The sequence below is a fragment of the Mesocricetus auratus genome, unplaced genomic scaffold (genome assembly GCF_017639785.1).
Source record: "Mesocricetus auratus isolate SY011 unplaced genomic scaffold, BCM_Maur_2.0 Super-Scaffold_100003, whole genome shotgun sequence".
Classification (NCBI taxonomy): Eukaryota; Metazoa; Chordata; class Mammalia; order Rodentia; family Cricetidae; genus Mesocricetus; species Mesocricetus auratus.
The window spans coordinates 15523122-15811479 of NW_024429188.1; the positions used below are offsets into that span (position 1 = coordinate 15523122).

General features: G+C 37.4%; 1 protein-coding gene and 1 long non-coding RNA gene across 4 annotated transcripts; one reads left to right on the top strand and one right to left on the bottom strand.

The window, feature by feature from the left end:
- Window positions 1-3497: 3497 nt before the first annotated feature.
- Window positions 3498-223547, top strand: Glra2 (glycine receptor alpha 2). Of its 3 annotated transcripts, XM_040744064.1 has the most exons (10): window positions 3498-3851; window positions 4283-4461; window positions 6588-6721; window positions 43732-43799; window positions 50456-50679; window positions 68841-68923; window positions 71599-71736; window positions 73527-73741; window positions 170874-171023; window positions 221971-223547. In XM_040744064.1, exons 2-10 carry the CDS (start codon window positions 4394-4396, stop codon window positions 222247-222249), a joined length of 1359 nt encoding a protein of 452 aa, XP_040599998.1. In that variant the 5' UTR covers window positions 3498-3851; window positions 4283-4393; the 3' UTR covers window positions 222250-223547. The 3 variants fall into 3 exon arrangements, with proteins under 3 accessions (XP_040599998.1, XP_005074253.1, XP_040599999.1); XM_005074196.4 differs by lacking the exon at window positions 3498-3851 and having other exon boundaries at window positions 3860-4461; XM_040744065.1 differs by lacking the exons at window positions 3498-3851; window positions 4283-4461 and adding an exon at window positions 5355-5557.
- Window positions 196191-204029, bottom strand: LOC121139957. Its single transcript, XR_005876738.1, has 3 exons — window positions 202332-204029; window positions 199278-199487; window positions 196191-196458 (listed from the first exon to the last, which is right to left on the bottom strand). It is a non-coding gene; the product is annotated as an uncharacterized LOC121139957 (long non-coding RNA).
- Window positions 223548-288358: the final 64811 nt, after the last annotated feature.

The following is a 288358-nucleotide window of genomic DNA, read 5'->3' on the forward strand; positions in this document are numbered from 1 at the left end:
TCTATCTTTAGACATCACATTGAGAACCAAACTTCCATCATTTTTTAATTTGATTGGCATTCCATATCCAATGCATAACACTAGCTAATCATACCCTAGTGTTCATGAAATGGTAACATGCTTATAAATCAGAATTTGGACCCCCCAAATGTGAGTGTCAGTGCGAAGGCCTGGGCAACCTATGGGGCCCTGAGCTGTGGATCAGTGTCTATCCCTGGTATACAAACTGTCTTCATGTGCCTATAGCACAAAGAGAGATGCTCTCTCAGCCTGGACTCTTAGGGGAGTGCCTTGACCCTACCAAGAGTAAAATGACAGACTCTAGATATCCCCTATGTGGAAGGATTTGGCAATAGGGTGGGAGGGAGGGAGGGAAGGGGAGTGCGGGAAGAGGGGAGGGAGAGGGAACTGGAATTGACATGTAAAACAAGCTATTTAAAATTAAAACAAAAATGATAAAAAAATTCATTACAGCAGGGATAGCTGATAGAGTTATGTAAGTTATGGAAGGTCTTCTTGAGGAAAGAATATTTGAATGTATTTGAGCATTGTATAAAATTAAGTATTATAGCATGCATAAGAAACTAAACATAGTTTGAAAGGACAGACTGTAAAAGGGACAATATACATTTAGGCAGATTATGAGGGATCTTTAGACAATATTAAATAATTTCTTGTTTTACTCAAAGATTAGTAGAGAACCACATCATTAATCAGAGGCTATTGTGATCAAATTTTAATTTGATCCTTTATGCTTGTTGCAGAATGTTACAAGACTTTGTTGGCTCTAGTAGACTAGTAAGGTGACTAACACAGTAGCAGAAGGATCTCTTAGCTGGTGTCAGAGAAATTAAGATGGATAAAAATGGATAGAGTTGAGAAACAGAAGACAAATTAGTGGGGTTTTGTGAAAACTTCATCTGGAAACTGATGGAAGGACATCATTTGTAGATGTGGAGTATATACTGTAGAACAGGAACAAGGGAAATTCATAACAGTTTATTTTAGCATTAGAGGAGTTTGAAGACATTAAGAAACATGAAACAGAAAGTATCAAAGAAGCAGATGGATGACTATGCCATGTGTGTGTAATTGTTATTTTCTTTTGTTGTTGTTGTTTGTTTTTTATGATTTTTTGAGACAGGGTTTCCTGTGACTTTGGAGACTGTCCTGGAACTAGCTCTTGTAGACGAGGCTGGTCTCGAACTTACAGAGACCTGCCTGCCTCTGCCTCCCAAGTGTTGGGATTAAAGGCATGCCTGGTTCATGTGTGTGCATTTGTAATTTACAGAGGAAGTTATAGTATCAAAATATTGCCTAATATAGTTTAGAATGAGAAGAAGTGAGGTCCTAGAATATAGCCTTTAGGAGATCATGAATTAGAGGGTATACCTGACAAGCAGATGGAATAGGAAGCTATCTAGGAGTTCACTGTATCACAAAGGGAAAAACTTTGTGAAACAAGAAAAGACCAATGATGTCACATACCATGGAAATGTGGATTTTGGAAGCACATTCCACATAGAGGGATGCTCTCAGCCTAGACATGGGGGAAGGCCTAGGCCCTGCTCCAAATGATATGACAGACTTTGAAGATCCCCCAGGGAAGGCCTCACCCTCCCTGGGGAGCAGAAAGGGTGTGGGATAGGGGGTCTGTGGGGGGCAGGGGAGAAGAGGAGGGAGGGAGAACTGGAGCTGACATTTAAAACAAGCTTGTTTCTATTTAAATTTAAAAAAGGAAAAAATTAAGGTGGATAAATATCCTTTGACCTCAGATGCAAGGAATTCATTGGCAAACTTAGAGTTCTTTCTGTGATTTGAAAGAGATGGAATCCAAATTGGGGAAAGTTGAGAAGTAAAATGAAGAGGGTAAACTTTATCTTTTCTAAATTATCTTCCAGATTTAAAATAGTATGGTGTCCCAATTTTGTGCTAGTTGCTGAGTGTCTCTATGTTACAGCTCACTGTATTTACCTCCTCTGGTTTTAAAAGAAGGGATTAAAAATTGTTTACTCTGGGCATCATTACAATCTTATATTTGGGACAAATTGTTTTCTTTCACTTTTATATCTACTTTATTTTGTAAATGCTTTAAGCACACACACACACCTCATATATGATTTTTCTATGTAGAATCAACTGAAGAAATACATTTCCTGGAACTGATTTTATTTTGGCTGAAGTATCAGGCCTTCAGGGAAACAGTCAGGTCTAGAGTTTCTATGTGGATGAACTCGGTAATGAACAGATTTGAAGTGGGAGTACAGGTATGTCTCATAACAACACCAAAGAGTTTTTTGTTTAAAACGAATCACTTTTTTCTTGGCCTAAGAATTATGAAAACAAATGTGTGGAATTGATTTCGAATCTACAAAGAATACACAGCCACTGCTGCATTCTATCTCAGAAAAAGCCCATAAAGTCTCACTGTCTGGGTGGCATAAAATCCTGGTGAAAGGTCATCTGGAGCCTTGCTACTCAGTGTGTGACTGTGAGTCAGAAGCATCACCCTTTGCTAATAACAACTTGTTAGAAATGCAGAATTTCAGGTCCCAAAGCAGGCCTGCAGTGTCATAATTTGCATTTCAGTGGGACCTTTTTGTATTTTACTTTAAAAAGTGAAAAGAACTTGGATTATTAAAAATCGGAATCTACCTTGGGAAAAGTATAGGATTCTTTGTTACTTTGCTCTTATATTCAAGCCAACCCAAGGAGAAACTTGCCATTTATGGAATAAATGTAATGACAACAGTGTATTTTCAAATCAAGCAAACCCTGTGGTGGAGTGCCAAAGTGCTTAAGGTGCTATATTTCAAGAACTAAAATCAAGTTCGTCCCCCAGTTCCTGGTAGGATGCACATTTTCAGTTACTATTGTTCAACTATTTCCCTTTCCTCTTTTTATCAAGAACCTAGGTAAATTCTACTTGAGATAACAGGTTATCTGATATGTTTTGTACTGGATTTTGAACCTTTCATTATTTAGCCAATGTGGGAGAAGAAGAGCACAACTTAATTATTCTACACTTCCTGGTAATTAACACCTGTAATGGGGAGGTGAAACTAAACCCCCAGTCTCACTTTTCTTTGCTTCCATCTTCCTATCATGGAGCACTGTTCAAAAGTTAACCAGGGCAGGAAAAGATTGCTACTGCCCCCTGCTGGCTCATTGTCTTTTCATTCCGGGTTCCGTATTTCGTCTGATTTAAGGATGCCCGAAGAATTTGAACCACTGAACAGTAGAGCGAACTTTCCCAAGTAGATCCTCTCGGAACAAGAGGTTAAAATCAAAACAGAACGGTCAAGAGCTGAGAAAGGAATAAAAATATTCTAAATTCAATTGCTGAGCCCCATGAACCTCTCTCTCTCTCTTTCTCTCTCTTTTCTTTTTTCTAACACGAAAGCTTGTCTATGCCGAGGAAATGCACCCTCCATGTCAGCACAGGACTTCTCTTTTACGCTGGCTTCCACTAACCAGATGTTGACTTTGCGCACCCCATTATCATTTCAGCCCTCTGGATCTTGTTCTCTGTTTTCCTAGTTTACTTTTCTGACGCTTAAGCCTCATTCTTTCTGCTTCAAACTCCTATCCCGCCTACTCAGAGGCAGACTACCATTTCTAGGAGCCCAGACCCCAGCCTCTTTCACCTTTTCCCTCTACACAGACGCTTATTGTCATCGTAACCCTTTCAGTAGCACCCCTCATCAAAGGACCAGTCACTCTTTACATTTCAACAGCTGGCGCATCTCCTTTTGAATGCCTCTCTCCGACCCCCGCCCCAAGCTACTGAAAAAGGAAACATGCGCACTTCAGAGCTAGGAGCTGTCCGAGTGCTGAAATTTATAGGCTGGGTAAGATCACGTCTCCGTCTCTTTCTGTAGCCCTCATTCCAGCACAGGATCTCAGTAATTTTTCCCTCTTTCCCCAAACACTCCATCCCACAGAGACCTTTATTCTCCCTCATTTAGAACTTCTTTTAAAAAGAGAACATTTCCTAAAGAAAGGGGCTTTGCTGTATAGAAAAGATATAAAACAAAAGCCAGCCCGACTTTCAGCTTGGCATTGTCATCAGCCCCCTTTGCATGGTGATGCGATTAAGGTAGCAGCATTTTTATTATTCAGGAAAAGCAGCTAGGGGATTCATCAGTTCTGAGGCTTTGTCTCTCCTGAGATAACTGATGGTCCCGAGTCTCGGTTTGACCTGACCATGATGCCCAGGACTGGCACTTTTTGTTTTTTCTCAGCAAACTGTACAACCCCAAATCTCTTTTTGATTTTCAAGGAAACTAGATTCCTGCCAGGTTTTGAATCTGGACAATAAATAGACACTTTATCCTAGTCTTCTTTCTGGAATCATTTCGGGATATTTTCCACAAGGATCACAGAAACAGGAATGAACCGGCAGCTAGTGAACATTTTGACAGCCTTGTTTGCATTTTTCTTAGGGACAAACCACTTCAGGTAGGTAAAATGATTTTGCATGCTGATATTTTCCACCTGAAAACTGTTTGAAAAAGAAAGTATGCAATGCTCTGTTTGTTTGTTCCCTCCATCATACTATTTTAATGTTGTAGAGGAGAGTTTGGTTTCTTTTGTTCATTTAAAAAGCTTAATTATGGTGGGTGGGAGGCAAATGTTCACAAAAGCAAGTTTTATGTAGCATTGCTGCACTCTGTGCATTTCAACACACATTTTATGACAGACAATGTGATAATAAGATTAGACTACTGAGTTGTGTGGTCTTTACGTTTCTATATAAGGTTGATATCTTGTGCTTTGAAATTCTTTTGGAAGTCACTTAAAGGAATTATTGGGTGCAATGTTCTTTTTTTCATATGGTGGAAGCGATTGTATTAGTTTCCCAATAGCATGCTTATTTTATGTAAAATAAATAAGAACACTGATTCTCAGCCAACTTGGGACTTCTGTTATATTTCACCAACTAGGAGCATACCATGAAATCTATGGTTTAGGAATTTTTTCAAGTAGTAAATATCTTTATTCAACTCCATCATACTGTTCAATCTATTAAAGAATTGATTGCATACCAAAATAAGTAAAATGGCATCTTCTCATTTATGCCTCTATGAGAAATGGGTGTGTATAATTAAAACAAATGAGAAGTCATTAATTGCATGCTTGTATTTCCAAATAATTTACTAATTGTGAGATCAATTCATACTTCAAAATATCAATTTTATTGCTAGTGAGTGAAATAGCCTGTTAATGACATAGAATCTAAGATAGCCTAGACATAAAATTCTATTAACACAAAAATATAGGACATTTAATGTTTTACAAGATTTTATCATATTTTTTCACAGAACCAAGAGAAATTGAACACATAGAAAAAATGATATGAGTACTGGGAAAACCCACTATGTTCCTTTCAGTTTTACACCTCTTACTATCTTTAAGAAAGATGTGTAGGCTGGGTATTTATTAGAGTCATCACCATCATCATCACCATCATTACCATCATCATCATTGGCCTCACTCCAAGCACCATCATAATAAAATAATACTTGATTAATCAGATGAATCTGCATATGGGAATGTGAGTATTTCTGAATGACTGTACCAATTTTTAACTCCTACCATATGTTCATAAAATCTTTACTATTATAATTAATGCCTCTGATTTGCTGGCATGACTTTTGTATTATCTTAATGGCAGAATTAACAAATTACTTAAAATTAATTCACACACATGTATATGTATATGTACACAAAAACACTTTGGTGATATTCAGTCAACTATAAATGTATTGTGAAAGAATTCACTTTGTTACAATTCAAATATGCCATTTTATATGCTCCTTATGACTTCTAACATGGATATGAATATCTGAAAATTTTTTCAATAATCCTTTACTGGTTTTGAAATGTAAAATGTAAACTGGTGTAGAAATGATTTTCCAGTAATGTTTTATTGGAGATTCAACAATTCATATGTTCATGTATGAATAAGAGCTGATAAAATAATTGAATTAACATACTCATTATTGATCTATTTTAAAATGGTGGTGAAATTCCAAGTGAAGGTTCTTTTTTTGAAAGTACATTGGAAAAGATTAATGCATGATAGCTGCAATAGAATAGTAGCAAGTGAAAAATATTCATGTAATAATTAATTTTATTATTTAGTCCATCTTATTATTACACATTTCTCATAAAGGGTAGAAGATACATTTAAATCAAAATGAAGCAATTTTTATAGTCATGAGGAAATGGTTTTACATTATCACATGCATTTCATGAACTGTCTTGAGTTCTCTGCTAGTTTTTAAATACAAAAACCTTTGTATATCCATAAAACCTGGAACCTGAGTCTATATACATTATTCTACCTTAAGCAAAATAGAATTAAAGTTTAGAAACTTGCGTGACATTTCTCAGGATTTAACATTGTCATCAGTTGAGGTTAACTTTAGAAAATGCACGGTTCAGAAGTTGATCAAAAATGTCAAATTATTCTTCTTGCTAGTATATTAAACATCTTTGACAAAATGTGGTTCAAATGATCTGAATTAGTTCTCAGAGGATGAAAGTGTAGTTCTTGCTAAAAGAGTTCATAATATGTTTAGGGAAGCTTTCTGCAAAGACCATGACTCCAGGTCTGGAAAACATCCTTCGCAGACCCTATCTCCTTCTGATTTCTTGGATAAATTAATGGGAAGGACATCAGGATATGATGCAAGAATCAGGCCAAATTTTAAAGGTAGGTTTCAGTGAAAACTTACATTACAGATTTGTGAAATGTTTCAGGTATCAGAATACTTTACACTCAGAAACAGTTTTAGGCTTGTTATAAAAGAGACTTGCCATGTCTTTCTTTTACTTTGGGTTTTTTAAAAAATTATCTCTAGGGAGGCCAGCATGACCTACAGAGTGAGTTCCAAAGCAGCCAGGACTGTTACACAGAGAAACTCTCTCTCGGGGGGAAAAAGTTATCTCTAGACTTAAACATCTTAAATTTTACTTAGCACTTCTCATGTTCAAAAAGTTTCCTTGTTTTTATGCTATTCTACAAGTAAACCTAGTGGTAGAGATTATTGTCACAATCCCTATTTTTCTTAAGTAGGACTGTGGCTGAAAGTGAGTACAAGTTAAATGACTATAAGGAAACATGCCAAATTCAATGGTTACACCAAAATATCCAGTAGTTTTAAATATCTATGTCAAAGTAAAGTTTACACTTTAATATGTTACATGCTACTTTGGCACTATCATGCGTCTTTAACTTTTAGACTCTGTGAGATGAGGCTTTAATTTAATATATCATATATTTTCAATTCCAAGTTATTTAAATATTCCAATTGCTGATATGAAATCATTTATCTGAAACTAAAAATAAGGAAGATTATAGGAATCTAAGGTACACCTACCTGTCAGAGATTATAGATGATTTCTTTGTTCAAGTGGGAGAGAAGATTAATGTTGCTTTTGTTTGTTTGACATTACAAAATACAGTTAATAGTCTGTAGAAGTGATAGATTTATCCATTTGATTTCTTTTTACACTAAATCAGAAAAAAACTATATTAAGGAAAATATAATTGTTGCTAGAACTGAATTGTTCTAATGTTTTAGTTGCAATACATATTTTAAAAGGCAAATGTCTTTTCTAAAATACTGAGTGTAACATAATGCACAGTATAGTGTTTGTGATATTTTATAAAAGGGGAAACTTTTATTCTAACTATTATGTAATAATTCATGCATCAGTTTGGTTTTGCTCATCGATAAGTTAATTACATTACTTTCCTTGAGTTTTGATTCCTATTATTGGCAAATATGAGCATGAAAACTAAATTCTAAATTTACTTCTTCCTTAAATGTAATGCCTCTGAATATATCCAGGTTTGAGCATATTGCATAAAGTTGTATATCATATTTCTAGCAAAACAAGTATCTTTTCAATTGAAAATGTTGCTAACAAGACAGCTAAGTTCAGTTTTCTGATAAAAACCTTTGAGTTCATTCAATTTTCTACAGTTTTGTGATCACTCCTGAGGAAATGAATGTTTGAAATGAAGATGTATGAGGAACTAACCAATAGTCAGCTTTGAATAGGAATGGTCACTCATCTATTTAGTAACTTAAGCATATGCCCAATAGTGAGCACTTGGTGTTTTGGAAAAATGAGAGATGAAAGGGGTGTATACACAAAATCATTCAATGGGAAATGAAAATGTTACATGAATAATTATAGGATTTGAAATAAATTGTCAATGGCTAGTATGGATAAAATACTAGAGAGTCCCTCAAAATGTGGTTCAGTTGCCCACTAAGCCATCCATACAAAGCCTCATTTCATCCAGATAAGGAAAGCTGTTCAAATGCATAAGTATCTTAGCCTGATAACAGTAATTGCTTATCACTGTCAAATAGCAGTAAAGCAAACATTCATGTGACCACTTACTATTTTAATATGCACACAGAATGAACTATCATTTTCAAAAGGCTTTTCCCCCTTTTGGTTTCTTCTGTGAATGTCACTTTATGAATGATACTTATGATTCTACAAGATAAATGAATGAGGAGATTGAGATCAGTAGTGCAAAATCACTCCTTTGTGATTTAGCAAATATGTAAAGGAAAAAATATAGGAATTTTAAAGTACTTATAAAAGATAAAGAGAATATCACTTTTTATTCTAAAGCCAATGAATGTCACCATGCTTTGTGTTCCCCCTCTAACTCTCCATTACAATAAACAATATTGTTCCTTTGTAATCTTATTTAGATTGACCAATTGTATCAGAGCAGGTCAATTACTTGACATCTCACAAGGTTCTCTTTATTCTAGAGAGCTTCATATTTCAATATAAATGATACTTCAATATTTGAAAATAAAACAATTTCCTACCCTTGGCACTCTAATGGAACATGATATGTCTAATAAAATGTGCATGCATATTTATGGATTACTAATCTACCCTACACTGTACTTAAGAGGGCTGGATGGCATTTATTTTACATATACACATATGACCTTTTGTTAATATAAGGCAAAGTACTCATCCTTCTCTAGTGGAATAAGGAAATAAGAAATGAGAGAATGAAATGCAGACTAATTTGTGAAAATAATCGCTTCTAATTAACTCAATAGATCTTGGGGTGGTGGGAATTTGGACAGCAGTAGACACAGTGACAAAAAGATCTTAACTTAGCAGAGAGAAAGTAATTAAAATTGAGATATAATTGGGAACTTGCAGTATCCAGAACCTAGTATGAAAATTACAGTGCTTACATTTGCTTGGTAATGTATGAGTAAGAAATTTTATATAATATGTAGAAATGAGAATCAATTAAGAGATATAATTGCATCTAGAATAGTGAGTCTCCTTGTAAAACAAATTGGTTGTGATAATAATAAAGGTAATGATGATGTTGACATTGACAATATCAGAGATTAAGAAGAAATAGAAAGACAAATGTTTTATCACAAAAGATCAAACACGGAAGCCAAATATGGGCTACTAATTTAAGAAGATTGGCTACTCTATGAGCCTTGGAAAATCTCAGGAGATTTCTCTGCTTTTCTTGCTGCTCCACATTGGAAAGAGGAAATTACATGAAAATGCATATCTTTTCCTGCTGGAAAGCTTTTTTTCCCAGTGTACTTTCAAGTCAGGAAAAATATTGCATGTCTATTCCATGTCCCTGATGGCCTCTGAAAGATGTCATAATGGGCATACATATACGAGGGAAGATAGATGTAAGCTAGGAAAAGAAACCAGAAATGATTCAGTCTTAGGTCCTGTAATTGAGAGACATTCTTAGAAACTACAGAAAAAAAATAGCTTTTCTGACGTGCTGAGGCACAAGTGTATAAACAAAATCATGAGTCAGAGTTGCCAATTGAATTCTAGCTGTAAGATCCATAGAGATGCGAATCAGATCCTGTCAAAACTAAAATTTTCAAATTTCCCTGTACAGATGAAAACACAAGTATGCCCATTCATAATTACCCTGTCCTCAGACCGTGGCAAATGTTGATTCTGTATCAACAGAGATGCCTCTTTCCTCCACTTGGGTGATTTGTCTCATTTTAGTTGATTTATCATGGTACTGTTCCACCACCCTACCACATTTGCCTTTGTCACTATTATAGTCCCTTGAAGATGTCACATTCAGCATTAAGCTTTTAATGAAATGCTCACACATGGATAAAATGCATTAGTTCTGTTTCTCTTCTTTTGAATCAAAGCCTTTATTTTAACACAATTTTCTTTGAATGTAAAATTAACTTCAAAAAAGAAAAGGAAATGAACTTCAAGTTAAATCCTGAATCTCATCCTAGTGTGAACAAACACATTTCACTATAGTGATTTGAGGAATAGAAGTTGGTATAGAAGATATTAGGAGGTAATATCCATTCCTTATCTTTGTGCTTGTCATGCAAACTAATTTTTCTCATATTTAGATATCTATGTTCAAAAGTGTGATGTGTGACTTTAACACCTACATTTTCATTCAACGTAGCTTTCTGCTATTTCCAATGAGTTAGTAACTAAATGATTCATATATAGAGTTGGATTGATCCTATTCTATGACGCCAAAGGTTTCAAGCTTTGTCTCTTGAGTACTCTGTAGCTCAATGCAGTTGAAGTTCAAATATGAATTTCAACTCCTATGATATGTCTCTCAGGAGTAATGTGGCCAAACGTGAACATGTATTTGATCACATGGACATTGGAAAATACTGTGAATTCTAAAACAGAATGACACGATGCTTCTATGTATGAGGAATGAATCTGCAAAAAAATAGCAAAAGCCCTCAATAACCCTAAAGGGCATCAAAACTTTGGTATTCAGAGATCCTTGTTTTAGTAGGAACTGCAAAAACAATCATTTAGTTATCTTGGTAGGAATTAATGATTCATATGAATTATCAATTGCACAATTACTTTCTTCACAGAATTCCTATTCTGCTTTAACTTGAAATTTCCCATAATTAATCAACAGATGAGGTAAATTTATTTTTAACTCCTTTGGATGGGAAGAAAACCCAATGCAATAATGTCAATGGTGAAACATATCAGAGTTATTGTTAAAAATATATAAAATGCTTGCTTTTTAGATATCTATAAATTTCAGTGTGAAAATACTAAGTATATAAATACAGTATGTGGTGTTTTTGAGACACTTTTTTTTGTTTTTTTGAGACAGGATTTCTCTGTATTGTTTTGGAAGCTGTCCTGGAACTCACTCTGTAGACCAGGCTGGCTTCAAACTCACAGAGATTCACCTGGCTCTGCCTCCCGTGTGCTGGGATTAAAGACATGCACCACCAACACCCGGCGAGACACAATTTTTAAATCATGGAAGCAGTAGCCATTTCAAGTGGACTAGAACTAAGCCAAATTACAAGATGATTGTCATTTCTATTAAGGAAAATTGTTTGTTCTTAGTTATATGTTGAAAATAGAAGAAATTAGAAATATGAGTAAACTAGGAGACAATTAATGAAGAGAAAACAAAGAAAATTAGATGACTGAAAACAAGAATGCTATAATTTTAGAACAAATTTAAAAAACACTTTAAAGATTCTTTTCAGTATGTTTATACACCCTCTTCCACTGCACATATACCATGGAGACATATATCTATACATACTATACATGCATCATGTTTGTATATGCATTAAAGGATATGAAAGATATTCAGGAGAACGTTGATTATATCTAAGAAGTGGAAGTGATATCCTAGGCCAGGGGACCTAGGAGAAAAAGAAATTTACTTTTCTCAGCATGTTTCCTGAAGTCTTGTCATTACACACACTTCCACTTCAAAAGGAGAATTAATTGGTAAATACTTATTGAAAGGTATAAATCAAGGAATAGTCTCTCTTGAACTGTTCAGGCTTGACTTACAGATTAGAGCAATTGCCAATTTAGGTACAGTAATATGAACGTGGCCTGATTTCCATAATATTCAATTCTCCAGTCTGAAATTCCCTGACTAATGTACCTCTTAATTTAGCTTGCTACTATCATGCCTCAAACTACAGTATGGTTGCTTCTGTTTGTACATTAATTTTTATCACATATTAAAACACATGATGTAACTAAGAGTAAGGTTTATCAGTTAATTTCTTCAAAACTTATTTGAGAGTATTCTTTCTAGTCTGTAATTAGAAAAGAGAGAGTAGCCCCTAGGTTTTAGGATTTGTCTCAATTAATTAATTTTTTCTTTGATTTTTTATACATGTATAAAAATCACTCTACTTACTCTCATATCCTACCCTGTCAACCTTTCACTCCTTCCTACACATCCATTCCCCATATTCATGTCTTTTTTGTTTGGTTTTGGGACCCAGTGAGTGAATTTTTAAGAATAAGACAATTGGCAAGGATACCCATTTGGTGGTGGCACACACCTTTAATTTCAGCACTCAGGAGACAGAGACAATTGATCTCTATGAGTTAAAGGCCAGCCTATTCTACATAGAGAAGTCCAGGACAACCTCAGCTATACAGAGAAACCCTATCTGAAAGAACCAAAAAGAAAAAAAATAGGGGTAAAATGTGGGTAACAAAAGAAATTTATATGTAGCTTTTTTTCAAGAATGATGTTAATGAATATCTGAACATCTGAGTCCACTGACTGCATCACAATTTAGTTTTTGTATGCTGTACAAACATCGATTAGTCTCTCTCTCTCTCTCTCTCTCTCTCTCTCTCTCTCGTGTGTGTGTGTGTGTGTGTGTGTGTGTGTGTGTGTGTGCATGTGTGCGCCCACAATCCTTGCATTAGACCCATGGGATAGTTGTCAGGGGTTTTAGTTGGCATCAAAAAATAAAGCATCCAGAACATTCTAATCATTTCTAACAAAGCAGATGACAAAATGTTTAGCAGTATGAAGATTAGCATTACAGAAAGAGTCCTCGTCATGTGTCCCAAAGATTAGAATTTATGTTGTTGTTCAAGAACTTTTGAGAAAAGATATCTTCACACTTACTCATGTCTTGTATATTCTTGTGTATTTAACTGCCTCATTTGGTCTATTCTGAGAGTCCAATGAGCCAAAAAAAATACATGATTTCAATTGTGTGCAAGTAAGTAGTTCATATTATTTGCATAAGACTTGCACAAGATTGAGACTTTCAACATTCCATCACGAGGTCCATAAGAATCCCAGAAGCTATGGTAGCAGGTAATAACAGACTTCCAAAAGTTATCCTTCATTTTCCACAGATACATTGTGCCATGTACACACTTAGAAATTGGTGTCATGTCAAGACACACACACACACACACACACACACACACACACACACTGATAAAAAAATAAATGAATTCAGTCATGGAGGGATAAGGGGGTTTTGGGGTCATGAGGCCACACATCTGCCTGAGCATCTATTGGTAGTTAATATTTGGTGGATCAGGAAGAAACATTTTCTTCACTGCTATAGCCACTGTTAAGATGTTTATGCTCCTATAACTGACCTCTCACCCACAAAATCTTAATGAAACTTATTAATCAACAATAACAACAAATAAAGATGAAATTAGTAGACAAATTAGTTGTGAAAAGAAAGTGGATCATCAGACATGAGAGGGTAAAGAGTGATGTACATGTATGAAAATATCCTAATAAAACTAATTATTATGTATAGTTCATGTATCTTAATAAAAGAGTAAAAATCACATGTTGATCTTATTTTAAAAGGACCATTATCTATAATGGGAGTTGTTATTTCCATTCTTGCATTCTTTAACCCGACACTATGACTGCCAGAGCTTGTCCTTCTTGACTACATTCTCATAGATATTTAATTTTTTAAATTGGAAGAAACCAATTAGAAACATTCCAGACACTGGAATCTACTGATAGTGATTGCAAAGTAGAATACATGCATTTCACCTAGTTTTCCTTTTATTAGTTCAGTGGGAGCATTTTCAGTGTGAAAGGGTTATTTGAAATGCCTAAATATGAAGCCAAGAGGGAGCCCTATGTATGAAAGCATTATCTTTATCCTTTCAAATATCCCCTAGGATCATTCTGTTGGATTTGTCTAAAAGAATAAACCAAATACAAACTGCAGAATAAATTTCACCCAGTCCTTGAAAGGGAAATTATGCATTTAACTGAAGCTACTATGGCTTTTGTTCTGATGTATCTTCTTGCCTGGTTGCTGTCATTGCGAGGTTCATTACACAAACACATGTAATTGGTTTCCAATTTTACAATATATGTTTTAAAGAGAGTATTTGATCTCTGCAACATAGAAGTTTAAGGGCACAAGAATTAGAGGTCCATCATTTAGACTTTGAGACAGTATTATACAAATCCTTATTTAATGATAAATAACCCCACATATTAATTTTCTTATCTGAAAAAGCCTAAACATCTTATGCTGCGTTCAAGAGAACCTTTCTGTTACTTACTTTCCTGAAGGACAAATTGCTCTACTTTGTGGATAAATCCATAATTTGATTTTAAGAAATGAAAATTAAAGCATAATGACATAAATATCAAAGTTTTTTAGTAGTTATTGATTGGACAGTATAATAATAGTTGAAGTGGTTAGGTTTAGAAAGAACAGTCGTTGGTTTATTCTTAGTGAAGCTATAATAGATATTTTCTTGTGTTAGTATAGAAAATTATTTTCATAGGCCATTAGAAAGTGAAACTTTTCTATCATCAAGCTTCTTAATGTGACTTTTGGCAGTACTGTTTATTATATATATTTTTCATTGAAAATATTTTCTCATACAATATATTCTGTCCATAGACACTATAGAACACAGCATTTGTTCATTGACTTCTCTTCTGAGAGGACTGTTCTGAACATTTATGATGATTGTAGATACTTTTAACATGTAAAAGCCACTGAAAGATTGGTACAAATGAAAGAAATATCTGAGTGTTATTCAGAAGTGTGGAAGACATTTAAGAACCAAGTCAATCTTTAGGCAAATACAAGTGGGAAACTGAGCTCTCTTTAGTTCTTGTCCTGAGGTGTACACTTCCCACTATGAACAGAAATACATCAAATCATGGCTCTGCCTCATCCAAAAGGCTAAAACAAATTGAAATTTAGAAAAATTGAATTGATTATAATGTGGGAAATATATAAACAGTTACAAAGTATGAGACTGGACAGTTTTCATTTCTATTTCTTATTTGTGGTGGAGAGGAGACATATTTTCTTGATGGTAAAGAGTCTAATTTCTCTGTATACTCTCAAAGCATAGAATAAATTTGTTACAAGGGATAATATTTGTATATACAAAATATACATGTAGAGGTGCTTCTTATTGTTATGCTTGAATGTAAACATATTTTATTTGTATATTAATAATGTCAGTTTTCACTACTATTATCTCTCTCTATAAAGATTAGGATACAATTTGTAAGCTGAATGCTGAACAGTACAGTATAGAAATGGTATGGTATACTCCAATTGGGTATAAGAGGTTTAAAGAAAACTAACTTCTAAAGGAACAGTGTGGACTATCAATATTTAGATTTGAAAGAGCAAGGGAGCTAGTGGTTACTGTAGCATAAATTCCCCATCCAAAGAAGTCATAGCCCACCCATTGGTAATGGGGAAGCAACATGGGCAATCCATGCTGCATTACTAGAGAAAGCCAGTGGATACATATCTAGATCTCAGTCTTCTGTTTTCTATTTCCCACGGGAACTTTTCATTGACCAGATTCAGAGGTTAAGAGAGCTCGCAGATGCAGAACCTGAAGACTAGCTTCCCAGGATTCAAAGAATAGAGAGCTAAGAGAAATAGACTACATGGGTAGTGACAATATAAGGTAACTGGCCCAAATGTCAATTTATAAGCAAAGTCAGTCAGATAGTCGAGTGGATACCTCTAAAATGAATGCTAAGTCTAATGAGCCTTCCTTTATCTATTCAGAGAAGGAAGAGAAATAAAGATAGGATACTACTCGAATATATGGTTCTGATAGATAAACAATACTTCAGAAAGCATAAATGAATACAATGAAGTGTGAAATTTATATGTCCAACACATGTGTGTGTTCTATGTGTGAGTCATAACACTGAAACATGGAGAGACAGAATATCCAATTGACATGTGAGATTGAAAGTGAAAGGTGTTCTTATTGGTAATAGTATAGTTTCCTTTCTGTTGAATTTGGCAGACTTGATAGTATTCGTGTGGCTGTCCTGTGGCAATTCCATGGTGAGATGCACTGTGAACCTACATTTGGGTACAAGATGTGATAGCAGATCTACTCAGGGCAGTGTTTTCAAGGTATATTCTTCTGTTCATGGTACCTAGTTCTCCTTATGTCTGGTAAAGAAAAGAATGGTTGGGTGTGTGTAGGGAGTGATTCTACGTAGGTGTGAAATTCAAAGAGCACAGAGCAAGCAGTGTGCATTTCCGGTAAATGGTGAGAGCTGGAAAGTGTTGCTTGTTTACCATTCTCTGTTAGATCTGTAGCTATTGTTGCAATTTGGCTCCTCTAGGAAACCTCAGCCGCTTTAGCCACAGAAATTTTCTTCCATTTTAAAAACCCAAGTGTATGTGGAATTTAAAATAATCTCTGATATTCTAATTTGTTTCTATTTAAATATCTCAGTGTCAATTCCTAGGAACCACTTATGCCCATCGAGGGAGTTACTGTTTCTTTTTATCAGATATTGTCTTAGAAAACATATTTTCGTCTTCACTTCCCACAAAGATATTAGAAACAGGAACTTATTTATTTAGTTTGGAACTCCAAAGTCTCTGTAAAGTTAGTGTCTCAAATATTTAGTAAACCTCACTGTGGCCACTCAAGTTAGATGATATGGTCCAGTACCACATGATATTCACAATAGGATTCTTGTACTCAAGTCTCTCCTTTTAATTGACTAATTTTACTACAGGGTCCTTGTATGAAATATACTAGATCAATGGATTTAAGATTTAAATTAAATAAATTAGCAACAAAATGGATTTCTTAACATAAACAAATGATCAAGGAAATAGGTATATTTATCCTGGTTTTAACGTTACAAAATATATACACATACTGACATGCCACATGCAATTTCACAAATGTGTGCAATTCTAATGTGTAAATTAAAGTTGGAAATACATATCATATACTTCACACTTCTTAAGCTTTGCCTCTGTTAAATCTCTGGATGGAGGTATCTTAAATATTCAAGGAATCCTCTAGTTTCCAAAGTTTAACAACTATAGGGATAGAATATTTAAAGGATGGTATTTTCCCTAAGACATTGTGTGACCATAATGCCTTTATTAAGCTAAAGGTTGAACCATCACAGAGAGAAAAAAAACTTAAATTGTGTCTCATATGTCACTCTTTTAACAGCTCTTCTGACAATTGTGGCCTGAAACATGTCCTCTGATACATAGGTATCATCTATAAACAACAGACCAAGATATAGCTTTAGTTCCCTTTCAACATTTGTGATAGCCTAAATTAATAGATTTCAGTGTAAACTTATAAATTATTGATTCACCCACAGAAGATCTTAGATACTTCCAATCTTCCTAGAGAATTGGTCTCTTCTCTGGGAAATAATTAATGCTGTCCCAGAATTTCACAGATGTTCATATTTTATTTAAGCTTTCTGTATTGGTAAGATGGCTATTTTCCCCCATGAAAGCATGAAAATGTACATATGGAATTACTGAACAAACCAGCCAATAACAATTCTTGCCTTGGTTTTGGCTTAGGAATAAAGAATTCATGTGCAAGGCTGTTTCTGGAAAAGTAGTTGGTCCATCTATACTTACATTTTTCTTGATTTTTTAGAATGTCATAATGTATATAACGAAATATGATCATATCTATCCCTATTTTCCTACCCCAACTCTCATTTCCACCCAATACTCCCCTTTCCAACATTCTTTATGTCATACTTTTATAACTCACTGAGTCCAGTTAGTGCTGCTCCATGTACATGAGTGTGGGACTATCCACTGGAAAATGGGAAACCTACAAGTGGTCACATCCTCAAAAAACATTCTCCTTACCCCAACAACTCTCTGTTGCCTAAAAGCTTCTTAGTAATGGGTAAGACCTAGAGATTAACCTCCTTCTGGTCTGGAATTTTGACTGGTGTGATCTTGTTTAGCTAAATACAGTTGAAGTGAGTTTGTGATTTCATTAGTCATGCCATATACAGAAGACAGAATTCCAGACACCCTTTTCCATTCTTCAGCTTTTACATTTTTTCTGCCTCCTCTTCTGCAATGCTCCTCGAGCCTTGGTGATGGTGGGATCCCATTTAGAAATCAGGAGGTGAAATGGTGGACTAACACAAAGGAAAGGGATATAAACATCCATATGAAATTTTATTGTCTTATGACTTCTGTTGCTATGATAAGCACCATGACCCAAATCAATCTGAGAATGAAAGGCTTTATTTTCAGATTACTGCTTATAGTCCATCATTCAGGGAAGTCAAGTCAGGAGCTCAATGCAGAAACCCAGAGTGAGGGACTGTTGTGGAGATCATGGAGGAGTGTTACTTACTGGCTTCTTTCTAATGGCTTTCTCAGCCTGCTTTCTTCTATAGCCCCAGGGCTACCTGATCAGGGGTGGTACCCTTACAATAGGCTGTGTCCTCCTATATAAGTCACTAATCAAGAAAATGCAAATGTAAGTAAAATATATTCTAAGTTGGTTTGCTTACAAAGGATCATGGTTTGAGAGGGGAACTAACTTAGTCAATAAAGCACTTGCAATGTAAGAATGAGGACCAGAGTTGATTCTCAGAGGCCATGTTAAAAAATGATCAGACATGGTGGTGTAAACTTGTAATGCCACCACTGTTGGAAGGGGAAATATGTGGATCCCCACGCTTGCTGCCAGAAAACCCAGAAGAGTTTGAAAGATCAGACCCAAAAGAAACTATGTGTCAAAAAATAAATAAAGGTTGACAGCACATGTGGAATGACACCAAAGGCTGATCTCTAGCTTCTACACACATGCTTGTACATGTGTCTACACACACACACACACAGACACACACACACACAGTATGTTCACTGACAAGAATACGTATCTCCCTACCATGCATCCTCAATAATATATATGTATGTATATAAAACATTTCACATAGTTATATATATATTAAGAAAATTATGGAAAATTGTTTTCAATGGGATGGATATAAAAGGAGAAATGTCTTGGTAATATCACTAAATGTCTTGGGAAAGGAATGTCTCTCACACACATACATACATACATACATACATGCATACGTACATACATACGTACATACATACATATCATCCTTCTTGAATATAACATATATTAAGATTTATATATTTTCAAATGGAATATAATTTTACTTTTTTATTATTGGCTTCTCATGCATTTTCTGAAAATATCCACTAAATAAGAAGGTATGATTTTTTTTCCTTTTTGTTCCCTCAGCTGCTCCCAAAGATATAGAGAGTGAGAAGACAGTGAAATTACCTAGATTTTATCAATGGGTCCTTACCTGTGCCATTTATTTCAGACAGTAGATAAATACAATTTTGTGATGAAGCCTCTGCCTATTTTGAAGGAAACTAACCCTTATTTAAAGCATTACCTCAAGATGTACACAATGACACCATTAGCATTGTTGCTATCGTGCTGTACGATTAGCAGATAATAACATGAATGTTTTTTTTTTGGTGACTGGGGGATGGGAGTGAATGAGGATTAACCATAAGCAATTCATTTGTCTTGCACTCCATGTGTTTACCCTGTCTTTAGGTTTTGTTTTGTGTAGCCGGCATACCTGACTCAGATTCCTTGTTATTACTTCCCTCCAATTTCACAGCTGTGTCTCCATTTCAGGGCAGGGTGGGGGGCGGCATCAGATACTGAGATAGATGAAGGTAGTTTGGCTAAACCCAGAGTTAGAGTTGCCATAGATTATTAACAAGAAGATATATTTTGTTCAGAATTCTAATATATTTTTCTTTCCAACTGAAGTGAACAAAGTCTTCTCAAAGTATAATAGTTTTAGAGATACCTCTGAAAAAAAATGCTATGTGTGCCCAGTGCTGTACCTGGTGACTGAGAAGTTCTGGAAGCACAGTTTTCATCTTCAGAGGAGTTTTAGTAGTCAAATGCGGTTCTAAAGGATGAGGTCACAGTTTACTATTGCTAAGGTTGCTATGCTATTCAGTATTTTCCCATAGAAATATCCCCAGTTTTTTCCTTGAAACCAGTAGCCACTCTGTGATCAGACACACTTGATCAGATTCTTAGCAAACAAATCCTATTCTATTAGCAGACATATGGTCTATAGCTCTCCAAAAAAAGGAAAAAGTCTTTACAGTTTGGGATACCTATTCCTTTTCTTTCCCCTAGCATCTCCATTTTCAAGATATAGATTTCTCTGTCTCTGTCTCTGTGTAACAGCCCTAGCTGTCCTGGAACTCACTTTGTAGACCAGGATGTCCTCAAACTCACAGAGATCCTCCTGCCTCTGCGTCCCAAGTGCTGGGATTAAAGACATGTGCCACCACTACCTGACTGTCAGGTTGATGTCTCATGGACATCTTTTCCATTTATTTACAACGTCATTCAATTTTCTCAATAAATAGTCCCATTTAAAATGCAGCAAGTGTCTTCGTGTTCCATTGATCTCCTGAACGACAACCTAGTTAATAACATACAGAGTTTCCAGAAAACTGTATGAATCTGGCACTTGGGTAAAATACCTTGAAGGCTATTGAATACTTTCCTAAACAGGAGAATATGTTTTCTCAACAAAGAAAGTTCTAAAATTCTATCAACTGCACTTTGTAAGTAGCACAAATACGCATATGGTTTGTTTTCTGTGTCCTTTTGAAACTGGGCTTACAAAGGCCTTTCAGGCAAAGAGTATTACACACCACCCCATTCTTCCATTGGATTCATTTAAGAAATACCAATGCAGAGCTGAAAGCACTGTAGCTTGGGTTAGGAAATCTTTGTGGTGTTCAATGGAAGGAGATCCATATGTTGAGGTTTCCACTGATTGAACTGTTCCTTCACTGTGGGGCTTTACTTCTTTGTACAAATGTTCAAAATTATAGTGATTACTTAGGAATTTGGAGACACGTGCATATTGTTATATGTGCCAAAATAAACAGTGCATACATAAAGTCTCAAGTGAGCAGGTATGCCTTCAGTGTCCAACTTTTCATATAAATGCCAGAGTAAATTATCTGCTTCAGTGATAAGGCAAAGCACTTGAGGGTATTAACTAAAAGTGGCCATCAGTGACATTATGCAATATGCCATATAAATTGCAGAATGACACCTTTGCAAAGAATTATTGACTCCTGAGGGGTGATGTGGCAGGTGCAGGACGACATAGAAATATAGAATGGATAATAAATAGCTCCTACAGGAAAGCTAAGATCAGAAATAGCTCCTGCACTCTTTTTAGAAAATCCATAGTGCAGCTGCTCTGGAGGGCCTGATTGGCTGTATCTTGATATGAATGTACGAGAAAGGAAACAGAACTGTCAGCCAGGGGTGTGCAGAGCTTCAAAATCTTAGTCTCCTTCATATTCTTAGGCCTCTCATGACTCTTTAAATTCTAGAACTTCTGCCAACTTCCATATACCTCCACATTGGTATATGGTTAGATTCATGATTCTTTCTTCCTAAGGCTGCCTTTCCCCAAAGCAGAGATTGTGGTGTGCAATTGATTTATTATGGATTAACAACCAGGAGCAATGGATAAGAGAGTGGGAAACCTGGACAAGAATGAAACCTAAGAAACTGCATCATCACAGACAAGGTCCAATATACAATAGTGCCTTCTAGACCCTATAAGAGAAACCTATAGGCTCTGCTAGACCCTATAAGAGAAATCTTGAGTGGGAGATATACTCCATGTCTTGATTGGAAATAAAACTGAACATTCCTATTTCTTTCTCCATCAGTTATTGAATCCATGCGATCCTCAAGTCGTACATAAATGTATAAAAGGAATATGTCATATAATACTTTTTCCCAAAGTGGTTCAAATGAGTTCTAGAATCCTCCAATCTCTCCCTGACTCAGAGTGTTTGCCCCCTCTTTCAGCCATAAGCTACATCTAGGAGGATAGGAAGGGTGAAATTGTACGTGTTTCATTTCTGCTCTCCCTCTAACATAGGCAGTCAGTGAGCATCCAATAGACATTTGCTAAATAAATAAATAGATAGATAATGCTAATCTTTAATTCCAAATTCTGGGCTGATCAAACTTGGTTATGAGTAACCCAGCTAAAATATTCAGTCCATCAATATTTGTTTCATGTAAAATTCATGAAGTCCACTCCTATGTGTTATCTCATCTGGCACTTTACCACATTTCCTTGAATAGACAACAGCCAGAATTTTGTTGGATTCTTGTTGTTTAGAAGGAAGACAACGTTATTTTTATTGGACATAAACTGACATTATTTTTCCAGATTTTTAAAGCTTAGGATGGTGAGGAATGTGTGTCATTAAAAATGATGACAGAGGCACTTAGTCTCTATCTGCAGTACTTTATTGAATGTATTTTTAAAGCAGCTGTTCACCTTTCTATTAGAGGTTTAATCTAATTTAGTTTTGTAGGCCCAGGTTTCTGAGTCTTTTGAAGAAATGGTTATGCTGACTGAGTGTATTCTTGTGAATGTGGACAATTTTAAATATATGTCACACATTTAACATTACAGCCTGAGAACTTACTATCCCCATCATTTTAAAATTTAACACACTTGGGCACCAAGAGGTTTTATTTCCCATATACATTGCTTAAAAAGCATGTCCTGCATGGATATGGTATCTTACTTAACCAAGTATACTTGCTCACTCTAGCAACACCTTTCCTAGGCATCCTAAGTATTTAGTTAAACAAAGACAATGGTACTTGAATAATAGACACTGTTAGCATTTAATATGTCTGTACTTCCAGGAAGTACTGCTGATGTGAATCTACCTATTGGTGATTGCCCTTACCTCCTTACAGCCAGTGAGCTTTAAGGCTGAATACAGAAGGTGAGATTAAAAATAACAGCACAAGAGAGAGGGCAGCTGATGGAAAAGGAGTCTCAAAGGAACAGGAAGGCTCAATATTAGAGAGTAGATAGAGTTCTTGTACTGGAGTAGAAAGAAGATTTCCTTACTCTGATAATGGTTAGGAGTGAAGGTGAAAGTATTCAGTGAAAGTCCATGTCTAATGGCTTCTATATCTTTGGTGAAATGGTACCTTGCCATTTGCCACAGAGACATCATTTCTACTAGCACAAGTGTCTACTTGGTGCAGTCATTGTAGTCAACAAAGAGCATGAGGCCGTTAATGTGTTGACACTTGTCTGCTTATTTTCAGGAAGTGCTTAAAATTTTAGATACCCCATAAACAGCTTTTTATACTAAAGTTACTCCCTGGTTGTCTTATTGATCAGGAAGGTAATTTGTATATTTTATGTGTTAAGTATGAATACCAAGAAGGTGAAGCCTCAAGTATTATGTACAATTCTCAGTCAAGAGAGTAAAGGAAGTGAAGGTGTTGTGCCCAAATTCTGAACCCCAAAATCACCAAGAGGCCCATTTCGATGCAAAAGCAAAGAGTCTTTTATTAAAGTTATTTAACGAGCTAAGCCCACTAGCTCGGGTCCCTTACCCTGCCACCATGGCTGGAGATAAGACCCCAAGCAACCTCGAGGCAGGGACCTTAAAGGGCAGCGTAAGGGGAGTGGGTCTAGGGGTATGAAATAGTCTGTGCTTCTAAGTTTGGATGACTTGATCTGTGTTGATTGGCCAACTGGTTGTTATGAACCATATCCCAGGGCAGTTGCTATGCTCTGCACGTCACTGTTGAGCACTGTCTGTAAAGCACACCTAGAACCGTAAAGCACAGCCCCACCAGCTAACTTTTGATTGGCTCCTTGCCACGAGGAGGGCATCTGACCTCCTAGTGACCAGGACAGGAGCTGCAAGGTCATGCAAGCACATGTTAGCCTGTCATGGCTGCTAAAATGGGGAGGCTTGTCCCTTTGTGGTGACATGCTATTCAAGCTGTCTATTAACTGGATTCTTTGACCTTAATCATTGCACTCGTCCATATAGTTCACATCATTTTCATTGAAGAGTCTGAAATATTGAATTAGCTTGTAGTAATTGAGTTGTTTCTATTTGTGAAACTTCCACTGTATTGCATGTTAACTCATTTTGTTATCCCAACAACAATAGTGAATTATCTATAGATCAGGAAAGAGAATGCATAACTTATGTGGCAGCTCATTATATTAATTATTTTTCCAATTGCTGTGGCAACATACTTAACAAAAGTAGTTTGGGGAAGAAACCATTTAATTTGGCTCATGGGGTTGGCGGCAATATGGTCCATTATGACAGCTCTGAGGTTTTAATGAGAATTACTTCATAATCATTCCATTTGACTCTTTATATGTCATGGCTGTTGTCTCAACATACAAGCTCTCAACTACTGCTCAAGCATCATTCCTGACTGTCTGATGTCATACTGCTTACCATGATGGTCATGGACTCACCCTCTAAAACTATAAGCAGTCTACAAAAACACTCTCTTCCATAAGTTGTCTTGATCATGTTGTCTCCTCACAGCGATAGGTAAGACAGCAGGGAAGCCATGGAAGCTGGAGAGGGGTGATTGGTTACATTCCACCGTGGTCAAGGAACAGAGAGAGATGAAGATTGGTTTGCAGCTTATTTTCTAAATCTTTATTTAGTTCAGGACCCCAGATCATGCCACGGTTTTGCCCACATTTAGGATTGGCTCTCTCACCCCACTTAATGTGATCCGGGCAGTCATTTTCAAGCACACATGCAGTTTTGCATCCTGGGTAGAAAATTCTAAACCTAGTAAGTTGGCAATAGGAATTAACCACCAGACTCATTGACAGTAAGAAATGGCTTTTGATCCCAGGCCATGTATCTCCCTTATTACCATTAATTGATTTGGTGTTGTACAATGACTTCTCAAGTGAGTCTTATATCTATAACTTAATTACACAGCCATATTAAGGCTTATGAGTCTGCAGGACTGTAGAGGACTTTGGAGTGTTTTGCCTCAGGATCTGTTTATTATTCAACATTACATCCTGAGATTTCAGCATATTATTAATCCTTTGTAAATATTTGATGAATAATTAAGTGAACAAGCAAGCTGATTTATCTCCAAATACCCAACAGTTTTCTCCTTGGGAAGTATCAGAACTAGATGGTATTTTGGGAGGTAGTGATGGCAGGGATCATTACATGGTTGAAGAAAGGGGAAGGAACACAGACACTGCTGCCTTGATGAATTATATATAAATTATGTATACAAGTACATTTTACTGTATGCATATATAAAGTAAAAATTCTGAGAATAGCAGTTGTAATCATTTATTACATCTTTCACAGTAAATTATGCTTAAACATTCCTAGAAAATTCTGATGATGACATGAAGAATGCTTTCCAATGTGGCATTTTAATCTATTCCAATGGTTTACCTCACAGTAGAACTAATTGTATGAATCCTGGGAACATTTTAATCTCATAGCTCTAATCATTAGGACACAGTGAGAGGAAGTTTAAAGTGATGCCTGAAGTCCATAAATTTACTGTTTTTGTATTAATTTATAACATAAGCATAGATTCCAGGCTTCCTTGGGGAACAGGGAAGGAGAAGCTCTGAGATTTTGTTGGAGTCCTATTCTGTCAGGACTAACAAGATTGTGCTTGGAAATTTATTTGGTCTGCCACTAAGTAGAGGAATCACTTGCTGCTTGAATACAAAATTAAGAAAATCCAGTAACAATATGCACATTGACTACAAAATACTTGGGAAAGTCATTTAAATTATTGAAAATTTCTAGAAACTGTGATAGATACTTGGGGTTCTTATAGAAATGCATAACCTACCTGAGCAAACAAAAGAACAGGCATAAAACATTGAGCAATATAAGCCCTTATCCATAGAATTTTGTAACTGCAACTACATATGGAACTATATCATGGATATTAAGCATTCCAAGTAAGTGGAAATCCAATAGGTGAAGTATAAAGAAGAGGTAGAAATGAGGATTTGGGCTATGAGTGGGGTTACAAATGCCAGGAAACATGATAGTGTTTGTCTCAGTTACGTTACTATTGCTATGATAAAACACCTCAAATAAAGCCAACTTGAGGAAGGACAAGATTACTTTTCCCCACAGCTCAAGATTGTAGTCCATAATGGCAAGTAAGTCACACCAATGGCAGCTTGAGAGAGCTGGTCACATTGCATCTATGTTCAAGAATCCTAGTTTGCTTTCTCCTTTTCAGTCAGTCCAAGATCTCAGATGAGGGAATGATTCTATCCACACTGGGTGATTCTTCCCATGTCAGTAACCTAATCAAAATAATGCCCCACAGGCATGCCCAAAGTTCTAACTCACAGGTCACCCTAGAAATCACCAATTTAACAATCGAGGTTAACAAACTCAGCTGTGCTCCATGAATGCTTGCCTTTATTCTCTACAAATTCAATAAGTTCAGTTACTAACCAATTCCTGCTTTCTAGATCCAGAAAATAATCTTAAGAATTGTTAGGACTGGCACAGTAGAGGAACAAATCAACCACAGACTGATGACGAAAATCCTACACTCAGCCACCATACATGGTGGCTTAGACAAGCTACTAATGGCTGGTGTTTGCAAATACATGCCAAACATTAAGTTAACTGAATGCAGTGTTATATCTGTTTTGGTATTCTCAGCGCCTTATAGAGTATAGTTTTGGTATTTCATTCATTTCTCTAATCCCTTAGTAAGGGATTAGTGTGCAACTTGACTTCTGAAGGGTAGCAACTTGTGGTAAGGGATTAGTGTGCAACTTGACTTCTGAAGGGTAGCAACTACATTCTTTGCTGTAGGGCAGTGATTCACAACCATCCTAATGCTGTGACCCTCTAATACAGTTCTTCATATTGTGGTGACCCCCAACCACAAATTATATTAATTGTTACTTCATAGCTGTAATTTTCTACTGTTATTAATCATAATATAAATATTTTGGAGATAGATATTTGTGCCCTAGGACCTTCTCTGACTTAAGCCACATCCTTGTGTTGGACAAGAAGCAAAGATGAATGGCTTTGAAGAGAACTCTCATTCAGTGAGTAATGGGAATTGATTTAAAGTACCCAAACTACCTCTTCCTTGGAAAGAACAGTTCAGGAGTATGTCTATAATGGCTTTTAGAGTTGTTCACAGAAAAATGACTTCATTTGCTATCAGAGAAAAATGAGCATATTGACTCATCTTTCCATGTCTGCTTGCCTTTTCTACTCAGTTTTACTTACTCATTTCCTATTCAGGTTATTATTTACGTTCACAATAAACTACTTTCACCTCAATCCTTGACTTAAAGACAAATAATCATTCTATACATAAGAGTCTAGTAAATGCTACTTTAATTAGACCAAATTACAGAGAAACAGGGTGTAACATGAGATAAGACTTGGAAATGCTATGCTCCCCAAGTACTGGGGACCCATTAGTCAAACGTAAGCACTTGTAAACATGACAGTCACTGTGGTTCCAAGGCAGCAGTCCTAGTTGTTAAGAGAGAAGAGTACATATCAGGAACTCTGACTTCCATTTTTAGATCTCCTGCTGACACAGAAAACCTGACTCCCAACAGTACAGTGGTGACCTTATCACACTCAGAGTAATGGTGCATGATGCCTAAGGAGGAAACAGGTCTCCATTTGTGGAAACCACAGAGGAACAGAAGAGGGAAATCAGAACTTAGATCCTGTTCATTGGCAGACATGGTGCTCTATGATTTCTTTTGACAGCTAAATAGAGAGTGGTATGTTGTTTAGCAGTGCAATGGTCTTGAACAGAATTTAAGTTTTCAAACTTCCAAAGCCTAGCTATGAGCTTCAGCCTCCCAAAGAGTGATGGTCTCTGGAAAATTTTATATTCAGTAGCAAATGTACAAAACCATGTAAAACCATGACTCTCTTATACATATAAAATCAAAACATGTTTAAAAAGTAGTTAATTCATCAGTCAATTAGGAAACCAGAGAGACGGCACAGCCAGTTCAAAAGCAATTACAAAGAACAGGAGCAGACCCGGAATAATGAAATCAATGTGGAAGGGAAGTTTTCGCTCTTCCACAGTGGGAGAAATAAGTTACTTGAGCATTTGCAGAACAAGATTTGCATATCCAAGAGATAGTCTGCATTCCTGCTAGTTACATAATTTTACACAGTGGTACAAGGTAAAAGGATGTATGATGCAGAGAATGCATAGTTGTTCTTTGAAGGGAATATTTTTCTCAGTGTTCATGACTTAGATTTAATAATATGAAACCAATTAAGAGTGATCAGATATTTTTCTACAGTTACACTCTTTAAAATTCCAGGTCTTTCCCTTAACACTGTGAGGAGAAGTGAAGGAAATAAAAATGCAGAGCAGAGAAAACAACTTATTTTCAAATGAAGGGAAAATCTCAGTCTAGATAGGGTGCATTCAGGGTAGTATGACTTCAGCAGGAGAAAACCTCAAAGTTTCTGCAAAAGGTCCTTCTGTGGTAGGATAAGGGGAGATAAAAGAAAGAGTTGACATTGTACGCACAGGCACTTGCTCTCTTCTAGTAGTTGGTGAAGAGAAGATATTTTGTCTTTTAAAACAGTAAAATGGAGCCCGGAGTTACTAAATAGCCTCCAAATTAAATAATGACATAAATAGTGTATAGTAAAGCCATGATAGTAAACTCAGCTTTCGTGATCTTACTGACTTTTTAATGGTGTATTGGTGGAGAATGTGATAGTCATGAAGTTTGCTAATCCCCACTTCCAAGACAGAAGCTCAATAGGCTTCAGAGAAACACTTTTTCCACTTTCCCAATGGTGACTCTCGTACTTGTTATAATTCCTTCATTCTGCTGAGTGCTTTGAAAAGACAACATAGATTTCTCTAATCTCATAGGCTCAGATAATGTCATTGATTCAAATGAATTATTTGTGGGGAGGAGGGATGGAAATTGAACTCAGGAACCTCCACATATTACCCTTTGAAGGTAAAGAGATAAATACAGCTCTTGTTTTCTCACACAAAGGCTCACACTTTTGGTCAAGACAATACATCATTAGTGCCTACTGTGCAATCAAAACTATACTGAGTACTCAGGGCAGGGAAGCATACCAATGAGTCAGATACAAGCCATGACCTGTATACAGAATACTACAAAAACTTAGAGAAATATAAAATAAAATAGAGAACAGCACAACACGGAAAAGCATCTAGGATTTGGGAATTGCCAAGAAAGATGACATTCACATCAAATAATAAAAATTTAATTAACAAAGTATTATTAGATTTAAAATAATGAGACTAGCAAGCATGGAGTAAATGTCTATATGTGCATGGACCATATCCATGAATGACTATTATAACCAAAAGAGCAGTATTCTTCTTTACAAATTATTAATGCCAAAAATCTATTTTCAATTTCTTAAGACCTAGCAAGTTGATGAACTTGCTATTCATTTACTAAAGTAGTAGAGGATTCAATTAACAAAAGAAAGTGGTGTTTAATTCTATTTGTGTAACTTCCCAAAATGAAGGGAAATGTCACTTGAGTTCATGAGAAATTCTCAGGTCCCCTTATTTTTACACTAATTTCAAATGGCATTTAAAGTTGTCTTCTCAGGGAAAATGGCTCTTCAGTTCTTATCTAAATCAATTCACCAAAGACAGAAGGAAATTTACACTTTTCAGCATTTCTCTGTCAGATGACATTTTATTATGACTGAAATAGAAATATAAGTAGATTACATCTACAAATTAAGCCTAAAGCTTCCATTTTGATTCTAAGATCTTAAAAACAAGAAAATATACCTTGTAAGCAAATAGAGTACTCTGAATCTCCACAAATATTAATAACTACTTCATAGTCACTATGATCTTGCAATAAACAAAAAGGCAACAGTTTACTTGTATGAGAAACATCCCTTTGAGATATTTGGTTTGGAACATGCTTTTATCTTGTTGCAGCTGGCATTTTCCACAGAATGATTCAAGAGGTTTACTGCAAATTGGTTTTGACTCATCATTAATGCTTTGATTTCTCATATTTAACTCCACAATTCACCACCTAATTATAAATGAGAACCAGAAGATCAAATGTAATGACACATAATGGGCACTCAATCAATACTTGATGTTATGAAGGACTGGAGGTGTCTAAGAATAAAATACATCAATTGCAACAAATACTGCCAATTTAATTTAGAATGTAATTTCATAATAAACAAACACAAAATTGTGAGGTTTATGGCACTGCCTTGTTTTTTAACAGTTCCCTTTATTGAAAGTAATTCTTGTACATTATATTCTTATCATCATTCCCCAACTCCTCCTAGATCCTATCAACTTCTCCATCCATCCATTTCCACCCCTTTCCCCTTTTCTCTCCCTTTAGAAAACAAATAAACAAATAATTTTTAAAGCACAAGAAACACAAACACAGACATAACACATACATACACACATACACACACACACACACACACACACACACACACACACACACCATAGAAACACAAAATCATCCAGTGTCAGAAAGAGATAACTTAGTGGACTGGTTTAACCCACAGAAACAGTTGACATGAACATGGGGAAGCACTTGGACTCCAGATTGATGGCTGTGTGGAAAGCATGGGACTCACCCAGACCCCCTGAATGTGGGTGTCAGTGAGGAGGCTTAGGTAATCGATGGGGCCTTGGGTAGTATTTATCCCTGGCGTACAAATAGATATTATGTACCCATGCCACAATATGGGAGACTCTCTCAGCCAGGACTCTTGGGGGAGGGCCTAGGCCCTACCCTGGATGAAATGACAGTCACTTGGGTATCAGACTGGAGATTGGGTGGGGGACTAGGGGACCTAGTGGAGAGGGACAGAGAGGAGGGAGGGAGGGGAAGGAGAGGGAGCTGGGATTGATATGTGAAACAAGATTGTTTCTAACCTAAATAAAAATAAAAAAGAAACACAAAATCAGAAACCATAAGATAGAAGCCAAAGACCATTAATACAAAAATTACCCAAACAAAGAAAAATAAGACAAATAGATACAAAAATACATTGAGTTCATTTTGTGTTGGCCATCTATGCTGTACATGTGGCCTCTTTTTCCCTAAATATATGTTTTTATTTAAGTTAGAAACATGAATGTTTCACATGTCAATCCCAGCTCCCTTTCCCACCCCTCCTCCCTTGTCCCTCCACCAGCCAACCCAGTCCCCCACCCAATCCCTACATCATTCCCCAGGGGGCATGAGTCCCTCCTTGGGGGGGATCTCCAAAGTCTGTCATTTCATCCAGGGCAGGACCTAGGCCCTTCCCCATGTGTCCTGGCTGAGAGAGTATTCCTCCTATTTAGAATGGGCTCCCATAGATCATTCATAAACCATGGTAAACACTGATCTACTACCCAAGGCCCCAGTGATTTCTGTAGGCTCCTCACTGACACTACATTCATGGAGTCTGGATCAGTCCCCTGTTGGCATCTTAGCCATCAGTCTGGGATTCAAGAGCTCTCGCTTATCCGGTCAGCTGTATTTGTGGGTTTCATCATCATGCTTTGACCCCTTTGCTCATCACTCCTCCATCTCTGTCACTAGGTTCCAGGAGTTCAGTTCAGTGTTTAGCTGTGGGTATCTGTCTCTGCTTCTGTCAAGATATCAAAGTTCTAACCATAATATCTACATCTTTTTAATTCATTTAGTTTTTTTATCCCTTGAGCCAACAGGAATGATTCATCTGTTAGACAAAAAAAAATATTTCACAGGAAATTTAACTTCTATATGCAGCATTTAATTTCCATTTCCCTACAAGGGACTCATACCAAAGCGATTGTGATACTTGAAGACATGTTAAATTATTTACAAGAAATAAAATGAAAAATGAAAATGCCATACTTGTCTATTTGTGACAAGAGAGAGAAACATGACATTTTCATCTTGGAATTCAAAGGCTGTTCTTTTTTCGCAAGTAATCTTTCACCCAAAATTGATTTTGGAAAATAACACGGAAAAACTTAGCATTAATGACTAATTGTTTGTGTCATACAAGGTCCTTCTGTTTGTGTCATACAAGGTCCTTCTTTGATGCTTACTTTTAAATAAAATATAGTATAGACATTTAAAAATTATGTAATGTTTCTTGGTAGCTTAAAAAGCTTTGATGAATACAAATATATATTATACATATACACTTATATAAATAAGATTAGTTGAAAGTAACTATGAATAATAATTTGAAGAGAACATGACATATGCTTATGAAAGGATCATTTCACCAAGAAGATAGAACAATTCCCAATGTATGCATTTATATATATGAATAATAATAATTTTCAACAAACATATTTAACTGTGTATTCAATTTTACTCATGTGTATGTGTCTGTGTGTGATGTGCATGTGAATGTGATGATCACAGAGAACAGAAGAGGATGTTGTATCTCCTGGAGTTGGAGTTACAGGTAGCTATGGGCTTCCTGATGTGGGTGCTTGAACCTGAACCCAGGACTTCTCCAAGAGCATCAAGTGCTCTTAAATGATTAGCCACCCCTCTAGCCTCTCTACAAATATGTTTAATCAATACCTCTTTGAAACAACACTAATCTCAATACTATCATTACCACAAAAGTAAACAAAACAGAATGAATAAACATGGGTCTTTAGTTCATGGTTTATTTAGTGACTGGCTCGTTACCTCCTTTGTTAAACTCAAAGACCTGTTGAACTTTTTAATAACATGCACAAGAATTCCAAAGTAGATGAAGGTACGTTAATAGACTTGATGGAAGAAACAAACATTTCTATAACAACAGCATCTCAATGCACTCAATACAGAAAACAGTATACACATAGAGATCAATAAGGAAATAGAGGTGAACAAAAATGTAAACCAGCTCACTATAACAGACTTAATCAAAACACTCTATCAACAGCAGCAGATTACACTTTCCTCAATTGCACCCAGAATATTTTCAGAGATCTAAAGTAAGTTTTAATAAATTTTTAATGTTTGAAATCATTAAAAGTATCTTTTCCAACCAGGGTGGTAGGAATACTAGGAATCATTAATACACAAGAAACCGGAAATTTCACAAGGTGTTAGAAATGAACACATCTTAAACAACCCATGAATCTAAAGACAGATAAACTAAAAAAAAACCCACAATATATCAAATTACAGGGTGCAAGAAAGTGAATGCAGAAGAAATTATAATACAATTGTCCATACTGAAAAGAAAAATCTTAAATTAATAATCTATATTTATACTTCAATGATGAGAAGAAGGGAGAACTAAACCCAAACCCTGAAGATGAATTTAATATTATATTAGAGTACAAAAAACAGAGAATAGAAAAACAGTTGAAGATCAGCAAGACCAAAAGTTGGGTCTGTCAAAGTATCAACAGAAGTAACAAAGTAACAAGCACTTAACTAGGCAGAAGAGGTAAAGATGAGAAAAAAAACTAGGTAAAAATTAAAAATACCAAGAACACACTAATTACCTAACAGACTCCAGATTGACTAGAAAGTCCCAACAGACATATAACAAATAAAAAGATTGAAACACTAATCAAAACTCTCCCAACAAAGGAAACTTCAGGACCAAATGATTTGTCTTTTAAGTTGTATCAAATATTAAAGACTTAACACTACTTCTTTTCAAATTATTCCAAAAAATAGAAAATAAATGACAACATAAAATACTCAAAGAAAAATATATTAATAGAATGAAGAAAAAACTTCATAATGATTTCAGTTGGTGCAGAAAAGGCATTTGTAGAATTCAAAATCATTAATGGATTAAAAAATCAACAAGGAAGTTAGGAACAGAAGGGGACTTCTTTAACTTGGCAAAGGGTATTTATGAAAATCTAGTTAGCAACACAATGTAAATGTGAGCTTTCCCTGGGGAAAAAACTGAAAGATTTTCTGCCATGATCAAGCAAAAGACAATTTGCTACTTCATAACTGCTAGTCAGCATGGTGTCAGAGGATTTATTTTTTTTCACTTTTGCAAATCACAAGATTACATGTTTTTAAATTAGAAACAAGCTTTCTTCACAGTCCACTCCAGTTTTCTCTCCCTCCCATCCTCTCACCTCGTCCCCTGCCCCCGCACAATCCAACCCACCCAAAACCCCACTCACTACCCACTCAACTCTCCAGGGAGGTTGAGGTCCTCCATGGGGGATCTCCAAAGTCTGTCATATCATTCAGGGCAGTGCCTATACCCTGTCCCATGTGTCCAGGCTACCAGAGCATCACTCCATGTGGAATGGTCTCCCAAAGCCCATTTTGATGCCAAGGATAAATACTGATCTAGTACCCAAGGCCCCAAAGATGGCCAAAACTCCTCACTGACACCCAAATTCTGGGGGTTTGGTTCAGTCCCATGCTGGCCTCTCAGCCATCACTCTGGGGTCCACGAGCTCTTCCTTGTTCTGATCAACTGTTTCTATGGGTTTGACTCACCTAGTCATGATGCCTTTGCTCATCACTCCTCCTCACTACAACTGGTTTCCAAGAGTTCAGTTCAGTGTTTAGCTGTGGGTCTCTGCCTCTGCTTCCAACAGCCACTGGATGAAGGTTCTAGAGTGGCAGACAAAGTAGTCTTCAATCTCATTATCGGGGAAGGGCATTTAAAGTAGCCTTTCCACTATTGTTAAGATTGCCAGTTGGTGTCATCCTTGTAGATCTGTGGAAATCTCATTAGTGCCAAATCTCTCCTCAAACCTATGATTACTCCCTCTATTATGGTATCTCTCATCTTGCTCTCCTCTATTCTTCCCCCAACTCAACCTTCCTGCTACCCCCATGCCCTCCTCCCCCCTCCTCTTCTCCCAGCTCCCTCTTTCCTCCCCATGGTCTTAGTCCACTCAGGAAATCCTGTCACATTTCCCCTTCTCTGTGGTACCATGCAAACCTCTCTTAGGGTACTCCCTGATTCCCAGACTCTCTGGGGGTGGTACTGTAGGCTGACACTCCCCTGTGTCATGTCAAAAATCCATATATGAGTGAGTCCATATCATGTTTCTCTTTTTGTGACTGGGTTACCTCACTCAGGATGGTTTCTTCTAGTGCCACCCATTTGCCTGTAAATTTCAAGATTAAACTTTTTTCCCACTGAGTAGTACTCCATTGTGTAAATGTACCCCATTTTCTCTATCCACTCTTCAGTTGAGGAGCATCTAGGTTACTTTCAGATTCTGGCTATTACAAATAATGCTGCTATGAACATAGTGGAACAGATGTCCTTGTATGAATGCACATTTTGGGATATATGCCTAAGAGTAGAATTGCGGGATCTTGTGGTAGACTGATTCCCATTTTCCTGAGGAATCTCCATACTGATTTCTAAAGTGGCTGTACAGGTTGACACTCCCACCAGCATTGGAGGAGTGTTCCCCTTTCTCCACATCCTTTCCAACATAATCTGTCACTGGTGTTTTTGATTTTAGCCATTCTGACAGGAATGAGATAGTATCTCAGAGTTGTTTTGATTTGCATTTCCATAATGGCTAAGAATGATGAGCACTTTCTTAAGTGCCTCTCAGCCATTTTAGACACCTCTGTTGAGAATTCTCTATTTTGTCCTGTATCCCATATTTTAATTGGATCCTTTTGTATTTTGGAAACTTGCTTCCTGAATTCTTTGTAAATTTTGGAGATCAGCCATCTGTCAGATGTGGGGTTAATGAATATTTTTCCCATTCTGTGTGCTGCCTTTTTGTCTTGTTGGCTGTGTCCTTTGCGTTACAGAAGCTTCTCAGTTTCAGGAGGTCCCATTTATTAATTGTTGAACTCAGTGGCTGTGCTAATGGTGTTACCTTCAGGAAGCATTCTCTTGTACCGACCGATTCGTTAGAGAGTACCTCCTTCTTTCTCTATTAACAGGTCCAGAGTGGCTGGATTTATGTTGAGGTCTTTGATACATTTGGACCTAAATTTTGTGCACGGCAATGGATTTGAATCTATCTGCAGTCTTCTACATGCCAGCATCTAGTTATGCCAGCACCATTTGTTGAAGATGCTTTCTTTTTTCCATTGTATACTTTTAGCTTCTTTGTCAAAAATCAGGAGTTCGTAGGTGTGTGGGTTAATATCAGTGTTTTCAATTAGATTCCATTGGTCTACCTGTCTGTTTTTTTTTTTTTTTTTTGCCAATACCAACCAGTTTTCAAGATGCTCAATAATAGAGCTTGAAGCCAGGGATGGTGATGCTTCAGGAAGTTCCTTTATTTTTCAAGGTTGTTTTGGCTATCCTGGGTCTTTTGTTTTTCTATATAAAGTTGAATGTTGTTCTTTCAATGTCTGTGAAGAATTGTGCCAGTATTTTGATGGGGATTGCTTTGAGTCTATAGATTGCGTTTGGCAAGATCGCCATTTTCACTATGTTGATCCTACCTATCCAAAAGCATGGGAGATCTTTCCATTTTCTTTATTTAAAGACTCAAATTTCTTTCTATACAGGTTTTTCAATTGTTTGTTTAGCATTACCCCCAAGATATTTTATGTTGTTTGTGGCTATTGTAAAGGGTAATGCTTCTATGATTTATTTCTAGCCCAATTAGCATATGTATATAACAGGGCTACCAATTTTTTGAGTTAATCTTGTATCCTGACACTTTGCTGAAGGTGTTTATCAGCTCTAGGAGTTCCCTGGTAGAGTTTTTTGGATCACTTATGTAACCTATCATATCATCTACAAATAGTGAACATTTGAGTTCTTCCTTTCCTATTTGTATCCCCTTGATCTCCTTTGTTGTCTTATTGCTCCACCTAGAAATTTGAGGACAATACTGAACAAATATGGAGAGAGTGGAGAGCCTTTTCTTGTTCCTGATTTTAGAGGAATTGTGTTGAGTTTCTCTCCCTTTAGTTTTATGTTGGCTGTTGGTTTGCTATATATTGCATTTATTATGTTCAGGTGTGTTCCTGTTATTTCTAATCTCTCCAGGACCTTTATCTTGAAGGGGTGTTGGATTTTATCAAAGGCTTTTTCAGCATCAAGTATAACGATTATGTAGTTTTACTTTTGCAGTTTGTTTATATGGTGGATTACATTGATAGATTTTCATATGTTGAACCATTCCTGCATCCCTGGTATGAAGACTAATTGATCATGGTGGATCACTTTTCTGGTGTGTCCTTGGATTCAATTTGCTAGTATTTTATTGAGTATTTTTATGTCAGTGTTCATTAGGGATATTGGTCTGTAGTTCTCTTTCTTAGTTATGTCTTAGTGTGGCTTGGGTACCAAGGTAATTGTAGCCTCGTAAAAAGAGTTTGGCAACGAATCTTCTGCTTCTATTGTGTGGAACACTTTGAGGAGTATTGGGATTAGCTCTTGTTTGAATTTTTGGTAGAATTCTGCTCTGAAGCCATCTGGGCCTGTTTTTTTTTTTTTTGGTTGGAAGTTTTAATGAATGCCTCTATTTCATTAGGGATTATAGTACTGTTTAAATTGCTTATCTGTTCTTGATTTGATTTTGGTATGTGATATCTATCCAGAAAATTGTCTATTTCCTCTAAATTTTCAAATTTTGTGGAGTACATGTTCTCAAAATATGTCCTGAAGATTCTCTGGATTTCCTCAGTGTCTGTTGTTATGTCCCCCTTTTCATTCCTGATTTTGTTAATTTACGTGTTCTTTCTCTGACTTTTGGTCAGTTTGGATAAAGTTTTTTCTATCTTGTTGATTTTTCTGAAAGAATTATTTGTTACATTGATTCCTTGTATTGTTTTCTTTCTTTCGACTTCATTCATTTCGGCCTTCAATTTGATTATTTTCTGGTATCTATTCCTCCTGGGTGAGTTTGCTTATTTTTATTCTAGAGTTTTCAGTTGTGCTGTTAATTCTCTATTGTGACTATTCTCCAGTTTCTTCATATGAATAATTAGTGTTATGAAACTTCCTCTTAGTAATGCCTTCAAAGAGTCCCATAAGTTTGGATATGTTGTGTCTTCATTTTCATTGAAGTCTAGGAAGTCTTTAATTTCTTTCTTTATTTCTTCCTTGACCCAGAAATGGTGCAATGCCATGTTGTTCAATTTCCATGAGTTTGTAGGGTGTCTGCAATTTGTGTTGTTGAATTCTAACTTGAAAGCATGGTGGTCTGATAAGATACAGAGGGTTATTCCAATTTTTTGTACCTATTGAGGTCTCCTAGGTTGCTAAGTATGTGGTTGATTTTAGAGACAGTCCCATGTGCCACTGAGAAGGAGGTGTATTCTTTTGTGCTTGTTTGGAATGCTCTATAGATGTCTGTTAAACCTAATTGGGTCATAACTTCTGTTAGTTCCTTTGTTTCTTTGTTCAGTTTCTGTCTTGTGTTCCTGTCTAGTGGTGAGAATGGGGTGATGTTTTATATGTGATTTGAGTTTTAGTAATGTTTCCTTTATGGGTGGGTATGTCTTTGTATTTGGGTCATAGATGCTCAGAATTGAGACTTCTTCCTAATGGATATTTCCTGTGACAAATATCAAATGACCTTCTTCATCTCTTTTAATTGATTTTAGTTTGAAGTCTAATTTTTTAGATATTAGGATAGCTACACCAGCTTGTTTCCTGGTTCCATTTGAATGAAAAATCTTATATCAAACCTTTACTCTGATGTTATGTCTGTCTTTGAAGTTGATATGCATTTCCTGTATGCAGCAGAAGGATGGATTCTGTCTTCCTATCCAATCTGTTAGCCTATGTCTTTTTATAGGCAAATTAAAACCTTTAATGTTGAGGGAGATTAAGGACCATTGAGTATTAATTCTTGTTTGTTTTTGATTTGATGTTGGTGGTATTATTGTTTGTGGATTTACCCTGCTTTTTTTGGCTTTTGGTAAAGTGGGTTTATCTATTGCCTATGTTTTTGTGAGTGTAGTTACCTTCCTTAGGTTAAAGTTTTCCTTCCAGAACTTTCTGTAGGGCTGGCTTAGTGGATATGTAATTTTTAAATTTGTTTTTTTCACGGAACATCTTGTTTTCTCCATCTATAGTGATTGAAAGCTTTGCTGGGTATAGCAGTCTGGGCTATCATCCACGGTCTCTTACTGTTGGTAGAATATCTATTCAGGACCTTTTGGCTTTCATAGTTTCCATGGAGAAGTCAGGTGTAATTCTGATAGGTTTGCCTTTAAATGTTACTTGGCCTTTTCCTTTGCTGCTCTTAATGTTCTTTCTTTATTCTGTATGTTTAGCTTTTAATTATTATGTCGCAAGGGAACGTTTTTGTTGTTCACTCTATTTGGTGTTCTGTAGGCATCTTGTACTTTCATTGGCATGTCTTCTTTAGGTTGTGAAAATTTTCTTCTATGATTTTGTTGAGTTGTTTTCTGCACCTTTTAGTTGGGTTTCTTCTATCCCTATTATTCTTAGATCTGACCTTTTCACGGTGTCTCATATTTCCTGGATATTTTGTGTTAGGGATTTGTTGGACTTAAGATTTTCTTTGTTAAATGAATATATTTCTCCTAGTGAAACTTCAACCCCTGAGATTCTCTCTTCCGATTGTGGTATTCTGTTGGTTATGCTTGCATGTGTAGTTCCTCATAGTTTACTATCCTTTTCTAATTCCAGCATTACTTCAGATTGTGTTTTTTGGTACTGTATCTATTTCAGCTTTCAAACCTTGCACTGTTTGAATTGTTTATTCCAATTTCTTGTTTGTCTTTTATTCCATTTCTTTAAAGGATTTTCTCCTTTCCTGTTGGTCTCTATCATCTTCATGAAGATGTTTTTAAGGTCGTTCTCTTCTATTTCAACTGTGTTGGGATGTTCCGGTGTTGCTGGTATAGAGTCCCCAGACTCTGGTGGTGTTATATTGGCTTTTCTATTGTTGAATATGTTCTCATATTGTCATCTTCCCATCCCTTCTTCCAATAGGTACAGGTGAGGTCTCTTCCTTTACTGATAGGTATGAATCCAAGGTTCTCTTCCGGTGGGTGCAAGCAGGTCCAATACTCTGATATGTCTCACAGTGGGTGCAGGTGGGTATGAAGCACTCCCTCTCCTCTGCCCTGAGTGAGGGCGGGAGTAGACCACATTCACAGCAAAATCCTGGTTGCTTGGTCCTCAGGGGAGAGTCAACCTGGCTGCAATCCCCAGACCAGGAGATCCCAGAAAGGAATAGAGAAAGGAACTCGGCCAGAGTTGGGGGCCACAGCTTGTGTCTTCCCTCTGCCCTGAGTGGGGGTGGGAGTATACCTGCACTCTTAGCAGTGCTCCTGGTTGCTTGGTCCTCAGGGGCAAGTCAACTTGGCTGCAGTTCCCAGTCTAGAAGATCCCAGAGAGAGCAAGAGGAAGGAAACCGTGTTGGAGTTTTTATCAATAGCAACTAAATAAGAAAAATAAAAATATGGTATCCCAGTTCAAAATGAAGAAGTAAAATTATTTCCATTCACAAAGGGTAATGTTGGATATACAGAAAACCTTCCAAGCACCTGATTGAAAGCTACTAGAACTAATGCATTCAGCAAAATTGCAACATGAAGATCAACACACACAAAAAACAGGTTCTTTATTCTGTAGGATTCTATGGAAATATTTTAAAGGGAAAGTAAGACACAAGCAGGGGTAGGTGTGACTCATCATTTGGTAACACGCTTTTCTTGTTAGTATTAGAACTTACATTCCTGCTCCCAGTACTAGTGTAAAATCATGTGCCGTGGCACACATACACTTGCCATTCCAGGCATGCATGAACTTGTAATTCCAGCAATGCTGAGGTGGGAGGCAGAAATGTGTGAACCCCTGGTAGCTTTTTAGTCAGTCTAGCCTTACCAAGTAAATTTCAAGGCCAATGGGACAATCCAAATACAATAAGAGAAATGTGTGTAAGGAATGACACTCAAGACTGTTCTATGCTTGCATCTTCACATACATACTTACTTATACCCTACTCACAAAAGTCCATTTTCAATAAAATTTAATAAAGTAAAATTGTTATGCATGAGTTAAATCAAGAACATGAAGGTTTTTACACTGGAAACTACAAAGTGCTGCTGATATAAATTAAGGAACGAATAAATAAATGCAATGGCATCTCATGTACATCAGTATACAAATGTAATATTTCAACAACATTAATACTGCCCAGTGTGATCTACAGAGTCAAGGAAATGCCTTTCAAGTGAATTGGGGCAAGAATGCTAAATCTCTTAGGAAGAAGAAAAAAGAGTAACAGAGGAATGTAAGTGAGAGGAAAAGGAGGGAGTTAAGAAGAGAAAATGAGGACTGGAGAGAAGACTCTGCCACCAAATCAAAATTATAAGAAGAGGAAATGAGAACAAGAAAGGAAAGAATTTGTGGAAGAGAATAATTAGAAAACCAGGGTAGTTATACTATGTTTTCTACCTGATTCTCATTCAACTCATTGTTAAATGTCATTCTCTTGCAATAAATTAATCAGAGAGGTCAAAGTTTTCTTTCAACATGTTACAGATCACAGTAATTTCATTGATGATCACATCTAGGTGCATGTTCTTGACAATCAAAATGTATAATGAGATTATTGGACTAAAACACAAAATGAGTTGGTACTTAGTAGGATAACTCTTAAAAGCAAATTTCAAAAAAATCCTTCAACATAAAAAATTGTGGATTAAATGTTAGTATTTAGGTACCTCATATCATGAGGAAAGAAACCAATTAGGACTAATGCCCATTGACTTCAGGAAATTTCCTCTTGTAGTTAAGAAAAGAATCCTTAAAGTCTGGCAGTTTCTGCTAGTTAAATATGTTATGACCTTGAGAAAATCAATTTATGTCAGGGTTCTGTAGAGGAAAAGAAACGATAAAATGGATAAATACTAAGAGAGAATTATTACATTGGCTACACTACAAAGTTAGCGTAATCCAACAATACCTATCACACACCAGAGAGCCTGAAAATATAGTAGTTTTTCAGTTCATGAAGCTGAGTGCTTCAACAGTTGCTCTGGCACTGACAGCCTGAAGGATTTCTGGAGAGCCACTGGTCTTAATTCCATCTTGGAAGCATGAGGAATCTGCACATCATATCAATGAAGGAACCAGCAGAAGCAGCAATAGTATAGATAATTTAGTGAACAATGTGTGTGTACATGATCATGAATGTAGGTATACATGCATGTGTTTCCTTGCATCTTGAGGACAGAGGATAAGCTCAGGTGTTATTCTTCAAGCCCACTTTTGTTGAGACAGGGCTCTCACTGACATGCCACTCAAAAAGTAGGTCAGAACTAGTTGCCAATACACATGGATTTTTTAAAATGTGGTTCCTGGGCATTGAATTTGAGTCCTCAGACACACAACCTATCTCTCCAGCCCTCTAAACTTGATGATGTTGATGTGCTTAGGATATGATAGCTTAAAGAGTATTTTAGGTTTCAGAAACACACACACACACTGTCACTTATCAAGAAAAACAAAACAAATGATAGTATGGCTCAACATTCTAAATATTTCCAAGCCAATCAACCAGACACATAGATAATTTATAACACTTTGACAACCAAGGTTTAAATTTTCAAGTCTGTCTTTAAAATGTTATACAAGTATAAAGTGAGTTTGATGAGCATTTTAGAATGGCTTTACACTTTTTTGACGTTCCTGTTCTCTCATCATTTGTTTTCTACTTTGCTTTATAAAAATTCATAAACTGTAACCAATAAGTTGATCTAAAAGGAAACATTTCTTTGTGACAAAAGGGGAAAAACAAACACACACAAATTCTTATGACTTGTCCCTCCCTGTCTAATTTGTTTCTTACTAGCAGATTGAAATATAATTGTGTGGCCAAAGAAGAGAAAGACTAATTTTTTTCCTTACCAGTTTGTGAGGAAGGCCTCATGCCAAAGTTGTCTTCATTCACAGCTTAGTAGCTGATTAGGTACTGAGCCAACTAGGGTGTTGCTTGTACTCAAATGATGAGAATTTGTCAAGTAAAGAGGAATACATGTCTGCAGAGGAAAACAGTGAGTGGATTGATGGTCTGTAGCAGAATATTCCTATCTCATAAATTATTGGGGTGAATGCCTACAGAGTCAATGAATATATTCCCAGAAAAACACAAGGCAGAGAATCATCAGACAGTGACTTACTTGGTGACAAAAGGCAAGAAGAAGGATAGTGGTAGTCTAGGCCTGCATCTCTGGAGAGAAGAATAGACAATGCGGCACTCCCTGTTTAACACTGAATCTACTCTGACAACAATAGTGATATTCAGTGACATTTCTGCCTGTGGTTGTGTCTTAATGCAAGTTTGTTTAGTTTGTTTTGTATTTTTGCATATTTTTTTCACTGAGTCAAAGGGTATAAAGAAGAAAAGGGATAAATTCAGAGGCATTTTAAGTAAATAGAGATAATCCATGTCTACCTGAACTCCTAAATTCAGCCCTATGTTGACCCCATGATCAAATGTCTAAAACACTGACGATTTAAAGAATAAAGAGAAGCAGTCAACCAAATAGATATTGTCACATAAACTCATGCTGATGAATTCAGTGAAATGATTTTACCTTATATTTTCCAAATTCAAAACTCTTTGGAGGTAAGTTGCCATTGCTTAATTGTCATTATCGAAATACTAGTGGGAAGTTATCATGCACTTCTGGGCATTTTTTTCTTTGCATTCTCATAATCATTTTCATTTTATTTACATCTCTAACCACAGATGTTGATGGAGCTGTAATATTGCTTCAATGTCTATTTGCAATTTTTTTATTGCATTCTGCAGGTCCTCCAGTAAACGTTACTTGCAATATTTTTATCAACAGTTTTGGATCAGTCACAGAAACCACCATGGTAAGTGCTACAGTGCCACTGGCAAGAGAAAAACGTGACTCAATTATGATATGAACACAACCTGTCAAATTTTCTATTGTTCAACTTACAGGGCCTCCTGTAAATGTTACCTGCAACATATTTATCAACAGCTTTGGGTCAGTAGCAGAAACTACAATGGTGAGTGGGACTGAACATTGAAGCCATCGTGTGAAGAAGTGAGATATGGGATCACAGCACTTTTGCATATTTATGTGACATTTACTGAGTGCCAATTTCTAACGTCACTACCCTCTAAAAACAGACATTTATGCACCTTCACTTCAGAAACTCATTCGTCCAGGAGCTGCAACTTAAAACCCAATGACATTTTACCTGTTATCCCAGAACAATGTTGTAAACACATAATTTTTAATTTTGGCAGAATGAATGGAAATAAACATGATGTGTATTTAGGAGTTTTAAAGTATCTACATTTCGAATATTTCATGCGTATGAATTTCAAAGTTTGACACATGCTTGGCATTTCGAGTCTTTTACATATCATGAAAGCTGGGACATCAAGCTTGTCTGTTGCACATTTATGATATCACAGAAGGAAATGATTAATAAGAACATGCATATACATTCCCATGTTCACATATGCATACATAATTTTATTGTCAAAAGGAAGCATTATTAAGATCACAGAAATTACAAAAAATGAGAATACCTTTAGAAAACATAAAGGCATTAAAATACTCATTAAAGATAGGTGATGAAAACACATTTCATATATGAGAAGCAGATTCAGGTGCTATACAATGTGCTATGATGGCTTCATGCCAGTGATCCGTACCATTAGATCATTAACTAACCCCCTCCACCCCGCATAGCTCTAGGTTAAGTATGGAGATTACAAATGGGGTATGATAGTTCCTTGTTTTTCACATTGTTTATTTAGTCAGTTTCTTGCTTTTAGTTTACATAGTTATTAAATCATATAGCCAATATATTGGATGAGACCAAAATAAAATAATAGTTTAATTTGACCAAGTATTATAGTAGCTGAAATCTACAAAACTTAAGAGGTAAAAAATGAACATATGATTCCATTGAGAAGTGAGAAATGTGAATTTTCTCTTTTAGACTTCTAAGATCATGTTTAATGAATTACAGTACTTTGTGGTATTTTCAATACTAGGAAGGAATAATTTTACCTTTGCTAGTCAATTTTATTGGCAAAACTTAAAATATAATGTGCACCTAGTACTCATTTTAACATTGCTCTGAAACAGCATTGTCCAGCAATAATATTTAGCAAGATATGAAGTACATTAAGAATTTCACCTAGCTGGGCATTTGTGGTGCACATCTTCAATCCCAGCACTTGGGAGGCAGAGGTAGGCAAATCTCTGTGATTTCAAGGCCACACTGGTATCCACAGCAATTTCCAGGACAGCCTCCAAAGCAATACAGAGAAACCCTGTCTTGAAAACCAAAACAGAAAGGAAGAAAGAAAGAAAGAAAAAAGAAAGAAGAATTTCATCTAAATAATAGTTTTGACAGGGTTATAAATCATGCATAAGAAACTCTCAGCATGAAAAGCGTAACCAAACTCTGGTCTTGACGCTCAGTTACTGTCTCTTATACTATTACTTTTACCTTCAAAATAAGGACAACGTTTCCAGTAGCCCACTGTCACCAGCTTTACACGATGGCATTCAATGACCATATTTGCACGACCTAATGCTGATTGCATTAATAGACACCTAAGTCGCCTTGATTAAATCTCCCCATTGCATTTTACTCCCAATCAAAAATGTAAATATGGACCTTTTCAGTGATCATTAATACAAGAAGATAAACATTTAAGGAGATGGAAACAGAAGCCGTGGATACCCAATTTTCCTTAGTCTTTAAGACTTGCAGAGCTGTTTAGCAAATGAACCGCTTAGGTGATTCCAGGACACTTAGTAAGTGTCCTTTGTCATGTTTCCTATGGAAAAAGGAAACTGTTGCTCAAAGGTATTATCAGCAGCGTGTCTATCTGCTGTGTAAGATAGGTCAAATTGCATGTTAAGAGTGTTGCTTCTTTTATCTCACTTATTATATTTTTGTGTAATAATAAGCTTCTTTTGGTTTTGAAAATACATACATGTTGTTTTTTCATGGCTTTGGTGTGAAACAACAACAAAAAATGTTTTATAAAAATTTTATCTTGTTTATGTCCAAGAAGAAATTCTCATATCACCTAGGATAGGAATTGGCAAATGGATGTGGACACACTCCAATCAAACTTTACTTGAAAAAATAGACTTGATCAAATTAGTATGTAAATCAGTGATATTTCAATGTCCTCAAATTTTGACTCATAAAATTTCTCAAACATTAAATGAAACATCAACTAATTACCATTGAAATCAGAAAATTTCACTTCTATGGATATCAGTAAAGTAGTAGAGTTGTTTTAAAGTGATAATAGTTTTTCTTTCTCTGCAATTTTTAGAACTATTTTTTCCAAGAATGCTTCTAAACTGAGTTTCTGATCATGTTTATTGTACTCTCTTGCTTTACACCTCATTCTCTTACAGTGACTGAAGTAGCATTATTGAAAGATTTAGTTTTGGTCTATTGTTTCTAAAGAAGGGGTGATGATTATCTGTTTCAAAAACTCAAATTCTTTTTGATACTATTCAATTAGCCCCCCACTTCAGTTACTGAAATCACACTAATTTATTGTAAGTACTGCCTGTTAACAAAGTATTGACTTACAGATTCAATACAAATGCTCCCTTCTTTGATACAAGTGTTGGAGATATCTGCTTCACAGGACAGCATATAGCTGTTTACTTAAGGAATAGTTTTATGGATCATCATGATAATATAAGTTTTTAAATTCAATAATGTGTATATTCATTCATTAAAAGGCATATGAACTTGTTGGTATTTGACCCTTGTACTATTATTATTCAGCAGATATAATTTTGCATAATTTTAAACATTTAAGAAATTAGGAAGGGTTATATACTAAAAAAGTTATATTCTGTTTTTGAAATATCAGTTTATCCTTTCCTTCTTTTTTCCCCTTTTATTTAGTTGCTGATGACAATTGAAATTACAGGATAACAAATATATTTACAACACTCCCTTTATTAATGTTGAGACAGAAATATAAAATATTGGCAACGCAATGAATAGCCAAGGATATTTCATACCAGCTGTGTGCCACTCTCCCAAAGACTGGAGCATCAGAAAATACAGATGAGAATCTCTCTTTCCAGCTTCAAATGGCTGCCTGGAGAGATGGTAGTGCATTCTGTGTGACTTGGGGCATGTAGGTGCTGCTATACTACCCATGCCTCAGTAGTAGTTTCTGAGTCTTGGCACATTGAGCAGATGTGAGGGTTAGCTATATGTACATAAATGTATTTGCCATTAACTGCTGCACTGCAAGGAGTTACTGTGCCACTGATCTGAAATTCCATTCCTGAGGAACTCAGAGAAGAAGGTAGACAGAAGCTGACAAGGTTACCTGTTGTGTTATAACTACTGAAAGAGCTTTGAAGTTTCCTTTCATTCAAAGGTCGAATTATCACATTATAAGAGGATGCTAACTGACAAGAGATAGCATATTATTATGTCAATTGTTTCTGATATCTTAAAGAATAATCAATACATGCCATAAATCATATATTCTGTTAATTTGATACAGAAGATGACTTGCTCCCTAAATTACCAGTGAGATAATAATGCCCACATTCATCATAAAGCAACTGCCTACTACCATAATTTAAAATACAAGTTCTCCCATTAAATCTGGCACAGTTTTGAGATTATGGAAAATGATTTTGGAGTGTTGGCAGGTTTAAAAATCAAAGTGCGACATAAGCATTATGGATACATAAATATATCTTCAATATATTTTTAATTAGATTGAAAAGTGCACATATACCAAACAGTAAGATGTAATGATAAAGTTTGATATGAGTTTTTATGAGATAAAAGGGCCATCTTTATGTACAAATGCAGAGCTATGTATAATAGTGTAAAATAATTCAGCTTAAGGAAGCAATGTCTATGGAGTAGGCATAGCTTTAGACGGTATCAGAAAAAGGAAACTTGAAAAATTCTAAATTTGACATAAAAGACTATTATGGAATTTAGGTACTCATATTACCAGTGTTAAGACTATAATAAAGATTATTCAATTTATACATGGATTTTGTTTTTAAAATGAAATATATGCACATATATAATATAAATGTTTCTATTACCTTATCCAATGCTCCGAGAGTCAATAATGTGGAAACAAATTTTAGTACAAAGAAATATGTCATTTATTTGAAATAGAATCTGTCCTTAGAGAGTGCAGGCAATGTAAAAGAGAATATAGTCTGCATTTAAACATGTCTCTCAGTATTTACTTTCCCTTTAATATTTTATTGAGCCTGGAAGCAGCAGAAAAGTTAAAGAAAGACTACAGAATCACATAACTACTCTCTTATGATTTGTGTTATGATTAGATCATGAATTTATTTGTAAGGAAACAAAAATGATGAACTGATAAATTACATGTGCCAAACGTTTATTATAGTGAGCTAAAAGAATTACACAGGCATGGCTGCAAAATATTTTCTTTGGTTATCTGTTTCTCTGTATTCTTGGGGGGGGTCCCCTGTCTGTTCTTAAATACTTTAAAGGGTTGTTATTTATTTGTAAATGGTGTATCTAATCACAAAAATCATGAATGAATATTAATGACTACACATTCAAAGGAATAGATACTTATAAATCACAACTCCAATATATAATTGTTGGATACAAATATATTTCTCTTCTAATTATCATTGTCTGTAAATAGTGAAAATAATTTAAATGATCTTTGGACATTTAACACAAATTCATTTCCCAATTTTCTTGCTATAACATTCAAAATAGAATACCAAGAAACACTGAATAACGTTCATGGGAATTTGCTATGAAAATCTATGTTGAGATATTTTCTTAAAGGCCATCACTTTAATATTGTATGTCACTAATATTCTTTAGGATAGGTCAACAGCAAAATTAACTCATTCTCAGGAACACCAGAGGATCACAGGGGAATTGTGTTTGTGATTTTGTTGTCCACTGGTTTCTAGTTGGTTTCTTATGGCCTTTTGCATCCCCCAAAATACTCCCTGGCAAAGATGCTGCTGTTCTCCAAATAGTCTGCTAGTTAACCATTTCACTTTTGTCATGTCCAGCTATGCCCACTTACTGGGCTTAAGTATCTCTAGATTTGTTTAGAGGAAAGCCTCTTCTTTACTGCTTCCAATTCAAACAGGCTCCCTACCCTCTAATAATTCTGTTAAGAATGGATTCTCACTCCAGGAAACTAGAAGGAAATGGGCACCAAAAAACTGGAAAGGCCTCATTCCCTTACTTGGGAAATCTTAAGAGCATCTCATATACACCAACACATGTATGAGCTCTACAGTGCTGCGTTTTTAATTGTCCCTTCTTTAATTTTCACAAATCAAACTTTCTAATTCATTATTCACACAAGTCCCTAATTGTTCAGTAACAACCATTTTCAAAGAGATACTGAACTGCTAATAATCTCTTTCTGACCACAGTCCTCTGGTCTCTTTGAACAACTCCAAGAATGCTGGCATCCTGTCATTCTCTTCATCACTCACTGGGATAGCCAGTTGGGGTAGATGCTGAGTTCAGCCGACAAACTGCATCCACTCTGACCTGAGAATTTGCTGTACAAAAAAATTCTAAATAAATGTCACCTGCTAAGCTTTTTAAGTTAGAATATTTATATTCTACAACAGAAAACCTCAGGTAATTTGTTTTAATAATGCAGGCTTTCCAAAAGATGTAGGGTTTGATCATTGATTTACAATACTTAAGAACTAATAATTAGTCTTTTCCAGCCTACTTTAAGCACCTTTCCCAAGAACTATGACAATAATAATATTCTGTGAAATTGGTCATGAGTAGTCTATAATTTTAAATTGCCATAGAAATTTTAATAGGTTAGTATATACTTATCTCTAAAACTTTCTTTCTTTTGACCATGATGACTAATCAAAATATATCATCCCTTAGTGGTTTCCATAACACACTGAAATAATTCAATAAAATATGCAAGAATTTTGAAAGTAACTAGTTGTGAAGGAATCAACATGAAGCATCTTAATGTCGTTAAGATTTTAAGAATATTGGTCTAGAGTAACATGGTTTTATGGGATTTTCACTCCCAAATTGCAGAGTGGGTTTTCCCATACAGAGCATCTAAGCAAAAGGAGATTGCAAATCATGTCATTTCTGATTTAGAAAATGAATCAGGTTTATTTGGTAATCTGTCATGACAGTCTGACTTCTGTCCTCATCACTGCCTTTTTTGACAGAAAGATCATCTTGAATTAATATTATTTCAACCCAGAATTAATAATTGAAGCATAAAAATAAAGAAAGGAAACCTGTTTAATTGGTGTTCCTATTTGGTTGAATCTTCTTTGTCCTTTCCCTTCACCTCAAATCCGAGTAGAACTGGCAGCTTTATTTTGACCAATGTGTACAGAGACTTGTGTGACCAGACAAAAACACTATATCAAATCAGAAAGGTGAGAGGGAACTTAAATATCTTTCTTTCTTAAGCCAGGTTGGGCAGTAAGTAGCTCTTGTATATGACATATTTATAGGACTATCGAGTGAACATTTTCCTGAGACAACAGTGGAATGATTCACGGCTGGCATATAGTGAGTACCCAGATGATTCCCTGGATTTGGATCCATCTATGTTGGATTCCATTTGGAAACCAGATTTGTTCTTTGCCAATGAGAAAGGAGCCAATTTCCATGATGTCACCACTGACAACAAGTTGCTGCGGATTTCCAAAAATGGCAAAGTGCTCTACAGTATCAGGTAAGACTTTGCTGGTTATAACTCTTCAGTTCTTTGGGCCAACAGAAGCCTGACTGGTTCTTCAGGGCAGGATGTCTGTGAATATATGACTTTGTGGTCTCTTATTTATTTATTTTAATTTTAAATTAGGTGGATCAGTCCAGAAGTTCTCATGGTCATAAAAGTAAGTGCAATTCTTGACAACAAAATGTATCCAGTGGGTTTATGAACAGTTTATGGTATTATATAAACATCAAAACAAATATATTTAGTAACAAAATTACTAAATTTAATTCATTCTAATTACTTTGAACCATAGTATGTGAATTCCAGTTTCAATAGTTCTTTCATTAACCATACACAATATATTCAATGGATCAACTTGATCATCAAGAGCATACTCTGGTGGAGTAAGTATGCCCTTTATCCTAACTTCATTTGTGCTTCTCAATAAGCATATGACCTTGAGACCTTAATGTCTTAATTTTTATTAGGCTTTAATTTGGTACAGAAATCTTCCAATATTGCTTTTGTTCTTAAACAGGATCCCTGACCCAGGTTCGTCCACAATTCCATATGCAGCAAAACCTGACCCTGAACTTTTGAGCCTCCAGCCTCTAATTCCTGGGTGGTGAGGTTACAGGCATGAGCTAACAATCATTGTGTGTGTGGCACTGAAGATAGAAAAAATTTCCTGTTATTCTTATTACTAATATTCATTTTTTGTGGCTCTGTGAGTTTCTTATTTTTTCCTGCCTTGTATTTTAGTTGCTACCATACATGAGTGACATATAAGGACATGAGTGTTTTAATCATAGCATTGATATTTTTGAATCATATATATGTAGAATAAAACTAGCTTTGGCACTTACAAAGTTCTAGGATCTACAAAATCCAATTACTTTCATTGTCAGACATGGATCAGCATATCCATCTGTAGATATATTCTTGTGAAAATTAAGTATGTAGACATCAGAAAATGTTTTATTTAAAGGGACAGATTGCACCCATTTCCAGTGTGCAGGCTAAATGACAACTATGTGTGCCATTTAGTTAAAATAGACCATAGAAAAATACAAACAATAATTTAATAACTCAGGAAAATGCTGGTACACTAGACCCCATTCTTTGGCTATGGCTGGCCAGGCCTTGACAGAGATATTATAAAACACTTTGCCATGGAGCTCATGTTTGATATATAAAGCCTGAATCTTAAAAAGGATGTTCTTTTTAAATAACAGTAATGTTTTACCTCTTCTAAAGGACTGGTGCAGGATACTCTAGAAGAGAGGCAATACACCAAATAACTAGTGACATTTCAAAGGCCCTTTACAAAGTACTCCATTATTCTCTTCTTTAGTACCATCCCCAAAAAGCAACAAATTTGTGTTCTTATAAATACTTTTCACAGGTTTGCAGACTCACCACCATTTAAGAAAATTTTTTCTTAAAAAAGACAAAGGTTTAAAATTGATAACAATATGGCCAATTTGTTACATAAAATATCTTTCTGTGTATAAATGGTTCCTTTAAAAAACATCTGTTTATATTTAAAAATCAATAGATAAAAATTCAATGTTTTTGTATATTCTTTTGTAAGAATTTATTCCTGTGTCTGTGACATATTCGGGATCCTTTACATTATGAAAAAAGAAATTTTGTTTATTTTGAATGGCTGAAGCTAAGGCCTCTTGAGTTTCTATTACTCTACTTTTTTCTAGTAAATTACCTCATGAGTTAAGTTAAATAAAAGAATTATGTATGCAAAAAGGAACCTGTTATCGCCAGGTGGGGGGGCATGACTTTGATCCCAGTACTTGAGAGCAGAGGCAGGAGGATCTTTGTGAGTTTAGTGCCAACCTGGTCTACAGAGTGAGTTCCAGGACAGCCATGGCTCCACAGAGAAACTCTGTCTCGAAAAAACAAAAAGAAAAGAAAAAGTAAACCATTATACAATTTGGTTCTTTACTGCATATGCCATTCTTACACCTAGTAACTCCAGAGCTTGTTTTTGGTTTACTGTTTAGTGCCTTGTGGAATGGAGGAGGCTGTTCACTGGGGAAATGTGGCAGTACTACTGCTTTCAGAAAGAGTTAGAGAAATTCCCTCGATGCCCATTGCATTGTTAAGGAAACAATATCCTGCATGATAATCCATTTGTCTTGTGTAAGATGCAGTGTTGGGCATGATCTAAGTTGATGTGGCCTGATAGAATGGGACATATGTAGAGCATGATGCTGGAAACGAGAGTTATAAAAAGTAACACAGTGTATCAGCTGCTTCAGCTAGTCCTTTGGGCCTTGGGTGGTGTTTGTGCTAGTAAATACCTAGCTAGCATTGTGCACTGCTAAAATAAAATCAGGTTGTCATCATTTCATTTTGTACTGTGGATGCTTCTCCGTTCTATATCAGTGAAGGATATATGTTACCCTGATATAGATCCAGAGGCAATTGCTCTGTCTCTGGTTCTGAAATGTGACACATTACTCATTGCTTAGATTCTGAGGAATTTGTTCATTGGCAGGTTGTGGATAGTCTCTGAAATCTGAGGAGAAAAGTCCTTGGTGAAGGAGAACTACAGATGCCACATTCAAGAAACACAAACTTTGGCCAATTGAACTTCAGAAGTCTAATGTTTTACTAAAAGGGTTTTCAATGAGCCAGACAATATCTTGGACATAAAAGATGCAGAAATTCATAAGATGTGGTCCTTGCCCTAATAGGGCTCAATTTTAATGAAGCTTGTGGACATATAATCAATTAAGAAATACCATTAAGTAGGAATAAGTTAAAGAAAAGTAATCATAAATTTACAAATTGTGTTCTCAAAATGATGCTAGAATTTGAAGGTCAGAGTCTACATTTTTGAGGCATTAGATTAAATTATTTATTGGCCAAGAAGTTATTAGTGTTAATATATTCCCAGCAGAGGATTTGATTCAAGTTAAAAGTGAAGCAGGCAATAGTTTTTGATTTCTAAAAGGTGCTTAAAAAATCACAAAGAGGAGTATCATATCCATTGTCTTCATTACAAACAAAACCAAAATTCCCAATACTTTATATATGCTTTCAAAATGGCAGGAGCCTAAAAGAAACAGTAGTGGATTAAAAGAAGTCCATATGTAGACTAAAAGTTGGTTACCCCTGAATCTGATGTTTGAGACACACAAGGAAAAGTCAAATAAGTATTTTCAATGGGAAGCAAATGTTAGCAAATTTCTAACCATTGATGCAAGACACAGATTTGGTTGATGAAAACATGTCAAAACCATTTTTGCTCATTTCTCTTCAGATTCTTTGTTTAATATTAATTTATGGTGTAGTTCACTTCCTTTGGCTGTGATAAATACCTTCACAAAAAATCTTACAGGATAAAGGGTTTATTTAAGCTTCTAAATCCAGGTTACTGTCTACCATAGGAGGGAAGTCAAGGCAGGGGATTCAGAGAGCTAGTAACATCACTTCCACAGTCAAGAGCACAGAGAAACGAATGCACACATGTTTACTTGTGCTGAGATTGCTCTATTCTTATACAGCTCAGGATCACCTTTCATGTACTAGAGCTGTCCATACTTGACTGGGTCTCTCCATACCAATTAAATTAAAGCAATAACCCACAGACATGTCCACAGGCTAACCCTATAAATATAGAATCCGTCATTGATACTCTTCCCAGGTACGTGGTTCTAAGTTATGGCAGGTTGCCTATCAAAGTTAGCCGCTACAACTTCCCTAATATGTTTTATCACTCTTCAACTATTTTATGACTGTTTTATTTTATTTTCAAATAAATTTTATTTAAAATTGAAACAAACTTATTTTACATACCAACCCCCGTTCCCTCTCCCTCCCATCCTTCCATGCCCCTCGCCAAACCCTCATCCCATTCCCCCATCCACTCCCCAGGGACACACTCCAACTTTTTAAAGTATTTTTCTGACTTGACAAATTAATCATTCATTGCCAAAGTATTAAGGATATACATTGTGCCTTGTTCATCCTCAGAGAAAGTCAGATTATAAAATGCACAAATTCATAGGAATCAGGTGAACCTTTTGTGTAACATGTTATCATTCCATGACGTTTTATTGAGTTTATTATAACAAATGGTAATAAAGGTCAGACTATCGTAGGACGTGGTGGGCCAAATAAAAGGAAAATGAAGACGGTGAACATTTCAGAAGAGAAGTTTGTTTCACATGACTACTGTCTCATTATTGGTAACAGTTTTCTTCCATTAAATTACAACACTACTGAGAGTTCCCCTTCCTAGTTTCATTTTGTTTCTGTGATAAGAAACTGTGAGCTAAAGCAATTTGCATAGGAAAGGATTTGTTTGGCATATGCTTTCATATCACAATCCATCACTAAGTGAAATCAGGACATGAACTCAAGATATAAACCACAGAGGAATGGTGCTTTCTGGCTAGTTGTCTGACTCTGACTACCTCCTGAAAGGCTGAGAACTGGCTTATTTTGAGTCCTTGGAGACCTTAGCCCTCAGAGTCATCCAGCAATGGCTAATACTAGTGATACCTAGAAGCTGGTAGTTTTTCTATCTGGGAGACTGGGTGCCTTAGTATTCCCAATCTGGTGCAAAAGGGTTAGAGGGGTCCTGAAGAGCCATTGGCCCTTTGTCTAATTCAGAAGCCCAGAAAACTTTTCCTAACATAAGTGAAGGACTCGGTGACAGCAGCAGCAGTAGCAGCAGCAAGAGCAACAGGGTAAATTAACTCGGTGGCAAGAGAAAAGGCCAAGTGAGCAAAGAATAAATAATCTTTCTTCACTCATGATCCCCCCTTTTTATCTGAGTTACTATCAGAAGAGGACACCCACATTTTCAATTGGTCTTCCCATATCAATTAAGGCAATTAAGACAATACTCCGTTGAGGCTCTCTGTTCAGATTATTTTAATTTGTGGCAGATTGACATTTAAAACCAATTGTCACATGCTCTCAAACCATCAATAATTAGAGAATTGCTTCTGCACAAAAGCTTCTGCTTGTCTCATCATCAACCTTTACATGAGCTTAAACCTACCTTTTTTATGACACTGGAGAGAAGATGTCTATAAATCCTTTTTGGTTCAGTTCCCAGTTATAGGAGTTGATGATTCAGTCTCCCACCTTCCTCATGCTGCCTGAGTTGTAATATAAAACCCACAGGGACTGACAACACTCCTTGTCCCTCTACAGATAAATAGCAGATACCACTGAGAGTGGATAGAGTGTAGATTTCTAGACAGACACCCAACTGTGGCCCCTAAATGATTCTGTCCACACATAAAAGACCAATTTTTCTACATTGCCTCTTATTCTTGACTCATAATGGAGTCTTATTCAAGAGCTTCAAAGGATTATGACTCTAGTTATGGAATGATTTTTAATAGAATAAGATAAAATAACATTATTTATTTAGATGCAGGAACTGAAAAGAAAATGTACACTGAACTGAGACTTACCAAAAAGCTATGATGATGATGCTTTGGTTATTTCACTTATGGTTTTGATGAGCCCCAGAAACACATATTTGTTAGTTATGAAAAGTTTGTGATCCCTTCTGTATATACACAACTAGACTATGTTTATCTTTATATATTATAATACAGGAAGACAGTATACTCATTATGTAATCTTGTATCCAAACATTCATTAGTTTTGTGACATGACTTAATGTAGTAATTAATGACTATAACATGAGCACCCACACTAGAATTAAGCAGTAAATCAGGGAGATGCTGGGATATGCAATGAAAACCCATGATTTCATTTTTCTTAGAGGCACTTATGGTTCTGAGAGTGGGAGGAGCTGGCATTAACTACACTGGTAGATTAAGCAGGAACTGAGCTAAATGACTTTATGGAGAGGGTAGATTTGGAGAAGGACCTTCAAAAATGGACCTGTTGGGGGTAAAATTATGAAGGCTTTGAGAGTATGTTGTGTATATAACAAATTCTCATAATTTCTGGAAAGCTCTGTGGAGTTCCTGATTGAGTTCATAAAAACAAATAAGCAATGGAGTGGCTCATATGAAACGCAGTTGGGACCCTCTTATGAACATTTTAAGGAAACGAAGAAATTGTTCACCAAAATATATGGAAGCTAAATAACTACTTTTCTTAGGGTTTCTATTGCTGTGAAAAGACACAAAGACCACAGCATCTCTTATAAAGGAAAACATTTAACTGGGGTTTGTTTACAGTTTCAGAAGTTTAGTCCATTTTCATCCTGGTAGGACAGGTGGTGTTCATGCAGATATAGTGCTGGATAAGAAGCTGAGAGTTCTACATCTTGATCCATAGGCAGCAGAAGCAACTGTGTCCCATGCTGGGCATAGCTTGAGCATATATATGAAAACAAAGTCCATCCCCACAGTGGCACATGTCCTCCAACAAAGCTACACCTACTCCAACAAGGTCATGTCTCCTAATGGTGCCACTCTTTATGGGTCAAGTATTCAAATACCTGAGTATTTGACAGCCATTCCTATTTAAACCACCACACTGCTTGTCTTTGACTTCATCTGACTGGACTAGCAATAGAAATATTTACCTCCATTTAGAAGTAACTTTTCACTGCATTAGCATTAATCAGTTAGCTCTCCAGGTAATGATGTAGAAACAGAATACCAGGAAGGTATCCTGGGACAATATGATAAGCACATTCCCTTCCTTCATTTAATCTATCCTCTAAGATCACAAAGCAGGTCTCTCCAACCTCACCAGATCATCATTCTGACTTAGTTTCCTCTCCAAAGTGGGACTTATCCATGAGAGCAGGCACAATCCAGTCCTTCTAGCTCTATAGAAACTTTTCTTTAAGACAAAAAGCTCCTTCCTGAAAGAGTGAAATGTTTCCCTGTGTTCTCTACAACTTGAGAACAAGAAGAAGTCCTTCATTTCAAAATGCCCGTGTCAAACTGCTTTTAGATCTCAGAACTCTTCCCTCCCAAAATACATATCCAACCACAGAAGTGGGAAAGCTGATTCTGAAGCAATAAAGGGAAGTTTGAAATCCCTGTGATATGAGGTGACTTTAAAACTGTCAGTGATAGTTTTAACTATGACAAATGCTGACCAAGTTTCACAGTCTCAATCCCAAACATGTTTCTGTGAGCAGGAGAAATTGTCGGGCATTTTCAGAATGCTAAGACCTATATACTTTTAGACAGTTATACAGAGGTGATTTACTGGATCAACAATTGGCTAGTTTAAAGGGCAGCCTGTTGTTACTCATCACCTAGATCCTCTTATTTTAGGAAGTCAAAGGAAAAGCCAGAGGTTCGGGTGAAGCTGTCTTCTGTTGACAAGGGCTTCTTCTTGGTCCATACTGCTGTTCTTAAAAGAATCCCTGCATGGCATTAGTCCTTAATAAAACAATCATAATGTGCCGTGGCTCTCTCAAGACACCTAAATTACTTTGGTGCATTCTTCTATATTACATTCTAGAGCAGTGGTTCTCAACCTTCGTAATGCTGCAACCCTTTAATACATCAAGTTGTAATTACCTCCCACCATAAAATTATTTCGTTGTTACTTTGTAACTGTAATTTTGCTACTGCTATGAATTGTAATGTAAATATTTTTGGAGATAGGGGTTTTGTGGTTGAGAACCACTGCTCTGGAATAAAGATGTTTCATTTATGTTTGACTCATAATGGAGTCTGATGCAAGAGCTTCAAAGGATTATGACTCTAGTTATAGAATGATTTTTAATAGAATAAGATAAAATAACATTCTTTATTTAGATGCAGGAACTGGAAATAAAATGTGCACTGAACTGAGACTTACCAAAAAGCTATGATGATGATGCTTTGGTTATTTCACTCATGGTTTTGATGAGCCCCAGAAACACATATTTGTTAGTTATGAAAAGATCCCTTCTGTATATGCACTATGTTTCAAGCATTTAAAGCTACAAACATCTGTACTTTAGAAGGTATAATGTGATAACTGGTCAGTAATTAAAAGACAGATAATTAGGTACATAAATAATTATGGAAGTCATTGATAACTCAATTACTTCAAAGAACAATGAGACAACAACAAAAGACATCTCTTTTCAGATGAAAAATATAAAGCGTAAAGTGAGCTAGGCCACTAATAATAAAATACTATGGAGAAAATGTCAATTCTGAGAGCCAGAAAGATGTGAATTCAGATCCAATGTTATTAAGTGACTATAAGACGTTATTTAACATTTCTCAGAACTGTAGTAGTTTTAAGTTCTTCATTCATACTATGTCGTCAATGAATCTCTTGGAGGTTAAAAAGGAAAGAAAGTATAGAGACAATTCTCCCTACCACCCACCCTAATTTATAGATTTACATATTTCCTATTCAGTACGTAGGCCATCCACATTTTATTCACTTTCCATACTTAGTACAAAGCAGATATTCTCCTGACCTTGTGTTTCCTCATTTGAGGAGGCAAATGACTAATAATGGGAGTAATAATTGCATTTCTTTTCAGATAATAATTAGGGTGGTTCTGATCTTCCACTTTAGCTACTTGTTAAAAGTAAAGTTAGTGACTGTGCTTGATTTTATGTGGGACTTTTCCTGGGGAGAGACAAACATCTACCTATACACCTCACATCTACCTATACACCTCACATCTGTCATTGACAACAGATCTCAGAACAAAGAAAGGATTCTACTCAAGTGCTTCTTGGTAAATCAATGAATTCATTGGATTTCTTATGAGCACATGGGTAAATAAGCAACTTATAAGACCATAGTTTCTCAGAAATAGCTGTATCACTGGAAACTTTGATAGTGATTGATGAAGGCTACATTACTGAAGTTCCCTGCTCAATTTGTCAGTCACTCCACCAAAAAGTCCCCTCTTCCTTCCTGAGAAACGTTTTATTTTTTTATATCACCTTAAAGGGAGATCCAGTGAGCCTGTCAACTTCCATTAGGTTCTTGAGGCATAAGGCCCTTACCTCTCCCTCCCCCAGGACTGAGTGCTTCAATTTTTTTGTGGTTTTACGAGACAGGGTTTCTCTGTATTGTTTTGGAGGCTGTCGGTCCAGCCCGGCCTCGAACTCACAGAGATCCGCCTGCCTCTGCCTCCCGAGTGCTGGGATTAAAGGTGTGCGCCACCATCGCCCGGCTGAGTGCTTCAATTTAAAGTAGCTATACATCATTGTTCCATCAAGCATTAATCATCTCCTGGGTGTGGTAGCTCATGTCTTTAACCCCCACACTCAGGAGGCAGTGGTAGGTAGATCACTGTGAGTTTAAGGCCAGCCTGATGTACATAGTAATCTCCAGGCCAGTCAGTGCTACATAGTAAAATCCTGTCTGAAAAACACTTATCTTACCATCAAGCCCCAAATACACTTTTTCACAAATCTTTGCCACCATAAGAGCAGTTAACAATCCTCCCTTAGTTACTGCACTAGAAATCTTCATTTTGTGATGTGCTAGTGAATTAACACACACAATTATCTTCCCATCTGACAGTAGGTAGAAAGTTATTTTGGTTTGCTTAAAACCATGTCTACCTTTCAGAGAATGCTGTCATTTGTTCTGGAGTCCCTCTACCCCTTTGTCAAAAGTAAGATGATCCCAAACAAAGTGTTAAGGTTACTGCTATCTAGAGCTTTTTATCTATCTCCATATCATGGCTGCTATTAAGAGCTGTAAGACAAAGTGGCAAGGATCAAGTCATTTCTTATTATTTTAATGTACGGGCTAGCAGCAGTTTATCTTTGAAACTGTTTGGATGTGTAATTAAATGCTAGACATGAAATGACTTTAAAGTTTATTTAAATCTGCTGGTTGGAGCACTTTTTTTGGTGTTCCGTTTAGCCCTCTCCTTACTCAACACCTTCAAAACATTCAGGAAATATGAAATATTCAGGAAATATGAAAGCATCTGGAACTTTGAGCTGAACATTTATTCAATGCTCTCCAAGTGGAATCCAACCCAGATTTGGACTTAATTAACACGAACCAACCATATGTGTGCACATTTTTTGAAAAGACCACACACAGATGGGAAGAGTTATTATATTTTTTGTCCCTCCTAGCTGGTATTGCTCAATGCATATGGGTATTTCATGTGATGCCTGTTTAATGTTTGGTAAACATGTACCTTTCTACTCAGTCACTGAAATTTGAGGCAGGAAAAAGGAAAAGAACAGTTGAGAATCCAGGAAATGTTGCCCTTAGTCTCCTCCATTTCCCAAGTTCAGAAGGAAGAAACAAAACAACAGGGTTGCTTATTTGGAATCAACTGAGAGGAAAATGTAATCTTGCAGTTTAGGACCAACCTGCATATTTGGGCCAGTCTAAGACAACAGTGAAAATGTGATATGCCTCTGCTGCCCATCCCCACTATTCTAAGGCCTGGGCTATTGTTGCTTTAATTTTAATTTTTTACTTCCATGTAAGACTATCAGTATCAGAGTCTGCTCTTGGAAATGTGCATAGCAGACCCAGGAATTTATCAGCTGCTTTACACAAAGACAGACATGACTATTAGTACTTATAACATCTTCCTAGCTTTGCATTTTAGTAGTCATGAGATTAAATGTTTATTAGTTGATTACAGTTAACAGCCAGGAAATAGTAGGATTGAAGGAAAATCTAGATTCTTCTAGAACTCAACTCCTAATAATTTACACAATGTTTATATGAAGAGTCTTATCAGATATAGTCATCCCTGTGCTCATCCATGGGTCAGGGGATCAGAAAAAAATGAGGCATGGAGTGAACTCAAAACAGTAATTTCACTACACAGTTCCCATAAGAATAATTTTAAACTTTTTATTCTTTCCTTGTCTGACCATTGGGCTAATAATAATTTTGTGATGTTATAAAACTCCTTATGTGTGTACCTTTCTTTTCAGTTATGAAGCATCAACTGATTAGTTCAAGACACCCTTCTCTAGATTTAGAATGTGGTTACTTATCTAGGTCCCAACAGTAGGCTCATTCTGTTTGGAGGTATAATTTACAATATCCAGAAAAAAACTGTTTAGGTCAGGGAAAACAAGACTCTTTAAATGGAGAATTGGGAAAACCATTTTAAAGTTGAAGAATGCTGGTGTGGTGTGAATGCCACGCCTTTAATTCTAGCACTTGGGGGCAGAGGCAGACAGATCTCTGTGAGTTTGAGAGTAGTTTGGTCAGCATGGTGATCTCTAGTCCAGCAAAGACTACACAGTGATATCCTGCCTCAAAAAAGTCAAAGAATAAACTCTCAGATATTAAATATTCTCACATCAAAGTCCAACTTTCACGTTGAGGAAATTTTTATTTCAAGTGTTTCACATAAGTTGTCCCTAAATATTGGCAAACTATTGTTATATACAGTTATAAACTAGGTGGAGTCTTGCCTAACAGCATCTTCTCTTCCTAACCTATCTCCTGGGCTTCTTGCTGCACTTATTGTTGGTTGCCAGTAAACTAATCTTGGCTTCAGTGCCCCGACTCTGCCAACATGCTCTCTAGGATGACCTTGATCATCTCTCTCATATCATTGTCCTAATACAATCACATAGAAGCCTACCTGGAGCTATGTGCCCTACCCTGATGCAAAATAATATTTCCCCAAAAACAATGGTTATGCTTCTGAAAAGTTACAGTTTCAATTCTCAAGTTTTTCATGTTTCGTTTACCAATCCCTCCTTTTACTTTATTATTTGACAGCGAGGTTATCCCTTGGGATGTGTGAAGTAGTGTTTCTTAAAATAACCCCTGGGATGCCATCATTCCTACATGGACTTCTCATTAAAAGTACCTGAGAGTGTGAATCCTCACAAAAGTCCCTGAGATACTGCTTATATCAACCAAAATTTAAAACTTGAAATGCTAAGGCCAACAAGGCTAGGAGAACATGTTAATCCACTAATTCCCTAGCACTTCTTTCATTCTGTTTCTCAGTATATGAGTGTTATTAATGGTGTACTTTAAAAGAGATTCATTTATTTTATTTTATGCTTGTAAATGTTTTGCCTACATTCATTTTGAGTTGTGAGCTCCCCAGGTAGTTTCTGTAAATGAAACCCTGGTCTTTTGAAAGAAAAATTACTATTTTTTAAACTATGTCCCCAGATTCTAATAATGCAGTTTTAACTTGACTTCTGACTTTCTCTTGGGATACATCTACTTTTAGAGACTAGATGGGTTATGATGACAGTCTTGTTCAGTTGTCATTGTATCCTGTCAAATCATTTCAATACTAGACTGTCATGTGTTTCAGAAATTTTAAGATAGTCAAAGGAACAATTTAACAGATCTAAACTTTACAGTCAGGCCATCTTTATGTTCTCAAAGAAAGAATGGATTATATTCTAGAATTTTGAACAATAAAGCAATCTTAGTGTTTCTAGTGCTATGATAAAACACCATGATCAAAAGTAACTCAGGGAGGAAAACAGTTTAGCTTACAGCTTGTAGCCCATCATCCAGTGAGGGCAGGAACTCAAGGCAGGAACCCAGAGGCAGGAACTGATGCAGAGGTCATAAATGAGCGCTACTTACTAATTTGTTCCTTATGACTTGCTTAGCCTACTTTCTTATAGAACTCAGAACCATTAACCATGGTTGTTTGCACTGTAGTAATCTGAACCTTCCTATACCAATCATCAATCAAGAAAATGTCCTACAGACTTGCCTACATACAAATCCTATGAAGGCATTTTTCTCTAATCAGAATCCTTTTTCCCAAATGACCCTGGGTTGGGTCACATCGGCATAAAAACTAGCCAGCACATAGCCCAGTGGGGGTGCAATAGCTATATAACCTGTAAGTCCTATTTGACACGAAGTCCCTTATTAAAAATGTTATTACTTGTTCTTTAGGATTTCATCAGCTTCAAGAGGGTAAATTCACCTACAAAAGGAAAGCATTATTTCTATTTAACCTTAATAACAGTTCAGGACCACAGAAATATCAAGCAGCATAAGTAGGTTTGTAAGCAAGTAAGCCAGGGGATTCAGCAACCAGTTCTTTATGAGTATGCTGTATCTACCACCAGGTCTTCAAAGTCATAACAGTTCTGATGCCCAAGAACTTATGAAGCTAGTATCCCCAAAGAGATCCAAGACAACAAAGAAATCTGACCAGGGCTTCTGGCTTCAAAAACAAAGGATTAATAGCTTGGTAATGGATTCTTTTCTGAAAGCAGAAATATGGTAGATGAGAAGTCAATAGACTTTGGTATCAGTTAAGTGGGGTTTTGTGAGCTTTAATTTGGTTATCTCAAAACCTGAGATAATTCTATAATTCTTTCTCAATTGCATAATGATTCTCATTGGTTGTATGAAAATGAGAGTACTTGATTTACAGCATGCATCCACAGAATTTATCATTTTTTATTATTATCATGATCCATTTATTTTTTATTTTTTAAGTATTTTGATAGTAAAAGAAGACCACATGCTGTGCCCTCTCTGATGTAGCCATGTGCCACTGTTTGCTGTGCAGAAAACTTGGTCCCCAACAGAGGAACAATACCCAGGAAGCTCCTTTTCTCTCCTGAAAACAGAAGGATCACCTGCCCTCCCTCTCTAAAAAAGACAGATTATTGTAACCATTAAAGTAACTCTTTCCAAATAGCACATTTAACATATTTGTTTTAGGGCAAGTAGATTATCCATTAAAATGTGTATTTCTACCTGAAAGTTCACTTTCTTTTCAATTGGTACTTTTCCTTCAAAATTCTCACTGGAATAGATCCTCAATTTTAACACGTAGCTTCATATGAGTCTTAATTCATATAAGACTCGAGAAACTTGTCTGCCATCATGATGACGTTTTAAATTATTGATTTCCATTGTTCTTATAGTGCATTACCAGCCTTGGTTATGGACCTAGCTGCCTCACTGTGGCTCAAGGACAAACAGTGCATTTTGGCACTTTGCTTTGAGTTTTTTCAGTTTATTTCTAATGAAAAATTGTTAGCAACTAACAAAAGGGCTCAGGCAAGTGTTCTTGCATTACTATGATAGTCCTGTAGTATAGTTACACGCTGTGGGCTCTGATAACCAGCCTTCTTCCTTCTAAAGCCATTGTCATTTCCTAGTCCCATAGAATGAAATTCTGAAAATTTCTCATACAGTTGCAGGATGCTGATGCATTCATTTGTTCACCAAATATTTATTGAAAGTCTACTTTGTGCAAGGAATGGTTTTTAGACTGTGTAAGAAAATGTCAGCCTTTATGAATTTGCATTGTAGTAAAGGAGAAAGGTCAAAAAAATAAAAAATGCAAAATATTTTATTTAAAACAGGATAAAGATAATAAACTACTTATAATACCAGTATCTACAAATAACTTAAGCGTTAATCAAACTATAACTCCAAGAGGTGACTTTCTGAGCAAGGTGAACTGAATAAGGGAGAAGGAAAGGAAACCATATGGATGACAGAAAAACAGTTTTTTTCTGCACTTTGTTTTATTCTTTACGTTTAAACTCTAAATACTTGCTCAGTCTTCTTATTCTCAGTAAAGATCTATGGCCTCTGGGAATTTTGTTCCTTTTCCTGCAAAAAGGAATGGGGTGTTTCTGAGTATGTATGTACATGTGTATATATACATTGACTCTGGGAAAATGAATGACAATGCTTTAGGAAATGAGGTCTTTAGAGCAAAAGGAAGCAAGCAACCCTCAGAGCATTTGCTTTAGGTGCAGTGGCCTTAGTATTTCAGGCTATGGAGAAAAGAACAAATTTGGCATGTTATGGGCAGTGCCCCATGATGTGATCTCTGCGTTTCAGAAAAAAATCGAAGAATATTTGAATTTTAAATAAAATACTTCACTCTGTGAGATACATAATAATTTATCATGTTTTAGTCATGATTTCGTTTTTCACATCAAACCTATTTAGTATAATTTCTGCATCTTGGTACAAAATAATATAGAGTTTGATTTTTTATTTTGAATCACATTTGGTCTTTTTCTTAACAATGAGGTTATAGTTATTTGGGAGGTTCTGGTCTGAGAAGAAGGCACAAAGAAATGTTCTGGGGGTAGCATGAGCGTTGTGAGTCTGAACCAGAATATTTATTATCAGGGTAGATATAAATCTAAAATGTCATCCAAATGAAATTTTAGTGTTCTGTCATTTACCCTGTTTAGTGTATATGTCAAAGGAAAGGGGTGAGAAGAAAACAAAAGAAACCTATGTTAGGCTTCCAGATGTATGTTAAAACAGACATTATGAATCTGAAACTCTGCAATTCAATTCATGCAGGACCAATTAGATTTTACATTCCCTTCCCATTTGCTTGACCAAGGACATGATTTAACAAAGTGTACAACTGTTTTATTATTGGAGCTCATTTTGTTCTAAATGTAAAACTTGTCTTAAAAGACATGTAGGTAAGCAAGGGGAAAAAACTAACTCGTGAGCTCTCATCTAAAACAGAATTTGGAGATCATTTCATATTTGTGGGAAATTTTTTCAGTGTGTTCAGTCATCTGTGCTGTTAATAAAATTCTGTATCCCTATGGGATTGTTAGATCTGACACAAAGGCAGAAGTAATTACGTGAGAGTTTCTATGCTCCCTGAACAAATGTGGACAGTTCACTTTGCAAAAGAATCCAGTGCAGTGAGCCTATGGTGAGAAATAACAGAGTTGAGTTGTAACAAAACAACAGCATAGTCTTCAAACTACACCCACTCCCATTAATATTTTCTAATTTCTCAAAGGTAAGGCTTTAAAAATTACAATGATCTTTCCAGATTTTCTGGTGTTGATCCACTATAATTATCCACACCATCTGAATATTTTTATATGCCAAAACTGTAGTTTTTCCTTTTTTTAAATACAATATATCTATATCTATATATACATATATATGGGGCAAAAGTGATGTTATGATTTATGAATACAATATGAAGTAATTAACTGAAGCTAGTTAATTTAGTCATCACCCTCAAATGCTTATTTTTATGGTGAGAACATTTGGAATTTACTCTCAGCAATTTTGAAATGTACACCACATTATTTATTAAATTCAAAATATTGTGCAATAAGTCTCACAGAAAACCACCCCCTTCTTTCCAGTTAAGGCTTCATATTTGTTTATAGCAATATTTACAAGAAAAAGTCAGAGAATAACATATTACTGTATGATGAAAATATATTAAGCCTTTGAAAATGGAAAAGAAAACAAATTCATTTTAAACCTGTAAATCTTTTGGAGTTAACACTACAATATTTTTAAAAATCAGCTATTTATTTATCCATTCATTCATTCATTGATTAGTTACAGATTTTCTTCTTGCTTTTTTCATTGTCTTTATTTTGAAGGATTTATAATATTAATAGCAAAACACCTGCTGTTTCCAATAAAAGTTTTCATACAGGGGAAATCTGTAGATAACCGTGTATTTACATCTACAAATGAACTCCAAAACTGATAAATATTTTTATGTCTAAAAATAATATTTTAAGCCAGTTCTTTAAAACCCCAAATTGCACTTCCCTTGCAACTATGGAGTTTGGATTCTTGGGATGTCCTCAACAAGACAGCTTATTCATTTAACACTGAGGTGCACATGGGATCTGATAATATGATTATAATAGAAAAATATGGAATAAGATAGGATTCTTTGATATTACCTTTCAGCTACTATCTTGAAAAGAAACTTTTCATTTCCTGAAGATGAGAAAGCTGATAATGGATTTTATGAACATTTTTAAACAGCCTATACACAGATGCTACAGAATATATAAAGAATAAAACCAAACAAAAAATAACTATGAGTATTTCCAACAAGTAGAAATATCTACTTTTAGCATAGCGGTACATTTATTCCCAAGATTGAATACAGTTTTCTGTAATTGTTGCTTTGTGTCATGCTTGTCCCCATTACTGCTGTATTTTAATGCCTTTGACAACCGTCAACATGAAATCCTTACTCTCACTTCAAATCTCAAGTCTTTCTTTAAAAAATGTGTGCTATAATTTGCTTTTGCTTTAAAAGAATACAAAATGAGCCATAAAAAACAAAGAGAAGCAAATCAAGAGGTAAAATGAAAATGAGCATAATGGCAAGGGAGATTTTGAGTAATAGTGTGATAGTCACATGAATCTTTGGATATGAAAATGACTGATATACAACAAGCAAAATGTGGAGCCATGAAGTATTAGCAGCAAATGGAAATGGAAATCATGTATCCTGCTTCCCAATTTGATCAGTGAGGAGCAAATGTTTAGCAAGTTTTAATATCTTACTTTGGTAAAACGTAGTTTTAGGAAGTATTGGGAAGGGAACCTAACTCTGTTAATTATCAGTTATAATTGGTTTCCTCGAATCTTAAAAGTACAAAGAATTTCAGAGTTGATCACTATTTCCATGAGAAACCAAAAGTAAAAGGGTAAAAAAGAGATGGTAGCTCAGTGTGAATCTTGATTTAAGGCCCAATGCAGAGGAGGCTGGAGTTCAGAACAGGTCAAGAAGGAAAGAGATCAGAGTCACCTCCACTGGTGCGGAGAGATAAAGACTGTACAAACATGTACTTTAAGTGTGTCTTCCTCACTCAAGGATTACTTGCTCTATAACTGTAGAAATCCCAGGATGAATGAAACAATGTGTTGCTAATTCATCCATGTGGGTTAGTAAATGAAAAGTCTGTGAAGCCAAGTATTTGCCCATTTGATGGAAGGAAAACCGTTACTCTCCCATTCACCTCATGGTACATATATCTGGGATATAATTATTAAACAATGTAAACATTGTTTTTGTTGATCATTATAACATGAGATGAGCATCAGTGTTGGAAAGAATCCAAATCTGGAAGTGAGAAATACTCAGAATCTGAATGTTGAAAAATAGAGTGAGGGTTTATAACGAAATGTGAAAATATTTTAAAAGTTATCTGAAACTGTTCTTCTGTGGCTTCCACAGTCTGTGGGGACACTGGCAGAGGTACCCAGATTTATCCCTTGTGTGTGAATTGATTTTTTGTAGCTAATTCCTTATGGAGGAATACCTTGTTCAACAGGCTTAGTCCTGTCTCAACTTGATGTGCCAGACTTTGTTGACTCCCCATGGAAGGCCTTACCCTTTATGAAGAATGGATGGTTGCCCTGAGAGCTTAGATTTCAATGTTTGAATCATTATATTTTCCTTATCATAGATGGGATTTTGTCTCTCAAGGATTACACTTCACAGATTCTATAGTAGGTTTTACACTTTTTTCTTCATTAAGGCTCACCTTGACTTTATCTTGTCCCATGGACCTGAAGAACTTTCCAATGGATGTTCAGACCTGTACAATGCAGCTGGAGAGTTGTAAGTAATTGCTATTAAATGACTACTTGCCTGTGATAACCATTGGCATGCCTCTTTTAGTGTGCCAATAAAGAATAAGTATTTGTAAACCTTAATCTCTACAAATTTCCCAACACCCAAGGTCTTAATGGAAGGTTGGTGTTTAATAGGAGAAACTCATTATCAGTACAGCAAGACAAACTTTCATTTCAAAATGTTAAAGAAATTTACCTTCTTCAGATAAAAACCCACCCAAGTCTGGTTTAGCAATATTTTCTATGAAATGAAATTTTCCCTTTGATAATTGTGCTTATTAGGTAGCTTGCCTTTATAAAGCATCATGGTCTAATTACAAAATTGTATTTCTTCTGGTCTTACACTCATATAAATCAAAGTATCCAAAGGAACACTGAAAGTAAGGGATTGGTGACTTTGAGAACAGACACAAGTCCCTTAGCCATAGGAGGATTAAAAAAGGAGACGACTAAAGCTCAGTAGGAATATACTCACCTAAAATACTCAAGGCCCTGGGTCTGATTCTCAGCAATACAAAATAATATAAATAAGTGAATAGAATGCTAAAGGGCATAAGCTGATATGGAAAAAAAGTTGGCATCTTCCTTAGATAAGCAATGGCTACACTAAGACATAAATAGGGAAATACCATCTCATTTGTCTCCTTTATGCTCTGGCTTTACTGTGACTAAAATCATTGACATGTGCCATAAATTGCTTGTACCTCCAAGATAATGGGATTTTCATTTTAAGATACATGAAATTTCCCCTGGCTTGCACTTGTCAGTTTCTTTGTTTACAGATTCCAAAAACATAATAAGTGCTACTGACTTACAGGGATACTAGAAGATTTAATGAGACAAGGCCAAGGAAATACTTTTAACTTCTTGGCTTATAAAAATAATACGCGTAAAAAAGCCACATTAACTATCATTTAAAAAGAAATATTGATGGCTTATTTCTGATCATTTAAAGTCTCTACAGATTTACCTTGAAATTTCTTATAGAAATAGACAAAATAACAAATATTTGTTTTAAAATGTTGTCAGAAATAAAATGAGAATTTTTATTTATAATGCGCTATATATTCACTATATATATATATATATGTGTGCACATATATATACATATATATTCCAAGTTGTCCCTTCTCTTGAGATGAAGTTGAGAAAACATTTTAACACAAAAATGAATGTCTCATCTACTACTTTAAATGTCCCCAGCCTCAACTTAATAATTTCATTTTCTCTGTAAAGATCTATCAAAAGAGGCTCATTTAAGTCTTAAAAAACTTCAGTCAGTATATTTGCTTTGTCCCATTAATTATTTGTTGGAGGTAGTAAGAATATATTCATACAGTTTAGCAGTGGGAGAGATAAGTCAGTCATTGCTTATTTGGACCATCAATATTTGAGCAGGAGCCATACTCCAGTTTGCTGTTTTATATAAAGATTCTCAAAAAACCCACAAAATCAATTTGCCATTGATTTGTAGATAGGCTGGGTGAGTTGCTATTTTGTAGTAAGCAAGAATAAGAATTTACAAACAATAAATATGCTGCAGTTATTAGCCATCTCAATCTTCATAGAATATTCTTTGTTCTCACTAGTTTGCATTTCACAGTTAAAATATCAAAAAGCAAAAACAAGGGGGCAGAGAAATAATGAGTGAAAAAATACTAGCTGTCATTTCTGGGATGGAGAAATATGCAGACACATTGACAATTAATGATCCAATTAACTACCATACTTTCTCTGATTTCTATTATTCTAGCCAGTAACAATTGGACCTCATGAAATAGGGAGTCTGTTTTACTTCATGAGAATAATGAGTGGGGCAATTTAGCAATGCACATATAACTGTTCTTATTTGATTTGTTTTTGTTTTGAGAAAGGGTCTCACATATCCTTGTCTGGCCATATTCTTACTATGTAGTAAAGGGTAAACCTGAACGTCTTATATTCCTGTTTCCACCTGTGCCTCCACTTGCTGTTTACATGGTGATAGGAATTGAAGCCAGGACCTTGTCTGTGTTAGGCAGGAACTGTATCAACAGTGCTACACACACAACTCCTGTATCACTGTTCTTGATTATGTATTATACAAGGTCCACTTAAATATTGTGCCTATAGACTTTCACACTTGCTAAAATGACTGAGAATTTACACTCAGTAATTAACATAAATTTCCTACAAGTCAAGCTAACACTCTAGAAGGGGCCAAATGTGCACTGTTAATACTAGCAGGCAGGCCTATAATGAATTCATTCTCATTAAACATTTCAAAAGGAATGGTTTCATTTGAAATACTAAGACAGGCACCATGAATTGGATTGTCTTATTGAACTGTCATAGACACAGATCTTTCAAGCGAAGAAAATCTTCAAAGGGTTTTGGTGTTTGTTTACTTGTTTGTTCTTCAGAGAGAGTGAATAAAGAAACAGGAGATAAAAGATTCCTTTCTCTTGTTATAAACACACACACACACACACACACACACACTAATCAGAAATATCTTGCTGTGTTCAGTTTCTCTGCATGTGATGACATGTAGCCATTGTGGTGGCTGCAGCTCTTATTAAGACTGGACTTGAAATGTTTCTCTGGCTTGTCCACTTCTGCCTATTGATTTTGCAGTTTCCTAGGAAAGATACATGGTTTGTTACTATTTCTTTCCTCCAGTTGGGTACACCATGAATGACCTGATATTTGAGTGGTTAAGTGATGGTCCGGTACAAGTGGCCGAAGGACTCACCCTGCCCCAGTTTATTTTGAAAGAAGAAAAGGAGCTTGGCTACTGCACAAAGCATTACAACACTGGTAAGCTCTCCTTTCACTTTCTAACCCTGAGTGCTCTCATTTGCATATCAAATCAGTATCCTGTTATCTTAATAGTTGCTCATTCAGGAAGCAAATGTTGGTTATGAGAACCCTCCACATTTAGGATTCCTGAAGCCATGGGATAGGCCTGTGCGTGTAGCCATACATCTCCCCCAAATGCAGAAGAGAGAATTAGTAATCCTTTGCTCTTCTTTTACTGAGAGCTTTCTGTAGACTGGGTCTGAGGAAAGGTGTAGAAGACCTCATTAGTTGTGCAGAAAACATAAATCATGGCTGTTCCTTCCATCCACTGTTCACATTGCACTCTTAGTTCAATTTGCACTCCTGGCCTTAGTGGAAGAAAGTGATAATGACATAGGTTTGTGGAAACCCAGAAATAGAGATGTTCTCTGCAGTTCTGAGTATGGATGAGCATCATCTGGAAAGAATTCAGCTGGCTTTAAAGTCAGATGCTGTTTTTAGCACTGAAAGACATATGTGGTGGGCAAGGTTGAAATAGTGGCAACAAGTGGGTATCTATTATTGCCTGCAATATTATACCTTCCCAGAAAAGCTGATGCCTTTTATTTCAAATGCTCTGGTCTGTTGATAACATGAAGTCTGATGGTAGCAAGGTAGTCATCAGTAACTGCCTTGGGTTTCTTGAGAGCAGAACAGCCCAGAGCAGCCAACAGCAGCTACTTATGAAGTCACTAAAACCTGATTACAAGGAATAGTTCCCAATCTTTATTCTTTGCATGAAATAATAAAATATACTTCCATGGTCTAACTCAAAGCCAATAAAGAAGAGAAAATGTGGAAAGAAGCAAGATCATCCACTTCTTCCTAGTAATGTTAAAAAGTTGTAGCATCTTCCTATGTGCTCATTTTGATAGATGAAGTAACACTATAAACAGTTTCTAGGAATGAATACTCTGTCTTCAAGAATTCCCAAAAGGGTAGAAAGATTTCACAACAAACAGGGTACACAATACTCTATAAATGTACTCTTTGGTTTTACAATTGACAATACAAAGATACATAATTATCCAAATACTCAGGATGGTCCTGTATCCACTTAGAAGGTGTTGAGGTAGTGGAGTCTTAGTTCACTCAGTAAAGTGCTTGTCGTGCAAGCATGTGAACCTGAGTTCAATCCTCAGCACGCAGGGAATGGTTGCACATGATTGTAACACCAGCACTGGTAAGGTAGACGCAGGTAGTCCCTACTTTAATGTGAGAGCCCCAGGTTCCAGTGAGAGACTGCCTAAAAACCCAAGGTGGAAGACACCTGAAGATTGACACCTGAGGTTGACCTCTGGTTCCACAAGCATAAACACACATGTGAACACACACACACAAACACACACAAACACACACACACACACAGGATTTGTTTTTATTATCCCTTATTACTTGATATTTTATATATTGCACTGTATATAGTATATGTTAATGGTTACACATTATGTGTTATATATTACATATAACAAAAGCATTCTTAAAAAATTTTGTCAGTCTTGCAAATGCCAACATCCTATCTAAAATAATCTGAACCAGATCCATATCATATGATTTCAGCCTGAAGACTCTTTAGCTCCCTTATACTTACACTATTATTTCCATTACTGGAAGATTTGGAAAAGTTGAATTGATTGCATAAGGTGAGCATTTGCCTGCAATCTTCCCAATCTGCTTCCGATGTTCTTCATTTATCAAAATCGAATAGAAGATTCAAATGGGGAAAAAGATTCCAAATCAGACTTCAAATGATCCTTTCCTGCTTCCAGGCAAGTTTACCTGCATTGAGGTCAAGTTTCACCTGGAACGCCAGATGGGCTATTATTTGATCCAGATGTACATCCCCAGCCTGTTGATAGTCATTTTGTCCTGGGTCTCCTTTTGGATAAATATGGATGCGGCCCCTGCCAGGGTTGCCCTTGGCATCACAACAGTCCTGACAATGACTACCCAGAGTTCAGGTTCCAGGGCATCTCTGCCAAAGGTAAGAAATACCCTCACTTGGCAACAAGTGACCTGAGAGGCTCTCCAAAGGTCTTATTTACCAGAAAATTCTGTGAGGACAGAAATTTTGCCATTTCATTATACTGTTGGATAGGCAAGTGTATTAAGAAAAAATGCTGTGACTGAAAGTATCAAGATTGATAATATGGGAGACCCTCAAAATCCTATCGTTTTTATGTCAGGCAGGTCTTATGCTGTAACAAATACTGGTTAAATAATGAAAAGTGTCCTTTTTACAGAATGCCCTAAAACTGTACACATATGTGTTTTCTCATTTTGAAGAGTACATTGAGACATTGGCTTCAGTGTTCTGAGAGTGTGAGTTTGATTTAGTATTCAGCATACTCAGTCTCATGCTGGTTGGTTGATCCCTCCAAAATCCAGTTCCAGAAAATAATTGAGATGTAATCCCTTATCATTTTTCTCTTGAGCCTATGTTTAGTTGTGTTACCATTTAATGTGATGAGAAGTGTTAGAGCATGTAGCATGTTATCTCTAGTGTTTGCAAAATAAGATAACAATATATAGGAGACTTGTGGCTATGACACAGGTGGAGTAAATACCAAGGAAGTAATTTTACAACTTAATTAGTCTCATACTTCCAAAAGATAAAAATGAAGTTTCTATCCTCAAATGGAAGCAAGTGTCCTATCACTGACACCTTTTGAAACGTTTTGTGGAATAACAAATAGAATAATGTACTCATGCCACATACATATTCAATAGAGATGCCAGAAATACCCACAGCTTTTTCAACTACATAATCACTGATCCATTTCAGTTAATAGAAATTCTAATTTACTCAATGCCTTCATGACAAACAGGTTCATTTGCTTATTTCTCTCCAGCTATTACTTACTACCATCATGGCATGCCATTAAACTGCAAGATGCACAAACACATATTTTACAATTTAATAGACAGCTAAAGTGTTGGTGACAAACTATGAACAGAAAAATGTCAAAACAGAAGGTATTTAACTTGCAACTGCCCATTGCAATGAAAAGAGTCATCACTTATTTGCACAATGAAATTTTCAGTTTTGTAAATGTGTTATTCATTCCATGGAGCTATTATGACTCTGCATCAACAGGCAATACTATTGCTAAGTAAATGGTCACTGATCAGTAATACTTTCCTGTAGGGACAATCAGGAACTCAGAAAGATAAACAAACAGGGTGTAATTTAAAATAATTTTATACTTGGCTTTGAACACATAGTGGTTAACCTTCTGCCACCAGCAGATTTCTCTTCCTACACGTGTTTTTAGGCTATTATTAAACATAGTCAACTCTCAACTGACCATGAAGAGAAGTGACTCATATGTATGATGGAGAGAAAGTGGGATTAAAGTAGGAATCATGGAAAATGAAAAATCCCAAACATATACTTACATATCCATATCCATAAATATTCATTAATTTATAAACACTAAAGCTCCTGAACAGATGGTCTATTGTGTACCAGGCCAACTGCTCCAGAGCCTACTGTGACACAAGTACATTTTACATGTTTATAGAAAGACAGAAAGATTATTTCTGGTTACTGTCCAATACATAACTGTTTTTAAGAAATTAATGTATGCTCTTCACCTTCATTTCTGCTTACATCTATGGACAAGCCCCTTTATTTGTATATATAGAGAACTGAGATACAAATTTTATGCCACTCTGTGCTATGTCATTTCTCAGGGCCTTAAAAATCTATTATGAACATATCTTCTTTGCAGTGGTGCAGACTGAATCTAGTCTTACACATATTAGGCAAGCACTCTACCACTGATGCATTCCATAATCAATCTCTAAAGAATTAGTAATAGTCAACTCGATATGATATATCAGTTATTAGTTTTACAGTCTTATCTATTGAAGGTATTCTTTTCTGCCTTTATATTTATAAATATGAAAACTTATAAATCTAATATGAATACATTTACCTATGAGTATATTGAAGGTTTTCAGTAGAGTGAATGGGTAAAGATGTATGGGAAGGTAACCAACAGCATGTACACACCATGAATGCAGGCACTTTGCTAACCTCATGGAAATAAATACAGCACCTAAAATACATGGGGCTGAAATTAGATGATTAATGAGTCCTTACTGCTGATTAATAAGTTAATGAACAGTCATGGCCCTGCCACACGAGACTATGTATAATATAAAGCAAACCAGGAGTGGAATCCAAGCCTGAAAGTTTACAGAAAGAATTAGAGAATTTGTTGTTTGCTTTATTTGTTTATTGCAATGTTCATGCATCCACAAAGTAAAGTCTGGTCATTGTCACCTCCCAGGTATCTTCTTTCAGCATCTCCTTTCCTCCTGAAACTAGTATTTTCCCCCTCAACAAGTCTGACTCATACTTTGATGTCTGTGTGTGTGTGTGTGTGTGTGTGTGTGTGTGTGTGTGTGTGTGTGTGTGTGTGTGTGTGACCCACTGAGCAGGGTTGCTTGCATGAGCATGGCTGGAGAGGATTTCATGGAGCAATGGCAGCAGTGAATTCGTGTGTGCATTGACTAGAGTTTTAATATAAGGGAAGTGTTATATTGTATGTGCCATAGAGAAACATGATTTGCCTAATATCATAGATCTCCTGTTTACTAAAGTTTTCCAGCAGACTCTGAAAAGTTTAGAATACATGTATAAAGGCATACTCTAGGCAAGCCTGGATTTCAGTATTAGAGATTTCGTTCCTCACCACCTCTCTAAGTCTGCTTACTCATTTCTAAAATAAGAACATCTTTAGTTGCCCTTTTCAAATATTAAATGAGGACAAGATGAAGCACTACATGTATAAATTGTTTATCCCACTTTACACATGGTAGGCACTCTTCTCTAGTAATTCTTGTTGCTTTTTCTCCTACTCATACTGTAGTAGAAATGACTGCTCACAGAGATGGCATATTATATTAGAAGACTTGCAAATAGCCTTATGACCAGAAGGTACCATAGTAAGAATATGTTTGCATGTATGCACATTCCAGTGTTTTAATTTTGATAATCTTGTGAATGAGTTAAGATACAGAGGGTCTGAATAAACAATGAGCCGTGCAATCACTGCCATTGAACATACTCAGTTGGTTCTGTGTTCTCTGCCCTTGGAAGACACCTGAGGACTTCATTGATTATCTGTAATAACATGCCATGCCATGTGACCACACACACATGCTTTATAATTGAACAGATAGCTAATGCAAAGGAGACATATACATTAAAATATTGTATTACAAAATTTTAAAAAATGAACATTGTATAATAAAACCTGTCTCATAGCCAGTTCAACATTTTCTTTCTTCTATCTCAGCCCTCACCTTTGTCTTAAACATGTAAAGCAATATAGAACACATTGTTTTCCAACAGTTTATCCACTTGTTTGTGGAAATCCCCCACTCCTATGACTGAATTGACCATCAGTGAAAACTGGAAGTCTACGGAATGGTACAGGGTTTTATATGGATGAACAGTGAATTTTATCTACAGGTGCTTTTAATAGCTAAGCTGGAAGCACTGGTAATGCTTGACTTGAACTCAAGTTCCTCAAAATTTCTAAGTGGTGTCACATACCACATTATTCCATGTGAATAATGAACCCTTCTGAAACATCTTCCCATCTTCTCTTGGTCATCATCTCCAGCAGTATATACCATGCAGTTTTTTATTCCAAGGAATCCTGTATTTAAGAAGATATGCTTACTCTCTGACATGCTGCCAAGTTGACTCATATTTGGCTACCTTCCCCACCATTTATTTGACCCATTAAGATTTAAGGTATTCTTGCCTTGTGACACATTAATCAACTATTAACCTTTCTGCTTTCACCCCTTATTGGATATTCTAGCAAACCTACAGTTATCATATAAATTCCAAACTACTGAGGACACATGAGATGTTCTCTGAAGAATTCTTCCTTTCTGAACCTTGGGAACTTTTTGTAATTTCAGAAGGATGGTAAATACATGACATCTGGAAAAGGTATCAGTTTGTGGAAAAGGTATCAGTTTGTTCTACCACAAGGGCCATGGTGGAAGACCTTCACCCATCTTTAGAATAGGAAGGGTGCTATAGCACTGACACCAACCCCTATTCCATTACTTCAATTAATTCTTTTCTACTTTCTTAAATTTTACTTTTATTTTTGATATTATAGTATAATTACATCATTCCTCCCTTACCCTTCCTCCCTTCAAGCCCTTTGATATGGTCTCCCTTCCTCTGTTTCAAATCCAGTCTCTTCTTTTCATTAATAATCCTAAATATTAAACAGCCTGCTCAGTATGATATTGCTTGTATGTATATTTTCAGTGCTGACCATTTGGTATTACATAACTAATTGGTGTGTTCTTCCCAAGAGAAGACTATTTTTCCTGCTTCCAAAGTTCCTTTGTGGCCTGTAGTTCTTTGTATAACATTGGGGCCTCCTAGGCTTTTACCCACCTACTTTGGCATGTCTCTTAGCGTCATCCTTGGTATAGAGTAATAGGCATAACTGTCCTTAGACAGTATTTGCTCTTCTTAGAAAAACCTTTTCCTTCCCAGATAGAAACAGTGATCCTGTAATATAACACCTTAGGAATTCTGAGGCAACCGAAGTTTTTGTTGCTATATAATCATACCTAGAAATAAGCATTCTTAAATTTAGACTGTCTCCCTGGGAGGGCAAGAACTTCGTTGATTTGGCCCTTGATCATGTATCTACAACTTGGCACAGCATCTGATTTGTAGTAGGCGATTAATAAGAAGTCAGTTAGTAAATTAATGAACAGTATTAAAAATAGCCACGTTTTGTTCTTGGCATCATTTAAGTAATGATTCATTCATCAGTTACCTTACTTGATTAATGCTTATTGAGTATTTTCTTTGGATCATGCATTATGCTATATATCAAAGGAAGCAAAACATAGACTTTAACTTGGGGGAGGGGAGGGGTTATAATCTGGTTAGGCAGAAAAAGTCATTTGGAATGCTGGTGATTAAACAATGTGGAATCTAGTAATATATCAAAGAGGATGCTTAAGCTAGTAAATGGCAGTGTTGTCCAGGGTGGAAAGGAGGGCAGAGAAAGAGAACAATGTCAGTGTTGGGGAGATGACCTGAAGGTAGAAGAGGAGTCTAAGCTGAGTCTGTGAAGCACACAGAGTAGGTGAGGGATGAGCAGGTAAAGGTCATTCCTGTCAATGAAGACCTTTTACTCATACTATTCGAGAAACACATCAAATACGGTGTTTTGTAGTTGGTGGTGGTGGAGTTTTTTGTTTGTTTGTTTGTTTGGTTTTGGTTTTGGGTGGGGGGATTTAAGAGATACAGCCTTGGCAAGTTTCTAGCATGCTTTGCAAAATTCAAACTCATTTCAACTAAGAGAGTTCTGTTTGTTAATTCCAAGTTGGTTTCTTTTTTTCTCTTTTCATTTCATTTATTGTTTTACATTCTAATCCCAGTTTCCCCTCCCTCTTCTCCTCCCTTTCTGCTGACAGAAGGGCTAGTTTTTGGTATTTAGTTTTGTTTGCTTGTTTTAGTTTTTCAGAAGTTCAGTTCCTCCCATAAATACAAGAAAAATCAAATAACATAAGTACCTTCTCATCTGAAGTTTTTCAGTTGATTTTGAAGTATACATTTCTGCCAGTGTCTAAGAAATTGTTCCTCTGACAATGCTCTCATCATTTCGAGCATGAAAGCCCTGCGGGCTGACTATCAGCTGGGTGTATTATTTCCTTTCCAATCCACAGGAAAATATCTGGGTGAATTTAATGGAAGGCTGTGAGATATCAGGCAGACTTGATATCCAATTCAGGTTAAAGAATTATTTTCCTTTATCTCATGTTTGTGATTATAGCAGGACAATTTGAAGCTACAACCATCACATTCTTGAATTGTCATTTGTGACTATAGCCCAGAAACTATAGAGATGAAAGCACACACCAGTAGGGAACAGGTGTGATGTCCCAAGTGTTCAAGTGCCTCTGACAGGTCCAGAACTATCTCTTTGGAGAAAGGATGCAAAGGCATTGTCTTTAACCAGTATTAATTAGGGTACTCAATTTTCTACACAAATACACATCCCACTCAGTTTTCAGTAATCTGGGCCAACTAAGACCAGATGGACCATTTGGAGCAGCTGTCAAACTCAGAACATGTTTAGAATTTAAAACAAAAGAGACCCTAGTCTTGCCATGCTTGGTTTTGCTTTACTTCCCCATCAGACTGTTTCTAACTAGAGACTGAAGGCAGAGAAAGTGATGCTACAGCTTTCAACAAGATTTGGCTGCCTATTTGTATTAGGCTGAGGACTATAGCAAGCTATTTGGAATAGTCAATGTTAGATCATACCAGTATATTAAAGAGGGATTGGAAACAGTTTTATTCTCCAAGTAATCAGTATTTTCGAAGTTCTTGGTTAAAATATTAAATAGGAAGAAAGCTAAGCTTTGAAAAAGTGTTCTGTGGGCCTTGCCTGATTTAGCCAGATGTCTGCATATATGAGAGAGTTCATAAACTTTCCCTTCTGCCATTTTTCAAGCCACAGCAAATTGAAGAATCATTGATGTAGGGAATTTGTGATAAAAATATGCAAGGAGATGACGTGTGTATTCTCTGGGGATAGAGCTGGAGTGTCATTGGCTTTTTAGTTTAAGAATGCTACTGACAGCCTTTGCAGGAACCTGACAGTGGGAAAAATTGCCCAGGTGGTGCTTCTTATGAGTTTCTGCTAAGACTCATATGGTTGGATTTCTTTTCTTTTTTTTTTTTTTTTTTTTTTTTTGAGGAGGTGGTGGATACTGAGGATCAGGATTCTTTTAAAATCTCACTCTTTGTATTTTGCTAAAATGAGTAACTCTGGTTCAGAAACTGCAAATGTCTTTGGTTCTTCTTTAGAGCACATAAAATAATGAACTATTGTGGTGCATACAATATAATGTGAGGCCCTCTCTTGAATGCTCAGGATACAGAAAAGGAGGAACGCCGGGCGTTGGTGGCACACGCCTTTAATCCCAGCACTCGGGAGGCAGAGGCAGGTGTATCTCTGTGAGTTCGAGGCCGGGCTGGACTGACAGCCTCCAAAACAATACCAAGAAACCCTGTCTCGTAAAAAGGAGGAGCAAGGATTCTGTCTTTAACAATGGTATGATGCAGACATCTTCCAAAAGTGGCATAGGGCCACACACCTTTAATTTCAGCACTTGGGAAGCAGAGGCAGCTGGATTTCTGTGAGCTTGAGGCTAGACTAGTCTACATAATGAGTTCCAGAGCATCCAGAAGTACATATAAAGACCCGCCTCTAAACAAAACAAAATAAAATGGTTGTAGTAATTTCCATCCTATATAAATTCTTGGCTGATAGCCTCCTCGGTTGTGAGATTTCGATTCATTTAATCCATTTAACCAGTGACTTTTGGGGCAGCAAACCCTAGGGCGTGGTCTTGTCTGACTACATGAATGCTTAAAAGTTTTGTGTGAGGGTCTGGAGCTCTCTTGCTCTCATGCTCCTCCCCTATGGGGTTGGATCTGCCCAGGTGGTGGAGAGGCAGCTTGCAGTTGCTGCTCTTCACCCCTAGGTGGAACAACTGGACGAAGACAGCCGATCAGTGGCAGCATCTAATTGGTTGTGTATCAGTGAGTGTTTGTCCTTATCCTATACCCAAATAAATTTGGAAACTCTTTAACAGACTCTCGTGGCTTCACATGACACTCCTCTTATTTTGATTGTAGCCTTGGTCATATAGCTTGCCTTGGAAAATGGACAGTGCTCAATGAAGACTTGAAATATGGTTACAAATTGGAGCTGGCTCTCTCCTGGTTGTTTTAAGAGTCTTTTGGCCATTGCTTGATGAGGAAATCCAAGCTACCCATTTTAAAGATAAAACACTCACCAGTTATTTTAGCCACCAAGGTGACAGCACCAGAGAGCTGGTACTATCACTTGTCAATAGACTGCAATCATAAATGAGTCAACCTACAACTCTGTGAAAAAATGTTCATCCAGCCTAGCTGACTCTGAGTAAAATTAATCATTCATATATGCAAAGGACTGCTGTCTAAAGCCACTAAGTCTTTGAGGAGCCTGTTGTAGAAACAAAGTTAACTCTTACAGCCATGGATGAAGTTGAATACAGAGGACTACAGCTGCTTAAAAAAGGATCCCTTGGATAGTGTGTGAATTATTAGAAGAAGGAGCATGAAAGGGAAACACTTGAACTAATTTCCTTAAATGTCAATGAAGATTTTTCTTTGTAAACACATTCTCTACCACCATTTTGTTTCCAAGGAAATAACCAACACTACTTTCAGTGCTTATAGAACAGTCAGAAATATTTTACACATAATCTTTCCTTATAGTTTTAAAACCACTGTTAAAATTCTACGTCTTAGCTGGGCATTGGTGGTGCACGCCTTTAATCCCAGCACTTGGGAGGCAGAGACAGGTGGATCTCTGTGAGTTCAAGGCCAACCTGGTCTACAGAGCGAGTTCCAGGTCAGCCTCCAAAACAATACAGAGAAACCCTGTCTCAAAAATCCAAAAAATAAAAAATAAATTCTACCTCTTTCTGGTAACTTAGTAAAGAACCAAGACTTTCTTCATAGTTCTCCAAAAGAAGCTCCAATTAAGCACTTCTTGAGTGCCTACCTCTGCTTATGAAATGTCTATCAGTACCTAAAATGCAGCATGATGTTGCTAATAAGCATAGCAATTTGAGCCTTCACTAGCAACTGGGTAGACTTTCCTTTATGGTACATCTCTTTGTATTAAGTGTACATCTTTCTCAATGAGAATCATGTGCTGGTATATAGGCACTGCAATGTGTTCATTTATCTGAAGGTCATTATAATTATAAACTAAAAGAAATTTTGGGTAATATACAATATAGGAGAAAATATTAGCAAGCCATCAACTGAACCATTAATTTTCTATTACTGTGTAACAAAATTCAGAAGTTGGAGTACTCATTTATGAGGTGATAGTTCTATAGGTCATTGCAGCTTTGGGATATCTGTTCATGCTTTTACAAGGCTAAAACCAAAACCAGAAAAATCATGGTAAGTATTTCTCTCTTGAATGTCCTGTGGATTCCCATTTCACTCAGAGAACAACCAATGTCCTTGTGATGGTGAACAAGGGCATCTGCATTTCTTCATTTACTGTCTCTTGATCTGACCTCTCATTAACTTATACCCTTGTTCCTTGCTCTAGCCACAGTGGCCTGTTTGCTGTTTCCTGGCAATGGTCCTTTCTGCCATCCCTGAGACATCACAATAGCCACGTGTGCCTTTAGTAATGTACCCTCAGATAATCACATCGCTAGCTTTTCTCTACATTTTCCAAACCTTTAACCAAACCTTCTTCCTCAGTGAAGACTGTTCTGTCTAGTACCCTCGTTTTGCAGGCCTTCATCACCACAATGATATAGCTTAACTACAAAGGGTACATTTCTTTCTCCACTACACAGATCTGATAGAAATACTGAAATTTATAGCAAACAATATCTTTGTATTACATTTGTTCTACACATTCTAGTTCCCTAATTATGAATATAATCTCAGTGTAAAGGATTTTATCTGGCTCACTTCCTATAGCAGAACTTAGCCCATAGTATATGTTCAGTACATGTTGGTTCAACACACGAGCAGGCATACACTTCTTTCTGGCTTAGTTACTGAGTATTGTCCAGTTAAGTCTTTCCAGGACATAGAACAAATAAAAGAGAACATGACCATGCCACCATTTTATTTAATAGCTGTTCTTTATTACAGACAATCATGCCTGTGTAGATTATTCTCATATAATAACACTTTTTATAAGTTTTTACTTCTCTGATAATGAGAAGTAGTTTTATATTCCGTTTTCTGTGGTAGATAGTCCTTATACAGTTTTCTAGCCAAGGAAATAATTAAATAATGGTGTAGATAAGTGAACATCCATACAGACTATTTTTTCCTCAGCTCTGCTTTCTCAGCACTGTCACAATTTGGAGGTTTCTTGGTGTGCTGACTCAAGCACCAGTTATCGTTTCTCACTTGTCCAGTTTGTTTGGGTACAAGCTTATATTTTACCTTCTGATAAAGTATCCTGAAGCTTCCTTATCTGGACTTTCTACAGTAGCTCTGATCTAAAGGTACAGAAGTACACTGTTTCAAAGGAATTTACATCCTGGATAATTAGCTCCCTGTTTGCCAAATTATATTGTAATAATTATGATTAGTTCTCATCTTCTCTCTCTCTTTCTCTCTCTCTCTCTCTGTGTGTGTGTGTGTGTGTATGTGTGTATGTGTGCATAGATATATACACAACTCAAATCTACTAAGAAAAATACCTAAAATATAAAGAAAGTAAGCACTTTGCCATGGTCATATTTCTAGAAAGTGAAAAACCAAGACTGAAACCACCTGTCAATAGTAAATACTGAAAAAAAAGAAGACCTAGAACTTTTAGTTCCATCCTACTGTACACACCATGCTAACTATGAATGAAAATCCTTGGCTTCAAAGTACGTTCTTTGTTATGTTCCAATATCACTAAATCTTTGGGTTGTGAACATTACATTCACTGTACATTGTATGTAGCTGACACCTTTGTTAATAATTTTGATGAAGAGATGATGTTAACCAGGTGGCCATTTGTCTTTCATACTAAGAATACCTTATAAGGTTCATGAAATTTCCATTACATTTTTCTTACTTGTTGATGAAAATATTCATCCTCAAGCATAGTTCTTAGCTAAACTCTGTTTCTACTTATTTCCTTCACTTCAGCCCTCTAAACCACCATTTCCATCAGTTCCCAACATATGTGATTCTGCTGTGCCAAACCAGGTATAAGATATTATCCATCATTTAGTGGTAAATAAAATGTTAAAGGAATGGAAACTGGTAAATCATCAACAAGAAAATGGCTAAACAGACTGTGACCTATTCAAACAATGAAATGCAAGATGGGATGAACTGTACTCAAAAATAACAAGAATGAATCTCTCATAACTAATATTAAAATTACAAATAATGAAAGGATATCATTATGTGACTTTGTGCTCTTAAAATCTTTTAAGCAGGAAAGTTAATTTGTATTGCTGAAGTCATAATTATACTGATATCATAGTGTCTAAGCTAATTCATATTCCCACTAACAGTGCATGAGAATTCCTTTTCACCAAACATCCTACCCAACATTCTTTCATGACCATGGACATTCAGATTGGGACAAGGGAGTCTTAATTTGAATCTCCCCAATAGATAAGGATATTTAATGCTTTGCGCAAATGTGTTGACCATTTGTACTTCTTTTGAAAAGCCTCGAGTTTACTCACCTCAGTTTCTTAATTCAGGTTGTGATATTTCCACCATTTGTATTTCTGCTGATAACTGCTTCAGATACTGTCAGCTCTTTTTGCTTTCACATGAAATTCAGAACTGTTTTTATTATGTGAAAAATGTCACTGAAATTTTGATGTGGGTGGTATAAAGCTTTCATATTAATTTTTGTAGTATAGACATTTCATCCTATGAATTCTAAATACCCATAAGCACAAGAGATATTTCTATGTTTCAGTGTCTTCAATTTCTTTCCTCAGTGTTCTCATTGTAGAATTCTTTCATATTCTTGTTTAGGCTTATTTCAAGCATTTTTATGTTTTCATAATGTTGTGAGTGATTCTTTTTTCCTAATTTCTCAGCAAGTTCATTGTTGTGCAATAGAAAGGCTACTCATTTGGATAATGAATTGAGTTTTAAAAAATATTTTTTTCACTTTTTGAGATTATAATTAAATAATTTCCTCTGTTTCTTTCTTCCTTTCAACCCCTCCCAGATGCCTCCCTCTGCTCTTTTTCAAATCAATATCATCTTTTTCATTAACTGCTGTTTTATGTGTTTATATCTATATACATGCATATTCTTAAATATGACATGCTCAGTATGCATAATGTTACTTGTACATATATTTTCTTTTTTTTATTTTTGAGACAGGGTATCTCTGTAGCTTTGGAAGTCTATCCTGGAACTTGCTCTGCAGACTAGGATGGCCTTGAACTCACAGAGACCTGCCTGCCTCTGCATCCTGAGTGCTGGGATTAAGGACATGTGCCACTAAAGCCTGGCTACTGATATGCATATTTTCAATGTTGACCAGTTGGTATTAGATAACCAATAGGTGTGCTTTTTCCTGGGGAAGACTGTTTCTCCTGATCTCATCATTTGTTAGTTGCCTGTAGTTCTTTTCTTGGTTTGAGGCCTCATGAGCCTTCCCCATCCACTTTGCCATGTTTATTGTTGGTCTCCTTTTTCAGCTCACATTTAGGTAGTCATGCTGGTAAGGCTTTATAGGTGTAGCTTCTGATATTCCTAGGAAATACAACTTCACATAAAACTCATTGATCCTCTGACTCTTACAATGTTTCTGCCACCATTTAGGCGATCATCCATAAATCTTAGGATTATTTAACTTTTTACACATTTTAACATTTGGTCCTCTTGTTATTAATATTTGTCTGGTAAGTAATACTCTATTTAATACCCTATGACTTACTATGTTATCCTACTTTCTAAAAAGCAAGGTTTTTCTCCTCACATTATGTTTTCTTACTTTCATACTCCTTGGTAGCTGAGTGCTCTATAGAAACCTCTGTAGAATTCTGGAGTTACTCCCCCTCTTACAAAATTTCTATTCTTTTAGTTCCTAAGCCATCCCTTCAGTTCTGACATTTGATTGGACTTTATTAAATGCCCCCTCAGGACATCATGGCTCCAGAAGTCTCTCAAGTAAGTAAAACTGGAGCAACAGTAGGTCTAGCCTCAGGATTTTCCTTTTTCCAAATATCATTGTCTTTTTTCTAATATCTAATGTTTTAAAATTAATCTTTAGTGCATTCAAGATTTGTCTTGATTCAGGATAAAGGGTAATATGTTGGTGATATAGTCTTGAGCCTATCTGTCTTCCAAGATAAAGGGTAAATCTGATCCCTGTTATTCTATCTTGACAAGGAGTAGAAATCACTGCCATAGTTTTGAATGTTTGATTTAGTTATAAATTTTGACACATTAATGGAATGTAAGCAAATGGAATATGATAATTTAGATAATTGAAATAATTATCAGAGATGGCATGAACTTGTAAATGTCAAAATATGGTTGTTTTAATCACTGGAGACTGAATTTATTAAATACATAATCTTTGAACTTGAAGTCTGAGGACAGATTTTTATTAAGGAATTAATAATTGGCATGAATAGTCATGAATATATCCAGAAGGAGAAATCTATTTTGCCCTAAAATGTTTCATCAAATGATCTGTTTCAAAGTAACATATTCTAATGTGTTTAGACTTATAATTGATTCAGATTACTTTTTTTTAAACTTCATGTTAACTGCTTTGAGGAAAGGCCCTGTGTCTCCTGTTAAGCAGCTGCAGCTCACATGTCAGATTTCCATAGCTGCTCCTGTGGATGCTGTCAGACATTCACAGTTATACATCAGTAACTACCCAAGGTACACCCATCATGTCAGCAAATGTGGTAGTGTGAATGCAATTGGCTCCTATATGCTCATGGAAAGTGGTATTATTAGGAGCTATGGCGTTGTTGCAATCAGTATATCCTTGTTGGAGGAGGTGTGTCACTGAGGGGTGGGCTTTGTGGTCTCATATATGTTTAAGTCATGCCAAGGTCACTTCTTGTGACAAAGATGGAGAACTCTCTGATCCTTCTCCAGTACAGTTTTCCTGCACATTGCTATCAACCACCATGAAGATAATGTACTAAACTTCTGAACTGTAAGCCACCCCAATTATTAGAATTTCCATGGTCATGGTGTCTCTTCACAGCAAATAAAACCCTAACTCAGACAGAGTAATGAACAAAAAGTAAGATAGTTCTTTCATTGGGATGGATTTATGACCAAGTACACAAGTCAGCAAACATCAACTGCAAAGGGCCAGTTATAGACAATTGATAAGCAAATGATGTATCCCAGCAAAACAGGTCTTATAAGAAAAATATAAACAGAACAATAGAAATGTCACAAAGGTGAGAAGAAATGCTATGAGATATCAAAGGAATGAGATTTATGTGTCAATACTTGGTTTGTAAATACAGTGAATAACTTAATGTAGGCAGCAGTATTTGTTTAGATGTATTAATAGTAGGGTTTCAGTAAGCAAGAATGAGGGGAGAAAACTTGAAATCAATAAGAGATATGTAAGCACTAAAGTTTTGGGGGAAGAAATGGGGGTTATTTGTTAAGTTATAAGGTTGATTATATAAAATAATGAAGCAGAAAATAAAGGTAAATGTCTCACATCAACCCAGAAGGAGGTAACTACTTCCAATGGATCTGCTAACCTTCTCCTTGATCCTTTGTCCCATTCTCCTTTCTGTTCTACTTATCTTTATATTTGACACTCCTTAAATTTTAGAGACTCATTATGTACCAGTTACATTTGGGTTCTAAATGTTCCTACCAAAGGGAAGGAATCTGTAAGCAGAGGAAAATGCTTATATGGTTAGGAAATAAAACCATACACTTCAGCCCAAACCATTGGAGTTTTCCAGATAAATACTTAAAATGGTTTGAAGACCAGCCTCTGGACAAGGAGTAGAAATGGCCACTACTTATAAGATTGGCAACTTTGTTCTTCAGCAAGGCTTTGGTAAAATATCTTGTAATTATGCATAGGTTAATTTCTTTAATTCTCTCATCATTTAGATTTGACCATAATTACTAGCCACTTGAAATACAACTTCTAAGTTGCAATTCTCCACAGTATCTCAGGGAAAAAATCCATATAGGTAAGTACTGGGGTCTTATTTTTAATCAAAAGGTTAATTAAGTGAATTAACCTTTGTGTTTGAATATATTTTGCATGGAATTTGGAATAAATAATTTAAATGAGTTCAAATCAAATCAGTGTGATATTAAATGAATATTAAAGTTTAGGAAGTAAGTTAAATGCTTGTGTTCTATTAATTATGTAACAAATGTAATCTGGAAAGACAGGAATGCTGAGAAAGATTCTAAAATCCTTCTCTTACATTCATTGACAAAATGAATAAAGACAGCCAAAGACAGACTCTATGTACATATGGCAGATAGTGGGACCAAAGTCCTTAAATAGAGAGCTTCTAGAATAAGCAAAAAGTGACACCATCCATCAGCAGGGTTTACATAACCTCTGTGTGTCTGTGACATTGTGTAGGTGGTAGCTTATGAGCAGTATTGTTCTGTTGTTAATAAATGCCAGAAAATGAGCTAAAGAAAATATAAGAGCCAAAGAGTATGTCATTGCTCAAAATCAAATATGCTATATAATAAGGATACAATGTAGACTTCAAAATATTAGAAAGCAAGCAGATGTACATTTTAAAAATTGTTCTTTTGTTCCTTATATGAATTAGTTCGGACATATGAAACATGTCTCTCCTGCTATCTATTGGAAACATCTCCTAAGGAATTGTTTTAGGCAATCTGTCTCCTACTTCCAAACCATGGGGACCAAATGCGGAAGTTTGAATTCAGAATAAACAGAAGTCCCAGCCACACAAACACAATACAAATAAGGTACCTGCTTCATTTGTTTCCATCAGAGATTGACTTAAACTAAAGCAAACAATAATAACAAAATGTGATAGCAGTGTATATGCTGTGCCAAAGAGTCATAGAACTAAACTGAATGGATTCCCATTGACCAAAGCTGGAAATATTTAAGAAACAAAATCAACAATATTGGATTATAAGCTATATAGTAAATTATATATTCATGGATCTACTCTGATCATATATTACATATTAATTATTACATACTATATCTTATCTGTTACATAAAATGTCTACACTAGTAGAAACAAATATCTCATGCAGATGAATGTCAAATAAATCATATAGACATTATGTTCCAAAGGAGTGAATCATATCTCCAGACTGAGTCCGGGCTTTCCATAATTATTTCATTCCAGCCAGGAACAGTGGTTTACACCTTTAACCCCACCACTCAGGAGGCAGATGCAATCCTAGCTTTGTGATTTGGTGGGCAGCCTGGTCTACACAGTAAGTTCCTGGCTACTTAGTGAGATTCTGTCTCAAAAACATAATTTTGTTATAAAGAGCAAGTCTGTAAAGGAGAAAAGTACAGAATGGAAAGACCTTAAAAGTATATCCTCCACTAGTGAGCAATCATGTTGATAAGCTGAAATGTGATATGGTGTGATGAGAATGGCACTTACCTCTATAGTCTTCCCATAAGTCCATAATCTTGGTTTACACACAAGAGAAAAATTTGATCACTCTAAATTGAGAGATATTCTAAAGAATTTCTGAACAATAGTCTCCAAAACTACCAAAGTCATCAAAATAGAAATATTTAGATGAGGAAAGTAAAGTCTAAGACACTCACAAAGGCAGCTTAAAAACACATAATGACAAGCATCATGTAATATTCTAGACAAATCCCATGATTAACTAAATCACAATCTAATTTTAGGTCCTATGTTCACCCCAGAAATTTATCTGAAGGTAGATAAATGCACACACACAATCACAAGATCAATCACACACACAAAATACACTTGGCTGCCCAGAAATCCACCATGTACATAATGGGATAGTAGACCAAGGAAAAGAAAAAGCTATCTCCAGAATGAAGAAAGATGATCAGGGGTAGATCATCACGTGTAGAGAGAAGCCTTTTCCTTGCCAGCCGCTTTGGTTTTTCCCCACCAGTCGCCTGGGCTCTGCCATGTTGTAGTCCCCAAATAACACACAAGACACTATATTAATTATGAAGCTGTTGGCCTTGCTTGTTTCTTACTTGATATCTCCGACTTAAGTATTTAACCCATCTAAGTATTTTTCTTACTGGACGGACATCTTACTTCTCTGGCGGGCTACATGATGACTCCCTGTGTTTCTTCTACCCAAAGTCCTCCTGGACTCCTAGTCCCACCTATCTTGCATCCCTATTGGCCAACAGTGCTTTATTGATATATACACAGGAATTCCCCATCAAGCATCTATTCATTAGAGGTATAGTAGCATTACCACCAAGTATCTAAAATTGAGGTGGGATACAGACTTAATATGACACACAAAGAATTAGTACTTTTGAGAATGTACAAGTCCAAAATACCTTATGTAATCTAAAAACCAAAAGGTTTCCTGTAATTCATTTGGCAGCAAAACCTAGTGGAAACTGATGGGAGACTAATTATAGCCTTTACATATCATATTTAGTGTGAATATTCATACCGTTTTCTAAAGAAATATTAATGTGTTTGATTACAGAGTCTTCCCCAAGCCCCACTAGAATTAAATAATGTGTAATACATTTTATATGCTACAGTATTACCTTAATAAAATTTAGAAAACTCTGAATTGCAGTACATAATTGCTCTCATGAGGTTCATAAGGGATAAGTTTGTAATAGTAAACATATTGAAGTACATAAATGTCTATTTCTATATAGCTCTGAAAGCAAAAGCAACAAAAACTTTAAAAAAGGAGAAACTAAGAAAAAACCTTGAAATATTGGAAAAATATATAATGTCTCTGCTCTGGGATATAAATTAGCCTCATTAATAATACTTTATTTTTATATAACATCTAGGCTCTCCAAATTTCTATTGTATTCTTTATTATTTTAATCATCAAAATAAATATTGGAAATAAGCAGGGTACGCACAGTTATAATTATTTTACACAAAACAGGAGTAATTAGATAAAATTCACTAGACAAAGACTAGGGTCTCACTACAATTGCTGCTAACTATTAGTCCTGTAGTGCCCTTGACCTGTACACAAAGTAGCTCTGAGGGTATAAGGTCTATTCAGTTGGCATTTTCAAGGTAAAAGTATAACAAAGCTACTTCATTTTTGGTTTCTTTGGTGTTTGGGGTACTCTATGAACGACAGTCTGATAGAAATGTCTGTGAGTGTGGTGGTAATAATAGGAAATGGAGTCAGGAAAATGATCAATGCAACTATAGTCTACTTTTAGACAGATCTTCAATGTTTGAAAAAAATTCATGATTTGCTTTACCTTTGCAATTTACATCTTCCATTAAACAGATTTTGAACTCCCCTTATTATGTATATGGCAGCCAGGCTTCGAAGTATTATATATCATTTAAATAATCATGTAGGTGTTAACTGATAAGGTTGAGAACCACTGGTTTAGTATAATACCCCTTGCAACATAAGTACTCATTGAGCATGTACGGAGTGAATAAATAGATCCTAAAAATTTCAGTGAGGTAATCTTTTGCAATTTCTAAAAAGTCCAAGGTTAAAACTATCCTTGGATCTGAGACTCTTTCTTGCCGTATGTGCCCACGGACAAATCAGTTGTTATAATAACTATTTCTAATCGTACTGTGAGTCTAGAATGATATATATTTTACATAAAAATTTCTGTAGCATGTATTGTAAAGGTAGTTTCTTTCTTCTTCCTTTAAACTACTGCCAGTATTCCTCAGGGAATCACCCAAATTTTCTTTGCCAAGGGGATTTAATGTTAACTAGAACACTGATGTTGAGAAATATGGAAAAATAAGCCATAAATCCTCTGGAGGCAAGGAGCTATTGTGTTATTAGTATAGCACAGAGCTTGACATTAAATAGATGCTTAATGGGCATTTATAAAAGAAATACCTAGAGGGAAATGGAGAATTTCCCACTGAGGAAAATCCCACATCATAGGAAAAGAAGTATTCTACATTTGGTTGAATTTACATTAAGCCCTGTATGCCTTACAACACATTTTCTCATGTAATGAAGTTGCTTGTGTTCTTTTGTACCCAATGACAATGCTTTCCTGTTTTAGGTTTTAGTGTGGGAGACCAAGTCCAAGTTAACCCTTCAGTTCTGGCTCCTGTGTCTTTGTGCCTTCTACCTTCAAACTTATCCAGCCTTAGCAATTCTTTTTTTTTTCGAGACAGGGTATCTTTGTATTGCTTTGTAGGTTGTCCTGGAACTTGCTCTGTAGACTAGGCTGGCCTCTAACTCACAAAGATCCACCTGCCTCTGCCTCCCAAGTGCTGGGATTAAATGCTTGTGCCACCAATGCCCAGCCAGTCTTAGAAATTCTAGGTCTTATGATTCTTTCTAAGATTGCAAACTCTTAATATGCTTTGGAAATGCAGCCACAATGAATTGGATAAATAGGTGGCAAGCTCAAAATTATTTAAGTGAATTCCTGTTTATTGACTTTATATCTTCGTAGAAATTTTAAAGTGAATGCTTTTGTGTAGCTTTAAGTTATATTACTTGACAGAACTGTTGCCATAATAAAAAGGAATCCCCTAAAATATGTGAAAATATTCATAGTAAAAACAGTTGTCAAATGAAGAATTGTCCAGAACACATGTTTCAGAAGGGAGCTTTACATTTTTAACTATCTGATCAGTCTACTTAGTAGGAAGACTATTTTGTTACTGCTTCAGCACAAATACACAACTTTCCCTTTGCATCATCATGAGATAGTAACAAAGCCTCCAGGAAACAGAAACATATTTTAATGGGCTCTAACTTCTACTTTGTTTCAGTTTAAAACTTAGCTTACAAAGCATCCACTTTCCTTACTCTGTTTTCACATATAGTTTATGTTGACATAACCATAGACTCCTCCTAGTATGTTCTTGTTTTCAATAATTGCATTAGTGGTAATGAAAAAAGCTGTTCTTAAATTTTCTATTGCTTTACTGAGCAAGAAGAAATACACAGTAGATATGCATAGGGAAGGATATGTGCAATGACATGCCATTTTGTCTGACATGTGTGATAGTCTCATAGAGCAAATACTTAATGAGGAAATGCATTATTTGCACCATGTGGAAGGAACATGACACATCGAAAAGAGTCAACATGTTCTGATTTATCACATACAATAAATTTTCCAGAAAATACCCTCCTTTTCCTTTTTTACTGGAGAAATATATATGGATATAAATGGAAAGACATTAATATATTAAATGTTGGAAACAATCTATATGTGCACATTGTACATCAAAATAAAAAACATTTCCAGTACCCTCGGAAAGTTCTATTTCCCATTCAGATCAGTAGCTCTCCTCAGAGTATATTTCTTTTTTTATCATTTTTTATTTTGATTTTAAATAGCATGTTTTACATGTCAATTCCAGTTCCCTCTCCCTCCCCAGCTCCCGCACTCCCCTTCCCCCCCTCCCACCCTATTGCCAAATCCTTCCACATAGGGGATATCTAGAATCTGTCATTTTACTCTGGGTAGGGTCCAGGCACTCCCCTAAGAGTCCAGGCTGAGAGAGCATCCCTCTTTGTGCTATAGGCACACGAAGACTGTTTGTATACCAGGGATAGACACTGATCCACAGCTCAGGGCCCCATAGGTTGCCCGGGCCTTCTCGCTGACACTCATATTTGGGGGGTCCAGATCAGTCCCATGCTGGCCTCCCCACTGTCGGTCTGGGGTCCAAGAGCTCTCCCCTGTTCAGATCAGCTGTCTCTGCTGGTTTTGCCAGTCCATTCTTTGCCAATTTGTTCATCACTCCTCTCTCTCTCTGTCACTGGGTTCCTTGGGTTCAGTTCAGTGATTAATTGTGTGTTTGCCTCTGCTTCCATCAGTCACAGGATGAAGGCTCCCGATGATTATAGACATCAAGTTCATTATCAGGAATGGGAATTCGAGGTGGTCTCTCCACTATTGCTTAGCTTAACAATTGGTGTTATCCCTTTAGATCACTTGAGGTCGCTCTGGTACCTGATCAGTATTCGATCCTATGATTCCCTCTTCCCCCTATTCTACCCCCACCCCCTCAACTTCCTGTTCCCCCATGACCAACTCTTTTCCTCTTCACCCCCTCTCTTCTTCCCAGGTCCCACCCCCCCACCCCTTGCCGTGTTCCCCATCCATTCAGGGGATATTGTCTCAATCCTCTTCTCTTGGGTACTATGCATATATGCATATCTTTTAGTTTTTTCCTGTTCCCAGACTCTCTATCAGTGGAAGTGCAGACTGGCACTATCCTGATCCATGTCTAAAATCCATATATGAGTGAGTACATACCATGTTTGTCTTTTTGAGACTGGGTTACCTCACTCAGGATGGTTTCTTCCAGTGCTATCCATTTCCCTGCGAATTTCAAGATTCCATTGTTTTTTCTGCTGAGTAATACTCCATTGTGTAAATGTACAATATTTTCTCTATCCACTCTTCAGATGAGGGGCATCTAGGTTGCTTCCAGGTTCTGGCTATTACAAATAATGCTGCTATGAATATAGTGGAGCAGATGCCCTTGTTGTATGAACTTGCCTCATTTGGATATATGCCTAAGAGTGGAATTGCTGGGTCTAGTGGTATATTAATTCCCATTTTCCTGATGAATCTCCATACTGATTTCCAAAGAGGCTGTATGAGTCAGCACTCCCACGAGCAGTGGAGTTCATAGGTGTGAGGGTTAAAATTAGAGCTTTCGATTCGGTTCCATTGGTCTACCTGCCTATTTTTGTGCCAATACCAAGCTGTTTCAGGACTATAGCTCTATAGTAGAGCTTGAAGTCAGGTATGGTGATGCCTCCTGAAGTTCCTTTATTGTATAGGGATGTTTTAGCTATCCTGGGCCTTTTGTTTTTCCATATAAAGTTGATTAATGTTCTTTCCAGGTCCTTGAAGAATTGTGATGGAATTTTGATAGGGGTTGCATTGAATCTGTAGACTGCTTTTGGCAAGATTGCCACTTTTATTATGTTGATCCTACCAATCCAAGAGCATGGGAGATCTTTCCATTTTCTGGTATCTTCTTTGATTTCTTTCTTTAAAGACACAAAGTTCTTGATATACAGGTCTTTAATTTCCTTGGTTAACATTATCCCCAGATATTTGATGTTGTTTTTGGCTATTGCAAAAGGTGATGTTTCTCTGATTTCTTTCTCAGTCACTTCATCATCTGTATATAATAGGGCCACTGATTTTTTTGAGTTTACCTTGTATCCTGCCACATTGCTGAAGGTGTTTATCAGCTCTAGGAGTAACCTTGCGGAGTTTTTTGGGTCACTTATGTAAAGTATCATATCATCTGCAAATAGTGAAAGTTTGACTTCTTCTTTTCCTATTTGTATCCCATTTATCTCCTTTTGTTGTCTCATTGCTGTAGCTAGAACTTCAAGTACAATATTGAAGAGATATGGAGAGAGTGGACAGCCTTGTCTTGTTCCTGATTTTAGAGGAATTGCTTTGAGTTTCTCTCCATTTAGTTTGATGTTAGCTGTTGGTTTACTGTATATTGCTTTTATTATATTCAAGTACATTCCTGTTATCCCTGATCTCTCTAGGACCTTTATCATGAAGGGGTGGTGGATTTTGTCAAAGGCTTTTTCAGCATCTAGTGAGATGATCATGTGGTTTTTCTTTCGCAGATTGTTAATATGGTGGATTACATTGATAGATTTTCTAATGTTGAACCATCCCTGCATTCCTGGGATGAAGCCTACTTGATCATGGTGGATGATTTTTCTGATGTGTTCTTGAATCCGGTTTGCGAGTATTTTATTGAGTATTTTTGCATCAATGTTCATGAGGGAAATTGGTCTATAGTTCTCTTTCTTAGTTGTGTCTTTGTGTGGCTTGGGTATCAAGGTAATTGTAGCCTCGTAGAAAGAGTTTGGCAGTGAGCCTCCTGCTTCTATTGTGTGGAATACTTTGAGGAGTATTGGAATTAGCTCTTCTTTGAATTTCTGGTAGAATTCTGCACTGAAGCCATCTGGGCCTGGGCTTTTTTTATTTGGGAGACTTTTGATGACTGCTTCTATTTCATTAGGGGTTATAGGTCTGTTTAGATTGTTTATCTGTTCTTGATTTAGTTTTGGCAAGTGATATCTATCCAGGAAATTGTCCATTTCCTTTAAATTTTCAAATTTTGTGGAGTACAGATTTTCAAAGTATGCCCTGATGATTCTCTGGATTTCCTCAGAGTCTGTTGTTATGTCCCCTTTTCATCCCTGATTTTGTTAATTAGCATGCTCTCCCTCTGTCTTTTGGTTAGTTTGGACAGAGGTTTATCTATTTTGTTGATTTTCTCAAAGAACCAACTCTTTGTTTCATTGATTCTTCTCAGTGTTTTTCTGGTTTCTACTTGATTGATTTCAGCCCTCAGTTTGATTATTTCCTGGCGTCTGCTCCTCCTGGGGGAGTTTGCTTCTTTTTGTTCTAGAACATTCAGCTGTGCTATTAATTCTCTAGTATGACTGTTCTCCAGTTTTTTCATGTGGGCACTTAGTGCTATAAACTTTCCTCTTAGCACTGCTTTCAGAGTGTCCCATAAGTTTGTGTATGTTGTGTCTTCATTCTCATTGAAATCGAGGACGTCTTTAATTTCTTTTTTATTTGTTTCTTTACCCAGGGATGGTGCAATTGTGCATTGTTCAATCTCCAGGAGTTTGTAGGGTTTCTGCGATTTGTGTTATTGTTGAATTCTAATGTTAATGCATGGTGGTCTGATAAGATGCAGGGGTTATTCCATTTTTTTGTATCTGTGGAGATTTGCTATGTTTCCTATTATGTGGTCAATTTTAGAGAAGGTTCCATGTGGTGCCGAGAATGTTCTATAGATGTCTGTTAAACCCAGTTGGGTCATAACTTCTATTAGTTCTTTTGTTTCTTTGTTAAGTTTCTGTCTGGAGGTCCTGTCTAGTGGTGAGAGCGGAGTGTTGAAGTCTCCTACTATTAGTGTGTGAGATTTTATGTGCATTTTGAGCTTTAGTAATGTTTCTTTCACGAATGTAGGTGCCTTTGTATTTGGGGCGTAGAAGTTTAAAATTGAGACTTCGTCTTGATGTATTTTTCCTTTGATGAATATGAAGTGTCCTTCTTCATCTCTTTTGATTGATTTTAATTTGAAGTCTAATTTGTTAGATATTAGGATTGCTACACCCGCTTGTTTCTTGGGACCGTTTGATTGGAAGATCTTTTCCCGACCCTTTACTCTGAGATAACGTCTGTCTTTGATGTTGAGATGTGTTTCTTGTATGCAGCTGAAGGAAGGGTTCTGTCTTCGTATCCATTCTGCTAGTCTGTGTCTTTTTATAGGCAAGTTGAGGCCGTTGACATTGAGGGATATTAATGACCATTGATTGGTGATCCTTGTTTGTGCTTGATTTATTGTTAGTGAAGTTATTTTGTGTAGTTCCTCCTCCCTTTTTCTTTTGGTGTTTTATAAAGTGTGATTATATATTGCCTGTGTCTTTGTGAATGTAGTTATCTTCCTTGGCTCTAGGTTTTCCTTCTAGCATTTTCTGTAGAGCTGGATTCATGGATACGTATTGTTTAAATCTGGCTTTGTCATGGAATATTTTGTTTTCTCCATCTATGGTAATTGAGAGCTTTGCTGGATATAGTAGTCTGGGCTGGCATCCTTGTTCCCTTAGCGTTTGTAGGACATCTGTCCAAGATCTTCTGGCTTTCATCGTTTCCATTGAGAAGTCAGGTGTAATTTGTATAGGTCTGCCTTTGTATGTTACTTGGCCTTTTTCTTTAGCTGCTCTTAATATTTTCTCTTTACTCTGTAGGTCTGATGTTTTGATTATTATATGTCGAGGTGACTTCTTTTTCTGGTCGAGCCTATTTGGTGTTCTGTAAGATTCTTGTACTTTCATAGGCATATCTTTCTTTAGGTTAGGGAAGTTTTCTTCTATGATTTTGTTGAATATGTTTTCTGTACCTTTAAGTTGAAGTTCTTCACCTTCTTCTATACCTATTATTCTCAGGTTTGGCTTCTTCACGGTGTCCCATATTTCCTGGATATTTTGTGTTAAGGATTTGTTGGTTTTGAGATTTTCTTTGGTTGACGACTCTATATCCTCTAATTTGTCTTCAACACCTGAGATTCTCTCTTCTATCTCTTATATTCTATTGGTGATACTTGCATCTGTAGTTCCTGATCGTTTACCCAGCTTTTCTATTTCCAGCATCCCTTCATTCTGTGTTTTCTTTATCGTTTCTATTTCAGCTTTCAATCCTTCAACTGTTTGAGTTGTTTCCTTAATTTTTTTGGTTGTTTTTTCTTGGTGCTCTTTAGATTCTTTGAGAGATTTGTTTATTTCTTGAATTTTACCCCCATTTCATGGATTTTTTGTTTGTTTTTTCTTCTATTTCTTTAAGGGATTTCCTCGTTTCTTCTTTGAGGGTCTCCATCATCTTCATGAAATAATTTTTAAGGTCTGTCTCCTCTTCTTCATCTATGTAGTGCTTTTCGGGTCTTGCTGGTGTTGGATCCCTGGATTCTGGTGGGGTCATGTTGGTGTTTCTATTGCTAAGTGATCTCTTATTCTGTCTTCTTCCCATCTCTTCTTTCAGTGGGTGCTGGTGGGGTCTTTCTGTCTCCACTGGTCTCCTTCCTTCCTGCAGCTGAAGCTGGGGATGCTGACACGGAGTTTGGGTCCTGGTAGTGCTGATGTCTTTCCTGAAGCTGGTCTCATTGGGGTTGGGGTCTTGGAATTGTTGACTTCTTTGCTGTGTGGGCATGTCTCCTGAAGCTGTACTCGCTGGGGTTGTGGTCTTGGAAGGGCTGATGTCTTTCCTGAAGCTGGACTCGCTGGGGTTGGGGTCTTGGAGGGGCTGATGTCTTTCCTCTGTGGGCGGGTCTTCTCCAGAGTGTATTTCTTACTTAACATTTGATTAACTTTTCTTAAGTTAGCTTAAGTAGCATTTTACAGCTTGTTTTCTCTCATGACTGGCTGCTCTCAGGAAACCGCATCCACTGAGATGTAGTCATGCTATTTTTGTACTTCTGTTTTTCCTTTTCTTGTCCAGTCTTTTGTCTATCCACATTACTTCCAGTTGTAGGTTCTTCTATTGGAAGCTGGTATGTAATTTTAATGGGAATGTGCAGCCATTCATCTTCAGAATACAGCTATAAACCAAATTGTTGGACAATAGGCTATGAATGTGCTTAAATCCAATGGATGTTAAAAGTTTTCTCAAGAAGTTCAAGCAATTTGCTCTCTCAGTGATATACTAGAATTCCTTATACTATCAACATCTATGCCAACTGCCAGCACTCATTGTTTTCAGGAACTTTTTGCTCAATGACTTAGATATTTTTCTGGTAGCTCATAATGGATTTACCTAGCATATCTCTAATGCCAAATAATGCTGAAAAAACATCCTTTTTGTGTGTAGTGTCCATTTCTTTATCATTTTTGATGTGCTTGTTCTGTTTGTGTCCATCATTTTATTATGAAAGCATAATTCAGTTTGAACTCTTATATCCAAGCACTGTGTTGAGTTCTACATGATTTGCCCAAACCAGTTGAATGAGGTTTGTCATGGGTAATGATATTTGTCTTTTTAGAAGTTCTTTGTGATAACTTTAGAGCCGTGATTTAAAAAGGACTGTTTACTTCACAATTAGAACTCTATATCACAAGATTTCTTTAGTGCACATTTTATCACTGGTGAAAACAAATTCCACAGCTTAATGAATCAAATAAAGCACATGAATGAAAATATCATAGTGAAACCTATTATTTTGTATGTTAGTTTATCTGAATTTGAGGTTTCTGATGCTTCATCTCTAAAGGAAGGATGGTAACAAGACTTGCCTCGTTATTTTGTACTGATCAATAGAATTATAGAAAGTTCTTTCAGTTATGCAAACCACCAAAGAGTATTGGCTATTGATACCATTCTGGAAGTATCAAATCAGGTTCTTATTGTGTCTGTTTAATCCAATTTATTACATTACCCAACACTTTTAGAGACCATTGGCCTATTGATGAATTGATTAGCCTATTGACTGGATAATAACAGTGAGTTGAAGCCTGAATCTGCTGGGCTGGCTGTGTTAAATGAACACTAAAATGATTGCTGAAGCCTTTTATAAATGTTCTTTCAGGTCCATTTGGTTTTTGAGAATCCAGAACACATCTAATAGTTCCATTACCATATGAGTTAGGAAGGCTCAGATACATTATGCATATTCATGACTAGCAAATTTTCATTTTGGTTCTAAAACGTTTTGGAGTAAAAGTAGTTTCTTTTTCAAACAGCATTGAACACAGGAATCTTTTAATATAATAAGAACTTAGGTTCTGTCATAATCATTTGTGAAACCTACAGAATATTCCATAAAAGATACAGATTCATTCAGGTCTGTACCCAATTTTTTAACTGAATTATTTGATGTGTTGGTGTCTAGTTTCTTGAGTTCTTTGTATATTTTAGAGAGCAACTGTCTGTCAGATGTGGGGTTGGTGAAGATATTTTCCCATTCTATAGGCTGCTGTTTTGATTTGTTGACGGTGTCCTTTCCTTACAAAAGCTTTTCTCAGTTTCAGCAGATCCAATTTGTTAATTGTCAATATCAGTGTCTGTGATACTGGTGGTACATTCAGGAAGTGGTCTCCTGTGCCAACGCATTCAAGAATCTAAGCAATAGTAGAAAGGCTACTTTAAATGCCCTTCCTCTATAATGAGATTAATGGCTACCTTAAATACCACCATAGATCCTTCATCCGTAGCTGATGAAAGCAGAAGCAGAGATTCACAGCTAAGTACTGAGCCGAACTCTTAGAATCCAGTTATAGAAAGGGAGGAGTGATGAGCAACGGGGTCAAGATCATGTTGGGGAAACCCACAGAAATAGCTGACCTGAACAAGTGGGAGCTCACAGATCCCAGTCTGACAGATGGGTAACCAGCATAAGACCGAACCAGGAGCCCTGAATGTGGGTGACAGTTGGCGGTGGAGCCTGGGAAATCTATGGGACTGCTGGCAATGGAACGAGTATTTATCCCTAGTGCATGAACTGGCTTGTTGGTGTCTACTCCCTATGGAGTGATACATTGCTCAGCCTAGATACAGTGAGGGAGGACCTCAGTCCTAGCCCAAATGATGTGACAGACTTTGATAATTCCCCCATGGGTGGCCTCACCCCTTCTGAGGTGTAGATTCGGATTGGGATGGAAGATGGTGGAGGGAGTGGGAGGACAGGAGGGAGAGGGAACTAGAATTGGAATATAAAATTAGATTGTTTTAAAAATAAAAATAATTTTTGAAAGTTACAGATACAAGGGCATCTTAAATGGCTAGTAAATACAAGTCCAAAGTGGTAGGGGAAGAAATCACCTAAAAGAATTCTCTCTGCCAGTAACTTACGAAATCATGAGTCTTTTCTCTCATTAGGTCCATCTGCCTGGGCCAGGTGCCTGGCAGTTCTACTGCTAATGAGAATCTGCTCTTCTTAATACTGAAAGAAATAAGTCTTCATCTCTATGCTTTTGCATGTGCCAGTTGCATGTCAGAAACAATTTTTCAGGAAAGAGTCACTTTAAGTCACAGCCAGGAAGGGTCAGTCAGTGTTCCAGGTTTCTGTGCAATGGAAACAAGGAGGACAGAGAAAAGTCCCAACCGCATGTGTTTCTTCTGCTGACTCGCTAGATTTAGAAAGGAATCACACATAACCTGTATCACAAAATATCATTAAGACATTGGCTTCCCACAAATGTTCATGTAAGAATGTGTGATTTGCAGTTAGCCATGATTTTTTCACAATACATCCTGTTATGGATATGTGTATTTCTTGCTATTAAATATCTATACAGAAGGCAAATGTTTTTATAACTGCTTAGATTAAAAAATTTTCTACTACATGTTTTTAAGGAAAATCATCATTGGCAATCATTTGCCTTTAAAGAAAAGCAAACTTAGGGTTTTGTTTTATAAGTTCTTATTTGGGCAGTGTAGGCAATAAAAAAATCTTACTTATATTACATACAACTTACAGTCTGATGAGATAACATGTTCACTGTTTGTTGTACAATTGACTCTAGAAGGAGATTACTTGTGTAGGCCAAATTTAATAAACTGAGTCCCTTACAACAAACAGATATTTCTAACTGCTATAGAAAACAATCAGAAAAGCACAGGGACTAGAAATATAACTCAGATGTTATTGTTTGCCTAACATTTATAAGGCCCGGAGCTAAATTCCAGAGTCTTGTGAAATCTATGTCTGGTGGTATACTCCACAGATGGAGGCAGGAAGATCAGGAGTTCAAGGTTATCTTTCACTACATAGTTAGCTTACCCTGACTTAAATGTGAGCCGATCACAAAAAGACCTCAGAGAAATTCAAAGCACAATGGATATACAGCTTTTGCTTATAGATGGAAGAAGCCATTGGAGATATATGAATAGCTTTAATCATAAGGAACAGCTAGGCTCTCAACTAACAGAGAACAACAAAATAGGCAACTCTTTCCTACAAGAAAATGTATTCTGCCAGTAATTGAGATGAACTGGGAGTACTCAAGGTCCTAATGTGAACACAACTTGCAGAGACATTGATTTCAACAGTGTGAGACTCTAAACACAGCAGTGAAACACACTGTGCCAGGCTTTCAACCCACAGAAACGAGCTGAGAATTGTGTATTGTTTTAAGCCATTGGACTTGTGGTTCATTGCACATATATTACATAGCAACAGAAGATGATTATGCCCAGCTTTTGCTCACCTTATTCTCTTACATAGTAATGAATGAGAACTGGGTAGAGAAACTAAAATGGCTTGATAAGTACTCAAAGATTAGCTCAGGTTATTCAAGGTCATCTCATTAGAAAATGACTTCACTTATCTTGATAGCAATTGTCATAATATGATTAGGGCAGGGAACAACAAATACTGAGTATGTCAGTGAGAGGCTAACAGTTCACTTCATGCCGTGTTTACCAATCATTTCCACTTAAATGTGAATTGTAGCAAAACATAGTTTTGCTTTGTTTTCTTCTTAGCTTACAGAGTTCTTCGCCAATTCCATAACAGTGACTAAGGTCTAGGCAAACCATAATAGCTCTGTCTGTGGAATGGAAAGTTGATATACATATTTGCCACAAACTACACTATCAAAACTTATGTAGCATAGGCATGCACTTACAAAAGTAGGAGGTAGGAAGTGGAAATAGACTATTAAGCCATTCAGCGGAAATAAGGGGATAGAGGAAATCTCTTAAAAGAAATAAGATGGGTTCTGAGACCTTTTTGTTGGTAGTATAGTTTGGGTGTGAAATGTTCCCCAAATGCCCATGGTACTAGGTACTAGCAAGAAATGGCATGGTCTAGTTAAGTCATTGGGGTCATACATTCAAAGGATGGGGTCTTTGCCTCATTTCTTTATCTCTGCTTACCAAACAGGTCACCTCTACCACATGAACCCACCATGGTGTACTTTGCCAGCACATTCCAAAAGCAAACAAGATCAAGTGGTCTGAGACCATGAGCTAAAATAGTTCTCTTTCCCTCTTGCCGTGGACATAGTGATTAGTAGGCAAGCACTTAACCAACTTAGCTGCAGCTCCAGACCCTTTGTTCTTTTTAAGTTGATTTCTCTCAAGTATTCTTTAAAGCAATGAAATAGCGGAGCTGACATAAAGAGATTTAAGTTGGTTTCCTTTGTTCATTCTACATTTTTCAAAAAATATTCAACAAAAAGAACTATTTTCAGCAAAGAAGAGTGAAGTTATAGCATCAGTGGAAAAGTAATTACAACTGGAGGTCATTATAGTAAGCGAATTGATCCAGTCTAAAAATGCTGCTGTGTGTATGTTTTTCATTTGTCATTCATACATTGTACATAGATACATAAATCATGTATACATGCATGCATGTATGAATGAATATATTTCCACCGGGATGGGGATTGCACTGAATATATAGATTGCTTATGGCAAGACTGCCATTTTTACTATGTTGATCCTACCTATTCAAAAGCATGGAGATCTTTCCATTTTCTGGTATCTTCTTTAATTTCTTTCTTTAAAGACTCAAAGTTCTTGCTATACAGGTATTTCACTTGTTTGGTTAGCATTACCATCAAGGTATTTTATGTTGTTCGTGGCAATGGTTAAGGGTGATATTTTTCTGATTTCTTTCTCAGCCCTTTTATAGTCTGTATATAGTAGGGCTACTGATTGTTTTGAGTTGATCTTGTATCCTGCCACTCGACTGAAGGTGTTTATTAGCTGTAGGAGTTCCCTGGTAGAGTTTTTCAGGTCACTTATGTAAACTATCATATCATCTGCAAATAGTGAAAGTTTGACTTCTTCCTTTCCAATTTGTATCCACTTGATCTCCTTTGATTGTCTTACTGCTCTAGCTAGAAATTCAAATACAATATTGAAGAGATATGGAAAGAGTAGACAGCCTTGTCTTGTTCCTGATTTCAGATGAATTGGGTTGAGTTTCTGTCCATTTAGTTTGATGCTGGCTGTTGGTGTGCTGCATATAGCTTTTGTTATGTTTAGGTATGTTCCTGTTATCCCTGATCTCTCCAGGAACTTTATCATGAAGAGGTGTTAGATTTTATCAAAGGCTTTTTCAGCATCCAGTGAGATGATCATATGGTTTTTCTTTTTCAGTTTTTTTATATGGTGGATTGTATTAATAGATTTTCATATGTTGAACCATCCCTGTGTACCTGGGATGAAGCTTTCTTCATCATGGTGGATGATTTCTCTGATGTGTATTTGGATTCCATTTGCCAGCATTTCTGAATATTTTTCATCTATGTTCATTATCGATATTGGCCTGTAGTTTGCTTTCTTAGTTGTGTCTTTGTGTGGCTTGGGTACCAAGGTAATTATAGCCTCATAAAAAGAGTTTGGCAGTGACCTTTCTACTTCTATTTTGTGGAACAATTTGAGGAGTATTGTTATTAGCTCTTCTTTGAATTTCTGTAAGAATTGTGCACTGAAGCCATCTGATACTGGGCTTTTTTTGGTTGGGAGAAGTTTGAGGACTGCTTCTATTTCATCATGTGTTATAGGTCTATTTAAATTGCTTATCTGTTCATGATTTAATTTTGGTAAGTGATAGCTATCCAGAAAATTGTTCATTTCCTTTTAATTTTTGAATTTTGTGGTGCACAGGTTTTCAAAGTATGACCTGATGATTCCCTGGATTTCTGCAGTGTCTGTTGTTATGTACCCCTCTTCATTTTTTGATTATGTTAATTTGCTTGTTCTGCCTCTGTCTTTTAGATTGGTTAGATAAAAGTTTGTCTATCTTGTTGATTTTTTTCAAAGAACCTACTCTTTGTTTCATTGAATCTTTGTAATGTTTTCTTTGTTTCTACTTTATTGATTTCTGCTCTTGATTTGATTAGTTCCTGGTGTCTTCTCTTCCTGAGTGAGTTTGCTTCCTTTTGTTCCAGCGCTTTCAGGTGTGCTGTTAATTCTCTAGTGTGACTATTCTCCAGTTTCTTCATTTGGGCATTTAGTGCTATGAACTTTTCCTCTTAGCACTGCTTTCAGGGTGTCTCATAGGTTTGGGTATGTTGGGCCTTCATTTTCATTGAATTCTAGGAAGTATTTGATTACTTTCTGTATTTCTTCCTTTACCCTGGAGTGATTCAGTTGAGCATTGTTCAATTTCAATGAGTTTGTAGGGTTTCTGAAATGTGTGTTGTTGCTGAATTCTAATTTTAAGACATGATGATCTGATAAGAAACAGGGGGTTATTTCAATATATTTTTGTATCTGTTGAGGTTTGCTTTATTGCTGAGTATGTGCTCAATTTTAGAGAAGGTTCCATGTGGCACTGAGAAGAAGGTTTATTCTTTTGAGTTTGAATAGAATGTTCTATAGATGTCTGTTAAACCCAACTGGGTCAAAACTTCTGTTAGTTCCTATTTTTCTTTATTAACTTTCTGTCTAGTAGACCTGTCCAGTGGTGAGAGTGGGGTGTTGAAGTCTCCCACTCTAAGTGTGTGAGGTTTTATGTGTCATTTGAATTTTAGTAATGTTTCTTTAATGAATGTGTGTGCTTTTGTATTTGGTGCATAGATGTTGAGAATTGAGACTTCATCTTGATAAATTTTTCCTGTGATGAGTATGAAATGATCTTCTTCCTCTCTTTTGATTAATTTTAGATTAAAGTCTAATTTGTTAGATGTTATCATACTTACACTAGCTTGCTTCTTGTGTCCATTTGATTGGAAAATCTTATCCCAACCCTTTACTCTGAGATAAGGTATGTATTTGAAGTTGAGGTGTGTTTCTTGTATGCAACAGAAGAATGTATTCTGTCTTCATCTCCATTCTGTTAACCTGTGTCTCTTTATAGGCTAGATAAGATCATTAATATTGAGGGAAATTAAGGACCATTGAATGTTCATTTTTGTTTGTTAGGATTTGTTGGTGATGCTGGTATTTTGTGTAGATTTATCTTACTTTTTCTTTTGGCATTTGGTAAAGTGAGTTTATCTATTGCCTGTTCATTTGTGAGTATAGTTAACTTCCTTAGATTTTAGTTTTCCTTCCAATACTTTCTGTAGGGCTTGAGTAGTGAATATGCATTGTTTAAATCTGGTTTTGTCATGGAATATCTTGTTTTCTTCATCTATAGTAATTGAAAACTTTGCTGGGTATAGTAGTCTGGGCTGGCATCCGTGGTCTCTTATTGTTTGTAGAATATCTATCCAAGACCTTCTGGCTTTCATAGTTTCCATGGAGAAGCCAGGTGTAATTCTGAAAGGTTTTCCTTTTTGTGTAACTTGGCCTTTTTCCTGTGATGCTCTTAATATTCTTTCTTTATTCTGTATGTTTGGGGTTTTGTTATTATGTAGCAATGTGACTATTTTGTGGTCCACTCTATTAGTTGTTCTTTAAGCTTCCTGTACCTTCCTTGGCATGTCTTTGTTTAGGTTGGGAAAGTTTTCTCCTAAGTCTTTGTTGAATATGTTTTTTGCACCTTTGAGTTGGGTTTCTTCACCTTCTCCTATCCCTATTATTCTTAGGTTTAGCCTTTTCACGGTGTCCATATTTCCTGGATATTTTGTGTTAGGTATTTTTTGGACTTAAGATTTTCTTTGGTCGATGAATCTGTTTTTCCTAGTATATCTTCATTGCCTGAGATTATCTCTTACATCTATTGCTTTCTGCTGGTTATGCTTGCATCTGAAGTCACTGATCATTTACCCAGCTTTTCTAATTCCAGCATTCCCTTTGACTGTTTTTTATTGTCTCTATTTCAGCTTTCAAACCTTGCACCATCTGATTTTTTCTTGCAATTTTCAGTTTGTCTTTTCCTCCATTTATAAATTTTTTGTTTGTTTTTTCTTCCATTTCTTAAAAGGATTTTCTCATTTCCATTTTTAGGGTCTATATCATCTTCATGAAGTTGTTTTTATGGTCATTCTCTGCTTCATCTGTGGTGGGATGTTCAGGTTATGCTGGTGTAGAGTTCCTAGACTCTGGTGGCGTTATATTGGTTTTTCTGTTGTTGAATGTGTTCTTATATTGTCGTCTTCCCATCCTTTCTTCCAGTGGGTGCAGGTAAGGTCTCTTTCTCTACTGGTGTGTATGGGTCCAAGGTTCTCTTCTGCTGGATTCAAGCAGGTCCAATACTCCCATGGGTCTCACGATGGGTGCAGGTAGGTCTGAGATACTCCCTTTCCGTTGAGTGTGGTTGGGACTAACACAGGGATGTCTGCAGAGTCTGGAGTGCTTGGTCTGCCTGGTGTGAGTTGACTGGCCCACAGTCAGAAGGCCAGGAGATCCAAGAGAGGGCAAGTAGTTGTTGGACCTTTCACAGGGACCCATACTCACTTCTTCCTTGAGTGGGGGGCAGGACTAGCACCACAGTGTCTGCAGACTCTGCATGATTTGATCTGCCTGGGACAAGTTGACCTGCCCACAGTTCCCAAAGACAGCATGAAATCTTTTTCAGAGAGAATCTCTTGTGATAGTGTCCCAAATAGTCTATTTTCAGTTTTCTAGAATCTTCTCCTTGCCAGTACTTGCAACTCTTTGAATGAAAATCATGAAGACTAGTAATATTATTAAATAAAGAAATAAAATGATTAAGTAATTTTGAAGAATAAGGAAATTAAGGTCGTATATTTTCATGAACTAATGATATAACGTAGATATTGAGAATAGCCTTATTTCATGACTTTTCTAATGCTTTTAAACTATAGACAACATTATAATATTTTAATTAGCAAATATTCATTATACATTGTGCTGGAATTTATATGAAATCATTGTATTAATCTATATATTGAGCATATTGGGAGACCATCACCTCTATCCTCTTCTTTCTCCTCCTTTCTACTCTTATTCGTCCCTTCTTCTCCAGGTGGTTTTGTATTTTCATGCCATAAATAAAAATATTTTTCATATCTTTAGGGACCATTTGTATTTCATCTCTTGATGTCTGTTTTCCACTCCATGTATTCATAGTTTTTTCTCTATATATAGAATACATGGTCTGCAAATGAGAGAAAACATACATCTGTCTTTCAAAGACTAACTTAATGTAGTTAATATGATTATCTCTAGTAACACCCATTTTCCTGCAAATATCACAGTATCATTGTTTGTATCTGAAAAAATTTTCATTGTGTGTATATGCCACACATTCTTCATGCATTCATCTATTCCTGGACACTTAGGCTGATTCTACAACTAATCTACTTTGTATAAAGGTACAGCAAATATTACTGTACATTCATCTCTGTGCTATATTTACTTATAGTCCTCCAAGTAAATACACAGTAGCAGTGTAACTGGATCATATGGTAGATCTGTGTTTAGGTTTTTGGAAAATCTTCATACTTATTTCCACACAGTACCATAGTAGTTAGACTAGTTGACATTCATATCAACATTGCATAAGGGTTTTCTTTTCTTCTTGTCCTCACTAGCTATTGTTGTGATTAGTTTTCTTTATGATTACCATTCTCCTTGGGGTGAGGTGGAATCACAATGTATTTTTTTGTTTGGTTTGTGGGGTTTGGGGGATGGAGACATAACCCAGAGTCTTGCACTTGCTTGTTGATGTGGTTTGGGTAAAAATGATCTCTGTAGGTCATTTGTTTGACAACTTGGGCCCTAGTTGTTGAATCTTTTTGGGAAAGATTAGGAAGTGTGGCCTTACTGGAGGAAGCATGTAAATAGTAGCCTCTCTCTCTCTCTCTCTCTGCTGTCATGCACACTTTAATGATAATCATGGATTCCCCCTCTGAAACTGTCATCCTCAAATGAACTATTTCTTCTATAAGTTGCTGCCAGCCCTATGTTTTATTATAGCAATAGAAGTAACTAAGACATTTGTTAAGTAAATCATATACCACTTTGCTAAATTTTCACTCATTTGTGTAGTTTTAATTTGAATTTCTCTACTGGCTAGTGAAGCTGAGCATTTTTCATATCTTTATGAACCATATGTAGTGCATGTCTTGATGTCTTTCTCACTCTACTTATTGAATGGCTTGCTTGATTTCTTGATTTACTTTAGTTGTCTTTATATTCTAAATATTAAACCTTTGTAGATGTAGTTTCCCATACTATGTGCTGTTTTTCCACTTGATTGTTTCCTTTGCTGTGCAAATCATTTTAATTTGATGAAATTCATTTTGATTAATATACAGTTTTGTGGTGGGAAAGTGTACTTGTAATACCCTGGTAAATAAAGCATTGTAAAGAATTGTGCCACTCTCTCCAGTAAAAACCTGAAAAGAAAATGCCCAGAGCCACAAGACTGGGTAATTCATTTTATAATCCTAACTTAGAGTAGTTCCTCTATGAAGATTTCAAATGATGGGTTTTATTTATCTTTTAAATTAGCATACTTTTAAAACTTAGAATGCTTTCCGTACCCAGCAGTAAATTTTATTTCTTACTTGAGTGATTCTAAATAGTCTAAAGTATTGCTCTAGCCTTAAGCATTCTTGCTAGTCAAATTATAATGATTTGAAGGAAAGAAATAAGCAGAAGATAATTTAATTCATTATTGGCTTTTGGATTTATGTTTTGAAATAAGCAATTTATTTTAACTTTCTACCCGTCTAATATTAAACTGTAGTACCAATAACAATACTTAATGGAATGTCAGAAGTAGCATTCAATGTTAATTTCTGAAAGTGTACTTAAGCCTTCATTTACATGTAAAATGAATCTTGTTGCTGATACAGGTAAAATTTCAGATGGTAATTTTATTATATGAAAATTAATGAGAAATATTGATTTTTAAACCACCGATGTGACTTTATGAACCATATGAATAGCACACATGGGTAATGATGAGTAATAAAGACTTTCATCTACTTTTTGCTATGCCTATGATTTAATTAATCTACTTGAATACAAAAATAGGCAACTGTGGAATAGATAGCATATCTTAATTTGAGCATCAGACTCTCCATATATGTCAAAGTACCTAATAAGCATTCCTCCTTGTCTGGTAAAGGTTAACATTTGCTTTCATTGTGCCTGGTTCTTACACTATTGGCTATTTATGCTTCAAATACTTATTGGAATATATTTCTTATTCTTTTGCTCTAAGAAAAAAGTAAACAATTACAGTAAACTCTCTTTTTGGTCCTTTCCTCTTTGACCACACAACTTGATACTATACACAAATATGCATTCAAATGAAAAGGCCAATTATTGAATCAAAGTACCTTGAAGATAGATACCAACAAAATGTAACTCTCAATATATTAGCTTGTGTCTGTGTAATTAATCGAAGGAAAAACTAGAATAAGAACACAGAGCTTTTGGAACAGTCCACCTTGGCTTGCTAGACTTGGTGCATTATATTGCTCCCACATAGTGACATGGGTATACATGGGAATATAATTAAAAGACTCTCACCTGTTTAGTTAATTAATCCTATCCATTTGTATGTTGCTCCAACTTTGCTCTCTTGTTTGTATAATATTGTCATTGATCTTTTGTTAATTGAGAAGCACCACAAATCTAGTGTATGAAAAATTAGTTCTGCCATCCATCCTGTTGCACTGTTAAAACTCTTCCTCGCAAATAGGGGAGTAGAGTTGATAGCACTATGGAAGATCAGGATGAAATTTTTAGGGAGATAAATTACAACAGCCTTTAGAAAAGTAGTCAATTTACTGAGGTACTAATCAAATCCTTCTTAAATGTAATATTTACATATCAAGTAAATTTATTTAACATAAGTATACATATATTTGATGTGATATACAAATATATATGAATACATATTTCATATAAATATAGATATAAATAATCTGAATATGTATCACATTTAACACATATATTTACATATCATGCTATTTAATATTTAATACAGTCATCTATACTAAAGATACTATTTATAGATGATGGAGCCTATAAATATTAAAACCTATATATATATTCATTTTCTAGGTTGAGTTTACATGGGTGGCCAATAAGTGGCAGAGACCAAATGAGAATTTAGATCTTTCAGAGTCCAAAGCTATGTACTTATGGTCATTTCTAGGTTCCATTAATTCCTTTAATCGGCATAAAGTATTATACTGACTAGCATACTCGTTCTAGCTCACCTCTTTAGCTCATTGTATAGTTTTGTTAACTGAGGTAAGAGAATTCCATGACTTGCAATCTTTAAAAGGGAGTATGGCAAGATGGAATTTTGAATTCAGAAAATGTTGGTCCAAAAACCTGGCTTTTAACTGCACCCTCTCCTTGTATCTCCAAATAGCTTGTTCAATACCTTTGCATTGAGAAGCAGAGAAAGTTAATTTAATATAAATAGAGCTAGTCTTGGATGAGTATAAAGGGTTTAAGAGGAGGTAACTGGAATGTGTAAAAGATTTTGTGGCAGAAAAAGTGAAGATGATATAACACAGAAAAGAGATTTGGCAAAGATGGAAAGGGTTCATAGGCAGGGGAGAGTGGGCATCCTATTTGTAATAACCACACTGCTTTCCCTAGGTGAGCACAAGCTTTTAATCATGTTGAAGATATTAAGTAACTGTTTACTGTCAGCTTTTACTTTCCCTTCCTCCCACCTGTGTCCCGGAACTTTGTAAAAGACATAGCAAACACCTATAGGTCAGTGTTTTGCATGTGCAAAAACCTGAGTAAATCAAGCAAACTAGGTCATTGTTCACTTTTGCTTTAGCTAAAAAGAGCCTGACATGGTGAAGGATGAACAGATGTTTGGACACCATACAAAGGGATTCAAATGCATCTAATTAAACCCTAAGCAAAGGACAAAAAGGAGGAGGAGCAATGGGAGGAGGAAGAGAATAGAACTATTTCAAGATTTGCTTTGGGTACAGGCAGACATAGGAGTCAAAGATCATTTCACAGAATGTCAAAAAACATCTGTCCCAGAAAGTGCTGCTGGGCTGTGGTGATGCACACCTTTAATCTCAGCACTTGGGAGGAAGAAGCAGGTGGATCTACAGAGTGAGTTCCAGGACAGCCTGGAACAGAGAAACCCTGTCTGGAAAAACCATAAAAAAGAAAGTGCTGGTCAAACACATTTGTCTTCATCTGTGACTTGTGTTTGGAGGGGTTGCATGTATAGTTTATTACAATAATTTATGTTTGTACAGCATGTTAAATTTGCCCATGACTTTACTATCCATTGTATTATGAAATTTACAGAGCTTTCAAAGACAAGCAAGATTAGGTCTCATTTTCAAAGGAAGCAATGAAGGGCCTGAATAGTACTTGTGGTACCTGGTAGAGTCACAGCCGAGATCTCCCAAAACTCTCATCTTGAGGATGTTGAACAGGGCAATTTGGAAAGAAAAGAAACAAGCATTATGAATTTGCTAATAAAGAATATGATATAAGTCAGGAAATAGGAAGGAAGATAAAACTGATAGAAATCTAAGAAGAGAAATCATTATTTCATTTATGGTAGACGAATGGAAGTTTGTGGATTTGTGTGTAAAGGAGTACTCACATTCATAAAGTCAGTTATCTTTTGTAAAAAGGAGAATATATTCTTCTCTCATACAACACATCCCAACCACAATTCCCATTCCCTTCACACGTCCCAGTTGACCCCCACATACCCATTCCCTCTACATTTTCCTTCACAAAGGAGCAGGCCTCCAAGAGACAACAACCAGATACAACAAAACAAGACACAATAAGACAAGGGAAAAACACTCACACCAAGACTGGACAAGGCAACCCAACAGCAGGCAAGAGTCAGAGAAATAAACACCCTCCCACTGTTTGGAATCCCACAGCAGCACCAAACTAACATAGGAGTGAAGGCTCCATGCAGGCAGTAGGTCCACCTCTCTACTTTCAAAGAGCTGTGTGGATAAGATTATGGGAAGGCACACAAAAGTGGTGATTTTGAGATGGATAGTATATGCTTACAAAGAAATGAAGTGGGGAATTTGAATACTGAAGAAAGAACTTGAATGTGAACAGGAAAAATTAAGGGCACAGATGAAAAACAATGAAATGTTTAAATCAAATGTTACATCATTGGATATGTGAAGGGTAATAAGAAATAAAGTTGGCAAGTACAGCACTTAACATCAGAGACACCTTTCGATGACACACCAAGTAGTTGAATCTTAATTCATCAGACTTTAAAGAGCCAATTACAGCTTTTAAAGACAAAAGGAACACAACGTCCACTTCAAGGGTTCCATGTGAGCTATTAATGAAATATTAGTGTGAAAATGCTTCGTAAAATATTCAAGGAATTGATATTATAATTGCTTTCAATTTTTCATTCACTCAACAAAATCCTGTTGAAGGCCTTCTATATGTTAGATACAGAGTTAACACTTGGTATTTGTAAAAAATGTTTATCACTATGAATTAAATCTTACTGCCTATTGGAAAAGTGAACAATATAATAACTATAATTAAATATTCTTAAGTTAATGTACATATGGTATTATGAAAGTACACAGGGAGGCCTGAATGAAGAATTCATAGGATGTTATACTTGAACAGACTACTGAATCAGTAAATGTTTACATAGAGGGGCTAGAATTACTAATGTTTTTTAAAAAGAAAACACTGAAGAGGTTGTGGAAATAGCTCCAGTGGTATTCTCAGTGGTGTTCTCAGCATGAATGAGGTTCTGTATTCAGTCTTCAGAAACACACACATACACACACGAAATGGTCCATATACATAAGAAAAATGTGCAGCATTCATCAGGTGACAATTTTTATAATAACTAAATGACAGAATGACTAAAGTTAAAAAGACTGTGGAAAGATTCATGGACAGTTGATGGTTGATGAGGAAGTAAAGACATTTTCTTCAATAGTGTAGCCACTGATAAAGTGCATATGCTCCTATAAGCAGATTATCATCCATCTTCCTATAAAAATATATGGCGAAATTCATGTTTCACAAAAAAAGAAGAAAGAAAACAGAAATGAATGTAGAAGGACAAGGTGATCAGTTGAGAGACAGACAAGAGAGAGTGACAAGGTAGGGTAACCACGATTTACATACAATATTTACATGTATGGAAATGTCATAATGAAATCCATTATCAAATATAGTTAATGCATGTAAATAAAATCATTAATAATAATAATACATTAAAATTGTTGATATTTAGTGGTGAGCTATGGAGTCACTGGTAGGATCTACCAATGAATTTTTCAATACTAACTAAGGAATTCTAAGAGCAAGAAAATGATAGTGTCCTCTGCATCTTGCTTGGATGTGATTTTCTGTAATAGTTTCTGTCTGTTGCAAAGAGGAGTTTCTTTGGTGAGGGGTGACTCCTATACTTATTTTGAGCATAAAGATAAATATTAGAATGTAGCTAGGGATTATGTTGGTTCAGTATAGTGACTGCAGTTTATCCTCCATAACTTCACAAGCCCTGGCTAAGTTTATAGTTTCAGGAAAACTTTCTCTTTTGTTTGGTCTATTTTGACTGATATTTTCATAGCAATGCCTACTTGCTTCCTGTATCTATCTGATTGGAGTACTTTTGTCTATCCTTTTGCCTATCTTTAAAGCTAAGATTTTTTTATAGACTACACAGATATGGGTTGTGTGTTTTAATCCATTCAGTCACCCTCTGCATTTTTTGACGAGATTCACTCTTCTGAATAGTAACATAATTTTTATTTTTAAACAATTTATTTATTCTTTTAAATTTTATTTTACATTCCAACCAAAGTCTCTCTCCGACTCCTCCACCTGCTCCCTTCACCTCTGCCCAATCCAATCCTCCTCATAGTTAAGGGCTACCATGTGGATTCAACAAATAGATTAGAGCAGGGCCAAGCCCCTCTCCCATGCATTAAGGCTAAGCATGGCATCCCATCATAGGTAATAGGCTCCAACAAGCTAGCTCATGTACAAGGTTTGTATTATGGTCCTACTGCCAGTGGCCGCTCTGATAATCCAAGCTTCACAACTGTCTCCCATATAAGGGGGACCTAATTCAATCCCCTGGATTCTCCACAGTTATAGGTCTAGAGTTCATAAGTTTCCAGGAGTTTGGTCCAGCTGTCTCGGTAGACTTCCCCCATCATGATCTTGACCTCCCTTTCTCATATGTTCCCTCCTCCCTCTCTTTGACTGGATTCCCAGAGCTCAGCCTGTTTCTTAGTTGTCTATCTCTGCCTCTGGTTCCATCAATTACTGGATGAAGGATCTATGATGATACTTGTGGTGTTCATCAATCTGATTACAGGGGTAGGCCAGCTGAGTATTCTCTCTGATATTGCTCGGAGTCTTAGCTGGGATCATCCTTGTGGACTCTTAAGAATTACCCTAGCACCAGGTTTCTTGCTAACATGAGAGTGGCTCCCTCTCTTAAGATATCTCTTTTATTTCTCTTCCACTGCATCCCTCCAGCCCTCAACAATCCCATTCCCTCATGTTCTCATCCGATTCCCCTTTCCCTTATCATCCTCCCTGTCCCTAGTTTATCCATTAAATCTTATCTAATTTCCCTTCCCAGGGTGATCCATGTGTCCCTCTTAGGATCCTCCTTGTTACTTAGCGTCTTTGGAGCTGTAGACTGTAGTCTGGTTATCCTTTGCTTTACATCTAATATCCACTTATGAGTGAATACATGTTGTGTTTGTATTTCTAAGTATGGGTTACCTCACTCAGGATGGTTTTTTCCTAGCTCCATCTATTTGCCTACAAATTTCATGAGGTCATCATTTTTTTACAGCTGAGTTGTACTCCACTGTATAAATGTACCACATTATCCTTATCCAGTCTTCGGATGAGGGGCATCTCGGTTGTTTTCAGATTCTGGCTATTTTGAATACAATTACTATGAACATTGCTGAACAAATGTCCTTGTGGTATGATTGAGCATCCTTTGGGTAAATGCTAAAGTGTGTTATTGCTGAGTCTTGAGGTAGATTGATTCCCAATTTTCTTAGAAACTGACATATATTGATTTCCAAACTTGACTGTACAAGTTTGCATTCCCACCAGCAGTGGAAGAGTATTCCCCTGACTCCATATCCTCTCCAACATAAGCTATTCTCAGTATTTTTGATCTTAGCCATTCTGGCAGGTGTACTTTTTTATTAGAGTGTTGAGACAAATAATGTTTAAAGTTATTATTGAAAGGTATGTGTTGATTGAAGTGTTGATTTCTGGTTTTGCTGTTATTTGTGTTCTCTGGTATTTTGTGTTGTTTTATCATTTTTTATTTTAAAACAATATTTTCTCATTTTACATACCAATCCCTGTTCCCACTCCCTTCCTTCCTCCTGCAACCCCAATTCCCCTCACCCCATCCCCAATCCACTCTGCAGAGAGGGTAAGACTTTCCATGGGGAGTCAACAAAGTCTGGCCCATCACTTTGAGGCAGGACCAAGCCCCCCCCATGTCTACCCAAGGTATCCCTCCAAAGATAATGGGCTGCAAAACACCAGTTCAAGCACTAGGGATAAATCCTGGTCCCACTGACAATGGCCCCATAGACTATCCAAGTCACACAAGTGTCACCCACATTCATAGAACCTCGTTTGGTTCTATGCAGGTCCTCCTGCTGTCAGTCCAGAGTCAGTGAGCTCCCACTAGCTCAGGTCAGCTCTTTCTATTGGTATCCCCAAAAATATTCTCTCTCCTCATTCCCTTCGACTGGACTCTGGGAACTCAGCCCAGTGTTTAGTTGTGGATCCTTGTATCTGCTTCCATCAGTTGCTGGATTAAGGTTCTGTGATATTAATTATGATAATCATTAATCTGAGTACAGGGGAAGGGCCCCAGCCTGTAGTCCACGACCCCAGAGAAACTAGGTAACAAGGAGAGCCTTAAGAGAAACATACATGTATTTGGTGTTTTAGTACTTATAGCTTCATTTATTCTCTTTCTGCAGACTTTTGGCTCTACTTATTGTTCTCTTCAGCACAATGTGTTGCTCCCCATGTTTTCACTAAGCTTGATCTGTTGGATCTAAAATTTTTTCAGGCCGTTTATATAATGGAAAGTATTGCTTTCCCTCAACCATGGCAGATAGATTTGTTGGTTACATTAATCTAGGTTGGCCATCATCATCATAGTCTATTAGGACTTGGAATGAATATCTAGCTTTCAAGGTTTTCATTGTGAAATCGGTCGTTATTTTGATGGAGTTTCCCTTATATGTGATTTGTGGTTTCATTTTCCTCTTGTAGCTTTCAATACATTTGCTTTTTTCTGTGTACTTAAATGTTTAAAATATGATATGTCATATAGATTTTCTTTTCTGGTCTTGTCTATTTGGTGTTCTGTGTGCTTCTTGTATCTGTGTGGTTATGCCTTTGCTTAATTTGGGGATATTTTTCTTCTATGACCTTGTTGAAGATATGCTCTTTGTCATGGAATTAATATTCTTCTCCCTCATCTATACCTGTATTTCAAATGTTTCATCCTCTTGTGGCATGTCTCATTTCATACATGTTCATGTGTTGTTTAAATTTTCCCATATTATTAGCTTATTTTGTCTATATTCTCTATCTTTGAGTCCTGCTATTCTATTTTCTGCTTGATTCATTCTGTTTGTTAGGCTTTTCTTTGAGTTTTATAGATGGTTTATTGTATTTCTCAATTCCATCTTCATTTTAGCCTGAATTCTCTTCATTGTTTCTATCTACTTATTGAATTTTACCTTCAAATCCTGGATTATCTTTGTCTTTTCCGTTACTCTTATGTTAATGTTTTCTGAAGCCTCACTCGGGAGTTTATTGTTTTTAAATTCATTTTTAAGTATGTTGAGCTATTTCTTTGTGTCTTCTTTAAAATCCTTGAATTTGTTGATGAAGTTTATGTTTTTCTTATAAATTCTGTGATCTAGGGTTCATCTACATAGTTCTCATAGGTGAACATATCCAAGGAACTGATAGATATTTGGAGGAAAATTCTACCTCGATATTTCATATTGTTTATATTTTGTGATGAAATTCATGCGTGTGGAATTCTTCTATTATTTCTGTATTTGATATGGATAGAGTAAGTTGGGGTAGAACACAGAATTTGTACACTGCTTTGGGCCTAAAGTGTATATATATCGCTTAGGTGGAAAGAAGTCAGATGAACAAAGGAAGTTGGGCTGACATGGAGGATGAACATTCTGATCCGATTCTGAAGTTTGAGGGTAGATCTGGATGTTGGGGAGTGTTATAGAGAGTGAGAATCAGCACAATTCACTCAGCTATACCATGACAAAGGTTATATAATATTTCGATGGGTAGAGAAATTAGAATATAGCACATAAGAGATGTACAGTTTGAGGGTGGGCAGATGTATCCTGTCCAGAGCCTAAATTTTGGGAGCTGTGTAAGCATTGGTGGTCACAGTAGGCTGGTCATTGGATGTGGTTCATGGACTAGTTTTGGATGAGGAAGGTGCAGAGGGTAGGGGCAAAAATCAGGTGGACTCACCAGAATCAGCCCTAGTGAAAGATGTGCAGGATTTGGCTGGGCATAGAGATCACTACCATTAATGTTTAATTTTTTCTCTTATCTGCCTAATTTAGTAACAAATATATTATTGTTAATATGTTCTTCCCCTTTTCTCATCAAGGATATATGATTTCTTATGAGCCCTCTAAGAATATGACTAAAAATGTTGAACAGATATAAAAAGTGAATTCCTGAAAATTTATCTTTAAAAGTCATTATTATGTTAATTTGCTCAATTGACAACTATGGAATGATTTCAAATGCAAGAATCAAGCCAAAGCAGTACGGCAACTTATACATTTATATCAAATATAATAATCCAGTCCAGGTGATATTGTTACATGTACTAAAACATAACAAGAGTGTTTTAGTTTCTAACTTTTAAAGGACCACTGTGCTAATCACCTTCAAGAACTAATAAAGCATTGGAGTAAGGGAACCAAAATCTACCCACAGCATAATTATTATGAATAAATCTTTGGTAAAATTTTATTGTATATAATAAATGATAATTTTGAAAGGGTTTCTCAAACTGCTTTAATCACCTTTGTCTCCATTAAACTGCTAAGTTAATTAAATAGGCAAACCTACCTGAGTCAAGTAATTGATTTTCTACATAGGACACTCTCAACAGAGTAGCAGACATAAGAAAAGAATCAGTTTTTCTCCACGATGTGAAAAATTAAGCTGCATTCAGGAAAAAATTAAAAAATCCTCTTCACTTGTTTCCTGCTGTTCCTTTGTTCTTTGATGACAAGTTAATCAAGTTCATATGACAAAAAGGAGTACTACATCGGAATGTTCCTTGTACCTTTCAACTTCAGGAAGGCTTCTGTCTCATTAGAATGAGTTTACAACTAGTCCTTTCAGCATCTTGCTTAATGAAGCTGGTGATCTGAAATATAGTAAGTGGATCCCAGTTACTATCTACCCAGCAAGGAATTTCCATAGCAAGCTATTTAACATGTCTCAAAGTGGAAAACATAATCTGCATGTCGCTTATTATTACCATCACTGTTATTACATTTCATTATACAGATACAATTTCTTTTTTTATTTTATTTTCCAGTTTAAATTTGGATAAGAAACAAGGTTGCTTCACAAGTCAGTTCCAGGTCCCTCTCCCATTCCCTCCCTTCCTCCCGAGCCCCCCCCATTATCCCCTCATTTCCCCAGGGAGGGTGAGGCCCTCCATAAGGGTGTGCATAGTCTGTCATTTCATATAGGGCAGGGCCTAGACCCTTCCCCAAGAGTTCGGGTGAGAGTGCACCTCACATTGTTCTATGGGAGTCCAAAGTCCGTGTGTATACTTGGGATGGGTACTGATCTGCTGCCCAAGGCTCAATAGATTCCCTAGGCCTCCTCACTGACACCCAGATTCAGGGGGTCTTGATCAGTCCCATGCTGGCTTCCCAGGCTGATGCCTGGGATTCAAGAGTTAACCTTTGTCTGGTCAGCTGTTTCTGGGGGTTAAACCAGCCCAGTCTTAATCCCTTTGATCATTAGTCCTCCCTCTCTGTTACTGGCTTTCTTGAGTTCAGCTCAGTACTTAACCAAGGGAGTCTGCCTCTTCTTCGATCAGCCACTAAATAAAGTTTCTGTTTCCCAGACTCTCTGGCCATAGGATTGAAGGCTGGCACTCCCCAGATCTATGTCTAAAATCCATATATGAGAGAGTACATGCCATGTTTCTCTTTTTGTGACTGGGTTACCTCACTCAGGATGGTTTCTTCTAGTGTCGTCCATTTGCCTGCGAATCTCATGATTCCACTATTTTTTTCTGCTGAATAGTACTCCATTGTGTAGATTGTACCACATTTTCTCTATCCACTCTTCAGGTGAGGGACATCTAGGTTGCTTCCAAGTTCTGGCAATTACAAATAAAGCTGCTATGAACATAGTGGAACAGACATCTTTGTTGTATGAATGGGCATCTTTTGGATATATGCCTAAGAGTGGAGTTGCTGGGTCTTGTGGTAGGTTTATTCCCATTTTTCTGAGGAATCTCCATACTGATTTCCAAAGTGGCTGAACCAGTTGGCACTCCCACCAGCAATGGAGGAGTGTCCCCCTTTCACCACATCCTCTCCAGCATAAATTGTCATTGGTGTTTTTGATTTTACCCATTCTGACAGGAGTGAGATGGTATCTGAGAGTTGTTTTGATTTGCATTTCCCGGATGGCTAAGGATGTTGAGCACATTCTCAAGTGCCTCTCAGCCATTTTAGACTCCTCTATTGAAAACTCTCTATTTAGTTCTGCAGCCCACTTTTTAATAGGGTCCTTTGGTGCAAGTCTCCAAAACACAATTCCTTTATCTTTTTTTTGTTTGTTTTTTGTTTTGTTTTTTTTATTAATATTTTTTATTTTCCATTTTAAATTTAGATAAGAAACAAGGTTGCTTCACAAGTCAGTACGAGGTCCCTCTCCCTTTCCCTCCCTCCTCCCGTGCCCTCCCCGCATCCCCCCCCCGTTATCCCCTCATTCCCCCAGGGAGGGTGAGGCCCTCCATGGGGGTGTCCATAGTCTGTCATTTCATATAGGGCAGGGCCTAGACCCTTTCCCAAGAGTTCAGGGTGAGAGTGCACCTCACATTGTTCTATGGGAGTCCAAAGTCCGTGTGTATACTTGGGATGGGTACTGATCTGCTGCCCAAGGCTCAATAGATTACCTAGGCCTCCTCACTGACACCCAGATTCAGGGGGTCTTGATCAGTCCCATGCTGGATTCCCAGGGTGATGCCTGGGATTCTAGAGTTAACCTTTGTCTGGTCAGCTGTTTCTGGGGGTTAAACCAGCCCAGTCTTAATCCCTTTGATCATCAGTCCTCCCTCTCTGATACTGGCTTTCTTGAGTTCAGCTCAGTACTTAACCAGCCACTAAATGTAGTTTCTGTTTCCCAGACTCTCTGGCCATAGGATTGTAGGCTGGCACTCCCCAGATCTATGTCTAAAATCCATATATGAGAGAGTACATGCCATGTTTCTCTTTTTGTGACTGGGTTACCTCACTCAGGATGGTTTCTTCTAGTGTCATCCATTTGCCTGCGAATCTCATGATTCCGTTATTTTTTTCTGCTGAATAGTACTCCATTGTGTAGATGTACCACATTTTCTCTATCCACTCTTCGGGTGAGGGACATCTAGATTGCTTCCAAGTTCTGGCTATTACAAATAAAGCTGCTATGAACATAGTGGAACAGACATCTTTGTTATATGAATGGGCATCTTTTGGATATATGCCTAAGAGTGCAGTTGCTGGGTCTTGTGGTAGGTTTATTCCCATTTTTCTGAGGAATCTCCATACTGCTTTCCAAAGTGGCTGAACCAGTTGGCACTCCCACCAGCAATGGAGGAGTGTTCCCCTTTTACCACATCCTCTCCAGCATAAACTGTCATTGGTGTTTTTGATTTTAGCTATTCTGACAGGAGTGAGATGGTATCTCAGAGTTGCTTTGATTTGCATTTCCCGGATGGCTAAGGATGTTGAGCACTTTCTCAAGTGCCTCTCAGCCATTTTAGACTCCTCTATTGAAAACTCTCTATTTAGTTCTGCAGCCCACTTTTTAATAGGGTCCTTTGCTGTTTTGGAGACTTGCTTCCTGAGTTCTTTGTAAATTTTGGAGATCAACCCTCTGTCCGATGTGGGATTAGTGAATATTTTTTCCCATTCTGTGGGCTGCCTTTTTGTCTTGCTGACTGTGTCCTTTGCCTTACAGAAGCTTCTCTTTTATCATAATGGCCTTATTTAGTACACTGCCTAAAAATGTACAAGACTTGCATTTCATGTAATCCTAACAGAGAAATTGGAATACCCCCCAAGTGGTAAAGCTGAAGAAAGCTTACATGCAACATTCTAGGCTGATTTCTTTGGCATATTCCATTGCTTTAAAGATTTCTATTGGGTGGTGATGGCACACACCTTTTAATCCCAGCACTTGGGAGGCAGAAGCAAGCAGATAACTGCATTCAAGGCCAGCCTTGACTATATAGTGAGTTTCAGGACAGCCAGAGCTGTCACACAGAGAAACACTGTCTCAAAAAGATAGACGAAGATTTCTTCAATGCCAACTTATCTTCTTAAAGGAAAAAAACCTTGCTATTGTTCCTTAGCTAATACTCAAAGCCATCCTTCTGTCCATTTTAACACTCTGAATTGTGTTCAGGGATTGCAATTCCCATTATTACCTACACTGATTAAGACAAATGTGTTTTCATTTATACATAATGGATTATCTTATTAGAGATTTCACAGTTTAACTGTATCTGATACTGTATTGTAGCATATATATACCAAAGAATTAACTGTTTTGTATCCAATGTTTGTATGCTTTTAAAATTTCTATACTTACATCATATAAAATCCTACTGTGGTGGTATTTGAAGATGGGGACCTTGAAAAGCAATTAAGTTTTGTTAAATGTAGGAACAATGGAACCTAACAATGAGGCCAGTGTCCCTACAAGTGGTGACACCAGAGAGATTACTTGTGTTGTTTCTCTCCAGACTAATGTAAGTACATAATAATAAAGTAGCCATGTATCACATATCCAGAACAGAGCCTTCACCACACATTGTGACCACACATTTACACAATGACCTAACAATGACCTAAGCACAATGGACAATACAATACTGGTGCTAAAAGAAAATCACCCTAGAATTCTATAGTATTCATAATGGAGAAAAGTGAGAGGTATTTGAATAAAAACAAATAATCTAGTTTTGCACTAGGTATACTGGGCAGGGACTATGTGCACATGGGAAATTCTCGAAAGGTGAATGGGAGTTTACTTGAGCAAAAACCTAGAATACTGAAGATTTATTCTATAAGTAAGAATAATCTGCATTGAAATAAATGACAGTAAACTTTTAAAAGGCAAATTGACAGCATGACAATGTAGCAAAATAGCAATAGCAGGTTCTGCAGCAGTTCTTAATGTTGTGACCCTTTAACACAGTTCCTCATGTTGTGGTGACACCCTAAACCATAAATTTTTGTTGCTACTTCATAACTGTAATTTTGCTACTGTTATGAGTAATAATATAAATATATGTGTTTTGGAACATCTTAGATGACTCTAGGAAAAGGGTCATTTGACCCCCAAAGGGATCATGACCCACAGGATGAGAACCACTGTTCTAGGGCCAATGACCTCCATAGTTATGGGCTTTTAATCAGGATTATTATACCAAGCATAAAATTTCCTCCTGTGAAGCAGGCCACAAATCTAACCAGAAAACAGTTAGTTACCTATAAATTATACCAGCAAGTTAAAAAAAAGACATCAAATTGGAAGGGAGCATCTGGAAAGATATTGGAGATATTGGGGGTATGGGAGATAGGTATGGTCATATGCAACTGTATAACTGTATAACATTCTCAAGAATAAAAACAAAATAATTTAGTTGCACTAGGTATACTTGGCAGGGACTATGTGCACATGGGAAATTCTCTAAGGTGAAAATGAGAGTTTACTTGACTAAAAACCCAGAATACTGAAGGTTTATTCTTTTTTTTCTGGGAGAATCTTTTTTTATCACTTTATTTTAATTTTAAATAGCTTGTTTTACATGTAAATCCCAGTTCCCTCTCCCACCCCTCCTCCTGCACTCCCCTTCCCCCCCACCCTCCCACCCCATTGCCAAATCCTTCCACATAGGGGATATCTAGAGTCTGTCATTTTACTCTGGGTAGGGTCCAGGCACTCCCCTAAGAGTCCAGGCTGAGAGAGCATCCCTCTTTGTGCTATAGGCACACGAAGACTGTTTGTATACCAGGGATAGACACTGATCCACAGCTCAGGGCCCCATAGGTTGCCCAGGCCTTCTCACTGACACTCACATTTGGGGGGTCCAGATCAATCCCATGCTGGCCTCCCGACTGTCAGTCTGGGGTCCAAGAGCTCTCCCCTGTTCAGATCAGCTGTCTCTGCTGGTTTTGCCAGCCCATTCTTTGCCAATTTGCTCATCACTCCTCTCTCTCTCTGTCACTGGGTTCCTTGGATTCAGTTCAGTGATTAATTGTGTGTTTGCCTCTGCTTCCATCAGTCACAGGATGAAGGCTCCCGGATGGTTATAGACATCAAGTTCATTATCAGGAATGGGAATTCGAGGTGGTCTCTCCACTATTTCTTAGCTTGCCAATTGGTGTTATCCCTTTAGATCACTCGAGGTCGCTCTGGTGCCTGATCTGTATTCGATCCTATGATTCCCTCTTCCCCCTATTCTACCACCACCCCCTCAACTTCCTGTTCCCCCATGACCAACTCTATTCCTCTTCACCCCCTCTCTTCTTCCCAGGTCCCAGCCCCCACCCCTCACCGTGTTCCCTATCCATTCAGTGGATATTGTCTCCATCCTCTTCTCTTGGGTACTATGCATATATGCATATCTTTTAGGTTCTTTCCTGTTTCCCAGACTCTCTATCAGTGGAAGTGCAGACTGGCACTATCCTGATCCATGTCCAAAATCCATATATGAGTGAGTACATACCATGTTTGTCTTTTTGCGACTGGGTTACCTCACTCAGGATGGTTTCTTCCAGTGCTATCCATTTCCCTGCGAATTTCAAGATTCCGTTGTTTTTTTCTGCTGAGTAATACTCCATTGTGTAAATGTACCACATTTTCTCTATCCACTCTTCAGTTGAGGGGCATCTAGGTTGCTTCCAGGTTCTGGCTATTACAAATAATGCTGCTATGAACATAGCGGAGCAGATGCCCTTGTTGTATGAACTTGCCTCATTTGGATATATGCCTAAGAGTGGAATTGCTGGGTCTTGTGGTAGATTAATTCCCATTTTCCTGAGGAATCTCCATACTGATTTCCAAAGAGGCTGTATGAGTCGGCACTCCCACCAGCAGTGGAGGAGTGTTCCTCTCTCTCCACATCCTCTCCAGCATAAATTGTCTTCGGTGTTTTTGATTTTAGCCATTCTGACAGGAGTAAGATGGTATCTCAGAGATGTTTTGATTTGCATTTCCCTGATGGCTAAGGATGTTGAGCACTTTCTTAAGTGTCTCTTGGCCATTTTAGCCTCCTCTACTGAGAATTCTCTATTTAGCTCTGTACCCCACCTTTTAATTGGATCCTTTGGTGTTTTGGAGACTTGTTTCTTGAGTTCTTGTAAATTTTGGAGATTAGCCCTCTGTCAGATGTAGGGTAAGTGAATATCTTTTCCCATTCTGTGGCCTGCCTTTTTGTCTTTTTGACTGTGTCCTTTGCCTTACAGAAGCTTTTTAGTTTCAGAAGGTCCCATTTGTTAATTGTCTATCTCAGTGCCTGTGCCACTGTTGTTATGTTTAGGAAGTGGTCTCCTGTACCAACTCGTTGAAGAATATCTCCCACTTTCTCTTCTAAAAGTTTCAGTGTGGCTGGATTTATGTTGAGATGTTTGATCCATTTGGACTTAAGTTTTGTACAAGGCGATAAACATGGATCTATCTGCAGTCTTCTGCATACCAGTACCCAGTTATGCCAGCACCATTTGTTGAAGATGCTTTCTTTTTTCCATTGTACAGTTTTAGCTTCTTTGTCAAAAATCAAATGTTCATAGGTGTGTGGGTTAAAATTAGGGCTTTCGATTCGGTTCCATTTGTCTACCTCCCTATTTTATTGCCAATACCAATCTGTTTTCAGGACTATAGCTCTATAATAGAGCTTGAAGTCAGGAATGGTGATGCCTCCTGAAGTTCCTTTATTGTATAGGGTTGTTTTGGCTATCCTGGGCCTTTTGTTTTTCCATATAAAGTTGATTAATGTTCTTTCCAGGTCCTTGAAGAATAATGATGGAATTTTGATAGGGAATGCATTGAATCTGTAGACTGCTTTTGGCAAGATTGCCATTTTTATTATGTTGATCCTACCAATCCAAGAGCATGGGAGATCTTTCCATTTTCTGGTATCTTCTTTGATTTCTTTCTTTAAAGACACAAAGTTCTTGATATACAGGTCTTTAATTTCCTTGGTTAACATTATCCCCAGATATTTGATGTTGTTTTTGGCTATTGCAAAGGGTGATGTTTCTCTGATTTCTTTCTCAGTCACTTCATCATCTGTATATAATAGGGCCACTGATTTTTTGAGTTTACCTTGTATCCTGCCACATTGCTGAAGGTGTTTATCAGCTCTAGGAGTAACCTTGCGGAGTTTTTTGGGTCACTTATGTAAAGTATCATATCATCTGCAAATAGTGAAAGTTTGACTTCTTCTTTTCCTATTTGTATCCCCTTTATCTCCTTTTGTTGTCTCATTGCTGTAGCTAGAACTTCAAGTACAATATTGAAGAGATATGGAGAGAGTGGACAGCCTTGTCTTGTTCCTGATTTTAGAGGAATTGCTTTGAGTTTCTCTCCATTTAGTTTGATGTTAGCTGTTGGTTTACTGTATATTGCTTTTATTATATTCAAGTACATTCCTGTTATCCCTGATCTCTCTAGGACCTTTATCATGAAGGGGTGGTGGATTTTGTCAAAGGCTTTTTCAGCATCTAGTGAGATGATCATGTGGTTTTTCTTTCGCAGATTGTTAATATGGTGGATTACATTGATAGATTTTCTAATGTTGAACCATCCCTGCATTCCTGGGATGAAGCCTACTTGATCATGGTGGATGATTTTTCTGATGTGTTCTTGAATCCGGTTTGCGAGTATTTTATTGAGTATTTTTGCATCAATGTTCATGAGGGAAATTGGTCTATAGTTCTCTTTCTTAGTTGTGTCTTTGTGTGGCTTGGGTATCAAGGTAATTGTAGCCTCGTAGAAAGAGTTTGGCAGTGAGCCTCCTGCTTCTATTGTGTGGAATACTTTGAGGAGTATTGGAATTAGCTCTTCTTTGAATTTCTGGTAGAATTCTGCACTGAAGCCATCTGGGCCTGGGCTTTTTTATTTGGGAGACTTTTGATGACTGCTTCTATTTCATTAGGGGTTATAGGTCTGTTTAGATTGTTTATCTGTTCTTGATTTAGTTTTGGCAAGTGATATCTATCCAGGAAATTGTCCATTTCCTTTAAATTTTCAAATTTTGTGGAGTACAGATTTTCAAAGTATGCCCTGATGATTCTCTGGATTTCCTCAGAGTCTGTTGTTATGTCCCCTTTTCATCCCTGATTTTGTTAATTAGCATGCTCTCCCTCTGTCTTTTGGTTAGTTTGGACAGAGGTTTATCTATTTTGTTGATTTTCTCAAAGAACCAACTCTTTGTTTCATTGATTCTTCTCAGTGTTTTTCTGGTTTCTACTTGATTGATTTCAGCCCTCAGTTTGATTATTTCCTGGCGTCTGCTCCTCCTGGGGGAGTTTGCTTCTTTTTGTTCTAGAACATTCAGCTGTGCTATTAATTCTCTAGTATGACTGTTCTCCAGTTTTTTCATGTGGGCACTTAGTGCTATAAACTTTCCTCTTAGCACTGCTTTCAGAGTGTCCCATAAGTTTGTGTATGTTGTGTCTTCATTCTCATTGAAATCGAGGACGTCTTTAATTTCTTTTTTTATTTGTTTCTTTACCCAGGGATGGTGCAATTGTGCATTGTTCAATCTCCAGGAGTTTGTAGGGTTTCTGCGATTTGTGTTATTGTTGAATTCTAATGTTAATGCATGGTGGTCTGATAAGATGCAGGGGGTTATTCCATTTTTTTTGTATCTGTGGAGATTTGCTATGTTTCCTATTATGTGGTCAATTTTAGAGAAGGTTCCATGTGGTGCCGAGAATGTTCTATAGATGTCTGTTAAACCCAGTTGGGTCATAACTTCTATTAGTTCTTTTGTTTCTTTGTTAAGTTTCTGTCTGGAGGTCCTGTCTAGTGGTGAGAGCGGAGTGTTGAAGTCTCCTACTATTAGTGTGTGAGATTTTATGTGCATTTTGAGCTTTAGTAATGTTTCTTTCACGAATGTAGGTGCCTTTGTATTTGGGGCGTAGAAGTTTAAAATTGAGACTTCGTCTTGATGTATTTTTCCTTTGATGAATATGAAGTGTCCTTCTTCATCTCTTTTGATTGATTTTAATTTGAAGTCTAATTTGTTAGATATTAGGATTGCTACACCCGCTTGTTTCTTGGGACCGTTTGATTGGAAGATCTTTTCCCGACCCTTTACTCTGAGATAACGTCTGTCTTTGATGTTGAGATGTGTTTCTTGTATGCAGCTGAAGGAAGGGTTCTGTCTTCGTATCCATTCTGCTAGTCTGTGTCTTTTTATAGGCAAGTTGAGGCCGTTGACATTGAGGGATATTAATGACCATTGATTGGTGATCCTTGTTTGTGCTTGATTTATTGTTAGTGAAGTTATTTTGTGTAGTTCCTCCTCCCTTTTTCTTTTGGTGTTTTATAAAGTGTGATTATATATTGCCTGTGTCTTTGTGAATGTAGTTATCTTCCTTGGCTCTAGGTTTTCCTTCTAGCATTTTCTGTAGAGCTGGATTCATGGATACGTATTGTTTAAATCTGGCTTTGTCATGGAATATTTTGTTTTCTCCATCTATGGTAATTGAGAGCTTTGCTGGATATAGTAGTCTGGGTTGACATCCTTGTTCCCTTAGCGTTTGTAGGACATATGTCCATGATCTGCTGGCTTTCATCGTTTCCATTGAGAAGTCAAGTGTAATTTGTATAGGTCTGCCTTTGTATGTTACTTGGCCTTTTTCTTTAGCTGCTCTTAATATTTTCTCTTTACTCTGTAGGTCTGATGTTTTGATTATTATATGTCGAGGTGACTTCTTTTTCTGGTCGAGCCTATTTGGTGTTCTGTAAGATTCTTGTACTTTCATAGGCATATCTTTCTTTAGGTTAGGGAAGTTTTCTTCTATGATTTTGTTGAATATGTTTTCTGTACCTTTAAGTTGAAGTTCTTCACCTTCTTCTATACCTATTATTCTCAGGTTTGGCTTCTTCACGGTGTCCCATATTTCCTGGATATTTTGTGTTAAGGATTTGTTGGTTTTGAGATTTTCTTTGGTTGACGACTCTATATCCTCTAATGAGTCTTCAACACCTGAGATTCTCTCTTCTATCTCTTGTATTCTATTGGTGATACTTGCATCTGTAGTTCCTGATCGTTTACCCAGCTTTTCTATTTCCAGCATCCCTTCATTCTGTGTTTTCTTTATCGTTTCTATTTCAGCTTTCAATCCTGCAACTGTTTGAGTTGTTTCCTTAATTTTTTTGGTTGTTTTTTCTTGGTGCTCTTTAGATTCTTTGAGAGATTTGTTTATTTCTTGAATTTTACCCCCATTTCATGGATTTTTTGTTTGTTTTTTCTTCTATTTCTTTAAGGGATTTTCTCGTTTCTTCTTTGAGGGTCTCCATCATCTTCATGAAATAATTTTTAAAGTCTGTCTCCTCTTCTTCATCTATGTAGTGCTTTTCGGGTCTTGCTGGTGTTGGATCCCTGGATTCTGGTGGGGTCATGTTGGTGTTTCTATTGCTGAGTGATCTCTTATTCTGTCTTCTTCCCATCTCTTCTTTCAGTGGGTGCTGGTGGGGTCTTTCCGTCTCCACTGGTCTCCTTCCTTCCTGCAGCTGAAGCTGGGGATGCTGACACGGAGTTTGGTTCCTGGTAGTGCTGATGTCTTTCCTGAAGCTGGTCTCATTGGGGTTGGGGTCTTGGAATTGTTGACTTCTTTGCTGTGTGGGCATGTCTCCTGAAGCTGTACTCGCTGGGGTTGTGGTCTTGGAAGGGCTGATGTCTTTCCTGAAGCTGGACTCGCTGGGGTTGTGGTCTTGGAGGGGCTGATATGTTTCCTGAACCTGGATTCGCTGGGGTTGGGGTCTTGGAGGGGCTGATGTCTTTCCTGTCTGGGCGGGTCTTCTGGATGCCAGGGGCAGCCGGGAAGATCTAGGGGGATGGGGGATGGGTGGGCGGTCCCTGCTGGAGACCCAATCTGACCTGAAGCTGGACTCGCTGGGGTTGGGGTCTTGGAGGGCGAAGGTTTATTCTAAAAGTAAGAAGAATCTGCATTGAAATAAATGAATATAAACTTTTAAAAAGCTATTTGACAGCTTGGATTTTATAGAGCATCCATGGAGCATGAAACTGGGTTCTCTCTGGGATTCTCCAGTACCCTCACAGTAGTGGATTCCTGTTTTCCATCCTGTACTCTATACAAGGATGTCTTCATTTTTTTGCTCAGCCTTTCCTGATTTTCTTCCTGCTGTAGATTAGGGAATGTGGTGGTCACATCATATCTTCAGGTAAAGTCTGTTATTCTTGATGCCAATAATTCAGACTGAGGGTATACATATACAACTTGCAGTCCTGTTCTACAGTTGTCCTTTGGAATTTGTTCCATTCTTAGAATTGCTCTATAAGGGTTCTATAGCTTGTCTCTGCTTGCCAAATCTTACAATGTGTTACTATTTACCTCTCCACCCCTATATCCTGCCTGTACTTGTTAAATTTATTTTTGATTGGCTTAATTGTTTGCAATTATACATCGTTATTCTTTTGTTTTAGCAATCATAATGAAACTTCACTACCAGATTTGAGCTCTATGCCATGGTCCCATCTGTGTTGTATTATGGGTTTTGTTTGTGGGTTTTTATTTCTTTATTTTTATTGTTTTTTTTTAGACAAGGGCTCTCTACATAGCCCTGGCTGTCCTGGAACTCACTATAGACTAAGCTGGCCTTAAACTCGATGAGATCTGCCTGCCTGCCTCTGCATCCCTAGTGCTGGGATTAAAGGTGTGTGCAAATGTGCCTGGCTTTTATTGCGCTTTTGTATACTTACTTCATAACTATACAAAGACATTGCTATCCAATACATATAGCTTCTTATGTACTTGGTATCCCATACTTAAGTATAATTCAGGAGCAAACAGCATTGGCGTCACATGGGAAGTTGTTAGAAATGAAAAATCTCTGATCTGCCCAAGGCCTACTACATTATATTCTGTAATTAACAAGATGTACTAGGTGAGTCACTTGCATATTACAATTTGAGACACACTAGGCTATTGCATTTGGTTTGAATTTTTATTTTATTATATTTTTAGTTTTTATGTTAGTTTCCTTCCCTACAATCCTACAACTTCTCCCAGATCTTCTTCTTCCCTGCCTACTACCTACACAACTTCATTCTCTCTTTATCTATATCTATCTATCTATCTATCTATCTATCTATCTATATATCTCTCAGTAGAGATTAACATAAAATTAAAAGGCAGCTAAAAGAATGGAAAACTCAATAATACAAAAAGTACAAAAACAACACACACACACACACACACACACACACACACACAGGAATCTTTTTTGTAGGGTAACTACTCCTAGGGATGATGCCTGCCTTACAGTGAGTTTGATATACCTAGGGACTCTCCCCTTTGGAGAAATGTAATTTAATATTTCCTTTCCCAACAGGCATCTCTGTCAGTGTTCGTAATTTCATATGTGTGTTATCCCTATTGTGTATGCAAGACACAATTTCCTTGGATTCACCCGACACCTCTAGCAATCTTCCCATTTCCTCTTATGTATAGATCATGAGCCTGAGGGCAGGGGGTTAATAAAGACATCCCATTTAAGGCTGAGTACTCCTACGTCTCACACCCTCTGCATACTGTTCAATTGTGGGTCTCCATCTTCATTTACAATCTACTGCAGGAGAAATCTTCTCTGATGATGGTTGAATGAGTTACTTATCTATGGGTGCAGCAGAATTTCGTTATCAGTCATTTTATTGATATGTTCTTTTAGCAGAATGATAATGTTGAGTTTTCCCCTAGGATTATAGCCTAATTAGTGTCAGGTTCTTAGCCACTTTAGTATTGCTGGGCATTTTGATTGATATAATAAGTGTACATACTTCTGGGATGCAATACCAAATATATATGTATAATGTGTAATGATCGTATCTTCTAGTTTTAAATATAATCACCCAGTGTGCTGAAGAACACTAAAACTGATTCCTCTTACCTAAATATTTTGATACATTGTCTAAACCTTCTCCAATCACCTTGTTATCTATTTCTCTACCAGTTCTTTGGTGACCACCACTCTGTTCTCCAACTTTATGAAATCAACAGTTTTACTTTTAAAATACAAGAACATGAGATGAGGTATTTGTGTTTCTATAGGGCATTGCATTTGCTTTTGAGTTTTCAAGTTAGGTCTACATCAATCACATTCGGGAGTTTTTGCCAAGATTATGGGTTGTTCTCCACTAACTTATGGCAACACCCCATTGCTAATTATAACATCTACATAACTCAATAAACATGGAGATGTCAAGATAGTGCCTACATAGAGTTATCACACTTATGTCTTAGTGTCTTTGGTATAACAAGCTACTCTGCATGTTATCAGAAGACTAATGTAAACACCAAGCCAACCCCAAACCCTTTATCTACAATTGTGTCCTGCCTACAAGAATACTAGGATAATGATGGCACAAAGCAAGTGGGAGGAATCAACCAATAATTAATTTGACTTAAGACCCTCCCACATTTGCTTGGGTGATCAAGAATCTGATAGCCCAGGGACCTAGGGTGAAACTAAATGATACTAATACATGTTTAAATGACCCCTAATGAAATTCTGCTATGTTCATAGATTGGTTCCTTTTTCAGCCACCATCAGAGACGTTTCCTCCTGTAGCAGATGGGAACAAATACAGAGACCCACAGCCAGATATTACAGAGTGTGAGAGACCTTGGAACACTCATTCCTAAATGTGATGCCTACATCAAATCCTTCTCCTCAGATATCAGAGAATCCCACAGAAGAAGAGGTAGAAAAAGATTAATAGCCAGGCAGAATTGAGAACACCAAGAAAACTGGTCCTGTAAATCAACACGTGCAAAGCTCATATGAACTGACAGACTGAATCAACATGCATGGGCCCTGCAAGAAGTTTTCACCTGGTCCTCTGCATATATATTATGCATAAATTATTATGGGTTTTATATAAGATTCCCTGATGTTGGCTAAAAAGGGAACTGATCTGTGAGTATAACAGAATATCATTAGGGGAATATCTTCCAGGAGGGAATCCTGAGTATGCAAATTAGGGGTCTCTTGTGCCTTTTCTTGAACTCTTTTCCCTCTATTTGTTTGTCTTGTCCAACTTGGATGTGACAGTTTTTTATCGTATTATATTTTATTTAGTTATACTCTTAAAAATGAATGAATGCATTAAAACCTGGCCAATAGGGTAAAGGCTAACAACTGAACTGTCACTCATACCTGCTGGAAGAGGGAAAGAGCAGTTTTCTTCAATGGAGTGACATTGGGAATATCAATCACTCCAGAGTAGGCCTCATGCTTCAGAGTAGTTGACCAACATATAATGGACTCCACTGTGTGTTTGAGTGTGTGTGTGTGTGTGTTGTTTTTGGTACTTTTTGTATTATTGAGTTTTCCATTCTTTTAGCAAACACACACACACACACTTTTATTTGTTACAGTTTTGTGGGAAGTTTTTGGTTTTGTTTTACTTTTGGGGTGTGGTTTTATTTTGTTTTCTTGGTTTTGTTGTATTGGGTGTTTGTTTGAACAAAAGCATAAGAGGTATGAATGAGAAGGGGATCTGGAAAGGGCTGAGGGGAGAAGAATATGATCAAAATATTTTTAAATTTTAAAAACATAATAAAAGAAAAAATACCAAAGTTAAAGATTGCACTCATACTCTGACAGAGATGTTTTGAGGTAAGGCACTAACATAAGTATTATTCTTAAGTTTAATATTCTTTAAAATCTACACATATTTAATTTTACAGTTGAGACACAGTTATTTAGAATAATACATATTGGTAATTGTGTGTAACTTTTCATCTGTAATGTATAGTCTATTTTAGATTGGAAGTTCCTTGAGATTCAACTCACAATATGTATTTTCATGCATTTTTCAAATTGTCCTTGATATATTTTTAATGCACAGTGGTTATTCAATGACATATTCATAGCGATAGGGTACTAGGGAAGGAGAGCTGTACTAAGATACTAGAGTTTTCATGTTCTGGCTCTGTAAACCATAACCTTTTTGTAGTTGGACACCACTGAACCTCTTGGTAAGTTAATATTTATCTGTTAATATATGAATGAATTTCTACTCTAGTTGCTATTTAAACAAGTATCCATTCAACATATGTATGCTGTATGAATGGCATGTATTCTGTTTTAGGCAATGAGACTATAATGGTAACAAAAAAGAGAATGAGGCTTGTCTTCATAAACTTATAATGTAGTATGAATAATGAGCTATAAAGCATAGTATAAGCATGAGTGATGATACACACTAAAAGAAAAATAAATCACAGTGTTAGAAAGTGAGTGGTAGTGTGGGTCAAGGATGTTGTGATTTTTTTATTCAATTTTTTTCAATGTATAACTCTCGGAAGAGAGGACAGTTGAGCAGATTTGAATGATGTAAGAAGCAATTCAGACCTTATAATCAAAGAGTTTTTAATAATAACATCCTCAGGGTAAGAACAAATAAGGAATAGTCAAGCTGTAGCTGGAGGGCAGGAATGCTTGCAGCAGTACTCAAGTAAATTGCTTTAAATATTGAAATTATCCAAGGCTTAGAATACTTAAGTAAAATATGAGTTACACAGAGGCAAAAATATCCAATATTTGGTACCACCAAAAGTAACCAAAATTCAGAGTGACATTGCAATTGGCTCAATTTTCTACTTGTTAGCATAGTAATACTTTGAGATCTACCTGTATGACTATGCCATCAAATAGAGAGATAGAATGTATGGCTCCAGAACACACCTTGATTGTATCATATTAACTCCTGCTTTCTTGTATTAAGAAAAGGTCCACATAGACACATTCCCCTGTCTGTCTCTTTGTCCTTTGAATTTATGTCTCTATCTAGAATAATGCATGATTTCATCAGAGTACCAAACTCAGGAGATAAAGCAACTTTATGGGTCTTGATTCCTGGATACTATGTGCTAAAACTAATGGTACTGATGTTTTTGCTGCCTTGGTTTCAAAGCCACTATTATGAGAAAAAACATGCTATGATTTTATTTTATTTCTTCAATTCAGTTACCGAACTTCAACTGGGACTCCTAGATTTGTGTCCCCATTATAGAAATCCTAATTGTAAAATGTTAGTTAGAATATTGGCTCCTAAATGAGCTTAAAATAATGACTGATGGTAATGATATTAATAAGTGTGTCATTTATTTATTACTTATACAACACTGCCTAATACAAAGTAGCATTAATTTCATAGCACACCACTGTGTTATCAAAATGAGTGTGCCTTATACACTGAGTATTGTCTTCCTTATTGATGGGAAAATGTGTCATACAGAGTTTGGGCAATTTGTCTAAAGTTAAGCAAAAGCAATTGCACTAGACTTAAATTCTAGCTCTTTTGACTCTACCATATGAGCTACAGTCACATTGCTTCTGGGCCTAATGAAACAAGTTATCCTACCAAATTCTGATTAAGAGCCTACATTCTATGAACCTTTTTCTTATATCTGCACTCATCATTTTTAAATACTACAATAAAGACTATATAGTTACTATTTTGAGTTCTTATTCTGTATTAAGCTCTGTGCTCACTGACCTTATATAACTCCTATAAAATTAGACTGCCTACTGGCCAAGCAATAAAGTGGTTTTATTCAAAGTCCTACACTGTGAAATTAAATTGTAGCTTTAGTCTTTATTGCATTCTCTCTAAAAGTTCCAGGAGAATTGAACTCATAACACAGAGCAGTGTTCCTTGGGAGTCTTCCCCATTCTTCTATATAGCTATCCACATCTCTCCAGGCGGCCCCAAAAACCAATGCTTGAGAGTTGCATCCAATCTCTTAAAAACTTTGAAAAATCTCACCTTAGAACTCATTCGAGGATATATCTTCTCTTTATCTCATCTGCCTTTGTTCCCTACAGTCTTCTTTCCAAATTCCCTTCTTTCACTTGAGTAGTTATGTATATATATATATATTTTTTCTTGTGTAAAGCATTCTACTCTGTGTTGGTCATCTTTACCTTGGCAACTAACTCTACATAGACATAGCCAGCAGGGCAAAAGCTGAATTCACTTAGCATCGAAAAGGATGGCTACCCTAGCAAAACAGAAATCTCTTTCTTAGAAAGAAGAAAGAATGGGTCATGAACATTTTACTTGCCATGTTGTATACCTTTTCTTAGTCCACCATTACCACTCAGAATTGCAGTTAAGTTTCTGCTGTTTTAAGATGAGAGAGAAATCTAAGATAGGAAGTGGTTAACTCCTTTTCCCAGTGGGATAGAGTGAATGAATACAGACCCAGAATTTGAATCAGTGTGAGTGAATAAAATCTCCACACAACCATTGTCAGCCAATATGTTACATAATCCTGTTTGTGTCCCATAAGAGTCCATGCATTTTCTATATCTTGGGACACAAAACTATGGCCCAAGGGTCAAATCAATTATATAATTTTTGAAAATAAAATTTTCTTGGAACATAATCATATTCATTCATTTGCATGTGTCTATTATTTTTATCATAAAGAGATGATTGAATAGTTACAAAAGAGGCCTTGTGGTCCACAAAGACTAAAATATTTACTGTGTGACCCTTTATTGATTTTAAATGTTTACTGGCTCCTAGTCTATAAGATCTTCATAGCACCTGTGTTAAGCAGAAACAAGAAAATTTAGCATAAACTCCTGTTCAGAGTATTTGCAATACTTATGTTATATTTGCCAATCCAGTAAACATATATTTCCTTCAGTGATTTCACATTGTTCCAAGCAGTTTTATCATATGTTATAGTTTTGACAACTTTTGAATCATTCTGCACAGGTTTACATTGTGAGGTTTTTACTTTATCTTCTAATTCATATGTCATTATCATACAGATAATAATTTAGAGAATAGCCTTGGGGGGTGTTGGTGGCATATGCCTTTAATCCCAGCACTTGGGAGCCACAGGCAGGCAGATCTCTGTGAGTTTGAGACCATCCTTGTCTACAGAGTGAGTTCCATGATAGGCTCCAAAACAATACAGGGAAACCCTGTCTCGAAAACAAAACAAAACAAAAAACAAAACCAAACACAAACAAACAAAAAAGAACAGCCTGGGATGCCATCTCTTTTTTTGAGATTTATTTATTTTATGTATGTAGTGCTCTATTTGCATGCACATCTACACACCAGAAGAGGGCATCAGATGCTATTATAGATGGCTCTGAGCCACCATGTGGTTGCTAAGAACTGAACTCAGGACCTCTGGAAGAGCTGCCAATGCTCTTAACCACTGAGCCATCTCTCCAGTTGGGATGCCATCTCTTGATGCTAAGTCTGTGAGGAAGAAAAAGACAAAGGGCACACAGAGAGGATACCCTGAAACTAGGGAAGTAGATGACAGCACAGATAGCTGGCTGGGTTCCTAGCTCTTGGCAGTGATAATGAGTCCTACCATCCCACTGAATGCTGCTAATTATGGTCAATCAACAAAAATCTGATAAATGACTGATACCTGTTAAATTTTATTATTATTTTTATTTTATTATCTGTGTGTGTTTTGTCTGAGTGTATACCTATGAATCATATGTGTGCCATGTCCATGGAGGCCAGTAGGAGGCCTAGAACTAGACTTAGACAGTTAGGAGCCACTGTGCAAGGTCTCGGAATCAAACCCAGTCTTCTGGAAGGTAAACCAGTGCTCTTAATTGCTGAGCCATCACTCCAGTCCTGGAAGTGATATGCTTATAAACATACTACATGTGATAAATTGAGAATTTATTAAATTTAGTTGCAATTTAGGTTCTAAAGATATAGGAATATTGTTTCAACCAACAACAACAAATGCTGCCTACTATGTGCCACATTCCTTTCAGGTTTATTAGTGAGAGGAAGAAAAAAAGCAATCCCTGAACTCTTATAGGATACATCCAAATAGAATGTACCGGATAACAACATATATAACAAATTAATCCAACTATAAGGTATCTTAGTAAGAAATGAATGGAATGGGGAAAAGATTTGAAAAAGTAGGGGAACTTGGGAATACAAAGAAATGATTGGTACAATTTAAATGGTGTGATGAAGGAAAAAGATATTTAAAAGATATTTGAGCAAAAAGTAGATAAAATAATGAGAAATACTCATATAGAAACATTTGGTAGTATATTCCAGGCAGAAGGAACAGTCCATGGGAAATCCCTAGGATGAAAATAAAAAGGGATAATGTGTCTTGAGAAGAACATAAACGAAGAGAATAACAGATGAGATCAAAATATCTTTACAAGATGAAGTGTGTAGATCCTTGTTGATCACTGGAAGGAGACTAGCTAATACTCTGTAAAATGAGAGATGTGGAAGATTTTGAACAGAGAATTCCTGCAATATGTTTTATGACTTTAAAAGGTTTCTACTGCTGCTTTGTGGATGACAGATCCAGAGAGCAAGGGAGGGCAGAAGGACACCAGTCGACTGTTATAAAAGTGAAACATTATGGATTCTGACACCAGAGGTTGACCTTGAAGAGGTTACAAAGGATTGGTTTCTGTGGCACATAGTAGTCAGCATATCCTTCAGACACACTGCATGTAGGTTTTAAAGAAATTAGTTACTTTTGTTGCTGTAGCAACTGAAATGTTGCTGTTACTAGCCATCATGAGGAATAGTAGAGGGGAATAGGGTATTATAGCAATATAGTGTCCAAGAAAGTGGATATATGAATACGGCATTAACAGAAGTTCTTCAGGATACAGAGTAGATTCCCTGACTGAAATATACCTCCTACCATTACAGTGAGGTACAACTTGTCAAAATGCAGAAAATCACTGACTATAGTGTGTCCACCCCCAACTGATAGATACATCTACAATACCACTCCTACACCCTAGGCTCAGGAAACACCAAGGAAAAAGGAGAAAAAAGTTGTCAGAACCAAAGGACGGGGAAAACTGCTGTGACATTGCATCTTCTATATATGGCAGGGAAGCTGCACCTGTGAAATGTCAACAATAGGGTTGCCTAAGCAAGACTTGAACAATGACAATACCAATTGGCATGGCTAAGTGGATGTGGTAAAGTATCTATCACGGTGCTCCAAATACAGATCAAGAACTACAGGCAATAGCTGCTGAAAGAATCAGTTTTTTGTTTGTTTGTTTTTTGGGGATTTTGAGACAGGATTTCTCTGTGTAGCTCTGGAGCCTGTCCTGAAACTAGCTCTTGTAGCCCAGGCTGGTCTCAAACTCACAGAGATCCTCCTACCTCTGCCTCCTGAGTGCTGGGATTAAAGGCATGTAGCACCAACAACAGGCTGAGAATCAGTTTTTTTAAACAATCTTTTCTCATTTTATATACCAAACCCAGTTCCCTCTCCTTCCTTTCCTCCTGTTATCCCCACGTTCATGCATCCCACCTCCCCATCTACTCCTCAGAGAGGGCCTCCTATGAGGAGTCAACAAAGTCTGGCACATCACTTTGAGGTAGGACCAAGCTCCCCCTCCATGTCTAGGCTGAGAAAGTTGTCCCTGTGAAGAGAATGTGCTCCAAAAAGCCATTTCAGGCACTAGGGATAAATCCTGGGCCCACTGCCAATGGCCCCACAGACTTCCCAAGTCACACAACTTTCATCCACATTCATAGAGCCTAGTTTGGTCCTATGCAGTTTCTCCTGCTGTCAGTCCAGAGTCAGTGAGCTACTACTACCTCAGACCAGCTGTTTCTTTGGGTATCCCCAAAATGGTCTTGACCCCTTTGCTCATATTATTACTCTTCTCTCTCTTTGACTGGACACAAGAGATCCTGTCTATTTCCCCTTCCCAGGGGTGTAAAGAGAAGCCTTTTCCTTGCCAGCAGCTTTGGTTTATCCCCGCCAGACACCTGGGCTCTGCCACGTTGTGGTCCCCAAATAACACACAAGACATTGTATTAATTATGAAGCTTTTGGCCTTGCTTGTTTCTTACTGGCTTGATCTGACTTAAGTATTTATCCCATAATTGCTAATCTAAGTATTTTCTCTTACCGGAGCAAAGTTCTGGACATCTTATTTCTCTGGCGGGCTACATCGTGACTCCCTGTGTTTCTCCTACCCAGAGTCCTCCTCGACTCCTAGTCCCACCTATCTTGCTTCCCTATTGGCCAACAGTTCTTTATTGACATATGCACAGGACTTCCCCCATCACAGGGGAACCCATGTGTGTGTCTCTTTGGGTTATCACAGTCCGTGATCCCAGAGAAGCTAGGTAACAAGGAGAACAATAAGAGAATCAGTTTTTTTATACTGACAAGCACCCTAATATGTTACCGAATAACTAGCAGTTAACTCCAACTACATACATATGTACAACACTAAATAAATTCAGCAGGTTATATTTATACATTTATATGTATGTATGTATAAAACAATAATAACTAAAGAAAAACATCTATGAATAAAAGAAATAGAGACCACATCTTTTTTTGATATATCTTTTTTTAAATTTATTATTCAGTTTAAATTTAGATAAGAAACAAGGTTGCTTCACAAGTCAGTTCCAGGTCCCTCTCCCTTTCCCTGCCCTCCTCCCGTGCCCTCCCCCCAACCCCCCATTATCCCCTAATTCCCCCAGGGAGGGTGAGGCCCTCCATGGTGGTGTCCATAGTCTGTCATTTAATATAGGGCAGGGCCTAGACCCTTCCCCAAGAGTTCAGGGTGAGAGTGCACCTCACATTGTTTCATGGGAGTCCAAAGTCCATGTGTATACTCGGGAAGGGTACTGATCTGCTGCCTAAGGCTCAATAGATTACCTAGGCCTTCTCACTGACACTCACATTCAGGGGGTCTTGATCAGTCCCATGCTGGATTCCCAGGCTGATGCCTGGGATGCATGAGTTAACCTTTGTCAGGCCAGCTGTTTCTGGGTGTTAAACCAGCCCAGTCTTAATCACTTTGGTCATCAGTCCTCCCTCTCTATTACTGGCTTTCTTGAGTTCAGCTCAGTGCTTAACCGAGGGAGTCTGCCTCTTCTTCGATCAGCCACTAAATGAAGTTTCTGTTTCCCAGAATCTCTGTCCATGGGATCGTAGGCTGGCACTCCCCAGATCTATGTCTACAATCCATATATGAGAGAGTACATGCCATGTTTCTCTTTTTGTGACTGAGTTACCTCACTCAGGATGGTTTCTTCTAGTGCCATCCATTTACCTGCGAATCTCAGGATTCCATTGTTTTTTTTTCTGCTGAATAGTACTCCATTGTGTAAATGTACCACATTTTCTCTATCCACTCTTTAGTTGAGGGACATCTAGGTTACTTCCAAGTTCTGGCTATTACAAATAATGCGGCTATGAACATAGTGGAATAGACATCTTTGTTGTATGAATGGGCATCTTTTGGATATATGCCTAAGAGTGGAGTTGTTGGGTCTTGTGGTAGGTTTATTCCCATTTTTCTGAGGAATCTCCATACTGATTTCCAAAGTGGCTGAACCAGTTGGCACTCCCACCAGCAATGGAGGAGTGTCCCCCTTTCACCACATCCTCTCCAGCATAAATTGTCATTGGTGTTTTTGATTTTAGCCATTCTGACAGGAGTGAGATGATATCTCAGAGTTGTTTTGATTTGCATTTCCCTGATGGCTAAGGATGTTGAGCACTTTCTCAAGTGCCTCTCAGCCATTTTAGACTCCTCTATTGAAAATTCTCTATTTAGTTCTATAGCCACTTTTAAAATGGATCCCTTGGTGTTTTTCAGACTTGCTTCTTGAGTTCTTTATAAATTTCGGGGATCAGCCCTCTGTCAGATGTGGGATTAGTGAATATTTTTTCTCATTCTGTGGGCTGCCTTTTTGTCTTGCTGACTGTGTCCTTTGCCTTACAGAAGCTTCTCAGTTTCAGGAGGTCCCATTTATTAATTATTGATCTCACTGTCTGTGCTAGTGGTGTTATGTTCAGGAAGCTGTCTCCTGTACCAATTCATTCAAGGGTACCACCCACTTTCTCTTCTAAGAGGTTCAGTGTGGCTGGATTTATGTTGAAGACCACATCTTATTTAATGTTTTTATACCTATCCCCAGTAGCAGGATATAATAGATAATATTGTATTTTAATAATCTTCAGTGATGCTATATGAATGAATTATCACATGATTTCATGGGGCCAATTTTTTTCTTTTTTTTTTCAGTGGCTAAAAAACTTGGAGACAGGTTTTATTTCATAGAAAAAAAATACTAATGTGTAATTACAGTGGCCTGCTTCCCTCCGTCTGTATTTCCTTTTATAAAACCATGAGGCCAATTTATACACTTTGAGCAGGCAGTATTTTGCCCTTATAAAAAGACCTCAAGTTGTTCAGCATTGAAGTAGTTGAAATGTATTTAGAAAGCTTCCATGTTCTGCCAAGCATCTATCAGTGTAAGAAATCAACTATGGCCTTGAACTCTTGGCACTGTGCCAGACATTCCATGGTTTTAACTCTACAAACTAGGTGTGGCTACATGTGCTTTAAGAGAATGACTCATATTAATCAGAGTTGCCAGTTTCTAAATAAGCTTGAAAATCAGATAAACTGTATTCAAAACAAAAGATACAAGGACGTTCTTCCACCTCGGAGGAAGTCTACAGTTGTCAGGAAGAGCTAAAATAAATTAATAAAGTCTAAAGACTAGATTACTTTGTTAATCTTAACTGAAAAGTGAAAAAGATTCATCAGTATCATCCACAATATAAAAATTATCTATCTTTTCAGAGATTACTAGTAATTTCCATGATTATTGTCCTAAGATTATGGTTCATTAAAACTAGCTGCTCCGTCCAAATAAAGGCAATATTAATACAAATAGTTTAATTACTTTTAATTTTCAGAACATATTTAAGTGAGTAGAATAACTAGGAAAATAAAATTAAACTGTAAGAACATCTGACTATTCCCCAGTTTGTCACTATAATTTCTTCTGTTGATTTATGATAAATACAAAAGAATTATAACATCCAAAATCTTTCTTTCTTGAGTTCATTAAGTAGAACAAAACATGTACCCCCATGCAGACACACATACAGGAATGATCTGCTAATGAAAATTCACCATCAATGAGGTGTTTTTATTTAAGGGAGGAAGTCTTTTGTTTTCAGGATCCAGAAAGCTTAGTTACTATTTTTTCCTTCACTTCAGATTGTATATTATTGCACAGAAAGATGAGCAACACAATTCACTTAAGCTAATTCATTTTTAATACTGCATTTCAAATGTGAAAACAGACAGAAAACAAAGTTACCCTAGTAAGAATTTCAGCCCCTGATTATAGAAACATGAATGTTCAGATTTTAGAACTTTAGGTACAAAACATGACATACAAAATTATTTATTTACTTTTATATATGTGTAGTACATTAATATGAATGTCTATATAATATTTTTTTAAATCTTCCTCAACTGCATATATAGAGGCAGCATATCCCTAAATGTATCATTCTCAACAAGTGAACACTTTATATATTGATTATAAATACATTAGAACAATGTTGACATGCAAAAAGATTAACATTTTTGATGTTAGACTTTCTCATGTGCAAACATGGGCCATCTTTTGATAAATAAACTTTAAGATGCTTATATATTTCCCATTAATTCAATTTATTTTACTATTTTTACATTTCTATTATTACTAATTTATTATTCATTATATTTTGTATAAATAATTATTGATCCCTGTATATTAATTTATTTCTTTGCTAAATTTTCTTAATAATTTTAGTAGATCTTTATTTGTTTCTGTCGAGTTTTCTGGATAGATTGTCACAACAACTGTAATATAATCATTTGCTTTCTAAATTCTATACCTATAGTAATTTTGGTTTTTCTAATTGACTGATACCTCAGTTACAACATAGGCATTCTAGTCTTATTCCTGATATTTGTAGTAATTGTGTCAGTTTTTCTCCATTAAACAAAAGTCCAATTTCTGTGAACATCATATTTTTATTTCTTTAATTTAATCTTTTGTTAATTTATTTTTACACTCCAATCCCAGTTCCCCCTCCCTCCTCTCCTCCCACTCCCGCCCATCCCTACCTCCAATCTGCTCCTAGGAGAGGGTAAGGACTCTTCCTAGGAATTCCTCTAAGTCTGTCCCTTCATCCTGTTGAGGCAGGATCAAGACACCTCTCCACCCTCACACCCCTGTGTTTAGGCTGAGAAAGTTATCTCTCCATATAGAATGGGCTCCACTAAGTCAGTTTGTACATTAGGATTAGATTTTCGGCCCACTTCCAGTGGCCTCATATATTACCCCAGTGGCACCATTGTCACCTGTATAAAGGGAGTCTAGCTCAGTCTTCGGCAGGTTCCCTATTTGTTAGACCTGAGTTAGTGATCTCTCACTAGCTCAGGCCAGCTGATTCTGTGGGTTTCCTCATCATGGTCTTGGGTCCTTTGTTCATATTATAGGTCCTCCCTCACTGAGATTGTACTCCAGGAGCTTGGCCCATTGGTTAGTTGTGGTTTTCTGCATCTGCTTCCATCTGTTTCTAGAAGAGGGATATAGCTTCTCTGAGGTTGTGGATTGTAGGCTATATATCTTTTGTTTTGTGTCTGGTATCAACTTATCAGTGAGTACATATTATATTTGTCTTTCTGGTTTGGGGTTACTTCATTCAGGATGATTTTTTCTAGTTCTGTCCTTTTGCCTGTAAATTGTGAACATCATATTTACCTCAAATTAAGATTGTTGAACTTTTTATTAAGAATGTAGTTTAAATTTGATAAGTAAGAATTTAGCATATTAGAATATTATCATGTAATGTTTTTCATTAGATTGCAGACCATGATGAATTCATATCTGACTTCCTGCAAGAACAGATCATTCTAATTTGTTCATTCGAGAACCTAGGGAATCAAAACTTTTAATCACAAAGCAAACATAAAAATGACTTCAAAATTCTCCCCAAGTATTACACACACACAAAGTATAATTGCACCCAAGTCTGACTTTTAAAAAGATGGCATAAAAACACTATGTTGCAAATCATGATTTTCTGCCTCATCTCTAGCCCAGGGTTAGGGAGATAAAATGAGACCCATACGTAGGAGTTTCTCTCAAGTCTTAAGGACACTTAATCCTTTGAATTGTTAGAATTTTTGGACTCTTAAAGACAAACTAAATGTGTTTTGTGTTACATGAAAGCCAGGAACTTGAGGGAGAATGCTGTAGTTGAATATAAAATGTTTCCCACAGACCGGTGTTGAGTACTTAGTCCCAATTGGCAGAACTATTTGGGTCCTTTGGCCTAGCTAGCTATTGGAGGTGATGAAGATTTTAAGTTATGGGACCCAGTTGGAGAAAACAGGTTACTAGTAATGTGCTTTTAAAGGTCGTTCTTGCTTCTCAGTCTCTTTTACACATGCTCCTTGTACACTAATAATCTACCTTACTACAAGAATCAGAAGCAACAGAGCCAAGGAATATGGACTGAAATTTCTAAAACATCTGCAATCAATCCGTACATATTAATGTACTTCTAGGCTATGAGATATATGAGGGAAAGAACTTCCTAGGGATAAAGTTGTCTTCTCAGAATTTTTGTGTACAAGCCCTGGCTCCCCAAATAAGGTTTTTCTTTAGAGGTAGAGACATTGTGGATGTGCTTAACATTTAATGATGTCAAAATGTCTGATGACCTTACAGGAAGAGCAGGAGACACAAAAGGTCACTCCTCTCTGCATGCACAAACAGGTCACATGAAGTCAAGGTAAACAGGAAGAAGTGCCAAGAAGAAAGTCCTTCACAGAAAATGAATCCTGCCGTCATCTTGCCCTTATACTTCAAACCTCGAAAAACCACAAGAAAATAAATGTTTATTGTTTAAGTCACTTAAGAATGGTGTTTTAATACGGTACCTCAATGTGGCTAATATATATTCCTATCTGTTTTCCTTTACTTCTCTCCCAGCATCTCGAATAGAGCCTGATATAGAGAAAGCCTTCAAAAATGTGTATTGCACTGAATTATAATACTCAGTTTGACTGAACAGTGGAAGAGCCTGCTTGGACATTGGGTGTAGAATCCAGGGCCAGTGTTACTCCATACACAGTATAGATCATAGGTCAAACTTACCTCACCTACAACTTCAAAATTCAAACTGTTCAGAAACAAGAATATTCAAGAACAGACATCATTTAGCAACAAACCTTGAGGTGAACAGGAATATAGTTATTTAAAATTATGTCACCAGATTTTTCTTAGGATTGTGGTGTTTTTAATAACTGGCTACTTCCCCAGCTCTGGCTGGTATCCATCTTATAAAATCTGTAGCTTAGGTGCAACGCTATCATGTATATAATTCAGAAAATTCAGAATTGCAAACTGTATCTGGCCATAAGGGATTTTGATAGAAAATTATGGACCTGTAATATTTAAGAGATCAATACCAACTTTGCAGCTATCCACTCAAGGAAGACCATGGGAAGCATCAATTCTCAGGTTTGTAAGTAATTTGCAAATGCTACTTGGCAAAATGGGAAATAAACTTAGGAGGCTCATGATTGGAAATATTATATATTTATTCATAAAATTGTTATACAACAAACAATTCAACAAAGCATTTAAAATGAATCATGAATGAGTGGAATTTAATTAATAGTGCTAGGATAATTTGCTCTAAGAAAATTACTATTACAATACTTAATATTAGTTTAAGAAAATAATCATTCAATTAATTTCTAAAAAAACCTTTGAAGAAATGTCATTGTTTCTGCTAAGAAATTATCTTGGGTTTTTATCCATTGTTCATTTTTATATTTATCCTACTGAGATTTTTATATAAGTGTATATTAATTATACAAAGGAATGGGTTTCATTATGATATTTTCATGTATAAATATAATATACTTTGACTATATCCACCCTTTCTATTATTCTTTTATCTCTATCGCTTCCTTTACATTTTCACCTATTTCTATCCGTTTTTGTGTACATGACATAATTTCATTCTAAATGATGGAATAAAACCTTCGTAACTCCTTATCCATTCATCCATTGATTGACTCCTAAGATGATTCCATAACTTGCTATTGTGGATAGTGCGGGAACATTCATAGATATTCAACTGTCTACAGTAAGCTGATTTTGATTCTTTCAGAAGTATATAGCTGGATCACATCCAAGTTCCATTTTCAGCTTTTTAAGGCACTTCCATGCTGATTCCCATAATGACTGAACTAATTTCCGTCTAAAAATCTTTTCTGAGTTCAGTTCCTATAAATTGTGTTTTTCTAGAAAACTGCCTATTTCATCCAGGTTCACAATTGTCTGTGTATAAGCTAATCAAAATAATATCTTATGAGTTTTGATTTTCTTTTTTGGTGTCCCATCCCACTATCATTTTGGTGTTTTTATAACTTTAATAGTTTGACTTTTTACAATTTCATACACATAAAGCATGCATTTTGATGATTATAACATCCAATCCATCTCCTATGTCTATTACTTGCCTCCCTACAGGAACATTTTCCATATTAATTCCTTTTTTGTTGTTTTGCTTTGTGGATGTTTTTTAAGAGAGGGTTATACTTTGTAGGCAAGTCTATCTAAAGGGGGCTTCAAACCCACAATCCGTTTGTCATAGATTCATTAGTTCAGGAAGTATAGGCATGTACCACTGTACCTCGATTACTTATTATAAATAGTGATATTATTCCCTTACTCTTCATTAACCTTGATATTCATTTAGTTTGTGTAAAAATCTATATTTCATTGTATTTATTTTGAAGCTGATTTTCTCTAACATATATATCCTTGTTTTGTTTTCATTAATTCCTTCTACTTTTCTATAGTGAACTTCATTGTATGCTAATAAAAATATTAAATATAAATCTCATCCTGAATACTACTCTATGTAGGTCTTATGCTTATGATACAAACCATTTTATTACCTCTAGATATTATGCATTTAACCTTTATAATTATTGTTTATGTATTAAGAATAACCATTTATTGTTTAGAAGATAAGCACTTTTATTTATGGGACTTCATTGTTGTGTATTTACAGCTTTCTCATATTACTATGAGAAAATGTTTGCATATTATCTCCAATTTTTGAAATATGTGGAGTTATCTTTACCAAAAATATACACAATTGATTTTTGTGACTAGGTACTTGTAAACAAGACCTCTTCTTTGTTTTCAGGGTTTAGGAAATATCAACTAGATTTTCTTAATTATTTGTGTATATGGGTCTTTCATTTGCTCTCAATTTATGTTTACTTAGTGTGTTAGATATATATATTGAAAACATTTTCTCAAATCTTGAACACGCCATGTTTTAGTCACTCGTGACCATATTGTTGTAGTTTCCATCAGAAATAATGACACGACTGTGCAAGCAGGTATAAGACAGATAAGAGCAGGGTTCCACATGTTTCTTTTTAAATAGATAAGAAATATTTAAGTCCTCAAGGGCCATAGGATCTCTGCCATAATTATTAAATTTCGCCATTATATCACAAAATGGCCCTGCCCGATACACAAAAGAAAGTCGTGGTTACAGTCCAAAAAAGCATTATGTGTAATCACAAGAGGCTGACTGTGTTCAGTTTGGGACTGAGCTTGAGTCTGGAAAGGGGAACACCCCTCAAGCCTGGATGGCTTTTGAAAATGTTTGTGGCACTGGTTAAACTTTTGAGTTTCCAACATCCATCAAATTTATTAAAACAAAAATATTTATGAGCGGAGCTCATGCAACTGAACAGTAGGAATAAGGCTGAGTCCACTTCCACACCTAGGTTTGCTTTTACTAGCTTCTTTGATGCTGGGGAAATCACTCAGCACACTCATATATATGAGTTAAATGAGTTATATATTTAAAAAAATTGAAATATCAGTATACTTTATGCAACATGTATAATGACAATTACTCATGATGTCAATGAGCTTCCTAATGTTAGAGCATATTGGTTAAAGTCATGCAAACAGTATTTCCATGCAATTCCTTATTAGTTGCATACTTCCATTCCACCCACATCAGTAATGCCTGTGGAGAAAGAAAGCTTGAGTTTTTAGGAAAGGTAAAAATCGATTATGAATTATAAAATCATATATCTAATTCTAAAGCTGCTTAAGAGAATATAAATTGGAATTTACATTAAATTTATTTAAAATTCCAAAGGAATAATGTCATTCATTCGGTTGTCTTGAAAATTAATGATTTGGTATTTCAAGATAAAATCCAGCTGTTTCAGGCCAAAGGGTAACATTAAAATAAGACTCTTTGAAGGGGAATTATCCACCTGCTTCCAACACTGACAGCCTTGACTTCAAAACAGAACAGTTGCTCCTAAAATCTCCTAAGTGCTTCTATCTAGGCAGAAGTCACAGGAGACTGACTCTCACATTTAACTTTAATGAAGATCTTAAATTGGATGAAACTATTAATTAATCTTACTAATTTGCAGTACTCAAGGCATTGACTCTAATGGCATTATAGAAACGTAAGTAGTTAATTTCACCATGATGATGAGAATTAACATGCTTGAGCACTTAGAAGATATCAGGCCCAGTTATTTCATGTGTACTCGAATCCTTACCGCAAATCTATTAGGTGGGCTTAATTTATTATCCTTATTTTTCATTTGATAAGTCTGAGACACAGAATCATTAAGTGTCTTGCCAAGTTATCCAGCTAGGAAGAAGCAAGGCAGGATTAGAACACCCAAAGTCCAACACTTAGATTCCATTTCATCCCTATGCCTCCTTATCCTATAAAAATTTATTATGACATTGAATGGGAATTCCTTTTCCATCAGTGCCATTTGCTTCTAAGCAACTAACCTCTCATTTTAGGTAAGTTCTACCCTCCTGTGTAGAGATATTCAATTAATGTATGTTATCAGATAACACTATTTATCAAGTAACACTGAAAGTGTTAAGGAGTCAGAGAGGAGGGCCTGGAGGCTATTTCTAGGACTTTCAGGCCATATCATCTTGATATTGGAACTCCATCCTACTATTGGTTTCCTCTCTCCTCACTTTTTATTTCCTTTGAGTCCCAAGATGCTACAAAGGGGAATCCCAGAAAGAGAAAAGTGGGATCAAAGTAGGAGAAATTCTGTGGCCAAGTTTGCAAACTCCATCAGTTACTGGCCAAAGACCCACATCCCTAGCATCTTCTCATTGCCACCTCCCTCATAACTCTGCTGCTTCTTCTTAGTTTCTATAATACTACATGACTGATTCCTACCAAGAGACTCAAATTGATCTGCACTCTCTGAAACAGCAATATGCAAGTGATATATTAGAAACTGATGTGTTCAATGAGCCCAACACAAATCTTTTCACACTACCAATTAATCTTTCAAACTATGTGGTATACTTCCATACTAAAAATAATGCCACCTGATTGCATGGCCTTTTTCATTTCTTCAAAATGCTTACCCATTTTTTCATGTCATTTTATTCAAGAAGCTGTTGAATTTGTTTTTAATTATTGATACAGACTCCTCCAGTCTATTGTCTATTGCAAATATGCATCTAATTATTAGTGAGTGATTTGTGCTTCTGGTTTTGTTTTTTATTGTTGTTGGTGGTGGTGGTGGTGATTTGTGTTGTTATTGTTGTTTAGTTGTTTTCTCTTTTTTGTGGCAAGCAGAAAAGTGTGGAACTGAGTTGCATCAAAATGCTGCCTAGCTGAAGGAAATGAAACCAGCTGAAACATAATCTTAGGTAATTTATACTAACAAAAAGTAAGATCACCAGCACAGCCAGAGGCTTATGTCCCACATTAATTCCCAACCTCTGAGTGACCTGTAGCTCTTTTTTTCTCTCCACATGGAATTTGGAGTATGGTGAGGCTCTGAAATCTTTCCATTTCAGTTTCACTTAGGAAGGCATGAAACAGTAACTGATTAGCTTCAAGAGCTTTAGGTTAGAAGAAACTAGGCTTGAGTACTCATATTGCAAGGCCAAGAAGGCCATATTTCTGCCAAGCTGGCTCCCATGGAGATATCCTTCCTGACCTCAAGCCTTCACCATGAGTGCACATGAAATTATAGTGATGATGGAAAACTGGGACACAGGAAAGACACTGGGTATGAAAGCTTCTTGGTTACTACTGACTATGCCATCCAACTCAAATAATACTTTGTACCATGGTCTCATATGTGAAATAGTCTTTAAGGAGACCCTGTCCTTATCTCCAGGTTGCCACAACCCAATGGTGAAAGGATTCAGGTGAGTTGTTGGGAATCTTATTGCAAAGAGAAGGCTTATTGTCCCCTAAGTTAATACAAGACTCAAGAGATACTTCAGGAAATGGCTTTTATTTATCACTGTAGGTTAAACTGAATTTCTAAGATAACTGTGGATTACAGCCTACAATCCCCTTTTCTCTATATATTACCCATCAGAAATCTATAAAAATCAACTTACACTGTGTCTTAGTTATTCTTCCATTGATGTGATCAAATACCATGACCAAGGCAACTTATAAAAGAAAGCATTTAAGTTGAGCATATTGTTTCAGAGGGTAAGAGTTCATGATGGTGGAGCAAAGGCATGACATCACCAAGAGCTGAGTGTGCACATCTTGATCTGCAAGTAGGAAGCAGAGAGAAGCTCACTAGAAATGGCCTTGTCTTTTGAAACATCAAAGTCTGCCCCCAATGACACATCTCATAAATTCTTCTCAAACAGTTCCATCAACTGAGGACCAAATAGTGAAATATACAAGCCTATGGGGTGCATTCTCATTCAGACAGCCAAACACTGGGAACATGCTCTTACTGTAGAATGTGGAGAGCTTGTACACGTTTACTTAGCGCTTGTTCACCTATTCTACTCTGATAAGATTCTGAGTTTCGGGAATAATCAAGAATGAGAAGTGTAGCTACTGTTGCCTTTCTGATATGGCCTCTGAATCTTATTCTAGGAGTGTACAACTAACATTTAAACCCTGCATCAGTAAGGGCATTTCAGGAAATGGAGACTTCTCAGCTCTTTCATACTTTTCTTCCTACCAAGCTCTAGGTCTAGAGGCTATAAAATGGAAAACATTTATTGTCAGCATAAATCTAATACACCACCCTAACATACTTGATTTAGTATAATTTAAAAACAGGAGAGATTTTTTTGGAAGATAGAATCCCTCAAACTTCTGACCCTCTTGTATCTCCCACCTGATTTGGGGTATTACAAGGATGGGTTACCACACCTGGCTTTGGAGATTATGCCAAAACTCAGGATTGTACCTGAGGCCTTGTAAATAGTAGGCAATCATCCTACCAACTGGCCTGTATCATCTGCCCCCAAAGAGGATTTTTAAATTAATGTTCTCTTTTCTCCTCCTTTACTCATAAGTGTAAAATTAGAACCTAGGTTGGGGTGAAGTTTGTGAATGAATGAATGAATGAACAAACGAATGAATGAAAAAGGTTTCTCAGGGACACATGGCATGAACTACTGAGAGACCACATGATCACTGTGCTCATCTTAGAACATTCCTGATCTTCTGTGACTACAGGTTAACAGTTCCCTTCTTACATGCCCATACCATTGCATACACTTTTTCACCTTTCGTTTGCTGTAGATGGTGTCACTGAGTGAAACCGCAGTCTGTGAGAAATTCCAAACTCACCACCAGAAAGACAGAGTTTCCCCCTAGGTCAATGAACTAGCTAAGCATCGTTTGAGGTCAATCCAGGTTAATTGTGAATTGAAGATTCATGATTTTTAGTAAAGTTAAAGAATAACTCATTTGTCATTATAGTAAGAGATAAATAAGTCAGGGCTTTGTAGTGAAATTTTTCTATAAAAATTATTTTCCTATTTCTTTGTACAGTATATCAGGTTTTATGACATACAGGATGTTTACTACAATAAGAATCCCCTCTTTGTGAACTTAGATTATGTGAATTTTAAATAATACAAAAGAAAAAATGTTAATAAAGTCTTAATGGATGCACAGAACATGAAATGCAACATATTATATTTTACATTTATTCTCTTGGAGAACATTGCCTTGAATTATACACGCTTTAAATTATGCAGTGTTGTTAGAAGGCCATCCCTTGCAAACCAATGAGACTGAGCATCTATAACATGCTAAAGGAGTGTTGAGATTTACAAAAAGTACGTTACTCAATCCTTCACTGACCCCATTGAACTGAAATCAATGGACTCCCTACCTCAATATGAAGAAACTGAGATTCCAAAAGATTAAGCTGCTTTCTCAAGTTCATTGATTGTTCAACCAGGATGAAAATACTGGTTGGCCAAACATTCATAGGCTTACCCCCCCACACACACACACTGGATAAATGGAAATCTATTTAAGAGGGCACCATCTTGCCATTCCTTAATATCATCTTTCTAATGTTGACACAATATAACTTGCTCTTTTCTTCAATTTTCTCCATGTTTTTCCAATAGGGGCTAATTAGCTACCCATATCCCACTTACTTCTCATTCCTGCCCTATTGGAGAAGAAACCTGTATCACATTTTGCATCTGAAGGTTCAGTCATAGGAAGTAAGCAGTGGTGGTATTCTTATTAAGTGAGAATGGCACGGAATGTGGCAGACACCAGCACAGGGAAGATTTTCTTGGGTCCTGTTTCTTCCCTTTACTCTGGATGCAAATACCCTCCTTACTTTGGCTTCTTTCAGATGCCCTATTTGCAGAAACTTGAGAGAGCATTTCTGTAAGGTGACACTACAGTGCAGTGAATATCGTCTGTTGTTACGTGTATATTTGGGGGGTAATATTTGTATTCTTCTAGTACACCTTCCCTCTTCAAAGCTCACATGGATATATGGCTTTTTTCAGCCCCTTTGAACAGTTTCCTCACTTCTATAATGTAGAGAAACATACTCATAAACAATATCAGCTAACTAGAACTGTGTAGCACCAATACCAAACAAATGGATGCCAAAGTGTTTTCAGGACTATCTATAGCTGGTTGGTTCATTCAGATGGCAAGTTTGAAGGTACTGCCACCCAATGGCTATTTATGCAAACCACACTTTCCTAAGAGCTGTATTGTTTGCATCACTTTGCCAAGACTCTAACAAGAATATCAGCTATGAAGTGAAAAATGCATGAAGGTTAGTTAGGATGCTGGCATAGACTAGATAGACGGCTCTGCCACTATATGTCTTTGCCAAGAAAATCTGATTTTCCTGCATTAAACAGCAGGTGTACGCTGTTTTAATTAGGCAATAAAAATCACAACCTAGTCCTGAAACTATAAAGACAAAATTGTACAACATCATGAATATTTTGGCATCACACTTAATTTAACAGTCTATTTTTGATGATAAAAAACGGATGAGTATAGATAAGAGACAAAAGCAAAAACCAAAGCCAGAATTCCTCTTTCCATGTTTGTTGAGTTCTGATGTTATATGATTTTGCTATGCATTTAAAAAACTTACTTTCCGTTCATGAAATTGTGGAGGAGTTAGTGCTGGTATAATTCGTAACACCAAACAAAGCATGAATTGATTACAGACACCAAATCTTTTACTCCATACAATAGGGGCATATCTCAGGCTACTCTGGCCAACAGGTAGCCTTAATTTCAACAAGCATTAATCAAAGTTCATTTCAAAGTTTTCTCTTCAAAGTTATATTAAATGAAATTGTTCTATGCAGATCAGAAAAACCTCTGTTTTGCTTTGGTATTAGTTTGTTGCATAGTTTGGGGATAATTAAAAAATGACCCAAGCAGGAGTTTAGGAAGGATAATTGCTCAGAAAGAAAACTAGTGCTGGAGAGATGGTTCAGCAGATGAGGTACTTGCTGTGAAAGCAGGAACTCCAATGTCTAAATCACTACTAGTACTCATATAAAAGACAGGTTTGGTTATGCACATCTGACATGCCAATGTCAGAAGACAGAGACATTTAGATACGTAAATCTTGCTGGCTACCGCAGGATCCTAGCTGAAACAGTGAACTTCAAGTTCGGTCAAAGACTCTCGGGAGAATAAGGCGGAGATTGACAGAGGAAGACCCCAGGCTTCCTTCTCTGGCCTCCAGATATGTGCACACAGGCATGTGTATCTCTGCTGTACACACACACACACACACACACACACACACACACACACACCTTCTGCATTCCCACATGAAAGAAAAATAGCTGGGAACATTGAGATTGTCTTATGAATTCCAATATGTTTCTTTTCTATTAAAACTAATGCTAGGTTGATCATAGTCACTTGTGAATTTTCTCCACTACAGGAAACTTTTCTCTACATGTTCATAAACAATACCCTTTATTGGCTTCTAGAGGAATGATGCAATTTTCTGGGGTCAGCCTAGTGTTTAGGAATGCACATTATTTGGCACATTAATTGGCATACTGTCCTATGGGAATGCTTGCCTTGAAGAGAGTAGTCCTTGTGAAATGATTACCCATAATTCCGTTCTGGTGATCAGTGTGGAATACAAACTGTTCTCACTCATAAACAAGTGGCCTCTTGTCTTGGGAAATGCTGTTGCATCTGAGTACAGAAAACAAATTGTAGGATGCAAGCAAATAAACTCATGACTTGCTTTTCAACTTTGAAATTGAGTTGAGTGTGCAATCAGTGAGACACTGGCTTCTAGAAAACTTTCTCAAGTTTTCAAAAGCATCAAAAGTATTGAGAAACCATCAGTTGACATGATGTCAAAACAACACTAAGTACAACAGATAGATGCTTACCTAAAACCAAGAAAACCCAAGCCATCCATTTGGCTCTACTTTTCCACGAGACCAGTTTGTAAACTAAATGAGCTATAAAGCTATAAAAAATAATAAATCTTCTTTTCCATAATGAATACAAATCCAGAGTAACATGAAAACCATTAGGTAGCATCTCTAAATTACATAACATACTGAGCAGCTCAAGTGGTTTGATCTGGTCCATTTTCATCCTGCGGTAGGCCATCACCCAGGTTACCTGGTGGTCCCTTGCTCTAGTTAGTTGATACTTGGTGGGCACAGAACATTATAGTCTAATGTTGATACTTGGTGGGCATAGCACACTATAGCACAGAACTCCTGGACTCAAGTGATCTTCCTGCCTAAGTCTACTGAGTAACTGAGGGTGGCATTGTTCTAAAATAATAATAATGATGAGTAATTTTTAAAAGGACTTAAATTTGTCTTCTATTAAATTATCTTTTTTGTAGTTGACTTTTCATATAAAATAGTGATTGCAAATTAAATTTGACATTTTGTCAATCAAACACAATTTATGGGGCACTTTCTAACAGCTAGAAGGAAGCCTTTTCTTCAGTGACATAGATAGAAAGGTATTGAATTTTTATCCTGAAAATATTCTATACTGCAGTTGCGTAGATAAAACACATATGCATGGACACTAAACTGGGTCAACTAACTATAAATACATTATAAAACCTAAAGATGAGTGAGACCACTGTGGGCAGAGAAAGCGTCATATCCAAGATAGAAATTTCAACTACTCCTTAAGTAACTATCTGGAACTAGAGAGAAATATGAGAATTTAGACAGTGGAAAAATTAAGCAGGATTTCTGAATCTAATGATAGAACTCACATTTAGCACTAGATAATTTCTTTTCCTGTGTGACTCACTTCAGCTTCAGATATTCCCAAGTGTCCTTGAGAGGAGCATCACCCTTAATTGGGATTCACTGGACCAGACCTAGGTACTAGGTGGGTGGGAGCATTTATTTTCTTTCCTAACATTGGAGTTTTTCAACTCTAAATTACTAGCATTTGAGCTGAAGGACTTGTGGCTGGGGAAATCCTGGGCATTATAAGATGTCTGGCAGAATTCCTGACCCATACTATTAGCACCTCCCAGTGGTTGTTACAAGTAAAACATCTGCAAATATTACCAGGTTTCCCCTGAGGTGCAAAATCACTCCCTCAATTTGGAAACTATTGATGTAAACAATGAGTCATAACAGGAATGGTGTTGGCTTCCTCGGGGGTAAGTAGAATTGCTTAAACAAAGGGCAAAGTTTGTGTTAGGCAAGAGTATGATAAAGTTAAATAACTAGAACAGACACATAGTTCAGTAACTTGAATACCAGAGCCTGCAAAGGGCAACCATAGTAATGCTTAAGTACATATTTCCAATTGATTTTTTAAAAATTCATCCCAAAAGAAAAAAGTGCCACTAGAAGATAAGGGACATATTTTTACAATAGTCAGATCTACCAGTTTAATGGCTGAGCCTGTAATGACATCTTTGGCATGAAAAGTAAAGAGTAAACACCGGCAGTACTTTGCAGATAGAAATGTGAAGTCTATACAACAGACTGAATGTTAGAGTGAAGGCAAGGAAATAATCAATGGTAACAGCAGAATTGCTAGTGAGAGGACTCTAATGAAATGAATGGATGAGGGGACATTTAATTAAATTGACTCTAGCTATAGACATTTTAGAATTAGCGCAAGTACACAGGAGATTCCATGCCTGAGGAATGGCTTTGGAAACACAAAAACCTGAAATAAGTGAATGAGTGCAAGGAAAGATTTTTCTTATTCATATTATACTCTACTCTGGAGCAGGTGGCCCTGGCTTTTTGAGAGATCCTGGCTTCTGTAGTGTGTGGTAATGCTGTCTTGAATGAAAGACAGTCAAGGTGGATGTAGAAAGGTTATAATCCTCAGGAATATTTTAGCGGCCCTCACTAGCATGCATAGTTTCTTCCACATTCCATTGTGTATTCAACTGGACTGGAAAATCTAGTTTTACTGGTGCGGGAAATGAGATTCAAAAGAAGTCCTTGCTTGTACAGGATATACACCACCACCACTTCTGCCGCCCTTACATACACAGAAATAAAAAATATATGGAAGTGGGTGGGTTTATTGAGAGTATGAATATAGAATGGAAATTAAAGCAGAGAGAGTTCAAAAGACACAAGACATGGAAGAAGATGTCTCATAGAGGAATCACGCATATTGTCAAAGAGTCTAAAAGGGAAGCAGGCCTGTGTAGAAGTTGAAAGTGTCAAGAGGTTAGATAGAGCCATAAGGAAGGAGAATGTTCACTTTTGATAAGATCTTTGCTTTTTTTCTTTTATCATTCTTATTTAAATTTTAAATAGCTTGTTTTACATGTCAATCCCAGTTCCCTCTCCCTCCGCTCCTCCCACACTCCCCTTCCCCCCAGCCTCCCACCCTATTGCCAAATCCTTCCACATAGGGGATATCTAGAGTCTGTCATTTCACTCTGGGTAGGGTCCAGGCACTCCCCTAAGAGTCCAGGCTAAGAGAGCATCCCTCTTTGAGCTATGGGCACACGATGACTGTTTGTATTCCAGATCAGTCCCATGCTGGCCTCCCCACTGTCAGTCTGGGGTCCAAGAGCTCTCCCCTGTTCAGATCAGCTGTCTCTGCTGGTTTTGCCAGCCCATTGTTTGCCAATTTGCTCATCACTCCTCTCTGTCACTGGGTTCCTTGGGTTCAGTTCAGTGATTGTGTGTTTGCCTCTGCTTCCATTAATCACTGGATGAAGGCTCCTGGATGGTTATAGACATCAAGTTCATTATAGGGAATGGGCATTCAAGGTGGTCTCTCCACTATTGCTTAGCTTGCCAATTGGTGTTATCCCTTTAGATCACTCGAGGTCACTCTGGTGCCTGATCTGTCTTCTAACCTATGATTCCCTCTTCCCCCTATTCTACCCCCACCCACTCAACATCCTGTTCCCCCATGACCTACTCTCTCTTCCTCTTCTCCCCCTCTCTTCTTCCCAGCTCCCACTCCCCCAACCCCTCACCGTGTTCCCCATCCATTCAGAGGATCTTGTCTCAATCCTCTTCTCTTGGGTACTATGCATATATGCATATCTTTTAGGTTCTTTCCTGTTTCCCAGACTCTCTATCAGTGGAAGTGCAGACTGGCACTATCCTGATCCATGTCTAAAATCCATATATGAGTGAGTACATGCCATGTTTGTCTTTTTGCGACTGGGTTACCTCACTCAGGATGGTTTCTTCCAGTGCTATCCATTTCCCTGCGAATTTCAAGATTCCATTGTTTTTTTCTGCTGAGTAATACTCCATTGTGTAAATGTACCACATTTTCTCTATCCACTCTTCAATTGAGGGGCATCTAGGTTGCTTCCAGGTTCTGGCTATTACAAATAATGCTGCTATGAACATAGCGGAGCAGATGCCCTTGTTGTATGAACTTGCCTCATTTGGATATATGCCTAAGAGTGGAATTGCTGGGTCTTGTGGTAGATTAATTCCCATTTTCCTGAGGAATCTCCATACTGATTTCCAAAGAGGCTGTATGAGTCGGCACTCCCACCAGCAGTGGAGGAGTGTTCCTCTCTCTCCACATCCTCTCCAGCATAAATTGTCTTTGGTGTTTTTGACTTTAGCCATTCTGACAGGAGTAAGATGGTATCTCAGAGTTGTTTTGATTTGCATTTCCCTGATGGCTAAGGATGTTGAGCACTTTCTTAACTGTCTCTTGGCCATTTTAGTCTCCTCTATTGAGAATTCTCTATTTAGTTCTGTACCCCACCTTTTAATTGGATCCTTTGGTGTTTTGGAGACTTGTTTCTTGAGTTCTTTGTAAATTTTGGAGATTAGCCCTGTGTCAGATGTAGGGTTAGTGAATATCTTTTCCCATTCTGTGGAATGCCTTTTTGTCTTGTTGACTGTGTCCTTTGCCTTACAGAAGCTTTTTAGTTTCAGGAGGTACCATTTGTTAATTGTTGATCTCAGTGTCTGTGCCACTGGTGTTATGTTTAGGAAGTGGTCTCCTGTACCAACTCGTTGAAGAGTATCTCCCACTTTCTCTTCTAAAAGTTTCAGTGTGGCTGGATTTATGTTGAGATATTTGATCCATTTGGACTTAAGTTTTGTACAAGGCGATAAACATGGATCTATCTGCAGTCTTCTGCTTTTGCACACAAAGAACTTTATTGGAATTATGATAAGACTTGTATGTCTATACCTCATTTTAAAATGATCATTAGAATATTTTAATGAGGATATAGAAACCCTGACTCTATCTGCTTGCCTTCAGTGCCTTCTCTGCCTGGAATGTACACCTGTCTGTCTACCAGTCATCATGACCCCACCCCTAAAATGCACCACATATACAAATCACTAGATTCCCCACCATCCTCTATGTTCAGGGCTTTACCTCTAGAGCTTCTTCTAGCCATTAAACTAGTGAAGGCTAGGGACTGGCACACATTTTTAATATATAAACACTTAGTGTTTTAGGCTCCGCAGGTCATTTGATTTTCGTCACAGCCACTCAACTGTGCTATTTTAATATAAGCGTAACCATAAGCAATATGTAACTAACTAAGCGAGTATATCGGTGTTTCAACAAATATTTGGCAGACATTCAGCGAGTCAGATCTGACACTTGGGCTATGATTTACTATTGCTGTTCTACTGTGAACAAAGTCCCCAGAAGTGTAATCAGAGAACTTTTGGGAAGAATCAATAAGCATCTTAGTCATCTTGCATCTTCTGATTTACCTTTCATAGAAGCTACTACAGTGATTTTCACATAGCTCTCAGCTATGAATGTCTGTTAAGTTTTGCATTTCTTAATATTGTTTTGAAACTGCTTGCTTCAAAACTATTATTGTTACAATTATTATTGGAATTGCCCTCCCTCCGTCTGTCCCTCCATCCCTGCATTCCCTCCATCCCTCCTTCCCTTTCTGCCCTGAGTGTGTGTGTGTGTGTGTGTGTGTGTGTGTGTGTGTTTGACCATGAGAGTGTATGTGTACTAAACTGCACTGTAGAGGTGGAGGTCAGAGGACAATTTTGGCAGTTGGTTCTCTCCTCCTACTGTGGAGCTGGACTAGTATCAAAGTGAGGCCATGGAGCTTGATTAGTAGCTATACCTGCTTAGGCATCTTTCTGGCATAATTAAATACTCTTGAAAGGAGACTTGCCATGATGGCATATATTGTCCTAATCACAATGTTTTAAAGGCTGAGGTGAGAGGATGACGAGTTCCAGGCAAGCCTGACCTATATAGCAAGACTTTGACTCAAAAAACTAAAACTAGAATTAAAATTTTAAAAAGTAAAAATACCTCTAAAGAATCCAAGTCAGTGAAACATAGCATCATTTTGAGAGATCAATTACCATTGAAAAGCTATTCCTGCAATTTTGTAGTAAGTAGTTTGGGAAGGGATCATGTAAGTCCAAGAATCATAAAAAGAATGTGACAGGAAAAGATGTGAGCTAAAAACTTCTAAGGATTAGCAGACAAAGGGAGAGACTCTGACATTAGAGCTGGTTAAAAGCAACAAAAAGAAATTTCAATCCTGAGAGAACAACACCAAGGGATATCACATCCTATGTAATAGACATTTCTCTATACCCTCTAACTTCATGTGAATAACGCATTCAATGCCAGCACTTTAATGATGGAAAGAGCTTCATAATATGAAGGAAACTGAGAGGCCAACCAAAATTAAAGAATTCATTTATGAGAAGCTATAAAAGAAACCAAATACATGCTGGGCCTTCAGATGATCAGAAGGAGATAGGAAAGATGTTTAGAAATTCCTGAATGCTGTAAACACCAGGAATAGGAGAAATATGGTCAACTCTACTGGGCTTCTATGTGTGAATGAGTAGGTCTCAGGCAGTGACAAATTCTCTTCATTATGAGATCTTAAAATATTTACAGGCAGCTGCATGCCTTTAATCCCAGCACTGGGGAGGCAGAGGCAGGAGGCCCACTGTGAGTTCAAGGACAGCCTGGTCTACAAAGCAAGTTTCAGGACAGCCTCCAAAACAATACAGAGAAACTCTGTCTTGAAAAAAAAATGCTTACAGGCAATCTGAATAATATGTAACAGGATATTGTGAGTATTGTCTATTATCATAGAATAGAATTGCTTCAGATGAGCAAGTGCAAGACGAATTACTGCTTACTAAGGAAGAATATTCTGGAATTCCACGTGTGCTAAGAGAATTTAAAACTAGTTATATCCCACTCATAAGTATTAGATCTATACGAAGGATATATGTGGATATGTATGGATAACACCTTATAGTTTAGGATTATTTGATTTAATGTGAAACATTAAACATTCAAAATGGCTAGATTGTTCCTTCTTTCATTCACTTATTCATTCATTTATGCATCTGTACATTTTTCTCTCTTAATTGTTATTTTTAAAATTATAACATAATTACATTTCTCCTTTCCCTTTCCTCCCTCCAAATCCTCTCAGATAGCCCTCCACATTCCCATTCAAAATCATTGACCCTTTTTCTACTAATTGTTGTTGCATGCATATATGTATATACACAATTTATTCTTACCCATGACTTTTTAGGTTCTGTGTTGTTAATCCAAAGAGTAATTCTGCCCAGGGTCATTCCATTAAAACATCTATCTTACCCAGTTGCACATACACAAAACAAGCTTACAGTCTATTGATAGGGATAGAAAATCAGGTAACTATGAAAACACAATAAATTAATTGGAGTTTAGTAAGATAATAAAGAAAATGTCCCCTAATCCAGATGGGAGAAAGGAGGAAGATTTTAGGAAGCTTTCTAGGAGAGTTGGCATTTCTGACAGGTTTGAGAGATTCTGAAAGGCCTCAGATAAAATATGAATACTCATCCCAGGTAGAAAGAATGTTATATTCATAGGGAAGAGGATGGCAAAGCACTGGGCCAACTGGGAACCATATAAGTGGGACTGACAAGTAGTTCTAACTTTCTGAGATTAATAGTGTAAAGTAGATAGCAATCTTAAAAAGAAGTACACTGCCAGGACAGTATCTTCTCAACATGGCAGGGAAGCTGTGCTTCTGAAATCTCAACAGTATGGTTGACCTCAAGAATACCTACAAAATGCCAACAACAGTTGACTTACCAATGTGGGTGGGGAAATTTCACAAGGCCCCACTCTTAGATGAAGAGCTACAGGGAACTAATGACTGCTAAGAGAAGGAGAGTCAGTCTTCTCCAGGAAACCCCCCGCCATCCCAGATAGGTTATTCAGTCTTAAGTGCTCAGCCCTAAACACATGTACATGAGCAACACTAAATGGATAAAGTAGGGGTAAGTGAATGTGTGTGTGTGTGTGTGTGTGTGTGTGTGTGTGTGTGCGTGTGTGTGTGTGTGCATGTATGTGTGTGAATGAGAGAGAGAGAGAGAGAAACAGATTACAAATGAAGAGGATATGAAATTGAGAGGAGTAGTGGGAGGAGTTGGGGGAAAGAGAAGGGGTGGAAATAATATAAATACAGTACACATATATAAACTCCCCCCAATAAAAATAGTAATAATAACTGCATTCTATTCAGATTGTAGGTATTTTAATTCCCTTGCTAATTTCTCTATTACAAAACTATTTCTATTAACAAAACCACACCCCTGTGTACTGCAATAATTGCCAGCCTTTCTATAACATTTATTCTGTCCTTGACATTATTCTAGACGCTTCATATATTAATTTATTTTCCTCACAACCTCCTTCATGAGACTGGTACTATGACTGTTCATATTTGACCGCTGAGAAATGGAGTTACCAAGGTGAAGCAACTTGGAAATGTTAGCCACATTCGGTAGCAGCAGACTTCTTCCACTCTAGACTTTGTATTCTCCTGCCCTCTAAGCTTCTGCTAACTTTCTAAATAAAGAGACTACGTTTATATTATTTCCTGCCATAATGCATCCAAAAATTGGTCTAACAAATAAGCACAGAGACAATCAGGTATTTGGAGGGGAAAGATGCTCACAGCAGCAAAATTTGTAGTCAGAGGAGTGAAATTGAAAATAACCCAAATGTCTTATAATGTGTGCATGCATTACAAATGATGATTTAGAGGTAAGTTAAATGACATGGGAAATACCATAAATGACAAAGGGAATGGAGGCTATAAGCCATGTGACTCTAGGAAGTATATTATATGTGATTAGAAAAGAAATACACTAGTCAACATGCTGTTGCAACTTGAACTTTGGCTTTCATGTTTCAATTTTGTGCATTTAGGTAATAATTTAATCCTTCTTTACCCCAGTTTCTTTCTCAGAAAATGGGATAATACAATTGTTATAGGGCTTTATATATATATATATATAGGTATGTATGTATATATATATATATATATATTACTTAAAAGGGTAGTTGGCAAGCACTTAGAAAAGAAAAGAAAAGCTTAAGTAAAACCTAAACATTAGAACTGAACAGTACACATTCACCTGGCAGTTTTACAAGTATCTTTGGCAGTCTGGGATTTGCAGTGTAACAACAACCCTATTTTTTTCCTCACTGTACTGTGAAAAATGTGTATAGAATGAGATGTTGATCTTTGCAGAGCAGTAAGAGTCACAAGTCCCCTCTACACCTGCCCATTGTCTCATATGTCTTCTATTTAATCTTCTAAGTGGTACTAACATGACTTTTGTACCTTTTTTAGTGTTACAGCACATTTTTAAATTAAATTACAGACAACCTTGCTTCATATGTCAATCCCAGATCCCTTTCCTTTCCGTCCTCCCTCGTCCCCCAGCCTGCCGCCCAGTCACCCATCCAGTCGCCACTCCGTTCCACAGGGAAGGCGAGGCCCTCCGTGGAGGATCTCCAGAATCTGTCATTTCGTTGCCTAGGCCCTTCACCAAGAGTCGAGGCTGAAAGAGCATCCCTCATTGTGGGATGGGCACCCAAAGTCCACTTGTATGCCAGGGATAAATAAATAAATACTGATCTACTACTCAAGGCTTCATAGAGTGCCTAGGATTCCTCAATGACACCCCGATTCAGGGATCAGTCCCATTCTGGCCTCTCAGCTATCAGTCCTGGGTCCAAAAGCTCCCCCTTGTTCAGGTTAGCTGTGTCTGTGGGTTTCACCAGCCCAGTCTTGACCCCTTTGCTCATCATTCCCCCCTCTCTGCCATGGGGTTCCTGGAGTTCAATTCAGTGTTTAGCTATGGGTGTCTGCCTTTGCTTCCATCAATCACTGGATGAAGGTTCTTGGATGGCATATAAGGTGGTCATCAAACTCATTATCACAGAGAGGCATTTATGGTAGTCTTCCCACTATTGCTTAGTTTGCCAGTTGGTGTCATCCTTGTAGATCTCTGGAAATCGCACTAGTGCCAGATCTCTCCTCAAACCTATGACTCCCTTTATCTCTCATCCTGCCCTCCTCTATTATTCCTCCGACTCAACCTTTCTGCTCCCGCATGTCCTCCTCTTCCCTCCTCTTCTTCCCCTCTCTTTTTTCTGGCTCCCTCTCCCTTCACCCTCATGCTCCCAATTTGCTCAGGAGATCTTGCCTCATTCCCCATCTCTGTTAGGTTCCTTCCTGTTTCCCTGACTCTCTGCCAGTGGTATTGTTGGCTGATACTCCACTGATCCATGATTAAAATCCATATATGAGTGAGTACATACCATGTTTGTCTTTTTGTTACTAGGTTACCTCACTCAGCATGGTTTCTTCTAGTGCCATCCATTTGCTTGAAAATTTCAAGATTCCGTTGGTTTTTTTCCACTGAGTAGTACTCCATTGTGTAAAAGTACCACATTTTCTCTATCCACTCTTCAGTTGAGGGGCATCAAGGTTGCTTCCAGAGCCTACCTATTACAAATAATGCTGCTATGAACATAGTGGAACACACGTGCTTATTGTATGAATGTGCAAAAGCTTCTCAGTTTCAGGAGGTCCCATTTATTAATTGTTGATTTCAGTGTCTGTGCTACTGATGTTATGTTCAGGAAGCAGTCTCCTCTACCAATTTATTCAAAGGTACCTCCCACTTTCTCTTCTAAGAGGTTCGGTTCTGTGTAGCTGGATTTATGGTGAGGTCTTGGATCCATTTGGACTTAAATTTCGTTTGTGCATGGTGGTAGATATGAATCTATATACAGTCTTATACATGCCAGCATCCAGTTATGCCAACACAATTTGTTCAAGATGTTTTTTTCTCCATTGTATAATTTTAGCTTAGCTTCTTTGTCAAAGATCAGGTGTTCATATATGTATGAGTTAACATCGGGATGTTCAATTCAATTCCATTGGTCTATTTGTTTATTTTGTGCAAATACCAAACTGTTTTTAGGATTATAACTCGATAATAGAGCTTGAAGTCAGGGATAGCGATGCCTCCAGATGTTGCTTTGGTGAAAATGGTCGTTTTGGTTATCCTGGGTCTTTTGTTTTTCCATATAATGTTGAGAATTGTTCTTTCAAGGTCTGTGAAGAATTGTGCTAGGATTTTAATGGGGATTGCATTGAATCTGTAGACTGCTTTTGGAAAGATTAACACTTTTACTATGTTGATGCTATCTACCCAAGAGCATGGGAGATCTTTCCATTTTCGGGTGTTTTCCTTAATTTCTTTCTATAAGGACTCAAAGTTCTTGCTATACAGGCCTTTCACTTGTTTGGTTAGTGTTACCCTAAGATATATTATGTTGTTTGTGACAATTGTAAAGGGTGATGTTTCTCTGATTTCTTTCTCAGCCCTCTTATCTTCTGTATATACTAGGGCTACTGATTTTCTTGAGCTGATCTTGTATCCTGTCACTTTGCTGAAGGTATTTATCAGCTGTAGGAGTTCCCTGGTAGAGGTTTTCTGGTCACTTATGCAAAATATCATGTTGTCTGCAAACAGTGAAAGATTGATCTCTTCCTTTCCAATTTGTATCCCCTTGGTCTCTTTTTGTTGTCTTATTGCTCTAGCTATAACTTCAAGTAAAGCATTGCAGAGGTATGGAGAGAGGGGACAACCTTGTCTTGTTCCTGATTTTAGAGGAATCGTATTGAATTTCTCTCCATTTAGTTTGATGTTGGCTGTTGGTTTGCTGTATATAGCTTTTATTATGTTTAGGTACGTTCCTGTTATCCCAGATCTCTCCAAGACCTTTATCATGAAGGGATGTTGGGTTTTGTCAAAGGCTTTTTCAGCATTTAGTGAGATGATCATGTGATTTTTTTATTCCTCAGCTTGTTTTTATGGTGGATTACATTGATGGATTTTCATATGTTGAACCATCCCTGCATCCCTGGAATGAAACCTACTTGATCATAGTGGATGAGTTTTATGACGTGTTCTTGGATCTGAATTGCCAGTATTTTATTGAGTATTTTTGCATCAATGTTCATGATGGATATTGGTCTGAAGTTCTCTTTCTTAGTTGTGTCTTTGTGTAGCTTGGGTATCAAGGTTATTGAAGCCTTGAAGAAAGAGTTTGGCAAAGACTCTTCTGCTTCTATTGCGTGGAATACTTTGAGGAGAATTTATATAAGTTGTTCTTTGAATTTCTGGTAGAATTCTGCACTGAGGCCATATGGACCTGGTCTTTTTTTGGTTGGGAGACATTTGATGACTGCTTCTATTTCCTTAGGGGTTATAGGTCTATTTGAATTGCTCATCCGTTCTTGATTTAATTTTGGCAAATGATATCTATCCAGAAAATTGTCCATTTTCTTTAGATTTTCAAATTTTGTGGAGTACAGCTTTTCAAATTATGACCTGATGATTCTCTGGATTTCCACTTATTGGTCTGGTGGTTAGGGGACCAGAGTTCCCTTTTGGTGGGTGCTAGCAAGTCCAATAATCTGGTAGTTCTTCTATTCCTTGTCCTTGTTCTGGTCCCGTGGGTATAGAAGAAGACCAGGAATCTGTGGTGCTTAGCCTCCCACCTGGTCCCCTGGTCCTTTTGCTGGATCTGCTGGTTTGCTAGTCTCGTTGGTAGGAGAGAAGACCTAGAGTCTGGGGTGTTTGGCTCTCGCCAGGATTGGAAGCTCTGTGCAGTTCCCAGGTGGTCCCCAGGCACTGGAACACAGGCCACTATGCAGGGCCTGTTGTACCTGGTCCTGCCAGAACAGCTGGTCCCCTGGTCTCCCTGGATCTACTAGTTTCCTAGTCTTGTGGTGGGAGAGAAGTCCTGGAGTCTGGGGTGTTTGACTCCCGCCAGGATTGGAAGCTCTGTGCAGTTCACAGGCGATTCCCAGGCACTGGAACACAGGCCCAGATGCAGGGTCTGTTTTACTTGGTCCCGCCGGAACAGCTCGAGGTGGTTGTCTTTACCTTCTTCTATACCTATTATGCTTAGGTTTGGTTTTTTCACAGTGTCCCATATTTCCTGGATATTTGTGTTAGGGATTTGTTGGACTTAAGATTTTCTTTGGTTGATGAATCTATTTCTCCTAGCATATTTTCACCACCTGAGGTTCTGTCTTCCATCCCTTATGTTCTGTTGGTTATGCTTACATCTGTAGTAACTGACTCTTTGTCCAGCTTTTCTATTTCCAGCCTTCCTTCAGACTGTGTTTTTTATTGTCTCTATTTCAGCTTTCAACCCTTGCACTGTTTGAATTGTTTCTTGAAATTTTTACTTGTCTTTTCCTCCATTTCTTGCATTTGTCTGCATTTTTGGGTTTGTTTTCTCTTCCATTTCTTGCAATTTTGGTTTTTTTCCATCTCTTTAAGGGATTTTCTCATATCCTCTTTGAAGGACTCTATCATTTTCATGAAGTTGTTTTTAAGGTCATTCTCTTCTGCTTCATTTGCATTGGAATGTTGGGGTCTTGCTGGTGTGGAGTCTCTAGACTCTGGGGGTGTCATATTTTTCTGTTGCTGAGTGTGTGTTTGTATTGTCTCTTTCCCATCCCTTCTTCCAGTGGGTGCAGAAAGAGTCTCTTCCTCTCCTGGTGTTTAGGGAACCAGGATTCCCTTTCAGTGTGTGCAAGCAAGTCCAATACTCTGGTAGTTCTCCTCTTCCTGATTCTGGTTCTGTGGGTGGAGAAGGAGACTGGGATTCTGGGGTGTTGTTGGCTCCTGCTGCAATGGAAGACTCAGCAGCAGACCCCAGGCATAGGAATGTGGCCTGGAAACAGGCCCCAGGTTACCTGGTCCTTTGGGTGAAGAAGGGCGTGTTAAGCACATTTATTGCTACATTTTTCTGAGGATACTGGGATGTTTGGTAATTTTTTTCTTCACTCTGTCACTTGAATCCAAAATTCTGCCTGTGCTGAATGGACTGCTACTACTGACCTATACCCCAGACCCTGATGTGCTATTGTGATTCATGGACATATTAAGTGATGGTCAACTCAGTGTAATTAGCATACAACAAATCTTGAAATTTTACTATTTCTTTCTGGAAAGTTAATTCAAAATTGTCTTCTCTAAATATTTTGAAATATATACTAAAGTACTGTTAATTATGTCCATCTTTCTATGTGATATACAATTAGAGTTTATTCCTCTAATTGAAGCATTATGTCCATTTTCCACCTCTTCCAATCTCTGGCAGCTGCTCATCTACTCTTAAGTTCTATGAGATAAAGATTTGCAGATTCCACACCAGTGAAATCATTGTTTCACTTAAGATAGTGTCCTCCAATTTCATCTGTGTGTGTGTTAACATTAACACACACACACACACGAGATAGATAGATAGATAGATAGATAGATAGATAGATAGATAGAGTGATTTCTTTGTCCAATACTCTATTGGTAGTCATTTCTTGCAGCACTAGTCACAATAGTTTTCTAAAGACTAGAAAATACTTGACCATTACTTGTGACGTTCATATAATATAGAATTAGATTTTCTGGAAAGTGTGCTTAGATTCCTTCTTTTTCTCTTACACTATCCTCTTTCTCAGGTCTCCTATGTGAAGGCGATTGACATCTGGATGGCAGTGTGCCTTCTGTTTGTGTTTGCTGCCTTACTGGAATATGCAGCAGTGAACTTTGTCTCCCGACAACATAAGGAGTTCCTTCGTCTCCGGAGACGACAGAAACGGCAGAATAAGGTAGGGTTATCTCATCTCTTAGCACAGAATCAAGAAGACCTTGAGGTGGCTAACCAAACTATGAAACTCATAAAAACCACACATAACATTTAAGAAAATGAACTTAATTTTTGTCCTAACAAATTACTGCTCAAATGAGTCCTTTAAAATTGTGGGTAATATTAGCATGTGTACTAGATATAATTACAAGTCACAAAGTCACACAGCGAAACTTGATTTCCAGGTAAATATATTTTAATATTAACATGTCACAAATAATGCATAACATATAATTATCCTAAAATTATTTGTTGTTTATCTGAAATCCAAATCTTCCTGGGCTCTCTGATATTTATCCAACATCTCTAATTGAGCATATAGTTTCAAACTGATGGCTATTTTTAAATCTTCATCAGGATACCAATAATTTGCATGTATGTGACTGTGTGTGCATAACTGATTTGATGTTTTTCATCAGTTGATCTGCCTTGATGTCACTGATTCTCAACCTTTCTGAAGCTGTGATCTTTTAATACAGTTCTTCATGCTGTGGTGACCCCTAACCATAAAATTATTTCATTGCTACTTCATAACTATAATTTTTCTACTATTATGAATCATAATGTAAATATCTGATATGCAGGATATCTGATATGTAACCTCTATGAAAAGGTCATTCTATCCCCAAAAGGGTCTCGACCCACAGCTTAAGAATCATTGTTTATCTCTTCTACACACAGCGTGTTGGTAGACTCAATTAGGCTGATCACAATATCTTGACTTTAGCATAGTTTTACCTTACTTAGAGGTCTATATTTCCACTTTGTAGTTCAGTATCTTCAATTGAATAGGTTCCAAACTTGCCTGTACATTAGAATCACCTAGACACTCTACAAAACTCCCAGACCTTGGCTGCACCTCATCAATTTAATTCTTTTTTTTTTTTTGGATGGGACTCACTATCTTCTCAGCTGCCAAGCAATTGAGTGTGTAGGTATGCTTGGAAAACAAGCCTTTGTTTATATCTCAGCTCCATGAAGGATATGAAGCGTTGTGTCTGGTTTCCACTTCTGACAAGGAGAGGAACATGCCTGTCGATACAGAGACTTAGAGAGTCTGTACATATAGAAAATGTTACCTTCTAGGACAATACCACTGAAAAAACAAGTCAAAATGTAATTTAAATTACATGAGCTTTTTTTTCAAAATCTGCCCCCCCAAGACCCCATAAACATGCTGGTGAAGGTAAAGAAAACACTGACTCATATGCTATTATGATAGAGTTTTTTAAAAATGTGTTAATCTTACTCTTTACAAATATCTAGATATAAAGCTGAAGCATTATTGGGTTCTATTTACTTTGAGGAGTTTTCATGCAGATGAGCTCCTGGCTGAATTTACCAAAGATTTTTATAAGCACTCCAAAAACGTATACTGCTGGCTGACCTATTTCTTATGTCTAGTTCCATTTTAGGAACATTCTATCTGTTTAGCCTAGGGAAACACACACACACACACACACACACACACACACACCAGGGGAAGGGAGAAACTCACACATGCACTATATAAGCTCAATGTAAAGAGGCAATATATGAGAAATGGTGTGTTTGTATGCATATGTGGGAACTAGTTTTATCTTCAGAGAAATATAGTAGAGTGGCACAAGTTCAGAATCACTTGTTTTGCCCAGGAAATATTATTGAATTGTGATGGTATTTCAGCTCATAAACAGTGCAGTTTTCACCAAAAATGTTACAATGATGTAATTGTCTGTGGGTGTCTTAAGTCATTCAGTAATCTCAAATTTTACCTTATCATAATGTTATTCATCAAGGATTTTTAAGGGAAATGCTGATCCTTGGTGAACTCCACTGATGACACTGACTCATAAGGTTTGGGGTGGAACACACAAATGCACACAGTTAACAAACACTCCATGTGATTCTGGTAATGAGAATGTTAAAAAACACTACTGGCTCACTGCTTCTTACCAAAGATGGAAAATGACTTTTATTTGCCTTCCAAAATCTGAATAACTGGTAAGATAATTTTGGAAGGTAGTGTAGAAGATTCTTATACTGTATCTGAGCTTTATGGGAATGGATTCTGTGATTTCTTGACAATACTGGCTTAATAAAATAATAGTCACTAAAGACTAGCACCTTTTTAAAATCACAACTAAAGAAAACACAGAGTAAAAAGAAAGTAGAGATAAGAGGAAGGGGGAATGGAGAGCAACAAGGATAAAGAAAATCTAATGGCAAAGTATTCAATCAATCCCAAAAGCATCAGCAAGTATTACAAAGAGAAATAGACAAATGCTTTAATTAAAAGAAAAAGATTTTCAGATGAAATAAAAACTCAAAATCCAATTCCTTCTTGTCCACAATACATATAGTTATAAGGAGAATACAGAAGCCTAAAATTAATATCAGATAGATACCATGAAAATGTTAATCAAAGAACTAGTTCAGCACCTTTAATATTTGAGAAAGCAGACCTTTCAAAACCTGTTACTAAATCCAGGCACTGGGACTCACAATTGTAATTCCAACACTTGGGCAGGCAAGACAGGAGATTTTTATAAGACATAAGTGTCACTTGGACTACATAGTGTGTTCTAGGCCACTGGTAACTTGTATGTAAAAACAAAAGTAAACACGCTTAAGTATTTCTTACATTAAACTGATAGCATGGTCTTGGATAATTATAATGAACAATTTTAACATACATCCTTCAATAACATATAGAAAAAGACAATTAAAAGATCATTAAAGATGTAAATTTAGTAATAGGATTAATACACTCACTTTACCCATATCTGAAGAAAATACATACTGTTCAAGTACAGAAGAAAAATTTTGTTAAATTTACCATGAGCTGGACTATAAAACAAGTCACAACAAATATCCAGTGTTCTAATTTGTTTTCTGTTGCTATAATGAACACACTGACCAAAAAGCACCTTGGTGGAAGATAGGGCTTATTTGGCTTATACTTCTAGGTCATAATCCATCACTGAGGGAAGAAAGAATAGGAATCTTAGCAGGGACTTAAAATAGAACTCATGGAGGAATGATAGTCATCTCATTCTTTGCAAGTCCTGCCTATACATGGTGCCATCCACAGTGGAATACTCTATATCCCACCCCCAAAATGCCTATCGTCAGTCAAGACACGTCCAAAGGCCAGTTCAATGGAGGCATTTCTTTAGTAGAGAGTCCCTCTTGCCAGGTGAGTCTTGGTTTTGTCAAGTTTGTAATAGCTATTACCTACTAAAAAAAGGACTAAAATCAGTTATAAATTATGTACTGAATATATCATCTAATCAAGTGAATTTGGGCTAACTATCAATAATAAAATGATGACTACAAAATTTTCCTAAGATAGAAAATTAAAACATACCTCTAGGATCATCTGAACCTTAAATAATTCACAAGGAGCACTATAAAATATTTTACTTGAAAGATAAATTATGCATATCGAAATACATTAACTGAAATAAATCCAGTTTTAGTGAAAAATATCTACTTCAAAAGATTATTTTATAAAGGCAGATGATGGGGAAGTCCTGTGTATGTCAGTAAAGCACTGTTGGCCAATAGGGAAGCAAGATAGGTGGGACTAGGAGTTGAGGAGGATTCTGGGAAAGAGAGACACAGGCAGTCATGATGTAGCTGCCATAGGAATAAGAGGTCCAGACCCTTTTCTCCAGTAAGAGAAATACTTAGATTAACAATTATGGGTTAAATATTTAAGTCAGAGATATCCAGTAAGAAACCAAGCAAATGGCCAACAGCTTCATAATTAATATAGCCTCCTGTGTGTTTATTTGGGACTGATGCTGCTCTGGAAGGCTGCACTCTACATGCAGATTTAAAAATGAATTATCTAAACAACTTTCTCATGAATATGGAATGAAAAATGGGAAATAAAATACAAAATATGTAGAGGACAAAACTTTATTAACTAGAATGCTCTATTCAGTTTACTTATTAGATGAATATTTTCAGTTCTGTATTTAGAGAGATACTAGATTGTAGTAGTTTAGAGATTAATTGGTAGGTGAGAATGTAGAAAAACCAAGAGTAGATTACTTAATAATTTAGCATTCAAGGGACGAGATAGTATAAAACAAATTTTTGTATGCTTTCAGTACTTGACATCATTAGACTACTCATTTGCTATGTATTCTCTCATTAATTTGTCAAGCACCTATTATGCTAAGCCAGGGAATATGGTGTTGCAGTAGAGAATGAGACAAAGGAGTAGTAAATTAAATTGTAGAAACAGGTAAATACTTTTCAGAGCAATATAAAAGATGTCATTTTATGCTAATGGACTAGAATCCAAAGGATGGTCTTAAATTTGCAAATAGGCTATTGAGTTATGGGATGAAGATGAAGAGTGACAGCAGCAGATCAGTTAGGAAAAATTATATACAAAGGATGATGGTGTTTTAGACTGTGGTATTGGTCCTGAGATTGAAGGGAAGTTGTCATATTTAATACTCAAGCACCCTTTCATTCACAAATATTTACTTGTTACTTACTTTGCACCGAACATTACCTATATCTTTAGATTTCATTTTACAACAGGGTGGACAAAATATAGTTCTTTGATGAAAATTACATTCAAGTGTATAGCTTAGAGGTAAAACCAATGGTTCATGATGCTTCTATATGAGGAGGTGAGCAAAAGAAAGTATAGTGTACAAAGTGTTACTCTCTGGGCTCTTTTGGGGGGACTTACCACCTAGCTCCCCAAACAAATCACATATAGAGGCTTATTCTCAGTTATGAATGCCTGGTCTTAGCTTGGCTTGTTTCTTGCAAGTTTTTCTAACTTCAGTTATTCCATGAACCTTTTGTCTCTGGGCTTTTCCTTTTCTTGCTTCTGTAATCTTACTTTCACTCTTACTCTGTGGCTGGTTGTGTGACTGTCCCTTAATGTCCTCTCTCCTCGTGTTTTTGCTCTTTCTCTTCCTCTTTTTCTCCTTCTATATATTGTCTCTGCCTACCAGCTCCACCTATCCCTGCTCCTGCCTCACTATTGGCCATTCAGCTCTTTATTAGACTACCAGTTGTTTTAAACAGACAAAGAATCATAGCTTCACAGAGTTAAAAAAAATTCAGCATAAAGAAAAGTCACACACCTTAAAATAGTGTTCTACCACAGAAAGGAATTGAATACTATGGAAATTTTTTACTTAAGCAGCTGTGTGATTAGAATGGGTAGTTATTTTATTAAGATGGAGATTGTTGAAATCAAAGCAATTTTAGAGTTGAATTACAGAGTCCTTTCAGATATGATTAGTTTTAGATGCCTATGAACCAGCTCCGTAGAGCTGGCAAGTAATTAGATAGATACATGTGTTCATGAGAGAGATAAAATCTAATCATATATTTGGAAGTGTCCAGGAAACAGATAATGTCTGAACTCAGCAAAAGTGGGGGAAATCACCCACCAAGGGAATGGAAATGAAAATGCTTTGAAAATGGAGCACTCTGTCACTTAGCATGTCTGAACTAGGTTGAACTGAAAAATTAATAAAGGAAATGATGGCAGATTTTATCTAACACTTGCAGTTGCCTTTGTCATGTGGGGAAGCATAGAAGCTAGAATGGAAGAAAGTATGTTCATGAAAGATTTCCCCTCAAATAGAAGAAAAAAGAATGTATTTGACAAAGGGACTACTCAAATGAAAAGGAAGATATTAACACCACATTGAACACAAAGCATAAATTCAAGAACAAATGTCTTAAGATTTTTCTTTAAAAAAGAACCATAGACATAGAATCCAGAGCAAAGGGATTAACTTCATATAGAAGTATATATTTAATTTTATCCATGATTTCATTCATCACCAAATCACTGAAGATGATATTAAAGCACAAAGAAGTTAATTTCTCCATGTTCATGCCCCAGGAAATCATCCAGCAGTATCTCAGTTAAAATACTGTTCCTAATTCTTCCCATGAATCCTGAGTGTCATTAATGATGTAAAATATGGTGGAAAGAAGAAATATAGAAACATTGAGAAAGAAGATGAAAGTGTTCAGTAGCAGTAGAGTGGTAAGGCCAGTATTCCAAGGAAAGGGATGGAGCTAGAATGTTAAGTCAGAGATAGTATGTACCTATATAAGATTTGTGTGTATGAATCTGTAAGAATCAATGATCAGGTATTTGTTTTCACTCAGGAAACTTCCAGCCTCATGTACAGCCCCTGAGAAGACAGATACCTAAGTGTATAAAATTATAGTTCTAGATGAGTACTAGTAGGTAGATGATAGCATGACAGGAGAGTGGGGGAAAAGAGGAAAGAAAGATAAAGGGGGAATATGGGGAGCTTAGACTACTTGTGAGAGAGTAGTTGTAGTGATGTGTCAGACTAAGGTAGATAATACAGAGAGAAAATGAAGGAGACACTAACTATTGATATGAAGCAGCTGGGTTAAGGAGAGATTTGTGTAGACCACAGACTGAGAAGTAGGAAGAGGGATATCATTTAAACATTTTTAAATTCTTTTATTATTTCTTTGAGAATTTCTTACATGCATCCAATATACTTTAATCATATTATTTCCACCTTCCTCTGCCCAACACCTGCCAGATCCATTCTATACACCCCACCTCTTCCCAACTTCATGTGCTACATTTTTTAATAACTCACCTAGTTCAGTTTGTGTTGCCCATATACTCTTGGTTGTGGCACTAGCCACTGGAACATGGTTAACCTACCAGAGACTACACCTTTAAGAAATGATACTCTCCTTTTCCCAGAAGACATCAACTGCCAATAGACCCTAAGGTAGGGGTAAGTTTTGCCATCTTCTTCCCCGTCTATGCTAGAATTCTGACCGGCTTGATGCATGTAGATCTGTGCTGGTGAGCATTGCTGTTGCGAATTCCTGAGTACAGCAGTTCTATCATAAGCAGGAGACATTGACTCTGCCTGTACAATCTGTCTATTCCCTCTTCTCTGGTGGTTTTTGATATTTGAGGGGAAGGTGTGTGAAATGTGCCAGGTGAGTTACAATTCCTGCTTTACAAAATATACTTTATTTTTTGAAATGAAGTTTCATGTTTTCCATGAAAGTATTCTGAAATCTGTGTATCTCAAAATGGGTATTTAAAGGACCAAATTTATAGGTTGAGTGAGGAGATATAATGAAGAAAAAACAGCATTGCTTATTCCTAAGGAAAGGCAGATATCTGACAAAATTTTATTCAGTTATATTTGTCTTTTTCTTATTTTTCTCTTCTCATAGAAGGTAGCCTCCCCTACCTCCCTTTCCCAGCCAACTTAATGTTCTCTCTATTTGTCTTTCAAGAAACAAGCAAACAAGAAAAAAATCAAAATCAAGAGACAGAATACCCCCCACAAAATAGAAAAACAAAAAAGCAAATAAATTGGCAAAGAACTGGCATTTTCCATAATCCTTAATCTGATAAGAAAACAAGGTGTCATCAGGTGCTAACATTCATTGAGGGCTTCCCTGATGTCAGGTATTAGTCTAAACTCTTTTATGTATAATAATTCATTCAAGTCTTGCTATAACTGTGAAATAGTGTAATCAGATAGTCCAACTTATTTGGAAAAGTTCCAATTTAAGCCTATTATCCCAATGCCTTGTATGATTTAGCATTTGTCCTAAACAATTTTAAACAAAATATTTTATTAATATATGAATTAAATAGAAGTGGTTTTTAAGACTCTATTCTGTGCAAGCAATTTAAGCAAATTATAACTTTAACACATAGTGGAAGCAAAAAACAACAAGGACAAAAATGAGAAACACTATCCCAGACCTCTTTTTGACAGTTTTCAGTTGCAGTGTCATAACCAACACTTGCCTCCTAGGATAGTTTGCATGAAGCTCCCTCTTCAAATGAAGTGCACTCAGACACAAGAGGCTGGCAACCTGCCAATCTCTTGGTCTCTGGCAGTAATAAGACACTGCTGCCCCTACTGACCATTTACAGTACGAGAGTGGAAGATTTGCTAAGCCACTGTGCTAGCACTTGGCCACTGAAGTGTTAAGAAAAATCAAAGGTTCTATCAACAGAAAACAAACATAAGAGAGGATGAACAGTCCTGTTGTTGAGACTCTGAATGCTTAGGATTGAGTGGTTTCATCATTTTTGTGTGTTATAAATCTTTAACTGTTCTATTTAACAGTAATGTCTATTCGTGCCAGTTTCCACTATCAAGAGTGTCCTTATTTGAATAATGAAGTTGGCGTTTTATCCTATTTTACAGATGAGAAGCCCATACCAAGATAGTTTAAATAGTGTGCCCAAAGTCAAAATACAGTCTCTGCCATTCCTAGCCTATTGTTGAGAGTCTAAAAACCTTAGTTTATGATGCAATGTGACACACACACACGCAAATATTTTAATGTACTATATGATTTTCTATGCTTTCAAAAGGTAAAGTCATGACTATGACAGGGTAAGTAAGGTGAAACACAAAATTTCAGCATCACATCTTGATTTTTATTTTAAATTTTACCTCTTTGCACTGTGTTTTTCATCAACAATGACTTTTAATGTTGCATGAAAATCCACTTGTCTTAAGTGCCAAGGCTCTGCCCATCCCCCTCATCCCCTCAGTTTTGCATCTAGAACTTCCCTTGCTTTTTCTCTCTTCAGGATGAGCTAGTCACATGCTACCAACCTAATTTCCCTGATCCACTATCACCCAAGTTAAAAAGAGCAAACAAGCAAAAATTCACCATTCTCAAATGCTCAACATTCCACAAACACAGTCATCTCTTTAATTTCCTACTGAGAAACTGCGCTCTGAAAAACAATACTGCTTGATTCCTTTAAAGGTCTTAGAAAAAAACAAGAACACCGCTTCACAAAGACACAAAGGCATTAAGATTCATTCCTTATCAATGGAGACATTCCCTGAGATTACATTGGCATATGTGGGAAGAGTTGTCTGGTGTTGACTCACAGTCAGGTTATGAAATGGGGTCACTTGCAAGAAGGGGCCAGACAGTAAACAGTTAGGAGTATTTTCTTTAATTATCCTTTGCATGTTTTGCAAATCACTTACCATCACTTTTATCAAAGTAGAGTATCTCAGAATCTAACACATCCAAATTTTCACTGATAGAACTAGCAGAACTCAGTCTATTAGACGTTGACACCATTTTTTATGTTATCTGATCTTTGTGAATAAGAAGTATTCACAGAAAATGAGAGTTATAACAGCTTTACTACATGAACTTTAAAGCTTCAACTGCTTTTACCTGCTTTTGTCCAGCAAGTCAGATATCTCCAGTCTCAGACTGTACTGATTTCTTTAATCTCTGCGACCAAATAGAAATAATGTCTACTTAAAACTATGGCAATGGCTTTAATAGCATGTAATGATAAGCCTACTATTTAGACTGTTTATTGTCCATACCCAGCCCACACGAAAATGTCTGCTAATAAGAGGGGACAGTGCTTAAAGGCACACCACACAAACCTGACAAACTGAACTCAATTCTGAAAACCCATAGTAGGAGAGCCAAGCCCACTCCTCCCCCAGAGTCCTGACTACTCCATTTGTATACTATGGAGCATGCACCTGTACACACACACACACACACACACACACACATACACACACACACACACAGTGATGATGATGATGAAGATGATGATGATGATGAACAGATAATTACAATTTAAAAAAATACAAAGCCTCTTAGAATGGAACAAGCCTAGAATGTTGGGCCCTAAGCAGAATTTCTCAAATGATAGGAATTCAGAAAAGGGAGGTTTCAGCAACTCAAGTTTTTTGAGATCTTTCTCCTATCATATATCCATCTTTTCATATTAGCTACACTGCTAACTCCGCAAAAGACCATATCTTGATTCTACGGGACTGAAACAGTGTCACTCTTTTAAATAGCTGATTTTCTCCTTTTAATAACAACTGTCGTGTTTGGCTCATTTACACATATTTTATAAATGAATATAAAATTGAAATGATATTTACCTAAAAACACCTTAATTATTATCTCAACTGAACATCTTCTGATTAACCAACTAGATAAAACAAACTTAAAAATACAATGATCTGCATTTATTTTTATAAGGCTTTAGCCTCAACTCCCTCAGTTCTCCAAGCCAGTGAACATCTTAAGAAGTCCTTGGCCCCTCAAATGCATAAACCAAGAAGCCCTATACTGACTGTTTCTTCACTACCATTCCAAGGATCTTCAATCTTCCAATTCCACTAGGACACCAGGTCTTACTGATAAAGGTCAAAACAAAAGGACTCAGCATCCATTGTCACCTAGAAATGGCTTCTTAAATCGATGGAATTCATGCCAGAAAATACAACTCATTATCTCAGAATCTCTGAAGACAGATTAGACTGCTCCTTAGACTTAAAAATTGTTTCTATCTTTTCCTGTAGAAACAATCCTTTAAACTAGTGTTTCTCAACCTGTGGGTCATGACCCCCTGGAACTGAATGACTCTTTCACAGGGTTGCCTAAGACCATCTTGCACATCAGATATATTTATATTATGATTCATAATTGTAGCAAAATTACAGTTATAAATTAGCAACAAAAATAATTTTGTGTTTGGGGATCACCACAACATGAGGAACTGTATGAAATGATCACAGCAATAGAAAGCATGAGAACCAGTGCTTTCAACACTTAAGGATGGTAAGCTAGTAAATCTTCTGAAATCTTATGCTAAATTGGCCTAGGCCCTACTGTGATACAACAACAGCCATGTACCATGCCAGCCATCTTTCTTTTCGTTTACTAATGAACATCTTGAAGAATGAGTCACAGAAAGATAGTGTAGGTGTGATCAACGTGGAACACAAATCAGTTGTAGCATACCATCTCTTTACCTAGAATTTTGCTTCTTTTATCTAGAATAGCAGACTGAAGTACTGTAAATACTCATATTCCAGGATTGGCTCATTTCAACATTGTAAATTCTTCTTAAATTCCCAGGTGCTTTTCCATTTATTAACAGAAACATCTATCAAGTTATCTATTCATATATGGATAATATTTTCTGTTCAATAAAGGAATTTTATATGTATTCCTATAAATTTTCATCTCATTGAAATTGGCACAGCTCTCTCTCTCTCTCTCTCTCTCTCTCTCTCTCTCTCTCTCTCTCTCATTGTTTATAGGACCCAGGTCCCCATGAATACTAGGCCAGAACTCTACCACTACCACTGAACAGTATCCTCAGCTATATTAATCATTTTGACATGAATTCGATCATGTGGAAAATTAGCAACCATATCTTGCTTTGCAGTTCTTTATAGGTAAATAAACATCAATTTCTTCTAGGTAAAAGTAATCAAGAAGAAATATATGGTCTAATGAGTATATAGTCTTACTACTTTCTAACAATAGCATGAAGAGCAAGGTGTGGAAATAACAGAAATGGTTTCCACAAGTGATTTCAGGGGCATTATGCCTAAGGAAATTGGGATTTACTCTAGATGGAGTCAAGAGAAAACAGGGGCAATTCTCTGAATGCATCTGTATAACTATTATCTATAAGATGAAAGTCTAACAACGAAGATTATGCTCTAATTTGTAAAGAAGTGATTACCATTTCAACAAATACAAAGGGATGCTTAGTATTTTATCTGTGTAAACAAAATTTAAAAGGGACTTGTTTTACCTCACTTTATCATGCATGCTCTCAGACTAACTTCATATGAGGCTGATGTTTTAGCATTGTAGCTTTGCTTCTCCTAAAACAAAAGGTTTAATTTGTCCACATTGTCTATGGTTAGCAGGATACTTAATAAACCCCCAAACACCTAAAATCCTGTGTCTCTTTTCCACACCTTTAACATGGGATTGAAACTATTCACACAACAGGACTGTGATAAATATTAAATGAGATTCCTTGAGTAAAATTCATGAAACAGTGTCAGGGGAGATGGTTCAGTACATAAAGGGCTTGAGATACAAGCGTGAAGAACCGAGGTCAGATCCCAAGAAAATATGTGAAGCCAGTCACAGTAATGCAAGGTCTGTTACCCAAGAACTCCCCAAGAGATGGGGGACAGAGAGAAGAGAATCCCCAGAAGCCCTCTGTTAGATATGTTGGTGTACGCACAATAGTGAACAAGAAAATATTGTGCTATAAACAAGGTGGAAATCTTACTGGAAGTCGAGTTTGCCCTCTGACTCCTGTAGTCATGTTATGGCATGTATGTCCTTGTACTCACAAGCACATACACATGTAAACACACACACACACACACACACACAAATGATATAAAATGACTCATTTACAGCCCCTAATAGGTGGAAAGCATTATATTCTCTCTTCCACAAAAGTAGGTAGCAGGCTCTCCATGACAAAACTTTTGATCATCTCAATGGGGAAACTTGTACCACTAACCAATGTTAAATAACAGAGCTGCGATTGCATGCTAACATACGACTCCTCTATTTTTATTCCTTTTGTGTTTATTCCATCAAGATGGACTACACAGAAAACTGTGGTCTGCATACATCATAGAAATTAAATCATGAGTTTGTATTTTTTGTCTAAACAACGACAGTGGAAAGAATCAGGAGGAAACTCAATTCTCTGACTTTACTTTCCACTGATACCTACTGTAGCTAAACTAGGTCCTAAGCAGAAGAGAACTTTCCCCACATTTAAACCCTTCAAACCCAATTGGAACACTGACTGACTTTGAAAGAGGGTTGCTGAAATGCAAATGTCACTACCACCAATTTTAATCTGCAACCAAACCTCAGCTAACAAGAACTCATTAAACTATAATCAGAATAGGATCATCTTGGAAATCCCTGCTAAAATTCTCTCGCCCTTTTCTATTCCTCACCAAGGGCTTAGTTAGAACAATATTTCTCAACCTGGGGTAACTTTGATATTCAGCAGACATTTGATAACGTCTGGAGGCTTGTTTGATAGACACTCATATGAGACAAGGTAATTGCATCATCTGGAATGTAGTGATCAAGTGTGCTGTTAATCTTCTCACAATGTACAGGACAGCTTCCCACAGCAAAGAATTCCCCAGCCATAAATGTTGCTGCTGTGGAAAAACCCAGGGTTACAGCATTTGGGGGATATATTACTCTATATACAACTAACTATGCTGTTTTCAGTTTTCCTCCAAACAGAATGCATCATCTGCCTATCAAGAGAGTGTTTTTAAGACTATTAACCTGAAAATGAATTTCTGAAGAATTTATTCATAGGGAGGTATTCCTTGTGCAATGGCTAGTTGTCTTCTCCTCACATCAGCAAAAGACAAACTGTGTCCAACAACTTATATTTGAAAATTGATTTATCTAAATACACACTCAACTGAGTATTTAAGAATACCCTCTCTGATTGACTTCACTTACTAAGAAAAGATACCAAGTATGTGGTCGATTTTTGAGAAGGTTCCATGTGGTGGTGAGAAGAAGGTATATTCTTTTTTATGTGGATGAAATGTTCTATAGATATCTGTTAATCCCAGTTGGGTCATTACTTCTATTAGACCTTTTGCTTCTTTGTTGAGTTTCTGTTTGGTATTCCTGTCTAGTGGTGAGAGTGGTGTGTTGAAATCTCCCACTATAACTGTGTGGGGCTTTAGATGAGATTTAAGTTCTAATAATGTTTCTTTAACGAATTTGGATGCCTTTGTATTTGGGGCATAGATGTTCAGGATAGACACTTCATCTTGGTGGGTTTCACCTGTGATGAGTATGTAATGACCTCCTTCATCTCTTTTGATTGATTTTATTTTAAAGTCTAGTTTGTTAGATATTAGGATTGCTACCCCTGCTTGTTTCTCGGGTCCATTTGATTGAAAAAAATTTTCCCAACCTTTAACTCTCAGGTAATGTCTGTCTTTAAGGGTGAGGTGTGTTTCTTGTATGCAGCAGAAGGAAGGGTTCTATCTTCGAATCCAATCTGCCAGTCTGTGTCTTTTTATGGGTGAGTTAAGGCCATTAACATTGAGGGATATTAATAACCAATGATTGCTCATCCTTCTTTGATTTGCGATGGTTGTTGTTGATGGAATTATGTGTGGAATGTCACCCCTTTGTTCTTTTGGCTGTTGGTAGAGAGGGATTCTCTAATGCTTATGTTTTTCTGGTTGTAGTTAGTTTCCTTGGGTTGGAGTTTTCCTTCCAAAATTTTCTGTAGGGCTGGGTTGGTGGACACATATTGCTTGAATCTAGTTTTGTCATGGAATATCAAACCTCAGCAGCTACAAAAAAATTGGAATAACTCCATGCATCTTATCAGATCACCATGCTTTAAAATTAGAATTCAACAACAACACAAATTGCAGAAAACCTACAAACTCATGGAAATTGAATAATGCTCAACTGCACCATCCCTGGGTCAAAGAGGAAATAAAAAAAGAAATTAAAGACTTCCTCGAATTCAATGAGAATGAAGACACAACATACCCAAACCTATGGGACACTTTGAAAGCAGTGCTACGGGGGAAGTTCATAGCGCTAAGTGCTCACATGAAGAAACAGGAGAACAGTTATACCAGAGAATTAACATCACAGCTGAAAGCTCTAGAACACAAAGAAGCACACTCCCCCAGGAGGAGTAGACGCCAGGAAATAATCAAATTGAGGGCTGAAATCAATAAAGTAGAAACCAGGAAAACAATACAAAGAATCAATGCAACGAAGAGTTGGTTCTTTGAGAAAATCAACAAGATAGACAAACCTTTGTCCAAACTTACCAAACAGCAGAGAGTGAACACGCAAATTAACAAAATTAGAAATGAAAAGGGGGACATGACAACAGACTCTGAGGAAATCCAGAGAATCATTAGGTCATACTTTGAAAACCTGTACTCCACAAAATTCGAAAATTTAAAGGAAATGGATGACTTCCTGGACAGCTATCAATTGCCAAAATTAAATCAAGAACAGATAAGCAATTTAAATAAACCTATAACCCCTACGGAAATAGAAGCTGTCATCAAAAGTCTCCCAACCAAAAAAAGCCCAGGTCCAGATGGCCTCACTGCAGAATTCTACCAGAAATTCAAAGAACAGCTTATACCAATTCTTCTCAAAGTGTTCCACACAATAGAAGCAGAAGGGTCTTTGCCAAACTCTTTCTATGAGGCCTGAATAACCTTGATCCCCAAGCCACACAAAGATACAACTAAGAAAGAGAACTTCAGACCAATATCCCTCATGAACATTGATGCAAAAATACTCAATAAAATACTGGCAAATCGGATCCAAGAACACATCAAAACAATCATTCACCACGATCAAGTAGGTTTCATCCCAGGGATGCAGGGATGGTTCAACATACGAAAATCCATCAACGTAATCCACCATATAAACAAGCTGAAAAACAAAAATCACATGATCATCTCACTAGATGCTGAAAAAGCCTTTGACAAAATCCAACAACCCTTCATGATAAAGGTCTTGGAGAGATCTGGGATAACAGGGACATACTTGAACATAATAAAAGCTATATACAGTAAACCAACAGCCAACATCAAACTAAATGGACAGAAACTCAACGCAATTCCTCTAAAATCAGGAACAAAACAAGGGTGTCCACTCTCTCCATACCTTTTCAACATGGTACTTGAAGTTCTAGCTATTGCCATACGACAACAAAGGGGGATCAAGGGGATACAAATTGGGAAGGAAGAGGTCAAACTTTCACTGTTTGCAGACGACATGATAGTTTACATCAATGACCCAAAGAACTCTACCAGGGAACTCTTACAGCTGATTAACACCTTCAGCAAAGTGGCAGGCTACAAGATCAACTCAAGAAAATCAGTAGCCCTACTATATACAGATGATAAAAGGGCTGAAAGAGAAATCAGAGAAACATCACCCTTTACAATTGCCACGAACAACATAAAATACCTTGGGGTAACGCTAACCAAACAAGTGAAAGACCTGTATCGTAAGAACTTTGAATCTTTAAAGAAAGAAATTAAAGAAGCCCTCAGAAAATGGAAAGATCTCCCATGCTCTTGGATAGGTAGGATCAATGTAGTAAAAATGGCAATCCTGCCAAAAGCAATCTACAGATTCAATGCAATCCCCATTAAAATCCCAGCACAATTCTTCACAGACCTTGAAAGAACAATAATCAATTTTGTATGGAAAAACAAAAGACCCAGGATAGCCAAAACAACCCTGTTCAACAAGGCAACGTCCGGAGGCATCACCATCCCTGACCTCAAGCTCTATTATAGAGCTATAGTCCTGAAAACAGCTTGGTATTGGCACAAAAATAGACAGGTAGACCAATGGAATCGAATTGAAAATCCGGGTATTAACCCACACACGTACGAACATCTGATCTTTGACAAAGAAGCTAAAAATATACAATGGAATAAAGAAAGCATCTTCAACCAATGGTGCTGGCATAATTGGAGACTGGCATGTAGAAGAATGGGGATCGATCCATGTTTATCGCCATGCACAAAACTTAAGTCCAAATGGATCAAAGACCTCAACATAAATCCAGACACACTGAACCTCTTAGAAGAGAAAGTGGGTGGTACCCTTGAACGAATTGATACAGGAGACAGCTTCCTGAACATAACACCAGTAGCACAGACAGTGAGATCAACAATTAATAAATGGGACCTACTGAAACTGAGAAGCTTCTGTAAAGCAAAGGACACAGTCAGCAAGACAAAAAGGCAGCCCACAGAATGGGAAAAAAATATTCACTAATCCCACATCCGACAGAGGGTTGATCTCCAAAATTTACAAAGAACTCAAGAAGCAAGTCTCCAAAACACCAAAGGACCCTATTAAAAAGTGGGCTGCAGAACTAAATAGTTTTCAATAGAGGAGTCTAAAATGGCTGAGAGGCACTTGAGAAAGTGCTCAACATCCTTAGCCATCCGGGAAATGCAAATCAAAACAACTCTGAGATACCATTTCACTCCTGTCAGAATGGCTAAAATCAAAAACACCAATGACAATTTATGCTGGAGAGGATGTGGTGAAAGGGGGACACTCCTTCATTGCTGGTGGGAGTGCCAACTGGTTCAGCCACTTTGGAAATCAGTATGGAGATTCCTCAAAAAAATGGGAATAAACCTACCACAAGACCCAACAACTCCACTCTTAGGCATATATCCAAAAGATTCCCATTCATACAACAAAGATGTCTGTTCCACTATGTTCATAGCAGCTTTATTTGTAATTGCCAGAACTTGGAAGCAACCTAGGTGTCCCTCACCTGAAGAGTGGATAGAGAAAATGTGGTACATCTACACAATGGAGTACTATTCAGCAGAAAAAAAATAATGGAATCCTGAGATTCGCAGGCAAATGGACGACACTAGAAGAAACCATCCTGAGTGAGGTAACCCAGTCACAAAAAGAGAAACATGGCATGTACTCTCTCATATATGGATTTTAGACATAGATCTGGGGAGTGCCAGCCTACAATCCTATGGCCAGAGAGTCAGGGAAACAGAAATTTTATTTAGTGGCTGATCGAAGAAGAGGCAGACTCCCTTGGTTAAGTACTGAGCTGAACTCAAGAAAGCCAGTAACAGAGAGGGAGGACTGATGATCAAAGGGATTAAGACTGGGCTGGTTTAACCCCCAGAAGCAGCTGACCAGACAAAGGTTAACTCTTGAATCCCAGGCATCAGCCTGGGAAGCCAGCATGGGACTGATCAAGACCCCCTGAATCTGGGTGTCAGTTAGGAGGCCTAGGTAATCTATTGAGCCTTGGGCAGCAGATCAGTACCCATCCCAAGTATACACACGGACTTTGGACTCCCATAGAACAATGTGAGGTGCACTCTCACCCCGAACTCTTGGGGAAGGGTCTAGGCCCTGCCCTATATGAAATGACAGACTATGCACACCCCCATGGAGGGCCTCACCCTCCCTGGGGAAATGAGGGGATAACGGGGGGGAGGGCTCGGGAGGAAGGGAGGGAATGGGAGAGGGACCTGGAACTGACTTGTGAAGCAACCTTGTTTCTTATCTAAACTTAAACTGGTAAATAAAAGTAAAAAAAAAAAGAAGCACTAACAATGAAAAAAAAAAGAAAAGATACCAATCATATGGGTCCAAATGCTGCATGCACTAAGAAAAAGACTTATGATGTTGTGTACATCTTAATGTATAAATATGATGTTGTGTACATCTTAATGTATAAATTCAGGTAGCACACATCCCTGGAAAGTATTGGATCAGACTTAGAATAAATGACCTATCTTCATGAGATAGACGTGTTTATATGGTGGGAAGTAAAAAAAAATAAAAGTCTTCATCACACTCGATTAAGAAAAGTTCAGCAGTCTAATGCCTCACCATGAAAGCATACCTTTTTCATTCATCTAAACACTATATGTTGAGATTAGGATGAACATCTGAAGAATGTGTATAGATCAATAGATACAGTGATGTTTATATAGGAAAGGAGGAGAATACAACAAATTCTTAGTCTGCTGTTTTTTCATCTATTCTACAAATCCAGTGAAACTTTTAAAATTGTTTTATTACTAAGACTGTTTATGAAAAGCTCATGCTTATAACATCAATAAGCATAAGGATTAGAAATAACCTGTCTTAAGCATAGTTATCCATTTGCTGGAGTTCATAGACTGCTGCTGACATGTGGAATAGACCTTGACCAACCGGCTCTAGGTCATGCTTCTCAAACTTACATGTGTATTGGCATCACCCAGAGGCCAAGAGAGAGGATAAATACCTGCCCTTCAGTATAAGAAAACTTAATTTAGTGTGTCACAACAGAACCCCTAATTATGCTTCCGAATAGTGCCCACTCAGTAGTGACGGTCCACAACGTCACAACATGCGTTTCAGTAACAGCAGTGCGACGATTAACTCCTGACTTGTGTGGTGGTATCAAAGCCTTTAAATGCCAGAAACTGATTCCATGTTGAGAAACAAATCACTGAAAAATTAACAAATAGGAAGTATGTAAGACATATTTAGATTTGAAATCCCAAAAAGAAACTCCTTAATTCTGTTTCCTTTCAGGAAGATGAAGTGAAATAGTGTGCATTCCCCTTATCACTCACTTTTTCCACATTCTTCCACATGTTTTTAAAAGTGCTTAAAGCTGACTTTGTTGAATCCCCATGGGAGGCCTCACCCTCTCTAAGGAACAGTTGGAGGGAGAGAAAGAGGAGGGGAGGGAAGAGGAACTAGGATTTGTGTAAAATATAAAGGGATTGTTTTAAAAAAATAAACAAAAAGATGATTTCATAGATTCTTAATTATGTTAACAATTATCCAGTGTGGTGTTGAAAGCTTGTAACTGTTTCCCAGCACACAAGACTTATTTATTTTTTATCTGCAAAACTGAAGAGTTTAGAGGAAGCTTCAACAGACCTGCGTGGATTAGAAATTTAGACTTAATTGCAGAAGACATCCAGAATAACTGTCAAGGTACTATGTAATTCTCTATATTATTAGGGTACAGAGCTCATACTTGTCAGGAACATGGTGACCTTTTACAATGAAAGGCATTTTCATCTGAGCTTTCTCTATTTTGTGTGGTATTATGACAGACCTACAATATTGTAGGGCTTATAATAAAGAAATCATTTATACACGATGCAAGTGATTTGCAGAATCACCCTGGTAGAAGAAATTCCTGTCCTTTCAGTGTCTCCTCCCACTTAGTTCTTTCATCTCAGGTTATGATTTGCTATCTCTATTTTCTTTTCTACTTACCTTCCTACTTAAAAAATAGTTTATTTTTAGTCTACTTTTCTATTCAAAAGTCTCTTCCCTCATCTTTAATTTTAATTTATTCATATACTTGGTAAAAATTATCACATGTGGTTCCAATGACTTTATCTTTGGTATGCTCACAGTGCATGAAATGTTAGATTAATAAGCACAAACATTTCAGACATGACATATTTGTGATAGAGGATATGGAAGTACTATGAAAATATACTGGAGAGTCAACATGATAGGAATTGTCAATATTTCACTCATTATCACTGTGATGATCCTTTGTATATACACTGGTGGCTTCTTACTACATCCTATAGCTTGATTTGATTTAAGAAGAGAGAGTATGCCTTATTCAGGTCCTAGCAGCATGCTCAATTTTTTCAAGGCAGGCTGAAAATGCAGAGGACTGACACTTGTATAACCTTCCACCAATAACTGATGGGGACTAAGGATAAATAGTCTAGTTTACTTGTCCTATTATAGATATGCTCTATACTGGCTTCCAGTGATTCTTATGCAACTGAACTTTAGATACACGTAAGAAGCCTGCTTCCAGTGCACCATAAGTTGGTGCCTTGTCTTTCCTGGGTATAGAGGTGGCTCTTTTACCACCCACTCCTCTACTAGTTTCCTGAGATCACCTGTCAGACCGCTTACATCTGCATCCTTATTTAAGGTCCTCTGCATCAAACCAACCAAAACAAGTACCATGTTAATGCTTGGGCTCCCTCAAATATGAGTAACAAAAGAGAAGGCTAGAGAGGTGAGCATTTACCATGCAAGGAAAGGTTCTGTATCATGCCAAAATATTTAGTTTCCTCCTGAAGGGAGGTATCTAAATGGCAGAACAACATGGTAATATTTGCATTATAGAAAAAAATATTTCAGCCGAAAACTTGGGAGAGTTCTTCAAGCAGAGAAAGGTGGGATATGTGAGAATATTAGAAGAGCCTTTTTTATAATCAAAACTAGAATGAAAAGTGAAAAATTTTAAATAAAAATGAAAATCAAAGAAAGCAAAATGAGTATGTCATGTATTAACTGAACATGCAAAATTCAACAAAAAAAAAGTTTAAGCCGACTTTAAGCAGTATGACTTTAACAAGAGAGGGACTGGGGCATTACAAGGTAAATACCAAAGGGTTTAGGTATGAGTTTTGCTGAATAATAAGCCAAGTTTTGATACACCACAATAGAGTGGTCCATGAAGCAATAGTTCATCATGAAGAAGAGAGAACAAGACTAGAAAATGAGCAGAATGTAGATGAACAAAATCTATAGATATTGATGAGAACTGAAGAGGAATTTGCAAAACGAGGAGAGAAAAGACAGGAAAAAGAGGAGGCAAGAAAATGAAGGAAGAGGGAAAGAAATGGCAGGGCAGGATCAGGAAGGGGGAGGAAAGGGGAGAAGAGGAGAGTGGTGGAAGAGAGAGGAGGGGAGAGAAAGATAAGGAAGGAAAGGAAAGGGAAGGAAAGAAAAGGAAAGAGATGCTGGAGGGCAGCACCCTGTGAGCAGCAGCGTGTTGGAAACAGAGAGAAGGAAAAGAGTCTACAAGATAAACACAAGCAATGTGGTGCTTCTACTATATCACAGACCTGGGTCCAGAAAAGAGCTGAGAACAAAGCACCTGAGCAGCTAGAAGACTTAATGGCTCATGAAGTAGAATCTTCTGAAATGCTTTACAGATGATTCATTGTAATCTATAGATTAGAACTATAGAAATAGCCTTCCATATGGGAATGGTCAAACTGGACTGGGGCACAATATTAGGAAAATGATGTGGTACTTTTATTTAAACACTCTCTTAATTGTACTGTTAATTTGGACATACCTGTAGCTCCCTCTGTAAAGCACATATCATTGCATGTTCACATTAGTTTGCCTTTTTGTAATGTTGCTGGAACTAGCTTTCCAAATCTGGGACATGTACTAAAAGCTTAACACAGCTTGTCTTAAGCAGGTATAAATATGAAAATGAGTTTGTGACTTGAATTATTAGAGTAACAAGTATTGGCCATCATTGTCATAACAAATCACCAGAAACCTGGTGACTCAGAACAAGATAAACAGTATCTGTAACTCTAGAAGTCAGACACCTAACCCTTAGCTCACTGGGTTTCCAGTAACATGTTGGGAGGGCCATACTGCTTCTGGAAGTCTGTGAATGATATTGACAGTTATGGTGGCTCATCAGAGGAAAATAGAGAACTGTGCAGGCAGTCACATACAGTGACTTAATTTGGCAATGTTTGCCTAGCATTACCTGGAAGATCAGATGATTCAGGGCATAGAGCTATCTTAAAGAATGGGGCCATTATTTGGAAGGGAGGAAGACAAGGAGATTTGCAGAGAAAGGTGAGATCAGAAGAGGGGGAACTCGATTATGTAGCTGACAGTGAGGAGTCTATGGCCTTCAAAGGGCAGTAGCAACTTGGGGCCTTAAAATCACAAAGCTCTGACTAATATTCAAAAGATGTTTTGTAGAGTTTCATAGATATATGAAGAAATTAGCTCCATGTGGCCAAAATCTATTTAAGGTACTTTTTTAATGACTCAAGTTTGTTATGGATAGGCTTTTAAGCTAACATGTATCAATCTAGAGAAGAAATAATAATTTACCAACAGACCAAGTCTGTCTGTGTTACTTTTGTGTCATTGTGAACAAAATACTAAACAACTTAAAATAATGCTGTATTTATTTTGGTTCAAGGTCTAGTCCATCATGACATGAAATGAATGGCAGAGCAGAAAAGTTCAGGTCCTGGTAGACCAAGATGCAGAGGGAGGGTGGTGACAGGAAATAGCCAAGGGTGATATAAATTAAAGGAGTGGTCTCCAGTGATTTCCAAGCCCCCCTGGTTGGGCCGCACCTCCAAAAATTACCCAAATCTCCCAAAATAGCACTAAGCCTCCAAAGCATGAATGTATAGGGAACGTTTCAGATTCAGTTGGTTCATTTATATATCTAGGGGAGAGTTTCTTCTTTTTTGCCTTTTCCAATGTCTAGAGTCCACTCACATTCTTGCCTCATAACTTCCTTTCTTTGGTTTCAAATCAAGAACACTGCATCTCTCTGATACTTCTCCCATGGTGATGTCTACTTCTGGCCACATCTGGGAAAGAGTCCATTCGAAATTCATATGATGAAATTGGTCCTATTATCTGTATAACTCAACTTCTCTAAATTAACCAGATCTACAAAATCCCTTTGTTTTTTTAAGGTCAGACATTCATAAGTTTCAAATTATTCTTCCTTCCACAAATATCAATGATTTGCAACTCTTAGAATACACCCCATGCATACACAATGCAGGTTAGAAGTGCTACAAAGAAAATGCTGAAAGAGTCTATCTTGAACTAAAGAAAGCTATTGGTTGATGGCTAAATAGCCAGAATTGCCAAACCTTGCAAAGTCAAGTCCAAGTCTCTGAGGTTTTAGTTCATTTTATGAACCACGATAAGCCATTGGCCAGTGACACACCCTTTATTGATGTTCTACCACTTTCACATTCCTTCACCACTCCGTTGACATTGTCTTCTAAAAAGACCTCTTTCATGCAATTCCTCATCTTGAATTTATATTGTAGAAAATCAAAGCAAACTAAGACACACTCTCCTCTGGGCCAGGGGCCTGATGAGAGTTACAGTATTCTGAACGGCATTCTTTGCTTACCGAATACCAAACAGCTCCTCCTATCTTGTGTCCATACTTTGGCAGAGAATCTAGGAGTGCTGAGTGCTAACCCCGAGGGCAGAATAAACAATCAAATTCTTCCTACTGAATCATACAATTGGTGTTTTTCAGGTAGCTCCGTGCTGGCCTTCCCAAACAAGTTGGCAGCTTTCACAAAATAATCCATTTGCTTTCCATTCCCCAAACAAAGCCTGTGGCTTAGCTCTTTAATAGTATAAAGACTATGATGGATGTCTTCAGTCTTTCTTTACTGTCTGGCTCCTAACTGATATAAGATACTTTGTGGTAACTCAAACTGCAGTTATTTCACCATAACTAGACTAGCATAAAAAGATCGAATTGAATAAAAATAGTTTGGATTGTCTAAGCACAACACTCATTCGTCTTCTATCAATGCCATTCTCATTTGCAACAAACTCATATAAGGATGAGGAAACACTTAAGTGAATCTAGAGTGATTTTCTACCTTTTTGATGAAGTAGCATCTGACACAAAAAAAACTGGATGATTCTGGCTCCATGTAAGACAGCATTTCAGGAAATGGCCTGTATTAAGCTCTTTCCTTAATCTGATGGACAACTGTCAAGTTTGTTGGCTAAACAGCTAGTTTTGAATGTTTCCTTTGTAGTGTTCTTTATTAGAAAAGGAAATATGGTGTAAACTGCCTGAAACCTGTGTTCATTCAGCTTTAAGGGTCAACAAGAAGAAAAGGACAATTGCAGGAAAATTCTAATGCAGTCGAGTTATTTCTGAGGGAATTTATTAGTTAGGAGGCCTGGGCAGTTCATTGGGCCTCTGGTAGAGGATCAGTATTTATCTCTAGTGTATGAAAGGACTTTGGAATACTCTGTCAGCCTAGACACAGGGGGGAGGGCCTAGGCCCTGCTCCAAATGATGTGACATAATTTGAAGGTCCCCCATGGAAGGCCTCACCCTCCCTGGGGAGCATAAAGGGGATGGGATGTGGGGTTGGTGGGAGAAATGGAGGATGGGAGGGAGAAGGAACTAGGATTGATATGTAAAGTAATATTGTTTCTAATTTAAATTAAAAAACACTCAACAAAATTGTAGGGTGTTCTGTGCTCTTAAAGAAAGCTTATTCTCTAGAAAGAAGCAATGCTTATGTTTACTTTGTGTTATAACATCAACAGTAACCATTATATGTTTGTCTTGATTCTATGAATAAGTAAATCAGGATTAAATAATTAAACAGATAGTGAAAACTGTACCCTCACAGGTGGCATTCGAAGTTCACCAGAAAATGGCTTCATCCCACCTTTCTGTTAGAACTCACATCTACATCACAGGAACCTCAAGATCTCCCCATACCTTGAAATTCAGGTGAAAATGAGAGTTGGTGTCACAGACACCTCCTTTAATCTACGCCAGACAGAGGCTATGGTTTCCCTAGCCCAGAGGATATTTGGCATCATCTGGAAACATTTTAGTTTACAACTTTGTGAATGGGAACTATGTGTGCTGCAGTAATCCAGTGGCTGGAAGTTCTGAAACCTGCTAAAGAATCTTGTTGTTCATGGACAAAGAATTATCCATGTGCCAAGAATTGAAGGGTTAAGAAAAATGTAATGTAAAGAGCATATATGCTGCACACCCAGAGGATTGATGTTTCTGGGATAAATGTTTTACCCTGTGAATGCAATCTGCTTGCGAACAAAGAAGTCATTTCTGTCACAATAGCTACAGCACACATGACCAAAAGATAGCCAAGAAATTCCTTTAAATGAGAGCATCTTCTACAAGAGAGAGTTCACTCTCTGCAAGGCTCTTTTATTTACACCAGATGGCAAATGCAGGATCCCAACGCTGGTTCTTAGCACACCTGCAGCACTCATCAACTATGTTCTTTCCTTCTTCTGGTTTTCAGAAAGGCATTGGAAAGTGGCATTAGTGTTATTTCAAACAGCAAAGCTGGTTCACATTTTCTCCGAATTGCCTGTCACAGTGTCTGGTACATACTTGGTGCTTCTGTTTAACCAATTAGTAGATTCTGTGCAGTGCCTCATAGCTTGGGGATCTGAAAGTAGAAATCCAACCATGTCATTTCTTAGATGTGACATTTTAAATGTGCATGGCTATGTAGACTTAGGAGTTCCAACCCCTGGAGTTTTGGGTCAAAGCAAAAGTCAGTAGGAAGAAAATGGACAGCTACCTAGAATAGTATAACTGAATTCATTATATAAACTTGTTTGCTTATGCACATGCAAAATGTCTCTGGCTCTTTAAAACTATCTTACATGTTATTTTTGAGAACCATAATTGCTGTTTACTGCATAAGAGACTCAAAATGACATTATGAAAAATCTGATATAATAAATGAAAGCATTTAGAAAATAATAGAAAACAGTATCTATGGCTACTGCTTAACAGAGTTTGGAATCTCCTGGAGGGAATTATAACTAGACTAAAGGTGCACAACAATAAACAAAAAGATCAAGTGAAAAAATGCATGGAACTGTTTGGAAAGCGAAACATGACTATGTAATGAAAATTGCAAAGTGAAGCTTGAATAATCCAATAAGATCATAAAGTTTATTATTATTGGTGCCTGTGTGATCTGTACTTATTATCATGGAGGCATGCAACTAGTTAATGAATTAAGTACAAAAGTGAATTCTGCAACTTTGAATACTAGATATTATAAAAGAGATTCTTCTCCAAGAAGCTCATGAATACATGAAATTATCTCACGCTATTTCATCACTAAAATCAACAAGAAGTGAGGTACAAATAGCATGTAGGACATAATGGCGAGTGACAGGATCTTTATAAGGTATGATAGATAGTGAGGAAATTCAGACTCTTGTGAAATTTCAGTACCTTGTCCAGCATAGTAGATAACAGTTGCAATGGATTTAAGCATACTTTAATTGTCCTTTCAGTCTGCATCAGGACTCTGATGGGCATTTGGAAACTGCTCTTTTAGATTTCCCTATTTACACTACATTCATATCATATGGTAGATGCTCAGAAAATGTTTAATAAGTGAATGCTAACAACAAAGAAACTAGGACAATTTAATGTAATAATTTGGACTCTGAGAAGTAGTTGAAATCAGTTCAGTGGTTCACCAGCAATGTTTTTGAAAAACAATGAAAATTAGGGAATAGACTAGAAAATTTTGGAGTGAATCCTATTATGCAAAGTAAATAGTGCTTAGTTCAATGTTATTATGTTAGATATATTAATGGATGAGACAACATGTATGTGTTAGTCCACAGAAAAAAATGGTTTCTGTGCATGTGTGCTAGGAATACAACATTATATTATTTTCCTTATGACTTTTTCAATTTATTCAGCTATAACCTATAAAATCGCATGTTATTTATGAAGTATAACTTGTGATGTATATGCATATATAAGAGCCATAATCACAGCAATTATCACATCCTGTGTATCATATTCCTTTTGTCTTTCTTTTTCATAAGAACACTTAATCTCTACTCTCTTACCAAATCTCAAGTATATATATATATATATATATCTCACTATATATATATATAGTGTTTTAACCTATATTTACAGTACTGTGCATGCATGAGATCCCTACAATTTATTTGTCTGTAATTACTGCAACATTATAAACTTTGACCAGCATCCCTCACTTTCCCTCCTCCCAGTCCTAGCAATTACCATTTTATTCTGTTTTGATGAGTTTGATGATTTATTTTGATGATGAGGTATAACATAGCAAGTATGTTTTGAAAGCCAGGAAAGCAAGCCCATAGGGGTCTCTCTCTGTCTCTTGTAAACCTTCTCAGACTCCGTTAAGAAGCGCGTCTAGATCCAGAGGCAAGGGCCCTGGGATTTTGTTGCTAAGATGGCAGGGATAGCACTTGTTTATTGTACTAACTATTGTACCTCACAAAACTCACTAAGCCTATTCATCCTATATTCCCAGGTGAGGACTTTGATGCCCACAACCCAGTGGGCTCATTACTTGGTAACCTGTGCTTTTGGTATTGAAGCTGTGTCATATTCAGCTGGGTATATTTGTTTTATTACAAGGCACATAACTGGGGAGAAAGGAATTAGTGTCAGCCTAGTTGTTCAGACCATTTTCTGTGAAAAAAGGTCTTCCCAGACCCACAGGATGTATTCTTTCTGCTGGCCATAAATCTATTGCACTAAAAGTTTTGGAAAGGAAGAGAGTCAATATCAAAGTCCTTTGCTACATACCTTCATACACACGTGCTTATACAGGAACTCAGTTGGCTAACAATTAAATCAAAAGATACTGGAGTTATTTTCACCTTTTGATCAATTTCTGTACTCTATCGTTTACTATAATCAATCTTCCCTGGGGACCTTGAGATAGGTTATGTTTCTTAAGTCTTAAATTTGGTAACCATAGTAATGAACAAGAGAGAAATAGAGTTAAACTCCAGATACTTTCTTTTAAAACAAGTTTATCTATTACTTCCTGTTTTTCTTTTTTTATGAAGGAGGTTAGAGCTGAGGCACTAATAAAAAAGGCTGCATGAAAGGCATAAGAGAGCCAGGATACAGATGATGTACAAAACTAAATAATAAGGAAGAACTATCCAATGTAGATTGTTTCTAGTTCTTCCTGATGCTTTGAGTGTCCTTAGGAGAAGCCACAGGAAAGTACCTCCTGATGGTTTACAGTGTTCACCTGCATCAGTAATTGCTAATTTAAAAACAGAATTTTCAGCCCCTACTCATCTGAAAAAAAGCTGTCTTAAGAGGATTATGCAAATTTAGAGATATACAATATTGGCCAGAGTTGGTGAGATACTGTTTTTGCACCTGATTTCACATGTATATTCTGCAGGTGTGGAAAACAATGCCAGCCCATAGGTTCCCATTGCTCACCTTTCAAAACCTCTTAAGTCTTTTATAAGCTGTATGTGGTAGAAAGTTGGTAGAAAGGCATCCAGGGCAAGACAAAATACAGACTTGATTTTATTGATCAAGTTCTCAGTTCTTGGGTTATTGACTCCCTGAAGAAACAAACAGTGTACCAAATAGACTTTGACTGCGAAGGTATTGACTTCTCTCCCTCTGATCAACGTCTAGCAGAAACTGAGCAGTAGAGGAAGAAAAGAAGGGATGATTAGGAAGGTTATGTTGTTGTATCCATGCTATAAGTTTCCACATATTTGGTTTGTTAGACTCTCAGGATGTATTCAATTCAATACATAATTTTCTTTACATAATGCAAAATTGAGTGCCACTATTTAGGGAATTTGAAATTTTTATGCCTTATATCTTAAAGATTTGATATTAAATACTTCACAAAAATTATAGCACAACTGAAATGTTGTTGTGGGATCAACTATACTGGACCAAGTTTATTAAAACTCAATCAGTATAATTAGAATTTTGTAGAGTTGACACATGTATATAGCTTAGTGAATATGTCTCTCATAAACTTCAGTCACTGCCTTCAGTATGGCTTGCTTTCCTACAGTTCTTACTTTAATAATTTTCACATATAGTCAGTGGTCCATGAATGGGAGATACCATCAAACATCTCCAGCAAATGGTAAACACTTGCCTATCTCTAACATCCAGGAATTCATTACCTTTCAACATGGTGCATTCCATAGTCAACTGTAGAGTTTTAATGGTCATCCTCATTTGGAGCTTAATTCTAGCTCCTCCTGATGTCAACCAATTATTTTTTTTAGTAGATCCCTTGAAACCACTAGTATAAATATAAACCCAAATTTCTATGCTCTTTAGAAAATAGCTCTCAAATGATCCAATTTTATATCATCTTAAGCCCAGCATTTCTTGTCCCTTCTACAGATCCTCTGAAAGCATCCCTTCACCCTTCACCCTACTCTTAATGTGTCCTTTATCTTGTGATCTTATCATTATTCCTATCCAATGACTTATATACAATAGTCTGGAAACTGACACCTCAACAATACAGAGGTGAAATCTTCAAAATGTAGTTTTTCATGACAGGAACTTCTACAGGTATGGTGGTACCAGTTAAACAATTCCTAATCCTGAACAATGACCATGTTGACCCCCAATGTTCTAAAACTGTGTGATGTATGTGTGTCTGTGTGTGTGTTTTTGTGTGTGTGTGTGAGAGAGAGAGAGACAGAGATAGAGACAGAGACAGACAGACAGAGAGAGAGACAGAGAGAGAATAGATAGTAGTCTGGAGAATTTAACTAACAGGATCATCCAAGTTAGACACCAACAAGTGCTTAGTGTGGTTTGCCATTGGTGCTATTGCTAACATCACCTTTAATTTAGTAGTAGGAGCATCCCCTGGTTACCTGTCCTCTGCATTCTCAGTGTTCATGTTGTACCCAGAACAGATGGCAAATGATGTTAATAACTGAACAGCTCATAGACCAGATGGAAGATGTTCACCTTCATGCTTCTTTGAATTTAGTGTGTCTTTTGAGTATTCTAGAGCAAAACTGACAGAAACTGCTAGGAAAGAATTTCCATATGCAAGACTCTTGAGGAATTGAAACACAACTATGCTATTGATTTTTCCATTACTCTCTAAGACAACAGACAACATTAAGTGAAAACAATTTTTACTTTATAGACTTTTGAGCAGAAAGCCAAATGATTAAACGATCACATTCAGTTCCTTAAAAAATGTGGTGTTGTAGGTGATGTGTGCACCAAAGTAGAATAAAAAAATCTACACTCAATATATGTGGTCTTCAGAGATTGCATGGCTCATGAAGTCTAAAAAATTATCTCTATTTACCATGTATCTAAATATTTACAGTAAGTATTTGCTTATATTTGGGCTAGCATGAGAGCAGCAACAGTTGAAGACTAAAAGCTAAGGGAAAATTACAAGATCAATGAAGTGAGAGTCACTGGAGAATTTTGAGCTTAAAAAGACCTGACTTGACTAACAGTGTAACAGTTTATAGTTGAAATTTTAGAATGGGCATTATTGTGGGAAACAAGGATTTTGGAGCCACAGGACCATGTTAGAAAACTATACAATATAATACAGTAGGAATGATTTTCATTGGCCATAATGTGGTGACTCAGACCAGCATGTAGTACTAGATGAATATGAGATTGAATTCTACCTTGAATCTTGTGTTGATTTAAATTTTGATATTTAATATCTCTTACAGTCTCATGCAGGTGCAAAGGAGACTAGAAATATAGTCTTTCTTTGTGCACATATGTGAACAGGTGACCAAAACTGTTTTGGGGATTGTTTTGTTCTCCTAAGAAATATCTGGAAAATATAGACATCCTTGGTTGTCATAACTAAGGAAAGACCAGTGCTTCTGGCATCTAGTGAGTAGAGGCCAGGTATGTTGCTAAACATTATTAAAGGAAAAGCCCACTTATTGTAAGGATGTTAATTCAAATTTCAATAGTTTGTAGTTATGTGACTGGGAACAAATGATGATTTACTAGCAAAAGAGAAAATTATTGGGTTTGTTAGGTAAGTAGGACTCTTAATTAGTTGAATCCCGTAAGTCTTTACTTCTGCCATTGGCAGGCTGTAGTAACATTCATGTCTTACTTTTCTTTCTTACTGATGTGATAAAATATCCCTATAAAAGCAACTTATGAGAAAAAGGGCTTATGTGGGCTCACAGTTTAAAGATATGGTTCATCGTAACAGGGAAGACACAGCATCGGGAGCATGAGTCAGCTGGTCACATCTTATCCACTCAGAAAGCAAATAGCAATGAATGCTTGTACCCAGCTTACTTTCTCCTTCTTATACTGTTCAGGACCCTAGCCCAGAGAATAGTGACACTTACTTTTAGTACAGTTTTTCCCACTTCAATGAACCCATTTACCGAAATCCCACACAAGAACATACTAAATAACTAAATAATCCCTCAAAGATGTACCAAGAGATGTAACTCCTCCATTATTCCAGATCCTGTCAAGTTGCCAATTAATACGAACCACTGCAATAGCTCTCCAGATCCTTGCTTGTAATGGTTAATCATCATTGTGAGTTTGAGTGGGAATAGAATCACCGGAAAAATACTGAGGCACACCTCTGGAGATTAACTAGAAGAAGTAGCCACTCTGAATGTGGAGGGTACTTTCCCATGGGGTAGGAGGTTCTGAACTGATAAAAAGAGAAAAAAGAGAGATCCAGAAGAGTGCTGGCATTTACTCTCCTTCTCTCACTACTTCTTATATGCCATAATGGGAGCTATTTCTGTGCCCTCTTCATCATGATGAATTGAATCCTTTGAAACCACAAGCTGAAGTAAATCTTTCCTCCATTAAAATGTCCTCAAGCAACTCGGTCACAGTGACTCAAAAGTAATCGATATATTGCTAGTCCTACAACTGAGTTCTCTTTGTCCTCCCTTGTTCACATATTTGCCCTTGATATTGGGTCTGAGTAGGAGGCCCTGATGAATATTTTTCATACAGAAGCTCATAAAAATAATGCATGATCTAGACAATGGAAGAGATTATGCATAATGAAATCTAAATGATACACACCTTTACCACAATGATATTAATTTGTTTCTAGAGCTTTTTGAAAGATAAAGTTCTAAAAACCAGAATTTTAAGACTTAAAACAGATGTTTGGCAATAATCATAGGTTTATAAGGGTTCCCCTTTCTTTGGCAAATTCAAATAGTTGGCACATGAGTTCAATTGCTCTAATGTTATACAAATATTACCTAGTCTCTGCTCTGGGTAGTAATGGATAAAGTCTAACTTATTTAGCACATATCAACTTTTCATTGCCCTAGCTTTAATATTTTAGTTTAAAATACATTCATATGCAAAAATATTTCTTTATATTCTGGAATACCCATCTTATGCATTTTGATTTACAAAATACGTATTTTCTTCTAAGATTGAATAAATCGGATAGAATTTTTATGTAATTTGGGTGCTCACTAGATTAACACTATGCTAACTAGATACCGATCAAAAGTAACTTGGTTCTTGATTAATTAATTAAGCCTTTCATAATTTCATGTAAATCAAATATATAAAAATTAGCCACATGTAAAAACAAGTAAGGCAATGGTTTTCCATATTGAAAGCACCTTTTTTCTTACAACTCATTTTAAGAAACACTCGCTGTATATATATTCAGTGTAGGAAGGCTCAGTTATGTATTAGTCTGGGCCATATTGATGTCAGTACAGCTCAGGAAAACTGAGTTCTTTCTCTTAAAAGTTACATGGAATAGTCTGGCAGCTGGTGTGTAAATATTTGTTTCAAAATGCAGGCCCTGGTACCTGTTGCTACAGTTGCTAAGGAAATACCTATGGCCCAGACTTAGGGGTTAAGAAAGAGCACCCAGAATGAGATGATGGCCAAGTGGAATTTGGAAGGACAAATAGTTCATTGGTTGAAAATAATTAAAGCATGTCATATGCAAAAAGAAGTAATTGAACAAAGCCAAATATGCAATCCAATGGAAAAAATCTGGTGGAAGGCAGGATATGGATGTCATACAAAAGATTGGTTATAAGGGAGATGACAAATGATTGGAAAATATTAAGCTTGGGGATGGAAGCAGCAGGTGAATGGCATTACTTCTAGTACAGCAGAAGTCAATGGTGGCTTCAGGATTTGTTGGGCATAGTGAGAAATAAAAATGTTCATAAAGTATAAATAAATAAAAATGTTCATAAAGTATTGTAAAGAGAGAGAAGCCTTCCCAACAGCCTGGTTCCAGAGCCGCATCAGTCCCAAATAAACACACAGGAGGCAATATTAATTATGAAGCTGTTGGCCTTGCTTATTTCTTACTGGCTAGCTCTGACTTAAGTATTTATCCCATAATTGTTAATCTTACTATTTCTCTTACTGGATAAGTTTCTGGGCTTCTTATCCCTATGGCAGTTACATCTTGACTCCCTGTGTTTCTCCTACCCAGAGTCCTCCTGGACTCCTAGTCCCACCTATCTTGCTTCCCTATTGGCCAACAGTGCTTTATTGACATAGACACAGGATTTCCCCATCATCTCCTCTTCTCTGTCTAAACAAAAAGAAAGGTCTTAACTTTAACATAGTCAAATTATAACAGAACAGTTATCAAGTAAGTTATCAAGTTGTCTATCAACATTTAACAAGATTTAAAAAAAATATCATCCTTCCCATCCTTGTGAGTCAAAAATTCTATATGTAGCTTATTTTTTATCATAACTAAGGAAAACTATAATTATAACTATCTGCCTTCAACTCTATCAAAGACCACAGAAGGATAATATATAAACACTAGGATTGACAGAGACATCTTGCTTCCTGGGTAGTCACCTAAAGTTCCTCTTAATGTTGAGGCATCCATCTTCAGCCCATAGGCCACAGTGTGTCTGGAACACTTCTCAGCAAAGCAGGAAATTTCAAACTGTCCATCTGCATCAGCAGTCTGTCAGTCATTTTTCTGTGTCCTGCAGAAAGTCTCATAGACTCTTCCATGAAGCAGGAACCCTGAAGGACTATTTGAGTTCAGCAGTCACTTTCCTTGGGTCCTGCATATCCAGCAGTCTAGGCGAGAGCAGTTTCTTGCCCAAATGGCTAATCTTGCCGTGTTGAAAGCCAACTCCATAACACGTTTCTTTGATGCCTATCTTCCTCTCAGACGTAATTGGTGCTGCCAGGAGCAGACATTTCTCATTGTCAAGAAAAACCCTAAGCCATTTTAAATGCCATTTTCTGAAGGACTTTGAAAGGTTTGAAGACTGTCTATCTCAAATATATTTCTGTATATCTAGAAAACCTAACTAACCTAACTATAAGTTCTATCATAAGTAACTATCTATAGTCTGTATTTAATTATGCATTACGTTTTAAAAGATCAGTATAAGCACAACACTTAATCAAGAGAAGAAATATACACATCACAAAATTGACCTTGAATTTGTATCAATAAAAGGAAAACTGTACCAATACAAAGTACTCATTTCCATACCATAATCCCATTTTTCCTTTAAAAAGAGATTGGTTGTGATCATTAACCAAGTATAAGCAACCCCATTCAAATGAAAACAAAGATTTATAAACAATCTGGGGATTTGGACGTCGCTCATTCCAAACTGCTTTGTACTGGAAGGGGGCACTGTTCACACCATGGAGATCATGACAAAACTCAGAAATCTGTATAAATACTTATTTTCATGGTCTGTAAGGCTCCATCATCTTAGCTGTTTTAGATGTTGAATCACTTGGGCCACTGCTTCCGAGGATCTTGGTTCATCAAACCACAGAAGCCTGGAAGGAATCCTCATGTTTCTGTGGAAACATAAACAAATACTCTTTTCCAAAGTAACATATCCTTATACTTAAATTTTGAAGTCAAAGCATTTTCAAAAGATATCAGTTGGGTAAATTCAGCAGCATTTATAATCAAGTGTACTTTAGTAGTTGTTCCTTCCTTAGCAATCAAAAAACTGAAAAACACAGTAGCATACAGTATCCAGACTCTCTGTGTATTTTCCATCTTTACGTGGCTTATTTATTTATTATTACTTTATTTCTTTTACTGTTATTTCTTTATTTATTTTTCTCTGAGACAGGGTTTCTCTGGAAATCTGCCTGCCTCTGCTTCTGCAGCAAATCCTACCGGCTTGCGCTACCACAGCCGGTTCTCTATTTACCACTATGCCGTTTCTTTTTCACTCTCAATCCTATGTACATTTTTAAATACACTGTAAACCTTTAGAGGTTTTTCTTCATCCAAGTCTGACTTTACTGTAAATCTTTATGTTTTTCTGGCCACGTGTCTTTTCTGTTAAAACCGCAGCTGTTTAAACTGCAGTTTTTCCAAGATGGCGGGCTTGTGTGTGACTCACATTGTCTCAGTCTATGCTAATATCCAGCAAAAGCTGCAGGCCTGGATATGTGGTCGCTGCCACTTCCAGCTGTACATATACACCTTTCAATTGTTAGTAGAGCCTCTTAAAAGAACCTTGTTGGTTTTTTTGTTTGTTTGTTTGTTTGTTTGTTTGTTTTTGCTTATGCTGAGTCAGGAAGACTCCCTTAATCGAGTGTGTGAGTCTCTGCTTGTCACTAGCAAAAGAGAGCCCACCTGAGAAAATGCTACTACCAAGAACCCATGCATTTCTCCGTTCTTTTGTTTCTAAAATTCCTTTAAAGCTTTTGTCATTCTACGTGTAAATTCATGATCCCACTCCTGATCACCATTTGTAGAGGGAAGCCTTTTTCTTGTCAGATGCTTTGGTTTTTCCCCTGCCAGTCGCCTGGGCTCTGCCACGTTGTAGTCCCCAAATAACACGCAAGACGCTGTATTAATTATGAAGCTGTTGGCCTTGCTTGTTTCTTACTGGCTAGCTCTGACTTAAGTAATTATCCCATAATTGCTAATCTTAGTATTTCTCTTACCGGAGAAGTTTCTGGGCTTCTTATCCCTATGGTGGTTACATCTTGATTCCCTGTGTTTCTCCTACCCAGAGTCCTCCTGAACTCCTAATCCCATCTATCTTGCTTCCCTATTGGCCAACAGTGCTTTATTGACATAGACACAGGATTTCCCCATCAAAGTATACACTTCAAAATAGCTTCAGCAATGCATTAGGTCAAGCACAGGACTCTTCTAAACATTGCATCTTATGTGTCTGTAGGTTGTACATGCCCATGCTAACTCTGGTAGTAGTTATCCATGAAGAATAGGAAGACAACATTATCTCTCTGTTTTCTGACTGGGGTGAAAGGTCTTAAGCATAAGAACCACCTAGAGATTAGTCCCAAGGGACTACACTAGTCATTATTAGAGGCTTATACTCACAAATGCAGAAAATGGCTTAAAAACTCATCTCATCATTTCAAAGATGAAGAAAAGAAAAAGCAAAATTGTGGAGGCACTATTCCAAACTCAAAATTACGAAGTAGAAAAGATTCAATTTCACCCAAGCCATTTGACTTCCAGACCAGGGTTATCCTCTAATTTTTGTAATGTCCAGGAGACTAGATATAGAGTAAGAGGAAAGGGATGGATGTTCTTTGAGAGAAAGATGGACCTAGAAAATATGGAAGGACATCAATTGATGGAGAAAACTATCAAGTACAAGAAGATTGCAATCTCCCTCTCCTCCTCCACAAAGCACTACTTTTCTGAGCCTTTGGTCAGGATCAAAAGTCTCATTCTCAAGAAATAACTGAAATATTTGGGTTCAGGAAATGTAATAGTGAATAATGCTACAGAAGTGACTTTCATACAGTCCCAGAAAGCACCCACTATGAGTGAAGACAATAGTAAAACTCAGCTATTGATATCCAGATTTTGACCACATGTTCTTTAATATAAAGGAGAAACAAATTTTAAATAATAAAAAAGAAAAAATGGAAATATGTATTAAAATCCAATAGGCAGCTACAATCACACTAGGTGCAAAGGTGTGTCATTGATGATTAACACATTGCCTTGTTTCTCTCAGTACTAGTATTATAATTGCCCCAGTAAACTTTGGATAATTAATGCTCACCTGAATCTCCCATACCTTTATCCCTGTGTATATTCTACTTAACTATCTGTGAATGTTCACATTTTAAAAGGTAAGCAACATTTGAGGATGGTTATTATTCATCATTGTGTTCTCAGTGCTTACTCTTATTAGAGTTTCTTTCTTAAGCATTGCTGTTGATTCTGTGACTGTGTTCTTGGGGTGTCCTCAACCCCTCTGGTTCCTTTAATCCTTACCCTGAATAAAAGGAAAAAACAATTTATATTAAAGGATAACGAAAATAAAATTTCCTGTACTTATTTTCCTTAAAATTTTTACTGTTGGTTGATAAATAGAATAGTTGTGGTGTCCTCCAAGTGGGAGACCTGGGTACAATGAAGGTTTCAGTGAATCAAGGCAAAATAAGCAGGCATTCATACCTAAGAGATACTCTCCATTTCTCTCTTTTTAGCCCTTTAATTATTTCATTACTAAACAAAGTAAACAAAAAATGGATATTGATTAGCCTACCACCTGGTCTTAATTCTTATAGATAAAGCCATGACAAGTTTTACCTATCACTGATAATTTTATATTGAAGTAACTAAAGCATTTAAAAAGCATAGTCAGTCACTTTCTGTATATATTCTTTTTTCAGTCTTTACCTATCTATAAGACTGTCTTAATATTTATCTTTATATACTTTTCTTTTATAGTTTAGACTATGCCATACGAGAATTTTAAAATTACGATCATGTTTGACTGTATAGAACATAGACATCATAAAAAGGTTGAGTATAAATCACTTTGGAATTAAGGGAGCTAGGGTTTAGGAGCTAATGAAAGGTCTGTCTATATGTCCATTTATAAAGTAAAAAAATCCACCAGGCAATCAACAAGGACTTATCAAGGATTTATTAAGCATGTATTAGAAACCCAGTTCTGAATCCAATACCAAAGAGATTACATACAACTTTATCTCTTTTGTATAGCTCAGATATGTATTTCATAGAGAAACACATTTGTACTTCATTTTATAATAGAGTTTGGCTGATAAGTAAATGTGATTCTTGGAAATTGTTACCTTGAGAATGTCTTCAGGTTAAGACATTGGTATCCTTCTGTGTATCATTATTGAGATGAAGCAAGAAGTTTATTTTCTGAATAGGAGTTAGCATCCCCTATCAAAAACCCACTACAGTGCTAGTAATTATTCAGTAATATAACTCCTCTAACAGGGTGAATATTGGAGCCCTAGGCAATGATACTGCATCTCAGATAACTAAAAAAGAAACAGGCAGCTTATTTCAGAGACACCAGATTACCTGGTATGGTTTCTGGAACATTTTCCAACAATGTCATGTTTAGATTGACATTTCAAAAAAGATTTGTGTTATATGTATATGCATGTGTGTGTATCTGTGTGTTTCTGTACACCACATGCATGTGAGTGACCACAGAGGCTACTGGACATCTGATTCCCTGGAACTGGAATTACAGGCAGTTGTGAGTCACCTGATATGAGTGGTGCTGGGATCTGATGCTGGGTCATACAAGAGCAGTAAGCACTCTTAACTGCTATCCATCTATCCAGCCCCCCAATTGCTATTTTATGTCTGTTTTAGGTGTTCTGATATTATTTTTGAGATTAAAATAGAAATACAACATTTCTCCCTTCCATTTCCTCTTTCCAAAGCCTTCCATATACCGCTCCCCACTCTTCATCAAATGTATGGCTTCTTTTTTCATTGTTATTGCATATATACATGTGTATGCATATACTTACATATTCCTTAATATAATCTTCTCAATCTGTGTAATATTGCTTATATGTATATTTTCAGGAGTGCCCATTTGGCATGGGACAATCAGCAGTTTTTTCTTTGTTAAAAATAGATTCTTCTCCCATACAACATATCCCAACCAGTTTCTTTTTCTTCCGTACCTCCCAGTTGCCCCCCAACACCCCTTTCCAGCAGATCAACTCACTCTCCATTTCCTTTCACAAAGGAGCAGGCCTCGAGGAAACAACAACTAAATATGACAAAACAAGATACATACAATAAGGCAAGGTGGAAGCTGTCATATGGAGGCTGGAGTCAATAGGAGGAAAAGAGTATCAAGAGCAGGCAAAAGTTCAGAGATACCCTGATCCCACTGTTAAAAGTTCTGTAAGAACTCCAAGTTCTACAACCATAATGTATATGTGGAGGACCTAGCTCAGACTCATACAGGGTTGGGGATTATTGCCTCAATGTCTGCGAGCCAATATAAGCTCTGCTTAGTTTATTATATATGCCATGCTCTCCAGTGTCCTCTACCATATCTGAATCCTATAAAAACAAATTTTAAATCTTAAAAGATAGCATTTACTCAGGAACACATTCAAGCCTATATTTTCATAATATTTCTAACTTTATATTATGCCAAGATTTCTAGTTTTAAGTACTAGCCATTAAAACGGAAAAAATTTGGCACAACAATGACTCAACCAGCCTGTTCCAGTTACTGGGTGTTACAAATCACTTCAATGCAATGGCACAAACAACTGACATAGCGTGCTCAAAAATTTGGAAACAACAGAGCAAGGATGGCTTTTCACTGCTACGTGATTTTTGAAAACTCAAAGGTTGTCTCTTACTTGACAACTGGGAGTTAATCATCTGTAAACTTATTCATTTACATGTCAGGTATCTGAATTTTGAGCTCCCGAGACTAAGACTCCTAATTAGAATGTTCATGTATGACCTTTTCATGAGGCTTAGCTTCCTTTTAACATGGAAGCTGCAGGATACTGGGGCTTTTTATAGGGCAGCTCCTGAATTCTAGTGCAAATGAGCTATGAAACAGGACAGAATCTCTGTCTCCTTTTATATACAATCATGGGAATTAAAACTGTCATTTACTGCATTATTTTAGTTTCAAGAAAGTCACAGGCTTTCCAGATCAATATGTGGGAATACAGATCCCTAGCTCTCTCAGTAGGAGGAGTTTCAAAGTATTCTCAAAAAAAACATATGGATGGGAGATGTGATAGAGGTATTCTACTCCAGTATTTTACCTGGCAAAACCCACTTCTCTTATGCACGCAAGTAATATTTCTATTTACTCCCAAAGACTAACTAAATGTATATCTGTTAGTATTCAGGCATCTGTACTGGCTTGCACTTGGGGTTCTGACAGGATAAGCTCTCAGATGCAGCCACTAAGAACACCACCTGTGCATATTCACTTTCCCTTTTAAAAGGGCCCTGCCCACTCCCTCCCCCGCCCCCTCTCTCTGTCTGCCTTTCTCCTCTCTTCTGCAGCCTCTGTCCCTAGAGACCAGTTTCCCCTCTCCCCTTCCCACTTTTACAATTCACTTTCCCCAAATAAAAACCCCTCCATCTCCCCAATAAAAAACCCTCCACCCAAGCTCTGTCACACGGCATCTTTTGCTCATGCACCACTTTTTTAAATTACAACAATATCTACTACATAAATACTAAACTAGAAAGCAATTTTTCTTTCTGTTTTTTGTTAATGTTGTTATTTTTCTACATAAGAAAAACAAGTTAATAACTTATAAAAAGTTTTTACAAATGAAAGTGTGTACAGTTATTGAATTAAAACACATTTTCAAAACTCAGTTTCTTACTACTGACCTCAGACAAGACACCTCAGGTCAAGTCCTGTGAACAGAGCTTAGTATGAAAACTCGTGACCTTAGAAATAAAATATCTGCACTGCTTATCAAATGGAGAACATAGAAATACATGTACTGTCACTGACATCTTTTTTAGGAATCAGATTTTTCATATTCTTTTATTCACCATTTCTCCCTCCCATCCTCCTCCTCTCCTCCTCCTCTTCTCCCCTCACTTCTCCCCTCACTTCTCCCCTCACTTCTCCCCTCACTTCTTCCCAAACCACCCCCATCCACTATTCAGAAAGGGTAAAGCCTCCTAGTCAATAAAGCCTGACATATTCAGTTGAGGCATGACCGAGCCCACCCCCCATCCTTCCTACTCTGCCTCAAGACTGAACAAGGCATCCCACCATAGGGAGTGGGTTTCAAAAAGCTAGCTCATGCACCAGGGATAGATCGTTGTCCCATTGCCAGGAGTCCCACAAACAGACCAGGCTACAAAACTGTTGTCCACACGCAGAAGGCCTGATTCAGTCCCATGCAGACTACTTAGCTGTTGGTCTAGTGTCCGTGAACTCCCACAAGTTCAGATCAACTGTCTCTGTGGGTTTCCCTGTCATGATCTTGACCCTGCTTTCTCATATAATCCCTCTTCCTTCTATTCGACTGAGCTCCCATAGCTCAGCCTGGTGCTTGGATGTGGATCTCTGCATCTGTTTCCATCAGTTACTCAATGAAGGTTCTGTGATGACATTTAGGTTAGTCTCTGATCTGCTTATAGGGGAAGGCCAGTTCAGACACCTACTCCATGATAGCTAGGGGTCTTAGCTGTGGTCATCCTTGTGGATTCCTGGAAATTTTCCTAGCATCAGGTTTTTCCCTAGCCCCTTAATGATTCTCTCTGTGGAGATATCTCTCACCTTGCTCACCTACCCTCCCTCAACTCTACCATCCCAGTCCTTCATGTTCTCATACTGCATCCCCTCTACTTTACTGCTCCTTCCTGCCCCCAGGAGATTTCATCTATTTCCCCTTCTTGCCCAAGAGCAGTAATGCTGGGTCTTGGGGTAGACTGATTTTCCATTTTCTGAGAAACTGCCATACTGATTTCTAAAGTTGCTCTGTAATACAAGTTCACAGGACCATTAGCAGTGGAGGAGTATTCCCCCTCTCCAACATAGGATGTCATCAGTGTTTTTTATCTTAGCCATTATGACAGGTGTAAGATGATATCTCAGAGTCCTTTTGATTTGCATTTCCCTGAGGGCTAAGGGTGTTGAGCAATTCCTTAAATGTCTTTTGGCCATTTAAGATTCTTCTGCTGAGATGCACCTTAACCAAAGAAAATGTGGTACATTTACACAATGGAGTACTACTCAGTTGTAAAAATCAATGACACTGCAGGCAAATGGATAGAAGTAGGAAAAAAATCATCCTGAGTGAGGTAACCAAGAAAGAGAAACATGGTATGTATTTACTCATAAGTGGATACTAGATGTAAAGCAAAGGATAATCAGCCTACAATCTACAGCTCCAGACCTGCTGACATTCCTAGGTACTGCCACAGACATTCCTAGGTACTGCCATGGACATTTTTCTTCAGAATTAGAGGAAATGAGTGATGCATAGAAATCATTTATTAATAGGAATTCTAGAATGTGGGAAAGCTTGGACTAATAGATCTTTGTCTGTGAATACATCCATGGAAGTCGCTGTTTCTTTTTATCTGCTTATTCTGTTATTTTAGTAGGGTTTCTTCCTAAGACCTGGCATTTGTTTGTAACTGAGTTGCTGTTTTAAACTATTTTCCCCACCACAGAAGACTAAGGTCTCTAAAACCTCTTTCTTTCATTCTGTACTGTCTTTGTAGCTTTCAAGCTAAACAGATATAATTCTCTTACCCCTTGGAGCTTTGGGGATATCAATTTATAATTCACGTCATTAGACAGAAGTCATAGGCACAAATATCTTTGGGATTAGCCCAGTATCCATTTGACAAGAACAGATTTTAGAGATTTGCTACACAGCATGCATAAGTTAATCATAATGTGCTATATATTTCAAAATTGCTAGCAGAACCATTTAGATGCTGTTACTCAAAAATGATAAATATGTTACAGGATGATTTAACTTGATGTAAACATTACAAAAAATAAATTCATCAAAACCCTACATTATTTTCCATAAATCCATAGTCATTATCTGGCGACTGAAGATAAGCCTTTCTTGAGGCAGGTATGGAGGTGCCAACCTATATTCCCTGCACAGCAGGGACTGGGGCAAGGGGGTGTGAATTTGTGGAGAGCCTGAATTACTCAGTGTGACCTTAACTCAAAAATGGAAAGAACGCTGACTTTCTCAACCTAAAGCTCCTTGTAAGTCTTCTGTGCCACAAACTCTCACTATTTTTAGCAGTTTTCTGTTTGAAGGAGATGAATTGCAAGGCGTGCTCTTACAATCCTAGTAAGACTTCCTACCAGTTCAAACAAGCTCTTGAGACATTTGTTTAGATAGCTCTCAACTTTTAATAAAGAAATCTTACAGACCCTCTCTGGATATGGTCTTTCTCTTGAGACCTGTTCTTATTTAAAGACTTCTGAAAGCTCAAAAAAGTTGATTTTGGATCCTTTATATTTCTTCTAACGTCTAGATGTACATTTAATACCCACACTTTTCTGTCTGGAAATCTTTTAGCTAGATCATCAGATTTATAGCATATATATTTTCTAGTTTCACATTACCACAGGATAGTGGATGGACTTTCCACCTTCTCCTAGATTGCAACAAATGCTTCCTTCCCCTTCCAGTCTTGCAGTCACCTCCTTGAGACCCTTCCAGTTTATTCCTGGTGCCTGGTACCAAAGACAATGTTATAACATTTAGGTGCTGGAGATAGTATAGATTATGTACATAGCTATATGTTACTGCATGATTAATCACCCCAAATCTTAGTGACTGAAAATAACAATAATCAGTTCTTTATCACTCACAGTTTCAATGTGGCAAGAATTGGGGAAGGTCTTAGCTAAGCCATTTCAGTTTAGGATTTGACCTTAGATTCAGTCAGAGAATAGAAGGAACTGAAACACGTGGGGGATGGCCAGATATCTTTCTCTTTTCACTTAGTCTCAGAGCTTATTCATTTGATATCTCCACATGGGACTATTATTTTTTTACACTTTAATTGTCTCAAAGCAGCCAGACAACTGTCATAGAGACTTATAGGTCTAAGTGTACATTCTGGCCAGCCAACATGAAACATCAGTGCTTATTCTGACCAAGCTTCTGAAATTAGTGTCAGTTTAATCATATTCTGTTGAGTATAATTAAGTCAAATGCCCAGTCAAAAAGAATAGGTATAGGCTCCCATGAAAGTTTTGAGAGAAATAGGATAAGTTTATGAGATCGCACCCGAAGATCCAAAGGACAGCTACTGTATAAATCTTTGAAATATTCAGCTGAACATTAGTTGATCTTCAGCATCATAACGGATTTAGTCTGAATACACAATCATTTGCAAAAGTTGCTCTATATAAAAGAAAAAATTAAAACAAAAACTAAAGGAATATTTAGAATTTGAACTTTAAATGTCTTGGTTAAAAGTTGACTTTTCCCATATGTCATCTCCAGGATTTATGTCTTGAAAAGAGTTTTAGGTAGAAAAATAACCAGTCATGAGTTAACATGTAACCATGTGTATGCCTCCAGGTGAGTTGGCCCTAAGCATTTCTATCTCAATCATATTTTTCCTCAGCCAAAAATGATCCTCAGTTACTGTCTTCTTTATAATTGGCTGGTGCCTGGCACTATCATCCATCTAGTGATTTGCATTGAAATTTGACCTCAAAGTCAACTATTTGAAATCCATTTTTGAAATGCTCATGTGAATGTTTGTGTGCACATATAGGTATGTGAAATATTTGTCTGTGTATATAGTTTTGGTTAACTACTGCTTTTCCAATATAATGCAAACATTAAAGGAATCAGATTCTTGTCTACTTACTGCTATCTTCCTGCCATTTGCCTTGCACATAATAAAAATTTAGTAAATATTGGTTGAAATACAAAGTGATGAATGATAGGCAGTTAATAAATGAAACTTGAAAATTCTTTCTTCAAAACTCAATAATAGGTGGGCACAGCAGGCATATAATCTTAGCATTTGGTGGACTGAGTCTGGAGACTGTGAAGTTAAAGACCAGTCTAGATTCCAAAATGAAACTTTTGTTTTTGTTTTTGTTTTTTAGAAAACAATGATACCAATATTCTACATTGAAAAAAATTACCCATTGGTATGAATCTAGTCATCATTTATTTGGAGGATTTTGTCACTGAAAATTCATTGTGGTTGGACTCACAGTGTTTCTTAAGGAGGACTAGGTACTCCATTGTGTCCTTGTGTTGATTGAGGCACACTAGCCTTGAGTTCCAACTATTTGCCAGTTACAGCAGAAGGGGCACTAGATTCAAACAAAGAATCTGGATGTGGAACATGTTGGAAAGATACTTCCCCTATCCCCATCATTTAGAAATCATCTATTTCCTCTTTTCTAGAGAATACATTTCTGAGACATGGGGTTCACTAAGTATTTTATTTCCTAAATACCATGTTCTTTAAATATATTGAAATCGTTTTCTTACAAATTTACTATGCTGCAATTTTGGACAGCTTTAGATTCAATTTTATTGCAAATGCAAGAATGGGCATATTTAATGACAGCTAAAACAGATGCACAAAATAAATAAAATGTAGCAATAAATATCTAATGATTTTCAGTGGCAAAGCAGTACTTTGTACAGCAGACAAAATTTGAGATATTATCGAGGGGATATAGAAAGTGAATGCGTTGAAACTTCAACAAAATGAGTCATTTTCTATAGAAAATTTTCAAATCAAAACATAGCAAAACAGGGTAGCTAGAGGTATATACTGTTCAAGGATTGGAGGAAGATGGTGCATTGGCAGCAATAGTTAACAGTTCCCAACTAATGAGGGGAAAAAAAGAAGAATGGAGCTAAGCTGAAAATTCGTTCGTAACTGGGAGCATCTGATTTACATTAGTCATCATATTCACAGGCCACATATACAAATTGTTCTTTATTTTAGCCTCAATTTACTCTTGACTCAGTCTCATCTCCATTTTGTTCCCACATAGGAATCTTTCCATATTGTCCTAACATTTTATTCTTAATCTACTGAAAAGTGAATTAATCATTCAGTGTAACAACAACAAAAAAGTTCCAATCAGTTGTAGTTATGTTTTTCAAAATTAATACTATATCCTTTGATGTGAATAATTTAAGCTTCTACATTTAATTTAAAAAGCACTGAACAAGTTATAAAAGTAATAAGAAGACCCTTAACCTAGTATTCATCTTGCCTCTATATCAAGAAATAAGTGGATAATTCCTCACTACAACAGATTAAATTTTGTGGTAGAGAATTTTAAAGAACAGATTTAATTAACTATAACTGTGCTCATAAATCACATTTGAAATACTGTTGAATGAATGAAGAAATGGTTTTCAAGCATATGGGGACCCTCTTAAAATTCCATGTCACTCATTATTCACAAAATATCTATTAAGCACCCACAGTTTGCATGACAATATACAAAATAATGATATTCAAACCTGGTATCCCTCTATTCAACCTCTGGTACTTAAATGAATAAGTTATTCTCTTTAGCTTTTCGTTCACAGCATGTCGGGAAAGGCTTTAGAAATGGTATGAATGAAGCAGTCTGAAAAGAAACATGGAAGTGCATATTTAAGGCTTTTTTTGTTTCATGTTCTAAAAACAGGTTACTAGCTATTTTTAATTGGAACTTGAGATGTTAAATGAATATTATCTCACTCCAGCAGTAGTATATGCTTAATCATGAATTTTTTATATGGTTCTTGAAAGGGAAAATAGGAATTTGTGAGATTCTGCAGTCATGGAAAGAAGAGAAGCACAATAAGTTTTGCAGATAGAGAAAAATGTATGGTAAATGGTTAATTCCATTTGAAAAAAAATTTAGACTAATAGTATAGAATTTGCTATACGTTTTAGACACAGATATTACAACTCATCACAGCCAGTGGTTTCAAACTTATTATGTTAGAATCACTGGATGTTAAAACCTACAGGCCCTAAATTCGCACTCCCAGAGTTTCTCATCCCATTGGTCTTGAACGGAATGGGATGAGAAGCAGACACAAGTATATTTGCAAAACTCTCCAGCAGCCACAGCAGAGACCTATAGCTCTAGTGTAGTCTTCCCATTTTTTTTGGCATGGGGAAACTATAATCTGATAAATAAAAACTATGTTGCCTGATATCAACACAGTTTGTAAGCCTCCAAGCTAAATCTAGGACCCAAGTATCCAAATTCCTAACGTTCTCTATAGCATTTTTACACCACTCTCATCCTGGTTAATGGTAGTTAGACACATCTGAGTGGATATCTTTTTCCTGCTCACTAGCCCACTCTCATTCTGGGGAATACTTTTCCTGACTTAATAAACTACCTCTATTTTTTCCTACCATAAAAAATAGTAGTTAGACAATCTGAGGTTATCATTAGCCAATATAAAGATTAAGTTCCCTCCTCCTAAGGACCTGTGTGCTCCCTTTCTTGCTTGAAATAAGTTTTCAGACACTTATGACAGCACTGTGATGGTCAACACATGTGTTTATTCCATATTTTTAGAACATTTATTTGAAACTTTGACCTTGTCTTCATCCCTGAGAGTCTCTCTTCTATGTCTTGTAATCTGTTGGTGAGGCTTGACTGTAATGTTTTTGCTTAACCTCCTAATTTTTTCATATGCAGTTTTATTTTAGTCACCCTATTTTTTGTTAAATTCTGTTTTCATGTCTTGAACTGTTTTCATTATTTCATTCAACTTTGTTTTTATAAACGCCATTGGGGGATTTACTCACAACATCTTCTATAACATCCTTGAACATATTCATAATTGCTATTTGGAAGTTCTTTTCTTATACTTCAGTTATATTGAATTTCTCAGGACTTACTGCAATAAAGACACAGATTTCTGACACAGTACTTGTTGTTCATGTTTGTGTTTTTGTACTGGGATCCATGCATTTGGAGTTACAATGTTTGAGGTGTTTTGTGGTGTTGGTATCTAGTCTTGTCTTTTTTGGGTGGGTGTTCCATTCCTTGGTTGCTATTGCCTCCTCTGAATCCTAAGCAAATGTAGTGATTGTGGGGTCCCTATTAAAGAGGACTTCTATGAGTCAGTGAGTGACAGAAAGGAATGGAGATGGGCTAGGATGAAAGTCTGAGAGGGGCCTCTGAGAGAACTAAGGGGATTCTGGGTCTGCATCAAGAGGTGGTGTTCCCATGAAATGAGCATAGTGTAGGAGGAGGGCCTCCTGAAGGAAGGCTACTACAGGACTAAGTCTGGAGAGATAAGAATAGAGGACAAGGAGGATTGTGAAAATCTCCTACCTGAGTCCGAGCCTAGTGGGGCTACTTGAGGTCCCAATAGAAAGAATTACTGAGGTTCTGTGACTGAGGAAGGAATGGAGATGGGCTAGAAGGGAAAGCTGAGAGAGGAGGAGCTAAACTGGGTCTTTATCAAGAGTCAGAGTCCCCTAAGAAAGGAGCTAGGATGGGAATAAGGGATTCTGTAAGCAGGCTGTTACATGAATAAGTCTAAATCATTCACATTTTAATGAAAGGAAATATAATGTAATATTTCAATCTGAACCCAGTTTAACCATTTATTACTGAGTTTGTGCAGTTGTACACATGGGACCACTCAGATGTCAGCATGGATATTCTTTGCCAGGTTCCTTATAGGAGATATAGGTTATCTCTCCCATTGAATTCCAAAAGTCTGTACAAGTAGAGTTTGCCCCCACTCCAAAACGTTCACTGTCTCATGAAAGATAGCCCAATTTTTGACACAAAATCAGCACTCAAGTTTCTGAATGAAAACTTCTTCATTAACTTTTGGTGAGCAATGGGACATTGATCATTGAACCAACTTGTATAGGAAAATCGAACATGAATCAGAGTATGGAGGGATGGCTATATAAAGTAGCAGTTTCGCAATTACTTTATATAAGAGCTTTGGTCTGATTCATTGTGTTTTTAAATTGGCTGACTAAAGGTTACAATTAATGTCCTTTTTTGATTGCACTAGAGTCATTTGTTAATGAGAATAATGAAGAATGCCTGGTACTATAAACACAGGCAACTACCCATGGCTGCTAAAATCATGGCTGCTAAAGAATAACCTACTGCTTTCAATTCTCTAAGGCAGTATAATTCCCAGTCACATTAAATATATGTATTCTTATGCCCACAGAGGAGTGAAGCTTTTCCCCCTCATCAAAGAAGATTCATTTTTCAGCAAATGGAGAACATTACACAACTGGTCAAAATGCAGAGAACAAATGTCTGTGGGGTGCCTAACCCCAAATGATACACCTGCAGCACAACCTCCACTGTTAAGGCTCAGGGAAAATCACAAAAGGAGGGGTAAAAAGATTAAATGAGCCAGAGGACCAGGTTATCTGTTGTGAGATAGTGTCTTCTATATATGACAGGGAGCTGCACCCATAAAAATATTTAAGCTGTAGCCACCTAAACAAAACTGCAAAATGACAGCACTAGTTAACATGTCAGCATGTATAGGGGAAATCTCCCAAGGCCCCACACCTAGATGAAGAGTTATAGTCAATTAATGGCTGCCAGGAAAGGGGCAATCAGTCTTCTCCATAGATACCTAAATGGTTAGCTTTAAACATGTACATATGAGAAATACTTGATGGAATCAGCAGGTCGTGTTTATATAAACACACACACACATACACACACACACACACACACACAAAACAATGAATAACTAATGTCAAATGAATGAGTTTTCCATTACCTAGTCAGATTTTCCTGAAGACCAGATATATATGGAAAATGGTGGCATGAAGTGTCTAACTCACACCTACTATCTCTCTAGCTCAAATCCTGAGCCATTACCAGGTTTCAGTGCAATAGTCAGTCATGTTTATGTCTGTCTTCACCAAAGGCACTTTATTACAATGGAGAGTGTTGGTAAAACAAGACTGTGATGACTCAACTGAACTCTATTATTCATTTTCAAGCAGCATGAATTTCTCACAGAGGGAAGTAGCATGTGGGTACTAATCTGGCAAAGTAAGACACATGGAAGTCAATCTGTTCTCCTTCCTGAGTTCTGCAATGGCCCATCTGAACACATGAACTATAATTTGCCCTAACCATTCTAGAATACTTGCATGTCTCTTTAATCTGTGCATTACCGTCTGTCTCCTCATTATGTCCTCAATGAAGTAGACTAAAATACCGACTCTTCCCTTTCTTTACCTACCCAGGTCCTCCTGTGACTTTAAATCCTCATTTAAATGCACTAGGTACAATCTGTCATCCTCACTTCATTTGGGATACAGATGAGCTTATATTCATATTATGTTCAAAGTTCTCTATTTGGCATACTTTTAATATGTGACTGAAGGTAGTACAGGCATAGAGTTAACAATGATGAAGTAATATTAATACCAAGTTTTCTTGTATTTTGGTAAATATACCATTATTATGATCAAGTAAGCTAAGAAGTTCAGTAGATTACATATCATTATAAGAAGCAGTAAGCTAGGTAAAATAGAAGATAATTTGATCAATGGCTGTTTAGATATACAATGGTATCAAACAAGTCATTTAAATCCCATCTCTCAAGCTCTACCATTTGACTCAACTATATATTCTGATCCCAATTGTTTCTAAGGTGATTTGCCTTTCACATCAAGCAATAAGAACTATTTTCTGTATTGCATCCAATTTGTGGAGAAATAATCAGCACAAAGCATCATTAGTGTTGATGAAAATGGTATGTTTGAATATGGTAAAGATTCTTACTGGCCAAAGATTGATGTTAAAAATCAATACTGAATAAACTGTCTGTGCTACAGATATACATGCCAAATGATGAATATTTAATCTCCACTCAATAGCTGAAATGAACTAGAGGGCCAGAGGGGAAACAGTGTATAATTAAGGAATTCATCTTAAATCAAATGTTAATGATAAAACAGAACCATGAATGGGCCATGATAAAATCCCTTAACAAGAATGCAGAAAAGGGTTTTTGGAGTAAGAAAAAGTGAATGAGTGCCACTTTTCATATATTTAAAGTATAATACAGGAGTTTTAGAAACTTGTTTTAAAACAGTCTAATCAAATCTATAGATTAGTAAACAAGATTTGGGAAAATCAATACTGAATATAACACAAGGTTTTCTATTTGTTGATTAATTAAAATGATCACAGTCATTATTTTATATTTAATTTCTCTGCCTTAAAAGTTAATGAATTATAGCTGCACTACGAATAATTTAATTGAACTCAAAAGAATACCCACTATTCCAAGAACCTCCTACACCAACAGTTAACTATAATTTAGCCTTATAATTCCAAAGAATTTTAAGAGCCTGCCATCAAATTTGACTGACAGTCTGTGCTTCCTGTCTCTATTCTCCCAGGAAGAAGATGTTACTCGTGAAAGTCGTTTTAACTTCAGTGGTTATGGGATGGGTCACTGCCTCCAAGTGAAAGATGGCACGGCTGTCAAGGCTACACCTGCCAACCCACTTCCACAACCCCCAAAAGATGCAGATGCCATCAAGAAGAAGTTCGTGGATCGGGCAAAAAGGATTGACACCATATCTCGAGCTGCCTTCCCATTGGCCTTCCTAATTTTCAATATCTTTTATTGGATCACATATAAGATCATCCGGCATGAAGATGTCCACAAGAAATAGATGTACCTATCCTATTAATCCTGGGAACTTCTTGCCTAAGTGTTGTGCTTGTATATACACAGTAATATTGTCTTTATATCACTTTGACAGTGAAGAACATTGAGGGAGGGGGAGGGAGATCATGAGGGTGGGGTTCCTGGCACCTACATGCAAAAAGACAAGTTCTGTGGGCAATGAAGAAAACTGCACAAAATTAAGGTGTTGCAGAATCACATGAGCATAACTCCCATCCATAGTGTTTAGCATTGTTCTTTCAGATGACACATCATTCAGACATGATGTGCAAAGTCAAGTTCTCTAGGGCTGATTATCTTATGATTTGATTTGGATTTGATGAATTCTGGTACTGAAAAGTTAGTTTAATGCACACACACTTGTGTGCTCGCACAGGTGTACACACACACACAGACACACACACACACACACACACACACACACACACACTGAAAAATGCTTACTAACTGACCATAGTGACTAGTCTACAGTAAATTGAGGACCAAACCTTTTCAGGAAAATGCTGCCTCGTTTTTAAAACAAGCCCTCCTGAGCTATGATCTTTACAATGTGTGAAATTAGTGTTTCACCCAAGAAATCCTTTTGTGGGTTGTAAATTCTTTTTACTTATCCAGAAAACAACAACACAGTAAACACAAATGACAAAGAACAGATTTCTACTCTACTGTCTGTGTAGGTGTGCACTTTGATATTATTTTTCTTTCCTAGATGTAAATTGGGGGTTTCATTGTGTATTGTGCAATTGATTTACCAGTATATCCTCTTAAAACAAATGCTCATTTATTTTAGATCAAGTTAGCCTACTATGTATATTTTTTCACTTTGGCTATATTTATATGTGACTTTAAGTGCCCAAGTGTAACTTAGCTATTGCAGCTGCTCAGCCACAGTATTTATGGAGGTGGTATGTTCTGAATGGTGTAACTCAGTAGCTTGAACTTCCCATTTCTGCACTCATTGTAGCTGTAACTTCTGTCCTAATGTTGACTGGCCTGTAATTTCTACTTTCAATCCAAGTGAATATCGTTTTAAATATCCTTGATTAACTTAAAAATGTAAAACTGTACTGTGATTTTCATAACCCGTTGCCTTTTTGGTACCAGAGCTACGTGGTTTGAATCCTGGCTTACATGTTTTAAGTAAGAAAAAAAAGATGTATTTTTGCTTACTCAACAGACAACCTGTAAAAATATATGGAAATAATTACATTTTACATGTGCTGTAAAAGGGATTATTTTAAAAAAGCATTTGTTCAATTTCAATAAAGATAAGTGTGCCACTAAGCTATCTACATCTTTCATTTTCTGTATTAAAATGTAAATCATTTAGGTGGCAATAACAACTTAGATGTTCATATGTGATCTGCCTCCAGTTTCTCCCTACCTCTTTTTAGCATTCCACCCCCAAGGCTCAAAGAAACAACACTGCAGAAGAAGCAGCAGAAAGAATATAAGAATTGGAGGAAGATGAGGGATACTGTGAACTGCTGTCTACTGAACATGGCAGGGTGATAGCTATTATATTTTTGATGCTTATAGTAGTCAAGATACTTTTCTCATGTAAAAATATAGCACCCAGGAGGAAGAGGCAAAATAAGATTATCATGTGCCCAGACAGCATGTAATTCACAAGTTCGAGGAGAGCTATGTGGAAAAACTCTACGAGAGAGAGAGAGAGAGAGAGAGAGAGAGAGAGAGAGAGAGAGAGAGAGAGAGAGAGAGAGAGAGAGAGAGAGAGAGAGAGAGAGAGAGAGAGAGAGAAGCATTAGTAGTAACCAAAATTTAAAACTGGGCTAATTATGTGAAACACTGAAAATTTCAAAGCCACCCAAGAACAGTAAAATCTGACAGTGAAATGAAACCTTAATGATCAACTGTTCCTGTTTCCCATCCCGATTTCCATCAGGATTAGGGACCTAAGATGAAAGAAAAATTCTGAGAAACTAAGGGAAATGTAGTTAACTCATTGTAACTTTTGTAATTTTTCCATAACTAAAGATATGTATCATAATATTCTCAAAAAGATGTTCACTCATAAGTGAATATTTATAGCTTTGAAACCTATTTAACTATTGTATTATTTCTATAGAAAAGGGTATTGCAAAGTGGGTAAAATTATGAATTTTGAAGCAAAGCCTAACTTGGCTGTCTATCATTGTTGTGATCTTAGATTAAGTACTTAACTTCAAATAGTTTGTAATTTCAAAATGACTGACTAGGGAAAATGAATTTGAATTTATTATTACCGTGCTCAACACATATATTATCTACAGTAAATAATACAAAAACTGTTATGAATAATATAGTGTTGGCTATTCTCTGCATAAGACACTTCAGAAAACCTATTCCTGGCAAATTGACTGTCATGCCTTTTGAAACATTACCAAAACATGACTTCTGTTTTTTATGTTGTTTGACAAAGTAATGTGAATTCTCTGTTCTCCATTTTTTTCTCCATTGGCAAAATATAAAATTGAGACTAATATTCCTCCTCAAATATACCTGACTCTAGAAGTATCATAGAAAGTACACTGCCCTAGTTTCATTTCTTTTGCTGTGATAAAAACCCCTGATTATGAGCAACTTAGGGAGAAAAGGGTTCACCTGACTATAGGAAAGAGGCTGTGTTTTCATGGGTTTTACACATGCCCACCATACCTAAAATGTTCTGTAGGTATGTGTAATAATACTAGAAAAAATAGTGCTTTGCCAGTTGGCAGAGTCATGTGAATCTTCCCCAACACAGAAATCTCATGAGGTACCCATCTCCTGCTGCAGTTTTCAGACAACAGAATGCCTTTTTAAAAATGTTTTCGAGTTACACTATTTGCCTTTTAAAAGTTCATCAGAATTACTTCCATTTGAATGATTTTATGGTGTATTTGAATACCTTAGCCCTGAATAGCTGCTACAAACCAGACTAGCTGGAGATATTCCAAAGCTTTCCAAACAGTGTTAGCATTAAACTCTTCATCTTTGCCACTGACCAGAAGTACAAAATTCAGAGAGCAAAATTGCCAGTAAAGATTAAATGAATATCATTTTACATTTCACTTACTCCATTAATATCGAATAAAAATGCTCTAACTAAAGAACAGCACAAAATTCCATATTAACCACTTTGGAAAGATTTTTTAAAGGACTTATTCATTTCCCAGTTTTAGCATGAAGCCAATTTACTGGATGATTCTAAATTTGATGTCTTCCAGATCTTCTTTTTCATTATTTTAACCTGAACCTCAAATATTCTCTTATTGTCACCAATTTGTTTTTTAAATGTATAATTTGAATGAGGCAAACATTTGTTTTCATCAATCACAAAATAAAATAACAACCACTTATTCATTCTAGTGCTCTGAAAAATATCAAGAGGATTTACTTGCTACCTATACTACCCAAGTCGGCCTACTCACGAACAGTAATTAGTATACCCTTTGATCAGTACAACGGCAAAATCTTTATGGATAAGAGCTCTGCGTCTAATTATTTCTCATATTAGATGTTGAATATCTGCCACAATTTGTCTCTTAATTCTTTTACTTGCATTATCTCACAGTAACTAAACTACCTAAGAAAAGAAAGGCCTGGAAAGTAAACTCATAGTCAATGACCCTTCCTCATGGATGATAAGACAAATTGGAAAAGAGGGCAAACAGTACAATATTCACAATGGAATTGCCTAAGAGAAATAGCTTAAAATTGTGTATGCAGCACAAATAGCATCTTCAAAGTGACTACAATGTCTTGTGTGACTGAATGGCCCCAAAGATAATCAGCTTGAAATCAAGCTAAGGAGAATTCAATTTAAAAGGTATATATTTGCATTTTGATGGAGGGAAAATGACCATGTCTTTGTCACACATGTTCCCACATGAGAAAAGTCATTTTAAAAATCACAAGTAATGCATTTCCCGCAAACTAAAGACTGTACATTTGATGTTTATAAGTTGATGAGCCAGCATTTGGCACACACAATTCTAAAATGAGTAAATGTACACTTAAACAAGGAAGCAAAGCTTTGGAATGCCCTTTGTGTAGTATGCTGAATGCTGACTGACCTTCTTGTGATAGATCTCAGAACTCTTTTGTATAAATGAATGGTTTTTAATAAGCCTTTGGGAAAACTGTAGCTTCATTGTGGGACCAGGTCCTCAGAATTCATGGAACAAGGGCCATTCACACGCAATGATAGAAATAACCAGGAGTTAAATTCAGTAGCTTATGTTTCTTGAGATGAAAGATTGAGGGTTACAAGGAGAATGAAATAAAGGTAAGAGAGTAAACCGAAATTCCCCTTTAAGACAAAAATCAAATCACACCACTATGCTTTGGCTTCTGTTGGCTTTCTGTCTTACTGCAAGAACAAGCCAGTGTCCTCACTGTGACGTGAACAAGGTAGCTTTCCTATCATGCCCTTCTGTTTCTTTCCATTCAAACACAAGCACTCTGCCATACTGGTTCTTAAACAAAGCACTCTCTATAGGGCATTTACCTTCACTATGGCACATTCTTGTCCTAGAGAGGAGGTTGACAAGCCTTTTCTGTATGGACTTGACAGTAAAGGGTGTAATGTGAGAAAATCTCAGTCTTTTGTGCAAGTATTCCTCTCTGTCACTGTAACAAAGTATAGTCACAAACAAGGAAGAAACAAGTTCATGGGACTGTGATTCCTTAACACTTTACAGATAAAGGAGAGCAGCAAACAGATTTAGTCTGCAGTAAGTGTGTTATCAGTGACCCAGTGACCCCTCTCCCTCTCGGTCTCTCTCTCCCTCTCTCCCTCTCTCTCTCTCTCTACACACACACACACACACACACACACACACACACACACACAAGCTCCATATTACAAAGGTAAAGTGTGTGTGTGTGTGTGTGTGTGTGTGTGTGTGTGTGATATTTTCAAGGTCTATATCTGTGCCTGTCTCTTACTAGGTGTTTAATCGATATAGCATTTGTTCAATGAATCATAGTTCACATTTACTGAGGAGCTAATTTAGCATTTGCACAGGAGGTTTAGAGGAAGAACTAGGGAAACTTATAGTACTTCATTAGATAAAAATTGAAGGTAAAAAATTCACCAGATTTTTAAATCTATTTTTTAAAAAGATTTGTACTAGATACACTTTTTCTTTTTTTACATTTTTTATTATATATTTTATTAAAGAAACAAGCTTGCTTCCCACGTCAGTCCCAGCTCCCTCTCCCTCCCCTCCATGCCCATTCCCTCCCCTCGGCCCCCCCAGCCCCCCACCCAATCCCCACTCCATTCCACAGGGAGGGTAACACCCTCCATGGGGGATCTCTAGAGTCTGTCATTTCGTTCCAGAGAGGGCCCAGGCCTTCCCCCCAAATGTCCAAATTGAGAAAGCATCCCTCATTGTGGGATGGGTCCCCAAAATCCATTTGTGTGCCACTGATAAATATTGATCTACTACCCCAAAACCCCCACAGATTGCCTGAGTCTCCTCACTAACACCCACATTCAGGGGGTCTGGATCACTCACATGCTAGCCTCTCAGCCATTAGGCTGGGTCCAAGATCTTCCCCTTGTTCAGGTCAGCTGTTTCTCTGGGATTCACTAGTCCAGTCTTGACCCCTTTGCTCATCACTCCTCCCTCTCTGTCACTAGGTTCCAGGAGTTCAGTTCAGTGTTTAGCTGTGGTTGTCTGCCTCTGCTTCCATCTGTCACTGGATGGAGGTTCTAGGATGGTATGTAAGATAGTCATCAAAAGCATTATTAGGGAGGGGTATTTAAAGTAGCCTTTCCGCTCCTGCTTAGTTTGCCAGTTGGTGTCATCCTTGTATATCTCTGGAGTTCTCATTAGTGCCAGATCTCTCCTCAAACCTAGAATGGCTCCCTCTATTATGGTATCTCTCATCCTGCTCTCCTCTGTTCTTCCCCCAACTCTCTCCCCTGTTGTAGGACATTGGTACACTGTGTGAAGGTATATTGCTGTGAGCGATGAAACAAAATGATGAATGGTCAATAGCTAAGCAGGAGGTTTAGGCAGGATTTCCAGAGAGAGAAAGGAAGAAGAGAAGGAACTTAGGCACACGGGAGATGCCAGGAAAGACTGAGAAGAAACAGGAGGTGCATGGTGGAAGAGAGGTAATGCCATGTGACAAAACATAGACTAATAGAAATGTTTTAAGTTATAGGAGCTAGTTAGGAACAAGCGTAAGCTATAGGCAAAGCTTTTATAGGTAATACGAAGATTCTGTGTCATTATTTGTGAGCTGGTAGCCCAAAGGAAAGTCCATCTATACTGCCCAATTAGTGATGACTTAGTTTCTCATTAATGAACCAAGTCATTCACCCAGTGGCCCTTTTCCTTTTCTGCTATATGGCCCTTCAAGAAGCCCAAATGCTTCTGTTCAATGACATCATTATTGTGATTTACATATGGAAATTTAGAAATAATATATACACATGAAATTTTTTAAAAGTCAGTGGTAGCATTGAAAAGGTAAAAAAGTGACAACTCAGGAAAATAGAAAAGTAATACATTTCAAAATACGTTTAACTGGTAAATTAATGAAAAACTAGTAATATGTTAAAATGAGCCCAAAGAATATTTGAAAAAGTTTGAATTTAGACTACTAGGAGACTTTTCCTAGTGTAGACACAGAATGCACTGATGTCCACATGATGGATGCAATACAGAGTTTAGCACAACACTGAAGCAGCATCTATGAAGCATTACTGCCTAGTTCCAGGGATCAGCCAAATGTTTCCTTTCCAGTGGTCTTGTGGCCTGGGACTCCTTTGCTTTTCTGTACTGAGAGGGAAGCAAAGGACTCACTCATATTAGACAAGTATACTCTAGTAATAAGCCATCTTTCTATATGGATAAATTTCTCTGAAAGGCTTTGTCAAATGTAATACCTGACCATTATGTGGCATCAGTGTCATTTCTTATGCTACTAAAGCTCAGAGAGTTAAAGTGACATGTGGCTGTACATTTGTGCTTAGAATCAAAAATCTCCTGATTTCTTCCCTGCTTTGCCTTCAGATTCCAGGAAGAGGAAGTTATGAGGGGGTGGTTCTTTTACATTATTATAATTCCACATGATTATTTGTCCATGCTTCTGGAAGACAGCTGGCAAGATCATAAAAACAGTTTGTGGAGTCACATCTGAGTTCAAAGTCTTTTACTTCCAGTGTTCTGATATAAACACTTAGTGTTCCAGAACTTAACATAGCACCAAACATAACACTATTTACTTCATCCAATTGCAGGTGGTGTTAGCCTGTTAAGTACCTGCCACTTAATGACTACAGAATAGGCAGTTTTGATTTCATTCCCTGCTTACCTTTAATGATATATTATTTTACAAATTTACTTTTATCCTATTTAATAGTATATATTCATTATATAAAATAACTGACTTCCTCATGGTATTTTCATATATGTATATTATGCATTTTGAGGTATTCACACACCATTACCCTCTTATTCTCATCTCACTACTTCTACTTGTATAGATTTCACATAACAGATAAAATATATAATATTTATGCTTCTGTGCCTGGTTTATTTCACTTATCACAGTTATTGCCAATCTCATCTAAGTTCCTGAAAAACAAACATAATTTATTCTTCTTTACAGCTGAAAAAACTCAATGTGTATACATAAATATTTTTCTTTACCCATTCATCTATTGATGTACACCAAGTCTGATTCCATAGTTTGACTTTGTGTGCCACAGTGACATGGATGAGCGACTATCCTTGTTCTATACTGACTCTCATATACTCAGGAGTACAGAAACTCTTGTCTTTCAATAGTGTGTTCTTGCTAGATTTCCTGTAACTGCCATCATTTGTAATCATAATCTAAACAGCATAAAGGCTAGTTGACCTTGTTTAGCTCATGTCAAGTCAATCATGTTGGCATACAAGTCTTCAACCCTATATAAATAACTACAGACAACCAAGGTATGCTGAGAGAGATAAAAAAAATAGTCTTCCCAATTGGCGTGGGAAAAGCACACACCAATTAGTAGTTCAATATCAAATGGTCAACTCTGAAAACATATACATATAAGTAACTTTATACAGACTAAGCAGATTTTGTACATGTATTTATAAATACATTTATGTTTATATGTATACATACACATTAATAAATTAATGAAATAAGAGTAATGGATTTGAAGAAGAATGGGGAGGGTTTGGAAGGAGAAGGGGAAGAAAGAAATGCTATAATTATAATATTGAAATATAAAAGGAATAATTCTAATTTTTGAAAGGCTAGCTGAAAGTAAAAGTATAATATGTAGAAAAAGTATGAACAAACTTCTTTGGTAACTGTTTTACTTTCATCTAATTCAGAAAGAAAAATTATGTCTACATATAATGAATTTTTACTGATTTTCATTTTTAATACCTCCTCTCTGAGTACTACAATGGAAGCTTCCAAATGAAGGAAGCAACCAGCAGTCCTACCTAGCTATGACACATAAACCAAATAGCATGGTATGATAATGCTAAGGTTGCAATAATGGTTCAGTGATGCATATACCTTGATGGTAACCAATAACTCTCTAACCAGGCTTAAAGATCACTCAATAAAGAGGAAACCATCAATGGTACTAGAAACATAGCCATGTTATTCAGGGCTAGTGAGAAAAATATTTTGTTTTGATTTGTTTTTAAAAAGCTTAAGTCACCATGACTAGGCAAGTGGGAGAAGTTACTAGAAGGGATAATATACAACATATATATGATATGTTATCAATAAAATTTACAAATAGTATTTACATAAATTTTGCAAAATCATCCTGTGAGTCTAGCGATACCAGTCTTGGCCCAATTTCTTTTAATGTCTCACTTTATACTCCTATAAAAATGCAGAAGCAAAATAGTTTTTGCATCAAAGGACCTAGCATGGAGTAGGTCTTCAGTACATCATAATTTCATCACCATTAGTATTATCAGCAGCATCAGCAGCACCATCATCATTTCATATATAAGAAAACCTTAGCATACCATGGCTAACAGATGGTCCACTGTCCTGGAGGTAGATCCTACAATCAGGTACTAGCCATTATGACTATTGACAATGTCTGTAAAATATAAACAATGATATTTGTTCCATCCTCCTTTAAAGGAAGCTTTGAGAATATTTTTTAAATGTGAGGTCAAAAGTCTCTGAAAAATGCTCCAGGTGTAAGGAAACTAGGGAAAAGGCAGGTTAAGTAACTTGTCAATGACATACCACTCATAAATGTCACAATCAAGACAGTATTTCTGCATAATTCATATTCTTATTTACCACTTTATATTTCTTCTTCGGTAAAATGAATTATGTGGGAAGGGATGGCACCATTCCCTATAAGATTTCTGGGTAACATTTTGAATAGTTTTGGAGATCTTATCATTTCTGTGTTGTAACTGTTTTTTCTGACCATAACATATCCATGGCTGTCTAAGTCAGAGGAATAGTTATTACATACAGAAAGATACTCCGAAGAAACTAAGCTCATTAACAATCCTTTGTGGAGGGTGGGGAGGATCCCAGGGCTCATGAGTATCATAAGGTGTAAAGAACTCACAGGGCACATGATCCTTTAAGAGATCCACAGTAGGTTGTTCCCTTCTCTGAGGCAATAGAAAAGTTAAATAATTGCTGTGAATGAGGGTCCTTGGCGGTGCAGCTTTTTCTCCAGTCATCCATAACCAGGGAGGGATTCTCAGGTGTTTCACCTCTAAGTTGCTTTGAGTCAAGAACCTTAATAGGCTCATAGGTTCAGAGGCTGGACTTTAATTCCTTTCTTTGTTTCTTTCTCATCTACAATACATAGAAATAGCCATTTCTTTAAGTCTCTTTGGAAAAATCATGTAACAATATGATCTAAATAATGTTTCCTTTATTTCTCTACTATCATCCTATGACATTTCAAAGGCTGCTATACAAACTGAATGGCATAAAACAGCAGAAATTTGTTATCTTACACTTTTGGATCTTAGATACATAAATCAAGATGTGAATGTGGGCATACTTCCTCTAAAATCTCTAGGAAGAGTCCCTCTTTGCTTCTTCCTGCCTTCCAGTGGCTGCTTGTAGGTAGTTCTTTGGCTTGTTACTCTACCATCCCAACTTTTGCTTCTGTCTTTGCATAGCCATTTTCACTTACTATGTGAAATCTCCCAATATTTTATTATCTGGATTGTGTGTGTGTGTGTGTGTGTGTGTGTGTCTGTCTGTCTGTCTGTCTGTCTGTCTGTCTGTCTTTGTGTGTGTGTTTACATGTGAGTTTTCAGGTATATGTGCAGGGTACATGCCTGTGTATGCAGGTGTATAGAGTCCAAAAGGATAACCTTAGGTGTTATTCCTCAGGCACCATCTACTTTTATTCTTTTCTTGCCCCTTCTTTTCCTTTTACTGTTCTTCTCATTAATTTTTAGGCAGAGCTTTTAACTGGCCTAGAACTCTCCAAACCTGGAAAACTAGTGAGACCCAAGGATCTGCCTGCCTCCACTTCCCTGATTCTGGGATTACAAGCATACGCCACCACACACACACAACATTTATAACATAGACTCTGGGAATCAAATTCAGATCCTTAACCTTGCATAACAAACACTTTACTCCCTGAGTCATCTCCCTAGACCCCTCTTTCCTGATAAGAACACATTGAGGTGTCTATCCTAATCTAGTGTGATACCATCTTAATTCGTTGTACCTGCAAAATCCCTTTTCCAAATCAGGATACATTATGAGGTTCTGAATGAATATTAATTTCAATAGAGAATCTATTCAACCTAGTACCAATATAGACATCAACAGTATCTTTCTGGTACCTAGCCCAATGTAAGATACATCCATCTTCTACTATATATAGCTTAGTGGATAAACATGCAGGCACTGGAGTATGATAGTCTGGAATCAAACGGTCCTTCTGCCTCCAACAGCTGTGAGCTTTTGGGCAATGGTCCTCAAAGCTTTACGCCTCAGAGTCTTGATGCTTAAAATGATCCCAATTTCTCAGGGTTCTAATGAGATTTAAATTACTTCATTCAAGTCAAGTGTTTAGAACAGTAACTAGCCCATAACAATAATAATCAACAAAGATTATTAACATTATTTTTAGATGACAAATACAAATTTGCTAAATAAACTAATGAAAGTAAGGAGTGCCAAAAAGCACTAAAAGGAACAAATATTCATGCTGTTAATATTACAAAATATTTTCTCATCAGCTCTCTCTCTGTGCATCAATGAACATTCAATTTAAAAGAGGGAAGTGCTGTAAGAGAAAGAAAGGTAAAAGGAAAAGGCTTTCCTTCCCTTCCCCCTTGAGGCAAAGAAGAAAAAAAGAGCCATGGAGAAGCAGTATTATTTCTAAGAGACCATGCTAGGAAAATGGAATTGCTTTTCAGAAAGTAGAAGATTAATACCTGGAGGGTCTAAAATGTAATTATGGTATTGATCTCAGAGAAACCTTGGGTGGGTCGAGCTATTTTTTTCTTCCTTTTTTGCTCTCTGGTATCATTAAAATGGGCTCGCATGTCAGGATCTGCAGACTGCAGTGTCTGAACAGCTTACATCAGGGCCAGCAAAAGCATCTTGTTAATCAGTTCCAGAAGGTACCTCTCAAGGTACCAGTCATAGCATGCCAGCATGAGTCCCTCAAATTAAGCGATTTTCCTAATGGCTTTCGGAAATGATTTAACAAGCTGTTAAGTGGCAAGGCAACCTTAGGTTGCAAATCAACCCAAAGGTCCTGTGTCCTATCTTCATCAATCCTGTGGGGAAACTGTAAGAACAGGATTGAAAACGAATTACAGAATATTTTACATCTTTCTTCCAGCCCCTCTGAGGAGATGACCTTTTTTTCAAGTTCAAACTGTACCTCCTGTGAAAAGATAACTGGGCTCATTGACGTTCTAAAGTTTTTTTGAGGAGACAGGTTCTCACAAATAGGCCATAGGAAACCACAAGCATTTTGGATTCTGCTGAAAGGGAGGAAGGCAAGGGAGTTGGCTTTCCTTTTGCATATACCCAGGGTGTTGGAGCCATCAAAATTGAATGACTTCTCACCCTTCCAATCAGCTGAGAATTTTGTACCCACTACCTTTCTTGTTTGGCGGGAAAAATGCACGGTCCAGTGCTTTAGGATTGCTGATGGCCTCCAAATCCATGAAAGAAAAATATTAATGCCTTGGAGATTATGGATGTTAAGGAAATCCCTTAACCATAGGTCATCCGGAGTGTATTAGGATCCCTTCCGGGTAAGTAGTGGAGGACAAGTTGAAGTTTTGTTTTTGTTTTTATTTTCCTTTTATTGAAAATAGATTTTTTCTCACATTATATATTCTGATTACAGATTCCCCTCCCTCTACTTCTAGTTCGTCCTCACCTTCCCTCCCAGCCCAAACCACTCACTTTGTGTCTCATTAGAAAACTAACAGGTTTCTAAGGGGTAGTGTGAAAATATAAGATAATAAAATATAATAAGATAAAGCAAAAACTAACACATCCGGGTTGGACAAAACAAACAAACTGAAGCAAAAGAGCCCACGAGAAGGCACAAAAATCAGAGACCTACTTGTCCAGACACTTAGGAATCCCATCAAAACACTAAACTGAAATCATAATATATACACACAGGCCCTGTGCATGCTGCTTCAGTCTCTCTGAGTTCATATGAACTTTGATCGTATTGACTTAGAGGGTCTTATGCTCCTGATCTCATGCATGCCCTCTAGCTCTAATACTCTTTCCCTCTCCTGTTCTTTGGGTTTTCCTGAGCCCTGAGGTGAGGGATTTGATGGAAACATCCTTTTTAGGGCCGAGTGATCCAAGGTTTCTCTCACTTTCTGCATGACATATGGCTCTGAGTTTATGTATTTGTTCCCATCTGCTGTAAGAGGATAATTCTCTGATTATAGCTAATCAAAGCACTGATCTATGGCTATAGCTAAATGTCATTAGGAATCATTTCATTGCTACGGGTCTTATTTGTTTGCTTGCTTTTTTGCTTGCTTTTTATTTAAGACAAGTATCATTTGGTTTTACCCTAGATCTCTGGGGTATCTAGTCTCAGTTTCTTGGTCATCTAAGCAGAGCTGGGCATGGGACTGGACCTTATGTCAATTCAGATAATGGTTGGTTAGTCCCTTAAGCTTTGTGCCACCATTGCTCTAGCATAGCTTGCAGGCTGGACACCATTGTCAATACAAGGGTTTGTGTTTACATTTCTACTTTGCTAGCAGGCAGAGTATCTTCCTTTACCATAGACGATAGAATATAGAGGTAAAGGCTCTATATAGACATCAGCTTGACTTTTCCATGTTCAATGAATTGTGTAAGTGTTGTCTTCAGCAATGGGTCTGTGCTGTCACTTTGTGAAGAGCAACCTATAGTCTTGGCAATAGCCTGGGTTGTTTGGGGGTTCTCTTGTGATACTTAGCCAACAGCTCAATTAGATGTAACCTAATTCCAAGAGCGGAGTTCTATCTGTCCCTCCCAGTCCCTTACTCTATGGCTACCCTCTATGGTTCTACATATTATAGCTTGGTTATCAGTGACTTTGCAGTTAATATCCACACATCAGTGAATACATACTATACTTATCTTTCTGTCACTCAGGATGACTCTTTTTTAGTTCCATTCATTTACCTGTGAATAACATGATTTCATTTTTGTTAATGATTGAGCAATGCTGCATTGTGTAAATGTGCAATATTTTCTTTATCCATCCTTCTCTTGAGGGACATCTAGGTTGTTTCTAATTGTTTTCTTTCTTCCTTTTTTGTTTTTTTTTCAAGACAGGATTTCTCTGCTTCAAACTCAGAGATCCACTTGACTCTGCCTCCAAAATGCTGGCATTAAAGACATGTGCCGTCGCCACCACCTAGTTTGTTTTTATCCAGTTTCTGACTATTATGACTAGATCAGCAATGACATGGTTGACCAAGTGTCTCTGTGGTAGGATGAAGGTTCCTTTAGATATATGCCTGAGTGGTATAGCTGGATTTTATGTTTAAGGTCTTTAGGAAAACTATTATTTCATAATAAGATTTGTATTCAATATTTAAGTCAAAATATTTAGCATTTCGTGTCCTAAAAAGAAAAACTACAACAGCTACAGGTGATCTAAAATGGTTGGATTTTACTACTGCAGAATAGGAGTGAGAAACAAAGATGATTTATGACTCAACAGAAAGGCCTTGCTAACTCTAGAGAACAAACTTTTAGAGTTTACGAGCCTGCACATGTGGATTGTATTTTCGACAATTATGCTTTTCATAATAAGAGAGACACAGATCCACCATGCAGAATGCATTCTTTGTTAATTATTTCATAATATAATTTTCCTTGCTTTTTAATACCCAAGCTTCAACTAAGTACTCTTCAGTGGATTAGATGCTGTATTAAAAAAAATCCTGAAAGTCAACACATCAAATGAGTATACATGAAACTTCCCAAGTTTCATCCCAAATCTACTTGCCATTTGTAGTGAATTAGTTTAGATAGATAAGAAGTACACATAGGCTTTTTAAAGTCAGAGAGGATCTGTGAATAGAAATTTCTGGCACTTACTAAAAACTGTATTGCACAAGGTTGATGATTACCTTATATGCCATCCTAGGACCTTCATCCAGTGACTGATGGAAGCAGAGGCAGACAGATACCCACAGCTAACCACTGAACTGAACTGTTGGAACCCAGTGATAGAGATGGAGGAGTAATGAGCAAAGGCGTCAAGACAGTGCTGGTGAAAGCCACAAAGACAGCTGACTGGACAAGGGGGAGCTCTTGAACCCCAGACTGATGGCTGAGAGGCAACAGGGGACTGATCCAGACTCCATGAATGCAGCATCAGTGAGGAGGCCTCAGAAATCTCTGGGGCCTTGGGTAGTAAACGAGTGTTTACCATGGTGTACGAATGAGTTTTGGGAGCCCATTCTAAATAGAGGGATGCTCTCTCAGCCTGGACACATGGGGAAGGGCCTAGGTCCTGCCCTGGATGAAATGACAAACTCTGGAGATCCCCCCAAGGAGGGCCTCACCCTCCCTGGGGAATGATGTGGGAATTGGGTGGGGGTCTGGGGGAGGGCTGGTGGAGGGACCATGGAGGAATTGTGGGAGAAGGAGCTGGGATTGACATGTGAAGCATGCATGCATGTTTCTAAAATTTTAAAAATACTGTATTGCTTGATGATTAAGAAACAATGTTTTAAATATTATATGATGTTAAGTAAACAATGTTTTAATTATTAATGTAGTCATATGACAGTTTGTTCTTTGTATGTAGATATTTTAACGTTATACTGTCCCTCATGATACAAAGGAAATACAATTCCAGGTTGTCAGGCAACAACTCAATATTGAAAGAGGAGGCCACTTATTTGGATGACAGGCAGCCATTGCTGCCTCACTGGAGACAGAGCAAGTATCTATAACTTTGTGCACTTTCCTTATACTGGCATTTCTAAGCAATACACATAGAGGAGCATTTATACATAGAAACATTACCAGTGAAAGAGGCAGGATTGCTTAGCAAGCCACTGACATCACCTTAAGTCATATGGTCCTGTAAAAGAGTTTAGAAGCCAGTTGTAAGGCATAAAAACACAAGGCTAATGCTGGTAAACTGATGAATGCTGCCTGTAATCTCTGCACATTGTGAAAGCAAGAGGTAACACTTCAATGCCAGCATGGCCAACCCAGAAGCACCCCATGTCCAAACAAAGAAAGAAAACATAAATGTATCCAAATAAGACAATATCTTCATGGCATTTTCTGAATTTTAACATGCTTCTCCAATGGCACATAACTCTTCTCTTATGTATACAAACAATGCATACATACCTTTGTCAAAAATTAAGTATTAGAAATAGTGGCTGTCTGAATCAGTATTCCATTGCTATGAAGAGACTCCATGACCACAGCAACTCTTATTGAAAAAAGAAAAAGCATTATATGAGGCTTGATCAAAGTTTCAGAGGTTTAATTCATTATCACCATGGCAGGAAGCATGGAAGCACGCAGTCAGACATCATACCTGGATCAACAGGCAGCAGGAAGAGAGATAGACTGTCCTGACTTGAGCATCTGAAACCTCAAAGACCACTTCCAGTGACACTATTCCTCCAACAAAACCACACCTACTCCAACAAGGCCACAACTAACCCCTCTAAATTAGTGCCACTCCCTGATGACTAAGCATTCAAATATATGAACCTATGGAGCCCATTCATATTCCAACCATCACAACAGCTAAAAATCAGAAACTATACTAATGCCCACTAAAATGGATAAGTACTTTGTGGTTTATTTTGAACATATTAGAGAGAGATGAAAATGAGCATTACACATGAACATTACACTGTTGTTTACCAACATGGGTGGATCTTACAAGTCTATGCTAAGCAAAAAAAACAAACAAACAAACAATAAAACAGGAATACCTGCTTTGTAGTTCCCTTTAGTTAAAGACCCAAACAAATAAAATGAGTAGGTGCTCTTAGAAGTCATAAGTATCACAACCCTTGGAAGGAACTGCTGAATTGCAATAGATGTGCGACTCATTTGTGAGGTACAGGAAATAGTATCTTTTTAGATGGGTGTACTACTTACAGGTGCAATCAGATTATAAGAATTAATTATACTGTAAGTTTACATCAATAAGAGCTTTCTGAAATGGTGACCCCTAAGAGATCTCTAAAGTGCTAACTCTCACAAATAATACCACACTTTAGAAGGGAAAAAAGGAATGGTTGGAACAAGAAGGAAGAGACATAAAAGTACACCATAAGAAGAGAAATGATGGCAAGAACATAGAATAAAGTTATTGGTTACTAAGGCTTGGGATACCATGCTTCTGCTAGACACTTCAGAATTCTGGTGATTACAAAGGATCCTGAACATTTTTTTCTACAATGACAATGGCATTCTTATTTTGGTTAAGTTTTAATACTGTTTAACATATAAGTCTTCCTTATGGCTATGGACATGACTTTCAGATTATAATATGTCTTCTATTCCAAGTGCCATTCTGTCATTTCTGCCAAGGTTATTCTTCTTTCTTTATTCACTTTAGTATGCTGGGGAAGCGTGTGTGTGTGTGTGTGTGTGTGTGTGTGTGTGTGTGTGTGTGTGTGTACATGCATGCACAATGTAAGAATGATCTTTACTAATCCAAATCCTTGCAATTTTATATTACTTGCTTTGATCATGAATAAGCGTTCCAAAATTATAATGTAAAATTTATCCTCTACTAATATCATTCTCAGATAATCTATCATCTTCAAGAACGATCATATAATAACTCAAGCATCTACCTACTGTATCTCTCCTTATTAAACAAAACACCTATAAAACCTCATTTACAGTTATTACATGACAAATGGTCAGTACAATTAAAATATTGATCATCACAATTTGTTTATCTTTAGTGATTTTATAAATATAACATTACTAGGAATTACCTTCTCATATACATTTAGAAGAAAATTGAGGCCCAGAGAGTTTACTAATTTGCTTTATGATATAAAGCATCTTTCCCAGTGCTTCACACCTTTGAAAGGCTTTTACTTTTTATCACATGTAGTTAGCATTAAATGAACAAGGTTCCAACATTGTTCACTTGCTATGGTAATCAAAAGTCTCCAGGTCTAATGTCCACAGGAGCAAGTCATTTTACCTGTAAGAAATATGTTGGGGTGGGGGAGGAGGGGAGGGTGAGAGAGCTGGGATTGACATGTGAAGCAAGCTTATTTCTAATTTAAATAAAATAAAAATAACATCATTAAGCAATATGTTTCATTTTTTGCTACTAAAGTTTCTTTTCACTTTATTTTGAAGTATTTTAAAACATGAAAGGTAAAGAATTATAAAAAGAACTTCCATACAACTTTATCCAAACTGAAGATGACTTTAACATTTTTCCATAGTTATATATGCTCTCGTGTTCTCTCTCCAGGCCCATCTCTTTCTCTCTTTTTCTCTCACACCCACAAATAAGCTTTCTCAATAATATTATTGCATTTATAATTAGCACCACTACCATTCCTTGAAATATTTAAGTGTTTATTTAATTTATTTTTATGTCTGTAGAATGTATACATGCATGTATGCTTGTTCAAATGTGTATTAGCATGTGTGTTTGTGTGTGTACACATTAGTGTGCAGAGTCCTGAGGCTTATATCAGCAATCTTCCTCTGTTGCCTCTACCTTATTCACTGAAGCAATGTGTCTCACATTAACCCAGAAATCATCAATATGGCTACTTGCCCTGGGGATTCTGCCTCTACCTTCCAAGTTCTGTGGACCCAAATTCTGACCTTTACATTTGCACAGCAAACATTTTGACTACTGAGCCATCTCCCCAGCCCTCAATGTGTATTTTTAAGAACAGATTAATTTTCTTTATAATAAATTCTCATATTAAAATTCTTAAATTCAAGGAAATTGATTTTACCATAATACTTTCACTTACACTAAAGTGCATATTACAATATTGTTAATTATTTGAACAATGTCCTTTGAAGAACTTCCCGTATTTAGTCTAAGATCCAATACAGTATAACATTTCTACTTGATTTTCATACTTCTTTAATCTCCTGCAAACATGAAACAACTCTTTGGTCTTTCTTGTTCCTCATGGTACTGATGTTACTGAAAAGTAAAGCTGTTGTACCCTTCCCCCACGGGGGTCTGTTAACTGCTTGTTACTAGGAGCTTTTAGCAAAACACTGCTCACCCCCTCCTCCCAGTAAGGCCTGCATGCAAGTTCCTGTTTATTGTCTAAAAGCTAAACTCCTGTTTTTGGCCCACCCCTTTGAAGAAGGGCCCTGGGAATGTAAGCTTCTGACCTTGGTGTTTTTCCACCATACCTGACTGGTTTATAAGGCTCTACCCTTGTAATAATAAATGCCATTCTCCTTGTAAGAATGAGCCGCTGTCTTTGTCTTTATTTTCATCCTTAGCCCTTAGCCTCGGATCGTTGTGAAGTATGGTAGCACTGTAGCTGTGAACACACCGGCAGCTCACCACAGAGAAAAGGCAACAATTGGTATGGCATTTGGCCCTTCGTCATGTAAAGTTCTTTGTAGGTCCACTCTAAACTGATTCCAATCAAGGGAATTAAAATCACCAGAAACCAAAAACCAAGGGCTGATTTTATGTATTTTTTTAAGAAGTCCTTAGCTGTGTTATGTCTGATAATTGTGCCCTGGCATTGTAACAATTGTATCAAATGGTCCTCTAAAACAGGGTAGGAACTAGCAGCACCCGACCCTAATATATTCACTCCTAACCTTAAGGAGAATGCTGGCTGGCTTTCTGTGGGGGTGGGCTCTCAGGAATTCCCTGACAATTTTGAAACCAATGGGTCAAGTCAGGGCTGGAGCCTAATTCTAAACCACCCCTCTATGGGGGCTGACCTACCTTCTAAGGCCTAAACTTTTAAATTACCCCTCTATGGGGGGTGACCCACCTTCTAGGGCCTAACTTTTTAAATCATAAAGCGTTTTTCTATAATACAGTTTTCAAAACTTAGGTTGTATTGGTTGTCTTTAAGTGAGTGACTTAAAGTAACAACAAAAATATTACAATAAAAAATTTCTATTTCTTATTACTCAGTTAGTCAGTTAGATGGTTCTGTTTCATTTAGCCAAACTTGGCTGAAGTAGAATGGTTTATCAGCAATGTACAACCTGTGGTCTGACAGGTACATACATTCTAGGATAGCTGTGAATGCAGCCCAATATGTTTGTAGATGAAAATCTCATGTTACAATGTTAGAAGGTTGAACACCACTGGCAAATGAACTTACTCCCATGCCTGGCAGTTGCCTGAGTAATAGCCATGGTGCTAAGTGTGGCTTGACTCTGTGTAACTTGTCATGCATCAGACAAACCTGAATTAAATAATTCAGTGTTATGTATATAGTTCCTATACTTAACAAGCATAAGCTCCAATACACAAACACTTTTTACATCTTTGAATCATGTCTGATTGGCAAAAGAAAATGACAAGGCCAACCTACAGGCTGTGAACGAACAATGCCATAAAATACGGACCACAATAGAATTATTTGCAGATATTTTATATTCTCCCATAGCAGCTAAAGAACTGTGATAAAATATTTTTCATGGGGCAAATAGCATACTAGTAATGAAAGAATGAGGAGGAAAGCTTCCTCTCAAAATGAGGTCAATATTGTTGTAATTTAAAAAGTGGTGTGTGAGAGAGACCATGTGACAGAACTTACGTAAAAAATGAATGGGAAATGAGAGGAGGGGATACAGATAGACAGAAGCAGAGAGAGAGAATGAGAGAGAACGAGAGAGAGAGAAAGAGAGAGAGAGACAGAGAGAGAGAGAGAGAGAGAGAGAGAGAGAGAGAGAGAGAGAGAGAGAGAGAGGACGTGGACAGGGAACTTTTAAAAGAGAACATAGTGAATATGCACAGGTGGTGCTCTTAATGGCTGCAGCTGAAAGCTGAAGGTGTGTACTGTCAAAACCCCAAGGACAGGCCAGTACAGATGCCTAAATACTAACAATTACAACTGTAATCTATAGTCTTGGAAGAATCAGAATTCAAGATATCACACCAATGAGAGGAACTAGATTTCTCATATTAACTAATTAGTGAAGGGTTTTCCTATTAACTGCTTCTTTGTTGGTAAAGGTGTTAAATATAAGAATCAAAGTGAACTCCAATGTTGCTCTATACTATAATCCATATCATTATAATTAAGTTCTAATTAAACAACTAGACATGTAGTTGTGTACAAGTTCTTATTATAAAAAGGGGGAGATAGGATGTTTCTAGAGGGGACAAGAAGATCTGTCTCCTTGTTGGGGAATTACAGGAAATTTTGAGACACTGCTAATGGAGACAGCTTTTATTGTCTTGAAAGGCAGTAGTAATAACTCTTTCAATACTAGTGAGTGGTGTGGTGCAGCAATGGAGAACCCAGGAAGTTATTTTATCAAAATACATGGCAACCTAGCTTTCTAAATGTTTGGTTTAAGCATTTTGAAGAGAACATTCACAAGCTGAATTGAGCCTAAGGGCCGTGAATTTGAAAACTCAACTTATCTCAGTTACAATTCCAACAAAAGCTTTTTAAAGTTGAATAATTGAAATGTTCATCCAATCCATTTTGAGATACCATACTCTTCCTAACTTGTGATTATTTAAAATACACCATTAAAATTAGCATGTATATCATATATTATTCAGAATTGGAATTCATAATGTCACGCACATACTCAAGAGTGATGAAAATAACGCAATATAAGAATGCTATGTCTTTTTTATATTATACACACACTCTACCACCAACCTATTCTCTCCAATCTAACATCACACAATTCTAGAAATTTAAAGTCTGTATTTCTTTTTTTAACTGAGTTGCTGGTTAAAGGAGTCTCATGGGAATCACCTAACAACCCAGGCTAGTTGCTCTCCACAAGGCATCACCTATACAACTCATTTAACACAGAGATATTGAGTTGGTACATACATAGAGCCTTTGCCCTCTATGTTCTAGTGCCCTTGGTTCAGGTAGGTACGCCATGAACTATCAAAAGAGAAAGATAAACGCCAAGCCTGCCAAAAACTCTTTGATCTACAATTCTGTACTGCCTGAAAAATATTCTACTACAATGGTGGCACAAAGCTTATGGGAGTAACCAATCAATATCTTATTTGATTTAAGGCCCACTCCATGAGTTGGAACCCATACCCAACACTCCATAGATGACCAAGAACCTGTAAAACCCAGGGACCCAGGATAAAACCAAATGCTACTGTTCTAAAGAAACAAACACATTAATAAAATGGCTCTTAATGACATTTTCTATACTTATAGATCAGCACCTTACTCAACCATTATCAGAAAAGCTTCCTACTACAGCAGATGGGTAAGGCATTGCGCAGAGAGCGAGAGACCTTGAAAGACACATCTCTAAATGGGATGTCTCCACCAAATCTCTACCCTCCAAACACAGGGAACCCAACAGAAAAGGAAGCATGAAGAGTATAAGAGCCAGAGGAAAAGGAGGACCCTCTAAACAAAGAACATGATCAAGCTCATATGAACTAACAGAGACTGAAACAACATGCACAGGGCTTGCACAGGACTGTTCCAGTTCCCATGCATGTGTGTGTGTGTGTGTGTGTGTGTGTGTGTGTGTGTGTGTGTGTATAACCTAATTTAGTTTCTTATGGGATTCCAAAGTGTGCAAATGAGTTGGTATCTTATTATTGTGCCTTCTCTTGGGCTCTTTCTCTTCTGTTTGCTTGTTTGTCCAATTCCTGTGTGTTGGTTGTTATTTTATTTTGTTATTATTTCTTAAAAGTCTGTTTCCTAATGAGAGACAGGAAGCAAGTGGATCAGGATGGGAGGGAAGGTGGGACGGAACGGGAATGGGTAGAAGAAGAGGAACTGTAACCAGGATATATTATGTGATTAAAAATCTATTTTCAATAAAAGGTGAAAATAATAATAAAAAAATCAAACACGAGACCAACCCTCAGAACCACAGAGAATGTATACAGGAATTTTATGTGTATGTACAATATAATATGCACACATTTAGCTTGTATATGGACATGCAAATGCAAGCATATAGGTATGAACATTTACACACCTATGAGTGAATATATACCACATACAATAATTATGAATGTTATATAGGAAAAAACTTCATTTCTTAAATAATAGTGTATCAAAACAGCATGAATTTGGGTGAAGGGCATATTGGAATGGATATGGGGGAAGTTTGAGGGAGAAAGCAGAGGCAGATATGATCACCTTTCATTGTTACCTCTCTGAAATTCTCAATAATATAGAAAATATAAATAACCATGATAATCTGATGATCAATGTCCTTCTGCATGCTGTGCAGATATGTTTCTCTTATTGGTTGACGAATAAAACTGTTTTGGTCAACGGACAGGCAGGATTTAGCCAGGTGGTACATCCAAACAGGGATAGAGAAAGGTAGGAGGCAGAGTCAAGAAGACACCATGTAGCTGCCAAGAAAGCAAGAGACCCAGGCATCACTGGTAAGTCAAGACCATGTGGACATACACCAATTAATAAAAAATGGGTTAAAACTTAAAAGAGACCTAGCCAATAAAAAGCCTGAGTCATAGGCTAAACAGTTTGTAATTAATATAAGCTCCTGTGTGTTTATTTTGGAGTAAACGGCTGTGGGACTGAGTGGGACAGAAACTTCTGTCTACAAAAGTCTCAATATAAACTGCAGGTGGGAGCCACTGCTGTCATTATTTCATAACACCCTTTGATCTCATTAACGACTGGGGGAGTGGCTCTTCTATGATGTCATTGATGCCCAAGCATAAAGTCAGAGTCATTTTTCATCTCAACCTAAGGAAACTTTCATTTGTAGCTTGGTCATTCTTGTTCCTCTGAAAGGTTATGATCCATCCTTGAACTACAACTGCAAGTATGAAAGAATGGTACTTCCTCAATAGCTTCAGCTGCATGAGCACCCTTAGGCAAAAGGGGAAACTAAGAGAAGATGTGCTGTCTTCTCTTGAAAAGAACAGCAGAGTTAAGAAAAAAAAGAAATGGCAGTATGGAGAATCTTGTATTTTATCATAATTATATATGTATCACAGATTCAATTAAAATTCAGGAAGCTAGATAGTATGTATTGTTTCTATGCTCTTACAAGAGAGTTCTTTTTAAAGATTTCTAAAATTTATTTATTTTGGTTTTGTATAAAACTGTTCTGCCTGCACGTATGTGTATGCACCACAGGCATCATAATCCCCTAGAACTGGAGTCATAGATGGTTGTGAGCCACCACATGTGTGCTGAGAAGCAAAATTTGATCCTATGAAAGAGCAACAAGTGCTCTGAACCACTGAGCCATCTCTCAAGCCTCATAAAAGAGCTTTTGACTCCCAAGAATAGCTTCACCATTAATAGTACCTCCTTAATTTTAAATAAAATAAGATACAAAACATTTCTCTAAAAATGGGAATAACACGTTAGACTTTGTGTGAAATTCTCTCTCCTGATATATGTAAAAAGAGTCGTAGGCAGCCCTGAGAAAACTGGAAGATCTCCAAAAATGACTAATAGGGAGTAGGGAAAATAAAAATTGTTCTTAGTGTTCAATGCCAAAAGATAGTAGCATGCATTTCAATTGATTTTACATTTATCTGACTCTTGCATTGAGAAATCTATCTCTTCTTCCCACAAAACCCATAGGATTCAAGGAAAGGCTTTTAAGCTATCTGACAAAAGAATGTGTTGTTTCTCATAATTTCTCATTCATACATTGACTTTACAAACATACAAGCATTTAGTAAAGAAACAGATTTCAGAGGAAAATAAAATTCTTGGTGCTCAAATCGCTACAATCTTAAGAAGAGAAAAATAGACAAAATGCATATGCCTATCAAGGTATTACAGACATCACATTTTTCCTGACAGCAGGAGGTATTTGAGTAAGCAAAAATTTCCTATGTTTACTTGGTTTTGATTAATACATGTAATTATACATGTTAATGTGTTTCATTATGACCTATCTATAAATATATATAACATGGTTTTGATAACATTCACTCTGCCGTTAGTCTTGCTTGCTGTCCTCCCACTCCCACTGATCCCCTTCCTCTCCCCAGTTCATCCTCTTTCCACTTTCATGCCCTTATTTTCTTTTTAATGACCAAGACTTTAATTAGGATTGCTTAAAGGAGCATGAGTGAAGGACTATTTACAGGAGCATAGGCCACTTATCACTGACTACACTACTATAGAACATGCCTCCCTATCCAGGCCCTGAGCTGCTGCCAAGGGCCATTTCTGGGTCCATGGTCCTGCTGTAGCTTAGGTCTGTGATGATAGCTATGGTCACCATTATCACAGAGAATTATTTGAACCATGTTATTCTGAACCAGCCCTGTCATTCATGGGATCCTGGGATAGCTGGCTCTGCCCCTGGCTGGATACTGCAGCAGGAGAGCTGGTCCTGCCCCTCATGGGAGAACTCAACCTCCAACCTGCACATGGGAAAGATGGCCCCACCCCTCACCACAGGCATGCTATTCACTTGGGCAGCACACTAGAGCTGACCCTGTGGTCAAGATGCAGGCAATCCAGCCCTGAGTCATGAAATTAACAGACCTGACCCCACCCTCATCTCCCACATGGTGGCACAGGTAAGGGAAAGATTCCCCCCTACCTACACCTCTTGCTACCTGTGTCAGGGGAGAGAGCTGGTCCCAGAGTCACGAGAGTGAGAGAACTAGTCCTGCCCCTCACAAGCTACTTGCCCAGGTAGTGAAGGTGAGGGAAAACTGGCAGGCTGACCAATCCAGCTACCGCCCAGGCCCAGAACCAGGCTATGAGTTGGCCCACCCCAACATCCAGCCATTAATGAGCTGTGCATGTGAAGGGGCTGGTACTGCAGATCCAAAGCTGCATGATGGCCATGACACAGGACAGCAGGATTTTCAAGGGGAGCCCCAGTGAGAACCCATTATCAGTGGTATAGCAGAAACCGAAGACCTCAAGGCAGACCGATGACTTGTGGCAATGAACACTTGCAAGTACAGATGAATAGACTAAAGGGTAAACTGTGAGACAATAGGCCAAACTTCATCTTCCATGACAAGATTTTTCTCTTTTTGTTGTTGCTGTTTGTTTTGTTTTTGCTTTTTGTTTTTATTTTTGTTTTGTTTTTGTTTTTTGTTCAGTTTTTCCTTTTTTATTTTAAATTTGGTTTTGTTTTGGGGAGAGGTTGCAAGAGCAGAGGGAGGATGTGAGGGAATAGGGAGCTAAGTGGGATTGGGATGCATGATGTGAAATCCACAATCAATAAAATTTTAAAAATATACCCAAAAGATGCACATTCATACAACAAGGGCATCTGCTCCACTATGTTCATAGCAGCATTATTTGTAATAGCCAGAACCTGGAAGCAACCTAGATGCCCCTCAACTGAAGAGTAGATAGAGAAAATGTGGTACCTTTACACAATGGAGTACTATTCAGCAGAAAAAAACAATGGAATCCTGAAATTTGCAGGCAAATGGATGGCACTAGAAGACACCATCCTGAGTGAGGTAACCCAGTCACAAAAAGACAAACACGGTATGTACTCACTCATATATGCATTTTAGACATGAATCAGGGGAATGCCAATCTACAATCCCACTGCCAGAGAGGCAGGGAAACAGGAAGTACCCTAAGAGAGATATACTTGGTACCCCAGAGAAGGTGGAATGAGGCAAGATCTCCTGAACAGATCAGGAGCACAGGGTGGGGGAGGGGAAAGGGAACCAGGAAAAAGAGAGGGAGACAAGAGGAAGGGAGAGGAGGACATGGGGGAGCAGGAAAGTTGAGTTGGAGGAAGAATAGAGGAGAGCAGGATGAGAGTTACCATAATAGAGGGAGCTATTCTATGTTTGAGTGGAGATCTGGCACTAATGAGAACTCCAGAGATGTACAAGGATGACACCAGCTGGCAAACTAAGCAGTAGTGGAGAGACTACATTAAATGTCCCTCCCTAATACTGATTTTGATAACTATCTTACATACTATCCTAGAATCTCCATCCAGTGACAGATGGAAGCAGAGGCAGACACCCACAGTTAAACACTGAACTGAACTCCTGGAATCCAGTGACAGAGAGGGAGGAGGGGTCAAGACAGGACTGGTGAATCCCAGAGAAACAGCTGACCTGAACAAAGGGGAGATCTTTGAACCTATCCTGATGGCTAAGAGGCCATCATGGGACTGTTCCAGACCACCTGAATGTGGGTGTCATTGAGGAGCCTCAGGCAATCTGTGGGGTTTTTGGGTAGTAGATCAATATTTATCCCTGGCACATAAATGGACTTTGGGGACCCATCCCGCAATGAGGGATGCTTTCTCAATTTGGACACTTTAGGGAGGGCCTGGGCCCTCCCTGGAACGAAATGACAGACTCTAGAGATCTCCCATGGAGGGTGTTACCCTCTCTGGGGAACGGAGTGTGGGTTGGGTGGGGGCCGGGGGGTTGTGGTGGAAGGAGTGGGCGTGGAGAGGAGGGAGAGGGAACTGGGACTGACATGGGAATTAAGCTTGTTTCTAATTTAATATATAATAAAAGTATAAAAAAGTTAAAAATAATGTCTCCCTCACCCAGCAACTATTAATTTCATATGGTCAGGGAGAGGTAGAGCATTCAGAGTCCCACCCCCAGCAACTGTTAACTGTCTATAAATTCTCAGAGAGGGGTGGGGCTTCTTGAGCCCCTTCTCATCCCATAACAGAACAACAGAATGTTGATAAGCCTATCTACTGCAGGTCTGTGCAGGTAAAAACAGGGTTGTGAGTTCACAAGTGTAATCACCACCTTATGCCCAGAACAGAGCACTCAAAACTCTATGGGTACTGAGAAGATACACTGCGGTAATATATAAATAAGTTCATGAAGGAAAAGTTTTATACATAAAGGAAATTCATTAGATGTTTACTTTGAGTAAATCACAAGATAAAGATTTATAGTAGGGTACCAAAATATCTGGTCTTAGAGTTAATAACTGATTCTTAGATATGTCATGTACTAATAGTAAAGCTAAAATTGTTAAAATTAAATTCTTTGAGATAAAAATGCACATAAAATAGTATAAAAAGTGAAAGGCAAAATTTACAAGAAAGAAAAATGGACAAATTTTTAAAAGTCATTTATCTGGTAAATGTCTCACATTTAGAATATATAGGAAAATTGTACATCACAACAACATAAAATAAAAATGTTCTAATTAAAGAATGACTAAAGGGATTAATATGCATGCTTCCAAGAATACATATGCAAATAGCCTACGTGGACAGGAAAAGATACTAGGTGTCATTTACTACTAGAGAAATCCATGTTAAAGCGACAAGGAAATATTTCTTCATGCCATAGGATGCCATTAGTTAAGTAATGCTGTGATAAAATACCCAACAAAAGCAACACAAGGAAGGATTTGTTTTGCCTCACTGTTCAAAGGTATATCATAATGATAAGGCAGACCCAATTGCAGGAGCTGGTCTGTTTCATGTATGGTCAAGAAGCAAAGAGAAATGAATGTTTGCAAAGCTCAGCTGTCTTCGCCCTTTTTATACAGCCCTGGATTTAAGTCCAAGGAAAAGTGAAACTCATTTTTAGGGTAATTGTGGAGTGGCAGATCAACTGAGGCTTTCCCTGAGACCCTGATGTAAAGGGAAGCAACGTGTCTCTTTGTCTAAAACCATGAATATGCTTGGCAAAGCCATAATCTCCTAGGACAATGGCTTTTGGGAAGCAGTGGCTTTCACATCTTGAGAGCCTAACTCTTTCCACCGTAAAGGACTGTGGTTATCATCAGGCCATGAAATTAAGAGAAAAGACCACAAAAGTCTCCAAAGCTGTAAGAATAAGACTTAATATTGAATGGAGATGGAATTAAAATGGAAAATGGGAGATTAACAGTGTGCCCTCACTTGATGGAAGGGCCATAAAAACATCCATGAGGGCTCTCCAAACATTATTTAATTTCCTTTTCAAGGACCTCGACTCTTTTTTTATTCAACTTTTTACACGTTACTCTCAGTTCTCTCTCCCTCTCCTCCTCCCCTGGCTCACCAATCCTCCCAAGCCTCTACCCTACTCCCCATTCTGCTCCCCAGAGATGGTAAGGGCTTCCATGAGGAATTTTCAGAGTCTGTCGTATCATCTGGGGCAGGGCCTATGTCCTCCCCCATTTGTCCAGGCTGAGAGAGCATCCCTCCATGTGGATTGGGCTCCCAGGGTCTATTTGTATGCCAGGAGTAAATACTGCTCTACTCTCCAAGGTCCCATAGATTGCCGAGGCCTCTTCTCTGACACCCAGGTTCCGGGTGTGGGATAGGGGTGGTGTCTGGATCAGTCCCATGTTGGCCTCTCAGTTATCAGTCTGGGGTCCATGTGTTCCCCCCTTGTTTAGGTCAGCTGCCTCTGTGGGTTTCACCAGTCTGATTTTGATTCTTTTGCTCATCACTCCTCTTTGCAACTGGGTTCCAGGAGTTCAATTCTGTTTTTAGCTGTTGTGTGTCTGCCTCTGCTTCTGTCATCTACTGGATGAGGATTCTAGGATGGTATATAAGGTAGTCAGCAATCTCATTAACATGGGAGGGCATTTAAGGCAGCCTTAATGACAGTTGGTGTCATTCTTGTAGATCTGTGAATATCTCACTAGTGCCAGATCTCTCCTCAAACTTATGATGGCTCCCTCTATTATGGTCTCTCTCATCCTTCTCTATTCCTACCCTGGCTCAACCTTCCTACTCTCCCATGTCCTGCTCTCCCCTCCTCTTTTACCCTCTCTTTCTCCCATCTCCTTCTGCCCTCCTCTCACACCCCATCCCTATCCAATTAGGAGACATTGTCCCATAACCCTTTTGGGGGTTACCATGCATATCTTTCTTAAGGTCCTCCCTGCTTCCAAGACTCTCTGGTGGTGGGATTGTAGGCTGACAACCCCAGGCTTCATGTCTAAAATCCATATGTGAGTGAGTACATACCATGTTTGTCTTTTTGTGACTGGGTTACCTCACTCAGGATGGTTTCTTCTAATGCCATCCATTTGCCTGCAAATTTCAAGATTCCATTTTCTTCTTCTCTATTGTGTAAATGAACCACATTTTCTCTATCCACACTTCAGCTGAGGGGCATCTAGGTTGCTTCCAGGTTCTGGCTATTGTAGATAATGCTGCTTTGAACATAGTGGAAGAGATGTCCTTTTAGTATGAGTGTGCATCATTTGAGGATACAACTAACAGTGGAATTGCTGGGTCTTGTTGTAGACTGATTTGCATGTTCCTGAAGAATCTCCATACCAATCTCCAAATTGGCTGCACAAGTTGGCATTCCCACCAGCAGTGGAGGAGTGTTCCCCTTTCTCTACATCCTCTCCAGCATAAACTGTCATTAGTGTTTTTGATTTTAGCCATTTTGACAGGAGTAAGATGGTATCTCAGAGCTGTTTTGATTTGCAACTCCCTGATTGCCAAGGATGTTGAGTACCTTCTCAAATGTCTCTCAGCCATTTTATACTCCCCTGTTGAGAATGCTCTATTTAATTCTGTACCCCACTTTTTAATTGGATCCTTTGGTTTTTCTGAAGACTTGCTTCTCAAGTTCTTTGTAAATTTTAGAGATCAGTCCTCTGTCAGATATGGGGTTTGTAAATATTTTTCCCATTCTGTGGGCTGTCGTTTTGTCTTGTTGACTGTGTCCTTTGCCTTGCAGAAGCTTCTCATTTTCAGGAGGTCCCATTTATTAATTGTCGATCTCTGTGTCTGGTGCTACTGGTGTTATGTTCAGGAAGCAGTCTCCTGTACCAATTTGTTGAAGAGTATCTCCCACTTTCTCTTCTAAGAGGTTCAGTGTGGCTGGATTTATGTTGAGGTCTTCGATCCATTTGGACTTAAGTGTTGTGCATGGTGATAGATATGGATATATCTGAAGTCTTCCACACACCAGCATCCACTTATGCCAGTACCATTTGATGAAGATGCTTTCTTTATTCCATTGTATAATTTTGGCTTCTTTGTCAAAAATCAGGTGTTTGTAGGTGTGTAGGTTGATATCAGGGTCTTCAATTCAATTCCATTGGTCTACCTGTTTGTTTTTGTGTCAATACCAAGTTGTTGTCAGGACTATAGCTCTATAATAGAGCTTGAAGTCAGGGATGGTAATGCCTCCTGAAGTTCCTTTATTGTACATGTTGTTTTGACTATACTGGGTCTTTTGTTTTTCGATACAAAGTTGAGGATTGACATTTCGAGATCTGTGAAAATTCATTCTGGTATTTGGGTAGGGATTGCAGTGAATCTGTAGATTGCTTTTGGTAAGATTCTCATTTTTACTATATTGATTCTACCTATCCAAGAGCATGGGAGATCTTTCCATTTTGTGGTATCTTCCTTAATTTATTTCTATAAAGACTCAAAATTCTTGTTATACAGGTTATTTCACCTGTTCGTTTAGGGTTATTGCAAGAAATTTTATGGTGTTTGTAGCTATTGTAAAGGGTGATGTTTCTCTGATTTCTTTCTCATCCCCTGAAATGTCTATATATAGTAGGGCTACTGATTTTTTTGAATTCAGGGAGGTAGATTGAGATCATATGAAGGCCATTTACTTGGGGTAATTTAAGAAATGTAGAAAGCCTAAAGTAGCAAGTCAATTGCAATTGTGGAAAGGAAATGCTGGCCATGAGAGAGTATCTCAGAATATTTGGAATTCTGTAGATTGCCACTAAGGAGTAAGAAGATGATCAGGCTGAGAATATGTGTACGGGGTTAAGGATAGGTGATAGATTCATGGAGAAAGACAAGAATAGACCCAAGAATGGTAGAATCTTTTGGGGAAGAAAAGCTTGTGATGATATATTATTTATGGTATTAAAGCTTGCTTAAGGATTCAGAAAGCAAAGTCAGCCTAAAGCCACAAAGTTCAGGCAGTTGACACATAGGCAATTTACCAGTGAAGAAAAATAACTCCCCTTCCTCCCACAGCTATTAAGTGCTAGTAGTAGGAGTGGGGTCTCTGAGCTCTTCCTTCATCCATTCTGGAATTTTAATGGGTTCAGTCTTTTGCAGGTTTTATTTTTTTATTTGTTTTTTCTTTTTTATTATTATTTATTTTTAAGTTTAAATTTAGATTAGAAACAAGGTTGCTTCAAAAGTCAGTTCCAGGTCCCTCTCTGTTTCCCTCCCCTCCTCCCGTGCCTTCCCCTAACCCCCTCAATATCCCCTCATTTCCCCAGGGAGGGTGAGGCCCTCCATGGGGATGTCCACAGTCTGTCATTTCATCCAGGGCAGGGCCCAGACCCTCCCTCAAGAGTTCAGGGTGAGAGTGCATCTCACATTGTTGGATGGGAGTCCAAAGTCCATGTGTATGCTCGGGATGAATACTGATCTACTGCCCAAGGCCCAATAGATTACCTAGGCCTCCTCACTGACACCCCCAGTCAGGGGGTCTTGATCAGTCCCATGCTGGATTCCCAGGCATTAGCCTGGGATTCAAGAGCTAACCCTTGTCAGGTCAGCTGTTTCTGGGGGTTAAACCAGCCCAGTCTTAATCCCTTTGGTCATCAGTCCTCCCTCTCTGTTACTGGCTTTCTTGAGTTCAGCTCAGTGCTTAGCGTTGGGAGTCTGCCTCTTCTTCCATCAGCCACCGAATGAAGGTTCTGTTTTCCGGACTCTCTGGCCATGGGATTGTAGGCTGGCACTCCCCAGATTTTTGTCTAAAATCCATATATGAGAGAGTACATGCCATGTTTCTCTTTTTGTGACTGTGTTACCTCACTCAGGATGGTTTCTTCTAGTGTCACCCATTTGCCTGCAAATCTCAGGATTCCATTGTTTTTTTTTTCTGCTCAATAGTACTCCACTGTGTAAATGTACCACATTTTCTCTATCTACTCTTTGGTTGAGGGGCATCTGGGTTGCTTCCAATTTCTGGCTATTACAAATAATGCTGCTATGAACATAGTGGAACAGACATCCTTGTTGTATGAATGGGTATCTTTTGGATATATGCCTAAGAGTGGAGTTGCTGGGTCTTGTGGTAAGTTTATTCCCATTTTTCTGAGGAATCTCCATACTGATTTCCAAAGTGGCTGAACCAGTTGGCACTCCCACCAGCAATGGAGGAGTGTTCCCCTTACACAATACCTCTCCAGCATAAATTATCATTGGTGTTTTTTATTTTAGCCATTCTGACAGGAGTGAGATGATATCTCAGAGTTGTTTGGATTTGCTAAGGATGTTGAGCACTTTCTCTAGTGCCTCTCAACCATTTTAGACTCCTCTATGGAAAATTCTCTATTAATTCTTGATGCCCACTTCTTAATTGGATCCTTTGGTGTTTTGGAGACTTGCTTCTTGAGTTCTTTGTAAATTTTGGAGATCGGCCCTCTGTCAGATGTGGGATTAGTGAATATTTTTTCCCATTCTGTGGGCTGCCTTTTTGTCTGGCTGACTGTGTCCTTTGCCTTCTCAGTTTCAGGAGGTCCCATTTATTAATTGTTAATCTCACTGTCTGTGCTACTGGTGTTATATTCAGGAAGCTGTCTCCTGTACCAATTCGTTCAAGGGTACCACCTACTTTCTCTTGTAAGAGGTTCAGTGTGGCTGGATTTATGTTGAGGTCTTTGATCCATTTGGACTTAAGTTTTGTGCATAATGATAAACATGGATCGATCCGCATTCTCCTACATGCCAGCCTCCAGTTATGCCAGCACCATTTGTTGAAGATGCTTTCTTTATTCCATTGTATATTTTTACCTTCTTTGTCAAAAATCAGATGTTCCTACTTGTGTGGGTTAATATCAGGGTTTTCAATTAGATTCCATTGGTCTGGCTGTCTATTTTTGTGCCAATACCAAGCTGTTTTCAGGACTATAGCTCTATAATAGAGCTTGAAGTCAGGGATGGTGATGCCTCCGGATGTTGCCTTGTTGAACAGGGTTGTTTTGGCTATCCTGGGTCTTTTGTTTTTCCATACAAAATTGATTATTGTTATTTCAAGGTCTTTAAAGAATTGTGCTGGGATTTTAATGGGATTGCATTGATTCTGTAGATTGCTTTTGGCAGGATTGCCATTTTTACTACATTGGTCCTACCTATCCAAGAGCATGGGAGATCTTTCCATTTTCTGAGGGCTTCTTTAATTTCTTTTTTTTTTTTTTTGGTTTTTCGAGACAGGGTTTCTCTGTGGCTTTGGAGGCTGGCCTGGAACTCACTTTGTAGACCAAGCTGGCCTCGAACTCACAGAGATCTGCCTGCCTCTGCCTCCAGAGTGCTGGGATTAAAGGCGTGCGCCACCACCGCCTGGCTAATTTCTTTCTTTAAAGATTCAAAGTTCTTGCGATACAGGTCTTTCACTTGTTTGGTTAGCGTTACCCCAAGGTATTTTATGTTGTTTGTGGCAATTGTACAGGGTGATGTTTCTCTGATTTCTTTCTCAGCCCTTTTATCATCTGTATATAGTAGGGCTACTGATTTTCTTGAGTTGATCTTGTAGCCTTTTTGCAGGTGTTATACAGGAGACTTTAGTTGCTGTTATTTCCTGAACAATGTGATAGCTATGCCATGTCCAGAAGACAGTATTTCACATCCGCACTTACATTCTTTCTACCTCCTCTATCGAAATACTACTAAGTCCTGGAGGAGAAGGAACGGGAAAGACCATATGCTCTTAAAGGCTGAATACATAATAGTTGTTTATTCTCAATACTTTGAACATCAATCATTGCCCACTGAAGAAGAAGCTTTATTGATAAAGGAGAACAACACTAATCTATGGATATAAACATTAATATTGAGAAAGCATTTGGGAAACATGTACATATAGCAAAACAGTCGTAGTAGATCTTCTTCACTTAAATCAGATTTGCAGTACTATATATTAATTCTCTCTTATGGAGTGAGCCTTGAATTCAATTAGAAAGCCCAATTACAATCATGTTACTATTGTAATAGTGGGAACATCTTGTCTGATAAGTAGTACTGTAAGGTTATAGCTGGTAATGCTGTTGTTGTCTTCTTCTTATCCAATAGCCTGCATAGCACCTTCCGTGATTATGAAAACTAGTGAATGGGGAGGCAGCTCCCAGCTCTGTTCCATTTTGATGTCTCTATATCATTCAAGCAAGGTGCATAGTATCTTTAGGAATATAGTCTTATTCACACAATTATAGTGAAGCAACAACAATGACCTGCACTGTTTTGGGAACCTCTGGAGCTTCACTTATGACAACTCATAGGGAAATATCTCTACCTAAAACTAGGATTTTCACTTACTAACATATGGCTTCTGGGACCAGCATTATCCACACATGCAGGTGCCTCCATTCAAACTCTTTACAATTGTATTTTAATTAGCTTACAAAGTAGTGTGCCTATAAAAACTTTTTATTTTTAATTTAACCTAAAGATTTATTTATTTTTATTTCATTTCTGAGTATTAGCCTGCACATATGTATATACACTACATGTGGAAACCAGAAAAGGGCATTGGATTCCCTGGAACTGGAGTTACAGGCTGTTGTGATATACCATGTACTTGATGGGAAACAAACCCAGGACCTTTGCAAAAGAAGTCATTGATTTTAATCACTGAGTTATCTCTCCAGCCCCAACACTGCTTTATAGAGACTTAGTTTTATTTAACTCTATCTTCCACACATTCTGCTATCCTACCCCACATCCTCTTCACTATTTAGACCTTTTCTACTTCAATTATTCCCCCTATCTCTTCTCATCACTTGTTCTACTCTCCCTTGTCTTCCTTAAGGCCTCTTTTACTCACTGATTACTTACGCCATTTCTAGATTTCTGGCCTCTACAGACATTCTAAATTAAGCATACGAATATAACAGTCTGAAGCTAGAATACACATATGAGAAAGAACATGTGGTGTATGCCTTTCTGGATCTTAAATACCCCACTCACAATTTAACAGATTCACCATTTTCCTGAAACGTTCATAGTTTCATTTTTCTTTACAGCTGACTAAAATTTCATTTTACATATTGTATATCACATTTTCATTATAAATTCACTATGTATTTCATTATACATATATATACAGTATACATTGATGGCCATCTAGGCTGACTTGATCTGAGAATATAACTATGGTGTTTGATTTGTGATGATTTCCCATGCTGAATACTTAAGAGTTTATGTACTTTCCTGGGTATTATATCAAAATACCTCACACTTATTAATTTTTCTGCATTTATACTCTCACCTTTGCCTAGCAAATTACCATTATTCCAATTTTCAATATCATGTGTCTAAGAAGTGTGTTCCTGGATTCTAAAACTTTTTAGTGCACCATGCTGTGTGCTCAAAGTCCCCTGTTGTTCACGTATCTTTACAATTCTTTGCATTTAATTATAACTACCTGTTAAATCAAGTTTTTTTTCAAACTGGCTTTTCATACCCTTTCAAGTTCATTGTGAAAATGTACAAATTTTAATATAGAACATGTGAAGGAAGACTTAGTAATGTTCTATGTCAATCCTGATAATTTACTGTGCCAAAAAAGGATAAATTACTTATCAATTATTATACCACAAATGACTGCAATTTTGGGAATTTAAAACAACTTTCAACCAACGGGACCAGCAACAGGACCAGGGGACCAAGTAAAACAGGTCCTATATCTGGGCCTGTCTTCCAGTGCCTGGGGACTGTGACAGAGCCTCCACTAACCCAGCCCTACAGAAAGTTATGGAAGGAAAACTCCAACCCAAGGAAGTTAACTACCACCAGAAAAGCATAGGCATTATATAATCCTACCTGACCAACAGCCAAAAGAAAAAAGGGTGGAATTCCACATATAATGCCACCAACAACAACCATTCCACATCAAAGAAGAGTGAGCAATCAATAGTCATTAATATCCCTCAATATTAATGGTCTCAACTCTCCCATAAAAAGATACAGGCTAACAGAATGGATTCGAAGACAGAACCCATCCTTCTGCTGCATACAAGAAACACACCTCAGCCTCAAAGACAGATATTACCTCAGAGTTAAAGGTTGGGAAAAGATTTTCCAATCAAATGGACCCAAGAAACAAGCAGGGGTAACAATCCTAATATCTAACAAATTAGACTTTAAAATAAAATCAATCAAAAGAGATGAAGGAGGTCATTAAATACTCATCACAGGATAAATCCACCAAGATGAAGTCTCAATTCTGATCATCTGTGCCCTAAATGCAAAGGAATCCACGTTCTTAAAAGAAACATTACTAAAGCTCAAATCACATATAAAGCCCCACACACTTATAGTGGGAGACATCAACACCCCACTGTCACCACTAGACAGGAATACCAGAGAGAAACTTAACAAAGAAGCAAAGGGTCTAATAGAAGTTATGAACCAATTGGGATTAACAGACATCTATAGAACATTCCATCCAAATAAATAAGAATATACCTTATTCTCAGCACCACATGGAACCTTCTCAAAAATCGACCACATGCTTGGCAACATATCAAACCTCAACAGGTACAAAAATATTGGATTAACTCCATACATCTTATCAGACCACCATGTGTTAAAGTTAGAATTCAACAACTTCAGAAATTGCAGAAATCCAACAAACTCATGGAAATTGAATAATGCACAATTGTACCATTACTGGTTCAAAGAAGAAATTAAAGACTTCCTAGAATTCAGTGAGAATGAAGACACAACATACCCAAACCTATGGAACACTTTGAAAGCAGTGCTACGAGGGAAGTTCATAGCACTAAATGCCCACATAAAGAAACTGGAGAATAGTTACACTAGAGAATTAACAGCACAGCACAGCACAGCTGAAAGCTCTAGAACACAAAGAAGCAAACTCCCCCAGGAGGAGTAGATGCCAGGAAATAATCAAATTGAGCGCTGAAATCAATAAAGCAGAAACTAGGAAAACAATACAAAGAATCAATGTAACGAAGAGTTGGTTCTTTGAGAAAATCAACAAGATAGATAAACCTTTATTAAAAAACCTACCAAATGGCAGAGTGTGAACATACAAATTAACAAAATGATAAATGAAAAGGGGGACATAACAAAAGATTATAAGGAAATTCAGAGAATCGTCAGGGCATACTTTGAAAACCTGTACTCCACAAAATTTGAAAATTTAAAGGAAATGGACAATTTTGTAGATAGCTATCACTTGCCAAAATTAAATCAAGAACAGATGAGCAATTTGAATAGACCTATAACCCCTATGGAAATAGAAGCAGTCATCAAAAGTCTCCCAACCAAAAATGCCCAGGTCCAGATGGCCTTGGTGCAGAATTCTACCAGAAATTCAGAGAAGAGCTTATGCCAATTCTTCTCAAATATTCTATGCAAAAGCAGAAGTGTCTTTGCCATACTCTTTGTATGAGGCTTCAATAACCTTGATACCCAAGCCACACAAAGACACAACTAAGAAAGAGAACTCCAAATCCCTCATGAATATTGATGCAAAAATACTCAATAAAATACTGGCAAATTTGATCCAAGAACACATCAAAATAATCATTTACCATGACCAAGTAAGTTTCATCCCAGGGATGCAGGGATGGTTCAATATCTGAAAATCCATCAATGTAATCAATCATATAAACAGGATGAGAAACAAAAATCACATGATCATCTCACTAAATGCAGAAAAAGCTTTGACAAAATCCAATACCCCTTCATGATAAAGGTCTTGGAGAGATCTGGGATAACAGGAACATACCTAAATATAATAAAAGATATATACAGCAAACCAACAGCCAACATCAAACTAAATGGACAGAAACTCAATGCAATTCTGCTAAAATCAGGAACAAGACAAGGCTGTCCCCTCTCTCCATACCTTTTCAGTATTCTACTTGAAGTTCTAGCTAGAGCTATATGACAACAAAAGGAGATGAAATGCATACAAATTGGAAAGGAAGAGGTCAAACTTTCACTATTTGCAGATGATATGATAGTTTACATAAGTGATCCAAAAAACTCTACTAGGGAAGTGCTACAGCTGATGAACACTTTCAACAAAGTGGCAGGATACAAGATCAACTCAAGAAAGTTAGTAGCCCTACTATATACAGACAATAAAAGGGCTCAGAAAGAAATCAGAGAAACATCAACCTTTACAGTTGCCACAAACAACATAAAATACCTTTGAGGGTAACACTAACCAAACAAGTGAAAGACCTGTATCGAAAGAACTTTGAGTCTTTAAAGAAAGAAATTAAAGAAGTCCTCAGAAAAAGGAAAGATCTCCCATGCGCTTGGATAGGTAGGACCAATGTAGTAAAAATGGCAATCCTTCCAAAAACAATCTAAAGATTCAATGGATCCCCATTAAAATACCAGCAAAATTCTTCACAGACCTTGGAAGAGCAATAATCAATTTTGTATGGAAAAACAAAAGACCCAGGATAGCCAAAGCAACCTTATTCAACAAAGCAACATCTGGAGGCATCATCATCCATGACTTCAAGCTATATTATAGAGCTATAGTCCTGAAATCAGTTTGGTATTGGCACAAAAATAGACAGCTAGACCAATGGAATCAAATTGAGCACCCTGATATAAACCCATACATGTATGAACATCTAGTCTTTGACAAAGAAGCTAAAAATATACAATGGAAAAAAGAAAGCATCTTCAACAAATGGTGCTGGCATAACTGGTTGCTGGCTTGTAGAAGAATGCAGATAGATCCATGTTTATCGCCATGCACAAAACTCAAGTCCAAATGGATCAACTACCTCAACATAAATCCAGCCACACTGAACCTCCTAGAAGAGAAAGTGGGTGGTACCCTTGACCAAATTGGTACAGGAGACAGCTTCCTGAACGTAATACCAGTAGCACAGACACTGAGGTCAAAAATTAATATATGGGACCTCCTGAAACTGAGAAGTTTCTGTAAGGCAAAGGACACAATCATCAAGACAAAAAGACAGCCAACAGAATGAGAAAAGATATTTACTAACCCCACATCTGACAGAGGGCTGATCCCCGAAATTTATAAAGAACTCAAGAAGCAAGTCTGAAAAACACCAAGGGATCCATTTTAAAAGTGGCTATAGAACTAAATAGAGAATTTTCAATAGAGGAGTCTAAAATGGCTGAGAGGCACTAGAGAAAGTGCTCAACATCCCTAATCCTCCAGGAAATGCAAATCAAAACAACTCTGAGATACAATCTTACTCCTGTCAGAATGGCTAAAATCAAAAACACCAACGATAGTTTATGCTGGAGAGGTTGTGGAGAAGGCAGAACACTCGTCCACTGCTGGTAGGAGTGCCAACTCGTAAAGCCACTTTGGAAATCAGTAAGGAGATTCCTCAGAAAAATGGTAATAAGCCTACCACAAGAGCCAGCAATTCCACTTTTAGGCATATATCCAAAAGATGCCCATTCATACAACAAGGATGTCTGTTCCACTATGTTCATAGCAGCATTATTTGTAATAGCCAGAACTTGGAAGCAACCTAGATGACCCTCAACTGAAGAGTGGATGGAGAAAATGTGGTACATTTACACAATGGAGTACTATTCAGCAGAAAAAAAAACAGTGGAATCCTGAAATTTGCAGGCAAATGGATGGCACTAGAAGAAACCATCCTGTGTGAGGTAACCCAGTCACAAAAAGACAAACATGGTATGTACTCATTCATATATGGATTTTAGACATAGATCTGAGGAGTGCCAGCCTACAATCCCATGGCCAGAGAGTCTGGGGAACAGAACCTTCATCCAATGGCTGATGGAAGCAGAGGCATTCTCCCACAGCTGAACACTGAGCTGATCTCAAGGAACTCAGTGACAGAGAGGGAGTACTGATGAGCAAAGTGGTTAAGACTGGGCTTGTTTAACCCTAAGAAACAGCTGACCTGACAAGGGTTAGATGTTGAATCTCAGACTGATGGCTTGGAATCCAGCATGGGACTAATCAAGACCCCCCTGAATGTGGGTGTCAGTGAGGAGGTCTGGGCAATCTATTGGGCCTTTGGTAGTAGATCAGTATTTATCCCTGGCATACAAATGGACTTTGGGTGCCTATCCAACAATAACGAGAGATGCATTATCAGCCTAGAGTCTTGGGGGAGGGTCTAGGCCCTCCCCTGGAAGAAATGACAGACTATGGACACCACCATGGAGGGCCTCACCCTCCCTGGGGAAATGAGGGGGTATTGGGAGGGTTGGTGGGAGTGTGTGGGAGGAGGAGGGGGAAAGGGAGTAGGGCCTGGATTAACATGTGAAGCAACCTTGTTTCTAATTTAAATTTAAATTTAAAAATAAAACTTAAAAAAAACAACTTTCATTTATTCTCTCACAGTCTTTATGCATCAAACTTCCAAGTCAATATGGATCAGCTGGATCTCACAATCTCAGGGTCTCCTAGGCTACAGACATGGTATTACTAGGGCTCTATACTCAACTCTAAGAACTCTTTAGCTCATATGGTTGTGGTTATGAATCAAATTCAGTTCTCTGTCACTGTTGAGCTGAAATTCATGCATTCTTGCTGTCTGTCTGGCTTCCTAGAGTCTGTCAAATTCCTTAAAGCAGGCTCCCTCATAGAACTTTCAACTTGGAAATTTCCTTAAAGTCATAAAGCAATAGTCTTTTGCCACAGTCACCAAAGAGGAACTCATAGGAAGTAACAGAATTAATAGAATGATACATTCTTACATTTGTCTTAGACATAAGCCATCACCTTTGTCATAGTCCAACAAAAAAGTGAACTGTGTTATATATAAAATACACATTATTGATTATCTTTGAATTCTTTTAACCACAAACTGGAGACCAAGTAGATTTTCCCTGAAACACTTTAGTGTCATGACATAGTTTTAGGAGCTAGCCTTAAGATGGAACTCAGTATTTGTGCATATAATGCTATTATATTTTGTATTGGATCTTTTCTGTGTAATCTGTGGAATATGGTAGAAGTGGTCTTGTGACTTCTGAGGTTAAATTATGTTATAAAAATCAATGTAGTTCCCATCTATCTGTTTTTCATTGTCAGGGAAGCTGCTTCCATGCCATGAGGACACTCAAACAGTCCTTTAGAGAAGTTTATATGCCAAGGAACTCTGAGATTTACTGCCAATTAGACTGTAAGATAATACCCATGATGCTAGTACAGTTCTAATTTCAGATAAATAATGAAGAATGGTTCATTATATGTATGAGATATATTTATATGTATAGATATATTGCCAAATTATTATTGATCTAAACTTCAAATGAAACTTGGCATCTTGAATTTTGCTTTTGCATGTTTTTTTCTTAAATATAGTAACCTTGTCTGTCACCAGCTACAGAAGTGACCCAGATCCCTCAGCTTAATTATTTCAGTTTGATCATCTCACTAAAGCTGCAACTGACATATTAACTGTAACTTCATGTGAGTCCCTAAGCTATAACTTCTGGGGAAATGGCTATCAGATATCTGTTTCCCAAAAATTGAGAAAACTTATGCTTGTCACCTAAAGAACATAAATTTGAGGATTACAGTAACCCATCTTGTGGCTAAGGGTTTAATATGAAATATTCCATGACAAAACCAGATTTACACAATACATATCCATAAATCCAGCCCTACAGAAAGTTCTGGAAGGAAAACGCCAATGCAAGGAAGTTAACTACACTCACAAGAACATAGGCAATAGACAATAACAGTTTACCAAATGCCAGAAGTAGGGGAGAAACTCACACACAATACCATCACAAAAAACAAATCCCAAACAAACAAGAACCAACAATCAATGGTCATTAACATTTCTCAATATCAAGGGTCTTAAATCACCTATAAAAAGGCTATCAGAATGGATACAGAGACATAATCCATACTTCTCCTGCATACAAGAAACACACCTCACCTTCAAATACAGACAATACCTCAGAGTTAAGAGTTGGGAAAAGATTTTCCAAGAAAATGGCCATAAGAAGCAAGCTGGTGTAGCTATCCTAATATCTATCAAATTAGACTTCAAACTAAAATTAATCAAAAGTGATGAAGAGGGTTATTTCATATTCATCACAGGAAAAAATCACCAAGATGAAGTCTCAATTCTCAACATCTATGCACCAAATACAAAGGTACTCACATTCTTTAAAGAAACATTACTAAAATTCAAATCACACATAAAATCTCACAGACTTATAGTGGAATACTTCAATACCCCACTATCACCACTGGACAGGATTACAAGACAGAAAGTTAATAAACAAACAAAGGAACTGAGAGAAAATATTACAAAGAGTCAATGAAATAAAGACTTGGTTCTTTGAAAAATCCAACCTAACTAATAGGCAGAGAGAGAAAATGCAAATTAACAAAACGAGAAGTGAAAAGGGGGAACAGACAACAGACACTGGGAAAATCCAGAGAATCATCAGGTCATACTTTGAAAACCTGTACTGCATAAAATTGGAAATTTTAATGGAAATGGACAATTTTCTGGGTAGATATCACTTGCCAAAATTAAATCATGAACAGATAAGCAATTTAAATAGACCTATATCCCATAATGAAATAGAAGCAGTTGTTAATATTTTCCCAACCAAAAAAAGCCCAGGGATAGATGGTTTCAGTGCAGAATTCTATGAGAAATTCAGAGAACTAATACCAATAAAGCTCAAATTGTTCCACACAATAAAAGCAGAAGGATCATTATCAAACTCTTTTTATGAGGCTACAATTACCCTCAATTTGTGTGGTTGTAGACAAACCACACAAAAACACAAACTAAGATAGAGAACTACAGACCAATATCCCTCATGAAAATTGATGCAAAACTACGCGATAAAATACTGGCAAATCAAATCCAAGAAGACATCAGAAAAATCATCAACCATGATAAAGTAGGCATCATCCCAGGGATGCAGAGATGGTTCAACATGTGAAAATCCATCAATGTAAACCACCACATAAACATATGAAAAAGAAAAACCACATGGATGCTGAAAAACCCTCTGACAAAATTCAACACCCCTTCATGATAAAGGTTGTAGAGACATCAGGGATACCAGGAACATACCCAAACAAAATTAGGGCAATATATAGCAAACTGACAGCCAATATCAACCTAAATTGAGAGAAAAATCAATGTCATTACTCTAAAATCAGGAACAAGACAAGGCTATCCACTCTCTCCATCTTTCTTCAATATTGTACTTGAATTAATTGTTAGAGCAATATGACACCAAAAGGAGATTAAGGGAATAGAAATTGGAAAGGAAGAAGTCAAACTTTCACTGTTTACAGAGGACATGATATTTTACATAAGTGACTCAAAAATCTCTACCAGGGAACTCCTACAGTTGATAAACACCTTCAGCAATCTGGCAGGATACAAGAGTAACTCAAAAGTCAGTAGCCCTACTATATAGAGACAATAATGGGGCTGAGAAAGAAATCAGAGAAACATCACACTTTACAATAGCCAAAAACAACATATAATATTATGGAGTAACTCTAACCAATCAGTTGAAAAACCTGCATGACAAGAGCTTTGAGTCATTAAAGAAAGAAATTAAAGAAGATAACAGAAAATGGAAAGATGTCCCATGCTCTTTGATAGGTAGGATCAACATAGTAAAAATGGTAATCTTATCAAAAGCAATCTACAGACTCAATGCAACCCCTATCAAAATCCCAGCACAATTCTTCACAGAACTGGAAAGGACAATATTCAACTTTATATGGAAAAACAAAAGAGCCAGAATAACCAAAACTATCCTGTATAATAAAGGAACTTCAGGAGGCAACACAATCCCTGACTTCAAGCTGTACTATAGAGTTACAATAATGAAAACAGCTTGGTATTGACACAAACTGGACTGGAAGACCAATGTAATCGAATTGAAGACCCTGATATTAACCAACATATCTATGAACACCTGATATTTGACAAAGAAGCCAACACTGTACAATGGAAAAAAGAAAGCATTTTCAGCAAATGGTGTTGGCATAACTAGATACAGACACATAGAAGATTGCAGATACATCCATATCTATTGCCATGCACAAAACTTAAGTCCAAATGGACCAAAGACCTCAACATAAATCCAGTCACACTGAACTTCTTAGAAGAGAAAGTGTTAGGGGTCCATGAACGAATTGGCATAGGAGAACACTTCCTGAACATAACACCAATAGCATAGACACAGAGATTGACAAGTAATAAATGGGACCTCCTGAAACTGAGAAGTTTCTGTAAGGCAAAAGACACAGTTAACAAGACAAAATGTCATCAGACAGAATGGGAAAAGATATTCAACAACCCCACATCAGACAGAGGCCAGATATCCAAAAGAAACAAAGAAATCAAGAAGCTAGTCATAAAAACACCAAGCAATTCAATTAAAAAGTACAGAACTAAACAGAGAATTCTCAATAGAGGAATCTAAAATGGCTGAAAGACACTTAAAAAATTGGTCAACATCCATAGCCATCAGGGAAATGCAAATCAAAACAACTCTGAGATACCATCTTACACCTCAGGGAAATGCAAATCAAAACAGCTATGAGATAAGACCTTATACCCATTAGAATGACTAAAATCAAAACCACCAATGACAGTTTATGCTGGAGTGGATGTGGAGAAAGTTGAATGCATCTCCATTTTTAATTGTAGTGCAAACGCTTACAGCCACTTTGGAAATCAGTATGGTGGTTCCTCAGGAAAATGGGAATCACCCTACCACAACATCCAGCAATTCCACTCTTAGACATATACACAAAATATGTACATTCATACAACCAGGACATCTATTCAACTATGTTAATAGCAGCATTATTTGTAATAGTCAGAACCTGGAAGCAACCTAGATGCCCCAGAAGTGAAGGATGGATAAAGAAAATGTGGTACATTTACACAATGGAATACTACTCAGCGGGGGAGAAAAACAATGGAATCTTGAAATTTGCAGGCAAATGGATGGAACTAGAAGAAACCATCCTAAATGAGGTAACCCAGTCATAGAAAGACAAACATGGTATGTACTCACTCATATATGGATATTAGACATTGAGCAAAGGAGTACCGGCCTACAATCCTCACCTCCAGAGAAGCTAGTAAACAAGGAGGACCCTAAGAGAAACACTCAAGGTCCCCCAGTGAAGCAGAAAAGACAAGAGCCCCTGAATAAATTGGGAGTATGGGGGGAAGGGGAGGGAGGAGAAAGAAGAGGGGAGAAGAGGAGAGGGAGGAAAACATAAAGGATCAGGAAGATTGAGTGAAGACAGGAATAGAGGAGAACAAGAAAAGAGAGGGAGCCACTATAGTTTTAAATTGAAATCTGGCACTAGGGAATTGTACAGAGATGCACAAGGATGACCCCAACTATGAACCTAAGAAATAGTGGAGAGGCTTTCTTAAATGCCCTTCCCTTATAATGAGAATTTTGACTACCTTAAATGCTGTCCTAGAGCCTTCATCCAGTAGCTGATGGAATCAGAAGCAGAGATCCACAATTAAGCATCGAGCACAACTCCTGGAATCCAGTTTCTGAAAGGGAGGAGTGACCAACACAGGGGTCAATTGCATGCTGGGTAATCCTGCAGAAACAGCTGACCTGAGAAAGTAGAAACTCACGGACCCTATTCTGACTGCTGGGGAACCAACATAGGACCAAATCAGGCTCCTTGAATGTTGGTGTCAGCTAGGATCACTGGGCAGTCTATGGAGCCTCTGGAAGTGTAACCAAGATATATCCCTAGTGCACCAATGGAATTTTGGGGCCCATTTCCCATGGAGGGATACCTTCTCAGTCTAGATACACAGGGGAAGGCCAAAGACCTGCCCCAAAAGACTTACCAGATTTTGAAGATCCCTCAAGGAAGGTCTCACCCTCCCTGGGGAGTGAATGGGGCATGGGATGAGGGTGTAGGTGGGGTGCACGGGAGGATGGAAGGGAGTGGTAACTGGGATTGATATGTAAAATAAGATTGCTTCTAACCTAAATAAAATTATATTTAAAAAAACAACAACAAAAGGTAACTTCTACCTATCATCTCGACTGGCCAGCCTGCTCCTTTAATGAAATATAATTTCAATGATGGTTCTATAATTTGAGAAGCAAATTCTCTTATCCAGTTGAAGGTAAGATGATAGTTCAAAAATATCAGTTAAGAACAAATATTTAGGATGTCTTTAGGGTTTATACTGCTTAGTAAAGTGGTGATTGTAGATTTTCTTCCAAGTTCTGTGATCTCACTAGCCCTGGGTAGCTGGCTATGTTTCCAGTAGCGGGCCAGATTTCCCCATTGTTGAGACGGTCTTAAGTCCAACTAGGGAACTGTTGGTAATTGCCTAATTATGTGTGCCACTAATGAACATGTAGCAGCAAATAGTGAATAAAGAGGACATGAATTTGAAAGAAAGCAAGGAAGGCTATGTGGGAGGGTTGGAAGGGAGAAAAGAGAATGGGGAAATGGTGCAATTACATTAAAATCTCAAAAGAAATAAGAAGTAATAAAAATCAGTTAAACTACTACAGAATCTTTCTAAAATATATACATATATTAAACGTTTAAATGGAGCTACCATATAACTGGGGGACAATACCCTTAACTAGACACCATACACTACCAAGAAAATTCCTGAGTACTTGAAATGTTGACAATGGTCCCCATAGAATCTCATAAATGATTCAGGGCATTGCCAATGCTATTATTTTCCAGAACTTGATAGTAGATACCTATTGCTGAACATACTACATGCTCAAATCATAGGACATAGAGAGCTCTAGTTGGTACTAAACCAAAAGTTTCATCCCTACATTCATAGTGTTGGAAGGTGCTACGCATGGTACCACAGGAGGTGAGGATATTGTAATACAGAGGTGGTAAATGACTGAAAGAAACTATATTTCAGCCACAACAGGGCAATATGAACTCACAGTGATTGAGACAGCATGCACGAGACCTGTGCAAGCTTAAGCCAGACAAAATCCCAGCATGGAGAAGGGGAGGTGAGTACAAAGCCTAACCCTTACCTAAGTGACTACTAGGAGAAAAAAGAGTTTTCTTCAATGGTGTGTTACCTGCTATATAGTCCTGCCCTGTAGTCCAGGGCAGACCACAGACAAATGTCCAGGTATTGTTGGCCAACAAAGTGATCTAGTTAGTTTTAGGGAGAGTGAAAGAGACAAAGGGAGAAACATGAAATTGTGTGGGTTAAAGAGGATCTGGGAAGAGGGCTGGATTTTATCAAAACACATTATATGAAATTCTCAAGGAATTAATAAAAATAGTATTTTACATCCATTAAGTTCATCATTTATTAATGAAATTATCCCGTATTTGTTTCACTGAATTAAAGCCAAGCAGGGCTCCTTGCTAGAGAACTTGAAGGGCATTTTCTCTTGTTGTCCTTGCTTACTGAAGTTGGCAACAGCAGCTTCAACATAACAGAACCTGACAGCTTGGTTCAGTCTGAAAATGCTGCTGACAGGCAAGTGATGTATATTGTAATTAGAAGGTCTCACAGAAATGGCAAATGCATGCTACAAAACTAAGAGATTAAGTAGTGTTCATTCTTCTTCTGGAGGAATAGAGAGATGTTTAAAAGGATTTATGAGCTGGCAAGATAGCTCAGGGATTAAAAGCATTTTCTCCTAAACCTTCCAACAGGGATCCACATGGTGGAAGGAGAGAACTGGCTCTCAAAAACTGTCTTCTGACTTTCATGTGCACCATTGCATGTGTGCACATTCAAGCATACACACACAAATAAATAAATGCATGAAAAATTTACAAAGATTTTTAGTGTTTTTTATTTTATTTTTATTATTATTTTTTATTTAGGTTAGAAACAATCTTGTTTCACATGTCAATCCCAGCTCCCTCTCCCTCTCCTCCTCCCCAGCTCTCCCTACCAGGTCTCCCAGTCCCCCACCCAATACCCACTATAATCCCCAAGGAGGGTGAGGCCCTACATGGTGGATCTTCAGTAACTGTCATTTCATCCAGGGCAGGGCCTAGGCCCTCCCCCAAGAGTCCCAGCTGAGAGAGCATCCCATAGTGTGGCATGGGCACTCAAAGTCTACTTGTATGCCAGGGATAAATACTACCCAAGGCCCCATAGATTACCTAGGCCTCCTCACTGACACCCACATTCAGGGGGTCTGGGTCAGTCCCATGCTTTCCACACAGCCATCAATCTGGAGTCCAAGAGCTCCTCCTTGTTCAGGTCAACTGTTTCTGTCAGTTAAACCAGTCCACTCTTAACTCCTTTGCTCATCAGTTCTGTCTTTCTGATTGGATTCTAGGAGTTCAGTTCAGTGTTTGTCTGTGGGTATCTGCCTCTGCTTTCATCACATTCTTAAACATATAGCTAGAAGAAGAGAAGAAATGAGAAACCCTAGAATCTAAAGATTACTGAGTCTCCACCTAGGGCTGTTCAACTCTCAGGGTATTTGTGAACATCTAGAAAAATTATGGTTGTCAAAACTGGGCATGGTAGTTACTTGAAATCTGGTGGGTACATACTAGGGCAACTTTTAAATGTCTTCTGATGTGCAAGGCAGTCCCCATTAAAAAGAATCATCACTGCCAAGCTTGAGACACCCTGATCCAGGGAGGTATAGACTGTTATGCTGGTAAATCATATTGCTACAATCCTCTGGTATACAGGTTTTTTCTACTCTAAAAACATTTAGTTCATTGATGCAGTCTGCACTAGTATATTCATTATATATCCCTACAATTATTTTTTTCATTCAATAAAATTGTATTGAGCTCTTCAATATGACAGGTGTTTTGGGAAAAACTAACATGTATAAGAAATTCATTCTGCTATTAAAGAAATTAGTATACACCTGCAACTGATATGGGAAATGAGTTAAATGTGTGTAATTTCCTCAAAAAGTAAAATTTGAGTTAATACTAAGTGTATATAGAAAGGGGAGAGAAAATAAAGTGAATCTCTTAATTTAAAAAATTATTTCTTCTTCTATTATATATTATATTCAGACTACAGTTTCCCCTCCCTCCTCTCCTCAAAGTCCCTGTCCCCCTGTCCCCTCTCCCCTAGATCCACTCCTCCTCCATTTACCTTCAGAAAGGAATAGGCCTCACAGGGACAGCAATAAAATATGGTACCACAAGTTTTAATAAGACTAGGTACATACCCTCATATGGGTCTGACCTAGGCCCTTGACATACATGCTATGGGGTGGAGCTTGGTGTTCTTATGGGATTCCTAACATCAGGAGCAGGGGCTGTCTCAAACTTTTTGTCTGCTTTTGGGACCCTTTTCCTACTACTGGGTTGCTTTGTCAAGCCTTGGTATGAGGGTATGAACTTGTTAATATTTTAAGCTTAACAAGCAAAGCTCGACATAATTGTAACAATGGGTAATTTTCTTAAAGCAAACATTCACATAACAGTGGTCACAACACTGTAGGCGAGACAATGTGGAAAACTAGATGAACATGTGTTTTCATTGATTTGCTTTCATTGATCTTCCCTCTAGCACAACATATAGTGATTTGTGAAAAAAATAAAAAAAGGTGCTTGTGAAAAACAGCAATAGAGTGATACATAAAACTATAATGATGAGTACAGAACTGATTTTAGGATGCATGAATGCCCTCTACACACAAAAAAATGGACCTTGGAAGACAAATGAAGAAATCTTTCAAGTTAGTAAAGACAGGGGTCTGTGAGGGTTCTAAACATGCTTCTTAGGCATGCCAGTGCTGTTGGTATCAGAAGATGCGTAGATCTGGAAATTTCAAAAGAGGTTTCAAAGGCAAGAAAGTGAAAGGTATAGTAAAAGAGCAGTCTGGCTGGTATGTGGGATGTTAGAAGAAAATGAAGAGAGAAGAGAGTGAAGCCGGCCGTTGGTCGCACATGCCTTTATTTCCAGCACTAGAGAGGCAGAGGCAGGTGGATTTCTGTGAGTTTGAGACCAGCCTGGTCTGCACAGCAAGTTCCAGGACAGGCTCCAAAGCAATACAGAGAAACCCTGTCTCGAAAAACAAAAAAAAGAGAGAGAGAAAGAGAAGAGAGTTAGTGGAGACAGATGAAAAGAACCATGAAAGGGGACTTGGGATGTAGACCACTGACAGACCACTTGCTTAGCATGTGCATGCCTCTGGGTTTAATCTCTGTAACAAAAGATAAACACAAGTTTAAAAGGATGGAAAACTAAAAGGACACTTTGGGCTGTGCTGCTACCAGGGGCTATGCTGATGTGAGTGGTCTATGCAGCCAACTGAGTCCATGTTGATGTCTGTGGTCCATGCTGCCTCTGAGAGCCATGTCTTGGTTAGCAATACTACTGCAGCTGGGACCTGTGCTGATGTCTATGTCCTGTGTTAACACAGAAGGCCATGTAGCTACCTGTGCTCTGTGCTGCCATCTAAGACCATGTTGAAACCCTGTAGTCTATACTATCATACCATACTAAGGTCCATGGTACATGCTGATGCTGGAGACCATGTGAAAGTCCATGGTCCATGTTCCTGCTGACAGTCAAGGACAAAGAAGGCTACTTTTGGCATGGTATTGATGACTGCAGACACATGGTTGAGAATAGGAGACACAGAAGGTCTATATAAAAACCCCAATCTCACCTGTCATAAAAGTAACAGCCTAAACGGAAAGCCATTGAAGATAATTCTTAAAAATTGTGAAAAGGATGCTGATAAGTAGCTCTCCATATTGGATGCTTCTGGTGGGAATTTGGGGAAGGACTCAGTGAGTTTTTTAACTTCCTTTTCATTCTTTGTACCTTTCACATCATGCATCTCAATCCCATTCATTTCTCTGTCTCTTCGTATCCACCCTCTGCTCTTGCAACTTTCCCCCAAAATAAAATAAAATAAAATTTAAGAGAAAAAGAAAACAAAAGGAAAAATTTCACCATGGAAGCTATAGTGTGACACTGTGAGTCACGAAGTAAACCCTTTTCTCCATATCTTTACTTGCAAGTGCTCATTGCAGAGCCATTGGTCTGGTTCGAGGCCTCTGGTTACTGCTACTCCACCAGTGCTGAGCCATTACTGACACTCCTCTTAGACATCCTGTTGTTGCCCTGTGTTGTGAACATCCTGTAGCTTTGTGTCTGTAGGATCGGCCCCTTCAGGTGCTCTAGCAGATCATAGATGGGGTGAATGTTGGGATGGGCCAACTCATAACCCTGGTTCTGGGTCTGGGTAGTTGCAGGGTTGGTCAGCCAGACAACTTTCTCCAATCCTCATCACCAGAGTGACCTCTCCAGCATTGCCTTGGCTAGTTCATCCCTAGGAATAATGCACAAGGGGTGTGCCCAATTCTCTTGCTTTCACACCCTCCAAGTTGGCTCTCCTACATCTGTCTTTAGGGCCAGCTCTACTATGTTGTACAGGTGAGGTACAGGGACCAATCTCCTGAACACTGCAGGTGGTAAGGGACAGAGACAGCTCTCCTGCTCTCAAGACCTCAGGACCAGCTGCCCCACCTGCCACAGGCAGTGAGGGATGGAGAGGGACACCTTTCTCTCATCCCTACCACCATATGGCTGCTGAGGGGGCCAGATCTCCTATGCTCATGTTCTTGAAGCCTGTTCCTCACACCCCAGTCAACAGGATCAGTTCTACTGTACTGTCCAGGCGAGGTGCAAGGCCCATTTTGTGGCGTGCTTGCCCACCTCAGGTGACAGTGCCAAGGTGCAGGAGGACATCTTTCCCTTGCCCTCACCACCACATGGCAGACAAGAGGGCTGTGGCCAGCTATCCCAATCTCACACCCTCAGGGCCAGCTCACCCAAACCTCTGCCAACAGGATCTGTTCTACTATGCTGTCCAGGCTAGGGGCAGAGCCTGCTTTCCTGGGTGCTACAGCTGGTAAGGGGGAGGGTCAGCTCCCTTGCTTGTCACAGGTGGTGAGGGGTGAGGGGTAAAGGACAAGTAGTGGGGACATCTCTCCCACAATCACAACTTCAGGGCTGGCTCACCTATGCCTCTACCGAGAGGGTTGGCTCTACTGTGGTGCCCAGGCAGGTTGCAGGGCCTGTTCTCCCAAGCACTGCAGCTGGTAAGGAGCTGGGGCAATTTGCAGCACAAAAAAATTAGAAGACCCAGAGACAGATATTAAGGTCCAAGCTCCAAGCTAAAGATTAGAGAAACAAGCAGTCAAGTCAGTAGATCTTACCTCTACCCAGCTGAAATAGCAATCCTGTTCCACGAATCCACAGAGGCAAAGGGCTCTGAAATCCTGTCTCCTCCTCTTTTTATTTCTTTCTCTGCCCAGCTATATCACTCCTGTCTCTACCACCCTAGTGCTGGGATTAAAGGCATGTGATCCCAGGTGCTGAGATCACCTTTGTGTGAGCTGTTTCCTTTAGGACTGGATCAATTTCATGTAGTCATGAGACCTTGAACTAACAGAGATTCATCTACCTCATAATCTTGCATCCTGGGATTAAAGGTGTGTATCTCCACTACCTGAGCTCTGTAGTTTGTGGTTGACTTTCTTTTCTGAATCCTCAGGCAAGCTTTAATAAATCATAAATAATACATCACCACAGCATTTCTCACACCCTATGGCATCAGGACCAGCTCCACCACCTACCTCAGGCATAGAGGGTGAAGGGGGCATCTCTCCCCCATCCATGCCACCGTATGGCAGATGTGAGGCAAGCCTAGATCGCTCATGCTCTCATTGTCAAATCCAGCTCACCTGTGCCCCCACCAATAGGATCAACTCCACTGTGCTGCCCAAATGAGGCGTGAGACCCGCTTTCCCAAGTGTTGCAACTGGTAAAGGGGAGGGATAACTCCCTCTTCAGCTTGAGTCAGTAGGGGGAGGGCATTTTTCCCTCGCCCCAACCACAACACAGATGAGGGAGGTGGTACCAACTATGACCCCCTAATGCCCTCGGTACGGGCTCACCCACATTCCTGTCTACAGGGTCGACTTTAATGTGCTACCCAGGTGAGTGGCATAGCCTGTTCTGTCAAGTGCTGCAGCTGGTGAGGGGTTGGGTCAGATCCCCGAGGTCCTCCACCTGATGCAGGTGGTATGTGGCAGGGGAGGAGGGGATCTTCCCCTTACCCACACCACCACATGGCAGATGAGAGGAGCGCCACCTGCTTTCCCATTCTCACACCCTCAGGGCCAGCTCGCCCATAATCCTTCAAACAGGGTAGCTCTATTTTGCTGCCCAGGTGAGTTATAGGACCCTCTTTCCTGAGGGCTTCAGCCAGTGACGGACAGGACCAGTCCTCCGTAGTGTAATAGCCAGTGAGGAATGGAGGACCCCGGCTAACTCTGGACAGCCCTATCCTCTCAGTCTTTGCTGCTATCAGGATCCGTGGACATCAACACAGAACAAGGCTGAATCGGAGCCATAAATCCAGACATGGGCACTGGCAGCAACCCAGGCCCAGATCGCCATGGCCCTGGGTGGCAATTAAGTCATCCACCTCGGTCTGCTCCTCAGATATGCCTCTGTCCACAGGAAATGAACCATTCTGTCTCTCTTTCTCACAAACCACACCATACATTTGCTCACCATAATGGTGCCCACCTGCCCTTGAAGTGCCAAGCAGAGCCTGGGCAGATTGCATTAGGCCTACATGTGGGTCTCCTTGTCCCACTCAGTCCACCACGGCACTGAGCAGGACCATACTTCATCCACAGAGCCCAGAGCACTCCAGACTCAGTTTTCTTTAAGGGGATGACCACCAAGAATTTGACCAAGTTCCAGTGAATATATGGCAACACAAATTGGACATTATTATTATTACTACTACTACTACTACTACTACTACTACTACTACTGGGAGGTCACAAGGGTTGAGGGTGGACCTGGGAGGATTGGGAAGTGAGGGTAATCATGATTCATGAGGCTAAATTAAATAATCAATAAAATATTATGAAAAGAAAAAGAGGACATAATCATACTTCTGATCTTTCTAACTGCCCAATGTGATTTTTACATGTGGGCAAAGGCCAGGTAGGAGGGAGAGAAAAGGAAGAGTACTCAGTATTCCTTCCACTAAAATAAATTTTGACAAAATGGATTTCTTCGCTGCCATAACCAGCAAGGCTGGGATTCTAATAAAGGTACCTTAAAACATGTCTCTAGGTACTCTGTAGATATCTGCTTTCTCTTTTTTCTGCTGTGATGCCAGAAAGTAAAATCATTCTTATGACTTTAACCTCACAATGTCATAACGTCATACACAATGTGATGTTCCCAACTCAAAGGTCCCAAGCAAGGAAGCTGACTGACTTGAGTTAGAGCTCTTTGTTGAACCGTCTACCAGGATACTGTAAGGTTGTGTTTTACAGAGCCCTCCTAACTCCTAATTCATACTATTATAGAGAAAGGAGTAATTGCTTTAAAATGCAAAGCATATAAAAATTTGAAAAAAAGTAATGTGTCTATAAATTAACTATCCAAAAATGGGATAATGTTAGATAACTTAGAGAATACCAGTACATGATAATAATAAGTAATCATTAAAATTTAAATTATGTTCTACAAATTTAATATGATCTCAATAAATGCCAATATATTTTGTCTGGAACTAGGCAAGCTAACTGTAGAGGTAAAGAATAGATAAGAATAATTCAGCAAAGCCTGAAAAATAACAAAAGCAATCATGAATGGCAAGTGCTACTATATTGAAGTGTATTTATAATGGCACAATAATTTTGAAATACGGAACTGGTGCATAACCAGAAGTATGAATGGAATCTAATAGTCCAAGATATGGTATGACAGCACACATGGTGATTTAGCATATTGCAGAACCAGCATCTGAAGCCTGTTGGCTGAAGCAGAGACTGTTTTAAACAGCATAGGGGCAACTGGGTGAAAAAAGTAAAACTGGCTTCATACTTCATAGTGTGCAATGAAACCAACTCCAAATGCATCAATGATTTCAAACTTTCAATTCTTGGGGCCTGGAAAAATGGCTTAGAGGTCAAGAGCAGGGACTGCTCTTCCAGAGGTCCCTGGCTCAACTCCCAGCTACCATATGGCAGCTCACAACTGTCCGTAACTCCAGTTCCAGGTAATCTACCATAGACACACATGCAGGCAAAACACTGATGCACATAAAATAAAAAAATAACTTTGAATTCTTAGATGTCATAGCAGACAGCTCAGACCTATAATATCATTACTTGGAAGGCTGAGGCAGGAGAATTTCCCCAAGTTTAAGGTTAGCCTGAAGCACAATCATGAGTTCCAAGCCATCCTGGACTAGAGTATAAAACCTTCTCTCAAAATATAAAAATGAAAATATATATAGAGAGAAAAAAGTGGATATTGTCTTTTAACTATGGGAGGATAAACAACTTTCCCATGATTTATGGGAAGAAAAGTACAAATGTTCTAACATGTATTTTTCACATTCTTTAAGTGTCATATTCAGAAATCTCTCATCATCTCTCCATTTTGCTTTTAAATAAGAACTTTCTGTTTTTGGCTCTTCTTTCTATTCTGATTCTCTTATTTCACTCACCTAGCCCAGTTCCTTTATCTTAATACCACAATTCTTTTTCTCTTTTACTTTGGGAAAGTCACACATGTTACTTCTCAGCTGTTTTTCTCCTTTTGTCTATGGTAGTTCCCTCTGCTTTATGCTTTCTCTTATTACACATTCAGCTATACATGACCAACCATGGCTCAAAAAATTTAAATGGAAAAAATCCAAAAATAAACAACCCATAATGTTTAAGTTGCATGTCATTCTGAGTATTGTAATGACATCTAGCACTGTCTGACTCTATTCTGGCATGCATATTACTCATCCCATTATTCAATATACCCATACTATGATGTGCTACTCACATATTAGTCACTCGGAAGCCTTGGCTCTGAAATTAACTGTTGGTCCCAAAGCACAGTATAGATGTTAAGAGCTTGGGTATGCTAAAAAGAAGCCAAAAGTTCCTTCCTTTTGGGGGTCCTCCTTGTTAGCTAGCCTCTCTGGGCTGTGGATTATAGCATGCCTATCATTTACTTTACAGCTAATATCCACTTATGAGTGAGTATATACCATGTTTATCTTTCTGGGTACAGGTTGCCTCACTCAGGATGATTATAGTTCCATTCATTTGTCTGCAAATTTCATGATGTCATTTTAACAGCTGAGTAGTACTTCATTGTATACCATATTTTCTTTAGCTATTCTTCAGTTGAGGGACATTATGATTAATGCTTCTATGAACACAGTTTTGCAAATGTCCTTGTGGTATGAGTGTGCATCTTTTGGGTATATGACCAAGAGTGGTATTGCTAGGTCTTGTGTTAGATTGATTCCCGATTTTCTGAGAAACTGCCATACTTATTTCCAAAGTGGCTGTATAAGTTTTCACTCCAAACAGCAGTGGAAGAGTGCTCTCCTTGCTCCACATCCTATCTTAATGACAAGCATAAGTTGTCAACTTTGGATTTGATCTTAGCCATTCTGACAACAGTAACATTGTATCTCAGAGTCATTTTGATTTGCATTTCCCTGATAGCTAATTATGTTGAGAAATTCCATAAATGTCTTTTGGCCATTTGAGTTTCTTCTGTTGAGAATTCTCTGTTTAGATCTGTACCTCATATTTTAATTCGATTGTCTGGTATTTTGATGTCTAGCTTCTTGAGTTATTTATATAGTTTGAAGATCAGCCCTCTGCCAGATGTGGGGTTGGTGAACATCTTTTCCCATTCTACAGTCTACTGTTTTGTCTTTTTGACAGCATCCTCTGCCTTACAGAAACTTTTGAGTTTCATGAGGTCCCATTTATTAATTATTGATCTCAGTCTGTCTGTGCTACTGGTGTTCTAATCAGGAAGTTGCCTCCCATGCTGATGTGTTTGGGGCTACTTCCCACTTCCTCTTCTATCAGGTTCAGTGTCACTGAACATTTTGGGGTCAGGTAGAAATCTGATGCAAGGGAAACTTCCACGAATCTACAAGGATGACCCTAGCTAAGACTCTTAGCAATACTGGATAGGTAGCCATAACTGACCATCCACTATAACCAGATTGGTGACTACCCTAATTGTCTTCAGAGAGCTTTCATCCAGTAGCTAATGGAAGCAGATATATGGATTCACAGCTAAGCACGGGGAAGGGGGGGAGACTCCAGGAATCCTGCTGAAGAGGAATCAAGATCATCATAAGGGAACCCACAGAAAAACCAACCTGGGATCATAGGCACTAACAGACACTGCAGCAACAACTAAGGAGCCTGCATGGAACTGACCTAGGTCCTCTACATGTGTGTGACAGTTGTATAACTTGGTCTACTTGTAGGACTCCTATCAATACGAGCAGGGGCTGTCCCTAATGATTTGACTGGCTCTTGGGATCCTAGTCCTCATACTGGGTTGCCTTGCTCAGCCTGAATACAAGGAGAGATGCTTAGTCTTACTGCAACTTGTGGGACTCCCAGCAGTGGGAACAGGGCCTGTCTCTGATGCTTTGGCAGGTTTTTAGGAATCTATTCCTTATACTGGGTTGCCTTGCCAATCCTTAATATGAGGTGAGGGGCTTAGTCCTACCTCAGCTTGATAGACCATGTTTTGTTGACACCCATGAGAAGTCTGCCCCTTTCTGAACAGAAACAAGGGATTGGATTCCAGGGAGGAGTGGAGAGTTAGAGGAAGGGAATGGGAGGAGAGGAATGAGGGGTAACTGAGGTTAGAATATAGTAAATGAATATATTTACTTAATAAAAAGTCCTTCCATTACATAAGGAGGCTTTAAAATGCTCCTAAATAAATAGAGCAAGAAAAAATAATCCATGCTAAGGTTGGTAAGAGTTATGATAAGAATGAATCTTTAATCCAGGAGACTATGGGAAAGAGGAAGGGAAATATGAGTTTTACTGTAACACCTAGAACTCCAAATGTTAGAGCAGCGGTGCATTATAAGTGCCTCTAATCAAGAAAGAGAAGGCATTACACCTGTACTAGATGTGTGTAGGAAAAATATAGTGCATATAGCACTTCAGTACTGTCCACAGTTTGAGTCTCCACTAGATGTTAAGTGAGCCACCTTATTGTGGATTTTCCTATTGTCAATCTTTCCTCTGCCCTCCTTACTATATCTTTTGAATCAATGGTGCTTGATCAGATCTTGTGGGATAATACAACTCATAATAACCAGATAAATCAAAGGACAGTGTCAAAAAGATAGCTGGAACTTTTGGCTTACTGGGAAGTAGCAAAGAAAAGAGATTGGTTGATAGGACAGAAAAGACTCCAAGTTGTAGTTAAACCTCAAGCTTGGAAAATTGCTTTTCATAGCATAGTAGAGTCTCACTTTGAGCTTACTCTGTGTCATCAAGGAGGAAAATCTCTCTGGTCAGCTCTTTGAGCCCTGGTGATGGGCCCTGTCAAAATTCTTTTCTGTTTGTTTGTACAGTTATATAATCTATTGAGACATAGCAAAAGGAAACAAAACAAAATTCTGTACTCTAAGCTTTATCTAGTTCCCCAGTTAAAACAATGGGAGAGTTTGATTCTTTTGACAACTGTACAATGCCAGTCCTGTCCAGTGTCCACTACTGGAAAAAGGCCTGTAGCCCATAAAAATTTCCTGGTCATAATTATAGAAATTCCACAGGGCATTAGACATTAGAGCATAATCAGATGTTATGAAGAAGATGACAAACAAAAGAGAGATTCTTCACTTTATACCACATCTTCAAATAAGAATAAGTCATGTAGTGGATATGTTTTCAACACCCACAACTTTCCTGGGAGAAGTCAGAGCCTGAACCCAACAGGACTAATGAGGAGCATCAGAACATGAAAGAAACTGGGCATTTGAGCCTGGTGTGGCAGTGTATGCCTATAATTCATGTTACTTGAAAGGTTTTAGGATCTAGAATTCAAGGCTGGCCCAGGTGACATAGTAAATACCAGACCACTGTAGTGTATACAGTGGGCAAGATCTAATATCAAAAAAGGAAAGAAAATAATAGAAAAATATCTTTATTGGCACATTATATATGCCTTGATAGGTCTTCAAAATCACTGATTTGGGGTCTGAAGGAGGAAGAAGAGCCCTGGAATTTGAGAAATGGTAGAAATAAAGAAGCTTCAACTGAGAAGCTACCCTTCAAGTGGAATGTAGTATTTTTTCAGAATGCTTTTTGGTTCATCCAGAATGATAAAGGAAGTAATTCCGACTGATTTGGGTCACTGATCATAGGGAAAATGCCTACTTGATTCAGGTTGTCAAACATGCCTGCTAAAAACCTGGCCAGGATACTTAGGATGGCTGTTTGGGAAAAAGCACTGGGCCAACTTAAACCTTGGCCCTGTCAGAAATGAACAATGAGACTGAAAACCTGTGTCTGAACTTTACTGCACCTGTCTTCCCCATTTGTGAAACAAGAAAAATTAACTAAGTCAGTAATTTTCTAATATAATTACCCCCCTTCTTAGATTCCTAATGGATGTTTGGTAATACAAAAATCCTACCTATACTGTTTTTTCGTATACATACATATGTATGATAAATGTAAAATATAAATTAGACATAGTAAACAGTTAATAACAAAATTAATAACAAACGGTACAAGTATAACAATAAGCCTTAATAAAATTTATTTGAATATGATATCTTCCTTAGAAATATCTGGTTTTGGAAGTACACATTTTATTTGTGTGCCTTCCTGTACTCATTTAACATTCTAAACACTGTAAACTAACATAAAAAATAAATAAATAAACAAAGCAAAATATTCTCTTTATGACCTAGAGGTGATAATAACTGTCAGATTACAAAATAGTAGCAGATCTTTGCCTATTTATATTTAACTCACCTCTCCCAACCTCTGGCTGTCACTTCTCTTGCCCTTCCTTGGTTATTATAACCTCTGTGTAATAGCAACTAAAAGTACCAACATCGGTATTCTGAAAAATTAGGAGAAGACCCAGCACTAAGTAAGCAAAGCTCTCTGGAACATTCAAACTCCAATAGCTCTTTTCCCTTTGACAGAGCTCTATCTAGGGTCTATGCTGAGAAACAAGTGAATCTGTACATGAACCTTTGAGCCTGATGATCAAGTAATGGTCTAAATAGAATAGTGCAGAGGCTTGTGTACATCATTAACCACTTCCACCGAAGGCCCTGAGGCTCAGATTCACTGAGATTGACTCCTTTGTACCTTCACTTTGACTGGGTCCTTTCAGTTCCCTGGCCACACTTGGAACATTATGAGGGGTACAACAGAAGCCAATGACTGAGTGACCAGACTCAGGGAGGGATATTGACAAAGCAGTTGCAAAGTTGGTGCTATTTACTCTTGGAGAAGTGAGATAGAGCCTGTTATATATGAATGGAATCTGGAAGGTGAAAGGTAGTCCTCGCTCTCAGTAGCTGTAGTGATCAGGCTTGAAGAGGCCATTACAGGAATGCTGAAGTATTGGGCTTGCTTCTCAGTGTACTTGATTAGCTTCATGTTCATCCCACCCAGGTGGGCTTTAACCACAGTCTCACTGAGCTTCTTGGGCAGGAAGTGAGCCCCAACAAGTTATTTGTCCGAACGATTCCACAGATCTCAATCTGTGCAACAATTTAGTGTGGCCCATGGCATAAACCATGTTGAAATCCAGTGCTCAGTCAGGTGGATGATCTAGTGTCTATTCTTCAGGCAGTAGTGGACCATCTGTGGCTTGATGTTCACCTTTTCCACAGTATCGTGGAGCCACTTCATATCAATTACCAAATCCAAGTGTCCACTGTTTCACACAATGACATCATCCTTCATCTTTCCAAAGTTCTGGCCACAGCCTGGTCTATATAGTGAGTTCCAGGACAGCTAAGGCTACAGCATGAGGCCCTGCCTCAAAAACAAAAACAAACAGAAACAAAAATGCTGGCTTAGGATGATATCAACATAGCCTCAGGTGGGATCAAAGATCTTTTCTCCTTACAGGCTTCATTCATGGTGGTCACATCATAGCCCTCAATGGAAGCCCTCCTGTAGTGGATGTACAGAGTCAATCTCATTAATGATGACTTGAGCTGCAAAACCTTTCAGGACCTTGCCCACATTGCCGTAACCTGATACCACCACCATCTTGCCTCTATTCAATATATCTGTGGCCTCCTTGATGCTATCTATGAAGGACTCTAAGCATCCATTGAGGTTGGAAAGCTTGCTATTGGTAATGAAATCATTGACATTGATGGCAGACACTTTTGACCATCATCTTGTAGAGACTGTGATCCTGATCCTTGTCTTTTCTGAGATGCTTTGGATGCCTCATAGAAGCTATGGGTACTTGATGTGATTGAGGTCGGTAAAGTCACTGCCGTCATCCAGAATGATGTTGGATAGTCTGTCCTTTAAAATGTAGTACCTTCTCAATTCACCACAGGTTCTCTTTACATTTTTCAGCCTTCCAGTCATACACTGAGGTGTCAGCCTTGACTATAATGACTCTGAGTAGAGAATATGTTACATCTCTACCACCACAACTCAGAACTCAGGGCCACAAGAGTCTTAGTGAGGACAGCAATTTCCACAATCACCTACAGACTACTAATAATGCAGCAGTGGCTGGAGGGTCAGTATGTCTCCCTTATATAAATCTAATCTGGCATGTCATTCTTGGCAATGTCTGGGACCTTTTGATTGGAGGCACTCACAATGATCTCTGCGACTTTGTCAGGCAGTTTATCAGACATGCTGTCAATGCATCCTATCAGAATGATGGATTCAGGAGAAGCAAGCTGATTGGTGTGGGGAAAGCTCTTCAGATATATTATACTCTACATCTCAACAATAACAACACATGTTTTTTCCATTTCCTTATTAAATCAGGAACTTCCTTACCCTTTCATTTAAATGGAAGCCTTTCTAAATTCTCTTTGACACATTAAGATTGCTATTATCACTAGACTTGTGCTTCCAGGATACAATTACATAAAATAAATGTTACCTGAACATAGACAGTGTTATTTCACAACAGTTGATCGAATAGCTATGACTCATGGGCAAGCAGATTATAGAGCATGGATATGCTGGGCAAAAGAATGACACGTGGCCCTCATGAGAAAGTGCTAGACTTTCTTCACATTACACAGAATAGTATGGGATTTAAAACATGAACTATCTGTTTCTGAGATTTTCCATTTAGTAATTTCAGACCCAGGTTAGCAGCAAATAACTGAAATTCCATAAAGGACACTTTAAATAAAGTAGTATTATATGGAACACTCCATTCTATGGAGGACCTGAGCCAAGAAGGGTCCCATGGCCCTGGGACTCCAACTCCCACCTCTCCCAGAGCAACAAGACAATTCTGCTCTATTCATGGCAGCTACTTCACCGGTTTTCTTTGAAGGATACTTTGAGCAGCAAAAATAATGTTAGACAAACACTTAACTAAACTAGGAATTAACATGAAAACATTACGGTGAAGTTGTGCCAGCTGAGCCATGTCAGCAAGAGAGGGGGATGCTGATCTTCTAGCTGTTCCACCCTGAACTGTGTGACAATCCAGGCAAAAGCAAACTCTTGAAAGAAGTAAAAAGTTGTCACATGGCCATGTCATTTGAGCTGCTTGGGCAACAGGGTTTGAACCTAGAGAGATAAGGTGGTAGAGGAAGTAGCAAAAGGAATCAATGAAAGTCTACTAGATGTCTGAGGTGGGCTGAAAGCAAGAATGAGGTACATAATTGGCACAGCACCAACCCATCTGCTTTCTCCCTTCTACCGAAGAATGGGCTGTTTCTGTAACCTGAACACTTAATCCTAGGTGTATACAAGTATATATATTTTTACAAGTATAAAATCTATTATTATAATGATGAAATGCTTAAAGGTTTATAAATTCAACTCCCAATGAGTCAAAGACTTCTCCTAAGTGAAAATCCATTGGTTACATAACAAACTCACTTTTCATAGGGTTCCACATACTAAGGGCCCTGTAGAAAGCTATCTCCCAGTTAGCTATCATAATGTGAGGAGAATATGAAAATTGGCAATGTATTTTTCTAGAATTAGAATGTAGCAATCATTTATCAGTTCAAATTCCTGAAATACCTTTTGCTTTGTTCAATATTATTTTTTTCAATTCTGTCTGCTTCTAATAGAGTCATAAATACTCAGTGCTGAAAACTGAATTTTGAGGATAATTACTGGATTAGTATTAAGGTGAAATTATAGTAATTTAATGATTTCAATTACTTTGACTTTCTCTTTGACAAGGATGACTGAAACAAATTGAAAATGGAATTGATAGGTCATGTAGAGGTAAGATTATTGGACAGCATTTTAGATAGAAACATTCAGTCCCTAATGTGCCTCATTAGAATCGCAGTCACAAAATACTGCCAATATCCCCTTATAGAAAGGAGGTTGGCACATCTTGTCTCAGTCAATAACATTCATTGTATTCTTCTAATTTTCAACAAAATTCTATGGAGGAAACAATTGATCATTATTCAATATAATAGTGTTTCAACAGCTGATAGATTAAATAAAGCAATCCTAATTCAAACCCTGGCTGCTTTAAGATCCAGGGAAAAATCATGTGCATTCTCTAGGTCCCCAAGACCCACATCTTACACACAGAATACTTTTCCTCAAATTCTTCCATTTGAAATATCTGAACTTCCTCCCTCCAATATTTACAATATCTGAAACAAAATAAAAAACCACCCCCTCTAAAAAAATAAAAGGAAAAAGCCTCACAATGCAGGAAAACACATATTATTTAAAGAGGAAAAGGAAGAGATATTTTTTGCATTAATAGAGTATCTCTGTTTATAAACTCACATAGCTTCCAGGGTTGCAATCAACTCTGACAAGATTCTGCATGTTTCTAGAATTCAAGAGTGATTTTTCTCCTTAAGGGACACACTTTCCAATCTTTGGAGTCATTTTCTGTTTTTACAACTTGGCAATGCTACTAAGATGTAGTAGGTAGAGGCTAAGGATACTGTCAAGCATGGTACAGTGTACAGTATGGCCACCATGACAAAGAATACTCGAGTCCAAAATGCCATTAGTGTTCAAATTAATAAGTCCTGCCTAACACAGTTCATTCTTGTAAGTCATTTATCAGTGATATTTAACCATACTAAATATAGATGCACATAATTCATTTCTCTGTGTTACTAGTTGAATCTAAACCTACAACATGGGAGAAGATCTAAAGGCTAGCAAAGGCTGCCAAAGTAGAGCAATTTTAGACTTAACCTCAAAGGAAGAGCTGTTATGTACTAACTTCCCGTGAAACCTCTTTTATTCGAATAACAATAATCTGTTAGAACTATGTTCATTTAAAGAAGCACAACCTGAGACCTAGTGAAGTTTAACCATATGACTATTTTTCTCCAGATGAGTAATAACAAGCCAGGATTCATTCCCAGAACTCTTTCCATTCAATGACATTTGAAAAACATAAGGTGGTAATGACTCATGGCAATCACACACAAAAGGAAATGACAGACCTGGAATTAGATTCCACTTACGAATTTTGTGTTCTCGCCCTTGGCAAAAAAAAATGTTTCTTTGCTTTCTTTCTTGCTTGCTTGCTTGCTTGCTTGAGACAGGGTCTCATTATGTAAGCCAGACTGATCTGGAACTTGCCATATAGAAAAGCCAACCTCCAGTTTACAAACCTCCTGCCTCAACTTCTAAGTATTGAGTTTATAGGCATAAACCACCATACCTGCTTTTGGTGTGCTTCTGTATATAATAGTTTGTATATTGCCTTTGTTCTGAAGATGCCCCTAAGCCATTTTGACTTCATGGAAGGAAAGCAGGTATTGTGCAGGATCCTCATCAAACATCATCAGTCAACAACTCCAGACTTCAAAAGTATGAAGGTCCAACTACTGTTCAAGGCACAAGGGTAGTTGAAAAATAACTTACTACACAGTTTTCCTTTAGGTAAACTAAATTAATTTAGGGATTTTAAGTAATCTCTGAAGCACCATTTGAAAGGAAGTCTGCCTTTAAAAATCACACATAGACAAATCCTTTCTGGGTCAACTTCAAGGCATTCCAATTGAATGGATAAGTTATGGCTTAGTTTGATGTTTCATAATGATTGCCAATTTGAGAGGGTCTAGAATCACCTTGGAGAGAAATGTATGGGGAGGCATTTTCAAAGATTAGATTAATTGCCAGACTGAATAAAAAAGAAGAAAGTGAGCCAAGTATCAGCATTTATCACTCTCTGCAATGTGAGCAGTGTCTTCAGGGCCCTGACATCATATCTTCCCTGTGTGTGACCTGAAACTGTAAGCCAAAGCAAACCCTTCCTTCCTTAAGTTGCTGTTGCCAGATATTTTGTCATACAAATGAGAAAAGTAATTAACACATTTGGGGACCAAGATGTTAGGATGTTTATCAATGGAAAGAGACATTTAATTGGACTTTGGAAGATGCTTCTAAGTGAATGCAGCTCCTTCAAAATTAGGATGTAAACAAAGTGATACTACTAAGAAGTTGACTTTTAAGATCATGGTTAGAACTTGAATCAGTCCCCCCCCCTCTCTCTTTCTCTGTCTTTTTCTCTCTCTTTCTCTTTCTCTCTCTCCCCCCTCTCTCTTTCTACCTCTCTCTCCCTCTCTTTGTCTGTATGTCTTGGCTACTT

Coding starts and splice junctions, on each gene's coding strand:
- Glra2 (XM_040744064.1), top strand. CDS start 4,394: ATGAACCGGCAGCTAGTGAACATTTTGACAGCCTTGTTTGCATTTTTC. Junction 6,722..43,731: donor AATCAGGCCAAATTTTAAAG/GTAGGTTTCAGT, acceptor TGCATTCTGCAG/GTCCTCCAGTAAACGTTACT. Junction 68,924..71,598: donor TACAATGCAGCTGGAGAGTT/GTAAGTAATTGC, acceptor TCTTTCCTCCAG/TTGGGTACACCATGAATGAC.